This window comes from Lichenostomus cassidix, chromosome 5, assembly GCF_008360975.1.
Source record: "Lichenostomus cassidix isolate B80296 chromosome 5, HeHo_3.0, whole genome shotgun sequence".
Taxonomy (NCBI): Eukaryota; Metazoa; Chordata; class Aves; order Passeriformes; family Meliphagidae; genus Lichenostomus; species Lichenostomus cassidix.
This window is the reverse complement of record NC_139486.1, coordinates 38,117,762-38,389,661: the sequence shown is the minus strand read 5'-3', so window position 1 is coordinate 38,389,661 and position 271,900 is coordinate 38,117,762. Positions and strand designations below refer to the sequence as shown.

General features: G+C 44.3%; 7 protein-coding genes and 2 long non-coding RNA genes across 25 annotated transcripts; 4 read left to right on the top strand and 5 right to left on the bottom strand.

Moving 5' to 3' along the window:
• Nucleotides 1–38,550: 38,550 nt before the first annotated feature.
• On the bottom strand, nucleotides 38,551–40,519 carry LOC146436412 (uncharacterized). The gene is made up of 2 exons (XR_014852658.1): nucleotides 40,247–40,519; nucleotides 38,551–38,903 (listed from the first exon to the last, which is right to left on the bottom strand). It is a non-coding gene; the product is annotated as an uncharacterized LOC146436412 (long non-coding RNA).
• A 98-nt stretch (nucleotides 40,520–40,617) lies between these two features.
• PHF21A (PHD finger protein 21A) lies at nucleotides 40,618–175,670 on the top strand. Of its 9 annotated transcripts, XM_085062446.1 has the most exons (20): nucleotides 40,619–41,028; nucleotides 41,675–41,760; nucleotides 70,754–70,794; nucleotides 74,586–74,721; nucleotides 79,331–79,363; nucleotides 81,460–81,546; nucleotides 140,979–141,179; nucleotides 144,856–145,110; nucleotides 146,918–147,004; nucleotides 149,278–149,574; nucleotides 151,379–151,477; nucleotides 152,575–152,626; nucleotides 153,306–153,385; nucleotides 153,819–153,879; nucleotides 156,311–156,474; nucleotides 162,437–162,592; nucleotides 164,227–164,302; nucleotides 164,633–164,736; nucleotides 166,631–172,693; nucleotides 172,730–175,670. In XM_085062446.1, the coding sequence occupies exons 4-19, from the start codon at nucleotides 74,668–74,670 to the stop codon at nucleotides 166,883–166,885; spliced, it is 2,061 nt and encodes a 686-aa protein (XP_084918572.1). In that variant the 5' UTR covers nucleotides 40,619–41,028; nucleotides 41,675–41,760; nucleotides 70,754–70,794; nucleotides 74,586–74,667; the 3' UTR covers nucleotides 166,886–172,693; nucleotides 172,730–175,670. The 9 variants fall into 9 exon arrangements, with proteins under 9 accessions (XP_084918575.1, XP_084918579.1, XP_084918578.1 ...); XM_085062449.1 differs by lacking the exon at nucleotides 41,675–41,760 and having other exon boundaries at nucleotides 40,618–41,028; nucleotides 146,921–147,004; XM_085062450.1 differs by lacking the exon at nucleotides 41,675–41,760 and having other exon boundaries at nucleotides 81,481–81,546.
• A 1,248-nt stretch (nucleotides 175,671–176,918) lies between these two features.
• On the bottom strand, nucleotides 176,919–201,194 carry LARGE2 (LARGE xylosyl- and glucuronyltransferase 2). Of its 6 annotated transcripts, none has more exons than XM_085062438.1 (16): nucleotides 201,091–201,194; nucleotides 195,464–195,623; nucleotides 183,430–183,603; nucleotides 182,896–183,152; nucleotides 182,408–182,490; nucleotides 182,012–182,139; nucleotides 181,441–181,608; nucleotides 181,182–181,286; nucleotides 180,811–180,923; nucleotides 180,579–180,704; nucleotides 180,273–180,428; nucleotides 180,000–180,163; nucleotides 179,457–179,735; nucleotides 178,969–179,115; nucleotides 178,625–178,820; nucleotides 176,919–178,502 (listed from the first exon to the last, which is right to left on the bottom strand). In XM_085062438.1, exons 3-16 carry the CDS (start codon nucleotides 183,527–183,529, stop codon nucleotides 178,305–178,307), a joined length of 2,220 nt encoding a protein of 739 aa, XP_084918564.1. In that variant the 5' UTR covers nucleotides 183,530–183,603; nucleotides 195,464–195,623; nucleotides 201,091–201,194; the 3' UTR covers nucleotides 176,919–178,304. The 6 variants fall into 6 exon arrangements, with proteins under 6 accessions (XP_084918564.1, XP_084918570.1, XP_084918566.1 ...); XM_085062444.1 differs by having other exon boundaries at nucleotides 183,073–183,152; XM_085062440.1 differs by lacking the exon at nucleotides 201,091–201,194 and adding an exon at nucleotides 201,023–201,040.
• On the top strand, nucleotides 201,186–207,958 carry PEX16 (peroxisomal biogenesis factor 16). Of its 2 annotated transcripts, none has more exons than XM_085062455.1 (11): nucleotides 201,186–201,383; nucleotides 201,524–201,559; nucleotides 201,789–201,865; nucleotides 203,123–203,256; nucleotides 203,563–203,669; nucleotides 204,158–204,238; nucleotides 205,217–205,384; nucleotides 205,734–205,806; nucleotides 206,086–206,205; nucleotides 206,415–206,479; nucleotides 207,573–207,958. In XM_085062455.1, the coding sequence occupies exons 1-11, from the start codon at nucleotides 201,224–201,226 to the stop codon at nucleotides 207,629–207,631; spliced, it is 1,080 nt and encodes a 359-aa protein (XP_084918581.1). In that variant the 5' UTR covers nucleotides 201,186–201,223; the 3' UTR covers nucleotides 207,632–207,958. The 2 variants fall into 2 exon arrangements, with proteins under 2 accessions (XP_084918581.1, XP_084918582.1); XM_085062456.1 differs by having other exon boundaries at nucleotides 201,191–201,383; nucleotides 205,232–205,384.
• Nucleotides 207,959–208,244: 286 nt separating this feature from the next.
• Nucleotides 208,245–210,753, top strand: FREY1 (Frey regulator of sperm-oocyte fusion 1). The gene is made up of 4 exons (XM_085062457.1): nucleotides 208,245–209,347; nucleotides 209,556–209,629; nucleotides 209,742–209,913; nucleotides 210,620–210,753. The coding sequence occupies exons 1-3, from the start codon at nucleotides 209,280–209,282 to the stop codon at nucleotides 209,876–209,878; spliced, it is 279 nt and encodes a 92-aa protein (XP_084918583.1). The 5' UTR covers nucleotides 208,245–209,279; the 3' UTR covers nucleotides 209,879–209,913; nucleotides 210,620–210,753.
• On the bottom strand, nucleotides 210,102–234,152 carry MAPK8IP1 (mitogen-activated protein kinase 8 interacting protein 1). The gene is made up of 12 exons (XM_085062437.1): nucleotides 234,021–234,152; nucleotides 226,759–226,864; nucleotides 219,794–220,027; nucleotides 216,440–216,521; nucleotides 215,052–215,924; nucleotides 214,341–214,416; nucleotides 213,747–213,919; nucleotides 213,347–213,456; nucleotides 213,084–213,203; nucleotides 211,978–212,048; nucleotides 211,565–211,663; nucleotides 210,102–211,124 (listed from the first exon to the last, which is right to left on the bottom strand). The coding sequence occupies exons 1-12, from the start codon at nucleotides 234,104–234,106 to the stop codon at nucleotides 211,052–211,054; spliced, it is 2,103 nt and encodes a 700-aa protein (XP_084918563.1). The 5' UTR covers nucleotides 234,107–234,152; the 3' UTR covers nucleotides 210,102–211,051.
• A 4,291-nt stretch (nucleotides 234,153–238,443) lies between these two features.
• Nucleotides 238,444–261,048, bottom strand: CRY2 (cryptochrome circadian regulator 2). 2 transcript variants are annotated; one of them, XM_085062434.1, is made up of 12 exons: nucleotides 260,829–261,048; nucleotides 257,855–257,963; nucleotides 254,159–254,301; nucleotides 247,209–247,393; nucleotides 245,996–246,084; nucleotides 244,789–244,929; nucleotides 243,980–244,291; nucleotides 242,770–242,921; nucleotides 242,441–242,643; nucleotides 241,879–241,968; nucleotides 241,228–241,369; nucleotides 238,444–240,744 (listed from the first exon to the last, which is right to left on the bottom strand). In XM_085062434.1, the coding sequence occupies exons 1-11, from the start codon at nucleotides 261,017–261,019 to the stop codon at nucleotides 241,230–241,232; spliced, it is 1,755 nt and encodes a 584-aa protein (XP_084918560.1). In that variant the 5' UTR covers nucleotides 261,020–261,048; the 3' UTR covers nucleotides 238,444–240,744; nucleotides 241,228–241,229. The 2 variants fall into 2 exon arrangements, with proteins under 2 accessions (XP_084918560.1, XP_084918561.1); XM_085062435.1 differs by having other exon boundaries at nucleotides 241,228–241,366.
• On the top strand, nucleotides 249,264–251,110 carry LOC146436406 (uncharacterized). 2 transcript variants are annotated; one of them, XR_014852657.1, is made up of 3 exons: nucleotides 249,264–249,929; nucleotides 250,381–250,609; nucleotides 250,687–251,110. It is a non-coding gene; the product is annotated as an uncharacterized LOC146436406 (long non-coding RNA). The 2 variants fall into 2 exon arrangements; XR_014852656.1 differs by lacking the exon at nucleotides 249,264–249,929 and adding an exon at nucleotides 249,996–250,118.
• Nucleotides 261,049–262,316: 1,268 nt separating the features above from the next.
• Nucleotides 262,317–265,754, bottom strand: SLC35C1 (solute carrier family 35 member C1). Its single transcript, XM_085062436.1, has 2 exons — nucleotides 265,097–265,754; nucleotides 262,317–263,341 (listed from the first exon to the last, which is right to left on the bottom strand). Exons 1-2 carry the CDS (start codon nucleotides 265,638–265,640, stop codon nucleotides 262,782–262,784), a joined length of 1,104 nt encoding a protein of 367 aa, XP_084918562.1. The 5' UTR covers nucleotides 265,641–265,754; the 3' UTR covers nucleotides 262,317–262,781.
• Between the last annotated feature and the right edge of the window lie 6,146 nt (nucleotides 265,755–271,900).

Here is a 271,900-nt window from a genome sequence, read left to right as displayed (position 1 = left end):
TACTTGAACTGGACGCTGGATATTCATCCATCCAGGCTCTTGCTCCGCATTCTCCATGGGTGACAGAACCAATAGCACAACCTAAGGTGCTCCTTGGCTACTGGTTGCACAAGCAGCCACATCCTGCACACAAAAGCCTTTATACTTAGACACACAATGAGCTCTTTCAGTTACATTTACTTTTTACCTAATGTTTCAGTCAAGTGTAAAGAACCTTTGGGTAAAAGGTTAGAGACATAAATTCAGCCAGGATGGAGTTGTGCTGAGAAAATAATGCTGTTCCTACTTCCTCAATGGTAAAGAAACCTCTTGGTTAATGTGGAGGCCAGTGGGTTTAAAGGGGGGAACACAAAAAACTTTGCCACTGTAAGATGGGGAGAAGAAATATGTCCAGACCGTTCAGCAAGAAGTAAACCTGTTTCCAAGCAAGGGGGAAGATGTCTATCCTTTAACATCCCAGTCAGCAGGGTTCTCAGCTGCAAGGAGTAGACAGACCAAGTCCTGCCATAGCAATGGAGTGACAGCCTAGGGTCACAGAGCACGGACAGAGCCACAGCAGGGGCAGCTTCACCTCCTGCCACTAACCAAACATGGATGTTGTTTTCCCTAACTACGAAGATTCACTGGTGAAACCAAGAGTTTCTGGTTCAGTGCCTCACCCAAGCTAACACAAGGAAGCCTCTGCTCAGGACACACACTGTATTTATCCTCAGGCTGAGGAAGCTCAGATGGTGTCAGCGACAGTTTTCACAGCATGGGTGGCAGTGTCATCAGAAAAGGTCAAGCAAAGTAAACCTCAGTTGTTTGTCTGTGCTCTGAGGGAAAAATGCTTTGGCACAGTCAGATAGGAACTGTGAAGTACATTCTGAAAAACAAAATATCACAGAAAAAAATTAAATTGCCTGGTCTGAAACCCTGCTTCTATTCAGTGCTTTTAGTACAGAGCGTAACTGCCCAGATTCAGCTTCTCTGCCTATCGCTGCTGTATCTTTGCAGGCAAGGAAGAATCATAACGAATATTCCATTTTGGTGTTGAACTGGAAAGCTGCTCTGTCCCATCTCTGATGAGCTCCCCATCCCTAGCACTTGTGTGGAGCTCTGAAACAGACACTTTGCTTATGTCAGACATGAATGCAGTTCACTAAAGGCAATGGAAATGTCACCTAGGTGGTCAGAGAGCACTGCTGCTGGCTCTCTGGAACCAAAAAGGAGAGGTATTTCTGCAGGCAAGTACTTTTGTCCTCCAGAAGAGACCTGGAGATAGGTAAATTGTTGATGGGTGAGGGGAGGTGACTGCAATTCAGAAAAACTCAGACATACTGCTACAGCTGGCTGTGGGTGCCTGCAGTAAGCAGGGGAAAGGACAGGCTGAGCACCACTGCTGAAGCAGAGGCCTGGCAGCGCTTGCAGCACTTGAATGATGTATCACCCTTACCAGAGCATCTTTAAAACCAGGTTCTGCAGCCATCTCTTGGGACATAGATACTCCAGAGCAACCTTGGGCAGGGGCTGAATTACATGATCATTCAAATTCCTTTTCAGCCCCATATTTTCTGATTTTACACTTGGATTTATTCACAACCTAATTACAGCAGGAGATTGAAATAGCAATCAAGTATGTTCAGACTGAACAAGTCAAACTTAGAATACATAAGTCTTCCTGGCCTCACAATATTTGATACTGCAAATGCACATGTATGACCAACCAAGTTAATTTTATCACTGCTGAAAAGTGAATCATCCGTCCATTTCTCATAAGAAAGGGATCCCACTCTCCTGTGTTCCAGCCTGCCTGATCCTGCTCCCACTGCTTGCATTTATGCCCATGGAGTGAGAACTGTAAGTCTCTCATCGTACCACTTTGCATTTACTTTGCCTTCACCCTGCACTGTTTTGAGCAAGACATGCAAGACAAGGTAAGCAGGCCCTGGGCTTGAACACGTGGACAGCAATCCAGGCCATTCTTCAACCTTCCAAGCTGAAGTTTTTGGTTACCCCATGCAAGACCATGCCAGGATGTTTCACAGACTCTTTGAGGATGAGTTTTTCTTGAGGAATGTAGGGTGAAATGTCAGTGATTTTTGGTCTGCTGCATACAGGCTCTGTTGTTACAGAGGGGTCATCTGCCTAGTGTTTGCTGCCTGGACAGCTGGTATGGGAATGATTCATGCTGTTAAAACTGCTTTGCTTTGGGGGTCAGGCTGGCTCTTCAGTACTGCCACCACCAACAAGCTTTTACTTCAAGTCTGGTGAAGGATACCATTTGTCCTGTTTACTTTTCCAGCATAGGTGTTCCTATGGATGGAATAGACAGCTTCTGCCACAAGTTATCTTCCTAGCCATGAAGGTTTTCTGGAGTCATGCAGGTGCCATACTTTGGTCCTTCAGTAGCTCTTTGCAACACTCCTGCCTGTATTTCGCTTTGTCTTTTCTCTGGATTTGATTACTTCTCCGTATATTGCTTTGGTGTGGTTTTGCTCAAGGTTTTGTGCACCACGGACAGAGGGAGCAACTGCTGCATTGTAGGTTCCCTCTGCTCCTGAAGGCCCACTGAGAACAAGGTGAGGATGGAAATGGGACTTTCTGCCTAGTTCAAAGAAGAGCTACTGCAGTCCCCAGACAGGCTCTTGGCAGTCAAGTCGTGTATGATGGCACAGGTAGTTACACATCCAACCCTTGGGCTGTGGTTTCTTCATCCAGGTTTTTATGGGGACTATTAAAAACTCAGGAAAAAGTCAGGATAGAGAGGGAGTGATACAGCAAAACATCCTCTAGCAAAAGGTAACTTTTTAGGAAGGACTTGCAATTGCTGGAGCGTTTCTGGAGCCCTCTGATCCACTGCCCTGCCTCATCCAGGAAATATCTCCCTTTTGATTTCCTTCCAGTGGCTGGTTTAAACTCTCTCTCACACACACACTTCTCCCTCCAGCCAGCTTCAGCTGCTTTCCATTTCCATCCTCCTCCTGTGTGCACTCCCAGCCAGGTACCCAGTGCACCTGCTCCCACTGCCAGCAAGCAGCAGTGGGACAGGGAGGGGAGGCGGCACAGAGATCACACCCATTGCAGCTCCCTGCTAAAACCAGAGAAAGGGGTAACACTTGTGAAACCATAGTGTTCGTAGATCTGCTGCCACAACTGAAAGAGGGAAGGAATTGTGTTCTGCATGTTGCTTTGTGTGCAGCTACACAGAACATCAAATTAAATGTCTGCCTGCAAGGAGACACATTTCGTCAGTGACCACCAAATCCAGGTAGATGTGAGCCATGCTGGAGCACTGCAGAGAAGTACAGACACACACACGTGTCTGTGTGTGTGTGTGTGTGTGTGTGTGTGTGTGTGAGATAAGGAAATGTGCACCACAACTTGTGCTTTTCCCTCCCCTCTTGCTTAAGAAGTGGAGGGGAAAGTGAAGATCATATTAATTGCATGCTTGCATATGGCAAGGATCCATGAATGCTGTGGTTTCAGTGCATTCTAATGCACCCTAATGCTATGTGGGGAATGAAAGGGAAGCCACAGAGCTCAGCACTGCAATTATTCTTTCTGGGCTAAAGTTGGGGCCCTTGGATAGATTTAAATCAGCCTTGCAAACAAGAAGTGAGTGACAGGCAAGGAAGGGGGAAAGACCTATGAAAAGGAAAACCTTGAATACAAGACACCGGACCCTAGGAACATCCCTTCATGGAACCCCTTAAGCCTCCTGGAGTGTGGCTGAGCTGCCTATGGCAGAATTAGATATGTCCGAAAGCAAAGCCCCCGAACAGTAAATGAGTAGTATAATAAAAGATGAGACATGAAAACTCACCACATTGGAAGTAACTGATATAGGAGGAAAAATCTCTTTGTAATTCTTTCACTTCTTCATGGCAGGCTAAGAATGTTTCATTGCCTTGTCACATGCAATCTCCCCTCCCTGCTCTATACCTCAGAAAGAGCATAGACTGGCAATCTCCCGGGAGAATCAGACAACTTTCAGGCTGACTGGGTGAAGACTAGCTTCAGTATAAGGGCATCTCCTTCCAGCAGTTTGTTGGCATTTGAAGGCACTATGTGAATGGGAAGCTGCAGGACAGCAGAAGAGGGTGGCTGCCTCTGCTTTCTATGCACTCCTTTTTATTTACTAGGCTTCTAGCCTTCATGGTTGCAAGACCATGGTTGCAAAAGGGACCCAGACAGACTTCACGGGGCTGGAGACAACCTGAAAAATCATTCTTAGGGGATGTATTGCCTCATTTCTCCTTACCATTGCCTACAACTGAAATCTTTCACTAGGAAGGATGAAGAACTGCACACCGTGACTGAATTTTACCCCCAGAAGGTACCTTGCATCAAGGAGTGGGAAGACAATGGCTTTGGTGCAGGAGGCAGTTGAAGAGCTGCTGGAACAGGACTGGATGAGTCAGGGCAAGGAATAGCAACAACTCTCCTTTGACACACTGTATGTGCCATATAGAGTCAACTCCAAACTCCCAGTTACCCACATGATGAGTAGAGGACAATCCATGCAAATTTATGCCACTTGACCCCTGAAACATGGTGGAGAAGTTGAACACTTGCATCTTGGCTATATCCAACAGAATCTGCCCTAGTGAGAACCAAGCAGACACAGCATACACAGGCTGGTCAGGAGAGTGGGGGGACAATGTTCCCTGTAGCCCCAAGGGTTAAAAGCAAGGTCCAGATCCACAAGAAATCCTGTGAGGAGAAAAGCACAACCCAGCAATTCAGGCATGTCTCACCCCCGTTGAAATGACATTGTTTCAGTGCCGTCTGCCTCACCCCTCAGTGGTAATTACAGACTTTCACTACAGGGGGAAGAGAACACGGTGGAAGAAACCTTCATTACAGACATCTCCTAGAGAAAAGCAATCCCAGTGTAATGTCTCAGGCACATAGCCAGGATCAGCCACCAAAGCAAAACACATTTAGGACAAAAATAAAAAAGGGAAAAGTGTTAAGTGATTTGGGAAGATCAGAAGCCCACCAGATTGGCTGCTGTACAGCACTGGGTGTGGGGAGCACTTTGGAGGAACTGGAATGCCGCCCTGCTTTTAAGTGGTGCGGTTTGCATTTACATTCTTCCTTCCTTCCTCCTTCTCTGGGTGCTCATTTTCCCTGATGTCTGCACGTGTCCCTTTGTCACCCCTGGCGAACACCAGTGGGCTGGGAATGGATGGTTTCCCTAGGCTTCCTAGCTTGATGTTTGTCAAAGGGGCAGAAAAAGCTGTAGGTGTCCTTGGCTGACCCCTCTCCCTTTTAAGGTCACCTAGCTTAAGACATATACTCAAGAACAGCCTTCTTGTATTCAAAGCTGGGTGCTCCTTCACACCTCATCTGTATCACAAGGGCTCAAAGTTTGAGGTTTTTTAGGATGCAAGCGGGTTTATCTTCACAAAAGGTCATGTATCTGTTACAGCCCATGACCATTTCCCATTGCAATGGTGCATCTGTTAAGAGTAGATTTTGACCTGCCCACGGGTCAGCCTCTGACAAAACAAATAGTCTCATTCCTGCTGCTTTTTTCCTCATCCCAAATTCTGTGGACAAATGGCATAGGTCCAAACTAAGTTGCTCTTTTTACCCCTGGGCATTCACATGTATGAAACTAGAACCACTGTCAGAGCATGGTTAACTCAGTGTTTGTGGAAGAGGTCATTTCAGTGACGAAATTTTCCTACGGAGCACTTTTTTGTTGCTGGTGGTAACATCTTGTTCTGGCAGGATCTGGGGTTTGATGCTACATTAGAAAGATCCTTCAAACCAATAGGCCTTGTCCCTAGGCAGCTAACAGCAGGGGTGGGAGAGGACCGGGAGGAGAAAAACGTTCAATCAGAGTGCTATTAAGATATGTCTAGGGAGCTGGCTGAATTTTAATTGTTCTTTCCTACTCAGTGAGTGAGCACAGGAAAAGATTTACCTTCTGGCCTTTCCATTTGGGCATGTTGACATTTCCAGGCGGCACTCTCCTCTGATGGAGAGGTTTGACGTCAGGTGAGCTGATTAAAGCTTGCTGTGCCTCTGACTCATTTGGCTACGTCCTGTGCAGGGGGATTAGTAATATGTCTCTTGTCTTTCTATCATTCTTTATGGTTGGTTTTAAATAAATAAAGCTAAGCTCAATCCACAACTTTAGGGAAGATGCAGCTTGGCTAAGGCTCAAATACACATTGCCATGGCAACAGATGCTGTCAGGCACACACAGATGTGTCACTCTCAGCAGCGAACTCCCCTGCTTGCCTCTCCCTGCAGGAAAGCTGGGTGAGGCTGGCACTGTCCACACCACTTGGGCAGGCAGTTGTTCTTGGGAGCTGGCCCTGCTGCTCTCCCAGCCTCAGGAGAGCTCACCTGGGCCAGCCAACTGTCCTCTTGCTGAGCAAGAACTACTTCGGGGGTGAACTACCCTGGTGAATGAAGTGTGACTTTCTCAACTTGCAAAAAGCAGGGGAGGGACTACCCGGATCAATATGTCTCATACAGCTGCTGAAAGTGTGGCATGCTGTTCATGCACGGATTGAGATCTGAAATAAGGAAATAAAAATTATCAGCTGTCTTCCGTAAGCCCCACTGAGCAAATCCCTCGTTTGCTAGAGAGATGCTCAGCAAGGAAATAGAGCTGGGGAGAGATTTGGTTTCTACAGCTGACTGGAGTAGGTAGTTAGCCAAGGCAAGGCAAGACAAGGCAGCAGAGTCCCTGAGTCCTCTGTCCCAGAGTACCTGTGTCTCCTTGGCATACTGAGCAGGTCCCTTTGGTGCTGCTGTTTCCTGTACAGCTTTTGATTAATCAAGAACTGGAGTATAGCAGCAGCCCAAAACATGAAGCATGAAATATGGGCAATGGCAGCATCACTAAGAAAAAGGCTCTCTGAAATGCTCAAGAACTCCCTGCCCATGGCTCTGCACCTGTGCATCTCTAACATCCACTGATCATAGATTTCATCGAAATTGGAAGAGACCTTCAAGCTCATGAAGTCCAAATGTCCACCCGGTAGTACCACTGTAACCCTTAAACCACTAAACCATATCATCCAGCATAGATCCAGATGCCTCTTAAACACCTTCAGGGATGATGATTTCACCACATCCCTGGGCAACATATTTCAATCTCTGACCACCTTAGCAGTGAGAATTTTTTTTTTCAAATATTTAATCTGAATCTCCCCTGTCTCAAGGCCATTTCCTCTGGTTCTTTCACTGCAGGCATGGTAGAATAGATCAGTCCCCACCTGGATGCACTCCAGCACCTTAATATCCCTTTTAAAGGGAAAGGCCCAAACTGAATGTAGCACTTGAGGTGTGGCCTCACCAGTGCTCAATACAGGGGGGCTACCACTGCCCTGGTCCTGCTGGCTACACTATTCTTGATACAGGCCAGGATGCCATTGGCCTTTTTGATCACCTGGGCACACACTGGATCATGTTCAGCCGCTGTTGACCAGCTCTCCCAGGTCCTTTTCTGCTGGGCAGCTTTCCAGCCACTCTTCCCCAAGCTTGTAGAGCTGCCTGGGGTTGTCATGACCTAAGTGCAGGAACCAGAACTTAGCCTTATTGAACCTCATGCAGCTGTCCTCACCCAATTGATTGAGCCTGTCCAGATCCCTCTGCAGAGCCTTCCTACCCTCCAGCAGATCAACACTCCCACACAACTTAGTGTCATCTGCAAATTTACTGAAGGTGCCCTCAATCCCGAAGTCCAGGTCATCAGTAAAGATATTAAACAGGACCAGCCCCAAAACTGAGCCCTGGGGAACACCACTAGCAAACAGCTGCCAACTGGATTTAGCTCCACTCACCACAACTCTCTGGGCCTGGCCATCCAGCCAGTTTTTTACCCATTGAAGAGACCATCCATCCAAGCCACGAGCAGCCAGTTTTTCTAGGAAAAGATGTACTAGAGAAATGAGAGATTCTGGTTTGTGTGGCAAACAGGGCTAACAGTGTTGCCAGATCTTTCTTTCTCCAAGTATCTTGGAACATTTAGCAGATTTCTCAAAGCCTGGGCACCTGAAGTCCTGGGAATGTAGAATCTTCTCACCTTTCCTGCTCTTAGATGACTTCTGACAGTTGCAGGGAACTGGCTGAAAATGCACCCTCCCAGCTCTTACATAGGTGGGCAAACCTAGGAAACCATCAATTGCTAGTTTCAATCCTATTATTTTTAGATCACCCCCATTGACTGAGCTCTGAATTACAGTTTTTGGTTTGGCTTGTGGGCGAGTACAACGCATACAGGGAAGTGTTAGAGTGCTGTCCCACTCACCTGAGCTGCACTAAGAGGCAGCATATACCACATTGGACTTGTACAGGGGCACAAAAGGGCACAAAACAATCGAGCCAAGAATCCAGTCTTCTCACATAATTCTGTAGGACTGGGGAATAGTTTCTAGCTTAATCATAATTTTGTAAGTTTAATGCTTCCCCATGTGGGGTGCCATGTCTTTTTTCTACCACAGATGACTTGAAATTAACATTACCTCCTACAGTCACTGCAGCCTGCCACACTGGGGAAGTTAATAGCATCAGAAGAGTTTGAACTTGTGGAATGTTTCTATGACTGCATAGATTGAGCCACATTTCTATGACAAATCACTGAAATCTGAGAAGTCTAATTTATGACACAAATTCCTTTGTTTTGTGTGTCTTTCCCAACTCAAATTCAAATCAGAAAGTGTCTGGGTTGTGTAGTAACTTTAATCTAGCAGAACTGTGGGTGTTAGAGGGATGAAAAACAATTGCATGAGGTCTCCAGGGCTGGTCTACAATGACTCCAAACCCTAAATTGCTTATCCCTTGAACGTGGTTTACAGCAGCAATGGATCCTGGCAGAACTGTGTAACCAGCACTTAAATAAAGGGGAGGCAGCAAGACCTCCTGAATCAGTGGCATCTGTTCTGGGAAGGGCTGGCCCAGACACAGCCACAGCATGAAGGTACTGAAACCCACTGTCTCCTCCTAGAAACAGAATTGAAGGTCACAAAGTAAAGACCCCTGCAACCAGCACTGGCCTCTGATTAAAAATAAATCCTTTCATGCACAGACAGTGGTTTGAGAAGGGAAAATACTGAACTGCAGAGAACTCTTGGAGATCTCACTGCTGGGCACCTTGGAGAGGAAACACAAGCAGCATCAATTCAGGTAAAGCTCTACACCCCCAGCCACTGGCATTAATGTACAGAAGTGCTCCCTCTTCTCAAATTTACCTTCTTTTACAATAAAACTGACTTTAATGGTGCTTTTATTTGGGACATTGTGGAAGCAACTCAGTCTTAGGAATGACAGATGAAAGTCTGCTTGGTGTCACCAAGCCACCTCTGAAGCCAGGAATCCTGGTTCTCTGTAAACAGTTGGTGTTTTGCTCCAGTATGAGAATTAGCATCATTATTTCCAAGTGATGGGGGCTGCCACTGTCTCTGTCAGAATGATAAAACAAAGCACTGTGGTGTGGTCCTCCTACCCCTGGCAGGGCTAACAGACAGCAGAGATACTTGGGCACTTAGCAGACTCACTTCTTCCTTTAAAATGCACTAGAGGAAACCCTGGTAAAATACATTATATGAATGGCCCACATAACTTACTGCTATCACTTATAACTGAGAAGGAACTGCAAAGAAAGGAACTGATATTTATAGGGGTGAAAATATCCTTCTTTATTCCAAGGGTATGGCTCACAGTCCTATGAATCCTTTGAAGAAAACAGGTTTTCATAAAGTACCTGAAGCAGGGGTTTGAAAATGGAGAACCATTAAAAGACCTCAGCACCCTAAACTCCACATCAAACCAGAAACGTTCCTCATGAGCAAGTTAATATATAAATATACTTCATATCATATCTTTATTTCTGTGGAAGATCATTAAATTTCCAGGAAGTACTCAGTGCCTGCCTGGCACAGACCCGGCTGTGACCCTAACAGCAGCTGTAATGATCCCATCACAGACAGAATATTTTGCAGTATTCTACACAAATATTAATTCTGGTGCCAGCAAGTAGTTTTGCCTGGATTTTTGCTGCCTGGTGAATCCCATGTAAGTCACTCTTCCCTCGCTGCAGGCTGCCATCCTCTCCTTCTTGACCAGATACCCAGTGGATTATTTTTGTCTGAGATCACATAGTCCCAATGGTACAATTACACACTGACCTCAAAGACTTGCTTTTAAAATTACCCTTCTTTAGCAAACCCTCTGTCTAGTGGGTTGGGTGGTTTTCTTATTTTTTATTTTTATATCTAAATGGTTAAATAGTGGGTGTGGTTGGGGACAGAGGAAAAGAAGAAAGAGAAAGAAGCAGACAGAGCAAACAGTAGGGGAGACGGCTGTGAGGGTCACAAGTGCGCTCAGGAGGGGGAAGCCCATGTGCTCCAAGGAGAAGACACTTGGCTTCCTCTCTTTTCTCAGCAACATCTTATCCTGGAAGGTCAGTTCTTCCTGTCAACAAATGTCATTTCACTACAGAGACAGTAACAGTCCCTCTTCCTCATAGCTTTAACTAGGGACTTATTCATAAAGTACCTGAACTTAAACTAATTAAAACAAAAATCCAAGAGCAGTACTTGGAGAGGAGGGCTGCAAATGGTGCCCTGAGGTATTTGAGAAGAAGGCAACTGTCACTCAGGTGAGTGAGTCTGAGACCCTGCTCTGGGTGGGAATTCAATTGTGTAAGGCAGATGTGAACACCATCAGATTGGAAATTATCTCTGCATTTTTGGTAAAGTCCATGTTCCAGCTGTTTGGGAGAAGACAATCCTCTTCCCTGTGTTCTTCTGGCAGCTCCCCTTGGACACAGCATCTTTTCCGCTTCTCCACTTACTCCACCATTGCACTGGGGTGTTGCCCTGTGCTGTTGCACACCTGGCTTCACCCACATTTGCAGTGGCTGCATTTTATGGTGGGTGAACAGAATTTTGGTTTGGGGAGGGGGTTTTTGGTCAATTTTGTGAAAAGCTTTTGAAGCTTGTGAAACTGAAATGGACTTGATACCTGCTGGAAGAGACAATAGGCTGGGTAGCACAGCCTTGGCTGGGGCAGAAAGCAGTATCAGAGCTCCAGTTAAGTGATACCTCTAAATGCTGGCAAGGGACACAGTGATGATGAACAGGCACCTGTGTACTCGCCACTCCTCTCATTTGGGTTTAAGAAGCCAAGTCCACCTACCAACATTTGCTGAATAGAGTTTGTTTCATGAGTATCAGTCAGCAAGATGTCAGTCAAAGGTATTTATCTACAAAATAAAAAAATTCAAATTCCAAACTCTGCTCTTTTAATAAGCTCTGGTAAATTTGCTCCCTTTTACAGTCCTGGGGTCAATCAATTAGCAACTGCCTAGGGGAGAAACTTAATTAAGCTCAGATAACACAACTGAGGTTTCACCTCCTTGCCCTCCCTCTATACACATCCTCATTTACACATCTGGATAAAAGCTTTACTGCAAAGCCTGGAGAGAGCAATCGCTTCAAGCAGAGTCTCTGAGAGCACATCTGAGCTCCCAAAAAGCATTGCAAACTCTTGCATCATGCAGAGGCAGGAAAAAGCAAAGCAGCTAGGAAGTGAGAAGATCCACTCTGGCAAGCTGCTGCCACGGGGATAGGGTGTCACTGGGAACAACAAAAGGTGGTTTTAGGGAGGAAATGTGGTGCCACGACTTAATAGTCTTCCAGCAGAAGCAGGAATCCTAGTGCTGCTCTGATGGTGCTGCTCTTGCAGCAGGAGCGAGCCAGCCATTCAGGACTAGTCTGACAAATCTGGCTCCAGCTGCTCGACTTTATTAACGACAGAAGCCCTGGAGGGGTGGGATCCAGAGGCATCACAGTGATTTTTTTTCCCTTTCCTAAGCACAAAAGACAGAAGTGGAATGTAGCTGAGGAATGCTTCACCCTTGGAAGGGATGTAATAAATCTCCTTGGATGTGATATTTGGTTTATTTTGTGGGAGTCATTCAAAAGGAAAATGCAGATTGTGGGGCTTAGTGCTCAGCCTATGCTGGCAAAGGATCCCTGACAAAGAATGTCCATTGGCAGGGAATTTCCTGACTTTGCAAGTGAGCAAACGCCTCTTTCTCAGTTACTCTAAAAGCTGTTTTGTTATTATATAAAAGGTTCTGTAAAGCAGACAGTGATCGGTTCTACTCCAGATCCCCCAGAAGAAGGACAAGTAATCATCAGCCTTAATTGCAGGAGGAAGGATTTGTGCAGTGCTCAAGAAAGTGCTTTTTTCTCCAGGACGGTCTCCCGGGCCGCAGGGGGCTGCTGGGGAGGCTGCAGCATCCGAATCACTGGAAGCATTTAACACCCACCTCACACTGTGCTCATGGGTGACTCCAACTTGAAGAGGGGGGGAGAGCTTCAGAGACCTCCTGAAGTCCCTGCCAGCCCTCTAGCGATTATTACTGTATGATTATTATTTAATAGCAGGAGTTGCCACCTTTGGGATAGGAGCTTAAGGAGGATTCTTCTGTGCCAAAAGTCACTGGACCTAGGGATGTGTTTGCAGGCAGAGGTCAGGGAAGAAGGAAACCAGATGGATTGGATTTGCTGCAGCATAGGGCAAGGAAAAAGCCCAACGGTGGCTATAGACCCACCACAGAGCAAGATGACACCAGGCTCACTGACAGAGGTGGGTAGGGAGGAGTGAATGGATTTATCTTGGGTTCTCAGGTCTACCAGAGAACTCCTTGGGGAGGTCATGACAGAGGCCAGTTCAATGGCAGTAAGCCACCTGGGAACCCTAAACCAGGTTTAAAGGGGACATGGAAGGGAAGAGGAGCAGACTGTAGGGAGCCAAACAGAGCAGTCTGCAGCAGTTCCACCCTTGAGGGAATCACCACAATTGAAGGCAGAGGGGACAATCAGCCTTTGGGGGTATACAAACTATTTTTCCATAGTAAAGATGTAATTATTGCCAATGATAATAAAGTTCCAGGTGTGAAAAGTCCAAAGCCCTCCCACCTGCCTGTTTGGACAGAAGTGGGGTAGTTTGAGCAGGCAGAGCTGCCATTGGAGCACCAGGACATCTGGGGAGAGGTGGGAATGTGGTCCCTACACACACTCAGTGAACCCCAGAAACTGCTCAGGCTATGAGTGGTGGCATCACTGATAGAGACCACAGTTTAGAGGGGTCAGCCATGCAAGCCTTTGTCTTGTCACTCTGCTCATCCTCCAGAAATGCAATTTTGCTCACTCCATCAGGTTACTGGAGATTCTCTTTTCTCATCTGCTTATGAGAAGAGACCAAAAAGGATACCAGATGTTTGCTAAGATTTTGATTTCCTGAAATAGAACATGTTTGCAGCACTCAGTGGAGGGATGAAGGTCTCTACAATAGATTGTATGAGTCCTTCAGGTTGTTGCCAACCATTGTCACGTGCTGGAAATTACATTTTCAGTGTCTCCAGGCTTCTCAGGGAACACAAACATCTTCTGTGCTGCACCCTGTGTTTTCACATGGGGAGGAGGTGCCTGTGTGAAGCAAGTGACCTTATCAAGAAATTAGCACTCTTGGGTTATTACTAGGGCTGGACTGAGCACTTTGCTGCTGTTATCATTGCTATTGATTTTACATTTATAGAGAGCTGCAAATTTACACAGTACTTAATAAACACAAAATTTCCTGGACTGCAACTAGTGTAGGAGAACTGGGAGGCCTTTAAAAAAAACTCCACAACACAATTAAAAAAAAACCCCAAACAACAATTACATGATATTTCTATGTTATTTTTTCCACTACAATGGTAGGCTGAAAATTAGGGGAGCTGCTGCCACACTCCCATATGGCTACACACACATCAAGACATTGCAAGAGCAAACAGGTCTAACATCTTCCCAGACCTCATGGCAATTTTATACCATTTATCCTATTGACATCATCCAAAGTTTTAGACAGAGAGGTCTAATTGTGTTGGGTAAGAGTAAACCAGCAGAATGGGTTCTATGGGTTCTACTCTTGCTGTGCCGCTTAAAATTTCACCCAAGTTTTCCAAAGATGCAGCATTTTCCTTCTGTAAGAGTGGGGCCATGAGTCTCAGACTGCGATACAACATGGGACATTGCTGGACTGAGGTATCTGTGAGCAAGTAAGTGATAGTTGAATTAATTCCCTTGGGGCACAATATCATTATCACCACAAATATTTTGACTGTGGACAAATTATTTGTTCATCAGCTTAAAAATTAAACCCTTTTGTCTTGTGGGTTTTTTAAGAATATGTTTTTCCTAAAGGGACCTCTGAGAGCAGAATTAACATCCCCTATCACCTCCACCATACAGCCAAAAGTACCACTTTGTGTGACACTTTGTTATAGAGAGACTCAAAAGAAGGAAAAGGAATAGCCAACAATCATGGGGACAGGGAAGTTGGAAGATGCACAAGAAAAGTGGAAGTCACGCAGCCTTGACAAAAAGGAAAGGAGCACATGAATCCAGATAATCTCTGAGGAATTAAATAGGTAGATTGAACAATTCCTCAGTGAAAGCACTGAGTTAGGCTCCAGAGCTGAGTCATCACATATTGGTGATCAAAGGGGACTAGAGACAGCCGTAAGTTTAAGCCCAGTGTTTGGGAAGCACTCAGATAAGTGGGAAAAAAAAAGCCTGGAGGTGAATTTTGAGGGAAAAACGCCCAAATCCAACAAAACCCCTCCCAAAACAAAAAAGTCTTTAAATGTGGAGATGACATGTGGTACAGCAGAAACTCTGGCAGGAAACCCTGTGAGATACATGCTTCTGCCAAGAGTTTGGGTCGTCTGCTGCGAGTTCTGTCTTCAGCCTCTCCCAAGGAGTTAAAGTTCTGCCACTCTTAACTCACTGCTTTTGCTGCAGACCTGGCTGTGAATCAGGCACACTGCTCACGCAGTTTACCTTGGCAGGCTGTGAATGTCTACTGCGGGCTGCAGGGTGTGGACAAGTGTGCCCAGGCCCTTTCTGCACAGCTTCTCCATATTCTCTAGAGGCTGGCATGGATGAATGGCCCAGCCTTGGAAAATATTATCATCTCCCAGAGAATGCTGGTTCTGAGCTGTACCCAAAGGAAGCTAGGCAGCACTCAGGGGAAAATTTAATAAGCAGCTGGGTGAGACTCCCTGGGCTCCACACAGCCGAAGCAGAAACCTCCGCTTTTGAGAAGTTCACCTGAGAACATTCCCTTACATCCTAGCCTTGACACTGGGCTTTCAGTCCAATACATGCCTATGTGCCATACACAGTGCCACCTAACAGATATTTTGAATGCTAGGCATGTGTGGATGTAGCATATTTAGTCTGCCTCTTCCACCAGGCTATCCCAAAATACTTGCCCAAGCCTTAACAGCTTGACACTCCAAGGTCCCACAGAATTCCCCCATGCACTGCTCCTAGCGAGAAGGACCCACAAAGCCAAATGAAGCTCTGCAACCGCCTTTCCAGGTATCTTCTGAATCTCTTACGTAGAGGCGAAAGGCTGTCTGTCCAGTTCTATGATCCCACAGAGAATTGCATATTGTTCAAAATACAAATTTTTCATCTGTATGTGACTGCCTATCTTAGGAAAACAATCGTGAGGGCTAAGCCACAGTGGTTCTGCTGTGTACAATGCTGCTGCAGAGCCCTTGCCAGTGTTCTCCACTGAACATTTCAACTTCGCTTTAACCCACCATTGCTCCATCTGTACATCTTAATGCATCTGCCAGGCATAGATCATGTGATTCGATTTGGAGTTTTTTTACATGGGCCAATAGATATCAGAGTCTGTATAGGAGCATATACAAGTTATTTTCAGCTCATCTGTGACATCCAATTCCACCCACCAGGCTTGCAGAGATATATAAATCACAAAGGTGTCTAAAATAACAGGCCTGAAGGAAACATCTGTCACCTCCAAAAGCTTGTGAGGGAGGAGGATGAAGCATTCAACTCCACAACTTACTATATTTTCTTTTAGCTCTAGGAAAGCAGAGAGCAGCAAGTCTTTCTGACACAGCCCAGATGCCCTGGCAGTTGGATATTCTCATTTTCTTCACACTGCATTTGACCTGTGAGCGTAACACAGGCAATACTGAGATGATCAGCAATTTGGATGACATCTGTGCCACCTCACCCTTATCTTCAAAAGAAATGGATTGCTTCAGTTCCCTTTTGTTTCTGCGGGGTTTTTTCCCTCAAACTGACTGGTGTTTGGCCCTTTGCACCCGATCTCTTAATCAAAGGAAAACAGAATTTGCTGTGCTGGAATCTACTGATGGCTGCTCTAGTCCTGAAACCTGCCACGGCCTGCGCTAGTGAAGCATGTGGGCCAGAGCCTTGCCTAGGCTACACACGTTCCCCTTTCTACGGGAAAAATCAGGAAGAGCTGTGAAGTTGATAATTTGCTCTCACTCTCGCTCCTCCTTTTGAAGGGATCTATCTTCCTTCTTGGACCCCAACTCCACTCACTCTTCTCTGCTCGTCCTAGTGAAGAAAACCGCAATGGAGCAGCATAAGAAGACGGAAGGGATGTCTCGGCGGCCCCGGGCGCCTCAGCCGCGCGGCCGCCATGAACCGCGCCCGCCCTACGCGCGCTGACGAGGCGCCGCGAGGGCAGCGCGCGGCCCGGCCCGGCGCGGCGCTGCCCCCTGGCGGCGGGCGGGCGGCACTGCCGCGTCCGTGTCCATATCCGTGTCTGTCCGCGTCCGCGTCCGTGTCCGTGTGCTTGTCTGTGTCTGTCCGTGTCCGTGTCCGTGTCCGTGTCCGCGTCCGCGTCCGCGTCCGTGTCCGTGTGCTTGTCTGTGTCTGTCCGTGTCCGTGTCCGTGTCCGTGTCCGTGTCCGTGTCCGTGCCCGCGTCCGCGTCCGTGTCCGTGCGTGTCTGTCCGTGTCCGTGTCCGTGCCCGTGTCCGTACGTGTCTGTCCGTGTCCGTGTCCGTGTCTGCGTCCATGTCCGTGTGCTTGTCCATGTCCGCGTCCGTCTTTGTCTTCGTCTTCATCTCTATCTCCGTGCCGTGCCCCTGTTTGTGTTCTTGTCCATGCCCGTGTCTGTGTTCATGTCCGTGCCATAGTCATGTCCTTGGTCATGTCCATGCCTGTGCCGTGGCCGTGCCCTTGTCTGTGTCTGTGCATGTGGCCTTATCGGCAGCGTGGCCTTGGCTGTGCTGTGCCCATGGCATTTTGGCTGTGGCCGTGTCCACGGCTGTGCCTGTACTGTGGCTGTGGCCGTGTGCCTTTCTGGCGATTGCTGTGCTCATGACCATGGCTTTTTGTCCATGGTGTGTCCTTGTCCACGCCTATGCTGTGGCTGTGGCCGTGACCGTGGCTGTGACCATGGCAGTGTCCTTGTCCATAGCTGTGCTGTGGCTATGACTGTGGCATGGCAATGGCGGTGGCCTTGTCCATACCATTACTGTGGCTGTGGCCTTGTCTGTGCCTGTAATGCGTCTGTGACCGTGGCCATGCTGTGGCCGTGTCCTTGTCCGTGCCTGTGGCCATGCTGTACCCATGCCCGTGCCATAGCCGTAGCCATGGCCGTGCCAGCGTCTGCACCACGTGCTCCGTGAGTGCTGAGCCAAGCCTCGAGAAGCCAAGCCTGTTTCTGTAGAAAAACCTAAAGGACGGACCTGCGGGCCGGGACATAAAAGGGGAGTTGAGTATTCCCTCCTCCGATGTATCGCACACCCCCACAAACTACCGGTGATGTTTTCGGAAAGTTTGCGCAATTTTTCCTGTAAAACCCGCCGGTCTTTAACGTCTTTTTAGTCAGAAAAAACCCCCAACAGCAAACAACCCAAACCCAAGCGCCCCTCGTGTGCCGCGGGTGCCCGAGCCCCGGGGCGGTGATGCCGAGCTGGAGCAGCGGCGCCGGGCGGACCCGGGCAGCCCCGGCGCGCGGAGCCGCGCGCACCCAGTGTGGCCGCCAGAGGGCGCCGCCGCCGCGGCCACGGCGGGCCAGGGCGGGTCCGAGTGCGCCGCCGTGCGCGCTCCCGCGGGCAGCGAGCGGCTCCGGGGGAAAGCGCCGGGAAGAGCGCTTCTCCCGGTTCACGGCTTCGGATGAGCTCCGCGCGGCGGAAAGCCTGCCCAGCCCTTATCCCGAGCTGTCCATTCCAGCAGAGAGGAGCTACCTTCCCTCCATCCCTAAGCAAGGCCGCGGGAGAGAAGTCCTCGAATGGCTGCTCTGGCTTAGCGGCCGCTTCTTCAGCTCGAGGTCAAAACATACTGGTTTCACTAAGCCATCCAAGAGGGAAGCTTTCTTTGGGAGACATGGGACAGAGACGATACTAAAGCTGCCTCTTATAGGAGACGTCATTGTGTAGGGGTTCCTGTACAGGTTTGCATCACTGCACTGATAGATGAGCACCAGCCTTGTCCAAATGCCAAAACAGGTCCAAGACGTAAACACGGAGGAAGAAACTGAGGATGTAATTACTTGTCCAAGTTGACTGTTTCCCTTCTGAATAAAGTTGACTGTAACTCAGAAGAGCGGTTCAAATGGTAGAGCTGATTTTCACTGGCAGCTTGGCCACTAAGTGGAATGTTGTGAGCAGCGTGACATTTCATGCCAACTGTAAACTTGCTGAGAGGTTGGGGAAAGACCCAACACCGACCCCCCAGTAGTCAGGCTATACTGGTGGGAGTTGCTAGCTGGCAGCTGGTTCCAGTCTGTCTCTGCTGCCCTGGCAGCAAGGTGACAGTGTAGTGAGAAGTGCTCCTGCTCACTGTGCGTCAGTATGTTGATGGTGTCATGTCATCTGTTCCCTGCAGGAGCCTGAGTTTGCAGTGCAGAAGGATGGGATAAGTGAGGAATTAATTCCTTCCACTTTTGCAATCTTTTGACTTATGTTCTGAATTGCATCAAACACCTACTTTTTGCAAAACCACCCAGTATTTAAAACATAATCCAAACAAAGCTAGAAAGCTAAAATTCAGAGCTTACCCAACTTAGCTCCCCACCCTTGTAAAAACTAGGATTTTTAAGGGATTCATAGTGCTTGGCTAAAGGGAAAATCCCATATTCAAGAAGTGATCAAAGTTGTATCAGATAGAGGATAATTAGAACATGGGAAGTTTCACAGACATTAGTGTTCTTGGTGACAGCAGATTGAACTAGCAAATATACATTTGACAAAGTGATGTAAACAGTAGCAGATCACCTTGATCAGATGGAGAGAAGGAGCTGCATAAGGGCATCCTTACAGATTCTTCACACGTGCAAGAGCTGATTGCCAGTGCCATTGCTGTGTCAGTATCTTTAATGTTTTATCTTTGATGTTGGCTCAGCACACTCTAGGACCTGCGGTTTCTGCATAGAAGTAGCTCTTTAGGCTGCCTTGGGTTGCCAAGCTGTCTCCAGGTCATTCAGAGGAAGGAACATTCATAGAAACAGAAGTGGAAATCAGTGGAAGGTCTATAAAGTGATGCAAACTTATGAAAAATCTGCAAGAAATATGGCAGTGAAGCTGAACACACTGAGTTTGTGTATTGCATTTGGTAGGAAACTACACAGAAAATTGTCTGTATATAAGCTGGGAAATATAAAGAATTATAAAATGCATGTCAGGGCTGAGCTGTCTGCTCCAGAGAGAGCATGGGCAGAGCATTCCCAGTTACAAGGGATTGCAGAGACTGCAATGAAGTGCAGCAAATGGAGCATCAGACACAGAAGACTTCAGTCTGAAGTCCAAATCATGGACACCAGAGCTGAAGGTGTTAAAGATAGAAACAGGAAGCTGCTCAGGAGCAGCTTATCCTGGAGCAGTTCACCAAATATCTTATCCCTTTTAATAGACACTCCACAGGCAGTTTCTCAGTCATAGTGCATGCTTATTTAAAAGGAGAAATATCTGGGTAATTGGTAAGTTCTACTGGAGATGTAAACTAAGTTTAAAAAAATATATACTGAACAAAGACATAGATTCTAATGAGCTTCTGGTGACTGCAGATTTTGATTTGGTTAAAAAGTAGTCAGAACCAGAGTCTGGAGAAATTTATCCCTGGAAGGTTGTTTGGGGTTTTTTCCTGCCTACAACAGTACCTGATTACTGTTTCTGATACTATAATTTCCTTTGATAAGCAAATTCCCTCAAACAGCAGTCAGCCCTAATATATCCTTCTTCTTTTTCCATGTCCTTGGTCACATATTGCTTGCTGTGCAAAGTGCTAAATGGCTCTTGGAAAGTGCTAAGAGGGTGTTGTGAAAGGGCTAAGCTGAGTTGCACAAACAACTGCCTGTACAGAGAAATAGTCCTATTGATAGGTGGTGCTAGGAGGCCCAGCAGCAGCCTGGTTGAAGACCCTTCTTTTGACAAGACTGGAGAACTGAACTTCACAGTTGTCTTCTCAAGATAATTTAAATGAGACCTTTTCATCTTGTGAAAGTGAAGGTTTCTTTGACCCTAACTAAAATGAAACCACTGAATGCTTTGTCAGAAATATTTGACAAGATCAATATGTTCCTGCTAACCAGGTCAAGTTCATCCTCTTTGCTGCTCCACCAGAAACCACCTCAGCCATCAGTCTCAGCGTTTGGTAATTCTCAGAAGTGAAAAGCAGTTCCTGGAAGAGGATGGAAAGGAAGGCCCTGATGTGAACTTGTCTTCTGAAGCCCCAGAAAAAGTCAGGAAGAGTCCCAAAGTATCCATACTGCAAAGAGGCACCGAGTTGCCAATGCCAGTACAAACATTTCCCAGCTAATCACCATTGTCTGGCAATTGGCAGAAAGAAAAAAATGGACTGATGTGTTTTACTTCCTCCAACAAATGGCAGCATGCTGGGGCCACCAATAAGCATTATCCAGTGTATAAACTGCAATCTACAAGTAGAGGAGATGCTCCACCATGCAACAATCCCCTTATTGACAAGAATGTTTCAAGAAAGAGGAGCAGATGGGGTCTTTCAAGTAAAGCAGTTTCCCTGGTGAACCAGCTCAGTCTGAGGTTGCAGCTTGTTTGTCTTCATAAGTGTTGGAAGATGTGGGTCTTGCCCGGTGTGCACATGAACTGGGATCACAAGACACCCCTTTGCACTGTTAGTCACTGCCACTTAGGGCGCCTCTGTGACACTGGGCTGTCGCACATGGATTTACTCCAGGGAATGCTGACATGGACTGGCTTCCAGCCCGAGTACGCAAACACTTGGTGACTAATTGGTAAAGTTACTTATTTTAACGCTAACCCAAAAGATTTGCAAAAAACAACTCCTTCTTTAGTTAGTGATTATTTTGTTTATTTTATGGGGTGCTTCAGATTCTATGCATTTCTGTATAAAATAGATGTTGTATCATGAACATTGAGGGCTGCCTTGATAATTGTTTTAATTTTGTAATTAAATTTTTGCAATTACTGCAGGTTAGATGCTTGCTAATACATTTAAATCAGTCCAATGAATTGGGTTTTTATACTAACAACACATTTTGAAAGCACATGCTTCCCTTAAGAAGCACAGCATCTGTAACTGTTTTACTGAGCTATTTGGGTTTGGAAATGTGTTTATTATGAAAAATGCCACAGAGCCCTATGTAGTGTTTGCCATATAAGCTATTTATAAGGCAAGCTATTTATAAGGAAAGTCATTCATAAGGAAAGTTAGTTAGAGTTATTTATAAGGAAAAGCTAGGCTCATCTCATTTTATAGTTGGAGATGTTGTGGCACAGGGGCAGGTGAAAAGTTTCCCCAGTGTCATGCAGCAAGTCTGATTAGTCTCAACTCCCACTGCCTTCCCACCCATCCCTCTGCCTGCTCAGCCACCATGCTCTTTGTTGCTCTCTGCCCCACTCCGTAGCAAATAGGATAATTCAGTTTTCTCACATCCTTCCAGCTATGGTCTATTGCAGGGGACATAGCTTCCTAAGTAATGATGGATCTCCATAGAGCTTCACAACTTTCCATCTTTTATGAGAACCCTATGTTTCTTGATTGATTTTCAAGACCAATATACACCTGCTAATCCAATTTAATCCAAAAGAAAGGAGATACTAGTCAGTAGATTTTGCTAGTGGAGGTTATCAAACCCATATTTGTCACTCACCATTAAGCAGGCTTTTCTTCTCCTGGTTGAGAAACAGGGTGAAAAACTCAGTGAGTTTCAGAATTTTTCTGTGGTTTTGGTTGTACTGTTTCCTCAGTGAAATTCAAACTGTGAAAACATGGAGGAAAATATTGTCAATTCTTTTCCCCATTTCAATCACAACAGGTACTAGTAGCTACTGAAACTAAAAATGTCCACATGGATATAGGCAGGCAAGCAGGGGCTGCTTGCACTGACAAGGATATAGGCACTTTATATTGCCTCCTGGAAGCTTCCCAGGATCTCCTCACCAGGATGTTTAGAAATGGCTCAATGGGAAAAGCCGGGGACATAATTCATGTTCTTTTACTCTCAGCTGCCACAGGGTTTCTCTATAACTTGGTAGGTAGGAGGAATTTGCTCTTCTTTCACTCTCAAATTTAATGTTGCCATCTGAGGGGTTTAGGGCAAAATAAATAATTTTGTCTTCATTTTTGTCTTCATTTCATAGCTCAGCCGTGGCCACCCTGAGCAGGTGCCTTGAGCTTGTTTCCATCTGCATCCTACATTCACTGCCCACTGTCAAGCCTGGTCATACCTACAGCATCCAGGGATGCTGTAGGTCACAGCATGGTGAAGGACACTGTGCACAGCCACCTGTGTAGGTCTATGACTTCATGCCCTTATGCCTAAACTGTCACTGTTGAGCCGCTAGCAGAGAAGAAAACCCAGATTCTCAGCATGGCATAGAAAAGAGAGCTTTATTATTTTGATTCCAACTTATATAGACTTTTCAGAGGTCACCCGGATTGGTCAGTCAGAAACCTCCCCCTAGGCCTGATTGGCCAGGCCTGAACTGTCCAAATCTTGAGACACTGTTTTAATAACATCCAAACTTTATCTTTGTTTATAAAACAGAGGAAAAAGTTCTCATGGGAAAGACCTGTGCTAGCCACACTAAATGGCAGGGGTTTTCAGATCTTCCTAGGGTCTCTGTTTTGAAGCAGAGACCTCTTTTTGTCCCACTCCAGCAGTCAGTGGGAAGCCAATGGTTACTATGTCATTCTGTAGTCCTGCCCCTCTTAAACAAGCCTTAAAACCTCAAAGCCTCTTCTCAGGTTTGCTGCTGGGCTGTGAAACCCTCCATTTGTGCCTGTCATTCCCCAGGCCAGGAAGAGCAAACTGGTCATCTGCTGCATTGTGCACCTAGCACCCCACATTAGCTCAGCCTTTTTTTTGGAACAGCATCATACTGTTGACTCCTGTTCAGTTCATGGCTGACACCCCAAGCTGCCTTTTTGCAGTACTGCTGCCTGGCTACTTATTCCCCATTTTCTCTTTGTGCTTTTGATTTCTTCCTCTTAAGTGTAGCACTTTGCACTTTTCTTTACTGAGTCGTTGATTTTCTCCAATTTAGCAACATCATTTTGAATTCTCAGTCCATCCGCCAAACTGTTTGCATCCTCTCCCAGCTAGATGATGTCTGCAGATTTTATGAGTACTCTTTATTCCCTCGTCACAGGTTGTTAATGAAAATACTGCATAAAATGGATTCCACACAGATGTTGGAAGGATCCCATTTGAAAATTCCTCTAAGTCTGACAAAGAACAATAGATAACTGGATTTTAAAGCTATTTTTTAACCAGTCATGCACCTACTTTATGAGAATTTAATCTAAACTGTATTTTCTTTGTTTGCTTAGGAGAGTGTCGGGTGGGATTGTGTTCAAACCTTGTAAGAATCAAGATGAATGACAACTGTTACTTCCTCCTTACCTGCAAAGAAAGGTGTGTGGGGCCCACACTGACCTAAGCTGAGAAAGATATTTTTCTACAGGCTTAAACTGCTTTATCAGTTTCCAATCTTCAGTTCAATTGCTGCAATTTTGCGTGTAGCCACAGCCTGAGTAATTGTCTCCAGTGTCTCCATGATTAAAGCTCATTCAAAATTCCAGCAAGCTTCAATAAAACATTTTCCTCCCTTGCTACAACAATATATAGTCAAAGATCAAGGATTTTTTTTATAATTCCAAATTCAGTGAGGGAGAAGTTGGCACTAATACACATGTAGCAGCAAAAAACGCCTTTGCAAAACCACTAAGATGTAGGTAGATTCTTGAAGACATTTCCTACTTTGTAAAATCCACATTCAAGAAAGCATGCTGATGTGTGCTAATAGCTGTGTATCCCCTCAGTCTAATGATTTTAATTTATGTACTGTTCTGTACTACTATGAAGTTCCTGATGCAATCAGTATCATTGCAAGAAAGTAAAGCTGTTCTTGCAGATGAGTTGCAAATACTCATTAGCCATCAGATGTTACATGAGACAAGCATTTGCTATATCCTCATTATGCACTTTTTTGTGCTGTTTATTGGTCACCTCTGTGCTTAATAGCCTCCATCACTCCAGCATCTAAGCAACTTGATCCCACATACACTTGTGTTAAATAGTGGACCACCTCTCAGAGACCAGAGACCCTTTTTTTTTAGTACTTTATCTGAAGGAATGAATGGTTATGATTCTGTAATATTGGAAATGACTAATCCAGTGTTGTAAATGGGATAAAGGGAAATGGCATGTATTTTGAGAACAAACAGTAATCATTGACACAGTAATTTGCATCCCTGGATGTTCTAATAATGACTAAGAATCACTTCCCCTTGTTTGCATAAGGAAGAGGAGGCAGAGAAATCCAGTGATTTGGCTAGTGCACCACCAGCAAGCCACTAGAAAAAAGAAGATCTGAACGTAGATCGCTTTTCTTGCACTTTGTTTTCCTGTTTACTGCAACATGTTTGAAATACAGCATTACAACAAGTGTGATCCCTTTCAGTGCTAAAATGAATGTAAGGGCTTCCCTAGTTCATGCCAGAAATAGTCAATAAGAATTGGTCAAGACTGTGCTGGATTTGAGAGACATGGGGCACAGTGTGTTGCCTTCAGAAGAGCTGGCTTGGATGGGTGGCTTGGAATTCCTGACAATTTACATATATTAAGTGACAGGAGCCTCAATCTGTGCTGTCTTGCTGATGGAGCTAACAGATTTTTGCTGCCAAAGGAAACTTTCTGCTCTTCAGAAACTGATTGCAAAGGACCAAAGTATATTCAGTGGCCCTTCTGCTTCACAACAAACTTACATGAATTTAAAGGGAGGGTTCTCACTATGAGTGGATCCTAAGGGTGTATTTGTACAGAGAGCAGCAGTGCACAAACATTTCTAGAAAGGCAGCCCCCTAGAAGTCAGACCCACTGCATCAGAGGGATGGAGTGTTCACAAGCTGAAAAGCAAATATGTTTAATAATGTCTTAATTTTTAGAAGAAAATTAAGCACCTGAGGTACAATTTACTTTGTACTAAATAAAGGGAGTGCAAAATACCATCAGTAGGACTGGTGATAGCATTCTAAATTGTCTTTGAATTTCACACTGGCTGCATACCACAGGACATGGGTAAATACCAGTTAATACAACCTTTACTTAGCTTCTCCTGACAAATATAAAGGGTGAGGCAGTCTCACACTGACATATGGCCAGATATAGGCAAGATGTACCTAGAAAAGGTAATCACTCTTTATCATAACTATTTATTTTCATGTGGGTAGGGGTCCAAAGAGAAGAGCAAAATGGGTAGAACTTACAGACTTCACAGTTAAAGAATACGATTATCTTTAACAAGGGTCTGTCTAGCACTTCTCTCCAGTTAGCAAAGCTAAACATGGGGATTAGACTTTACTGAATACATGAGGTAAGAGTTATTTGGAACTGTGTAGGGTTTAGTTACAAGAAGCAAAGGGCAGAAAAGCAGAATATCTAGCTGCTTGATACATCTCAGGCTGAAGAGAAGGACCAGAGCTGGTGAGGGCCAGGCTCTCCTGCCAGAATGGCCACCCTGGCTCACCTGTGGGCAAGAATCTTCACAGAAGGGGGAAGGCTGGAAGAGACCCCTGGAGGTGATCTAGTCCAACCTCCTTGCTCAAGCAGGGTACCCGAGAGCACTTTACTCAGAATGGTGTCCCAATGGCTTTTGAGTATCTCCAGGAAAGGAGACTCCACAACCTCTCTGGAGAACCTGTTCCAATGCTCGGTCACCCACACGGTAAAGTTATTTCTCATGTTTAGATGGAACTTTCTGTGTTTCCATCTCTGTCCATTGCTTCTTGTCCTGTTGCTTGGCACCACCAAGAAGAGCCTGGCTCCATCCTTTGACACCCTCCCTTCAGATAGTGCTAGACAATGATGAGGTCCCCACTCAGTGGTCTCGAAGCTGAACAGGCCCAGCTCCCTCAGCCTTTCCTCGTAAGAGAGATGCTCCAGTGCCTTATTCATCTTTGTTGCCCTCCACTGGACCTGATCCAGGAGTTCCATGTCTCACTTGTACTGAGATGCTCCAACTGAGGCCCCATCAGGGCTGGGTAGAGTGGGATCACTTCTCCTGACCTGCTGGCAATGTTCTTCCAGATGCCCTCCCAGATACCATTGGCCTTCTTGGTCACAATGGCATTGCTGGCTCACGGACAGATTGTTGTTCACCAGGACTCACAGTTCCTTCTCTGCAGAGCAGTGTTCCAGCAGGTCAGACCATGTCATCTTTCCAGCAGGTCAACTTCATGTGTTTCATGTTTCATGTTTCATTTGTTTCATTTCAGAAAACCTCAACCAGTTATTAATGCCCAGCCTGAAGCCCACCTGACAGGTGTGCTATACCCTCCTGCTCTTTGCCTTTACCTTAGAGCAAAAGTGCTGCGGGAGGTTGTGAGGTCTCTTGTAAGCAAATAAACCTGTTCTGCTGTGTGATTGGCACCCTTTGGGCACCACTGCAATAAAGATGAAGGAATATTTGTTTACATTTGAGTAGGAGATCAGAAGCTTGCTGATTCTGACTCATTGTCACAGTGCTAGATAACTAGGAACAGCCTTATCTTTTCTACTGCGTTTTCCAGTTGTTTTATTTTGGTTTTTTCTCTCCCCCTACCATGTCTGAGAGTTTTTGTGACTCTTTAGTTCTTCTCTCTGGTTTTGCTTCCCTGGTCTCATTTCCCTTTTACTTTCTTCCTACACACTTCACTTATTCTTCAGCTTTCCCTGTGGCTTGTTCTCAATTTCTCATTGTAAGTCCTTCTTTTCAGGCTTGTCACCCTCAAAGGAGTTACCAAACCGCTCTTCCCACAAATAGAATGTGAGTTGGAGACTTTTGCACTGGAGAGGGGCACTGGCAGGAAGAGAAATCTGGGAACCAGGGAAGTTTCAAGAGAGAAAGGAAAAGGATGGAGGAAGAGGAAGGCAGGAAGGGATACTCACTGAGATACAGGCAGCAAAAAGGAGAGGAAATAAAAATGTCAGGGAAGGATGGGGAGAAAGAGATGGGAAGCTAGGAAAGCACATACACAAGAGCAAGGGGAAGTAGAAGGATGTGAGAGAGAATATGTGTTAGGAGACAGGAGAGAAGGGAGATTTCATGAAGGAGAGTAATTAAACGTAGAAGTATTCTTGCACTTAGGTCTGAGAGGAAAGAGAGGGGATAAAGTAGGAATGAGAGAAAAAAGAAGGAATGAAGGAAAAAAAGAAATTTAAGTCCTAAAATAGGTGTGTCCATGAGAAAAAAAGTAGCTAGAAAATAAAAGACAACAATCTTAGACCACAGCATGAAAAAAGGTGAAGATTAAACAATCTCTCTTGGGGAAAGAAAGAAATATGGAAGGAAAGGAAAAGAGCCTCGTACTATTTCAGATTTCCTTCTGGGACAATCCTACCTTGCAGTGGAAAATCCTCCCACTTCCCACCATGAGCTCCCATGCCTGCATCATTTCAAAGCACATCTACAGGGCAGTAGTATCTTATGCCAGAGAGTCCAAAATCATGGTATTGTTCATCTATCTAATGATAACCATTTTAGTATCACCATTGATAAAACAAAAAGCCTCTACATTTTTCAGTTGCATAGCAGAGGAGCTGGACAGACTAGCTGTAGAGGCAGATTCCCCACCCAGCAGTTCACTCCATCAACCAAAAGTGAAACACAATTAACTAACAAACTAAAAATCAGAAAAAAAAAAAATCTGTACTGCTTCTGCAGCTGCCTGATGGTGAAAAGAAGCCATATCGATGACAGAAGGAGATAATCCACTGACAGCCGGTTATGCCAGTAAAGATAAATAAACACAAGCTATTTGATCCCTTCTAAGGACTCCACAGTAGAAGGGGACTAACTTCCTGTCCCTTAGCATTTTACTATTAGCTGAAAAACATTTGTTTCTGGGGAATAATTAATTTCTTTCAGTTCTGGGTGAAAGTAGAATTGCTGAGGGGTGTGGTGGTCTCTGGAAATGGTTTTATGTATTTTGACATTTTCCTTGAATATTTCTCTAAATCTGTAGAGGAGGCATTTCTTCTCCAGGAAGGCAAGTAGAGTTTGAGGTCTCTCATTTTATCCATCAAGGTTAATATCTAGTCTTCTCATCTCTGCCAGGAGGCATTCCTGAAAGAATTTTAAACTTTTGAGTGAATTCTCCGGAAGTATCCACTGATATAATTATTCCATGACCCTGTAAGTTCAGTTTTGCTCACACTGAAGCTCTAGAAAGCAGAAAGTATCCCATGCAAGCAAGGGAAGACATGGTTCATGTGAAACTAGGGAGTTAAAAATATATTTTGCCAAGTCTCAATATTATATTTAGTAGTGCTGTCGTTGCCATGGTCTAAGGATAAAGAAGGGCAAGTTGTGAAGGTAATATATATATTATGAAATCAACCAGTATTGCTGAAAAACACAAACAGGCTTAGAAGCTTCTAAGCTCAGGCTTAGAAGCCACAAGCCTTTCCTTAGGTCCAAACTGGAAGCTTCAAATTTCACACAGATATTTGTAAATACAGATTGATTGTTTTGTAACATGCATCGCTTCTCTTCTGAAGTGCTGTGCATAGGACATTTCCCCTTCATATGTTCCCTCAGAAATAAGGGATCTGCTGCTCTTCTAAGTATATATGATTCAGGGAGAAGGGTTTGGAAAAAGGGGTGACTTTTCAGTGCCTGCCAGTAGCACCTGAGGTCTGCTAGCAAAATAGCCCCTGCAGCTCCTAGTGGCCATCCTTTTTCTCTTGTGCACATCAACAGAAACAGTGGTACTTCATACACATCACCAAGCCATTTACAAATAGATGTGCTCATGCCTGGAAATAAACTCTCAAGACTCTGATGCTTTCTGAACTCTCCCCTCTCCTTTCTCTTCCTCCTCCTTCTCTTCCTCCTCTATGTAGCAGTGGCCCCTAGTGGAAGCTGCTGTGTGGGTTGGCCCTGGTCTCCACCGCTCCAGGGAAGAGGCTACCTGGGATGGAAGTGTGCTGCTGGATGGCCACAAACCCACTGCAGGGGCCGATCAGAGCCACACCAGGCACCAGCACAACTGGGCAGTCCCCAGCTCCTGCTAGTCCCCTAGCTCCTGCCTAGCACCAGCTGCCTGGGAACAGTACTTTAAGTGGTGGAGATCAAAGATCAAGCCGTTTTGGTTTAGTGGGGATGTGCAGTCCATTTCCTCCACAACTTTCAAACAGCCCCCTTATGTGATTCCTCTCAGAACAGTGTTTTTATTAAAAGATAAACTGCCTCTCATTCCAAAAAATGTGATATGAATGACAATGTAAGACCTGTTTTTATTCTCAGAAGAAAAAACCCCAACCCACAGTACAAGAAGTTTCACTTTATTCAAGTGAAGAGCAAAGTCTGTATACCATTGGCACTCATGAATAGAGAAGCCTCTTGCACTGATTTTTTTCTCCTTCACTGAAGTATTACTGCTTCCTTTACTCCTGAACTCATAAAAGTGACAACACTGAAGGAGACCAAAGGTGCACCATATAGAGAAAGTCTTTCTCTGATAATGTCCCAACTCAGATATTTAAGTAGGACTGTAAGAAATGGGATGTATCCAGAAAGATCTTCCACCTGTGAGCCTCTGGCAATCAGTGGTAAAAGTGCTTGCTGAGTCAGATGTTGCATCCTTCAGTAGATTTGTTTCATGCCTTTCTGAATACATTTTTACTATCAGGATCCATGAAATCTTGCACCAACGAATTCCAAATGTGATTATGCATTGTGCAAAAAAAGTATTGCTTTTCGTTTGTTTTAAACATTGTCTAATCATTTCACTCAGTGCCACTTACTCTTGCAACTTGATGGTGAACAATTGCTCCCTGTTTTCCTTCTCTATGTTGCTCTCCCTTTAGCAGGCCTTTTATGTTCCTTCTCAGTGTTCTCTTATTTCATCAGGAAAATCCTAGTCCCCATGTTGGTTTTCTTCCTCAAGGTGAAAGTTATTCCCTATGTCTTCTGTTGCCTTTCTAATTCTAACATATCTTTTTTGAAACAACATCCTTCAGCTTGCTCTGAAGGGGTGGGCACATAATGGCTTCATAAATAGACAAAATACAAACTTCCAATGAAATTTATAGACTTTGGATAACTTCCAACTCCTTGTTTAACTACCTGGCTGATGGCAAGCACTGAGTGAATGATTTCAGGAGCCCCACTGATATTACCAATGAGACTAAGGTGACCTGGAACTTTGAAATGTTTTCAAACTATCATAGGCTTTTATTGAAATTCAATATGGTGTTTCCACGTCCACTGTGAAACAAACAAATTATGTCATGTCATGATTGTCATGACCTGAAAATCATGGAATAATCATATGGAGAAGATTATTCTGGGAGTTATTGAAAAACATCTGAAAGACAACATGATTATCACAGCCAGCACAGGTTCATAAGGGGAAAGTTCTGCTTGTCAAACTTAGCTTCGTCTTATAACAAGGTAACCCACCTGGTTGATCAAGGGAAGACAGTTAAAGCAATCTTTTTGGATCAGTAAAGTTTTTGATACTGTCTTTCACAGCATCCATCTGGACAAAATATTCAGCCCACAGTTGATGTGATGGGTAAGCAACTGGCTTACAGGTAGGGCATGAAGGGTTACAGTGGATGGGGTGACATCAGACTGGTGACCTGTCACTACTGGAGTTTTGCAGGGTCCCATCTTGGGGCCAGTGCTCATCAACATCTTCATTAACAAACTGGATGCAGGACTTGAAGGCATACTAAATTAGTTTGCCAGTGATACTAAAAATTGGGAGGAGCTGTTGACCCCCTCGAAGGCAGGAAGGCCCTGCAGAGAGACCTTGACAAATCAAGGGCTGGGCATTCACCAACCATATAAAGTTTAACAAGGGCAAGTGCCATATTCTGCACCTGAGATGGGGCAACTTTGGATGTGTGTACAGACTGGGGAATGAGGTGCTGGAAAGCAGTGCCATGGAAAGGGACCTGGGGGTCCTGGTCTGTGGCAAGTTGAACATGAGTCAGCAGCACCCTGGCAGCCATGAGGGCCAAGTGTGTCCTGGGGTGCTTCAGGCACAGCATCGCCAGCTGGGCAAGGGAGGGGATTGTCCTGCTCTGCTCTGCACTGGGGCAGCCTCAACTCAGTCCTGTGTGCAGTTTTGGGCGCCACAATGTAAGAAAGATATTAAACTATTAGAGAGCGCCCAAAGCAGGGCCATGAGGATGGTGAAGGGCCTGGAGGGGAAGCCATATGAGGAGTGGCTGAGGTCACTTGGTCTGTTCAACCTGGAGGAGACTGAGGGGAGACCTCAGTGCAGTTACAGCTTCCTCATGAAGGGAAGAGGAGGGGCAGGAACTGATCTCTTCTCTCTAGTGACCAGTGACAGGCCCCGAGGGAACGGCCTGAAGTTGTGTCAAGGGAGGTTTAGGTTGGATATTAGGAAAAGGTTTTTCACCCAGAGGGTGGCTGGGCACTGAACAGGCTCTCCAGGGAAAAGGTCACAGCACCAAGCCTGACAGAGTTCAAGAAGTGTTTGGACAATGTCCTCAGGCACAGAGTGTGATTACTCGGGCTTTTCTCTGCCGGGCCAGGAATTGAACTCGATGATCCTTGTGGGCCCCTTCCAACTCAGGATATTCTATGATTCTATGATTTCCACTTGATAGCTTAGTAGAGTTTTGAAAGAAACAGTCTTTTCAGTCCATTCCTCCTAGTGAGAAAAAAGTACATTTATGCTTATATGTATTCTTCATATAGGGAAGCAATGCCAATGAGATTTGTGAATTTATTGACATTAACAAACTGTCTTTTAGCTGAAAAGCACGATGTTGGTGTATCTTACTGTTATTAATCAATTTTGAACACAAAGAACACACAAACAGGTTTAATTGCCCAATTCCCTAAGACTTGAGTGATATATTTTGCAACTTGCCTATCACTCAAACAACAGAAGACTTGAGTGGAAGATATTAAAATCAATTATAAATAAAATATCTGTGAAGACCTCTCTCTACAAACATGTGTCTCTGAATTTATGATGTGGTAGCTGTATTGTAAGACACAACTAAATAAAAAGGGCATTGTCTTGCTGTGCAGCTGCCTCCCCTGTCCATCAGGTTTATTGACTTTTTTTTGATCTTTACTTTGCCCCTTCTCACTCCATTCAAAACCCAGCCAGATTAAACTCCAGATTATCCCAGAAAGCAGCAAGATGAGATAACACAGCCAAAGCAGAAACCCAGAAATATCCAGGGAAGCCAAGGAAGCTTGGAGAAGAAGGTGCCATTCCATCAGGAAGGACTGGTGACTCCAGGGGCTGTGATGGCAGGTGGGCCACAGCTCCTCAGAAGATGCAATGCTGTGTGGCAAGCCCATGCTAATTCAGCATCAGTCATCTCAGGGGTATCTTTACCCATGATACACTTAATCCCAGATATCCTAGAAGTGACTAACACTATTTATTGTTAGGCCATGAAAACTCACTCTGAATACCTGCACTAGCACTGACCTTTCCATCCACTGAGTCACTGTTAACTCTTATTCTTGCATGCAAAGCCAGGCACAGCTTTGCTCCTAGATTCCCCTTCCTCATTCCTCCATAACACTTGTTTCACAGCTTCTCTTCCCTCCCTTGTCCCTGTGCCTATAGTGCCTATTCTGGGCTACTTTTCAGCATGGTAAAGTAAAGGAAACTGGTAATAAATACACAAGATTCCAGTAGTTTAATATGTCTCAAAGCTTACTACTTTTTTATTGCTTTCAAACACTGATACCATTGCTACATTACTCTGTAGGACAAGATACTGCTCAGCTGGTAGTCCCAAACTGGTGGCTCAAACAGATATCTAATCAAATACTTAGAGAACTGAATTGCTTTTTAGATGTTCTGTCCACTCAATCCCCAGGCTGTTTATGTATCTAGTGATATTGAAGGGTTTAGGGGACCAATTTATGGAAATACTTTTGAAAACCACAGTCAGTATTTATATTTTAAGTACTTAACATCCTGGTACTATCATCATCCTGTAGTTTTCCTTAGATGCCCTGATTCCCTGCCTCTCCCTTTAGTGACATTTTACACTATATGTTCCTCAGACTTTGAAGCAGGCTTTGCTTTATCATGTCTCTCCTGAAGGTGCCAAAATGACCACTGACACCTAAAAGGATGAAAAATACATGATGTCCCTTTTACTAGTATTTTATTGCTTACAGAAATGGGCTTTTAAATTTTTTTATGCTGTTTGTCACAATGTCTGATTTCTGTGCATGTGGGAGACTGTTGAGATGTCTACATGCCCACATTACAACCTGGTAGTTGCTGTCTTGGTCTGTCTTGGCTCATTCCCTTGGTTTACCACTCCGCATTTCTGTTTGCTTATCAGGTTAGTGACACACCAAAATGCTCCATAACAAAAGTTGTCATTTCCTTTCAGAAGTACTTGAAAACATGCTCTGGGGTTTAACGTCCATCCCCAGTTTCCCAATTCTACATTTTTTCTCTCCAAGTTACTCAAAAATAGAAGTGGGAGAATTCTTCTGAAAGCATCTGGAAAAGGGCATTTTGATGGAGACTAGATATCCCTAATCACTAATGGTCCAAAAGTCTCCAGTTGAAAAATCTGGTAGGGTGACCAACATTACAACAAATCAGCCTGAATTAGGGGGCATTGTATTGTTTAACAGAAAGGACAATTAGTCAAAAAGAGTTTCTTTTATCTGATAATGGAACTGCAATTGCTCCTAGGATACTTCATACTGCTGGCTTAAAAATGAGGATCCTTTCCCTGGACCATTTGCATCTTGGCACAAAATCTCTAGCTCATTGTGATTCTAAAGAGTGTACAGGATCCAAAACCATGCTTAGTCAGCCTGGCCAGCCACCTGAGAGCCATGAGCAATGTCCCCTTTATGACTGTTCACTTCAACTTAAAGAGAAAAGAAAAAAAAGGCAAGGAAACCCATTCCTCTTGACTCCCAGAGACAGTATCATTGCTCAGATCTTCCTTCAGCCTGGAGCAGCAACATCACCAGCCTCTCTGAAAGCAGATGCACCTTCAGAAAAAGAAAGCAATGGCTTGTGAAGGGTACAGTGCTCTTGCCTCCCCTAATTGCAGATCTGATATAGAAGTAGTGGTTGAAATAGTGTTTTGCGGGGAGGTCAGATTAGATAAAGAGCTGACAACCTTCCTGACTTTACATACCAAAACCTTAACAAGACTAAAAGCCTAAGACGGAAGCCAAGGAAGAAGAGCTCTGGGAGCTGCTGGCAGGTATGAGACAGTGGTGAGTCCTCACAGGTCTCCCATGCTCTGTGGTGCAACAGGCCAGGCTATCCTCTCTGAGCTACAGTCCTCTGCTTTCCGTATGAAATAACCAGTATCTCTGGTAAGTAAAGCAGTATGTGATCAGGGGAAGACACACAGCAGGATGGAGTCATCCTTTCAAGGCTAGCCTCAGAAGAGCTTGCATCTCCAGTGAAATCCCAATACAGACACAATGCTATGCTGTGCTGTGCTGTGCTGTGCTGTGCTGTGCTGTGCTGTGCTGACAGGCCTTCCCTGGCTCAGCTACTGAGGGCAGCCTGAAGAACATGAATTTTGCAAAAGCAACAGGGCAGCCTGAATGTTGAATTACCTTTCCTGGAATATAGATCCTGGGCAATGTACTCCTATGACTGTTTTTAGTTGACCCTAGCTGCCTCCCAGGCAGAGCAATCAGGAAAGTGAGATTTGCGGCTGCACCACTCCTGGCTGGACCAACTGACAGCTGACGTGTAAGAAAGTCATTTTGGGACGAGCCAGGTAAGCAGGGGTCTGTCTCATTAGCTGCTGTAAGCAGTAGCTCCTGTGTAAGGCAATAATCCACAGTCAAAGTCAGAGGTGATTTTGTTAAGCAACGCAGTTTCCACTTAGGCTGATGTCCTTAATAGTGAGTGCTTCATGCACATCATGTTGTCAGGCTCTGGCCCTAACTGGTGGTCTAAACAGTCTGGGTAATTTTACATATCATCTGGAAGTGAGTGATGCCCTATCTTTCCCTGATGTGGGAAGAGGAAGATATTTGCTTATAGAAGGAGCTCTTTGCCTGGATCCTGCTGGAGAGATAACCCTGTGTTCAAACACTGATGAGAAAGAGAGATTCCCAACTGTTTTCTTAGGCTGTGGTATGTCTTGCCTGAAATGGTCTTATGGCTTTCATTTTTAAGCACAGCTGCACAGGCTATCTCCCCTCTTACTTGTAGCCATCTAGAATTCCTGCCAAAAGCATAGTGAAAAACAGCAATAGGCAAGTAACTAACTCTTGGTTTCGTTTTTAAGGTGGTTTTGTTGCTGAAAACCAGGGGAACAGAAAGTGCTGTGTGGCTACTCCACTGTCAACTTGTGACAATCTGTGCACCAACCTGTGACCTGTCAATGCACTTGCTGCTAATTCCTTTGAACATGAGTTGCTGGAAGACTGTTTCTGCATATTAACTAATATCTTCTCAGATTTTGTTCTAAGTATTCTCAACAAACAGCACTGCAAGGTGGGCTGGCTACAGCAAAGCTAGCATGTTATGATGTAACTTGTTATTTTGAACACTTGGGACAATAATTGTTAGCAATGACTATTATTCTTAAGGTGCCCCTGCATTAATACTTTACATGGACTGTGCTTCTTTCTCTGAAATTCTCCCAAACTGGTGAAACAACATTCAATGAGAAATAAAACCTAGCAGCTGCTTACAAGTTCTCATAAAATCCTGTTAATTTTTATGTGTTTTCCACTTTGATAAGACTTTGGATTTGGCTTATACTTCTAAGTGCTCTTAGAAAAAAACTAGGCAAGCGGAACTGGATGAGTATCCAGAGTGACGTGATCAAGCAGAAAGTGGAAAACTTAGACAAACTGCACTATGACTTTTGATGAGCAGCACAAATCACTTTCAGAGGCAGAGGTGTGTGGGTCAACTGTGCACAAAGACTCAAAAAGCAAAGAAAGGACTTTTTTCCTAAGCTTCTAGCATGATTTCCCTTCACTGAAAGGAAATCATGGTAGATTTCTGTGTACAGAGCCAATGTACAAAACCAGTTGGTTTATTCAAACATTTAGCTGTGTATCTGATGACACCATTGCTTTCCATTTCATATATGAAACCACTCCTCATGCTACTGGAAGGTAAATGCTTCATATACATATGTGGGGGCCCTTTTTCCTGACATGGAAGTGAAGCTAAGTAGCACAGAGGCAGGAACCTCTTCTCTTCAGCATGGCAAGTCTGAACAAAGAATAGTGTATGTGTGCAGTTTTCAAAGGAAAAACTTTCATCATGTTTGTGATAATCAGGGTCTGTGGCTTATAAGGTTGGTTGATGAGAAGCCCAACATCACCCAGCAATGTATGCTTGCACCCCAGAGAGCCAACCCCATCCTGGGCTGCATCAAAATCAGTGTGGACAGCAGGGTGAGGGAGGGGATTCTGCCCCCTTGCTCTGCTGTCATGGGACCTTATGAGAAGCTGGAGTGCTTGTCCAGCTCTGTGGCCCCCAGCATAGGAGTGATGTGGACCTGCTGGAGCAAGACTGGAGGAGTGCCATGAAGATGATCAGAGGGCTGGAGCATTTCTCATGTGAAGAGAGGCTGAGAGAGTTGGGGCTGCTCAGCCTGGAGGAGAGACGACTCTGAGGAGATCTTATAGCAGCCTTCCAGTACGTACAGGGTGTCTACAAGAAACTACAAGGGCATGTCGTGATAGAACAAGGGACAAGGGATAATGGATTTAATCTGAAAGAGGGTAGATTTTGATTAGATGTTAGCAAGAGATGCTTCACTGTGGATGGCGAGGCACTGGAACAGATTGCCCAGAGAGGCTGTGGATGCTCCATCCCTGGAAGTGTTCACAGCCAGTTTGGTTGGGGCTCTGAGTAACCTGGTCTAGTGGAAGACATCCCTGCCCACGGCAGGAGAGTTGGAACTAGACAACCTTTAAGGTCCCTTCCAAACCGAACAATTCTGTGATTCTATGAAAATGGTCTACCAGGCTGTGACCCAAAGATCACTGTGGGCAGTGTGTGAGATACTCATCATGGTCTGAGTTCTAAGACAAACCATGAAAGATTTCTGTGTGCATCTACAGTAACAGCTGATGATTATTTTTCCTTTGAACTTTGTCCAAAGTTCATCTCTAAAAAACAAACTTTAGGCAAACTGTGTGTACTGACTCCTCAGCAAAATAAACATGTTGAATCTCTAATAACACTTAAATCACTCACTCTAGCTTCTTTCAACTTGCTTGTTAACTAGAAAGATAAAAAACAGTAAAATAAATAAGCTTTGCTCAGTTATTTGTTTTTCTGGTGCCTCTATCAAAAAAATCTGAAGAACTAAAACAACTCTGGTCTGATTGTTTTCAGAGTAAGTTGACTCCTCTACTTGCTTCAAATTCTAACTGAATGTAACATCAAAATCCAGGCTGTCTTGGCTGTAACACTTGGCCTCTATAGCTTGAAGCACTGGTAGTAAAGTTTACATAGAGGAGGGAAAATCTGACTATCAGGGATAGGATTTTCAGAGGGGTTTAAGAATTGGTTATGGACTTGAGACTGGAGGGCTGAGGAGGGAGGGGGCTAGACGGTGCCCCAGCTGCAGGAGAAATCACAGCAAACTACAATCAAATCTGACAGTGACAGACCTTATCCCAGGATTACTTGATCTATTCAAAGGCTGCAGAAGTAAAGTAGAAAGAAGTATAAAAAGCAAATATATATTTATTAGAAACGGTGTAATATCTTAGTTATACTAACCATAACACTTCTTGTCACAGTTGGACATGTTGAAAAACCAACTGTGATGGCTCTAGATTTTTGGTAACCCTGTGCACGTGACCTTACCTGTTATCCCATGAACTGTGCACCTATCAGTAACTATTTGATGAGCACCCAGACACATTTTCTGTCTTTTTCTTTTTTAAGTACTCCGTCAACCCTGCTGTTCATACATGGCCTGCCAAAAAAAAAAAAAAGGTTTGATTGCCTCAAAAGGAAAAACCCAAACAATGTGACCTTAAAAAAAAAAAAACAACCAAGCAAAACAGAAAACCAACCAAACAAAAAATAAACCAAAAAAAGGGCATTTTTGGACAACTCTATTTGCTTCATACATCTTCCTTTTTGTGCCTTTAAGGTATGTGCCTTCTTTAAGGTCACATCCAAAACCCCACAGGCTAGAAACTTCATTAAAAAAAATAAACCTGAATGTCTTGCATAATTGTATGAGTTCAGGAGCTACAGCTTTAAGAAGGGCACTAAATGTTGTAAAGTTCACAATTTAATCACACAGAACTTGGAAACCAAATGATGGAAAAGAAATGGAAAATTAACAGTAATTAAATAAACAATGGCTTAGATTTTTTTTTTTTACAGTTGAGGGGAAACCTTGCTGTAAGTTCTCACTCACGTTGAGCCGTCTAGAATCCTCCAGATGATAAAACTGTGCGTTACTGCCCAGTTACGACTCGTCCCCGAGTTACTCATCATGACTGCTTTATGGATTTAGTTTCACAATATAATAATGAGTTCATCGTAGCTTCCTGAAGCATTCGCAGAGAGAAACACTTTTCTTCACAACTTGAGAGCATTTCGAAGGAATAAAGCGATGAGACAGGCTATTAAAAAAAAAAAAATTAAAAAATCAGCTTTGCATTGCATCAAACCCCGGCTTTTCCTGAGAGCTCATGCAAATCCCGCGGCATCCAGAACATGTCCCACTGCTTTAGCAATGGTGGCTCCTCCATAAAGGCGAGGTTTTAAGTATTTCTGAGACTCTGGAGACTTTCAGGAGCCGGAGACGCACAGAGGCATGCCTGTAACTTAAGCTAGTGTGTTGCAGATAAGGACTGACCCCGCATGGGTTGGCTGCTGGTGTTCGTGCAGCCCCCCGCCGCTCATTGTGCGGCGGCTGGGAACCGGGGAAACCGGGAGGAACCGGGGGGACCGTGCTCCCCGAACTGCCGGCACAGGCGGACACAGAACCGGGAGGGTGCGAGGGAGGGAGCGATGAGCCCCCGAAGCCCGAGTCACGTATATTTGATTTTCACGCCAACGAGTACCGCAGAAACGTTCTAATCCATGGCATGTTAACTTCCCTGCTTTGAACCTGCCCATGAAAGTTTCTGACTCGCCACGGTTGTGCTTGTGGCTTTTTGTTGGTTTTTTTTTTGTTCCTTGTGGAAGAGGAATTGGAAGAGGAATGGGGGGGGGAAAGCCGATGCGCCGCCGCTCGCACGAAAGCAAATGGCAGCATCGCGCGGCTCTGGAGTAGTAAGTTAATAAATAAATAAGCCAACCCCGCTGCGTGAACGGCGAGGCGGAGGAGGGAACACCCTCCCTCCCTTCCCGGCCGCGCGGCGAGCGGGTGCGCTATTCCTGCGAATAACATGGCAGGGCCGGCGATGCGGGGAGGGGAAGGAGGGAGGAAAAGAGGGCGGCTCTTGGCCCGGGCGGCCGGGCCGTGGCGCATCCGCGCCTGATCCACGGGGATGAGGCCGCCGAGCTCCCGCGCTCCCTGCCGCCGCCGCCGCCGTTTCCTGCACGCATCCCCCGCCGCCCCCCCTCGGCCCTGTTGCATCAACTTCCTGTGCGGAGCCCCTCGCGGCAGGGCCCCGCGCGCCGGCTCCTCCCGCCCGCGCGCGCGCCCCCCCGCCCTCCGCTTCCTGCGCGCGCCCCCGCGCGCGCGCCCGCGCGCCGCCCCCGCCGAACCCCGCGCGCCGGCCCGGGCGGGCGCGGGGAGGGAGGGGTGGGGGGGTGTGTGTATGGGGGGTGCGGGGGGGGCTCGGCTGGCGCGCAGCCGTTCCCGCGCCCTTTCCCCGGGCCCCGCGCCCTCACCCCCGCACGGTACTGGCGGTGCGGGGCGGTGCGGCCGTCCGGTGCCCCCCGCGGCCGCGGCCGGCGGCGCCGCTGCTCCGGCAGAGTTTGGTGCCCTACTTCACTCTACTTTAGTTTCACTCACTTTACATCCGGGCTTTTTCCCTAGGCAATGGGGGCCGCAGCACAGCCCGTTCCTTAGGCAAAGGGAAATAAATTCGCCGCACCGACACGTCAAGTAGTCCCCCCTCAGGAGAAGCCGCCGAGCCCGCCCTCCTGGCTTCCCCACTTCCCCCGGCCCGGGCCCGGGCGGCGGCGCCCCGCCGTCGCAGTGGGGACAGGGGAGCGTCGGCGTGTGGCCGCCGGTCCCCGCTCCCACCGCGGCTCTCCGGCGGCGGGCCGGGCCGGGCCGGGGCGGGCGGGGGCGCGCGCGGCGGCGTGTCGGGAGCGCGCCGCAGGCAGGCAGGCAGGGAGGCCGGCGGCGGAGGGATCCCGGCGAGCGGTGTGCTGCGGCCGGGCCGGGTGAATGGGATTGAAGAAGAGTTCAGCTTCTCGGCTTGTTTTTGTGTTACAGTTTCTCTCCTCCTGCGCCTCTCCGGCTTCGTGCCGCCCTCTCCGCCCGCTCCCTCCTCCCCGCCGCAGGAGGAGCCCCCCGCGGAAAGGGGGAAGGAAAAGGACCCCACAGAGGCGAGAGCGAGCGAAGAGGAGGAGGAGAAGGGAGCAACCTACCATCTTCCACTCCCCGCTTAGCTTAAAGAAAGTGAGAGGAGGAGAGAGAGAGAGGCGCCCAGAAGAGGGGGACAGGGAGGCCCAGAGGAGCGGCGGCGCCGGCACCCTCCCCCTATGAAGAAGAGTCCTCCCTCTCACAGAGAGGTCCTGCCAGGGGGACCCCGGCCGGCCCGCAGCAGCACCGCCGCCGCCAGCAGGGTGTAGTATCCCACCTTTCGGATTCGCCTCCTCCTCCTCTTCCTCCCTGCCCCCCCCCGCCCCCCGGGCACCGTCCCCCCCTCTCCCCCCCGCGCCCCCCGGGATGGCGCCGGCGCGCCCCGCACTCTCCGGCCAACTTGGCGATGAGGAGCAGCAACTTCGCCGCGGCCCCCGGCCCCTCCCTCGGGGGGGGGTGGCGGGGAATAGCGGAGCGTCCCGGGGCGGCCCCCCGGCCTCCCCGGCAGAAGTTTGCGAGCGGGAGCGGGAGAGGTGGAGGAGGGTGACACTTGGGGTAAAAGGAGGAGGTGACACATTGGGGTTGGGGGGAGGAGCAGGGGAAGGAGATGACACATTGCACTGGGGATGGGGTGGGGGAGGGAGGCTTATCCCCTCCCCTCCGGTTTCCTTCAGGATGATTATTTCCAGGCCCTTTTCTCTCGGTCGGGTCCTTCGCCGCGATGCTGTTGGGGAAGTTTTATTATTATCTGGGAAATGATGCCGCTCTCCGTGATGGATAATTCGTAGTAAATCCGCTGCTGCGGTTTTTCTTTTTTTTTTTTTCTTTCTCCTTTTTTTTTTTTTTTTTTTTTTTCTTTTTTCTTTTTTCTTCCCGTCTTCCTTTCATTCGTCTTTGTGGCCCGAGCAGCGCCGGGAAAATTCCGTTTCTTCAGCAACTTGTTATTCCGGAGCCGGGCCTGTCCCCCTCGCCCTGGGGCTGCCCTTCCCGCACAGGTACGGGGCCGGGGGCGCCCACGCCTGCCCCAGTATTGGGCATGGACACTTCTTTATTTTGATTTGTTTCCCTCCCTCCTGCGCCCGTGTAGGTGGAGTGGGGCTCTGTGTGGGACTCTGCCATTTGGTGTAGTCCTCTTATGCATGTTCCTTTCCTTTTTTCACTTGCCTTCCTGCAGGTTTTTTTTTTTTTTGGTTTTTTTTTTTTTGGTGATGGTGTGTGTTTTGTTTCTTCCTGTTCTTTATTATTCCGTGCTTCACTGTCGGTAGAGCTTTTTCCTCAACCACCTCTGCAGTTTGGTGGGTGCTGGTGGGTTTGTACACCGAGGTGGTTTTTTTTTTTGTGAATTCGTATTTTATTAATGCATGGAGCTCTTCATTCAACTTCTTCTCAAGTGTCAAAAAATGAGGCTATGAACAGATGTGTTTCAATATGGAGAGATTTCCAAGTTCCTAATTCTTGGGGGTGGAGGAAAGAGTGCCATTGGAGAGTGGCTTTTGTTTTCGATTGGTGAACAAATGTCATCACATTTCAGTCACGTGCTGTAATATTCTTTGTTCAGCTATCAAAGTATGATATCTGCTACACCTGTTCCCACTTTCTAATTGTAAGTAACGGTGATTGCCTGCAAATCTTATAATTGCAGATTGGAGCACTTTCTCCCTTTCTACCCCTTCTACCCTCTTGGATATTTGTTCGGGCCCAAGCACTGAGCTTGACAATGAACTTTTGTTCACTGTGGACTCTGCATGTAAAAAGGTCCCACTGGGGGTAATAACTTGTGTGTCACGAGAAAGTTGTGTAGTGTGATGTACGGTGGGTCTGAGCATGGAGAAATCAGGTGGGGATGTGCACTCCGTAATGGCAGGGCTTGAGGAAGAGGTAGGCTTCTTTGGGCCAGGGAAATTTTCTTGTTCTGTTGCTTATCTGGGTAAAGGATAGATACTCCAGTACACCCATATATGTAGATAGATGTATTTTTTTTGCTTAGCTGTAGATTTTCAGATATGAGAAATAAGAAGGATTTTGGCTGTCTGTTTACTTTTTTTTCCTCCCCCCTCCCCATTGTGCTCACTTATAACAATGAAGACACCTGCTTAGTTTCAGTTTTGTAAGTCGTCTTCCTCTCGCTTTCCTGCAATTTTCCAGAATTAGCTGGTGAGGCTGGATCTGCTACATAGCCGGGGAATTTCTAACTTTGATGAAGGAAGGCTTATTTTGAGGCTTCATTTGTGGAAAAAAATAGCATGTGTTTCAAAGCTTGTTAAAAAAAAATACCCTTAAAAGTCTAAAATTCGTTACTTGTACCAGGTTAACCTGTAATGCCAAGACTTTAATATTAAAACTTGTTAGTGATTGTGTATAATACAACTTTATGGATTATATTAAATAGTGACATAAAATTACTACTGAGAATAGTATTTTTATTATCAAATAAATAAATAAAAAATGCATAACTACCCATATTAGTTAAAGAAGTTAATTATCATTCTTTAGGAGAAAGAACAGAGTCTTTGGAAATTTTGTTTATGTCTGTTCATGCTTCATGATAGATAAATGAAACTTTCTTCAGGGACATTTTTTTATTGTTTTCTAGAAAGGAATTCTGTAGCTTAGTAAGTGAAACTTTAAAACTATTTAAAAATAGATGATGTGATTCTCAAATATCTTTAAAACTTTCAACTTTACTATGGTAGAAAGATTATTTTATGATAGTTATATCAGCTAGGGAGTTGAGCTCATAAAGAGGGATTATGGAGCAGCCTCTTTAACCATTCATTCCATGTTGTATAGAAGCATGTATAGAGTATCTCTTCAAGGTCTTTTAAGAGACCCGTTGTCCAGCAGAAGGTAGATGCTTGCTCACTGAGAGGACTTGCCACCAGATGGATGTCAGCTATGCCATATCCCAAGTTTTCAGCTGTACTAACCTGAACGACAAGAAATTTGGAGTGGATCCCATTATGGGTTTTGGTGATTTTTTTCATTTAACTAGTGCAGCTCACACAGTGTATAATTAAAAATGTTGTGTGGAGGAGTCTTTTGTTATTAATAATTATTTTGTCATTAGTCTTTGTAAGATTTTTACCTGAAAGTTTTTAATCTTTGCTCTCCTCTATGTGCATCCTGAACTAGTTTTGTTGTGAGATGGAAGCAGGCATTTGAAAGTGGTTTTCTTCCTTTAGGGAATAAAAATTAAAAAAAACTTTCCTTCAAAGAATTTAAAAAAAGCAAAAGTAGGAAATTAAAACTTAGGCTGCTTAGAAAAAAATGCTGTTGTGTTTTCCAACTTCAGCAGTGAGATGTCTGCTTTAAGTTTAGGTTTTGTAAAGATATCTCTTCACTGTAGGCCATTCAGCTTCAGCTGCATTTCAAATATTGGGCCTATCTATTTCTTATTCCAACTTCACTTTTTTTTTTAGAGATGAGGTTTTGTGTGTGCCTATTAAAGTTCACTGTAGAAATTATGATTAAAAAATTAAAAATATCTTGGTGTGGATCCTTACAAAGGACACAATTTTCATGCTTTTTTTTTAAAGAAAATAAAATGTGTTTTATTGACAGCTTAAAAAGTTGTATAATTCTGTGTGCAGTTGGAAAGCTTTGATAGTGAGCCTGGATATCACTTGAGCTGTTCATGCAGTTTGTTTATAATGAACACATTGTAGCTGTTCTGTTCCTTTATCCTTCTTCTCAGAGCCATGAAGAACTTTATTTGGTCAAATTAATTGATACTACTGGAAATTGTTTGCAGTGGAGATTTCTCTTTTATTTCAGCTCAGTTTGAAGGAACCTTGATGGACTATCTTATTTCATGTATTATGGGCATTTTGCACAGGTACCAGAAACTCAAGATGAATGTCATATGAGAAACATGTGTTGGTGGCCCTAACTTTTTTACTGTTGTTTTGGGTTTGTTGGTTTTACTTGTCTAAAATCCTCCAGAAAGGACTTCATAGGGTGATAGAGCTTTGCTTTTTGGAGGACCATCTTATGGGGATGTGAGCTATAAGGTATCTCCTTCTGGAGAGGCTTCTTGTGTAGAAGGGGCACCGCTGAAAACCTATTATTAAGCTTCTAATAATATTTCTTCACTGTCCCCTTCACCCTTTATGCTCACAACTGTGCAGTCACATGTGTAGCTGTATACTAGAAGTGTAAGACTCTACAAAAGGCCTGGCTCCTGTACGTTCGTGAATTGCCCTTGTTCAATTACTCTGTGCCAGAAAGCAGCTCACATCCTGTTTCTGATGTATTTTAACAGCACAAAGGTTATTTAGGAACAAACCATATAGTGGAAAGGTGGGGCAGAGCACAGAAGGGTTTTGAGATGTCTGCTGAATGCAAAGGGCTAGGTACTTACTTGTGTACCCTGTAAATAGAGGGTATAGAAGGATAGTTTTTATAGGTGTCTTACATTAATATTTCATGTTCAGTATAGCACAAAGCCAGTGTCTGGCTTGTGCTGGTGGTAGAGATATGCATTATGCAGGCAAAAAAGAATTTTATTTACATTTGGTGGGGGGGGCAACTTTGTATTTTCTCATTTTCCTTTCCTTTTTTTTCTTCCTTAAGGCAAACACAATCTCATTTAAAAAAATAAAAAGAAGCCCCTGTGTTTTTTTATAAGTTTTAATTTATGGCTACTGCACTTTACAGAGTTCCTCTCTGGAATAAAATTGATAAAGTATGATTTAAAATTTGTTTGATTCTGCTTTTGTTATGTCAAAATGTCACAAAAGTGAAGTGCAGATCATAGAATGGCTGTAAAATGTACAGAAGTCGAAAGAGTTTTTAAAGAGTACTTAGTGCTGAGGAAAAACTTTGCAGTTAGAATCACCTGTCCCTAAAATAATTTTTATAACTGTAGAAAGTTCTAACAGGTCCCTTCCTTTGGTCTGAGATGATTGCCCTGCCTACTTTGTTGTAACAAAGCCCCAACTTTACCACAGAATCTTTTGTTTTAATATTTTGATCATTCCAGGTTTTTGAGGAAAAATGTGCTGCTTGATGCAAGCTTATCTGCAGCATTTATTTTCTGGTGTACTGTTTACACAATTTTAATATCTCTGATGGAATGGTCAAGTACCCCATGCCTTAAAAGCTCTTTGCCTAGATGGTTTGACCTATTATTTGTTCCCTCTTGCCCAAGATTTCTTGTTCACTGTCATTACAAATGCTCACTCTTTTGATTAGAGACTCTATGCTCAAAGCATGCTTTAAAAAATGGCACAGCACAGAACAAACATGCTGCCTCCACCCCCCAGGCCCCCAGCCCAAACCTAATGTTTGTTGTTACTGGTGGGAATGCATTTAGAAGTGGTACATAAGCAGTGAGGCTCTGCTTCATGTGAGCTCTGTTCTAGGCCACGTTCATACAGCTTCTATGCATTTTTAATGTCTGATTTCTTAAAATGTGTGTTTCCTGATTCCGCCCTTCCACCTGACAGTACTGCGCTTGTAGGACAAAAGAGAAAGTTCACTTGGTACAGAAGTTGTGTTGCCTACCTCTGAAGTGAGGGACTCTACCTTTGCACGTGTAATTGAAAGCACGCTTTGAAAATGTAGCCGCTGTGTTTCTTGAATTGCAGTATGGCTATGTGAGTGGTTAAAACAAATGAGGGCAGATTTGAGCCTGTGACTCTTAAGATGGCCTGTGAGAGAACTCTAGCAGAGTAGCCAAGCTTGCGGGTGGTTCGGCTTCCTTGTTTCTGCCTATGAAATACAAGCTGTCAGTATGAAAGGGAAAAGGAACATTGATTCCTTCCCTTGTTCCACTTCAACCCTGCAGATCCAAGTTAACTGTGTGGATCCCAAAGGCAGTGTAGTTACAAACAGTTAATTGAAGAGATCAAGTGGTGTCCTATTGAAGCTTTAAATTGTTTTAACAAAACTTCTGAGTAATCGCAATAATTATTTTCTGATAAGCTGGCTGATAGTAACTATGGCAACAGCTGTCTGGCCTATGGACAGCATTGCTGTATTGACAAAACCTTTAGATGCTCCTGAGGCCTCTTGCCTCTATAGGGAAGTGCATCAGGATGGCTTTCAGGTGACTGAAGCGTCACCATTTCTTTCTGTTGCAGTGGGATGCTGTCTTGCTCTTGGCCCAGCCTTTTCCTTTTGCATGTTTTTGCAAGTGCTGCCTGCTAGCCTGGAAACACTGCAAAGACAGTCTTGTACTACAAGGACGAGGGAAGCATATAAGTATTTAGATGGAATTTTATATGTGTATTATTGTTTTTTAATTGTTTTAATAATAATCCAGAGCTCAGGGAAGCAGGAGGGGAAAAAAAAGGAGGACTTCTTCATTTTGTTCCTTGGTTGTTTCCTTCCTCGATTCAAACCTTTTTAGAACAGACTGGTAGGGGGAGCTGCCATTCCCTTTACTGAAGTACAGTGTATTCCTCTCTGAGGCCTACGCTGAGACATAGCTATTTAATTTTCAGCTAAGAGCTGCTTCTTTTCAGAAGAGAGGCAAGCCCCTGCTTCAGCACATTGTAGAAATGGAAGAAGAGAGCAATTTGTTTACAGAGAACTGAATTCTGGATGGGGAGAATAAGCCCCTCACCAAATATGCTTTTCCTATTGGTATTCAGAAGAGTACTCTCTAATGTTATTAAATGTAGCAGTCTTGGGAGAAAAAAAACCCCATAAATTCTTGTTGCACTTCAGTAAAAGGAATTAAAAAGCTACAGCCAATTGTGCATGTTTGAAAGTAGCCAAACTGGGGACTCTTGGTTAGCTGGGGTTTATTTTTGCAGAAATTTTTGGCCTCTTAACTTCAGCACATGAGAATGGGTATCGATCCAGCTTACCTGAAGATTACCAGCAGCAGTCTCCCCATACTGTGTGTGTGTTGTTTGCAGGCCTGTGGAAATGTGCAATATGGCCTACATCTGGTCTCATCTTGAGTAAGAACGTGGCTTGTGAAAACTACAGGCCCCAGTGTGCAGTGCTGTGTTTTTAGCGCAAGGTCTGCCAGGATTGTGGTATCCTAAGGCATTCTGGGACCTGTAGTTTTCTGGAGCAGAAGTTGGGGATTTGGAGTGAAGCGTGAAAGATGTTACCATGCTCTAGAAACGCAGTTCTTGTTGGTCAGCTTGAGCCTGTGCAGCAGTCAGATATTTTTATTTAGAAGTCAAAGATGGTTTATACGTGTGTAATATGTTTAGAGAGAAGCAGTCCATGAAGGAAGTCTTCCAACTGCTTATGTGTTTTTGTACAAAGAATACGTTAGTTGGACTAACGCTTTGCTTCATATGTGATTGCAAGTATCTTGTTTGATATTTTGGGAATTTTTAGTCTTTCAAAGGAATATTATGGATGGAAACACTTGGCAGAAGGGGATTTCTGTTACTGGCAATATGGCAGCCATGTTGTCCTTTCCAGCTATTGGGAGGACAGTGGGTCACAGTGGATTTCTTTTCGCACAGTGAAAGGGGGTTTTAACAGCATTTTTATAGATGAGATCTCACTTCTCTGCTGTATTTCTTGAGAGCAAGTGATGACATAGCTGTCTTATGCATCAGAGCAGGGGATCCACTTTGTGTTCCTGCTGTGGAGGTTAGTGACTCTGTTGCTGGTTCCCAAGGGGACACAGAGTCACAAACACAGGTACTGGCAGGTAGAACCAGAAGCAGAGCACATCTGGCAGTTTTTGTCAGGTGTGTTTAGTCCTGGCCACTGCACTTGAACTCGCATCAGACTCACGTGAAAGAATATAAGTGTTTCTGAAGTAGAGATAGAGGAATTGTAACTTTTCAGAATACTTTTTTATATCCCTAAGAATTGTGTATTTTCACACAACACTCTCAGAGGATTTGCCAGAGTTAACATGGACATTAATTTGATTTTCGTTGTTCAGCCAGCAGCAAGTTTAGTATTTGCTGTAATCTCGTGTGCCATGATTTGTATAACGCGGTTAATTTTCAAGTGAGCAAACACTTAACTTTAACTTATCCCTGTCAATTTCTTCGTTCTTCAGTTTGTATGAGATATTAATATAAAAAAGCTTATATTTTAGTGTCAGACAATATGAAATAAACTTTGTTTTTATGTTTTCCCAGAAATTAGAGCTCCAGTCTTGCAAGAAGTCATGTGTATTTAACACTAAGTCCTGCAGAAGTTGGAGAGAATACCTGAATGCCTGAAATCAGAATCTATATAAGTAGCAGAAGGATTAAGATCTCCAAACTTGTAATGTTGGAAAGTAGCTTCTTTGTAATCACCATAATTAGCTAATATCTACATTTGTGTGACAAAATTCTTGTTTTATTAAGCATCCAGAAATTCTGCTCATTATAAATTCAGAGTTCATATGTACTTCATAGTTGTGCAAAAAAAAAAAAAAAGCCCAAAGCCTACAAAAAGATGCTCATTCCTTCATCTGTACAGATTATGTATATGACAGATACTGAAGTGGTAGTAACTTCCTTGAGGCAGGGATTGTATTTTGTCAGCACTGATACATTGTACAGACTACATGTTGCTGATACTGTGTTTAAAACTGATACAAAAAGGTAAAGAGATTAATCTGAAACCTTACGTATGTTGTAATGTTGTAATTGTAAAAGACTTGGTAAACAGTAATACAGTTTTCTTTAAGTGTTCCAGCCTCTTCGCAGCCTATGTGGAGCAAACTGCTGACAGGACGCACGCTTAGCTGAAATAGTTACTATTAGTATCGTGACATGATTAGATAGGCTGACATTGTTGCTGTGCAAGGATGAAGTTCCCTTTCATTGGCTGATTGGGCCTACACAACAGGCAAGAGAAGAAACCAAGATAAATCTATATGTAGTGGGAAAGATGATGTATCTTGTCCCTCAAGGATGTTTTACCCTCTGTAGAGAGCCTGTGACAGTGCCCTTTGTAATGCTGCTGTATCAGGGTATACTAGATAAGAAATGTGAGTAGTAGGGATGTACAAAAGGGTTTGATGCATAGTTGTAAAGAAAAGCTTCTGTAAGGACTTCTTATCTTATAACAGCAAATCTTTCCTGATCTGGGAAGAAATTGTGGCCCTGCTCAAACCAATGGAAAACTTCACAGTAGAATTGAGGGTACCAGGATTTCATTCTTTCCCCCCAAAAAGATAGTTCTAAGTGGATTTTGCAGGGCTGAAGCACTAGACAAAATTTGAAGAATTTGGCACCTGTGTAAGATGCTGCTGCTGAGCGCTGGGGGATCTCAGACTGGGTACTTAGTCTCCTAGCGTCTTTTCTGTTCTTTTAAAAAGTGGCTAATATTGAGCTCTTGTAATGCTTTGTAAGAGCTTGGAATCTGTTTATTCAGGGCTTTCACTTAATTTGCTAGCATGGCAAAATTTTACATGAAAGCCAGAAATTAGTCCTTGATGTGTGCAAGGAATACTTTTTGTCTCTATCCCTCTTGCCAGTGTGACAAAACTGTCCCCATTGAGATATTTGGTCTGACATTTGAGGAACCTGACTTGTGATGGACTTGAAAAAATAAAGCCCAAACAATTAAAAACACAATAAAAATCCAGCCCCCCACCCCCACTAACAAACCTTTTTCATAACTCTGTAAAAGGACTACAATGGCCTATATTACTAACAATGAGGCTTTTTGGTAATTTGCATCTAGCTGGAGCTCCAGATACCATTTCACTGCTGCTTAGCTTGCAGTAATTGTCTCTGATAAGCATCTTTATCATGTAAATCTATTGTTGTGTGTAGCATGAATTTGCTGTATTAAGGATGCTCTTGTCAGTGACCCCACACGGAAAGGATGTGGCTACCTGAGCTTCCCTTTTTACCCTTTCAGAGAGTACATTCTCATCGGAAATAAGTTGGGGAGCACTAGCACGGTTTGTGCTGTTTCTGAATGCCAGGTGCCTGCCCTTGAGTCAACTGCAGTTCTTCTCCTAGGGAGAAATCCCACCACACCATACCTCTTATTTTGTGATCTTAGAGATCCACGGTGAAGTCAATGGGCTTGTCACTATGAAACTTGTTTCAGAATCAGAGACTTAGTTTTCATTTCCACCTGCAATTTGTCATGTTTCACCTGCTCTACTTTTCTTTTGAGTGTCAACCTCTAAAATAAACATGGAGATTTCCTCCCTTCCCATAATTCTCATCCCTGCGTGGCAGTTTCTTCAACTTGTAAGACTTACAGTGTCTTCTCCCACCTTACTTTTTGCAAGAATTATATTTGGATGGCTTGCTGTTGATGAAGAACTCATGTAGTGTTTAGTGTAATCAAATGTTTTTTCCTGTGGTGATGACCTGCAGTTTTTGCAGTCAGACAAAACCTGGTGGTGGTGTCCTGTTAAATGTGAAGGTGCTGGGTTAGTGCCCTGCTGTGGTAACAGTATCTTCTCAGCTGCAAAGTTGTTAGTTGGGCATAGGTCAGTGACAGTGCAAATACTCTACCTCAGGTTGTATTGAACTGACATTGTCATTGCTACAAAATTGCATGAGCCAAAATACTGATCTTAGGTTTGCTCCTTCCTGGAGTAAGATAAAATTGTATGATTCCTCACCATTTGGGCCCTTCTTTCTGGCTTCCTTTTGCTAACTCAATCTACACTTCTGTACCTGTGGTTGTTTTTGTTAAAAAATGCTTTTTCCCCCCTTCTGTTAGATTTATTGTTAATATATGGGGTAATTTCATCATCATGTACACAGATTGTCTCGCTCTAAGACTTTTGAAAACTTAAACTGAGGAAGGGCACAAGGATCTGTTGAATTTCTGTTTGTGTGTAGAAAGTACTACATATTAGACAGGCTTGTACTTTTCTCTCAGGTGTACCCAAAACTCCTGTCATTTCTTCAGAAACTCTTGCATAAATTGGGAAATGGAGTTAAATACTATCTGCATATTTTTAAACATAATTTTTCCATGTTCCCACATATACAGGATGCATTTTAATCCTTCACCTATGACACCTCTTCAGTATTCCAGCAGGCAGCAAGGCTCATATGGATTTCTTGTGGGTCAGATGTTGTATTGGAATGGGACTTAAAATCATACGATAAGCACTCTTGTATACTTTTGGTCCTCATGGCTTCCCCTGGCCCCCCCCGCCCAATCCCCCCAATAATAATCAGAGTTTAAATTGATGGGAACTGTGATTTTTCTCAAAGACATTTTAAAAGGGAAAAACCCCTGTCCTTGAGGTGGCAAGGAGAGGAATATGTAAGGACAAAGTAATGAGAGGAGTGCATGAGAATTTGTGTGTATATGTGTCTGTGTGTAGAGAGATGTGTTTAAACATCTTTTCTAGTACAACAATATGATCATTAAAAATCTAGGCATTAATTTTTAAACACCAGAATTTGTCTAAAGAGTAATTTTGCAAAGGGGGCTCCATAATGGTGGGCACTACACTGATATCACAGTAGTGTGAGTGTTGATCTTGATACTGTGGCATACACAGTACTAGTTTAGTGCTCCACACTGTTTTGTCTCATCTTAGTCTCTGCTGTTGTGGAAAGTCTTCTTGCCTCATGGTGGTTTTCTTCATCTGCTAGGACAATGTTGGAGTCAGGCTGTTGTGTACATGGAATCAGTGGTTCCCAGGAGACAGGAGAAGATTGTGCTGATGTTGGTGTGAGGGGATGTGAAGGAGTATCCCTCAGCAACACGTTACCGCTTTCTTTGCTGGGTGAAGCACCCTGGGGATAAATCCTGGCCCCTTGGGAATAAAAATAATTCACTGCCACAACAGTCTTAAAACTGCCAGTCGTTTTGCTGAGAAATGCAATCTTACTATGCTCCATGATACCCTTTCACTCTCTGTGAGTGCTGTGAAGGTTGAAAATGATATGCCTTTCAGTTGTTTATAGTGGCCAATAAAATTAGATAAACCTACAGTTTATTCTTCTAACTTTAAGTAAACAATCAGTTAAACATCTGTGGAAATCAGGGTGAGTAAAACTGTTTTGGACACTTTGTTTTTCTTGTAGCTGAAGTCTACTTCCATTGTACAGTAGTCTTGCACTTTCTTCCATTAAATGCTAGTTGTATGCTTATATGATTCCATGTTAGATTGGCCCAGTGATTCAGTTTTATGTTTGTAACCTAGTGTGTAAATCTTTTTACTTGTCTTGAATAATCATGGTTTTGTGAAGAAGGGAACTATGAAGTGTATGGTTACTTGAATTCTTCCTTTCAGATTACTGTGACTACCATCAGTACTCCCACACTGAGTGTGACTACCCCAGCTACAAATACCATTCTCCAGATGCTACAGTTCCCGTTCGTGTACTTTTGAGGAGAAGAAAGAAGAAAAAAACATCTTTTAGGGGGTAATGAGAGAGAATGTAATAGAAGGGGAAGCAAAGACAGAATTTGAGATTGATACCTGTGTACAGGGAGCAGCGAGAGTGCCAGCTAACTGGTATGTCGGGGAAGGAAGATCAGAGCACATCAGTGTAATCATTTTGAAGTGCTTCCTGTTGACTTGTTAATACAACATGGAATTTGGCCCAGGTGATCTGCTGTTGTGAATCAGCATAGTTTATTCACTGGAGTATAGGTGTGCTTGTTATTATTCAAGAATCTGCTCTACTTGAAAGATAACAGGTCAGTCTGGTAAGTAGCATTGTTCCCATATTTTGGATTAAAAACTGAGATAGAGAGAGAAATTGATTTATTCTGCATTGCAATAATTTATTGAAGACCTTTAACAAAGTATTGAGGCCTTTACTTGTGTGTTTAATCCAGAAAACTGCCTTCTTCATTCATATCCCAAATGTTGCTATGTTGTAAGCAAAAGTGAGCCTAAAACCAATATAGTGATTACGTATGGGTGGTGTACAAATAGGTAGTGTTGTCCCAAAGGCAGTGAGATTCTTGTAAAACTGGTTGTACAAAATAAATAGGGTACTTTTTTTTTAAGTGTTGAATATATTTTTTTAGGTTGTCTTGGCTTGAAGGAAAAGTAAAGGGTTGAGTGGGGGTGGGAGACCTGACACATAGGGGAGATAATGATTAATGAATGTGAATTTGAAATCCAGTAAAATCTGAGTTGCATGGGTGAACACAGGTGCAAAGAAACAGTCATAAGTGAAGCTCTGTAGAATGTGAAAAAAAGAGAAGAAAGATGGTGTGGTGGTTGTTGACACTGAAATTTTTTTTTGTCTACCTTTCTAGTTCTGTTGCAGTATACTACCATGAATACAACAAATTGCATATTATCATGTGGGCATGATTGTTTCTAAAACATCTCCTGAATGTACTTTGTCTATGTCCTGTGTGTGAATGAGGTTCCAGTAACTTTAGTGCATACCATCACTGTTTCTGTGTCACACTTTGAGTCTGGTACAAAGGACTGTACAGGGCTAGCTGGCTGGAATGGTTCAGTGCACAGCAAAAGTAACACTGAGTAACGAGTGTCATCAGTGCTGAAGTCTTAACCACTTGTTAAAACTATTTTGTGTACAGCTTATGTGAGCAGAGTTCTTCAATTCTCCCAAGTGAGTACTGTTCAGGGACAGATACCTTGTTCTGTTAATTTGAAGAAATGGTTTTTCCAAGTGAAAAATCAGCAGAGTTGGCAATACTCAAAGTTCTGCATCTGTCCCAGCTGGCTGGGTCCAGTGTTGGTTGCACTAACTCTTAGTGCTGCATAATAAGGGCACTATATTCCAAAGCAAACATGAAAAGTATGGCTTCTCTTTTGTTATATGTCTCACTGTTTACTGTAAATGGCTCACTTAATACTGCGAGTCTCATGCTTAGAGCTCTGTGTCTGTGACTACCCATGTTGTTAGGCTCTTGGCTTCTGGTAGGATGTTGAATCACGATCTTTTAAATGCATGTCTCTTCCTCTGGAATATCTCCAGTTACAGCCCTTAGTGGCACTGCTGGTGGTCTCTGCTGGTGTCTTAGAGTTTTTGTGGAGCACTGAAACTTTGGCATATGCCCCTCTAATATTTCATTAGACTTTATCATGTTTTGAGATTGGTTCTGCATAAGCCTGAGTTGTCTTATCAGTAAGCTGGGTTAGGCACAGTGTCTTTGCTGAAGTATTTGTATGTTGTGACATCTCAACACTGTAACTGTGGAGACAATTTCAAGGCCAAACACAAGGCAGTTTGAGTAGCCACTGCATCTCATACTCTGCAGTGTGACTTCTGTGAGGTAGAATTCTTGTTTCGGTCACGTCTTGATTTATAAATGGGTGTAATGAAATTTCAGAGGGTATCTTCTTGTGTTAACAATTCAGTGATTGGCATGCTTCTCCTGTACATGTGCAATAAGTCCTGCATACATCACCACTGCTTAATGAAATGTTTGTAAAATAAATCTCAGGGCAGGATATATTGCCTTGGCATTAAAGGCCTGAGATCCAAAGAAATATTGTTGGCTGGTACTGCATTCTTCAGAAAGAAGACTTTCAGTACTTGTTCTTTGTATTGCAAAAAAAAGCAGTTCTGCTTTTTATGGAAATGTCATGGAAAGGTGAAGTACACAACTTCATGGGAACTGTATTGCAGTGGAAAGATCAGCCTTCTTCATCACTAAGGCCAATGGCTTGGGATTTTAGGCAAATGGGCATAAATCTGGAGATATCTGTACAGTTGTCCAGTTGTTTCTCAACCTCCACGCAACCTGATGTGTGAGAAGGGAGGAAGAGGAATCAAAATGCCTGTATTTTGGAATATGTGGGAATCAGCTGAGCTGTCCTGTGTAATAGTTGAAGAAGTATCAGTAGATTTGAGGGAACAGCAGAAACTTGCTGTGAATTTGGGAGGAGAGCAAGAGGATGAGCATTTTTTTGTAATTGTGAGGGAAAATGTGAATGAGATTTGAGAGGAACTGTTTGATGCTCTTCTATACTTTATCTGCACTAGAATTTACTCTCAATGAGACATGGGGCACTTGAGATGAAAACTGTCCAAGTTATGTATCAGGAAGACAAATCATGCAGGTGTGATGGGTTTACTGGTGGGATGGAGAAGAGAGAAATGGTGCACCATGGATGATCAACAGAAGTACTGAAGTATGAATAAACTTAGTACACACACATGATTATATCTTCTTGTGGTTCTCTCAGGGATACCGACAAATTCAACCTGAAACATTGAGCCTATGTCAGCACAGAGTGAGAAAACATCTAGTAAATCAAAAGTTCCTGACTACAAAAGAGAATACCAATTTCTTTGAATTGTTAGTTTGTAGTGCTATTTGTTGATGGTGTAGTTTGCACAAATGATCTCTAGGATGACAAGGGCACTGTCAGTGTTGCTGTTTTCTTTCAGCAGGACCAATTTCAGTGCTATTACTGGTGTAGATGAAAACTCCCCCTCCCAAAACAAAATGAAAGAACCCCAAACCAACCTGTGTGATTCTGTAAGGAGAAGGTTATTAATAACAAAATTATACTAGCCCCTATGTGAAATGAAGGGGGAAAAATAGCATAGCCTGAAATTCTTATTTTCTTGTCTTTTTGTAGGACTTAAGAGATTTTTCATATAACTGGATCTTTCTCATATAAACTGGATCGTAGTCAGCTTTCTCAACAGTGTAGATGAGCAATAATCTCATTGAGGCAATATCTGCGAGTTCATGAAACTGCTCATAAAGCTGCTTCTGGTTTTTTTGCAAGTTTTTGTCCTTGATACTTGGTTGTTCCTGGTAAGGATGATAAACTGATTGCATATGTTCATCTTCATCTTACTGCCTACAGCACTACTGGAAGGTGTTATAAACTGGACACTTGCTTTGTTTTCTAGACCTGTTGAAATTTTGGGCTCTAGAAAATGAAACTTCTGTGTTTTCCACAGATTAAGACCTGCTTGTTTATCCTACATGGCTTTCAGTTTGGCTATCTTCAAAAGCTCATCTGTCAGAAGAGAAGGAAGCTGACAGTGATGAGAAGGCAGACATTCACCAAATTGTTTAGGCAGTGCTTTCTAGCAGGTTTAGCAGTACTTCCAGCAGAATTCCTTTTGATGTTTGTCCTGGGTCTCAGCTTGAGCTTGTGCATTTTTTGTGACAGTAGTACTTCTTCACCTAGACTTCTTATTAAAAGGGAGACCATCTTGCACTCTTCCAGGATCAGGCAGGACCTGAAACAAATTTGGTTTTCTTCTATAGGAATCAGACATTCATCTACATGTTCCCTTTGAATCCATTGGTTCTGGAGATCTTTCCTCTGGTCAGCTGGGAGGATGCCAAATTGTTGCCAGTCTTAAATGGGTCTTGGCAGTTTTTGCAGGAAACATCCATGGCTTATGTTTAGTGCTGCTTTGCAACTTTCTGAGTCTTTCTCAGTTGGGAGAGACTGCCTGAGTTTCCTTGAGTTGACACCCTGATTGGTGAGGGACTTGGAGGAGAATTTTTCTGCAGTCTGGTGGGTTACATAAAAAAAAAACAACTCCATAGCCTTGAATACTTGCTCATGGCTTTATTTCAGTGTTGCATTATATACACAACAAGCATAAACCAGTTTGATTTCTGCTTCAGAAGTTGCAATTTCTGCTTTTAAGATTATGTGCTTGAATTATAGCCAGATTTATTTACTAGAAAACCAACCTCCAAAACAAACCAAGACATATACCAGCATGGCTGCTCAATGTGATTAAACATAAGAACTAACATACTGTGCTGGACCAAATGTCCATCTAATCCAGCATCTTGCCTTTATCAGTGTCTAGCAGCAGCAGCTGACTGAACAGTATAGGAAATGGGTGAATTCTGTCAGCCGCTGAAGTATTAACAGTAGATTTCTGACAGACAGTTGTTTAGCTGCTGTCTGAGACGGAAGCTACATTTGGGCTATTGCACTGTGAATAGCAACATCAAACTATTTATAGGTGAATTTGCTGCCTTTTTGAACTCATTTATAAATATCTGTGGCTTACATAGCATTTCACAGCAGCAAATTCCATGCAGTTTACCTGCATTTTCTGTGTGTGATAGGTTGATGCAAGAAAAAAATAGTTTCATTTGTTTTAAACATGCTCTCTAGTTGACATTCCTCTCTGTACCATTTCTAGTTCTCACCTTTTTGAGGTGGAGCAGCCAGAATTGTGTGCAGTGTGTCTCACAGCAAAATGTTCCCTGTTTTTTCACTGTTCTAATACCTTCTGAGATTTTTCTCCGACTTCTTGCTGCTGGGAGTTGGACTGTTTGCTTGCAGTTATCTTGAAATCTTTTTTGTAAGTAGTCATGTCTAGTTTCAATTCATCGTTGGGTATTTATAGCTAGGGTATTTTTTTCTCTGAGTATATTATTTTGCACTTCTCAACCTGGGACAACAAAATGAGAAATGAAAACCAGTCATTTGGTATTATCAGATCCCCTGTAACTCTTTGAAGTTTACTTTAATTACAACTACCTGAAATGATGGAAAGCATCACAAAGTATCTGCATCCTTCCTTTTTGCCAGATCAGTTAAAAGTATGTTCACAGATTTAACCCTGATCCTTGTTGTGGTGACTTCCCTGCTCTTTGACTGTTTAGTGTTTTCTTTCTTTTTTAAATTTTTTTTTTCTTTATTAATTTAGTGTAGGTCCTCTCATGGATTTTACTCTAAGGTGGTGTGAGGTGGTGTGAGCAAATCGGTTTGCTTCCTTTTGTTTTGTTGCAATATGGTGTATCAACGTTTTGGTATTTGAGATGTAGGTCTTCCAGCATCTCTGTTCATTTGCTTTGAAGTTGGATGTCCAAAAGCTTAATTTCATTAAGATTGCAATCTTTTATATGAATACTTGGAAAAGAGTGTTCCTTAGAGATGTGGAGTTTTGTGTTGTTTTTCTTTTTGTTGTTGTTGGTTGTTTGGTTAGGGGGTTTTTTGTGTGGGGTTTTGTTTTCTTTGTTTTGGGTTTTTGTTTAAATGGCCAGTGCTTTGTAATCTTAGTATCATAAATTATATTACCTTCAAAGGGTGATATAATTCGTTCCTGCCTCTATAATTTGTTCCTGCATCCTGCTTCATCCCAGCCTCTTTTCTTCAGTTCTTTTCTCTTCCAGTTCATAGAAGTCTCTGACATTTTTACTATGACCAGCTGTGAGTTTATTTTTTTTAATAGATACCAAGAATCCATTGCTCATCTCATTTTGTTATCTTGGTAGAATTTTATTTTTTTTTAAATTTGATACTCTGGTTTGAAACTCAAAACTTCTCACTCACCTAGCATTGATATCAATGAGGAGTTTTAAGGCAGTTTGACTGTCTGGCAAAGGGCGAGTGTTAATTTTCATGGGTTTACTCCTTGTCTAACTAGAATATGTTGATTTGATTATGGGGGAAGTTTGAATTAACTAGCTGAACTTTTAGGAGAGTGGAAACAGACACTACTCAGAGAAGAATTATTGCTAGAAAGTAATGCTTCGTTTGAATATCATGCTTCTATATAGATGAATTTACCTTTCCTTTGCTGCTCTAAGTATTGATTAGGTGTTAAATAATTAAACTCACGCAGTAGTGTGTGAGTGTTCATTCCTTTATCTGGGGGATAGGAAGAAGGGAACAGACACTTCTGTCCAGAAGACTCCTAGCCTGGAGGACAAGGAGACTAATATGTCATGTAGGAACGTGCAGATGTGACATCCAGACCGTAACTTGAAAGAGGATATTCAAATGAACTAGTTCAGAACTTGGCAACACATGGTACTGCTGATTCACCCGCTGTAGGAATTGCATGCTTTACTTCAGCTTTGCTCAGTGTGCATGGATTGTACGAATTTTTAGATATCTAGGTGGTTTAGATTATTGTTGGGGGAATCAATCCTCCTTCAACTTCTTGCAATTTGTAATTGCCTTTAGTAATTTGAATTACAATTTCACATTATTATATTCAGAAACTCCTAGCACTTTGTACTCTTGTGTGGGTGCATGCTTGTGATGCTTTGCAAGTTTTGGAAAAAATATTTTTTTTAGTGGGTTAAGTATTAAGCTGTTGTGGAATTTGAACAGTCTCTAGTGTACTGTGTGACTGCAGCAGGAACTTAATAATTGCAAAAAGTTTAATTCATAAAAATTACTGTTACCTTGAATGCTTGAATAAGAACTCTGATTCAGTTTTTTAAAAAGTAAGACTGACAGTTTTTGATGTTCATGAATGAGAAGACTCAATAATGTGTTTTGGTTTTGTAGCTCATGAACCTAAGCAGCCGAAGCTTGCTTTGGTTGTTGGTCTTTAATTGGACAAAGCATTGTTTTGTGTGTTAGTGACCTTTATTCAGACACTTCTAAAAATATACAAAGCCAATAAATGAATACTTGCATTGTTATAAATCAGGTATCATAATTTTGTCTTTGGGAGATGAAACTCCTAAAGTGGCTTAATGGAGGCAAGTCAAATGAAATAGTTCAGAAATTTGCAACACATGCTGCTGCTGATCTCAGGGTCTTTTGGTCTGTTCACTAAACAACCATTCCTGTCCTCTTCAGAAGAAAAGTATTTCTCAGCATTCTACCTTCCAGGACTGGAGCCTTTAGTGTGTATGCAAGGATGATGTACAAGCCTCTTCCCCACAGAACTTGTGCCAGATATTATGTGCTTGGTAATGCAACTTGAGGAAATAGAAAGGGCTGAAATAATTGAAATTCTTACTGTTTCTCCAATAGTTGATTTGAAAATATGCCATTTAGCACAGGTTAAAATGGCAAGAGGCACTATTACTCACTAGGAGTGACTTCTAAGACATTAAATGCCTCTTGTTTTATAATTCTTTAAAATGCTCATGTTTGGTTCTCTATAAGAACATCTGAGGTACTTGGGCCACAGCTTTATTGTGCTTTTATTTAATAGTTTTGTATGAAAACAAACAGAGAAGTAAAGAATTGGTGTTGAAAGAGGGGAATGTGTGAATATTTAGCAGCGTTGTACTTGTGTATCTGTTGGGAGAATGGAAAAATCCGAATATTCAGTGCTCAGCAGGAAGCAGGGAAGAGGAGATTTTCTTCCTCTTAGAGGTATGCTGTGAAAACAGTGATGCAGACTGGTAAACCAGGTCCTGTTGCATTCAAGGAACAAAAAACAAGAGCCGACAATGGCTTAGAAACTGCAGGGTAGCTGACAGCTGAAGGAAACAGAGAAGCTGATGCTGGAACAATCTGGTAGTTAAATCTAAGGGAAATGGGAGAAGGGGTGGACTCCTGCTCGTCTGCAGCGGCACTGCACACAGAGCCTACCTGATTTAGGCCTAGCGACAGTGCGTTGGAGGCCTTGGGAAGGCAGATAGCTCCGCCAGCGTGTTTTGTCAGTGTGACGTACTTGGGAGTGTGTACAGCCTGCATGCTAAACGCCACTTGCTGCCTTTGACTTTGCTTCTCACAGCTCTAAGAATGTAATGAAATCCCTTCTCACTCACGCTTTTATTTTGGGATGGAGGGGGAGAGAAAAAATCTTTCAATATTCTGGTTAGTTCAGAGTTTGAAACAAGAATGTTTTACCTAATTCTGTTTACTGCCTTTTTATTTAGGCTATGTGTGAAACACATTGATACCTTTACGTGCTCTATCACAATTTATCAGTACACAAAACTAGAAACTCATGGAAACCGTATTGGTCTTTATCTAATTAATCTATACACAGGGAATGCAGTACTTATTGTTAGAGGGTCTCAGGCTAGTCTTTTTTCCTTTTTTTTTCGTTTCCTCCCCCTCCCCCTTTGCTTGTCTCTGTACATGACAACATGGTTTAATGAAATAATTGCTGGTGAAACTGAAATAAGTTTGGCTAAAAAGCAAGTCAGATGCAAATATATAATGAGAATGTTTTTTCCTAGATGTAAGCAGGCTGTACTTAAAACAGATGTTGTAGTCGAAAGGAGAGGAAAATGTGATACCTGTGTGGTAGCAGCAGAGGGTCCCAGACACCTTTTCAGAGTTCAGAGCACCTGACAGAATCAACAGAAGTCTAAGATCGTTTTACACAGAACTTTGTGAAATTAAATTGCCAGTATTCTTTCTCGAAAAAAATCACTTTTAACGGGTGTGAAGTATTACCTTTTTCATCTTGTTTGTAAAATCTGAGGACAGATTAGGAAACGAACAATTGTTCTTTTGATACTTTTTTCATGTGAACATCTGTTCAATAACAAAGCATTTTCATAGTCTTTTGGCAATTATTTAGAAGCCTAACATATTAGAGCAAGTAATCTGTAATGTTATAAAGGCAAGAATTTATGTATAGTTTCTCATACTGAGCCATTGTGCCTCCTGTTAAAACAAGCTTTACATAAGATGAAACAAACTCCTGTATTCTTACAAGCGTTTTTCAGTATCATAAAGTACAGAATACAAGAATGTACATTATCAGCTAATTTTCAAGTTTATGCTGCTGTACTTTATATACATTAAATGGTTTATTTTTAGTGCATGTGCTGAAATAATTAAATTGAAGAGTCCAGTTTGTTACAAGAACTGTGATAGAAAGTATGTTCCAGTATACCAACATGAAAGTTGACCCATAGCAAAGCCAGCATAGGTTGGTTTAATCTCAGTGCTTCAAGAATGCCTGTGCCATAATGAGGTTGCTCAGAAAATAATAGTGATTTCTATTCTGCCTGATTAACAAGCAGAACATACAGAATTCATGACTGCCAAACCAAGGTGGATCTTTATCACTAGTTCTTCTGTAGGTCTTCCAGTTTCAAAATAAAAAGGATGTTAAAATGTGACTCTGTCACTGAAAATGTAACTCACAAACCAAACTTCTGACCAGATGGGAAACGTGAAAGATCACTTCTTGATGATTGTTATACTTAAAAAGAATCAGCAAAGTGCTCAGTTCTGTACCCAGTATAGGACACTGGAACTCGATACCTGTTGAAGGAAGGAAGGTCTCCCTTCTGCTGCCAGCACAGTGCTTCTACTGCTAAGCTTGTGCATGATGTTCCCCTGACCAATCTGTGAATCACTTCAACTTTTTGTGGAGTGTGACACATCCTCGCCCACCATTCCTCCTAGAAAAAGTGGGGACTGCTGGAGGTAGGACCTCACAGCTGGAACAGAGCATAAGGGAGTGTGCCTTGGTCAGCTAGATTAGCTGCCTGTGGGAGTGTTATTTAGCCTGCAGGCTAAATGAAAATAAAGAAATTGCAGTTAGAACTATAAACTTTGAGCAGAACTAGGCTTCACATAGGTCTCTTGATGTACTGTTAGTCTAAACTTACCTTGTGCATGCTTGGCAAACTCATTTATCAGGCTTCATGGACACATTGAGACAAGAGTTTTACTGAAAGTACAGCATCTGATTTTGAAAGAACTTTATAAATACAGAACTATAAAAGATTACCTGTTTTAAGGTGCCCTGCCATGTAATCACTAATCACAATTCATCTGCATTTTAAAGTGTTTGCTTGTTATTACTTGTGAACCTGGCTTCTGTCTGATACTTGTGGAACACTAACATCAGTAGAAGCTTGTGTAGCTGTTCTCTCTAAATCTATCACTGAAAATCTCACTGCTGCTCTTTGTGATTTTTAGCCAGTGATATTTTAAACTGAAAGCCCTTGTGATTGTAGGGCTTGTCTTTTTTTCTTCATTTTAAATGCCTGTTAAATTTCTTTTTTCAACAAATTACTACGTTTTGCTTTTTTATTTCTTAATTTTAAAATGCATTGTCTAATTGTATATTTCCTTTCTGTTGCATGCAAGTTGTCCTTCAACAAAATGCATGTAACATGGATTTATTGACTTAACTGATACTCCCTTTAAGTTGTTTTCAGTATACTTAGTAAGCACGGAAGTGCTGCACAGATAGTATTTATAAGGTAGGAGGAAATTAAAGTCCGGACAAAAAAAGTCTGGACTTGTGGGTTTCTGTATAAATGTAATATGAAGTCTTCTGTAATGCAGAATGATTTTCTAGAATGTGTGTGCTCACTTTAAATAAATTAGTTCATATATTCATGTTGGATAGTCCTTTAAAAGTAGTATTTCAGCTTAGTTCTGTCAGTTGTTTAGTCACAATATTTTGCTTTTCATTAAAACGCTAGATTTAAGAAAGCTTTAATTGATTTGTAGTCACTCTGTGCTGGCATGAAACTGAAAGCTTGCTTTTACTTGTTTGTGTTTTGGACTTGCACTTTCACTGTTTGCTCTCTAAAGTCTGGAAGAATGCTTTGAGTTGTATATACTTTATTTATCCTGATTTCCCTCTCCAAGAGCAGAATTTCTTTCTTCCATATCCACTGAGGATATATGTGTGTGAGACTGGTTTGGTTTGTCGAATTTTATTCCTCATGTTTAGTGTTTTAACTGTCTCTCTTTTTTTTTTTTTTTTCCCCAACTGTTTGCCATTTCCCCCTGCTGGCCGGCTGCGGGAACAGCACTTCTTTCCCCGTGGAAATGGAAGGCCGAGGCTGTCCTTGAATGTCACAGCTCTGTGGTTGAGGCGTTGGCTGCTCTTCTGACTTTTTTTTTTATGTCCTCTGAACGTCTCTGGCAGATAGATAAAATTCAAAGAATAGTCTGTACAAGCAGGGCGTGCACATACCTGAGGTTCTCCCCATCAGAAGTGCAGTTGCACTTCCAGTGATAGTCAAAGGTACCTCTAGTTTTGCATTTCATGCCTGCAGTCTTGCAACACTGCCCAGATCATCTCCTTTTGTAATCTGGACCCCTTCCCAAAACTCTTAAGGCACTTCTGCCTTACTACTGCATCATTCACACAAGCCAGTTCTTTCCAAGATAAAGTGGGTTGCTAGATGGGGAAGAAGGGTTTGGTACTCAATAAGAAATCTCTTCTCATGTTTAAAAGCATAAAACCAGAAATCAGAGATGCCCTTCTTAGTGGAGTTTCAGGGGGGAAATTAATAGGTACTGGGGTAGAGTTTTCTTAATTTTTTTCTTGTTCCTCTCATCTTCAGCTATTAAATCAATTACTAGGATTTACTGTCTGTGTTCTTTCTAAAAAGAGTTTTCTCTCCTCAGCTCCCTCTCCTCCCCTTTTTCTCAAGTAGTTCTCTCTCTCTGAAGTATGAAAGGAAGGCAGGAACTTCTCAGTGACTGGAATGAGAAATTTACAGCACAGAGTTTAATAAACTGATTTTGCTTGACGTACTGTTAGAAAACAAAAGAAAACCATAAAACACAAACATTCAAATAACTTGTCTTCGCATTTCTTTTAAATTTTGAGACCAAACAGTGAGTTATTACAGCTAGGAGGGGGCAGTTCCTTCTGTTTTCTGTTGACCTTCCATCTTTTTTCCCTCCCAGTGGTATATATACTTTGCAAATAACTTGAAAAATTACAGTTTTAACATGTAATAGATTAACTGACATATTTTTGAAGTGAAATTGTTAAACAATGATTTAAAAAAAATTCCCAAACAACCCACGTTTCCAGCAACTTCATGGCATGTGGAATAATGCAGCAAAAATATTTTAAAAACAAATGCCAAACTCTGCCTTCCACTGATTTATATCTTCACATCATGTAAATGTTCTAATTTAAAAAAATTCCTCAGCTTCCTGCTTCAAATATGGAATTTTGCTATTGCACTGTTAGTAAAATATAAATTTATAGACCTTATTAGCACAGGGGTTTCTCTGTGTGTGTGTTTAGCTAAACAGTCCTTCTAAAAATAATTCAGGGAAATAAAAGTTGAGGTCACTCAACTTTTTTTACATGAGCAAGAATTTAGCCACACTGCATATAAGATGATTTTGTGTGTATGAGAAATCTGATGAATAGTAACTCAGTGAGCAAAGTGAGGCTTAGTGGGTCTGCAGTACTAGAACTTCTGAATGTACCAATGCTGTAAAATGTCCCTGTATGCTGGTGTCTGGGTACAAAAAGGAGAATTTTACTGACGGTGATTTTGTGATTGTTAGGTTAGATGGGGAGCACTTGATACCAAGTCAGAAAGAACATCTGCCAGGCTTACTAATGGTCATAGGTTAGAGAGGCTTCTCTGATTCAAGAAATAGGCTAAGACTGTGCAAAGAAGAGGGGTTTGTGCATGGGTAAAAAGTGTGGAGCCACGTATCTTGAATCTGCTCAGGTGACAGTGATGATTCTGGGATTTTAAAATATGTTTGTGCTAATTTTCTACTAGGCCAAATGTAGTTTATCATTTTGCCAGAGGGTGTGATCTCATCCCCCATCCCACCTCCAAGATGCTAGGAAAGACTGTGTTCAGGAAGAGTTACTAATGCTCAACATAGCTGTAGTCATAGGACAAGAGCTAAGAGAGTAATCTTCAACTGTTTATATGTGTTTGGTGCCATGGTAAGTTTTAGTTGATATTTTAAAAATCAGCTTGTGAAGTGGTTTTATCTTTATACTAGAGATGGTCTTTTAAAGTGTAATGAGTCTTCTAGCTCATTTTCTATGTGTTAAATATAGTAGTGCTTCTGCAAAGACAAATGATGGTGTCACACACTTCTATTAAAACTTAGTTTGATGCTTTTATAAAGTGTTTCAGAGAAGGTGAAGCAATCTATCCCCAAGTGAAGTCAGCTTCAGGTGTCTTAAACTCCAAATTGCATTTGTTTCATGGCGAATCGCAACAGCAGCAGAACTTGAAGGTAGAACTGAAGTTTGTAGTTTGAATCCTGTAAGTTGTCTGCATGCATAAGCAGAAAATCCAGGCTCCTTGACCAGTTTAGAGGGAGTTATCTACATTATTGTATGGGGATAGGGAAGGAGGAGGAGAGCAGTTGTACAGGTGGACAAACTGGAAGGCATGGCTAGTACACTTCAGTGCAGTCTCAGTTATCTTGAGGAATCATCTTGGTCCCTTTACCACCTGCCTGGCATGTAGTGCTGGGGCTGACTGGGAATTCTCCTAGCTGCAGCACAACAGGAAGATCAGATTCCATACACTGGCACAAAGGAGGCTTACTTTTATCACAGAAGCAATAGCATCAGTGCTGCTAACGATGGTCATTGAAACATGAGGCTTCTATTAATGCTATTTGAAATTGGTTATATATCCTGTCTGGCCTGTGTTTGGTCTTCTTAAGACTGCAGAAATCCTGCCCTGTTAAGGAATATGAGTTGCTGACTTGAAAATCACAGTAAAGTATCTGCTATGACTTGTTTTTTAGATGATAGTGATATATAGAATATAGAGTGCTCTCTATGTACAGGGTGTTTTTCAAATATAGGAAGAGCTGTTGCTTTGAGGAGTTCACATTTAAAAACTGAAATCCAGAGGAAAAACTCTGAATCCTTTCTGTGTGGTCTGTATTCTGCACAAAAAAAAAAAAAATTAATAATGCTTTACCCTCATGTTGTAGAGCAATTTTCTGAAATGTGAAAGAATATCAGGCTCAGAATTGCCTGTGCACAGCAACTAGTCCTTTTTCATCTTTTTTTTTTTTTTTTGCTGAGTTCATTCTGTGCACTGAACAAGACCAAGATCCTTTTGGCAAAAAGTAAAATATACATAATTAAATATTGTAACATGATATGAATATATAGAGTTCCATGGTCTGACAGTAAACATTTGCTAGCTTCTAGAGTTAGGAAAAATGCAAAGAAAAAATTGCTGAACATGACATTTAATTCTTCCCAGTTTTTCCAAGTGAGTCTCTGGTTACACTAGCATAAACTTTATTGTATAACTTGAAGGTAGTAATAAGTATTTAATTGTTAGAACCAGACATCTTAATATACAGATAATTAGCATTTAAATAGTCTTAAGCTTTCAGGTGCTGTATGCTAAAATGTTTTCTCCACCATGTGTTCTTCTGATGTCCCTAGGTGCTACCAAGCCTTAAACATAGGATTTTTGACATTTTAGTTTTCATAACAGTCCTATGAAATGAGTAACTTCTCTTCTTATTCAAAAATGTCAATAAAATGTTTAAAGTTGATCTGCAGAACATGATTGTTTTGGTAATGGTGGGATGTTTTTCCTTACATAAGTTGTATAGAATTCTTGAAAGGGCTAAGAGACTTTTTCCAGAGCTGGGGTGGGTATTACTACTGTAAGTATATGGAAACATCAAACTACCCTTGTTAGTAATAGTAACATTGGATTCTTAACAGTCAGTACCACTGAGAAAAATATATTTCTAAAAGTGGTTTATTTGGTTAATTCTAATTTTAATATTTTTGTGTTTTAGTTTGTGGTGAACATAGGTAAGCATTGCTCAAGCTTTTCTTTTAATCATAGATCATATACATATTTTGGGAAGAAGGCAGTGCTCTTAATTTGACTCCCAGACCTAGGGTTTAAAACCCCCCGAAATATTGCAGAATATACTGTAATAATCCAAGGATTAACCTTTCAGACTCCTACCTTGAACAGTTTTCAGCATGTTTCTGGAGTCTTCAAAAGGCTACCTCAGTAAATTGGATAGCTGAGATTTTGTGATACATTTCTGGTGTTGAAGATTTTGTTAGAAATCCCTGTATAATGCTAAACTCATCAGACTCTATTGATATGAGTGATTGTGAGCTGTCTAATCTTAACTTTCTAATGTGTTTTGTAGTGAGAATGAGAGAGGCAGTGTGAGTTTCTATATGTACTTTTGCTGTGAACAAGAAATAATCTCATTTCATCTAAAGAGCAGACTTTATCCAGTACCTTTTTCATTAATACTATTCTGTGTTGATTCCCAGTATCCACAAATGCAGGGAGTTGTCAAAATCCAAAGTTACAGATTTAGTTGGTCATATGCTGTTCTCTACTATAAAAATGCTAAGGGCAGTTGAAAACTTAAATCTGTTTAAGATGCTTGGGGTTACCAGTCTTGGCTATTTGTTCTTCATTTCTCTGTATCAGTTCTATGTTTAAAAAAACTTGCCTGCACGAGGCACAAGTTTTTCTGTGACTTTCATTAGTGCACTGCTTATGAAGAAACCAATTTTTTATTTGTCATAGGGCTTAGATGGTAGGTTTTTAAAAAATGCAACCCAAAAGTTGAGAATGGAAAGAAATTATTCTGCTAATACTTCACTCTTTGTGCTTGTTCTCTCTACTAAATGAAGCAGAGATGGTAATAAAAATACTATCCTTGCATGAGGGCAGAATTTTGTGTTGCCAGAGGTTTGACATTCAAAGGTTAAGCTGTTCTAAACACTTAAGAAAAAGCCTGTAGTAAATTATGTGCAGAAGAGGATGCAAATGTATTTCCATTCCCTATATAGGTCCTCTCTAAGTGACTTCTCCAAGGCAACACAGTAGTTCACTTAGACAGTCATGATTAAACTCGTTGTGTTCTAAACTTTGTCCTTGGAAGCCCCTGGGTTCTCAGTCTGGGGTTAAGATTAAATGCAGTCTGAAGGTTTGTAACTGTGCAGCTTTTTTTCTGCACAGTTCCATCTTGATGGAGCTAGGGTCCTGCTGTGGAGGTGAATCTCTACGTAGGGGGGAGAAAAGGAAGGAAGGAACAGTTGCTGTTATTTTTGAGTGACATCTTTCTTGTCAGGTTGCATGTACTTGTGCCCAAAGTAAATTGCTGTTTTCTTTTTTTTTAAAAAAATCATGCTTATTTATTCTAAGACTCCATTTGCAGATGTGTGGTACTGACTGTCTTGTTTAGCTTTCCAAAGTCAGTAATCCAGAGCAGTGAAATGTTTTTTTTATTTTTATTAATAGCATGGACATGTAGCTGTAGTTGCTTGTTGAAGAAGGCACTTAGTTCTTGCATGATAAAAGGGCTTCATCTGTAGATTCCTGGACCAAATAAATGACTGATTGATAGTGGGAGATGGAGGTGACAAGTAGGATTTTCATATCAAAAAGTAACAACTAGAGTTTAAGAATAATACCTGTCTCTTGAGCACCCTCAAAAATGAGGATATGTAAAATTCTGTAGCTTCCACAGCAACTGTACTTACTTTTAATATAACCTCAAACGAGTCCATACTTCCCAGTTCATAACCTATCATGTTAGCAGCTGGATGTTATATAAACTAACCTAAAATTGCTCTAAAATGAAACATAATCTGTAATATTTTGGGTTCAAAATGCACAATAAAATTTGACACTAGGAGTCTGGTAATACTGTCACTGCCAGTAGCAGGCTTCCTGTTTTCTTTTCCGTTCTCGGTGTTCATCAGCACCCAGTTCTGCTGATTAGTAAAGGGAAACTCCTCCAGTTTTGCTGGTCTCCAATGCACAAGAGATGATTGTGACTTTCTACTGCTGTATCTTTTTATAAGTCTGGGGCTTAAATTTCAGCTCTGTGATGATTTATGTGTGGATAGGAACATATCTGCAAAGATCTTGTTAGCTGTGAAATCAGAGCTTAAAATGTGGTAATATTCTAGTATTTTACTAGAAAATTTGGAGTATTTTGGAGGCTTTTTTTTAGCATCAGGCAAAGTAATTGAGCAAATGAATTATTATTTATATTGTAACTATCTTTTTAGAACTCTGACTCATGAGTTTCTTATGATTCGTGTGATGATTTAAGAGGTACTAACTTCCTGTGCTACTGAATGTTCTACCCATGACCCAGGCAGCCTAACAGGCAGCACCTCTTCTTGGCTCCACACCTCATGTCCCACCATACTGGCTTACACTGTTGTTTGTTTCAGTCTCCAGTGGTATTCTGGGATTTGAGCTCTAGTGGCTGTGCTGATCTACCACCTGCTCTACCATTTTGGAGTGTTGGTGTAAACTCTAGCAGAGCTGATGGGCAAATGTCTAGAGTGGGTAGCCTTGTCATATTTAGCTGTGGCAACTGACAGGGTTTATGATATAGATCTTAATTAATGTGATGGAGAGCAGGTCTTTCCCCCACAGGAGGGGGACACTGGCCTTGCATAGAACCAGAAAAATTTGTCCCTATAATTGCTTCTCTCCCTCGTGACAGCAATAGTTTGTATTTTAATCCAGATTAAAATTGTAGATCTCCTTAGTTTTCCCTGCCACGTCAAAGATTTTCTTTAGAAGGGGTGTATTATGGTTAGCTTCAGCATTAAAAAAAATTACAACCCCCCCAAACAAAAAACAACCAAAAAACCCCTTCTTAAAATCCCAACAACCCTTCCCTCTCCAACTTTTCAAATATTTGATTTTCTTATTTTTATTTCAAGCTCTAGTTAAAATATTTGTAATTATCCTTTTTTTGTTGTTGTTGTTTTTCTTTTGTAGGAGGGGGTAGAGAGCTGAAAGGGATAACTCACTCAAAACTGGTAAGTACTTCTTCTCAAGGCTAAAATGGCTTACCTAAGAATAGATGATATGCAGAGCTGGCATCCATTCCTGAAAAAGTTTGATGGTTACTGAAACTGAAATTCTATCTATTCTTATATTCAGAAATTACATCTTAAAAAGTAAATGTTACTGATGAAAGCCCTAGTCTTATAAATAAAATCTCTGTAAGGCTGAGATTTGGGCCCAAGGGTGTGTAAGTACAATGGACATTTAAATTCATCTACTCAAAAATAATCATGTTAAATTGGTTGGGTTTTTTTTTGTGCATGTAATATGAAAATCAAATTTATTTGAAGGGATTTTTGGTGCAGAAAGACTTCTCTCTAAAATTCTGAGTTATTGAGTCCTTCCATACACACAGAAGTCATTCATGGCTTTGTGTGTGTCCTACCTTTGTTTATATAAATATATATGCTTTGTCAGCTGTGTTTCTAGCATAGCTTCCAAAATAGCCATAGTTTAAATAGTACTGTGATATTTTAAAGGTTCCTATGTAGATTGTATTTAATTGAGGTAACAGAAGTGTGAATGCACTTCCGTTATTATTGTAGAGTTTAAGGTTTCATTCAGTCTTTGAATATTTAAATAGTCTATATGCAGTGCATTGGGGCACTTACCTGAGTATGAAATTATAAGTCTTGAAGCAGTCACTTTAAAAATAAGTGATTATTGGTAATAAATAAATGCCAGCAAGAAATTGAATACATTACTGCTGCCTCCAATAGTTGAAATCCCTCCAAAAATGCCTCATTTACCTCTTGCTTAGTGTTCTTTCTGGCTGGGTACTTGGATGTGTGGCTATACAAGAGATTCATGTACTCCTGAATCCTGTGCTTTCCTTTTGGAAATCACTGATGCTGGCATTGAGCAAGGCATTTGCTTGTTTTCTTTTAAAAATAATGGGATGAAGGATTTTTGCAGGTCAAGCCATCCATGCAATTCCAGTCATCTGCAAGTTTTTTATTTGAAATAATTCCGCTGCCATAAGAGTGAAGTGGAAAATGCACCGTATTCTATTATTGATCTGGAGGTAGTTTTACACCTCTTCAAATGTGGCATTATAGGTAGTTTATAATGTCACTGAACTTAAGTTTTTAAATCTTCCCTTTAATTTCAGTCTAAAAGAATAAAAGTTCAAAAATACGGAAAATTTTTGCACTTGGAAAATATATGGCCACTTACATAGTTTTGTACCTACTCTCAAAGGAAGTATGAGCAATATTTGTCCAGATGCCCTGATAGATGTTTATAGACATTATTCTATGTAAACAAGAAAAAATGCAGTTTAGGTTTTGCTAGATGTAAGGAATGGTTTTTTTAGAGTTTTATTTTTGTTTGTTTGGGGTTTTTTGGGGTTTTTTTGTTTGTTGGGTTTTTTCGTTTGTTTTTTGTTTTTTTAAAATATGTTGGTTGTTTAACATTGGATAAGTGTGTAAGGAACTTCAGGAGAATTCTAGACAGTGATAACTGAATAGTTATTCCTGCTTGGGAAGGGAAGCCACATGTATGTGTTCTAGAAAGAAACAATTGTATGTATTTCATATTCAGAATTTGGCAACTTGACCAAACTTCTAAATGAAATGTATTCTTTCGTGTTTATACCCCTACAAACATACTAAGCTGAACAACTCTTTTTCTGCAAAGCAGGGTCACCTTTTTCTTGAACCTCTTAAAAATTAATTTTGAAAAATCTTGCTAGCTGTTCATGGCATAGATGCAATTAGCTTGGATTAGTTTTTATGGACCATCAATTCTACAATTTCTATCTGTCAAATTAAGTTGTGCATTAATAGAAGTTGCTCAATCTTTATATGTTCTTTTACAGAAATACTGTGTTACGTTTGCCATGAACTTGTATTGGACTTAACAGTTACATAAATTTAAATGATGGTTATTTTTTATATTCTCAGTTGAGATAACTGTTTTGCAGTTCTGCACTCAACTTTGAAGTTAGCATGTAGCTACAGAGTGATACAAGCTATTCATCATGTGTGCCTTCTGATTTGTTGAAGACACACAGAGAAAGAAACTGACCATATCTGTGTGTATCTCTATCCTGAAACTGAATTTCCAAGGGTCAAAAAGACTTCTCGCCTCTGCAGTGAGTTCCAGTTTTCATTAACCAGTCTCCCACATGGTTTTCTGAAGCATGGTTTCTTTTGAAAATGCAGTGGTAGGGATTTGAAGCATGCTATAATTGTTCATGTCAGTGAGTGGAAGTAATAATCCATGGTTCTGTTTTCTCATTACTGTTTGTGGTAATAGGACAGGGAACTACATGTAATTTCCATGTATCCCTTGATACAGATTACAATTTTATAGAGACCAATGCTGCAAAGGCAGCTGTTTTCACTCATCTGTGTCACGTGTAGAAGAGGCCCTTGCGGAAGGTCATTTCATGTGTTGACTAGAAAGTTTGATCAGGCCTTTGTTATTTAAATAAGTAACTTAAAGCTAACAGCAGACAACACTGACAAAGAATGAGTTTAACTATAACACTTTTTAAACACCCTTTATAATCTGCTCTTTTTGTAACACATTTCTATTTGAAAAGATAAATGATAAACAAAACAAGACACATACCTTCAGCATTCTTCTTTTCAGGAGTTCACAAACTTGTCCAGCACTTCAGTTTACTGTAGTCAGACAACATTAAAATAAAATTCTTTAACGTATGGGAATTACTTTCTTTTTACAGCCTGCATGTCTAATCTAAACTGTCAGGATCCTTTTGAAAACATTGAAGTCTCATTATGAAGGCCTCTTGAGTTGGCAACAATACCTGTGCAATGATTATGAGCAACTTTCAAAAAATAAAAAAAAATAGGAACTGTTTTAATGTTGCAGCACTTCTTTAATTGTGGTGTCTGGGTGGAAAAGTGACTGGAAAGATTGCTATATAATGTTTTCCAATGACTTTCATGTGTGTGTATTTATAGATGTTTTTACACAGGTTCCACTATGATTTGAGCATATGGGAATCTTAATCCTGTTTCAGAAGCTGATACTTTTAACATATTTCTGAACAAAAATCTCTTGTCCAACTTTCAAGGCTTTTAGAAGTATGCCTGATAATGCTTTTCTATGTCAGAGATCGGAGGGATTAATTTGTTTGTAGTACAAGTGAAGATGGTAAACTTAATACTCATGATCTGCAAGTAGAATTCCAAGATAAAAAGATTTTAAAATTAATCTTTTTGAAATGTCTTGTTCTGTTTTATATCACTCTTCTGTTCCTTCAGAACAGATTTCAACTGAAATTACTAACTTGGCACAAACTTTAGGCAGTGGGTTATTAATATATAAATGTTGTTCTGTTAAATAACTTGCACGCTGTCCTATCTAAGAACAGCTCTATAGTACCACATTCAATTTAACTCTTTACTGCTGTTTGGATTGTAGAATTTTATTCTCCAGAATAAGTTTTCATCTACACAGATTTTTAAAACATTCTCGGTAGTTAAATTTTCTAATTTAATATGCAACTGCAATAGTATATTGGTAGGAAATAGCTGCCTGCAAACTAAGATAAGGGATAAGTATGTCAACTTTGGAATATGTGGGCAGTAACAAATTTGGCTAAATGACTCCAAGGCAGGCATTTTGTACAGCCTGTAGATTTCTTGTGTTCAAAAGACTGACTGTGTTTAGGCTAGAAAGCTGCATTTGAATATAGTTCACTATTGAATTCCTGTTCTGTTATAATCTCGTTTTTTCAAACTGACTTTTCTCCTTCACTAACCAAACCAAAACCTTTATGTTTCCATAGGACTGGTGTTAAAGAGGAAACCAGAAACTAAAGGCACTGGAATCAGCAAACACACTTCTAGAGAAAGTGGAGAAGGTAGAGAATGGAGCTGCAGACTCTACAGGAGGCTCTGAAAGTGGAAATTCAGGTTCACCAGGTAATTTATATTCTTTCTTGCTTTAAAGTAATAGCAGCATTAGTACTGCTGATAGTATTACTACTAATGGCAGCATTAAGCAATAGCACTACAACTATAGTAATAATTGTTTTATAGGCCTGAACTACTTCAGAATTTTATACTCTGCATTTTGACCTCACCACCTGTTGTTTTTTAGCAAATGTGAAAAATCTGCATATCAAGCTGTGGGTGGGGATTTTTTTTTTTTTTTTAGTATCTTGTAGCAGTAATAAAAACATTCTGAAAACAGTGTTCAGCAGTTTCTATCTGCAAGGTTTTTCAGATATTCTGAAGCCAGCTTCAGTATTCAGTTGGCAGTGGAGGAATATGGTGGAGGAACTCTAAAGTGAAATGTGTATAGTGCTGCATAGTTTCATCTGGTGTATCTCTTCTGGAATGTCTTCTACTTCAGTAGTTTCTGAACTTCTATACTTTTGCTAACCAAAATATTGTAGTGCTTGGGCTTTATAAATTTGTACATGTTGGGTCTTTTTACTAGTAACCTGTTCAATGATATATTGCAAAAGGGTTGCTGTTTGCCGTTTTGTTACAATGCAAATAAGGAAATACTAAAACTAATGATAATAAAATCTAATTTAGTAACTAGAGGAGGACATATGCATATTAATTCTCGGAAGAAAATTATTACAGCCATAGAGACAGAGTAGCTGCTAACTTGAAATGTTAAATTTAACAATGAGACCTTTTTTAAACACAGTTCTCCAAATATTTCTGAAGCTCTTCAGATATCTGAAACTCACAACTGTTACACAGTGGATAAAAGAAATATATTATAAGTTACATTGATCAGTGTAGTCCATCATATGAACTTTGGAAAATGTTTCAAAATTACTTGGTGACTTGTCTAAAATGTGATCTGGATGGCTTATTCAGTACTTGCTGCAGTGATGAGCATATTTCAAGAACTTGAATGGGTGAATTAGTAAAATCAAGCTACAAAATACAACTTACAGTTAGGAAAGAAAACCTGAAAAAGCTAAAGATGGATTTCCAGGAATACAGATGAGTATTTTGCTCTCCTAAGTAACTCCAAGGCCATTGCATTCAAAACTTCAATGAGGTTTTATTATGGGGGTAAGGAAGTTCAGAAATTACCAATGGCATTTTGCTGCAGACATAGAAATATTTAATGCTGATAAGTAATTTTTTCAAGTATTATCTACTGTAAAGAAATCCAAACATTAGTCACCCTTGTGTTTGCATGACACTGTTTACCTCTTGTGTACATCTTCATTCCTCGTCATGCCCAAGTGAACCAAAAATTTTAAGACTGTGAATTTTGAATAATCTTTAGCATCTGTTCATAATAACACTGCTGAACAGGGATGAATGCTGGAAAATATCCAAAAAGACTTTTTTTTTAACAGCTTAAAGTTGGTGGGGTTTTTGACCTCGTTTGCTTTAACTTTGCCCAGTCGTCATTAAAAGTGAGCTCTGCACTGAAATCAACTTTAATTAAAAGTGGTTTTAGTTGTTGAAACTAGGAAAACCATTATATCAGAAAGTTGTCTTTTTAAATACAAGATGCTGTATATTTCTATAATTAAAGCTAAGAGAAAGTCTATGTGTTTACAGTGGAAAATAGCGCAGCAAAATGTTGGGTGCTTCAGTAAAGGTTTTGTGAACTGTGCTTGCATGGCTAGTGCTTGTCAGTATGCACACTAATAGAAATTAAACTGGTTTTGGCACAAAAAAAAAGAAATCTTCAAATTAAATGCCTGAACTTTCTTGTATAGCTCTGAATTTTGTAACCTAAAGATACACAGTTGTTCCTTCTTTTTATTCAGGATTTAGGGATAATTGCCTCTTGTCGTCTTTTACTTCTCTAGTATTTCTTTTTTTGAGGACTCTCTAACAAAGCTTGCTAACACTCCCACAGTCATGGTTTGTTGTCCCATTGGAAGTGGTGGACAGGTGTATGTGATGAGTATAAGGAATTCACCTCGGCACTGTAGTCAAACCCTCCCAGCTTCCCAATGCAGTGTGTTGCCTGTGACTGCTTACATGGCTGTAAAAGTGATGCTCAGTGTGATTCTGATTTTGTTTGTAGAATAGCTCCTTGGGTTTTGCCTCTTCCGTTTCACTTCCAGAACTCTGTCTGAAGCTTTCATAATGCCCTTTGGCAAAGCATATCTTAAACTACCAGTAACGACCCAAAGGAGGTTTTTTGTTGTTCAGAAAAAGCTACTTTTTTTGTTTAATTTCTATGATCAGAGAATCCACCATGAATGACATCTGACCAGATCACTTCCTATTATCAATAATCAACAACTTGAATATTCAAATGTCTTCCATGTCAAAGCTATATTGCTTGTCCTGAGAAGAGATGCATCAAGTAGTTATTTCTGTTACTGTGTTGACTTAATTAAGGTTATTTTGAAGCAGTCTACTCTTCATAGTTTTGATCACAAGAGGTGTTAAAGGACTTATATTTAGCTATTCTTACAGAAGGTTTGAGTTTCATAGATGATTCCTCAAGCTAATGTGTGGAAAGAATCTAAAACATCTTTGTCCTCTTGTTTTATATCAAAAAAAAGATCAGTAGCTTTTGAAAGATCTTAAATTTAGCTTATGTTTGAGGTCAGTGCAAAAGAAGATTTTTTTCCCCCTTAGGATTGCATGATGTAGTAATATGTGATCCAAAATTTAGCAATATTTTATGAAGAGTTTACAGTACTGACTGTATTGTCTTATGACTGTGTCTGCAGGAGCACTCGGTATAAAAACTAACAGATTTGTTGCTTGTCGAGCTCCAATGTGGCAGGAAGCACCAAGGAAAAATAAGCTAAGTGTGTTCCTGTGATGCTGAATGTCAGCATGACGAAACAATAATATTCAGCGTAGATAAATGCCAAGTGATGCACTTTGGAAAAACAGGCCCAGTTTTACATCTGCAATAGCAGGCTGAGAACTGGCTGTTGGCACAGTGGAAGGAGCTTTTGCCGTACAGAATACTTGAGTGTTGCATGTAGGTTAAACTTTGTCTCCAGATGATCTATTAGAGACAAACTAGAAAATTATGGAAGAGTGCCAAGAGTGAACAAAGCAATGGAATGATTCGCACATGAAGAGTCTTTCAATCTGAAGAAGTGAGGACTGATGGGGGAGTATGTGGTGTGAAAAAAATGTAAGAAGGAGCTGAATAGAGAAACAGTCATAGAATCATACAATATCTCAAGTTGGAAGCGCTCTGTAAGGATCATGAAGTCCAGGTTCCAACTCCTCTTGACTCAAATCAGCTCTGGTTTTCCGTAATCGTATTAGTCCCTCATGCTTGCATTGTAAGGAAACAGATTCAAAAGAAAAAGGAGGTCATCCTTTTATATAAGAGTCCTGTAATTTGAGAACTTATTGTCACAGACTCTAGAATGTTTTCCTGGTTCAAAAGGTAATTAAAGCAGATCAATGAAAGAAATGTGAGTTAGTAGCTACTAAACCTAAGACATAATCTTTGAAGGCATTGGAGGTGTAAATTTTTGAAAGATGGGAGATAACATGCTGCTCATAGACACCAGGCTAATGCCTCTGGGACTTTTTTCTATTGTCTACTACTAGAAAGAAAATACTGCAGGTAAACCTGTGATCTGGTACAAAATTATCTTTGTGTTAGGTTTGGTTTGGGTTTTTTAATACAATTTTTAGAATGTGAAAGAAAAGAAACTTCTAAGGAGAATTTACTGACGTTCTGAATTCTCTGAGTGGTATCAATGCAGGTGGAATAAAACATATGCTTTTCTTGCCTGCTTTGTCTGTCTGTTTCTCACTGCTTTTCCTGATTCTGATAAGTAAATGGGGAAGAAAGTTCAGATTTTTACATGGCATGCGTGGAAGGGACATGGTAGTGTGAAGAATAAATGTGACTGTAACCAAAAAATATATTAGGATTTTTTATTTTACATTGTCTCTTCATTCTGGGCTCTGGTTTTCTTTGGTAACTTTTTCCTTGCTCAGCAATAGACAGCATTCTCCTGCAGCTGCCTGAAGGAAGCAAGGGAGGAAGAATAGTGAATGGTAACAATCTGTCTGCTTTCCCTTGGATGTGTAGGGCATCTCTTCTACAATGATCTCAATCTCTCTCTGAGGGAGAAAAGTGGCAAAGATACTTCTGAACATGGGTCTTCCATCTGGTACCAGCCAAGCCAACACACAGGCAGAGCTTTAGTACTTGAAACATTCTGCCCTTGAATATACAAACAGCTTTTGTGCCTGCAGCGGTTATCTGTGGTTTGTGTTTCTTGTGACTGCAAGCAAAGAGAGTAGCAGTTATAGAGGAGACACAGCTATTAGATTATTTTACCCAGCTGGCCTAAATTGTTTTTAAAAAGCATCACTTGTTCAAGAGCTGTTTAGGAAGAGCAAAAGTGGTGGCTTAATACAGTACTTTTACTATATTAATAAGAATGGGTTTGGAAGTGTTATAATACTGCACTCTAGGCTTTGCTATTGAAATGCTCTAAACTGAATATTACGCTTTTACAAAGGTTTTTAGAAATACTGAATTTTAAACTTTTCAACAGGATTTGTAATGAAAATTTACATTGTATTGTTGTATGTTTTTTCTTTCTAGAAATTGGTTGCCCAAATGAAGCAAGATCCACAGGTAATTATTTCTTTTTATATTGGATTATTTGCCCTTAAAAATGCAGGAAATAACAGTGCATGAAATGTGAAGATTTCAGATGTTTCTGGATCACCTTCTTCCTTGCTAAGACCGTGTTTAGAAGAAAACTTATGAACAAATTTTTGAACAATGACTGTTGCATTTTTTAAAACAAACCAAAATTCTTGCCATTATGGAGCCTTTTGCCTCATACATATTCTTAATAGTTTAAATCAAGTGACTTTTCTGGGCTATGGTGCAGTTCAGATGTGCAGTAAGTTTCTGATTCCATTGTAAACATCTCTCTATAAAAGCTACCATTATTAGCAACCGCATTTTTCTTTTTTGGAGTATCACAACGTTCACAGTACAAGAAGAAAATTTCTGTCCAAGAAATTTTGTCCAAACAATATAATTTAAGGCTGTGTTCAGATTGCTTGTCTTGGGTATCTTACCAGCGCTGTAGTGTCCATAGAATGGGCACTTGGCCTTGGGAAATTTCAGAGCTGCTGAAGCTGGATAACTGGACTCCTTGCATAGACAGCAGCAGTCATCCCTTTCCCAATGACTGTGTCAGGTCTCTGGGTTTTCTTGTACAGCAGTTGAACACTCCAGTATGCTGGATGGGGAGTTCTGTGGAGTTCTCAAACCAGTGTGAAATGCTGAGTAGAGGGATAAAGGCAGCTCACTTGAGGCTTGCTATTAAGAGCTCCCATCCCCATACAGTAGTAAATGTCCTGTAATTTTCTGAATGTACATTTTTTTCTGAGCTTGGTGAAGTGAGAAGACAGCTTTTAATAACACTCCAGCAGTTAAACTTCTGACAGTGGGGGTTAAGCAGCGTGTATTGGAAAATCTGTTCTCTAGACCTTTCTTATTCTGATGGGATTTGGGTAGTATCTGCTGCTGTTATTCATTGGTCAGGTCTGCTAACAATTAGGTTGCAGAGCAGTTCGCTTTCAGTTCATATTTGCTGAAAGTAAGGTCATGCTGCAAGCAGCCGTGCAAAGTTCCTAGAGTCAGGAAAAGTAAACTTGGTCCCTGTTTCCAATGCTCTTAATGCATTTTTATCCCAGATTGTTAAGTAGAATCTAAAAGAAGGGAGGATGACTGGTCAATATCTGGTTTTGCTGGAACTGGAGACTTTTTGTAAGTTATGATAAAAATGCATTTCGAAATTATACGGAAGAATATAAAAATAGGTAATATGCATGAAGTTCCTCTACTTACAGTAGTCCTAGGTTTTAATATTTCTGCTTATCACATTGAATCTGCATAATCTAGTCTAAAAACTTTACAACATAAATGAGAACAACAAAAGTGGGAAAGGAGAAAAATTAAGGAAAACCTGCTTCCCTGTCACATTTCTGCAGAGCTTCACAGATTTTAATCTAAGGACAGATGTTTCTTTAACTTTTTTTCAGTAGAAAAGGAAAAGTTGTGGTAAAAATTGTTTTCTGTCTGCATCTTTCTAGTGATGCTTATGGCTTTCAAATCTGAACCTTAGAAAAGTGCTACTGTAAGGAAAGTGCTGATATGAATGATGGGCCAAGGCAAATGTAATTATCTTTAGTACAGTCTAAGGCATAAACATACATGGAAATAAGGACTTAGGTACGTTCACCTTCAACTGATATGTGTCAATTAAAATTTAATAGACGTTCAATACTCTACACAGTTAAATGTAAATGTCTTTGCATAAGTAGCATAGGTGAGAATGTTTTAGGTAATATACCATAGCGTACTGTTATATACAGTAAGATACTATTAGTATTACATATTAACAAACATTTATTGTTTAAATTGTAAAGCTGATGAAATGTACAAATGTGCTTTATAATGTGATAAGCACTAATGGATGTTTTAATGAAATCTCTTTTCCAAACTGGACTTTCTGAGTGCTAGAAAGGTCCTCTGATTATTGTTGTTGCACTCAGTGACTTAAATAAGGCTTTGTTGAGCCTCTTGAATTTTATTGGCTGTACATCCAGAGGTGCTGTATTTGTAGTACACGATGCAAAAGCAAAACAAACAAACAAAAAAACCCGCCTTCCTGTTACTACTCTGTGTTAACAAATGGAATATCTTTCTCACAGATATTTTTTCTTTCTAATCAGAATGCTGATTTGAAGAAACAGCTTCATGAACTTCAAGCCAAAATCACAGCTCTGAGTGAGAAACAGGTAAGGAAACAGAGATGTATTTTTAACACTGTGTTCTAAAGATGTCTCTTTTCCCAGCTTCCAAAAGAGCTGCTAAATCTTTAAGTGCAAAAATAAGCGTGGGCAACCAGACATTTTTGATTTTTATTGGATTTCTCAACAAAGGATAGGATGAGTTATTGTGAGTCTATCAAACAAGAAACTAGTTTAATCTGTGGAGGCTATAGCAATTTTTCTTGTGTTGAAACTAATGTTTTAGATTAAGAGAGATGGAAAAATGAATTAACTTTGTCGCTTTGTCGCTTTCTTTATTAGTGTCTTGAAACTTCTTCTAAACTAGACCATTCTGGTTTAGGCATATCTTTAGATTTTGACTTAGTAGGCCTACACAGTGTGTATGGGTGAGTATGCTGGAATTTTTCTTAGTGTCTGGACCAACTAAATATATGTCACTTATGGATACTTAATAGACCATTTGAAAATTAGTTGTATGTTTTTACCATGATAAATCACACCACAACTGTCTTATGTTTGCCATTTGGTAGGAATTCTCTTTGATGGCTCTAAAGTATGACTGATAATTGCAACTGAATGCTTAATAGAAAGATGGTTCATCTTAAACATGGGCCTCATTAGTAATGAGAAGAAAAATGTGTAACATTGAGATATCGACAAAACTTATTCTCACTTTTTTTTTTTAAGAACATAAAAGAGCAACACATACACAAACCCCTCATACACCACACCCTCCCATCCCTAGTTAACTGACTTAAACAGTTCCTTAATTGTATTGCTTAATGTGTTAATAATGGAACCAAATTAGGTCAATTGATTAGACCTTTGGAGAGGGAAAAAAGTTTAGAGCATAGGTAAAATGCCTAAGTGTCTCATCTAGATACCTCCCTTCATCTGTTACTAGCTGCATGTGTTCTGTTTTGAGAACTATTATTCCTAAGAAAATGGCCAGACAGTGTTTAACATTTATCTAGAAATTTTGTTTGCTGAAAAAAATTATAGTATGTTTTAATAGGGGAACAGTGAACCTAGGAAGAAACATGTAAGGATAACAAAGAAAATGATTTTTTAATGAGAATAGTAGTTCAACAAAATCTGAGGTTTTGCTGCTGTGATAGCATGTCTCTCTGGAAGATGAGTTATTCCCTAAAAGCAGCATGAGCCTCTGCATGTGGCTATGTCTCACAGCAAGCTGTTTCAGGATTCCCTGGTAAGCTCTGGATGCCCATGGTAATTTCAAAATTAGCTTGTCCCGATGCCATGAAACTAACAGTATTGACTACGAGTTCACGTGGGGAGCATGGAGAGGCAGTGAGATACTGAGTGGAATATAAGAAAGCAAGTACATCTTACCATAAGTTTTAAACTTATATTTATAACTCTCTAAAGTTTTGCTACAGAATGGTGTATACTAACATTTATTTTAAATTACCCGTCACTAGAAATGCACCTATATATTTTGTATTGAACTCAAACTACTAAAGGACACTTGCTTACGGGATGAACATGGGTTAAGATTTCAAAAGATGTTGAAAAATAAGTTTGACTTGACTTCTACTACACAGTGAATACAGTCAGTATGAAGTCACAGTAGTTTGTTTCTTTGTATTTTTGTGGGTTTGATTATCAGAACAACAGTGAACTTCTCTAAGAATGTTGAAATTTAAATATTTTGTTATCTGTACCACTGGACTGTAGAGCTGCCAGCGTCCCAGATGATAATGTTGTTAAAGTAGTATGACTGCTAAAATGCAATGGTCATGGTAAATGTAAATTCTGGGAAAAGAATGACTTCTCTATGCAGAGAAGTGCTCACTTGCTCTTTATTTGCAGGAATCTGTTGTATAGAAATCGTTGACTTAGCAATGCCATTGAGCAGCATCTTAGAAACTACAAGAAAGCCCTTTTTTCTGTTTTCAGTTTCACTTACCTTCAGGAAAAATAATTATTATCAATTGTTTTATGGGTACAATATTAATCAACAGTTTAATTTCACACAGCATGGAGAAGTGCATGTGTTAAGGAGAGCAACGTGTGTAATCTGTACTCTTGTTTAGAGCCAAGTAGTTTTGATGCCTGATGTCCAGTGAATAAACTCTGAGGGCCCTGCTCCACTGTGGACAGGTATAGGATGCATAATGGTCACTGTTTAAGCTTTTAATGAAGTGTGAGAAACTAAAATTCCAGCCTGTGTGGTGTTCCTACTTAGAGTCATGGAGCTGAGACCCTGGTGTTAGAGAGGTGGAATAATGAAATATTTCTGGCTTGGGAAATGTTATGTCAACCTAATACACGCTTTTTCTTTGCTCTCTTATTTAATGAAGTTGCATGAAGACTTGTGCAAGAACCAAGTCAGCGCTAGGTTTAGCTAAAAGCTTTTAGTTGCTTTAGAACTTCCTTCCATTTCTGAAGCATTGTGAGAGTAGTGCCGACACTTGCTGCCAGTCACTGCAGTGATTCATAGTGGCTTAGGTGTCTTGCTGAGAATTAATAATGACAGTTCTGTTCAGAAGTTTGTGAAATTGAGGAGATCTGGCAAAGTACAAAAAGAAAGCAAGTAGGCTGTACAGTGTGTAAGCTTAAACCTAAAAAAATTTGTTAGCTGATGCAGGGTTGAAGTGTTACAGCATAAGGTATGTCATATATTTATGTGTTTTTTTGAAAATGTCAGAGGTGAAAATAAAGACTTTGATTTTTATACCTGAGAGACGATGGAGCAATATATGCTGAGTGTGTTAACATTTGAAAGGAAAACTGCAAAAAGAGAAAGAAACTTATTTGAAGATAACTTACATTTGAAGGGCAGTAAGTATGAATCCTTCAGGCTAGCAGATTTCCCTCTGCTAGTCTCTTTGTGTTATTTTCACAGAGTTCTAAACTGTGCTTACTTCTTTTCTAATCTGAGGGCAATAGGGGGAATTCAGTTTAACAGTCTTGCTCCTCAGCTATAAATGTGAGAGCTGCAGTTTGGAAACTCTGAATGCATTGGTTTTAAAACTTTCTTTGCTCTTTCTTTCCCCACCCCCCTTTTCCATAAAGAGAAGTCAAGAGTAACTTTTTGGAGAACAGTTGTAATTGGCAAATCTAAGCCTGGCTTGTAAATGTGAATTAATTCTGTTGCTTTGAAGCACTGTTTTTTATAATGTTTTCACATCTTTGGAAGAAAGTCATAGTCTTAGCATGTTTTCCTTCACGTGTTATTCTACAATAGTGTCTTCTCTTGGCATTCTGTTTTGTAGAATTTTACTCACAATTACTTACCACTACTCAGCTTTTGTCTGGGTTAAATACACTCTTTAAAATATAAACCATAAAGAATGTACTTTTAAATTTTTCCATGAGGAAGTTTATTAGTGTATACTTTTTCAAATTCTGGCGAAGCGGTGTGGGAATTGTTAGCAGTGACACTAGTGAAAGACTGAGATAGAGCAGGGCTAGCATAAAGGAGCAGGAGGGATGTACTCTTGAAGTAGTACCATTTCTTCTGCCTCTTTTCCCCCGTAGTTAATTGAAAAAAGAAGAATATGAACTTACAGATATATCACGATTGAGTACATATCATAATAGTTGTCTTTTTCAATGACAAGGAAGAGGACATGTGGGCAGCAAAAAAATTTTTTAGCAATACTGTGTCTGATATAGAGGAATTTCTAAGCGTGTCTTTATCACAATCTCTTGAAAATGTTAGAGCAATATTCTGTCTTAAATGTGAAAGAAAGCTTACACAAATAGTCTTTTGACTCTGTAATAAAAGGGTGATGGTGATAAGCATGTACTAAAGAAATCACATGGCTCTTTCCCTTATACTTGAAAATAAAATGCAAATGTCTCTTCTTGTAGTTGCAGTGGAATCCATCGAATCTTCGAGAAAACAGTGTTGTGAAAACTAGACTTGTATTCTAATGCATTTCCTCTTGACATGGAAAGAATAAAGTGGATCCCTTTGTTATTTTGATTTCTGAAGAGTTGTATATATGCAGAAAATGTACTCAAAAATAATTGTCAGCATATATGTGCTATGTGGGGATACCTGAGGTTTTATTTTTCCACAGGGAAAAACTTTAACATACTTTATTGTGAAAAGTAGTTGAAACTGTGGAATATAATTAGAAAAAATGCACACCATAAAAGCAAGTTTATCTCTATTATTATGAATAGGCAAATCTAGTGAATTTTGCTTGTATTTAGAGTTTACAGGAAATTGAGATAGATGAGGTTATTCTAAGTCCTGTATGTTCACGGTGAGGCTCCTTTTAACCTTACCACTAAATAGCAAGTAAGGAGAAAGGGGATTTGGGAAAGACTTAAAAAATGATAGTGTAATTTAACCATGGTTTTGTATAGTTGAATAAATGTAAACATATGGTTTAGATTGACAAAGGAATCTTGTTATTTAAGTCTTCAAAAACTGTCTGAAATACCTTTTAAGCATTACTGTTGCTATATTTATTACAGGTACCGTAACTGAGTAATGAAAAGATTGGTAATGTGCATAAATTCATCCTATGAGACTGTTCTTCTTGAACAGTTGTCAATCATAGTAAAGGTGAATTTTTATGGAGGTTTTCTGAGCACATTATCAGAAAATTGTACTCGAAACATGTTCCATCATGTTCTGTAAAGAGAAGAAGCAGTGCTTTGGTGAGAGGGAAAGTAAGCTCAAGAATGCTAGACAGCAGGAGGGAAACTAGATACAGTTAACAGGTAGGAAAGAGTACTTCATGCTTGTGTGTAAGAAGGGTAGGCAAGATATGCCTGTTTGTCTTAGATAAACATGATGAACACCATCAGAATTTAGGAATAAAAATCTGGAAATAAATGACGGACTGACGACTTACTCCTGCCAATTTTATCTGGAGTTTCTGATACCTCCTTTCTCCAAGATTGATCGAGGATGTATTAAAATGCCAGTTACTCTGTCAGCAATGGATCAAGTCTGCAAATATGCCATATGAACTTTTAGTTACTAATGACTTGAGGCAGGTGATGCTTAATTTCAGTTCCAGTTGTTTATGTGGAACACTACATATTACTAAACACTGATCTTCTTTAAGTAAATGGCATGAATGATAAAGATATGCTAATTTCCATGTAACTGCAAGCATCCATTTATGCCAACTGTTTATAAAGCAGTTGTAAAATATATGAAAAAAACCTTTTTGTAGAATCCTTCTTAGACAGTTTGTAGTAGTCAGTAATTTTTTTCCTGTCAAAAAGATGGTGGTCTATCCGGACATAAGGAGAAGTAAGTTAACTGCCTCAGTCAATTGTCAGATCCTTTTGAACCCTCTGATCAGTGTGAACAGCACCTGTTTAGAGGTGAATATTTGAGAAATCTGCATAAGCTTACTATTTTAATCTTTGGTATTTATTTAATTTGCATCCAAATATTGTGTGAAAATGTGAATATAATGACTTCTCATTAAGTTATCATCTTCCATATTCTCAAGATATACTGGCTGAAGCAAATTTTGGGTGTTGCACAGATGATTGTAGATAGGCAGAGTGCATGCATCTCTCCCTGCTGCCTCTTTTGCTCCAAACTCTCTTGCAAAACAGATATTATAATTATCTGTATATGACTGAAATACTGCTAAGCTGTCTCAGACCTTTCTTAAAACTTAAATCATTATTAAACCCATACTGGCCTGTAAACCTGAATTTACCATTCTGCTCTTAATGTAACTCCACCTAGACTTCTCACTGTTGGTTTGTGAACTTAATTTTTGTATATCTAATGTACTTTAACACTGGAGCAACTCAGTTTAGGAAATGTAACTGACCATTTCATGATGTCATTAAAAAATAAGAAAAACTCTCCACACCTCCCCCCTGGTGCTCTTCCTTCAGCACTGATTTTCTGGCCCAGCTTTTAATTTTTGAATTCATGCTGTATTTAAGCCAGATTTGGAGGCAGCTGGAAAACTTTTTTAATTGAACCTAGTTGGATACATCCTTCATCTTCATATAAGCCAGGGCGTAACTCCAAAATAGCCTGCTCTGCTTGAAAATCAACATTGTAGATAGAAAATGGGCAATTAAACTACAGTATTTCCTTGAAAATCCCCTACTGATGGAGAGAGTTGGTTATTAGATGCTCCTACATGTTTTGACTTGCTGGATAACCTCACACATCAGTAGTTATTTCAAGGCCTACTATTCCCTTTTCCCTTTTATACTTGAAGGAAAGACAAGCGAAGCATTAGATGATGGTGACTGGGATTTAGGTTGTTTTGTATAGCACCCTTAAATGCCTCTTAGTTGGATGGTGGGAAAAGGGATTAAATCTACTAATGAATTTTTATAAGTTAAAACAGATTAAAGTAGTTCATTCTGCTCTATTCTGCATGCCTCAGTGGAACAACCTCACAGCCACAGAAGCAGTATTTTGATTTATTCCAAGTGTATCAGGGTTAGAAAAGGAATCAAATCCAGGGATCTGCTTTTCAGAGCCTTATGTATCTTTAGTTGCTATTGAAATAGTTTGGTCCCCAGCTTTTCTGAAGTGTGTTGAATTTTGGAAGGGAGAAGGGAGAAAGACAGTGTGTCCAAAGTTTAGAATACAGGCAAAAGCTTGTCTCTGATGTTTGTTCTCTACTGCCTGGTACTTGATTTGAAAATAAGCCACTTCCTGAGATGTGGGGCTTTTTGTGCTATGAGTTACTGACTCTATTACAGCTATGGGCTAAAATACTTTTATTACTAAATATTGTCTTATTTGTTGGTACTAACCAAGAACAAGACTGACTTGGGTAGACAGTGTTAGGTGGTGTTTTCCAACATATGGGTCATGTGTTACACACTCATAAGGCATTGAAGAGCCACTCTGCTCAACTCCTGGTGCATAGGTTTGAAGAGGACTGAGATGGATGTGATCATGTTGCATTGCTTCTGTAGTGCTAGTTTGGAATTGTTTTCTGTTAATTGTACTGGCTTTTACAGGTGGACTAAAGGTCCTTCGTGGTGAACAAATAAAGAGAAAATACACCTTTCTGGAAGTGATTTAGAGAGATGACATATGAGGGAAGCATGAGTGGGCCAAATGCATGTACACTATTTTTTTATAAAGTTTTTTTTTTATTTCACTTTTCTAATTGAATGTTGTCTGTCCTTATTACTCTCACTACGATTTTTTCCCCCTTATTTTATTGTGGGGACTGTGATAGGCTTGGTTCTTGAAGGGAGCAAATAAACCTAAAGTATTAAAGGGGTAAGAATGCCCTTCACAGAGTTTCATGAAGTCTCTGTGCTTCTTCTATATTGACACTGTTGGAGGCCAAGAACACAGTCTTCATCCTTAGAAAATCTTGATGTTCACTGAAGTGATAATCTGGTATACATTTTCTGTTCATGAAAATAGAGTGTTTTATTTTCTTCAAATATGGGCAAAGTTCATGTGAATTCACCTGTTTCTGGTCATTATACGGAGTCACTTTCAGTATTCTATTCATTTCTCACTTAGGTTTTCAAATACTTGTTCTGACCTTCAGAAACTCCAGAAAGTGTATAGTCTCTTTATAGTAGCTCTTCCCCTGTTGTTAGATTGCAAGTTAGCAGAGACATCTGACTTGGTGTCGGGGAAGATAGGTGATGACCAGACAAAATGCAGGTTTTCTTGGTGGGGTTTTGGTTTTGTTTTAATTAGGTCCATCATTCTTTGAGCTTTTCTTTATGTCTTTCTTTGTCCTAAGTTGGTCAAAACTGGTAGTGAGGTGCAAGATGTCTTCTTCAACTTTCCCCACTAATTGTAATGTAACAGGTTGATGTAGGCAGTGGCGACTGCAGAATTCTGATGAAAGTTTTGCTGAAATGAAGTCTGAATGTGGGGGATCAGTAGTGGTGGAGACACCACCTGGGGGCAATTCAGACAAGGGAACCTAATTTTTACCAATCAGGCAACTCTCACTCTACTGACTATAAAAAACTACTAGGAAGATTAGGCTTCAGTTCATTACTTGTATTTGCTACAGAGTTTATCTGATGTGTTCTCTGAAAAATAATTCTTGGTCCATTTTTTTTTTTTTAAAATTCTAAGTGTCTTCTTACAGTAGACTTTTAAAAGCTAGCAGGCATAAAGCCCTTGAGTTGCGATGAACATATCTTCTTTGTCCTGTGAACTCCCTCCAAAGTTAGGTAAGACAAGTTAGAAACAGTTAAGAAGTTATAATTACTTTTTTTTTCCCCGCCTTCCTTTTCTTTCTCAAGGTTTCCTCAGTAAAATGTTGGCAGTGTGTCAATAATAAATGGCCATTAGAGTGTAAAAGAGTTGAACCCAGACTGCCCTGTGTAGCAAGAAGAAATGAGCCCGTTTTTTCCATACTCAGTAAGAAAAACCACAGTGATTGTTTGTACTGTTTATAGAAGGCAGAACTTGTTTACCTTGTTTTTCCTTTAAAAACAGAAAAATTACATAGGAACTATAATACGTGATGTGAATTTTTGAGATATATGCTTTAGAGCTGCCTGATGTTCTGCAGAACAGCGAGTGACAATCCTTTTATTTTGGACTTCTGAAAATTTGAATACTTGGCAGTATTTAAGCCTGTGGAGTCTTGCTCCATATCCATTCACTCTCTTTATAAATTACTTCATTTTCAGTCTAGTGTGGCAATTTTTCAGAGCAGCAGTTGGTTCTTCAGAGTTGTGGCCAGCCCAGAGCGGTGTGGAAGTGCATGATTGTCAGCAGCTTTCTAGCATCAAAAACTCCACACACACCTTTGGGCAAGTAATAAATGCTTCAGCAATCAACTTGGACAAAATTAGGTTCTTGGGTTCTCCAGCTCATTCTAAATTTTGTCATGTATCTCAAGAAACAGACGTATCCCATTCTTCAAGTAAATAGTTTGGGGAAAGCAGTTTACCACATCCCAGTACACTAAGCTCTTAACATTTGTCTGCTAGGTAATTAAAATTGTCTGGCCTAAAGGTACTGTTCTCTGTTTGAAACTTGGAAACTTAGTATATATTAATTTCCTTTAAGTATTCACTTAGACATGACTATCACAAAATAGATTTGGAATTTATAACAGTCACGGAGAACTGACGAGACACTCAGTAATTTCTCTCAAATTACTTTTAAATGCATTCAGGTAGTTGCATAGCTTTTTTTCTGACAGTTTCAAGAATCAAGAATGAAATTTATTTTTGAGCAAAATACAATTTAGTTAAATGAGAAATGCAAATACTACAAATTCAGTTTTGATCTGTTAATGGAAAGATATTTTGGAGAAGGTTTTTAGTTGTGAAATGTTGAGAGTATTCTGTAGGAGTTATTATGAATTTGCAAATCAGTTTGGGTTCTCAAATATTCTCTACAACCTTTTGTTTAGAGCTATGTGCATCTCCTACTAACAGGAGCATTGGGTCAGGCCCTCAGTGAGTGTCAATTCAGATTTTAAAAGCTAATAAATCATATGGCTAGAGTTCAGTAAGCATTGATATTATGCCATTTTTAATTTTTAGTTTTGCATCTATTCTTCTTAGACTAGCAATCTGAAGGCCTTTAAATCCCACTTACATGGAGAACTATAGAGAGAAAACTTCAAGAGCCCACAGAAGTTGACACTTAGAATGTGAACGTCTCTGGGTGCTGCAAGAAGTCAAGCAGTCTCACCAGCAGATAAGCAAAATGATCTGTTGGGCAAATTGGCTTGCCAGCTGGATGGATCTGTAAACAGATTTTTTTTTTTTACTGTGGTCACCAAAAATTTCTAGGTGTAATATTAGTCACAAAACTGGAGTACTTGGAAGAGAGGAAATAAATAGCCACACATTTTTAGAAGCAGCTGTTCTAGTTGGGTCTACCTTACTGATATGCTCCAATGCATTTTCCTGGATACACCAGGTAAAAACTGATGGTTTTGTTGTGTCATTGTAGTAAATGCCAGATGCACTGCTTTTATCGTTTGCAGTGGGAAGGGGCATTATGGTAGTATAAAAACATATCAAATTCTGTATCCCTAAACCTTCCTTTTTCTTTTAAGAATGCAGGCAATAATCAAAGTGGTAAGCAGGACAGCCCTGCAGCAGCAGGGTTGTGGCACTATATGGGACATTATTATAGTGTACTTGTTTATGGTAACATCACCTTGGACTGCAATAGGGCAGTGGTTGGTTTAAGTCCATGTATGATATGCTGGGGTTTCTATTTGAATAATAAGAGTTCCTGTCTTCATGCACAAGAACAAAGTTTCCAGCTTGAAATTCTGCATTGCTTTTATTCGAGTTTCAAACTAAATTCCTTCAGAACAAGAGTTAGTATTTAATAAGCTTGTACATCCCCTGCAATAGTCAGGTATGCTCTCAAGGCACTAGTGCAACTGCAAGGAAGTAATCTAGGTAGCACTCTTAAAGTAACAGGTATATAAACAGGGTTTGCCCTTTCCTCTTTCTTTAACCTGCTTATCTCTTTTTGCTGTTTTAAGTGATGTAAACGCTTTATTCCATCATTACATAATGGGTTTAACATCATTTGGTTTTAGCTACCAAATGTAGCTCGTTGTACTTCTAGAATAATCTTTTCGGGTTCAAAGTTATTCAAAAGTTGCTTGAATTAAAATCGCTGATCATTTGAAGCTTTGCAGGTGATAGAATCTCCTTCACCTTCATAGTTAATTTGATTACATCTCTGTATGGTGTCTGTTTTGCTAGCTTTTAAATTTCTCTATTCAGGAAAGTGTGTTTTAAACACCATGTGTATTATGGCATTTAGCAGATAGTTAGCTTCCCTTCTGACCTCTCCTGAGTTAGCAGGAGACCCACTTAACTGACACACATACAGTCATTTTGAGCCTTAGCTTTCAAAAATATTTTAGTGGGTCAGATGTCTCCAAAATTTCATTACATCCTTTATTTGCCTTTAAAATATTAATGATCAGCTCTTGCTTTATGCTGATTAGGACTAGAAAATGCTGAGACAGAAAGTTCATCTTAGCACTTATGGTACTAGAGGTTTTTCTGTGTTTAGTTACATGTGTGACACCATATTAAATATTCTAAGATTGTTTTAGTTGAAGTCCTTTCCTCGAAAAGGCAAGGTTTGACTAATTGGTTAGACAATGTCTAATAAACCTTTGTACGAAAGGAGAAATGGGTTGTTGATTAGAAATTTACCCCACTTTGAGGCATGTGGCAGTGGTATTTTCTTGTTTGTTTGGGGGTTTTTGTTACAATTATACCCACAGGATAGAGTTTCTGTGTGCTCTTGGACTGGTTGGGATAGCCAGTAAACCTCAGAAAACAGATCCCTTGCCCCTTCTCTCCCCACCTAATATTTTGAAAATTCATTGTATAAATTGCCATGAGGTTAAATTTTCTGCTAACAGTGTCTAATACCAGCATCACATTCTAAGGGTATGCTGAAATGCTGGGTGCTGTAATAATCTTGGGCTCACTTTGTAAACTCTACACTAAGACTTGGTGGCATTACTGCTATCTCAGGCTGAAAGACAAATCCAATTAGCTTGGACCAGAACAGGGGCAGGAGTGTGTCTGAACCAAAAGAGAGGAAGGCAGGACTGCAGAGGACCTGTTAGCAGCCATCTCTGAGGACAAAGTTTGCACTGAGCTCAGTGTCATTACTGGGTCTTTTTTCTTATCAATGGGTTTGAGTATTGGGTATGTGTACTTTGACTCGAAGGTTCTGTAGGAGCTTGGCCTATTCTCACATGGTCTTTGTCTGCCTTACTCGTGTTTGGTGGGCAGCGTTTGTATCTCTGGCTGTAGCTTCCTCTCTGTTATTGTAGAAGTCATGACATAAGGTGCTTATTGATGCCAAAAGAGAAAGATTTTCCTCTGGTGCTTGGGTTTGGATTATAAGAGCAGTTGCACCCAAATGCACTTGCACTTCTTCAGAACAATTGCCATTCTCTTCGCTTGTCTAATCTCTGTTTGCTCAGTGTTTCCCACTGTCCATTTCTGCTTCCATACCTGCTTTTAAGGGAAGCCGTCCAACTGTGCCACGTGTTTACCTCATTCCTGCTTGGACTATTCCTATTCACTGGAGATGAAGCTCTTTTTGCAGCCCACTTACTATTTCTGGAAGTCAGCAAGGAGGAGAAACATTGGAGAGAGGGAGGGATGCATCACCTGAAAGGATGATGTAGCTTGTTCATATGCTGTTTGCACTGGTGTGTGCTGTGGTGGTTTTACAATTGGGAAATGGCCCCAAAGTAGGCCTGTGCTTTCAATGTGCTGGAAGAGATGTGAAGAGGATGGATAGCAAATGTGGTATCATAAGAAATAAAAAATGGTTATTACAAGGCTTCAGGTAATTTAACATTTCTATTTAATCTGCTTTGGTAAGGAGTCCAATTAGGTTCTATAGAAAATAAAGTAATAAGAAAGTATCCTTAAATGTATTTTTTTTTCCACAGTGCATTCTGTTACCTTGCCTTCCCTAAAAAATGCAGACTGTTTTAAAATGTTTTATTTTGTGGGGCTGAGTGCATTTCCATAAATCATTTATTGAAGTGGCATACAAGGTATAGAAAGAGTTATTCTCCATGTTGCTGGTTATAGAACATAAATGTTTCTTTGAGAAGCTTTTGAACTTTTTGTTTTTGTAACAGACCTTAGGTAACTCAGACTAGAGAAGTACCTGCTTTTTAAAATAAATGCTTGACTTACACAGGAAATACCCCCTAAGCCTGCTTTTAAAAATTTGCTATTTTCTTTGTCTTTTCCTAATGGTCCTTGAAAGACTGTAAGCAGGTTGCTGAGAAATATCTATTTAAGAACATCCTGTGGTTGGGCTGATGATAACACTTTGTAGTGTCATTATATGGAGTTACTGAAGCACTGTGCAGAAATGAGGAAAGTAAGCTTGCACTTCTTTACATTGTCTTCCTCTGGAGCCAGTGGTTCCAGCACTGTGCTTCCAAGGCATCAGATTCACTGTATTTTACAGACAAAAGTGAGTTAGTATCCCATACCTTATAATTTTGTAGGTTGTGATTATATGGCCACTTTGATTATGCTTCAAATTAGACAGCTGCTGTGAAAGCTGTGGCCTGTCCTCCTGCCTGGTCTAGCTGATGACTTCTGCTGCTCTACTGTGCCAGAACTAGTGCTCATGTTGCTGTGCAGTGACTGGAGTCAAAAGTTGTCTGGCTGAAGACTAACTCTGAGATGTGCCATTTTTTGAACATGATCCATTTTGCTCACTTGGCTTGTGTGCAGTTGAATGAACGCAGCTTTTGGCATAAGAGAAGTGGCAGAAAGGAAGGACTAAAACAAAGGAAGGGTGAAACAGTTTTCATTTGACAGCTGTTTGTATTTATCCTGGATGAAAAAACTGTGAAATCACAGCTTTGAGCCCAGTCTGTGTCTTGGTAGTCTCCCTTTTCTAGGGATGCAGATCCAATAAATGTACCTGCAGCTCCTAAATGGCAGAAAGGATGGTAGGCTGTGTCTGTCTTGCATCTCCTACTGGAAGAGCTGATCCACATAGTAGCCCTATGCATGAAGCAGGCACAACAATGGCAGTACACCCAAATGACTGTGACTGAAGTGTAGAGGATGGAGATTATTACAGATGTACATGGAAAATTTCTGTTGAAGCTTTGCATTTTGTTTGTCACAATTGATACTATTTTCAGTATTACCTAACCCTACAAGGATGAAGATGAAGCACAGAAAGAAATCTAAAGTAGTTCTTGAGGGTTCTTTGAAGAACTGAATTCCTGTAACTTGAGTTGTGTATAGGAAGAACAGCTGAGAAGACTTTTTGGAAGCTGACAGCAGAGAGCAACTTGATTTCTTATAGCATTATGATTTTTTGTTAAGCAATTTTCAAACAGAATTAGTTGGAGACAGAACTATTACATTCTGCTTGAGAGCTTATGTTGCAAATCCTGAAGGTTTCGGTATAGATGATGTATTGTAGGTCCAAGCAGGAAGTCATGAGGTATTTGAAATCTTATACAGTCAAAGTCTTTGTTTATTGCTTAATCTCTAGTTTTGAATAAAACAATTCATGGACAACAGAAAAATCAGACCTAAATGATAGCCACTGTGGGTGTCCTGACTCCTGATATCCCATTATAAAAAAGGAAGAAGCTGGTAAATTATACCTAGGAGGATGTGAGTTTTTTCATCAGTTGCTTTTGTTTTCAGTGGTCTTACACAGCCATAGCGCCAGTGAGAATTTGTCCTTGGTTAGGAATTGTTGGGGTTTTTATGCATGAACTAGAATAGAAACAAGGGAGGCTTTTTTCTTCTAAGTTCTGCAGAGTTGATTCAGCTTAAAAAATTGTGTGACTGTTTGTTTGGGACATCTGGGTTGTATTGGTTTTGCATGGCAAGGTTTTGGTAGCAGGGAGGCTATAGGGGTGGTTTCTCTGAACATCTGCAGGAAGCTTCTTCTGTGTCCAACAAAACTATTCCAGCCAGCTCCAAGATGGACCTGCCACCAGCTGAAGCTGAGTCCATCAGTGATGGTAGTAGTGCTTCTGGGTTAATACATTTAAGAAGGAAAAAAATAAAGCTGTTGTGCAGAAGAAGATTGCAGCCAGAGAAGGGAGGAGTGAGAACATGTAAAGATTCTCCTGCTGTCCATGGTGCAGACCATGGTGAGTCAGGCTGTGCCCCTGCAGCCCATGGAGTTGTCCGGTGGAGCAGAGATCCATCTGCAGCCTGCAGAGAGGCCCACATCAGAGCAAGCAGAGGCCCAAAAGAAGACTGTGACCGAGTATGTGGGAAGCCCTTGCTGGAGCAGGCTCCTGGCAGGACCTGTGTACCTGTGGAGAAAGGAGCCCACGCTGGAGCAGATTTGCTGTCAGGCACTGTGACCCCATGGGGGAGGCTATGCTGGAGCAGTGCATTCCTGCACCCCATGGAAGAGACCTCTTCAAATTCTGAGCAGTTTGTGATGCACTGTAGCCTGTGAGAAGGACTCACATTAGAGAAGTTTCTGAAACAGTCTCCTATGGAAGGGACCCCACACTGAAGCAGGGGAAGGAGTCCTCCCCATGAGGAGGAAACAGCAGCAAAAACTACATGTGATGAATTGACTGTAATCCCCATTCCCATTTTCCTGTGCCTCAAGGCAGGAGGAGATAGGGAATCAGGAATAAAGTTAAGTCTGGGAAGGAAGAAGGGATGGGGGGATGTTTTCTTAAGATTTGATTTTGCTTTTCATTATCCTTCTCTGATTTCATTGGTAGTAAATTAAATTTAATTTCTTCAAGTCAAGTCAATTTTACCCATGACAATAATTGGTGAGTGATGTCTCCCTGCCCTTATCTTGACCCACAAAACTTTCTTTATATTTTTTCTTTCCCATGTCCAGTTGACAAGAGGAGTGACAGAGCAGCTTTGGTGGACACCTGGTGTCCAGCCAAGGTCAAACCATCATAGGGGAGGTGGCTTTGGTGATTTCTTTAGACTTTAAATATAAATAGTGATCAAGCTACTAAGGAAGACAACTTTTCTGCACTCATGTTTTAAAATGTAGCTGAGTCTAACAGAAAGCTAGAAGTATGACTTACCAAAATCATAATAATCAAGAATTCTAGATGGTAATTTCAGTCCAACATTGTAGGGCATCATTTTAGATTATTATGTTGCAGTTACTCTTTGGACATTTGTCACCTGATCATTAAAAAAAGTGCTCAAGAAACTTGATGCTAAAACATGACAATATGGGCATTCTGATTTAATTAGAAATTACCTTTTGGGGCAGGCACTTAAAACAGGTCTTCTGCTTTTTCCAAGCAGGGCAGCTTCTGAGTTTTCTGCTCCTCTGTCCCCTGCAATTCCACATCATAATTGCTTTAAATGGTACGAGGGTGTGGGTAAGGAAGAAAGACATCTGTGAAACTCTAACATGCTGTGTGCTGATGCAGTCAAGTTGTTCCTGGACAATCCAGCGGCCAGGTCCACAAGAAAAGAATTGTAAATGACAAAGACTAACATGATGGTGCTTAAACTCCTTCCTACTCTACCAAGCTACCACAACCAAAAAAGAAACTTGAAGAAAATTCTCTTCTCATTGTTGAATTAGATCATCACAGTCTAGATATCACAAACTAGATCACCTCTGAGACGTGCTCTAGGTGGGGTTAGGCTTTGTTATATCCTTTGACTCTTGCTTACGTCTGTTCTGCCCCCCTCAAAGTGCATTGTTAATAGAGCCCATAGTTTGACTCTGGAGACACAAACTCCTGTAGGATGCTTCTTGGAAGTGAGTTATGCCTCAGCAATAAGAAGTAAGATTATTGTGACACAGGAAAGTGAAAAAGATGGAGAAGTTCAGGCTTGGGTTATACTCAAGAGCATATAATGCAAGTTTTATTTTTGTAATGTGCATTCTGGGCTGATACCAAAATTGGTGTTTTGATGGGGTAAGTTGAAATCTGTAGGTACAAAGGGAGCTACAGAGGTCATCTAGTACAACATCCTATTCAAAGCACATATGTACTTCATGAATACAGAGTGATACCACTCTCCCAAAAGGGATTGATTGACTGGGCTTGCATTATTTGAATGGAAGTATAAGTTGTTTTCCCATTTGTATTACTTAGTATCCCTGTCTGAACTCAGTGCATGCGCTGTTAGTCTTAATACATTCACTTGTATATTTGACAATTTGTTTTCCTGGGATGGAAAACCCCCTCCATTGCAGCATTTTAGGAAGATGTTTTGAAAACAGCTGGGTTTTTTTCCTAAAACTCTTCCAGGGCATTAACATTACTGCAGCTCTGCTCGCACTAACACCAAAAGCAGGGGTGCTGTATGCAAATATTTTTTGTTACTGTATTGTCTGCTAACTCTTAATGCGAAAGTAAGCAACCAATGCCTCTCTCCTGTGTATCCAACCTTTATTAACTGCAGTAGATCTGAACAGGCACTATGACAAGGAGATAAATGTTTTCATTTGTTCATCTGCAAGGTCTTATTCCAGCCTGAAAAGAGTTTTAAACCGAGTGTTCCATTGTCGGTGTTTCAGATGGGATCTTTCTTACTCAAGTATAGTCTAGAGTTGCTGCTAAACTTGTATTTATTTCTTTTTTAAATAGTGTCGTTTTATGAGAACGTGAGGAGTGCGAAGCTTACTGCATTTTCCCTTGAATGTCAGCTCAGTATATTCTCTGTATGCATGTAAAAGATAACTCTAGAGCTAGCTCTGTCCCTTACACAGTTAATTAACCCCCCTGCTGTGGGCCTAGATATGTGCTCTTGCTGTTCAGTGAGGTGTGTGAATTGACTGCAGAACACAGTCTTGTGCAGGCTATACAGAGGGAGAGAGAGCCTCCAAGAAACACAGAGAAAGATGATGGGGTAACATGTGGCTTCATAATCCGTCATGCTGAATGCTAGTAAAGCTTGCAGAAACGGGATTTCGGGTAGAATAGGTAACTACAGAAAGGCACAGCTTACCGCTGTGTGTAATAACTAGTCAGTTTTTAAGCTATTACTTTAGGAACAAACGGTAATAGATGAAAACTTCCATAAACTAGAAATGTTCTTCAGTATTTCAAGCATTTGAAAACTCTTTAGTAACTACATAATTTCATACAAGTAACTGTTAAAGGACTGACTTGTGCTCTTAAAATATAGATGCATGCAATCCTAGAAGAAGACAATATGCAAACTCTGGGAAATCAGTAAAAACAGTAGCAATGCTGTTTGTGTTTAATGAAGTCTAATGAAAGAAATAAAATCATTCTTTTGGTGTATTTTTTTTATTACAGAATTAACCCAGTTAGTTCTCAGGAGTTTTCACAGTCCTATTTCTATACAGACTTCTATACAAATGCACACAACAAACTTTCACTGAATTTGGCATGCTTTGAAACTCAGCTGCTGCAGCAGAGTCTCCATTAAGTATTGGAAAGTATTCTTCTAAACTCATCTTTTTTATCAACCGCTTTTGAATAACATTATATTCATGGTATTGTGATCGTTTTTTAATGGCTTTTGTAGTTTATTTCCATTGTGTATCTGGAAGGGTAGGCAAGTTCTAAAACTGTTAAGGACATACCTCTTACTGTATAAAGCACAAAAGCAGGCTGTGCTAGGGCCTGAAATCCTATCAGCAAATAGTAGGTACTTTGTTACCTGTGAGAAGACAGTAACTGGGATATAACAAGAGAGTGCCTACTCATCAGCTTGAATCTGCATGCCAGTCATACTAGCAAACTGCAGCATTAATATGCAAAGTGCTTATGTCAGTTTCAGGGATGTGGTGGTGTGGAAATTTAAGCCCTTCTTATGTCCAGCTTGAAGTGTGAGTTTTAGCCTTGTTTCAGATTTCCACCAAACCTTTCCTTTTGGTCTCTGCTGTGTTGATAGTGGCACTACCTTACACATTCATGTTGGGCCAGTCGGGGCTGCTGATTGTTTTGGTTACTGTGTGTGACACTGGCTATGGGGACTGTCCTGCTCTGACAGGGTTGGCCCTTGCAAGTAAACGTTTATTCTGAGTCCCATTACCTTCTATACATACACATGTTATGTGACATAATTTAATTCTTGACTAGGTTGCTCACTGGGAATGTGGATTCAAATGTGAATTTTGCTTAACTGTGAGCTGGCAGCTGTCAGTCTGTATTTAAGGATGCACAATAAATAACACAAGATCTGCAGTGTTTTCCTGTAACTTACATGCGTCTTCATCCCATCTGCGAATGCTTCCACATTTTGCACAGTTGACTGAGAAGGAGTCAAAAGAGTTTCAATAAAGAGGCAGGAGGTATTCCCCCACATACTGTGAAAAAGGGCATGTTGGCACACTGTGGCTGTACAGAAAGGGCACATGGATGCTCTGTAATGTGGAAAACCTTCAGACCAGGGATAATCAAATTTGAAAGTTTGATTTCTAGTGCTGTTGAAGTGATAAAAATACAAAGGGCTTTCTGTTTAACTAGTGTCCCCTAAAAGGCTGGTTTAAAATTTAATTACACTTATGATATGCTGATCTGTGTTGTTCACCCTAAAGCATCCCAGCTGCTCAGAGAATGATTTTCAGTTGCTTGGAAGGAGGAAGGAACTGACAGGGTACTCATGAAAGGAAGGTGGGGGAAGGGGGAACTACAGTTTTGGTCATTCTCATTATGAAGTTTAAAACAAAAAAGAGGAGAAAAAGACATTTACCATCTGTATTTTCCTCCTAGTATTTCACCACATTCTTTCTTCACGGAACACATTTGCAGCACGTTCTGTTCAGTGAGTAGGTAAAAAAAAATCATAGTCTGGAAGTTAGGAAATGCTCTGAATTCTAATTCCTACTTTCCTGTCATTCACTGGATGTACTTACAAAAGCCTTTTGCTCCTCTGTGCCAGATCCTTGATCAATTAAACATGGCTTAGAGTATTTCATCAAGTGACTAGGTAGCTGCAGATACATTAATTTCTGTTTACAAACTACCTAGAGTATGCAAAGAGCTACATTACTATTAAATATAAGCAATGTGATACTACACACATGGACATGGAAGTACACTTCTGTCCATATAGCTATATATATATAGCTATGTATAAACGATATATCTTCTAATTTTTAAAAAGATGTCTTTTTTAAAACTGTATTTTTTAAAAATCTTTTGTATGTGGAAAATTGTATGTGGGAAAACTTTCAGATGTATTCTGGTCTTTCAAGGGAAAATGTGTGCAAGGCAATACAAGCTTTTTCATTAGGCAGTAATGTTTGTGCAAGTGCATTGCTTAAATAGTGAATTTAAGGAAGGGAAGAAAGAGAGCTTCTGCAGGATGCCTGCTCCTCTCCCAACAGAAGTAGTTTAAAAACAATTCTAAGCTAATTGCAAATTTAAACATTGTAAGATGCAATGTTTTAACAGCACATACCTTGTAAACAATGTGCATTAGTATTGAACTGGGAGAATTTAAACTTGGTTGAAGCTCCTTGCCACAAGATGATAGGTCAAAGAAGGTGATCAAAGACTAGCAAACAGTTTTACTTTGAATATAAAGAAGGCATAACCTAGATAGAAATAATGTCTTGATTTAAGGGGTTTTTTTTTGAGATTTGGGTAGGATGTAATGTTTCTTGCCTTATTTTCTTCAAGTATACTGTATTAAAAGTTGTCAGAATCAATCTATCCTTGAGTAACTGATCTCAGGCTTGAAATGGGTTTCAGTCAGTGCCACAGTGGTAAGTTTATGCTGGCTTGAACCTCAGTGCCCAGTGAGAAAGCTTTGTTAATACATGGCACAGATGGAAACATGTTTAAAGCTGTTAGCAACAAGCCCAAACTTGCCCAGTTGCCTTGATTTACTGCAAATTCAATTATTAAATGGCCTGATATAAATCATTAAATGCACATTTTATGGTTCTAAGAGAGATGAATTTTTCATTGTTTTCCTCACACGTAGCCACCTAATCTACAATTTATAGTTCTGAGGGCTAGAAAAATTATTAGAGGACTGTCCTTCAGGATGCTGAAGTGAAATGCTCACATCAGTAATCTTGTTTGGAATGTTTGCTTCTGGCATCATCGCTTTTAGGTATAAATATTCATATTCCACCCGGGACAAAAAACTGCTGATTTTTGAAAATGGGTAATTTTCTTCAGAAATGAATCTTTTGGCACTTTTTATTGTGTGTGTTTAATACTGCATTAAATCCAGGGAATTCTGTGGCACTGTTTGTCTGTAGATGGATTCTCCTGAAACTCAGATACCTTGACAGATCCACACATGGAGAGGAGAGAGCTCATTCACAGCCATGTGAAGAAGGCCGCAAATGGGAAAAAGCAACATTCTGTGGTGTGGGCATAGTTTGCCTTGTTCTGCTCTTTTCTTACACACTTTAACTAATTCGTGTAGAAGTAATTATGCTGGAAGTCACATAAAACGAAGATTTTGTTCCCTAGTGCATGAAATGAAAGCAAAAAGATTGTTCCAACATGTAGAGTTGTAGAATATAAAATTTCTACTTTGTAGAATTTACTTCTGCAGACTAACTTAAAAAAGACTTTCCAGATCAATTTGTTAATGTTTGTGTGGTCCTTTGAAGTATTAAATTGTCTCATACGCAATAGGGACAAAATACTATTATAAGCTACTTTGGTTGCTCATACACAAGGAAGGGCAAATTCTGTTACAATCCCATTGGTTTGGTATAATGCCATAGCGTCTGGACACCGTCTAGATGTGTGTAGGTGGAGAACCATCTGTGTAGACGAGCCTACAAATATAAACACCTATTTAGGACAAGGTCTTAATGTTCAGTAGCTTCACATGTGAATCTGGAGCATACTTTCATGCTTTATTTTGCTATAAAATGAAGTGTAGAAGGGAAGAAAGTAGAGTCTTATCTACTGCTGGTAATCTTCACTATGACATATTTACTTAGTCTTATTTAGAAAGTTTTGAGCTTCTTTTGGAAAAAAATTGAGATTTTCGTGACCTCCACTGGTTGTTTTTGGCTTGTCTGTTTCTCTTTAATGATGGCTTTCGTTTACTATGGGAGAAGCTCTTAGAAGGCAATGGATTTTAGTTATTTGCTTTGTACTGGAAGGACAGAAAAAGAATGAGTGGGTGGCAGCTCTGCAGGTAGGGCTCTGCCTTAAAGTAGCCAAGGTATTTCTGTTGCAAGTTGCTGTCCTGTTAATGGAGGGAAGGAACAGGTTGAATGTTTAGTGCCAGTTCAGTCCTGTGTCATATCTCAAAATCAGTGTAATAAGTTAGTGTTTACATCGACATCAGATTGTGAACAGGTGTGGTTCTGGAACAGAATTAGCCTCTGTTCTATTGACTGATTTATTTTTTGTGAACTAAATTTAGAAAAGTAGTAGGTTAATAGGTGTAGTGCTTGGAATGGCTAACTTGCACATTAATTTATACTGCTTGTTCAGGAGATTTCAGTGTACTCAAGACCACTCATGAACATCAGAATAAAAGTGGCAGAGAAAATGATACTCAAAACTTTTTTGGATTGAAAGCCTGACCTGTTTACCTGTTGATGCATATGATAGGAGTGCTAAATACGCTATACATGTGTCACAATATTCACAGGAGAGTTAGATGCCACAAGCAATGTTGTTTCATGCTCTCTCTCTCTTGCCCTCATGTCATTGGTTACCATTAAACGTTCACTTCTGATCAATTCTAAGGATACCTTTCTATACTGCTTAGCTAATTTTACAGCAGGACAGACTATTTTTAATGGGTTTTTTTTTTGTTAAAAACAGTAGTCTTAACTTCAATTTATGAGGATAAATTCTGGATCAAAAAAGTCTCAACAAATATTTTCCTGCTTTTTAAAGCAGGTTGAGTAAAGTAACAAGACTAAAAAAATAGATCAAGGTTATTGAACAGTAACTTTAAAGGTTTGTTTGAATTTGCCTTGACATGAAGCAGAAATTAATAAATTTTATGTAATAAATTCTGTGTGGATGGATTCAGCAGTATTTAACAATAAAAGTTTGCAAAATTTTTATTTAACTCTTATACCTTTCAAAAAGTCGGATTTTTATACCTTACAAAAAGTCTGCCAAATGGACCAGAATATTTACATGATGCAAGTAATGTATCAAAGAGTTTATCTTTGGGTATAGCTAATTATTTGGTACAATGTGTAGCATATTCTAGCACCTCCCCAGATTTTATTCTCATCAGTTAATACATTCTCTGGTCACTTGAATTGGTACAGAATCAAGCATCCCATGGAAAACTTGTATTTTCTGACTATCACTAAGAAAAAAAATTGAACTCTAAGCTACCTTTCATGTTTTAAACAAAAAAATTACCCCTGATGTCAGAGAAAATGAAACTATAGATCTTGAGACTGAAGCAGTCCAGAGAAGAACCCAGAAACATGCTCCAACCATGGACAGCCTGTGCAAAGCTGCCATTCTGAACAGTTTCTATAGTTAACTCTTAAAGATACCAAATAGAAAAAAAGGTGACAGTGTTCATAATGTTTTTAATCATTACACCAACCACAGAACTTTGAGTATTTAAAAGTTATTATTGTTAATGATCATGTAAGGCATGAACTGTATGGTATGTCTTTCATTAATGTAAAACCGCAGATCTATAGTGGAAGTGGGTGTGTTCTTAAGCCGTGTTACTGGTCCTGCTATTGATTTTCACCTATTCAAAAATGAGACTCAGGCCCTTTTGGAAAGATGTCAGTTAAAAAACAGAGCCAATTCTTGAAGTGCTCTTTGTGGTGAATACCCACTGAATTGGTGAAAAATTGTCTTAGAATATTGGGAATGGAAAACAAGTGTGTAGCTTAGGTGTTTAGTCCTTATGCAGAAGAAAATAAAAGAAAAATCCTGGAAACACACCATTAGCAATATCTCTAAGAGTAGTTAAACTAGGCAATTAATGAAATTACATTATTTGCTAAGTTTTTTTGCCAACTTTTCTGTTACATCCTAGTTGTGTCAAAAAATTTAGTTTCTGATCACTTTTATTGATTCTGGTATGTGTGTTGCAAATGCAGGAACTGCTGCCTAAACAAAATGGCTTTTAGTAGTGGTTTGGTTTATTTTTTTAATTGTGGAACTAATTGTTAATATTGTTTTTTATAGGCCTTAGTTCTCTCAAATCTGAGTTTGTTTCATATTTGAGAGGAACCATGGAATAAATCTCCAAAGCTGACTTGCTGACTTCCACAAAGGTGCAGACTTTTAAGTATCTATCCACCTGGTACAAATGGAAAACAGGCTTTGTAGTCATTTGGACCATTTTAGAAAATTTTTCCTTATTTAACTTTGCAATTATATTCTAAAGATTGCAGCAGGTGTAATGGAGTATAAAAGTATAGCCAGGCTCTAGCGTTCTTTGGAAAATGATGTGGAGCAAACATTTTGCAAAATTTTTCAGTCTTTTATTGCACTGGTACAAATACAGGTCTGTTTGTTTTGAAACACTGGTAAAATGAGTTAATTAAACTGAGTAGTCCTTTTTTAAATTAGAATGTAAATAGTGGAAATTGTCTGAGGTTTGGTATTCATATGATGCAAAGCAAAAAAAAATAATTAGCTCTTTTTATAACCTCTTGACTCTTCCCCAGTTATTTAATGAGATCTTACTAATATGAATATGTTAAGAAACTATATTTTATTCTGCTTCTCAATGGTATCTCCAGATCAATTTTCAAGTATTAGGCAGTCATTCATACCACGTTTGTCACATACCATGTCATCAGCTGAAAAATGGCCAGAATTATCTCATTTTTTAAAATCCACATACTGGTGAAGCTGAGGTACATTTTCATATTTATTTCAGTGGGGCCTAAATTTCATCTCTTATCCTCTTTCTGTCTCTTATTCTTAGTTTTCTTTTTCTGCTACAGACAATACAGTCTTCAGTTTCTATGTTATTCAGGTGTGCAATTTTTAGATTTTTTTTTTTAGCGTGTTCATCCATTGGTTGTAGTCATCTAGGTCAGGTATAAATCTGGTACTTGCTTTCTTAGCATCTTAAGACATGCTTTTTTTTTTTTTTTTAAATCCCTATGAGCAAGCCTTATTTCATGCCTTGTCTTAACCAGTGCACTATCTTCAGTTCTGTTCTAGACATGTCTATTATGACAGAAGGAATAGAGACTTTTTTCACTTCCTAACATGTAGCTGTTAAAATAATGCTTCCTGCTTGCTGATTTAATTGTCACTCTTATTTTTGTATTCCCCCTACTGTTCACCACCCATATTTGCATCAGATTTGAGCTCTTTTCAGTACTTTCAAAGTTCTATATAATTCTGCCCTTCCTTACTTATGTTCCTCGATGAGTTTCCTGTCTCTCCCCCACTCGCTCCACTTCTTTAATGTTCCCACACATCCATCTGTCGCTTCTTAGGCAGTTGCTTCCATGTCATCTTCCATGTTACTGTCTATGCATCCTGTGACCTCCCAGGACTCAACTGCAGAAGTGCTTAGATTGGCCACCTTCATGTTCCTCTAACAGCACACTTCTCAGCTGCATTTATGGAGCTGAGCTGGATTTTATTTTAAAAAAAAATTCTTTCCTGTTTTTTATTCCTCCTTCTGTAACTTCTGTTGCTGTATCTATAAACTGTACGCTGCTCATATTACCAGCTTCCTTTAAGTGCCTAGACAGATACCCTTCTTCAAAAATGTCTAGAATAAGTTAAGACTTTATCAGCAGCAGTTGCATCTTGCAGTACCTCAGCTAATCAAATACTTGAAATGTCTTAAAAGCTGATAGTGATAAAACTTGGGATGAAGTGGCCTCAAGTTTTCATCTGCAGAACAGATGAACATAAAAGTAGGAATAGGGATTATGAGGTGGTACCTGCCTGAGTCCAAGCTGCAGGAAATTAACCAGTATGTTTGTGTATCAGTGCTATACAATGGGTTTAAACAGGTGTAACCTCAGAACTTGCATTATGCTTGCAAAGATTAGTAATGAGTTTCTGTGTAGTATCAGTGAGGGCCTGGGCAGGAATAGGAATCGATATGTTCCAATACTGACAAAACTTGAAGAACAAGAGAAAAGTTTGGCTTATTATTTCTTTGCTTGTCTGTGTCACCTCTGTTGATAATGCAGTCATGGTAACATTTTGGCAGCTATTGCAAATTTTAGCTCAGCATGATCTTGTTAAGATTTACTTACGAGTGCAGGTAGTTGGGTCTTGGGGGTTTTTTTGTTTCTTTTCATTGGTACAACACTGTTTTGTCTCTAGTTGTAGGATGCTGCCTGAAAAAGTCTGAAGCAAACAACTCTGTCTTGTGTTGCTCTAAAAGAGGGAAGACAAGATTAACCCTGATCAATGTCTTTGTTCTGAAGCTAGATGTCTTTTGCTGAGAACATCTGCTTCCAGCTTTCTTGAGCTTTAAACACCAGTAGGTGCATTGTACATGTTGATTTCAGTATTTTAGAGGAAGTGTGCAGTAGGAAACATAGTCTTTAATTTATCACACTGGAAATTCTCAGATAGAGTGTGTAGTAACACATGTGTGCATTGCAATGAAATGATATGCCTTTACTGGAAATAGTTGCTAAACCAACTGGATTTTGAACTTTTTGGCCAAGGAACTTGTAGAAGAATTGTGACTGCATCCCCAATTACTTGGAGCATTATAATCACTAAAAGTTCTTCAAGCAAGTATTCACTTCTGTACTCTGTCTTAAAAATACCACTTACAAGAATATGGTCTTGTATATAGTGGTATCTGAACAAACAGTTTTGATAACAGGATGAGGTAAAACTAATACTTGTCTGACAAAGTAATTTTCCATTAGTCAAGAGAAAATACTTCTAAGGACAGAAAGTAAGTGTTCAAGTGGGAAGAGTGTAAATACTTAATGCAAGGAAATGTAAAACCAGAGATCGCTTCTTATATTTTTTGTATCAAGAATTGTACTGTGAGAGCCACCCTTTATATACTCACTCCAGAATGGTAGTTATTATAAAGTACGTTAATGGCATTTCTGTGCATAACAGAGAAATAAGTTGGTTTTGATTATCATTTTGGTTTTTAGTTTGTATGCAGGTTAAAAATGAGCTGTCAGACTTCCAAGCATGCTTTTTTTTATGTTGATATTTGAAGAAGTACCTCACTGAGTTGGATAGTTTGTGTTGCTCACATGATATAGGCACAGACTGGACCATCTTGTGATTGTTGGTGCAGGCTTCAGTATTCAGGTGTGTATATATTATTTCCCTGTGTCTAGTAGCACAGGCAGTTCAGTTGTTTCTCTAAAGACAGCTGAATTATAATACAAAACATTTAATTTATAGCAAACAATGTAAATATGCAGGTCTAGTTAGTGTGTACACATATACAAATCAGGTAAACAGTAACAGGTTAGTGGAGAATTGTGTTCATTGTGAATAAACTTAAAAACAAATGTATTTGTGCTTGTCACACCTATTGCAGAGTGTGGAGAAAATATGCAGAAATCGCTACATTGTGCTAGAAACCTAATAGAAAAGGAGGGAGAAAACAGAATGATGAGAGACAGCTGCTGCTGCTGCTGCCCAGATTGGCAGCCTATTTATAATTGGGCAGGCTGGTAGCTGGAGTGCTGTGCTGGGCTGTAACACATCACGGACCTGTGGTGATTGGCTGTATGTGTACACGAAGCATTTGGTTTTTAAAGCAATGCATATTTTTCACATTCTAAAGGAATTATAGAAATGGACCAGTGCTTTAAATTTTCAGTGCTTTAAATAATTTTGAATGGTGTAGCTTCTTTCATATAAAGAAGCTCTCTTTACCAGTTTGTTACTGAATTTTTGTGTGAATCAAAGCTGTTGGGGATAGTAGGGCTTGTTTACATGTCCTGAATGCTATCTGAAATGATAACATTAGGTGAGACTGAGCATCACACAAATGTTGGCTGCATATGAAAATGGGTCTGTAACAGTTCCCAGCCTGCTTCATGTTTTACTTTTTTCCTTATTTTTAATTGACATTTTAAACACATGCAGTGGTAATGCCTTAAAATTATCTTGACCTGATCTGCCATTTGGAATACTCCTGACCAGGAGACAGGTAAAATATTTTTATATATTGAGATAATGTAATTAGCTTTCCTGCTTTCAGAATATGCTATGAGATTGTAATTGATTTGGTACCTTAACCCTTGAGAAAAATTAGGCTTTCTGTCTTTTGGGGACAAATGGGAAATAAAAGGGTAGAAGGAGTCTTTTCTTTACATAAATAAATGGATGCAAGATCTTCACCACGCTACCTTGTGGTTATGAGTTGTAGAAGTTATTAAACAAATTTAGTGTATTTCCAATAAAAATTGTTCACTTGCAACTTTTTTAACATTCCTTTGCTGTTCAATTTTTAAGAGGCCTATGAGGACTTTGTTCTTTCTGTAACATTTATTCACTCAACTTCATCTGAATCAATTATGTAAGTCTAATTCACATTAAAATATTTCTAAGTCTTATTTTTTTGTATTGTCTGTTACTGAATTAATTGCACTTTGTTTTTTTCTGAGATCAGAATTAGGAGAATACACACTCAGGATCCTAGGCCTACTGCTAATTTATATAGTGTCGTATCATTTGTGTGTTACATCTTTGCTTTGCTTTTTTTAAAAATCATTTTTCACATTGAGTAAAAACTGAGATTCCCACAGAATCATTCCACTTTTTCAATGTCAGATATATTTATTGATGGATTTTGCTATGTCATTTCTGACCGGCTGGAATGTGCTAAGCAAAGCGCCTTACATTGAAGAAAAGCCGGTTAAGCTGTAATTTCTAGGATTTCTTTTTGCATCTTTTAAGATAGTTATAGTGTTTACATTTTAATATGGTGGTGTACATAAGATGCCTGTTTCTGTTATTTTCTCTAGTACTTCATATTGAATTCCTTCATACTTTCAAGGTATTTTATATATTTTCTCAGTGCCTATTTCTCCTGTAATTTTATGATCTTGATTCCAACATCATATCTTTGGAATTTCCCTTATCATATCAAGATATATGACAAATAAAGTTACAAGCATATATTGGTCTTCTGTGAAGAAGACCTGTTACAGAGACATAATCTTGTTTTCTCTAAAAATTTTTGACCTTAGATGTCCACTGATTCCTCAGCAGCTCATCAGGCTGGTGGCTTCCTGCTTTGATGTGTTTCAGGAATGCCTTGGTATTGCTGGTGTAGCTCTGCTATTTGCTGTTCATATTTCCTCCCGTGTTTCCTTATTTCCATCTTTCATTTCACCTGTCATAACTGATGCTTCCTTCACGTTTGGGAAGGGCAGAGTTTTCCCTTTTGAAGTTTATGTGTTTGCCTCTAATAACCTCTTCAATCACACCAGTAATGAAATGGGTTATGTTTTATATTTTTTCTTCCAATTCTGTATGGGTTCTTTGCTTATTTTCTGGTTTCTATGATCCTTTTTTGCTTGGTAAAATGCTTTCTGATAACTCTTGGTGTTTTAGTTTCCCTGCTTTTATTCTAAGGCATTTTGACTCTCATATTATTCTGAAGTTTTAAGTTGGCAGTTAGTGTTTGGAATTCTAGGTGTGCAACACGTGCTCTTTCCCAAAGGGATAGTAGTGTTCACACACATTTGTGTTTATGTGGCTGCTGAGCTAGCTTGTGTGTTTGCAGGAGTTTCCAGGCACAGCCAGAGAAACTGGTGGAGCTTGTGAACTGAGCCAGGGGGTGTTCTGGATGGTTTTCCTCCCTTTTTGAAATCTAAAGTAACACAATGCAGGAAGCTTTGCCGATGCTTTTAAGTTTTTGGCTTAGATTCAAAGGAAGTGCTTTCCATTAGAGCATCCCCTGCCCGACAGACAGATAGCACGGTGGGAGCCAACATCCCCATTTCATGGCGTTCCCCAGCCAGGCTTTCTGCTCCCTTTCCTCTCCTCCGTGCTTCAGTGACCACCACCTTGTGTCGTCTTTCTGCTACTGCACCGTCTTTCCTCGTTGGATTTTTAATGTCCCTGGCAGGAAGGAATCTGTTCCAGCCCAGAAACAAAGACCAGACCAGCTCTGGGCGAGTACATGTATTTTTCATTTCCATGTGCTCACATATGTCAGCTGCATGTTGGAATATATTTCCTTTCACTGCTCCTCCCTCAGCATCTGCAAAGGGTTTCTTCTGTAATTATTTTAAACTTTTTGTTTGTGGGAGATGGAATAAACCAAAGTTGCAGTGAAAGTGCTGACCCAAAGCAAGGTCAGGTTTTGTTCCAAAAAATCAAAACGGATGTGTAAGATGGCAGCTGAGAGAAAGTTTGTTCACTTGTTATTGGGAAAAAATTCTGTGCCCTCAAGGGAAGTGAAGACAAATTAAGAGCACCAATGTCCTGCTAGGAAGTTATTTACCTTGAGCTAAAGGGCGTAGTATATACCATTTTCCTGTGGTGAATAATCAGCATAGCCAAAGGAGGCAATGGTATTCTTTCTGCTTCTGTACCATAGAAATCCATGCAGGAAGGTGTCTTCCCTGTGTAAGCCTGGAGTCATCTTTGTCCTGCTGCATGTTAAAACCAAAGCAAAAATGGTCCCAGGCTGGTACTTTGGTTGCTGTAATTCTGACAAATCTGGCATTGACACACCATACAACTCTTTATTCTTCACAGTATTAAAGAAAGGCCTCTCTGTGTTTCTATATCAGAAGAAATAACATGCATTCCTAGTTGTAATTAATTATTAGAAAAATGTAGGTAAGATAACAGCCTAGAGACTGTAACAGCATCTGGCCAACCATGCTACAGAACTGGACACCAATTTCATTAATTACAGAAAACAATGTATCAAAATATAAAAACATATAATAGCAGTAATACAATATTATAATGTGATAAAAATGTTAGCCTACACTGCCAAATGTCTAAAGTCATACTCCTGGAGAAAACTTGTTTTCACAGGCTCAGAGCCCCATCTGCTTTTATTGATTTTAGTGCCTTTAAAATTAGTCTTTTTTTTTTTGCTTAGGCCTTGACTTTGCATTTGGGGGACCTATACTTGATTTTTGTTTCTAAATTAATCTCTCTGTTTCAGTTTTCCCATATGTGAAGTTAAAGAATAATGAATGCTTTACTCCCTACCAACATTACAAGGTTGTTGTGAAGATTAACTATGCTTGTAAACATTATATAAAGGCCTGAATATTGCCAACAGTATTACTGTGCTTTATTAGGTATTTGCCTGGTTCATCCTATAAATAAATGTGTAGTGTTCAGTGATGAGTAGTTAGCAGTTGATAATTAAAAAAACAGGAAAAAAAGATTGTTCATTTAAATATCTCGTTTTATTTTAAAATGCACCTACTTAAAATTATTGCAAATCAATGTCATGACCTGTTTCAATTTGAATAAATCTAATTTTAATAAAGATAATATTAAACAGTACAAGGTTGTTTCTGACATCCTAAAGAACTTGAATGAACTGCCTCATGGAAATCACTTGGTACACCATTGGAATTGTGCGTATGTGTTAAATTGAATTATGACAGTAGTAGTCCCTTCTGCAGGTAAAGAGCACATTTCCTCATTTATGTGTAGTCAGTTAATTTTGGTTTATAATTGCTTCATAAAGAGCTGAAAAACAATGACGAAGAAACAGTTTTCTATCTTAATGTATGAGTAAAAAGCAGCTGAAGAAAATCTTGAAGGACATGTTTACTAAAAACAGTTCAATTTTGTCTTATCAGATGGTCCTTCTATGTTTAATACATCTGTTTTAAATGCAAATCAATCCTTGATAAACTTCTATTCCCCTCAAATACACAACACACTCAATATATTTGTACTGATCTTCTTTCAAATGTATAGTGTTCTGGTACAATATTAATATTCTTCTTGCCACAAATTATAGCCAGAGATTAAAACAATAAGGTTTAGTAACATGAAATAATTTTTTAACATAGTAATCTATATGTTCATGATTTAAATAAATGTACATTTAGCTTTATTTTTACTTTAAAATTATATTGATCTGAGTTAGAAAAAAAAAAGGTAAACATTTTAGTGACGTTTGTTGCATTGTTTTATAGATTCACTGCCAGTGAGAACCAGCTTTTTTTCTACAAAGTTAGAAATACAAACTCAGAAAATATTAAAACTCAGCTGTTTAAATGAAGATATTTCTGTTCAAAGGAAAAAATGAAAATCAAAGTTCACAAACTTTCCTGTGCTCCTTAGTGAATAAGATGTACCCTTACATTTTAATTTAACTCATCTGATAGTGTAATAGTACATACAGATATTTGTGTCTAGGAGTCAGAGAGGAGTCACAGCATTGCCCAAGTGTCTCTTTGTCCATATGATCTGTTTTGTTCATAATGTCACTATTGGATGTTCACTTCTTTATCTGCATACCTGGAGAGAGAGCTATGTTAAAAACAAAGGTCAACAGTATTGTGCTTTTGCCACAACATTTTAGGTATCTGTACCTTGTGACTGTTCTGTTGTTTGGTAGAGTAACTGCTTGCCTTCCCTGTGTCACGTGTGTGTTTTATTCCAGCCGCAGCTGAAACAGCAGAGCTGAAGAAATGAGTAGCAGCCAGGCTGAACTTTTCAGTAATGTGGCAGTGAATAATAGCAGCATGTAACCACAGCCTTGCCATCAGCACCCAGAAGTAAATGTACAGTTGTCCAGAGTGGAATTATACTAACCTCACAGTTTACATTTTGCTGTTTGATTTTTCAAGAGGATGATTCTACAGAGCATGACTTCTTTAGTGAAAACTTTTTTCATTTCAATATGTTTGACAGATTCTTCTGTCTTTTTTGTTGGATGGACTTAAATGGATAGTCTTTGGAGAGGTTGATAGGAATTGGAATGTCACATTTTAGTCACAGCATGGTTTTGTCACACCTGTTTGTGCATCTACCCTGATTAATATTCAGCTGATGTCATTCTGATGTAACTTGATTTGAAGCCGAAGTCCTGAGCTCATCAGAAAGAGCTTCTAGTGGCAAATGAGAATGCTGACACCCCAGAAATGCTTTAGAAGGCTTAAAAAAATGTGAAGTAGATTTTCTGTGTATATTCAAGAAATTAAAGCAAAAGCCAACTATTTAAAATGAAAAACTGCTTGCCTACAGACAATACAATGTGTCTGTCATAATGTGCACACACATGAGCCATACTAATTTTTAATCATCAAGGTCATAGCTGATACCATGTGGAGAACTAAAAAAAAGTATTAAAAAATAATACTGTGTTGATGTATCAACAACAATACTTCAAACTTCAGAAAATGTTGATACTCACTGATAGGCCTAGGCTTTCATAACATCATTACTTCCCTCTAGGAGTTGACTTTCAAATAGGTAATACTGGCCTCCATATATTTCTGGAAGTTTAATTTTGAATTATTGCTTAGTCTTCCTGTTCTTTTGTAGCTTTAACTGGGATCCTGTCACAGTGAATATGTGCTTTTGCCACAGATATGTGTGATATGAGTTAGTATTGCAGTTGTCCTGACAAGTCTTGTAACTTTTGCGTGTACCCTGCACTGAGCTATGTTGTTGTAATTTGTCATCTCTGTAAGAAGCAGGCTTGGATGCCTGCAGGTTATTAGAGACGAAGAACAGGAAGGTGTTATGTTATCCTGCTGTCATGCATTCAGTTACTGTTCTTACTGCCTTCACATTGTCTACCTGGAGTTACACAGAGCATCTGCATAAGTACACACAAACATTCATTATTATTGTTTGGGCAACTGCTGTAATTTCTGCTGCAACTATGTTGTTAGTGCTGTGTGTATCAGAATCCAAAATGTGTAGTAAATGTACTATAAATTATCAAAAGGCAACATTTGGATTTTTCCTAGACTGCATACGTGTTTGGGAGTTTTGTAGCTGATTTAAGTGGATTCTGTATGTGCTATATGAACTTGACTCTGGAGTTCACTTCATTGTGAAAATGAACTTGACAAGCTACTTTTAGAAGAGGTTTAAAAAAAATACGGATGGTTACGATAGACATTTCAGAAGAAGTTTTTTACAGATTGGGAAGGGACAGCCGCTGCTGCTCCTCAGCTTGAATGGCAGGGGGAATTGTCATGGCCTTCTGGTCAGCCACCCTGTACAGACAGGCCTCATAATTTTCTAGTAACTTCTCCTTAAAGCTACTGCTTTACACTTCAGCTTTCTGTTTTGGAATGAAAGTTTTTGGAGGAGGGAAACAGCAGTTAGTGGCGTGTGTTACGTGAGAGTGCGCAGTGACTCTGTTACAGGCAAAATGCAAATGAGAAAGCCCATTGGACTCATCTGACAGTGTTTATTTGCTGGAAGCTGTCATCTTTTGTAGCATTTTTTCCTCTCTGTAAGAAACAAGGAAAAAATATTTGCAGTCTTAAGTATAGTTACCCACAAATAACAACCTCATTTTAATTTTTTTCTGAGACAACTGAGGGTAGAAAATGTTTTTAAGGAAAAAGGCTCTGAGACTTACTTGTAAAGCTTTAAACAATTTAATGTTTTGCATGTTGCAAAACAGTTGTTTTCTGTTTATAGTTAGTAGAGTTTTGCAGACCAGACTTTCTGAGTTGTGATATAGAGCATTTCTAAGAGTTCTCTTCAATACATTCTGGATGCAATTTTTCATTACTTTGTATATGTTACTTTCAACAAGAAAGTAGAAGAAACATACTAGAAATACTTGATACAGAAGTTAATAAAGGAATCCAAACAAGACTGAGGAATGATAATGACTTAGACTTAATTGATTCTTCAAGTGAAGCAGCTAGAACCTGTCGGTAACATGCAGCATTTCCAGGCAGAAGTTTAAGCCAGTCCTCCTACCTAAGTTGAAACCTGGCAGAACCCCTTGAGTGTGATTTTCGGTAGAATCTGGGTAGCAATATGCCTCTGGGATGGCTTGCAAAGCTTTGTTCACTCCAGGGGAGGAGACGTGGCAGTGACTGAATGATTGCAGAAGATGGAATTTTATAGTTCGTGCGCAGTGGAGTGGAAGGGGGGAGTCCCAATAAGCCAGACTCTATGGCAATACTTTATATGTATGGTATCTGGTGATTTTAAGCACAAAATTAAACAGATGCTGGTGCTGGGACCAGCATTTTCTCTCTGGAGAAATCCCTCTGCTTTATACTTCCTCTTCCAGTCTCACTCCGTCCCTGTAAATCTTGGATTCTTTTCTGCATTGAGGCAGAGAAGGGGAGGTAAGTAGTGTCCTTGGCCCAACTTCACATAATACTAGTCGCTTAGAAAGCTCTGGGGGAAAAGAGATGTACTTTTGTGTTATCTCAAGCTGAAAGGGGAAGTGAATGTCATCTGTCACTTTTTGGGCAAGTTCTCCGACCACAAGGACACGTGCAGCCAAGCATTGTCAGAGTAATGTGGGTAGATGCCTAAGTGTGCAGAAAAGATGTGATTTCAGGCATTCTTGCTCTTCAGGATTTCCTTCAGGCAGATTTGGACTGATGGGACTCCAGATGTTGTAAATACTTCTTCTGTGTTAACTCTCCCTAAGTGTAGTGTATAGAGGTTGCCCCAGCATGGTCATGCCCCAGTCTGTGTGTATGGAGCCAGGATGAAGCACTCAGTTGCACAATGTGGAGCTGTGCTGCTCTAGGCAGTAGGAAAAAAGTTTAGAAAAGTAAGAATGAAGTAACTTGAAACTCAGGAGCTCCAAGAGCTAGAGTGGCTTTTCATGTACAATAATTCATTTGGATCCAATTCAGTAATGGTTATTCCTCACGTTTCATGTGCAAGTGGTGACAAATTACTTTGCTAGCCCTTTAGGTTTGAGGCTTATATACAGTGTTTTCACCTGCAGTTTTTGCTTTCCTAATCTCTCTATTAGTCTACAGGAAGCAAAAGCAAAGAAGGAGATTGGGTTGGTAAATTGCCATTGCTTTTCCATTTCTCATAGGTGTAAAAAGTGAAGGCTAAAAACATCTCTTATACAGCATTATTGCTGTATAGCTGAGTATGAATTGTGGAAAGTGAATGTACAAAAAGTAAATTCTTTCTCAAATTAAACACATTCTTTTATTTAACTGTTGTGGTTAGTGTATTTTTACTGTTTTATTTTCCTTAAAACTATTAGGTTCCAGGAAGGCTTTAGAGAAAGTTAATATTAATGAATAATTTTAAAAGAAAAGTTTAATTATTAATAACACCTCAGAAAGTCACTAATGTACTGGAACAAAAAATGGTAGCTTCCTGAAATAAGATTGCTGGAGTAAGGCTCTTCAGTCAGTGATTTCCAACAGTATCCTGGAAAACAATTTAGTAGAGTGCTCTGTTCAACATCTGGCTTTCTCGTTTTAAAAACCTCTGTTCTTTCTGTTTCCGTGCTTTCTTAAAAAGACGCTTCTGTTTTAAGTAGAGAAATGTTCTTGTCGAGATGAAACAGAAAAATGGTTACATTTCTGTTTGATTCTGTTTGATTCTATGTGTTCTGATATGTCTTTTTAATTACTACATTTTTATTTTTAGCTAAGTTCATTCTTGCACTTTCCTTATTTAAATTTCCTTTTCACGTGATTCTAATTTTATCTAGAATTTTTTGTAGCATATTTCTCCTTACGTGTTCAAATCGAAATTGAAGGATAAAAAGATTGATGTTTTCAATCTTTTTTGCATTCACCAATATCAGTTTAACTCAGCTCTTCCAACTTTTAAAGACTTATTTTTGCTTAATAATGTAAATATCCAGAAGACCTAGTTAGGATAAAAGTCTCTACTATATGAAACAATTGTACTGACAGTTGTGTTTTTCCCCTGGAAACAGTGCAAAATGTCAGAAGAGAGGAAAGGAGGAGTTTTTTCTAAGTGCCTGGATACATTTAACTGTTTTATTTATAAAGTTTGGGAGTAGCAGATTAATCTCAGAACTGTGGAGTTAAGAAAAATCAATTCTTGTTCTTTGCAATGCTGGAGTTTCTGCTGACCTGTCAGCCCCTTGGTCTCCTGCTCCCACAGAGCTGCTGGGACAGTGGAGGACGGCGTCTCAGCCTCCACACACGGCGACATACGGTGTGTGGGACATCATCAAAATACATGAGAAGCGAATGAAATTTCCAACACCTGTCTTCTGTTGTATGTCCGTGTAATTTCAGTTATGGTATTTTTGTCAATGATGATTTTTTAAAGAAAATATTCATGTGTATTAAATCTGACAGTTATTTATGAAAGAAAATTAGGGAAAAAACCCAACAACCAACCAACAACAGATTTTGCTACTGGCTAACATAATAAATATATTTTATGTCCTCGTGCAAGTGGATTACAGGAAGGTTTGAAGCAAGGGCCTTTCATTAGCTCTCAGCATGGCTCTGTCTTGACAGAGTTAATGGAATAGTGGGAGAAGTAACAAAAGCAATTTGTTGTTGTGTTTGCCAGAAGTACAGCTATTTTTAAAGTAGCATTTGAATGTGCATTGGATTTCCTAGAACCTCCTCCTATTTTGAGTAGAAGCACCAGATTAGAGCTGTGGTTTTATAAAGGACAGTCAAATATATGGATTTGACCTGTCAACTTAAATGCTGACTGGGTGAGTCTTTTTTCTTTTGTACTGGGGCTGTGTTTCATGTCTGATATTGAAGAAATACCCTTCTGCAATCTATGTCAATTCATTTAAAGGGCAAGAGAAATAATTTGTCACCTTTACAGGCTGAATGGTTTGTGTCCAGGTTAGATCATAAAATGTTAGAACTGAACAGAAACATGAATACCAGTGAGTGAGTGTTCCTTGCCTTAGAGTTCACTGCACTTTCCTTAAGGCCATATATTTTGTAGAACACCCTTCTTCTCAACTTCTGCTTTGCGGCTTTGCATGTTGAGGGGACTTCCTGACTCAAGATATGAAACATTAAAATGTGTGAGGCTGGAGAGGTCTGGAGTACCTGTTGGACAACCAACACTGGTACACGTCTCTGTGCAGTGCTTGTTAGAGTTGTGGCTGCGGCGCCAGCAGTAGAGGTGTCTGATGCTCTTGTGTGAAATCTTTTGTGTCCATGGACGTGGTCAGGCAAATTGCTTTAGGAGCATGTGGAAATTGGTATTCTTTTTCAGGCATCTTGGCATATATAAGGTATCCATCTTTGTATGCAATGCAGGTTAGGGCAGGGTGCCAATAATGCCGAGTTTGTGGGGTTGGTCCCCATACAGGCCATTCTCTTAAGATTTGTGCTCAATGATCCTTGTGTATCCCTTCCAACTCTGAAAATTCTGTGATTCTGTGAATCACAGTTTTCCATAACTCACAGAAATGCAGAACCAGATTTCTTGTAATATTAACTTCTTCACATTTCTTATATATAAATGTGTGTGTGTTTGTTTTGGTTATGTTGTTCTCATTTGAGGACAGATGAAACTGGACCAGCTCTAAGTTGGAGGAGCCTGAAAGGCTTTTGCTGGACACCTGCTTGGCTGTACCTCCATTGGCCACGAGGGCAGATAAGTCTGAGACTGGATGTAAAGTTCAGCTTTGGTTGGGCCTGGCAGCGAGCAGTGCCCAAGCTCATGTGCTAGCTGTGCCACATCTAGGAAGGGGACCATGCCTTGGTGGGGTGCCTGGGCTGCTCTTCCCACTGGCTTTTTCCAGCTGCCGTGAACCGCTGGAGCAGTGCACAGTAGCTGGAATGGGATTGGCAATGGAAGTCTCTAAAGTCTTGTTTGGTCTTCCGTTAGAGCCTATGCAAATGCCATAATGTGCATTAGGAGTAAATAATGTCACACAAGAGAGGTTTAGTGCTGACTGTGGAGTTAAATATAGGAGTTTTGTTAGGAGATGAGCATGAATGAAAACTTTACAGCGTAACAGTAGCGATTCACTTTCACTACAGCCAGCTGTAGGTGGGGTTTGAGATCGGAAAAACCTCGTAGGAATTTAAGTTCAACAGTGGCGGGGTACTTTTTGTATTGCTGCAAATTTTGATCTCCGCCGGTGCCTGCAGAGAGCCGAGGGAGGGAGGGAAGGCGGAGCGGCCGCTGTCCCCGCTAGATGGCGGCCGTGCCCTCCCGGCTCAGCGCCCGCCGAGCTCCCGCCTGCCCGGGACGGCCTTGGTGCGGCGTCGGTTTGGGGACACCGCCGCGACAGCGGGGCCCTCGGTGGCGTACGCTGCGTGTGAGCGCCTGGAGACTGCGACTGTTTATGACCTGTGTAACTGGTTAGAAACGTCTGCTTTCTCTGGTTTGTTCCGTTGTAGAAAGTGAAGGTCAAAACTCTGTTGAAACTGGAATTTTCTCAGTGTCTTCCAAGAAAAAGAAAATTTTATAAAACAGAATTAACAACTAGGTGATTTGTTGGCCATTGTGGTCGTTTGGCCACAAGAAAAGTGAAGTGGAAGATACGCTCCTTGTTTATTTTTGGGTTTTAGTTTGGGGGTTGTTTTTTGGTTGTTTGTCTTTTTTGTTTGGGGTTTTTTTTTTTGGTTTTGGCTTTTTGGTTTTTGTTCTTTTTACAATATCCATTATTTTTAATTCTCTTTAAGGTCAGTTTGTGAGGTTTTGGAGTTTTTTGTTCTGTAGCAGTTTCAGCTAATCAAACAAAAAAAAGTGCAAAGTTTAGCATTTTTGTTTTTTTGAGGGAGAGATGAAGTTAATTTGAAGGGCCTACCCATGTGCATTAAGTAGGTAATTTGTTTGGTGACCAGTTCTTGAGGTTGTGAGAGTTTCTGCTACTAACTTCCATGTTCTGTTAAAGTAAATTTTTAGTCTTATAGCGCAAATGTCCTAGAGTGCAAATTCTTCAAGATGCATGGAGCAGCCACTAGTTTGAACAGCATGAGTTTATTTTCAGTGCTTGTTTATTACTGCCAGGATTTTAGGATTTAGATTTCTTACTCTGAATATCATTTCGACCCTAATTAATTGAAAATTAATACAGAAACATTTGTAGAGGAAAGTTTTGGAGAACATATGTTGTTTTTTCAGGGTTTTTTTTGGTATGTTTTTACACATTCATTGCATAATTGAGTAGATTTTGAAAAAAGTACAAAAGCAGAAAACAATAGGCAGAAGTGTTTGGTACTCTTAATTGACTTTTGAACAAAATACAGCAGCAAAAGTATTTAGTTGTCTTACGACAATACTTACTCAGTGTTGTTAAGACTCTGCCTAACTGAAAACAAGAACATCAATTTGATATCAATATTGCTAAGACTTCAAGTAAATGAAAAAATGAGCATATATATGAAACCTTGGTAAGTTTACAGGTCCAGAAGAAGGATGTGTTTTAGAGATGCAATCACTTAAATGTTTTGGCATGGAAAAACTTACTTTTAGCTGTTTTGGGGGTTATAAGTGTTAATATATTCTAGTTTTTAATCTGTAAAAAGTCTGTTAGAAACAGGTAAGTTATCTGCTTTTCATCAGCTTCATCCTATTCTGTTCAGCAAACTTTGATGTATGTCATCAGTTTTTGTTAGATGTGAATTTAAGAGAGGTCATCTTATTTACTTCATTGCTTATGTATCTTTAAGACTGATATTACTGGTTCAGTTCTGAATTGTCATTTACCAGCTGCTGAAAAACATGCTTCTTTAGTTTTTTGTGCAGGTGATTGTATTTCAGTATAGTCCTAGAGTCAAGAGATTGGAAAAACGGGAAGACTAGAGGTCCTTGGTAGTATTCCAGTCTTGTGTGCATTAATATTTCGGGAGAGATTAATTTGGTTTTTTATTTCCCCTTCCCTGCCAACTGTGTAATTTCTGGGTGAAACTCAATGTGTTACAATACAATATCGTGTAGAAATTTTTATGCAGGTTTACCAATAGTATCTTGGTCCCTGGCAGAAACTTTGGCAAAACTCAATGTTAGGGCTTCTTTGATGCTGGAGCTAGTCTGTAGGAATTATTTGAAAATGCTTTGGTGTTAACATGAAACAGTCAAAACAGCATTTAAAATTAAAAATATTTAGCTGGATCATATGGCAGAACTGTTTTAAGGGGATTTCCTAGATGCTCTATGAGATAACACCTTTGTTTCTCCATTATGCTCACTTTTCGTTTAACCAATGAAGCAAGATGCATATATACCCAGGGAGATCGCCTGTGAATCTTGTCACTGTGACAAAGGAAATGATAATATCTTTCAATCTAAGAAATTACAATCAAGAACACAAGCCTTTTATAGTTGTGAAGTGGAAAAAGCACATTTCAAGCTATGAACACATTGAGAAAAGTCACTCAGTTTTAATTGTCAGTCGGAGAGGAAGATGTGGGTGGTATTTGTGAAACAGAGTGAATGTCAGCCAGGGCAGAGGTGTGGCGTTATATTGCCTGTGCTAGGAACAGGATACACATCTGTAAGTGTTTGCTGCTATCAACAAAGTGGAGGATGAGTGTGGTGGATAAATTCAGTTATAATATCAAACAGCAGTATATGCATACAAGTAATGGGGCAGTAAAAGAGAGATTTCAGCTGTGTGAAAAGTAATCTAAACTGTCTGGAATTTGTGAAGACAGGGCACATGCCAAGCATTACTTACTCAGTATGTTTATGTTGTTGATGGTGCAAGAGATTATTTTTTAATTACAGTATTAGAAGAGTTGAATACCATCCTAGGTACCAATTCCTTATAGGGGTTACTAATCAGTTACGCTGTTGTGCTTGCATCAAATTTATAGTTGAACAAACCAGTGCAGTAGCAGATGCGGTGGAACTTGCAAACATAGCTTTCATCTGTGTGGTACCATTGCAGAGTAGGAGTTCGTGCTTTGAAATGTGTGTGGTATGTAATAGGCAGTAGACTTTGTAAGCGGGACTCACTGGCCTGGTTATTTGTCCCAGTCTCTTGATACTTAGACTAAATTGTGATTAAAGTAACTTTAACTGTGTGACATCAAGCAGCTTTTTCACTGCAACGCTACCATTCCTTGCCACTTACAGCTGCTTCCTACTTACTTCCAGTCCATTTTGCTCTTCCTGTTAAACTGTTATAATTTCTAGTAAGCATTAGCACTTTGCAAATTCTCTTTGTCGTTATTTTCACTTTATATGTAAAAAACTGGTAGCAGTTACATGGTGTGGGAGCACAGCCCCAGCTGTATAACTGAAGTTTAAGCACTGTAGTCCAAGTTAAAAGCTAACCAAGCCCCTCCGCGTCCTTAGTCACATATCTGCATCCTAACTCGTCACTTCCAGCTAATTCCCACTAGCTGTGCAGAGTCATCAGGTATTTTAATTTTTATAATAGATGTGTCATTTCAGCCCTCAGCTCTTCACCCTGCAGTACTGAGGCACTCTGGTCATTCTGCAGGAGCTCCTTGCAAATCCGTGAATCCCTCTTTCCTGAAATGTTGTTACCATCACCGTAGTGTGTCTCCCTTGCTCCGCTTGCCATTGCAGGAGTCAGGAAACACAGCAGAGCAGGCAGTTTTTCTTCAGCCTCAGCCTGCCACACCACGTGCCAGCTGTGCTCCTGTCAGCAACAGTGAGAGCCTTTGGAGCATCAGGCTGTCATGCTTTCAGGGGAAACTGCTTTGATCGGACGGGTTTGGGGTGAAAGAGGAAGAGGATTGCTGAAGAGCCGGTGATGGGCAGGTGCTAACCTGGGTGTCTCAGAGCCTTGAGCATGTTCTTTAGCTCCATGAGAGAGCTCCTAGCACGTACTGTTTGAACAGGGGGAGAGGCTCAGGCACCAGCAGGAGGCTCAGCCAACCGGTGTGAGGAGTGCTTGTTCTCAGCTGGCAGCGCCAGGCACTCCTGAGTGATGAGGTGGCACTTGCAAGCCAGACTGGAGTCCTTCTGTAAATAGCACTGGGTAGCAGTGCTGCAGAGGGGAATGATTTATGAAGAGAAAGTGTCTGAAATTTGAAATAAAGTGTTACAACAGCTGCACAGACCCAGATTTTAAGGTTCCATGTTCCAATTTTAAATGTTACAGTCCCTCTAATTTTGGATTATTTTGACTAGGCACAGCTGTTAAGCCTTTCTGTCTTCTCTCTCCTATCCCCAAAGAACATAAGCCTCTAAAAGTCCATGGTTATCTGTTCTTATATGAGCCTTGTTGGCTATCACATATTGAATGAATGCTATTAGCTACCTGGTGGTTAAGTTGGAAGAGAGAATGGAGAGTCACTTGAAATAGGACAGTGACTAAATAAAAGACAATACCTGAACTTGCAGCAGAAGATTTTTCAAAATAATGTGCCTAAAAATACACATTTATTAAGAAATTCTTTACCTTGGTTTGTTTTGGGAACCATATCTATGTACATCATGTCTGAAAAGCTTACAAAAAGCTTTTATAGGTGTTTCTTCAGAAGGGATTTTACTTGTGTTGCCTAAACTGACTGGCCTATTACAGTTGCCTTCCCTAGAGATTTTGTTAATCAATGCCTTTGAGAAGTAAGATCACCTCACCTGTTTAACAACAGACCAGTTAAATTACTAAGAGCACATATTAAATGTTTTTGTAGTTTTGTTAATGTTAACTAAAATAACTCACTATTACTAATTTAACTTCCTCAAGTTAAATATGGAGTATTTTCTACATCTGAATATCTTTTGCAAAATGTCACAGAAGACCAGATCGGGATAAACAACAAAAAAACAAACCATATCAGAAAATACAAGTTCTGGCATTAAACAAGCCATACAAAACAGTGAATTACAAATTTGCCAGTTCATAATGTGTTAAGTCAATTGATAAAATCATGTTTTGGGATCTGTTTTTTGCTTTTAATGTCTGATGGTAATTTTCCAGCAGTCTAGTTTTAATGAAAACATTTACTCATGTAAATGAGAGTTTCAATTTGCTTGTGTTGACAGTATTTTCACAGGGAAAAATCCTTCCTTTCTTTACTATCTACTTTCAGAAATCTTTTGGAATGTACCAGGGAAATGTCATACTTCCTTTGACATTCATGTTTTGTTTGGGTTTTTTTCTTTTATTTTAGTTTCTATAAAGTAATGTAAACTCTAGCTTAATTTGATCTGGCATCCCTGCAGTTGAACATTTGTAAGTATCTTGTATTGTGGCCCATCTGGGTTGTCATAGAAACCAGAGACCTCCATCCTCCTCATTGTTGTTGGAAATGGAATGCAAACAGGGTATCAAAGTGACATTTTTCTAGTACAAGTGAGAGCCCTGTGAAGAGCCAAACAGAAAGGGTTCTTACTGGATTTATGCTCCTGTGGCCTGTTGCAGCAGTTATTATAGTACACCCTGTTTTCTCTTGACTATCTAGCAGCTGGGCAATAGAAAAAATATGAGCATCATAGAAAAGCCAAGCATCTGTGCTTAATCTTATCCACAGCTTTTGCCTCTCTATCTTTTCTTGATGTATTTGTCTTGGACTGGACTGTTAACTAGTAAGGAGATCGGAGCATGTTACTGCAAATCATTTGCACTGCAAGGGGCTGAAAGAACCAATTATGTAGCATGTCTGTGTGGCTTAATGTTTCTCTGCACTGATCTTCTATCCTCTTACAAGAAAAAACAGCCAAATACTTCTGGCAAATGTGTTGAAAGTTTTCACTTGCAAAATAGTAGAAATGCCAAGTGATCATTCTTCAAATCTGTATGCATTTAACAGATGTAATTGCAGAATCACACAGCGCTTCCCTTCCCCCACGTACACTCCAGCTGTGTACTCAGCAGTTCTGCCGGCATGCTGGTGAATGGTCCTGTCTCCTCCCCAGGACAAAGAACCTTTGAAATCGCCGCTGAATACTCGCCAGTGCTGCCAATGGTACATGATTGTGGATTTCCAAAATAGGTTGAGAAATAATTTTCTAAATAGCGACTTGCTCATCAACTGAGAGACAGGCTCTGTCAGCACAAAGGGGGCACAAGAACAGTTTGGTTTTGTGTGTGGGAGAAAAATCTTAGTACAGTCTGTTCATGCTGAGCATGCTGTTGCTGGCCTGAAAGCAGCTGCCTCTATAGCCTCTGCTGCTGGTGCAGTTTCTCAAGCAATGTGGGTCACTGGGCAGGCTTCTGATCTTCTCTAAATTGATTAAGGAAATGAGTTTCTGCCCCTGTGCAAAAGATGGATCCTTCAGATAGCTACACAGTATGAGAGTCTGTGCTGCAGGAGTTAGTCTTGGAACAAAACCCCCTTTTTCGTCATTGCTTTGGTAAATTGGAAGAGGAAGATGAGAAATGTGGAGGCAGAATGCTACAATCCTGCATTGTTTGTCTAGCTCATAATAAATACATTTGAAATGCAGAGCAGGAGAAGGCCACTGAATTATTATTGCTATTTACATAGTACTAGTATATGTTAAATATTTCAAAAGATCTTTGCGGACTAGGTTTTTGGCGTACAGAGCATTGTATGCTAATCATGCAACCTACCAGCAGGGAAGCAAAACAGAAAAACAGTTAAGAATGTGGGTCTGTGGGGTTAAATCAAGCATGGCTTACTGCTCTGTTCTGGCATATGTACGTATGAAATATATATATGAAATATGGACTTTTTTCTTCAATGAGATAGTTATTTGTAATACGTTGAAAAAAAATCTCAAAGTATTCCCTGTACTATCACTTGTGTCACCTCAGATTTCCCTCTGGGCATAGGCCTGACATATCAGTGAGGAGGGGCTTTAAAAGGGGCTTGTGTGACTGAAGTGTGCCCTTTTTTCCGAGTCAGTCTGATAAAATGTAATGCTTTCTTCTACATCCCTGCCAGTGAGAAAGGACTAATTTTTGCTTGTCTGACTTCACTACTTTTCAATTCAGCTTTATATTGTCTGTGAGTGCTCTTTGTATGAGCCTGTCTCTTCTTACTCTTTTCTGTGTCTCCTGATTTTTTTCTTTAGCTTGTTTTTTTGTTTTCTTCTGAGCTTCCTCACAATCAGTGACAGCTTGACTGTGTTCCCATGCAAACTGACAGATGTGTTTTGGATTTACTGTGGTTTTGATGCAGAATCACAGAATAGTCTGGGTTGAAAGGGACCCAGAAGGATCATAAGAGTCCAGTATCTCAGTGAATGGTCCATGTGGAGATCAAACCCATGACCTTGGCATTTTTAGCACCATGCTTTAACAACTGAGCACAAACATATTTATACGATCCTCCCAACAATTGCTATGGAAGTCCTACTGGGCTCATAATGAATACTGGCTATACAGTGTAAAGTCATGTATTTCTGTTTCCATGTTAAAATCCTTATGCTGGGTTGGGGTTTTTTTGTTTGGTTGTTTTTTGTTTGGGATTCTTTTTTTTTTTTTTTTTAAATTTCTGCAACACCTATGACACATTGACATTTTTGTTAAAATTGGTGTTGTTGATACTTGTTGATAAAAAGTTGATATTTTCTCAGCCTTTAGTCATGGTGTATCTTTTTGCAAAGTAAAGTTAGGTCACGGTTTACTTATATGTTCTTGCATGTATTTAGTGATATTAAAGTATGCATGGGTAGGATAGATCTTCTAAAAGCCTCTTTTCTCCACTTACATCTTGTCTCAACTCCAGATGAAGTACAATAGAGGATAGTTTTACCAAAACAAACAAATAATTACGCTTTATTTTCTTGAATATGTGTTCTGTTGTATTTGTTAGAAAACAAAAATAAACCCAGGAGCTTGTTCCCCCTAAACAGCCCTGCATTTCAGCATCAATTTGGTTTATTCAGAAGTAATATAAGGGAAAATATTTTCTCAGTTGCTTCTTTTATCTAATAGCCCCCCTACCTGAGAGCCCACAGAACCTGCTCCCGAATGTCGAAGCTCCCTTTGGCTTCTCATTTTCTGGAGGTTATCTGGGAAAGAGGGTTATGTGGGGGCTTATTTTTATGAAAAGGGTACATATTATGTGTATAAAATTTAATTAAACTCTTGCTGCAAAGACACTGTAGTGTTAAGGTTGTTTCCTGTGTTAATAATAGAGCTTGAGATCTCAGTATGAGTAAAGCTACCAGACCTGAGGACACTAAGCAAGATGGTTTGCTGTAACAACCTGTGCTTCAGTTGCTAGGTTTCTGTAATCTTTCAGTTCTTCTCAACAGCACAACCTGTATTTCCTTTAAAAAAAAAAATCCATCTGTGTGCAACCATGGGGAGGAAAACTACTGTTTTGTGAATTACAGCTCTTAGAGACAGGTGTGAAAGGTGTCTTTAGAGAAACATGAGAGAGACCCAATGATGCCATTTCTTAAAAGTCCATGGGTTCTGAGCTTCCATACATATTTGCAACTGAATTGTCATGCAAGAAATGCTGAGTGAATGTCAATGAAATAATACTTCTGTTTCATTAAGGCTGTCTGATACTTCCTAGTGCAGGTTTAGCTCGTCAGACCAGTTTGTAGAATGAAATGTGTTCATCCGGTTATACGTTGCATTACTCTGCAGTAAGTAGCAAGTGAAACATATGGTGTGAAAAAGAACTTGCACTTCATTATGTGATGAAAATATGTTTAATGTTTTTGTTTAATTTTTCTTTAAAGCTAATTTGCCTTTTAAATCTAATATGGGCCTTAAGTGGCACAGAAGAAATCTTGGTCTTCCCTAAAACCACTTATAGTATATTGATGAGAACTGCATAATGAAGAATTACAGAGGACCTTATTTTCTCTTTCTTACCTCTTCATGCTTGGTTTAAAGATCTGTTCACCCACCTCATGAGCCTTCCAAATGATCAGGAAATCTTCTCCATTGACATAATATAAAAGGAAGGTATTTGGATTATTTTTGAGAGGTCTTCTATACAAAGAGAACAGTAAGACAATGTAAAGCAAAATAGTTCCTTCTGAAATATTTTCTAAGAGGTGTTTGGAATATAACAAACATTACCAGAAAGTTCTGAAGAGGTACATTTCTCAGGTGATTAGTTAGGAAAGTCTCCATCAGCTGCAATGTTGCATTCTTCAGAGGGGAGCATAGTGCACTTGTCAGAAACCAGTATTCCAAATGGTGTTAGCAGAAATGGCTAACTGCCCAAGGAAGTGGAAGAACCTCTGCAGTTCTTTTTTTCTGAAGGCAGTTTCAACACTAGATGCTTGCAGCCAGGAGTTTTGGAGCTTTAAGTCATTATTCTAGTGCATACTTCAAAAAAGGCAGGAGCACAAGCTATAGAGGCACTGGGTACAATTCATGTGTACATAAATTCAGAATTTTTTTTTTACAGAAGTAAGAGCTAAGGATGGCACAGAAATGTTGTTCTGCATTCCTTCAGTGCTATCCTGGCCTGACAAATTTTAATCCTAGCTCAAACAAGGTTTCATTGCATTGTAGCATTGAAGGACTATGGATAGATTTTACAGAACAAGAGGTATGGACGCTTTAGATAATTTTCTTCAATGTCCTAATTGTGTTTATTTCAATTTTATTAGGTTTAAGAATGAGTATCATCTTTAGTAGAGAAATTATATCTGACAAAATTAATCTTGCACTTCGTTGATATCAAATGTATCCTAACAAGATCATTCATTATTCTTACAAAGAGTTGTTGTTACAAAGGTATTTGTGTTTGCACTTTGAGCAAGGGTATCTTAGAGGTGAGAACTAACTCTCCTCTGCCTATTCAGCTTTCCTGAGGCAAACTGTTGTGGATTCACTGTGTTTCGGTCACATCCACAAATTCTGGATTTATGTATATTACAGACTTAGATGGCACAGGTTAAATTACATTAAAGACTGAATTGGCATCCTTAGACTAAATTTGAGAAAATTTGAGAAGTCCAAAATCTATTATAGATGTAGAAGGTGGGTCTAATGATCAGACTTGTAAACCAAATCTCTTCAGGTTACTTTAGGTGGGTTCAGTAGCAGTATTTACCTTTCCGTTATAAGAGAAGGACCACCTTTCTTCTCTTTGTACTGGAGGGGATCTTTGACAACATTCACCAGAACTCTGAAATAAAATTTCTGAACCATTCTGAACAAGGACAGGGCTGAATTCATTGCTTGGCTTGTAGCACAAACTGATTTTGTTTCAGACACTTCAAAGTTACCAAGTCTTAGAAAACAGCAGTCATTTCAAAATATTAACTGAAGGTTTGGAAACTTACCATAGAAGTAAGTTATATTTATTTGTGGAAATACTTGCAGATGTGAGTATCACAATATGTTAAAAAACAGGAGAGAGATGGGAAAGGATAATGGAGCTAATAGCAGGAAAAGTATCACCATCACTCATTTATATAGACCAATTCCATGTACAACTTTATGTTCTGAAGTCATTGGAAACAGTTAAAAATTCCAATGGATTATATAAAATGTCATTTGAAAGTGCAGATTTTGTAATGTTTCATTTAATTTTAAAATAATTTGGATTCTGTTCCAGATTGTTTACAATCCCTCCCTCCAAATTTGTTTCCCTTTTATCTGTGTAAGCATGTGCTGACACTGTTACTCAGTATACACAAATGCTAATCTACCTTCATGCACATGGAAAATAGCTTTCCTGGCACTGAGTTTAAAACTCTCATAGAATACATTATTAATCGAAGAAGACTCTCTTTTTAGAAAAGCCTATCATTTATGTGGTCACCGTTGAGAAGGTTATAGATAAATATAATGCTGTTTGTTAGCAGTGTGGTCCTCAGAACACACAGCAAACAACCCCAAATACTGAAAGTGCATTTAGAAAAGATTGAAATTTCAAAAGTAATTTTCCTTCTCTGTACTCTAGTTGCATACACTAACGTGATCTCATTATAATCTAACGACAACTTCTTTTCTATTGCCCTGCACGCTTTAATGCTCTAAATGCGTTTCTCTTGGCAGGTCTTTGCAGTGAGGTGAAAGTGTGATAACTGCTGGGTTCCCTATTGTGAATAATTCCCTAGCTCTGCATTTGGCTTTCTGATAGATCATGTACCTCTGAAGTTCAAGGGGTAGAGTTGTGAGGGAAGTGGGTAGGGTGAGGCTGGTGTCCATCTGTGTATAATTCAGCTGAATGTAACTGCAGCTCAGTAACAGAGCTCCAGCGCAGCTTCTGCGAGGGCTGTCGAGCTGAACTGTTCCTTCAGTTACATGTGCTGGTCTTGCAAACGCTGCAGAGCCTTATCAAACACAGCCAGTTGGTGCTGCTGGTATGAAAGCACAGGGGAGCTCTCATGTGGAAGGTTAATGGAGTGTAATTAGAAAGAAGAATGAACTGTTCAACCACTCTATCTCACTCTACCTGCACTGAGAGTGACAAGTGCTCTGATCTTTTATAAACCCTAGAGCAGAGGTTTAACAGTCTAAAATTATGACAGTATAACTGTCAAACAAGCAAGCACACTGTGAAGAAGTACTATGAACTTACGGATAGGAATGTTTATGTTCTCTTATGTGGACTCTATTAGTACTTTTTTTATGCAGGATATTGTCCATACTTAGGTAGCAGGTCTCAAATACATTTTCTTGGGAAGTGTCCATTGAAGTCAGAATGTCTTTGTGTGCCATTTGTGCCTTCTTCATGTCTGCATATCACATAACCATTACCTTGGAGGATTAAGTGATGGTACCATCCTAGGGCTTTGATACTAAGGAATTAAGCTTTCATAGAGAAGAGTTCTGGTGGAAGTAAGAACAGTTACTGGGATTTATATTCCAGGAATTAAACAAAGTTTGAGATTACATACATAAATTGAGATTAGATACTAATGCCTGATCCTGTGATTTAAGTTAGGTACTATGTATGTCTATTGAGAACTATCATGTTCTTAAAATGTTTTTTGTCTTTCATCTAGAGCATGCAGTTGTGGGATTTTTTTCTTTTAATAGAATACTGATAAACTTTAATTATGAAACTGCAACTAGGAAGTAGAGGGAAGACATCACATCAGTTCTAAAAAGGACAATTTAACTTCCTGCGTGTTACAGACCATTATATGCTACCCCAGTAATCCTGTCTGATGTCTCTTGATTCAAGGAGAATTGGACAGTTTGGTTATCAATGGTACTAAATTTTTGTCTTATACATGTTTGATTTTCAGAAAACAGGTGCTGGATTAGGCTGCCAGATACTCTGAAGGCCGTTGCAGTGTCAGCAGGTTGATTAGGGGAAATTTGCCCAGCTAGTGCTAGCAGGCAGTCCACATCCTGCATTGCAGTGGAAGGGAAAAAACATCCCAGCAAGTCTGACCTGGAGATTTTTTTTTCTTGTTCCAAGTCTAAAATCAAGAAGAATCCAAATATGTAAAGAAGGCATACAATAAAAGGCAATCAAAGGAAGAAGAAAAGCTTCCTTTGCTTAGCCTCTTTTCTCTAGCTGTGGCCAGTACCTTGTGTTTCAAAAGAAGATGGAAAAAGAACCTTGAGTATACCTGGTTGGTTGTGCCTCTGGACATGTTAATGTTCTAAAGAGTAAGACTGTCTTTATGCGGAGCTTCAGTGCTGGAGAAGCATGCTGGGAACAGTGAAGACACTTGCACTGTCCCTCATAAGGGAAGAGAATGAACATAGGTGTCCCAAGTCCCAGATCCCTCTCCCCCTCCCATGTACTATACAGTCTGCTCTGAAACTCAGATTAAGCATTTCCTTTGGAAAGTTATATACCCTTTTTACAAAGACTTTAAACCATGGTAGGCCATTACTTCTCAGACTGGTCCAGCATTTAACCATACTGCATCTTATTTCAAGGTTGAATTTGTCTGCCTTCAACTTGCAGATACAGAATCATCATTTTACATTTGTCAGAGAAACTGAAAATGCTCCCATAGTTGGATTTCTGTATCTAAATATCTATACTCAGTGAGAAGTGGCATCTCAATAAGCTGGATATGCTGAGCCTCAGTAAGCTTCACATTACATGATGCTGTTTGTTGGGTCCTTGATTATGGTTGTGGTTTTCCTTTGAACTGTCTCCAGTAGCTCTGCATCCCTCAAGAAAACAGTAGTTTTCCATTCTTTTGGGAAAATGCCTGTTCTCGGTTGTTCTAATTTAAGAGCAGTGGAAGTTCAGCAAATCTTTGCTTGTTGAGTTTTAGCCTTACTTAGTGATGCACCTTTTGTGCCAAGATAAACAAACACAGGTACAAAGTTCCTCTCCCCATATCTTTCAAATTGGGAGGGTAAAGAAGAGCCATGGCTTTGTTTTTCAGAGAGTCACTGTTGCCCTATCCACAAACCTTAATACAATTGAAGGCCAGCAGTTTGGATCTTCTGCAGTGATTTATTTTGATGTCTTCTCTGTGAAGCAGGCATTTTTCTTTGTTTTGATTGCCCTTGGTTAACTAAAAAGAATAGTACAGCAGGTACATTTAGCTGAACAGAATGCCTGTGTTTGATATACTGTTCAAGTTACTGGGAAGAAGAGAAAAATCGCTCATCTGAGTGGGGTGAAACTGCCTTTTTGCTCTATAACATATTTTGCTTATGAAGTGGAGATCAACAATGAACTGTGATGTTATTAGTGATAGGTTTTAATTGAACTGGCAGTAAACAGTATTTAATTGACAACAGGGAAAATGCTGGTATTAGTTTGTGATATTTGTGAAGCAACTGTGGAAATGAAATATTAGATGCTGTTAACAAAATCAGTTATCAGTAGGGGGTTGTATGATACAGTCTGAGCATCCAGATCTTCCTGTTCACAAAAGAATGCATTTCCATTCTGTGGTTTAGTAGAACTAGTCATCTTTCTTAATACTTCTGATCATGCATGAAGTACATGAGCATGAACTCTGTGTGTTTTCTTTCATGAGGAGGAGAGGTGGTATGATTCAGTCATGAGAATAGCTGTGGGATGCACGAGAACCCTACTGAAGCTGACTAAATTTTAGTCAAGGACTGTGATACTGTGCTCGTTAAAATGTGCAGTAGTATGTTGTAAAATTACATTATGACTACCCTTTCCACTTGAGCTATTCAAAACATGAGGAGTTATCAGATTAAAAAGTGCACTTCTCTTTAGGTTGTTTCTAAAACATGAAATAAGTTTACTTCTTTAGATTGCTCTACTTTGCTTGCTTAATGCAGACAAATTCAGTTTAAAGGGAGTCACATTATGAGGTAAATCACAGCAAGGAGAAGAGAAACAGCCAGACTGGCCTGGCAGAGGTGTTGAGCTTAGGTAACCAGCTACTGTGTATAGTTGCAAATCGGTTTCCCATGGGGGTAGATGTTCCTGTGTGTTCTCCTGCATAAGAATAACAGTCCACAATATTTTTTTGTTCCAAGATTATATATTGCAGGCTTCAGTCTATGATAGATTTTACAAGACCATATTACATGCTTCTAGTAAACTCGGTTTAGTCAGAGATCATACAGACTTTTTTTACATTGAAGTACAAAAGAACTCTGGTTTAATTTCTGAAAATACAGCTAGATGGCTTTTTTATTTTTCCCTTAGGAATGTTTCTTTTCTCCCTGAAACAGACAAATAGGGGTAGAACAATAAGATGGGCAAGATAAAATTAAAATGAGCACCTTTTCCAGAGCACCTTTATTCCAGCAGTATAATTCTTTAATTTCTTCAGTATTTTCATGTTGAGCTTGTACCCATATTCTTTTACCAGTTTGTATTTGTACTTGGAAGTATTTCTGCAAAGCAGCAAAACCTAAAGCAAAACCTAACAAAGACAAAGTTTGTTAAACCTTGTCAAATGAAAAAAAAAAAATTAATTACTTTTATTCCATTCTTCCTTAATTACATTCAAAGTACTGCACTTAACTCTTTTTGCTGTTCTGTTTTGCCTGTTGTCACACACTTAATTCCTCATTCATTAATTGCTTTATTGTTTAATTATTGTTGCTATTCTTGCAAGTTTCTTTCCGTTAACGTAAGTGCTGGGGTAAGAAGCTAGGTATTACACTTAGTTAATCTGTAAACTGCAGGAAAACATTGCACGTGTGCTGCCTCTACTAGTTTCATTCTCTGTACTCTTCTTTGTGCAAGAGTAAATATTCTAAAGCAAGAAGACAGTGATGCATAAGGCATTTCACGGTACAGCATTCCCTTCCAAAAATTAATTGGTTTGTGGTGCTGCAAATGGTAAAAGACATGGTACTGAAAATAAAGCAATCAAGAAGTCACATAAAGCGGAATAGCACAGCAGCTATTTTTGAACATTTTAATTTACAATTCTAGGTATGGTTTTAAATAAAAAAAAATTAAGTGTTCTCCTGTGTTAGGAATGAAGGAATGAACATTATTTTCAGAACTCTCATAATCCACTTCTGAATGACTTCTAGCAGCTTTAAGTGGTGTTGCTCTATCATAAAGGAAATATCCAATATCTCTTTCAAAATATATATGTTCATGTCTGAACTGTGTGTTTCTTTCAGAATCACACCTGTAGGAATTAATTTAAAATATAATTGTTAAGTCTACCAGCATTTTCATGACGAAAATACTTTCCACATCATGCCAATGCTATCTAACAATATTTATCTGACATAACATTAAAATAGATTTTTAGGGAATTAAGTTTTATTTAAATTCCATTTTACACAAGGTACCATATGCCATAGTTAGAAATTGTATTAAAGATACTAAGACTGCAAAGCAAACTCATGAATTTGGGGTGTATCAAAATAACTGGTTCTTCTCTAGTGCTTATCAGTATTGTAAGTGTGTTGTTCAGTTCATCCCACAGGACAGAGGGAGGAGAAGCAGTCAGTTGCCCTCACATGCTCTGCTGCCTCTTTTAGACATGCAGAAGTCCTTGTGTCTCTGTGCAGCTTTTAGCACATGCTCTTTGGGACAGTTACCGGGGTGTTGGCAATGCAGCCATTGACTGGGTAAGGTTAGGTGCCCATGTATTTAACAAAAGCTTAAAAAAAATACAGGTTTTTCAACTATAAAAAGAAATAGTGCACATTTCAGTAATCATGCCCAGTAAGGCATTCAAGTAGGAGGTGGAGGTGGTCTCCCAGTCCCACTGCAACATTGCCTTTCAGCATTTAGGCACCTCGGCCTCAGGGGAGCCTTTTCAGGCTGAAAGAAATAGATACCATTTTGATGACCTCTAAGAAGTAGGAAATTGTGTCACTCTTTTTTCTGGAAATAAAATGCTTTCTAATTTAGTTGGTTTAGATTTTTTTTTTGATAAAAAATGTGGCTGTAAGTGAAGCACAGCCACAAGTGCAGAATTCCATAAAAATACAGGATAACCACAGAAATAGCTGAAAATATTTCTATAATTCTTAGATAATTCTTTCAATTTAATTTAATTCAAGCTGGTTTGTAAACCAGGTTTTTTTTCCTTACTGGTGTAGATTCTGCGTCATCAATTCCTATAATTGGATTTCACTATTTTAAATTTTAGATACCATCTTGAAGCAGTAGATGAATGTACAATTATTCTCCCTGTTTGTAATCTTTCCATTCCCAAATTCCATTCCCAAAATGCACCCTTTTTGCAGGTTAAAGACGAATTGTACCAAATCTCCAAAATCTTTTAACTTCTTTCTGCCATGGAAGTTTTGATATCTTTCTCTTTGGGTAGTGGCAGGGGATGGGACTGAGAAAGAGAGAGAAGGGAGGCTGGAAAGGAAGATTGCAGAGCAGTGAAATTCCCTCCATCCTCCCCACTTCTAAGTTGGAGCCTTTTTGAAATCAGTACAACCTCTTAACCATTTCACTTGCAGCAGTAGGGGGCAACTTTTATATCCCAGAGAACATCTTGATCGCTGGAGGGCACAGGTAGCAGAGGATCCATAGCAGCTGACTTCCTGAGACTGGGAGAGCAGGAATGCATGTTGCTGGCAGGCAGCTGAACAGTTCAAACGACATTAGCTTTGGTTTTGTGATATGAATGGTACATATTGCAAGGTTATTTAGTATGCTAGTTTTCTCTCTCGTTTTTAAATTATCTATATTTTAATTTTTATTGATTTTTGAAGTTTAAAAACAGATCTTCCTTTAGATATGGCTGTTTTTCTGAATGTTTCCTGGATGAGGAGGAAAATGTGTCACCAAATACAACAAAGGATCTAGTATTTAAAAGAGAGATGTACTCAGAGAACTACTTTTTTCTTGATTGACTGATTAAAATAGAAATAATGCTTAATAAATAATAAGGATAAAAACCTTAAACCTTACTAAGTTTTAAGTTTGCTCCAAGGACTTTGCTTATCCTATAACAACATATTCATGGTAGTTTTTATATGAGCACAGAGATATCTTTTGGCACAGATATATGGCAAATAAGATCTATTTTCTGCTTAATCAAACCAAAATAATCTTCTAATGATGTGTTAGGACCTGGCCTGTGGCATGAATGAGAAAGTGGCATAGCAAAATGTCACAATATTGATTGCAATTATTAACTTTAAGGAAGGGTCATATAAGATGTCTGGGGCTCTGAACTCAGCAGTGTGAATGGTTCCTGATGAGATTAGTGATAAAGATGTCAAGACAGCAAGAGCTCTGAGATGATGTAGTGTGCTTATGGGGCACTGTGCGACAAATGGGTTTGGAAATAGTCTGATAGTTACTATTCCACAAGGCTAGCGCTTCCTTTTTGGGTGGAATACAGTTTGGAAGTAAGGATGAGATTATTAAATTCTTTCATGTTGTGGATGTAAAGAGAGGATTGGCATTTGGCTTTGAGGAAGGTTCAGTAAACTTGAAAGACAAATGCTTTTCATACATTCATATTATGGCAGGAAAATAAACTATTCTGGGAATATTAGGAGAACTAGAGCTTTCTGACATGCAGAAAACTACGTTGTGTGTATGATTATGTGTTTATGATTGAGTTAATCTCAATTTAAAATGTTGAAGTTGTCAGTAAGAATTAAATTAGGTATTCTTAAATAAGAGCAGGAAGGAAAAATGGCAATGATTACATTTAAAGAATTACGATATTTCTTAAGAATTCTATGGTACTTTTAGAACACCTGAATTTCACTGGCATTTAGTCTCTAAGACATGTAGCTAGGACTTGGTATCAGCCTTCACAAATCTCAGTCATACAGACTGTATTTTCTACAGCACAAACTGTCCTTAAAATTGATTAAGAACAGTCAGATTACCAAGGAGTAATTTTAAAATACCGTCTTAATGAAGTCTGACAGTAAACAAGAGTTTCTTTCATAGCACCCTCCTGTTTAATTCCCTTGGGATGGAGGCTCTGCTGAGGTTGCTGCAGACAGACACACGCCAGACACTTGTATGGCTGCAGAGCAGCACTTCCAGCAGGATGCTGGAGGAGCCATGCGCTGCCTGCGATGTCAGACCAGTGGTGTGGGCTGAGGACGTGCAGAGAGGGACACAAAGGGTAGTGCTGAAAATGGGAATAGATCTGCACCGAGTTCCTGTGTTGGTGCAACCCTAAGAGACTCGTCTGGTTTTGCTAATTCAGCTATGTAACTTTGAAATATGTTGTTCCGAGTCTCTCTCTCGATAATTACGAACAAACAGATAATCCCAACAGTCTTGCAGATAGTAAAACGATTTCTGTAGTTTCAATGTGGTATTTTTACTGACAGTTGGTAGAAGCAGCTTATTAAACTGCGTAAGCAGTTGGCATGCAGTGCAAACTTCAGTTTTACTCTCTGAATCTTAAAAGCATTAGATGTTTCTTCCAATTTAATATCTGCATAATGGATATGGATGGCAAGATATGCTGCTGCCAGGCAGCTCTCAGCAGCCTCTAACAGGCTAGCATAGACTTCCAGAGCAACGGCGTTTTTCCACTCACGTTATCCATCTTGTGCCAAAAATGCTGAGCCTCAGTTTTTGCACGAGGCACTAATACAACTTGTGCTTTGGTCCTGTTTTACCCCATCTCTGCAGGCCATAGTTCAGGCCTGGGGGTGGAACAGACGGTGTGTGAATGCCATGTGACTCACCTCGCTTCTGCTCCCCGGCTTTCCTCGCTGGCTCTTGCCCTGCTGTAGCAGCATGGCAAAGGAGTCCTCAGCCTGCCTCTCCCTCTCTGTCTTCTTTTTTTTTTCAATCTTTTCACTAACGTTCCTCCCATTGTAAAGAACAAGATGGAAATTCATTCTTGGGCCATTGCTGCTGATTTCCTCCAGTCAGGGAATCAGTAGAAGAGCACCATTATCCCTGAATTTCATACTGGTTGCTGTGGAAGACAAAAACTCCCTTCTTGTTCATGCTGGGTATGGTAATTCTTTAGCTTCCTGTGCAGTGTATGTGCAATCCATTTTTTGGCAGGTATTCTATAAGCATGTTGCATTATTTTCTCTCCTACTTTGCTGCCTTCTCCTCTCCTCCCCCTTGGGTTACTCTCTGGAAATGTTTCTTCAGCTCTTGTATCTGCTTGCTGACGCTGCACTTTGATTTGCATGTTAACATGGTTGATCTCTTCAGAAGGGGATTTTAAATGATGGTTATTACGAGCGAGCTGATAGACACAGGGCATTTAAAACTCTGTGAAAAATCTGGATTAGGAAAATGCCTTCTACACTTCTATTCTTTTATCCTTGTTTCAGAAGGGAACAAACAACTTACAGTTTTTAGGCTTTGACAGCTTTTAGCACTTGGTTGGATGCAGGCTAAAATAGTTCCTTCAGGCTGCTGTTAGTCCATTACTAATTCCCTGAATTTCCAGTGAGGTTGGGTCTGTATTCCTCTTGTCAGAGCTGAGCATGCATTCTCAGCCAGAGCTGTGGGTTTTGCAGAAATCAGGCACTCCTTCTTCTGTATCGTCAAGTTGCTGAATTCAGTCTTTTGCTAAAAGGTCAGTCATGTGAGCCCACACATTTCAACACTATGAAACAGGGGTGGGGGATTTGTTGCTTGTGGTTTTTATTTGGCTTTTTAAAGTTCCAGTTTTCAAATCTGCCAATTTGGGAGCCAGCCCTTTTTGTTATCTTCTTCCGGGCTAGAGATACACACTCACTGTGTGAGGCATCATGCTGTTTTAGCTCATCATAAGATACTTAAAATCAGAAGTCTACTGCTGTATGTCCACAAAATGAAGAGGACAGATATTTTGTTAGCTCAGAATTTAACAACCATGTGTGAATGAAATTTGAGGAAAAATATTCTTCCAGATTGTTGTAAATAGCTGGATTTTTTTGGTGTTTTTTCCTCTATCTGTTACGTTTTGTACTGTGTCTGAATACGAATGCTTCAAAACAAAAAAATCAAAACATTTGGTATTGCCAAAATGGTTGTGTTATTTTTAATTTCCTAGTCCATGTAATGCAACTTCTTGGGGCAACCCACGGTCAGTACCTGGCTCTGGTAGAGGCTTCCTGACCATTCGTGTTTCCACTAGAGCTTTCTTGGTTGAGCCTATCCCATGCCTGTTGACTCTACCGTCCTGTTTCAAAGACAGCCTTGTTGTGTAATTGCTTTGGAGTGTGCATAGTCTCTTGATCAAGGGGGCTTAGATATAGCTAAATATTTTTAAATTTGGGGGTGGTTAGAGTATAGGAAAAAATGTCCATTTTTGGTCATGTCTGCAGAAGGTAAAAAAGTCTCGTGGTGTTCTGACTCCTGTTCACACTAAAGTATAATACAAACATAAATTGTAAGCCCTCACTATCCATGTGGATAACATGTATATTATGCTGCAACTCACCTGGTCTGCTCTTAAATCTTGTTACTGTCTAAAGGTGCACAATGGCTACCAGAAGAAACCTCTTTTTAAAATAATTTCAAACCTTAATGGACACTAAAATGTAATAGGAAGCCTTTAAGCTGGGAGAAATAGATCTGTGCTATTTTGTTCCCATGTAGGTAGCCCTCTCTGATTCTTTTTCAGGTGACAATAATATTGAACGGAAGGATCATGCATCCATGCCGTTCCTGATCCCCATTTTGCACTCAAATTGCCTGTGTCTCACTCAGTTTCAATGCCTGGTTCAAAATGACCTGCCTATTGCCTTGAAGTCAGCTGTGAGGCTTCAACCCAAAGTTCTTTTTTGTCACTGTTTAGGAGTGATGCATGTTTGAAGGAGTCAAAATATGTGGAATCTGAATGCCAACATGTCTCATGTAAATATAGATTACCAAGGTCTTGCAGTGGTTTGTGAATAGGCTGAATTTTGGTGAGTGGGTTTCTGTAAGAACAGTGAAGTCACCTTACTGGGCTCTAGTACCCCTCTGTGGCAAATTTTACACTGTACCTATTAGATAACACCAATACTCAAAATTCCAAAAAGAGAAGTCTCACTAAGCTTCTGAGTGGTTCTTTATTTACATTAAACAGTTGTATCTTTAGGTGTTACTATTTTCTCTAGAATGTGCAGCTAAGTAACTGTCATCATTTCTGTTTATGATTTTGTTTATCTGGTAGAAAAGAGTGGTGGAACAGCTTCGAAAGAATTTGATAGTGAAGCAGGAACAGCCAGACAGTAAATTCCAAATACAGCCATTGGCACAGTCAGAAAACAAACTGCAGACACCACAGCCACAACCACTACAACAGCTACAACAACATCACCACCAACAGCAGCAGCAGTCCACGGCACCCTCTCCAAACGTGATAGGATCACAGGTAAAAAGCTACAACAATGCTTTTTCTTACTAAAGGTGAAGCTCACTGAAAATTAAAAAAATGAAAAATGCAGAGAGAAAACTTAAAACTTTCACTTATGCATGCTAGTGTACCAGTATGAATTTCTTCTTCTATGCAAATACAGATATGGGTCTTCTGGATTTTTTTGGCAAAATCTCCAATCTGAGTTTAAAAAATTATGTACTGTTTAAAAGTTGAATCATAATGTCACAGAAAAGAAGGGTAGCAATATTGCCTTTCTTAAAAATAAGTGAAAGTTTAGCAAATGAGCCTGTCTTTTCCAAAGGTGCATGTATGATTGTCTGACCATACCTAGTAGGTCTCAAGAAACAGTAAATACTTTGCATACACTGTATGAGGTGTATGATTAAAATCCTTTATTTTTAAATTACTAACAAAATGCCCTCTATAAATGTGAACAAAATGCAAGGAAACAGTTCCTTCTTCTTTCTGCTCAGTTCTTTTTAAACAGATGTAAGTCATACCAAGTAATACCTGAATTTTCAAGGATTTGTCTAAAAGTGTACAGTGTTAATTGCAGAGTTCATGCTTTAGAAAATAGTGTCTTTATTGGGAAGGTGAACTGAATTTCAGTGCAGTATAGGATTAGAGACAAAATCCCAGAATTTAACAGAGCAAGTGGTTTGCTTAAGTGGGAAACGTCAAGTTTTCCCTGTTCAGATATTTAGGATCACAAAAGTGTGCTAATAAAATGGCTAGAAGATGCAGAGAGGCGTTCTGTAAAAAGTGTATATGAAGTCTTTTTTCCTATTGATGCAATCTTAGGAGTTAATGTTTACCTGGATGGGCAGATGGCAGAATTCACCAATGAAGTTTGCATTATGCACATTGCAGCAAATCACACCCACAGCTTTGACCAGTTGTGATTCTCATCTCCCCTTTTGCTGAAAACAGAGAAGAGAGAAAAGGTTGGGCTGTTAGTTCTCTTGTTTAACTGAGCAAGTTGCTTTGGATGCACTCTAAAATGCATTTGTGAAGCTTAGCTAATAGTATTTTTGAGAAAAGTGTATTGAAGAAAAGAAGCAAACTTAACTAAGGAAAATGCATTTTGAGCAGCAACATCAATATCAAAGCTGAAATGGAACAAAGAAGCAAATACTACTGTGTCCTAAAGTATTTATAGGCAAACAATGGATCACTGTTGTATCAGTGATCTCTCTTTCTCAGTCAGGAGACACGAGAGCAAACACAGTTTCATGTGTTTCTCAGTATTCCACACTTTGCATTCATGCATTAACTTCCAGGTCATCTCCTGGGTTGTAAAAATTGAGGTTTTATTCAAAGTTAAAGAGCCCTCTAGCGAAACAGTCAAAAAACTGCTACACCCTTCTGACAACCATTGGTACAATAGAACTTGGAAAGTAGTTACCAACTGGAAGGCAGGTCGTCCTGTCCCTTGGATAAATAAGCCAGCTTTTATCCTTAACACTTTTCTATTTTTATTTGTGTTGGTAAAATTCTGAAAGATCCTCACTTTCTGCACACATACTGCATCTAAGTTTTTGTCTCTGTCTTATTGTCTCTCAAGCTCTTTCTGTAAAGAAACGTAAAATATTTTGTCTCTCTACAATTTTTTTCATGCCTACTTTTGTAAATAACACATTTTTCAAGGCTGTGTCAGTACAGAGAATGCTTTCAATGTTTATTTTCAAAGTAATCAAATCTAGGAATCAAGGTATATATGCCATCTTAACAGTGATATTTTAATATACATAATATGTCCAGTAAGAAGGGCTTTTAAAATTTTCATAAGCATCAAGCCTTCTAAAAAGTCATAATATTGCAATATTATGTGCAATAATGCAGACTTACTATGAATGCCACTTCAGTATGAATTAATGCATTGACTACTTTTCGGAATAACTGATCTAATTAATGCTCAGCAAAGTAACAGGGATATTTAAGCTCTGTGATCTTCTGACTGAAACTGTACTCTGAGTACTTGCAGAGTTAATAGAACCCCTTGAAAGAGTCACAGTCTTGTATTACATGATTGATTACACCTTTCTTTAGAACGTTTATGGTTGAACGTAATGCTTGTGAAAATGATACCACATTACATCTCATTGGAAAAGCTTGAATAATATTACTGCTTTATGGGAATGGAACCTCTTGCTTTGGGGAAGGTACAGCAGAGGTCGATAAGCTCTTAGATCTCAGATAAGAAGTTAAGAAAATTGTGTTGCAACAAGGAAAATTTAACTATGTCTGGATTTTTCATAAATGTATAAACCTGAAGCACAAATTATCCTTTAATTTGGCATTATACAATTATGAATTTTTTCACACTTGTGCGTAATTAACAGTTAGGGGCCAAAGTTTAATTATTGTGAAATTAGAGGTGTGAAGGTAAACTGTGTTTTTATTTAAGGGAACAGTATTGGTGAAAATACTGAAGAATCCAACCAGAAATATATTATTTTATTGGAAAAAGATGAAGGTCTTGTATGATTAAAATCAAATAGTCTAAATTGGGTATATTCAGAACCCAAAAGCTGCCTGATCCCTGGTTTTCCATTCTGTCCTCTGTAGAACCTAGAGCTGACATCAGGAGGGAATGGTGGTAATTTAGTACTAACAGCATTTGATCATGCCTATAAAGTTTTGAAGATGCAGTGCCGTTGGTGCGATTGACTTTTTACACCAAAGAGAAAAGAAATAAGATCATTTGCCATTCTTGCCATGAGTGTCACTTGTCATGAGTTTCCTGTTCACATCATGTTCTGGTTTTATATGGAGACTCTCGCCTTGTTGCTTTTTGAATGAGATTTGTAATGTCTATTTTCCTTAGCATCTTAGAAGACTACATTTTAAAACAAAACAGTGAAATGATAGTTGCTTAAACTTTTGAATTTTGGTCATGATGTATTGAAGCATTTCAGATAAACGCTGGTGTTACATGATTCAAAACCACTCTTTTTAAAACAGGCCAAAAGCAATCATGGTGTCAAATATATGTCCCAAAGCTAGCCCATTCCTCAGAAGTTAAACTTAAATGCCTGCAGCTGTACAGACTAACAGCCAGCTCTTACAACTTCAGGACAACCCTACTGATACTCTTAGCACAGAAGGTTCAGTGCTAGATAACTGTATGTGTCGCTAAAACTGAGATTGGGATGCCCAAAGTAAAAATATGTTTTTGTTTTTAAAGAAACCAACTTATGAATGTTTTCCCCTTCTTCCTCTGATTGTGAGGATCACTGTAACTACAGTTTCCATTTGAAAGTAAGAGTTTTACTGGGTGAGAAGCTAGTTTGCTGCTATGTTTCATAAACCTGCACCTTACAGGTTTGATATTGACAGTGCATGTTTGGAAATAATATGAAACTAAAGGATCCAAAATGCATATACCACTACTAACACCTAATTGTAATTTTTCTCAGGAATTTGTTTTGATTCAATTTGCAATGCTGCAGGTGATTAAAACAGGCCAAACAGGTGCCTTAAATGAGAATGCTTTCTAGCTATACAGTTTTCAGAGGCATAAGATAATGTGCTTGTCTGAACAGCAGGTAGATAGGCTCAGAGCTGCCTTTTCTTTCTCATGCTGTCTATTGTTTCTGACTAATCAACCCACGTCCTGTCTGATACGGAGTGTCTCTGTCTCTTACAGTGTATTTTCTGTTTCCCTTAGAAAACTGTAACTACAGCTTCTATGATCACCACTAAGACACTACCTCTCGTCTTGAAAGCAGCAACTGCGACCATGCCTGCCTCTGTTGTGGGTCAGAGACCTACCATTGCCATGGTTACTGCTATCAACAACAATCAGAAAGCAGTCCTCAGCACTGATGCGCAGAATGCACCAGTCAACCTCCAGACAACAAATAAGGTCACTGGGCCAGGAGCTGAGGCAGTCCAAATAGTGACAAAAAACACAGTAACTTTGGTAAGCGTTTCATGTGTTTGCCCTGCAGATATGTGTGGGTTTGGTTCACAGGAGGGTTATTGGAAAAAAATAAACAGTCAGGGTTTCATACAGAAAGGATAGTAGGGACGTGTTGTGAGTCTTCGCTAGCTGACATTGTTATAGTCTACAAGAAAAACATTTTCTCTCCATGTGGGTTGTTATTACTGTTTTGCTTTATAAAATTAAATCAGTGCTATCATCACCACTGTGTAAAGTTTCCCCTGTTAGTAACTGTAGTCATGGGGCAGTAGTGATTGTATTGCCCTTACTGAATCTGTATGGCTGTGTTCTGCAGATTTCCTACTCTTTTCTTTGGCAAAGGAGATGTCAGACTTTTTTTGATCAGTTTGGGTCTTCATCTTAGGTTTTTTTGAGTCAGTCTCTTGTTCAGTTTGCATGATGAAGTCTCTTGCATTAGGCACATCCCTTAAGTCTGCCCACTACCATGTCTTCACTTAGGACTTTTTCAAACACATAAACAGATGCTGTTTCTTTAAAAACATGTATTTTGGAAATACAAATTTTGTGCTTTGGCTACATCACACAGTCTTTTCCAGAATAGTTAGCCACCTAGAAGTAAAGGAAGCAGTGTTTCCGAATCAGATTATATAGGCTTCTTGGTCTGGAAACCAGGCATTCTATAACAACATGACAGGGAAATTTTACTTCTGCAGTAAAGGCTATGGCTTTATTAAACATAACTCAAATTTATCGATATTTATTAAAATGCAGTTTAATAATACAAATGGAAGTAATTTTGCTTCCTAATGAGAGGCATATGTTTGTGATCAGAATAGAGAAGACTATTTGAGTGGAGTTTTTTCTACTGTTCTCTTTTCCTATGTCATCCCTTGCACCACTCTCATCTGTCCTTTGTGTCTGTGCTTCATTTCCTTGCTGAATAACATAGATTTGAGGAGATGATTCTGTTTTAATACTAGTCCATGATTTATGTTTCTGTAGAAAATTTCATCAAAAATATCAGAATATTTCCCCAAGCATTAATTAATCAGTACAAGACCTTTTTGAAGAAAATTGCAGTCTTATGTGGGTGGACAGAAGTATAGAAGGGTGTAAAATAACATTGACATTAATTTCAGAGAATCTCTCCAGGTACTTCAGGTAGCTGGTAGTGCTATTCAGTGGTTAGTCATGTGGCCGCTCCATGCAGCTGATTTCAGTTACTTGGGGAAGTACTTAGGTTTCCTTAAAATCAGATCTAAATTGTTTCAAATGAATGGCCTACTTTTGAAAATTTCAAGCTGTTTATTTAGAGCCCCTCATAGTGTTGTTAATACTACTAAGAACTGTAACTTCCAGATTTTTACTATTTGCATGAGATGTTCTCTCATTTTTCTGTATGCCATTCATTATGAAAAGATCATAGTTCATATAGCTGGACATCAAAGTCTGTTATTATTTTCTGTCTGTTGGAATGTAATTTTTTAATGATTAAAACATATACAAGTTTTTATTATCATCAAATGGAATGGTTTTAAATTGCAGAGCACAGTTGTTAGTACAACTGGACAAAAAGGAACTATGCCTGCAATATTGCATGAAGTAAGGTGTGTGGAATCTAGAAAGTAAGGTTAGCTCTGTCTTTAAAACATTTCTAATGAGGTACCTCTTGCTGTGAAAAATTATTTACATAATAACATAAATAATTGTGTGGAAAACTGAGGACATCAGGTCTGAGAGTACATTCAGGATGTTGATTTTGGTGGACAACTTCAAAGCTAAATTTCCCTCTTACCTCTTACTGAGCCCTCTCATGTTCTTACAGCAGGTTCAGGCTACACCTCAGCCCATAAAAGTGCCGCAGTTCATCCCTCCTCCCAGACTTACTCCCCGTCCAAATTTTCTTCCACAGGTGAGTACACAGAGAACAAACAATAGAAGGAAGAACTTAATTATAGCATAGATGGGAGAGAATTTTGATTAATCTTGTGTTGGTTTTTATTGCTGATGTGCTGGAGGAGACAATTCATCCTCAACAGGTTTGCAGATGATGCCAAATTTGAGGGTGCAATCAATACTCTTCAGGGCAGTGCTGACATTCAGAGACCCCCCCAGACAGGATAAAGGAATGGGCCAGCTGGAATATCTTGAGCCTCAGCACGAAAAAAGGCAAAGTCTTGTGCCCAGAATGGACTAACTCCCTGCACAGATACAGGCTGGGGACTGACTGGCTGAGGAGCTGCACAGCTTAAAAGGTCTTGGTTGACAATAGCTAAATGAGTGCCCTAACAGCAAAGAAACCTACCAGCATATTGAACTGTACCAACAGGACCACAACCAGTATATTCAGGGAAGAGATTATCCACCTTTCCTCAGCAATCATAAAACTAGATCTGATAAACAAACACCCTTCAGTTTTGAAATTCCTGGCTGATAAATTTGAGTGAAGCATGGGAAGGAAGGCCACTAAGATAGCTGGAGGCGAGGGGGGAGGCAGGCAGGAATATATGACCTGTAAGGAGAGGCCAAGGAATCTCTGGCTTTTCCAGTTCAGAGAAGAGGCTTTGGAGGCACCCTAACAGCAGTGTTACATCCAATATCAGCAAGGAAATAAACAAGAAGATGCAGAAATAGGTGCTTGGTAGGACAATTAGAAGCAATTGTCATAAATTGGAACAGGGAAGATTTAGGCTGCATATAAGGAAACAGTTCTCTCCTTGAGGACAGTTAGGAGTGGAAGAGGCTTCCCAGGCATATTGTGAAAACTCTGTCCTTCGAGTTTTAGAAGACTTGTCTGGACAAAGCCTTGAGCCACGCAGTCTGCATTTAGCATTGGCCCTGCTCTGAGCAAGAGGTCAAATTAGAGACCTCCTCAGCTGCCTTCCAGCCTGTATGAGTTTGTGGTTATGAAATTTGTGTGTGATGATTATATACGATCTTGTTTGCATCGAATGAAATGAACCCATGGCACAGGTGTCATCAAAATCAAAGCGTCACCCAAGGCCTTAAATTGCTCTAATTGTTGCTTGCTGCTCAGGAACAAAAATAAGGAAAAATTAGATGTTTTTAGATTATTCCCGAGTATTTCTGTATTGCAAGAGAAAATTACCTCTGTTGTCAGCTGAGTAGTAAAACTTGTGGTTTACTATTTTTCATGGTTTGGGAAGGACACAGATTGCTTCTTTATTTAAAAAAAAAATTAAAAATATCTTGGGTGAACTGCTTAATTTGTATGAAGTACATAGTGCTATGAATAAAAGTCTAAATCTTTTGCAAAATGAAAAAGAAAAGTATAGGCTGGTATCTGATTAAGATTTGGATATGGTGAGATGTATTGGAATGTGACCTAGTTTTTCGTGGTAAAATGCTTTATGGAGTATTAAAGGTAGATAGGACAATAGGAATCAAATAAGGAAAAAAAAGCTTCCTTTTTAAAGTAAAGTGCTCTACTTCTGTACTCTGTAATGACATTATAAATCCACTGTTAAGTAGAAACTTAACAGTGGGGACAAGAAATAAGCAAGTATTGGTGATGGAGTTTTGGAAGATTCTTGTGGCTCTTTTCTTTCATGTGAAAAAAGAGAAATAACTGCATTTACCCTTACCTTCAGCACTTTCAATATGGGATTAATATATAATCTTGTCACTTTTTTTGCTTAGCAAGAGTGGTTGTGCAGGTATCTAAGTAATATATAGAGTTGACAAAGGTAACAGGTTTTGCTGAAAAAAATAATTACTTGTTTCAGGGCTCAGTCAACTGTTCTTAACTTCTTGGAGGTTCAGTACAAGGCCCTGGAACATTTCTAACATGAGCGCCTCAGCTGTGCCTGTAAATATTACATGGTTTTTTTGGCTTGCAAAACCAAGATGCTAATTTAGACACAGATAAGGCATTTGGCAGTAAACATTCACTGTAAGTGTCTGTGCATCCAAATACCATTTCAGGGACAGTGACTGTGTATGCAAATATTACGGATGGGTTTTATGTAAGTAGGCTTGAAAATGTGGTGCTTTTTTCTTCTAACATACTCAAGACAGTATGCTAAAAATTACATTGTCTAAAAAAGCCAAGCAAACTCCTGCAGCTTATACAGGATGAATTGAAAGACGCAGTTAAAAAGTTCATCTGAAACACTGATATATAGGTCTCTCTCTTTTTTTCTCTTCTGTTTCTTTTTTTTGTAGGTTCGACCTAAACCAGTTGCCCAAAATAACATTCCTATTGCCCCTGCACCTCCTCCAATGCTTGCAGCTCCTCAGCTTATTCAGAGGCCTGTGATGTTGACAACAAAGTTCACACCCACCTCTTTACCCAACTCTCAGAACTCCATACATCCAGTTCGTGTAGTTAACGGGCAGACAGCGACCATAGCCAAAACTTTCCCTATGGCACAGCTCACCAGCATCGTGATAGCAGCACCAGGTACCAGGCTCGCTGGACCTCAGACTGTACAGATCAGCAAACCAAACATTGAAAAACAGGTACGGATAAAGTGCCTACTAATGCAAGATACTGGGTTTATTGCTTTACTGTGCAGGTTTGGAGAAGACAACAACCAGGAAGAAGTTTTCAGTGGATACTGTAGATATGCGTGTTCCAGTGGCAGTACAAATTACGGAATGACTTGCAGCTTTTGGGACAGAAGTTATCATTTCCTTTAATACGGGCCACTGGCACCTTTTTCTCCTGCTTCTGTGTTTTTAGGCTCCCCCTACTGTTTTAATGTCAGTAGTCCATAAGCATTGCAGGGTTTGACTAGTATCTTGGAGAACAAGTACAAGCTGAAATCCATCTTCATATCAAGCTCTTTTGTTTTCAAAGGGTGATTATGGTTTCCTCTAAGAAAGGCAACCACCTCTATGGTGGTTTATGGTTTCCTCTAAGAAAGGCAAAAATTGCGCAAAATTGTAGGGATATTTAATAGGATAAATATAGCTATTTCTTATGTGGTCCCTTGATCTTGCAATCTTGTGATTGGGGGCAAAATAGTCTCACTCAGCTTCTGAATGAGAAGTCTGATAGTTCCCTGTGTCTAAATTGGATTGAATGAGTGGAAAGGAGACCCTCAGAAGCAGAGAATTCTGTATGTTTAGTTTTAAAGTCTCTCGCCAGAAAAGACTACTGTAAAATAAAAACTACTTAAGTCAGTGTGAATTGCAACTGAGGTCCTTGCCATTCAGTTCAAGTCAAGCAATATTCTGATGCGCTTTTAACTCTTTCATATATTGCATGTTAGTAATAGTGCAAAATTTTATACTGTATTACACACTATAATACAGAATATTTATGCAATTTATATAGATAATAGCAGTATATATGTCACTTATAACTCTTCAATAGACTAATGTGCCTAGAAGTTACCTTCTTTCTGCTTTTGAAATACTTATGGAGACTGTGAAAATCATGTGCATGAAAGATGTGCTCATGCTCAGTTCTGCTTGTGAAGTCTCAAGAGTAGGTTCTTGCATACCCCAGGGCTGTTCCACAAATTACTCAGCAATGTGTGCCCTTTTCATGTGATTTGAAGTTGTACTTCTACAATACTTGACTTTTGATGCCTGTTCTTTTGATGTCAGCAATATTCATTTGCTCTTTGAATAATTACTGGCAACTACTGAAAAACAGAAGAATGGTGGTGGTTCAATAATACATTAATTTTTCTGTATAGTTTCTCCATATCATAAAAGGAAAAAGATTCCCCTCACATATTCCCCCTACAGTGTGTCTCTGTAGCTTACCTCATTCAGTTTATAGCCTCAACACCTATGCTATAGGCTGAGGAATGTTGTGCAGAAGATTTATGACTTGGGAAAAGAAAAAAGCTTTAGAAATATCTGAGATTGAGGGACTGAGAGAGATAGCTTTTAAGCCATTCGTAATTCGATGAAATATGAAGACTGAGGAGTGAGAAATACAAAATGTATGTGCCATGCAGAATGATTTCTAGGTGGAATTCTTGATGGGATGAGTTTTCTTGAAGTGTCTGTTATTCCCATACCTTATGGTGATTTCTGTAACAAAATTAACTCTTAAGATCACTGTTTTATCTTGCATGGCTGTGTGGGGTAATGGATTGGTGGCAAGGCTGTTTCGTCCTTTGTTAAATGAAAATACCTTATTATACATTCCTCTCACATCAGTTTCCTCAATTAAGTCTTTGTTAGTACACTGCCAGCTTTAAACATTTTTTCTCCTGTATGTGTGAAAGTATTTGTTTTGCTTTAATAGTCAAAGTAAAAAAAGTCATTCTTATCACTGAATGAGAGAAACACTATTTTCTTTCAGACTATTAAACCACATGTGGAAACAGAAGAGAAGCAAACGGAAAGTCGTACAGTTACTCCACCTGCTGCACCGAAGCCAAAACGAGAAGAAAATCCACAGGTATCAGAGCTTACTCAGAGCTTTCTTTTAAGAAAAAAAAGGACACTGTCCTTCAGAAATTATTTTTTTTCCCTCTGTTCCCTCAAGACTTCTTTACTTTAACATTCCATATGTTCCTGTTGGACAGCAGTAGTTGATAAGGCTACAGAATAACAAATCTAAATACATATAGTGCATTACATTTTTCAGTTCTGGAATGCATTTGGCTTCTGAGTAAGTTCTTTGTAAGTTAGAAGATTGTCGTTTCTCTGTGATACTTCCTTCAAACAGGGGTTTAGATTACAGTGTTGATTTCCATTCCTTTGAGGTATTAGACTGGAGTTATTCTCAATGCTGAAGAAATGTCTTTGTTTTGCTTTATAAAATATTTCTACTCTGGTGAGCAGAATGGAAAGAGTCATGTTTATTTGCATTCTGCTCATGTTTTAGTCCAGTTTAGTTTGGGGTGAAAGAGAGGAAAGAATGGCTATTTCTTAGAGCCTTTCTGCCATGAAGAGCTTTGGAATTTGTTGCAGCTAAATGCTCTGCTACATTTGTTTCTGTAGATAGATTCAAACTGACTGTCGTGTGAGCTCTAACTGTTGTCAGTGAAACAACAAAATTCTGATTTTTACATGTCTGTGCATTTCCTGCACTAAAATAAGAATCCTCTAAGAAAGCCATAGCCCTTAGCAAATAGGAAATGTAAGCTAGAGTTGTTTCTTGTAGTTCGCAATAGATGAAGAATGATCTTAAACTAGCAATATTTTTCTGGCAATTGAACTCTGTTGGTATTTTCTAATAGTCAGTTCAGTGCTGGACTGGAAGTAAAGAAACTGCTCTCTTGTTCCCAGCTCTGACAACTCTGTAATCATGAGCAATGGTCATTTCCCAGTATTTCAGTCTAGGTTCCCATCTAGAAAATGGGATTCTTGTATGTCAAACTCCTTCAAGCAGTTTGACATACATAAATGAAAAGTGATTTATAGAAGCAAAGTATTACTAAAAATATTTTTGGTACTTAGTTACTGGTCAACTGCCTTTAAAGGGCCTAAGTGACATAACTCATCCTAACATTAGGTTGTACTTTTCATGCTCTTTTTTCTCCTCCCTTGCAGAAACTTGCCTTCATGGTGTCTCTGGGACTAGTTACTCATGACCATCTGGAAGGTAGGAAAAATGTCTTAGGTTGGTTCTTGAGTCCTGGTTTCATGGTCATTCTGAGTTGGAAGTAGAGTTCCAAAATATTTCTTGTATTAAATGCAGTATTTTCTTGCACAATAGTACCTTTGGGATGCCTGTAGTCTTGATCTAACTTAGTTTGTTTTGCATGCCTTTTTGTTCCTCTTATGACATTGAAACAAAGCAGTAATTTAGGCAATGGAGATCAGAGGTTGGGAAGAAAGTGTGTGCTCTGGTGGTAGGAAAGACATCTGTGGCAATATCAATGCCTTTTGGACAACCCCTGTATCTGCAAAAATATGCCATGGATATTTCAATGGCTTGCATATTTCTGTACTGTATGTTTAAGTATCAGCAAGGTTACCAGAGGCTTTTTATTTTAGATCCCAGTTATACTGACCATGAGTTTAAAATGTCTTAGTCGTGGACTACTTGGTGAGAAGATGGCAATCATTTCATTAGTTATTGAGCACAGTATTTATATTCCTTGTCAGCTCTTAGTTTTCAAACCTTAAAAAGTTAAAAGTATAAAATGGTTGCCTATATTGGGCATGGTTGGTGTTCTGTAGAAATCTTTACAGCTCTTCTCATATGCAAATTGCATTCTGAGAACTTTATAGAATTTCTGAGATCCATGTTTTCTAACCTGAATGCTTTGTTTTACAAGAAATCCAAAGTAAGCGACAAGAGAGGAAAAGAAGAACAACAGCAAATCCAGTGTACAGTGGAGCTGTTTTTGAGCCTGAGGTATTAATTTTTTGCTGGTATTTTCATTCTGATCTTGTGTATCTTTCTGACATGTTTCTACCTTCTAAGCTTTCTCAGTTCTAACTATAAAGGCAAGCTATCATTTATAGTTCAAAAGGCCATTGCAATGACATGACCCTCACATTTTTGAATGGTAAATACATTGGGGTGTTCTTTTAATACTTATATCTTTTTCGGCCTTCTGTATAAAGCTGATATCAAATGGCAATTTGTGTTGGTCAGTTAGCGTATCAGCCAGAAGCAGTCCAGATGTCAGAAGCAGTGTAAAAAAGCTCACCTTTCTGAAGGTGTGCTTCAGAAAACACAAAAGCCAGTAATCTCACTTAGTACTTACTGTGCTGTTCCTCAGCTACTGCATATAATTATTTCCAAAAATGTTCCCCAACAGAAATTGTTCTATTCTTCCCTGCAGCGCAAGAAGAGTACAGTGACGTACCTGAACAGCACAATGCATCCCGGGACACGCAAAAGAGGTGAGGTATACCCAGACCTGTCTCCCTGCCCAGTGCCTCTTCCTCCACATTGCATAGTCCCTAAGTTGATTTGAAGAGCAAAACAAGGAGGACTCTACAGTACTTCTTTTGTCCAGTAAATTTCCATGGTAGACAAAGACCATTACTTCTAGGGATAAGCATAGCAAGTTCTATTAGGCAGCTCATTAGTTTCATTTTAGTTTCACTCTCAAAAAAAACCAAACAAAAACCCCACAGTTTGCTAGATATTCACTAGAAAAATTAGATGTTTGAGCATCATTTAGTGGTATGAAGCTGCTGTCAAGATTCCCTTGTTAATTACTTGATTGTATTGTTACTGTCAAGAAGAAAGTGGTTTTGGAAAAGTGTCTATGCCCTGAATAGCAGAGGAAACTTAGTGTGACAAAAACCTTGTTCCCCACTGGGAGTAGAGATGGGTCCTTCAAAAGAACTTAACTTGAGTGAGAAAAGCTATCCTGCTCATACTGAACACTTTAGCTGCAGCAAGAATGCCACTTGTCCTAAAAAGGGAGATGATCTTTCATATAGGTATGCAGTATTATTCAGAAGAAATCCTTCTGTAGAACAGGTAGAATTTTAAGACTTAGATTATGATGAAACAGAGCAGCATGGGAGAGAATGTGATGCAAATATTTGTACATGGTATCGACCATACCTATATGACAATCTTTACCTGATTTTTGATGATTTTCTGCAGTCCTTAGAGACTCATAGTACCTTCTCTACTCCTGAGTTTTCTGTCTAAATAAAGTAATCAATCAGATAAAAAAAAACCAAATCAGTCCCACCTAGCACTGACTAGTTTCATTAGCTTTTGGGGTTTTTGGCTGCAAGATCAAATATTAATTTCACATGTTCTCTTCTTGATGCATGTTTTCAGTCCAGCAGACAATGTGGCAAAGCTGACACTTCTGCAGTTATGCTGTTTAAAAATAAAAGACATGTCTCTACTGCTATCCCTTGATAACACTAAATATATTTTTAAAAATTATAGGATGTAGATTTTAAATAGAGTTTTTGCATTTACTCTGTGGATAAGTAAATGTTCTTTCTTCCAGTAATGATTTCCTAACTTCATTTTAGACCTTATTGTGAGCAATTACTGTATCAATGAAAATGATTACATGCTTTTGTACTTGATACTCTCTTAGCCTGTTTTTGCAACTGGCTGCTATGCTTTCTGGTTTTTTCCTCACACCCTGTTGTGAGCCTTTACGTTGCATCAGCACCAAATTAGTAGCACATATTTTCAATTGACAAAAGATTTGGAAGTATAGATTTGTTTTGTAATTTAATACAGCAATATATTGAGTGAAAAGCTTTTGTAAGCATGTGCCCTTGAGAGCTTTAGTTTAATTATAGATGGTGCTGAGCATGTCAGAAATTCCACCCATGGACATCACTATCAGAAATCCATTTCCAAGGACATACTTAGTTCTGGAACATATCCAGACCTTAAATGCAAGGTTTAGCATGTTAATAGGTATAGACTGACAATCTGTAAACATAAGATCTGAGGAATTATTCCTAGATCCTAACTCCTTTATGTTTACATATCCATAAATTACCCTGGAGAAGGAGGACAGAAATGATGGTTGCATACTGGGTTTTTTGCTGTCTTGCTTTGCATTCATAATTTTACAAAAATTGTTATGAAGACAGTTAGCACATCGGCTAGTCTAAAGGAGCATCTAGGAATTGTGCATAATCAAACATACTTGACTGAGAAAGTCTAAGAAAGAACACAGAATTTGGAGTGGGTTACAGTAGAAGACCAGTGGTAGGTTAAAACTAATAGTAGTTATGGGTCAGACAACAAGATCTGTTCTTAGGTAGCCTAATTTTAAAAGTGCACCAGTAGGGGGAAGAAAGTGCTGACCTGTAAATTAATAGGTTTAAAAAATCAGGAAGTAAAGCAGGGGGTGGTGAGTGTTGGCCTCTGATAAAGGACTTAACCTTTGTGTAGATTTATGCTGGCACTAGAAAGATAGGGAAGTGTGGGATAACACTAGAAAGGATTTAATAGTAGTTATTGTAGCTTCTGTGAAGTTTTGATGCCGACATGTTTCCCCTTAAAAACTGAATAGCCTTATTTCTAGGAGTGGCAACTGTCCCCATGCTGTTTTTGTGGGAATGATTCTTTGACTCTCTACAGAGCTTATTTCTATTTCCTTCTGAAATACATCTTTTAAATGTTCTTTCCTTGCAAATTCTACTTAAAGATTTCTAAAAAATGTTTAAATCTTTGCTTCTGTCCTTCCACTTGTAACTTTTATATTAACTTCCTCTCTGTGCTACATCATTTCCTTTTTCACGCTAGCCAATGAGGACCACTGGCCAAAGGTATGTAAGATCATTTTTCCTTTCTTTTTTTTTTTTTTTGTTTGTGTTCCCTGTTGTTAATATGTAGGTCGTCCACCTAAATACAACACGGTGTTGGGGTTCGGGGCTTTGACCCCCACGTCCCCTCTGTCCAGTTATCCTGACTCCCCTGAAAATGAAAAGACAGAGACCACATTTACTTTTCCCGCAGCTGTTCAGCCTGTGTCCCTGCCTAGCCCCAGCTCCACAGACGTAAGTAACTCTTGGGGAGGGGGTTACTTTTAGAAAGTTATGCAAAGCAGACACAAGGAAAATCATTGCAGATTTTGCTTCTTTAGTCTCACTCATAATTTGTCCTGATTCAGTGCAATGAAAGAGTCCAGCATTTTTTTGCACCCTTCCTTTTTTCTTCCTGCACCTATTTGGTTTCCTGTAGAGATTTTATTTATAACTCCTTGAGTGGATTGAAACATTGGGAGGCACCAGGCATGCTAGATGAGCTCATTTCCTTTGTGTAGTGTCTGAGGTCTTGTCTGACTGAATTGAATCTGTCATCCATGAAAAAGGTCTGGGGTGAAGGGGGTGGGGGAGTTTGGGGTGTGGAAAGGAGAATGAAAAGTATTAGTTACAGGCCACAATAACAAAAAGTTGTGTTTCTGGGATGAGAGGAAGGTGGAAACTGCTTCGTCATGCAGAACAGCCAGGAGCAGCATTAGCAGCACTGATTTGGCAGAAAGTGTGTTGTACTGTTCAGTGGAGGTAAAACAGTTCTCAGGAGATGGAGTGTACTTTCATTTAAGTGCTTGCATTTTAAAGACTGGTATTTACAGAAATCAAAAGGTGCTTGCTTATTTCTTTGTACCAGTGCTACAAACTCTTTCTGCAGTCCTTGTTTTAGAAAACACATTGTCACATATACTTGAGGCCCAACCATTTGAAATGGCCTTAAAGGAAGAATTGGGTTGTCTTATTTTCATCAATATAGTTGCGCCACTGTTATAACACAGACTGAGAGACCAAGTCTATTGGTCATGTAGAATGGGGAATAGAAGCCAGTTCCTTACCTCTGAACTGTATTTGCTCTGCAGAGGTAACAGCAATAGAAGTGGTACAAGTGTGTCTGAAGCACTGAAATAAATAGATGCAAATCTGATACCCAGGGAATATGCATGTGGAATTACAAGGTTCTCTTTTATATAGTCATTTTTGAGAGCAGGATAGCACTTGACTACAAAAACCCTTTCCTGACAGCCAAATGAATGGGACTGTGGAACAGCCCCTCAGGGATAAGGTGGGACAGCTCCATCTCTGGGGACTTGTAAAAATAATCAGTACAGATACTTCCAGATATGCTAAAAAGCACATATTTTACATTGGCCCCAAGAGAAGGACTGGATAACATGTTGGGGGTCTTTTCCATCTCTGATGTGTGTGTATACTGCTGAGTCTTTTCCTACTGTGTAAGAGCTCTCAAAACAGTATGATGAGTTGTTGCTCTGTCTTCTGCAGTGCCTGATGGCAGCAAGCTAAATCAAGAGTAAATTTCTGTAGCATTCAACTCTAGTTCTGAATGCCCTTAATTTTCTGAATTAGAATTGTATTTAGGCCTACGTTCTGGATTGCTTTAATATACATTAATTAATGAAAATTGAGGTGATTAAAGGAGACAATGGAAGATTACCTGGCAGGCAACAAATGTTCTCTCTTACCTGAACATATCTTCATACAGAACAGTAACACTATTTCTCACATAAAATCATATATAAATCCCCGTTAACATTTCCAGACAAGGCATTTAGTTTATACATACTCGACAGAACCCGCATTTTTAAAGAACTTGATTTTTCTAAAAAATTTTATCCCAATGTCACATTCAATACCTATTCAGTATCAATTGGGTTAATTTGTCAGAAATTTCAGGAATGGTATTGAATTCTATTTAAAATAAAATAACATGGAAAGTAGAAAATATACTTCGAAGTGCTCAAAAAATATTTTTAAATTAAAAATAAACTATGGAACAAAATGTGAATCTTTAGAGACAACAAAATATCAGAAAGGAGGTAAATATAAGATCTGTTCTTTGTTACGTCTTATAATTATTACTTGCTAATTGTAGAGAAAGGAATGGTTTCCAATTGCCATCATAACATGGAAGGTATTCTTCTGTTAATATGTTCTCATATAATTGCTGTATAAACTTGTGCAGTCACATCCCATTTTTGTGATTTGGTTTCCCCTATTTATATATTTGTCATGCTGTGTGCTCTTCCATCTGAGTTTTGAGAACTTAGCAATACTTGTAAAAATCTTTAGCATCCTTGGCTGAAGAAGTGCATTATAGTGCTGGAAAAGTGCGCTGTATTTACACAGCAACAGTACGAGTCATGCTGCTGGTGAAGACAAAGAGGAAGATTAGTTCTTTGACATTTAAGGACCTTGCAACTCAAATCAGTGGAGAATACAGTATCCTCTGAAATGCTCATGCCACAGTTTAGGCCACGTGCTGCCATTGAGGACAGCTGCCCTGCATGTCACCAGCAGTCTTTTCTCACCCCTGACATGCCTCCTGTGTTGCTTCAGCACCGATGTATCTTAGACCACATAGTGATCTACATAAGAGAACTGACATAGCTAAAAATTGTTAGTCCTAATCCAGTTGAGATCACACCCTAATCCAGTTAATTTTATAGACACAAATATTCTTGTGCCAGCTTCATGTAGGATGAAATGAGTGGGCATATAAAGAAGGCAGGATCATTTCTTTTGGCAATGAGGCTAAACCATGTCATGTAGAAGAGGGGTCTACACTGCTAGAAGATGATGTGAATTTAGAAAGGCCTCTTTATTCTAGATAGGACAGAAAATGTTTTCTTTAGTTACAGACTCTGATTTGGCCGCTTAAAAATGAAACCACAACTCCATGCCTAAGGAAAAGGCTATTTCAGAAGTCTCAGTTAAAATAATTGAGCAGTTCCTCAGACAGTAAAGAAGAAAACTGCAGTTTTGCCTATCTTAAAATATTTTTGAATTAAGAGTCTAATTCCTGTAGACTTTGGAATGAAAATTTGATTTAGCACTTGAGTAATCTATGTGTTAAACCAGCCTATGAAAATTGCAAATCAGGCCAAGCACTTGGCATCAGGTCCAATGGACCAGAACAGCCTTCTTGAGTTTCTTCTGAAATGTCATTTTCTGAATTACAGGGAGAAATTTTGAAAGGAGAATGAAGCAGAAATTTAAGATGGGATTGGTGATAAAGATGGAGGAGTAGAAAGTTCAAACAGAACCTGGAAAAGAAAGGAAATAATGCAGTAGGAAGGATTGAGCAGGACTTCTTTTTCGGTCTCTCTCTTATTTTTTTCCCCCCCTTTTTCCTATTTGGCAATTGTCTATGAGCCACTTGGTTATGTGTGGTTCTCCCTCATGCAGTAGTGGCATATTCACCTGGAAGATAGCAATTGTCTTTGAAGGTCAATTACTCAGCAGTTAGAGTTGTGCAAAAATCTGCATTTTAGTGATGGTTCAAGTCTTTGGTCACAAAACGTCTTTTTGTTAGTAAACACTCATATCAAAATAGTGTTTCAATTGAGAGAAGCATTGTAGAACATTCAGATTGCAAAGTCAAGCCCTTAAAGTTAGGAAATGCCAGAATTAGTATTGATTTTGATAATTTAATTCACTTACATCATACTCTATGATCATCTTTATATGGTCATGAACAATTCCTGTTGCAGAATATTTAGTTTTCCTATGTTGTTCCAGTGAAATGTACATATAAGTATAGATACTACATACTCAAGCACACAAGCTACATTTGATACTGTTCTGATTCAGTTCTGTTGCCTAAAGAGAGGCCCTGCTGCTCTAGACACTTTATAAAAATAAGGAAAACTGTTAGCTGCCCAGAAAGCTTAAATTTATTTTCCTGATCCCTTGGTGAAGAGGAAGTAGAGAAGCAAGTGACGTTAAATCACCTTCTATGGTATCTGTTCTGAAATTGCTCTTCAGTCACTACAGCCTCTAGCATGTGTCAGAGCAGCCACAGTGAGCTCTGCTCTAGCCTACGTTGGCTGTCTGTAGCCTACACAAAGCTGCTTCAGAAGCTGAGGTTAGTGGGGTGCATGTCACAACATCAAATCCAGCCCCCCTTTATGCATATATTTATTAATTGACCTCTACAGGTTTTGCAGCATTCAGTTGAATTTGGCATGTTCTGGGTCTAAATTTCTAAATGTCTGCCCCTCAAGAAGAAACTGCATATGTGTCTCTTTTGTTGGTTTCTTTCTGCAGAGTATGAGACATAACAGGTTTGGTTTTCAGCACACCAGTAATTTTGCGCTTTGTTACCAAGAGCTATTGTGTAGTCTTTGGCAACTAAAGCATCTTAAGATACATAATTCTCTAGAACAGAACTTTTCTTTCTAAAATGAAAGAAATTTCTAAATGAATTTCTAATTTCTAAAATGAGAGAATTTTCCTTATCTTGCAGAGGATTTTATTTTAGCTTATATGATGTCTCTTCCCTGTCGCCTTTTCCTTTTTACTCAGAGAATGCATGATAGAGGAAAAGAAGTTCTTCCCAGCCTAGTTACAACACATCACTTCACAAAAAGCATGAAATGTCACTCGTTTAGATCTTCATTTAACACTGAGGAACTCTTTGGTGTTAAAGGATGAAGTAATACCATAACTCAGCTCTCAGTGATCCCTGGGAGTTATGGATCCAAAACATGGCACTGAAAATTCACTGAAGATTGATCCTTTACAAAGTGTGAAATCAGTGTTAACCTTGGGAATTAACAATAGCCTTCCCTTTGAAGAAGGGCCTCATCAGCAACAGAGCTGAGAAGTAGAAACCTGAGCAGATTGCTCATGTATCATTCTTTTTACATCTGTATTATTTCATCCACAGTGGAGATTACTGTAATCTTTCTTGCCTGCCACCTTAATTTGTGAGTGCATGGCCAAATCTGCTATCCCTCCAAATTGATAAAACTTGTTTGCAGATGTGAAGAGATGATCTGCACATCTCTTTCCAAAATGAAATCTTGCATACACTGGTATTTCATACAGGGAAATATGTACCCACAGTTCTGCTCAAGTCACACATCTTACAATTGCAATCCTACAGATCTGGGATGTGTGTGTGAAAATTCCTTGTAAGTCAGTGACAGGTGTGTATTTCAGATACCAGATGGGGCCTTGAATATGTGGAGTTACCAGGGCAGAGGGCTGGGGTGCCCCTTGCTTCCTCTTTGAATGCCGAGCCACTTTCCTGTCGTGCCTCTTCGTTTAAATATCTGAAAACCAAATCAAAACAGGAGAAAAGAGAGAGAAGAAAAAGCAACTAAAATGATCCTACTTTTTTGGGATATTAATGGCTGTAGAAAAGAATTCTCTCTGATGGTAATGCAATACTAACTAAATCTAGTTGTTTTAAAAGACACAGCCAGTTATGTTTTCAGTTTTTTCTTGTAAAAAAATGTTAGAAAATCTCTCTTGGTACTCTTTTGTCCTGCCTCTCAGTCTATGTTAGTGATAAAAGTCCATTCTCTGTAAAGAATGAGAAAGTTTTGAGTCACAACTGTTTTGGTGCAACTTGAGGTAGCCCAAGTGAAGTAAAAAGAGTTGTCTCTGAACATAATTCATTCTATTCTTTTTCATTTAGAAGCGTAACACCTTTTCCATATGGTTTCATTATTAAAGGTGACCTAAATATTTGACAGTGTTCTTTTAAGTCACTCAGTTGGGGTTTCTTACATACTATTACTGGCAAGAGACAGCCTCATCAGCATTCCTGGAGTAGAGTTGGGCTTACATCCAAAAGTCAGGAGGGTTAGGCAAGTGGGTAGCTCATTGCTTCAGGCAAATAAAAAGATCAGGGTAAAGAGGGAATCTTAAAGAAGAAAGGATGTGGGGTAGCAGTTGTTAAGAGGAGCTATGGTAATAAGTGTTTGCTGTACCATTTTGCCTTGGGAAGACAGAGGGAGTGTTTGGGAGGGCAGGTGTCCGCATTTCTGACATCCAGCGTGGTTTTCCTGTTTCACTGTCTAGAAGGGTCTTAACCTTTTGAAATCCCCTTAGAAATAGTTTGTGTTGTAAACTTTGAATTCAACTAAGTTGTAGATGTCAAAAGCCAAAGTTCACTTTTTACCCACTTGCTCTCTCTCTCATTTTTTCTCACCCACACTGTTTCCCCTCAATTTTCTAGGGTGATATCCATGAGGATTTTTGCAGCGTTTGCAGAAAAAGCGGGCAGTTGCTGATGTGTGACACATGTTCACGTGTTTATCACCTGGACTGCCTGGACCCGCCTCTGAAAACCATTCCCAAGGGCATGTGGATCTGTCCCAAATGTCAAGACCAGGTAGTGTTTGACAGATGGGGAGTTATGTACAATGCATTGTGAAGATTTTTTGATTTTTAAGAAAATAACCAGATTGTTTGGGTGACTTAGACCAAGACAGCCTGACACTGAACAAATCTGTTTGATGTGCAGTAAGGCTTGTGTGAATTTAATCTAATTATTATCTCTGTTGGAATGTGTCCAAATACAAAACTGTCAGGTCTTGCTTCCAAATTTGGGGTCCTTATTTGTTACCCTTATGTTTTTACTCTTTTTCTTGACGAAAGTATGCAGACTTTTGGGAAAGATTATCTACAACCCCTAGAAATTCTGCTTTTCATCTTAAGCTCGTTGTTTCTTCAAAAGTTATTAGTATGTTCTTCTGGACAAATAAATAAAACATTTGCACAAGCCTACCTCAATAGATAGAGGAAATATAAGCCCCTGTTTGCTTATATAAATCAAACATCGGAAAGGTTGTCTTCAGTGATCTCTTTAATAATATCATCCAGCATCAGTATAATGAGTATAGGTGAACAGTTTGGTGGTTCTTCCTTCCAGATCCCACTCTGAAAATGCACAATTGAAGTGAGCAGGTTATATTTTAATATTTTGTTTATAATTACATTGAGATTACAAGATGAAGAAGTAAATAAATGTATTCCTAACCCTTCCGTGGAACTCCAGAAGTTGCAAAGGATTGCTGCCAATAGGCACTCTGAAGCTGTTAGTGTCCTGTCTAACGCAGCACATTGCTTAGTCACCCACATGGCCTTTGGCGAGCAAGGTGGTAATGTAAGAAAACAGCCTGACCTACAATGTGCTGCTCAGAAGAGTGAAAATGCAAAACTCAAGTGACGTGGTCAGCAGTTGCCAGAGAGGAGGGAGTATTATGACTTGGATACTCCTGTTCTTGCCTACTCTCACCTTTTCCCTCCTCTTATTTCTGTGATTTCTTCCAACAAAATCAGGGAGGAAATTTGAGTAACCTCGCTGTAAACTGACCAAGTCCTCTGTCTTCTGAGACATCACTCTGATCATGTACTAAAAATATGTATCTTTCCTCTTAAAGGTTGTTAGGAAGCAAAATGTAAGAAGGATCTGAAAGACATAAATGGTGCTTACCCTTATGAAGAGAGTTTGACAACTTTATTAAGATGATTCTGATAAGAAGGCATGATAGGACAGTTTCATGTTTTACTAGTCAGGAAGGGTGATGTTTCAATGTATGGTGTGGAGACTCAGCTGCAGCATGAAAACTTTTCTCCCAGAACAACTAAGATCAGCAATTTGTCTGAACCATGAAGTAATGTTTATGTCTCCTGGCAAGTTTTGAGTTCACATATATTATCCTTTCATTCCTCTTTTAAGTTGTTCGGTATCATTAGTAGGCTTTATTTGTGGCTATGGAGGAATTTAAGAAAATGCTGACATTTGTAAGAAATAGGCTTGCTTTGTGGGAGCCACAATACAGTTGTGAATAATTCCCTCTGTTAAATCTCAGATGAGGTCTATGAAGCTCCATGTTAACAGGGCTGAAGCTAATGATAGCCATGAAAGAAAATCCTCAGTCTTTCCCTGTTTCTCTCTCTCCTTTTTCCTTTCTCTGAGGTAGATTTTTTACCAGCTAAATCTCTATGAAAATTTTCTTTCAGATGCTAAAGAAAGAAGAAGCAATCCCATGGCCGGGAACCTTAGCAATTGTTCATTCATATATTGCATATAAAGCAGGTAAGAAAATGATGAACACTTTTCTTTCACTTTTAATAATGGAAGATGTTATTTTGGGAGTGGGATAGAATGGTACTTCCTTTACAAAAGGAAATTTTGTCATACAAGGGAGAATAACCTTAATCACAAGTAAAATGAAAATAGTCTAAAATATTTCTTAAGCTTGTCATGCTTGTATATGTAGGTAAAATTTTGGGGGTGATTCAGTGCACAGGTTGTTAAGAATTGATTTAAACATAATTCCCCTCCTTACATGAAGGAGTTTGTACCCTCTACCCACTGTTGTAGGAGAAATATTTTAAATATTCTGTTTCATACTCTGCTTTGCAGCAAAAGAAGAAGAAAAACAGAAACTACTTAAATGGAGTTCAGATTTAAAACAGGAAAGAGAACAACTAGAGCAGAAGGTCAAACAGCTCAGCAATTCTATAACAGTGAGTATTGTCCTCCCAAAAAAACCTTCCCCTGTGTTCTGGTGCCACAGTGCAGGGAGAAAACTATTATAGAGTGACTCCATATACTAGACCTGTCATACACTGGATTTACCGAGAATTGAGTGAACACTTCCCTTTTCTTTTTAGGACTTTGGGGAGTGGGAATGAAATAAAGGCCACATATACTTACATTGAGTCTCTTATACATGATCCATGCTGACCATGGATGTAGACGTATGGTGACAAATAATATCAGTGGGTGACAAAATGACTCAGAGTGTTTTTGTCTGTGGGCAGTAGTAGATTGAGTCAAATTCTCTATGGCTCACTTAAACAAGAATGGTTGGGCCTCTGTGTGTAGTGAGTGTTACAGCCTTGGTACACTGAAGTCACTTTCTGATGCAAAAGTGACTGTTTACCCCCGGCTGACACTCAGGTCCTTGATGTGTTGCCTTGGCAGTCAGCAGCTGGACACTGCACATGCCTCTGCATGGCGTTGACTAGACAATGCTATGCTTCAAACCAGACACTTTAGTTTGCACCTCAGTTTATGGCAGTAATTGGAACATATATATTAATTTGGTCACTCATCTGACTTTAATATGCAAATCAGTCTCTTGAGTTGCCAGTGTAAAGTTTGAGCACCTCACTTGTGCAGCCCTAGTCAGTATCACATAGTGAAAAATAGCAAAATCTGTGTGGCATCATCTGTAAGGCTGGATTCATAATTACAGAGATTTCTTTTTAGATACAGATGCACTTTCCAGGCTGCCTGTCTTTGCCTATTAGAGCAAAAGACCATGTTTACAGATGCCTCAGTGCTGACAATACAAATAAAATGACAGTGATGTGCTGGTTAGCAGTCCTGGGCACTGTCATCTTCTGGTTAGCAGTAGCTGGGTGTAACCTGAGCAGCACTAGACAACTAACACAGTTTCTCAGTGATGTACCCAGGCAGATGCAAGCCCTTAACATGAGGAATTGGCAGTGGGCAAGGAGAATGTTTATACTTACATTGGACCTGTCCAAAACAGGTACATAGGTCTAGATTTTTTAGTGTCATTATAAAGTGCATGTGAAAATAGAAGGCTAAAACCAACAATGTCTGGAGATCAGCATGGATAAAAGATTTAAAATTTATAGGAAGGTTGTCATCTCAGTATAAAGACCTGAATGTAACAGGCATAGCTACTGTTTCCTTGGTTTTGTGAGTTTCAAATATACATATAAGCAGTTTTTCACTCTTGAAACATCACTTGTGGGCTTTTCTTAAAGTTAGCTTATCCTGACTCTTAGCTGATGAGTTGGCTATGTTACTACCACTTCTAAGAGAAAGAAGTGGCCACAAAATAAGATTTTCAAGTGAAGAGGAGTTTGGTTTCCTTTTCAAGTGGCCTTTTACTTATTGAGAGAATGAAGTGATGTTCCTGCTAAAATATATGTGAAAGCAAAGGCTGTATCCCATTAATGGTTTGCACACACACTGTCAGCAGTCAGCTGCAGTGGGATGCCTGAGCTTGCAGATCTGAGCTAAAGAAATTTCAGTAATGCAATACTGATAGAAAAAACAGTAGGAACATACACTTGGAAGTTTTCCTTCAAAAGAAACACAAAAGGATGGAGCTGTCTCTGTTCATTTGCACGACACCTTGGAATGAAAGGGAGCCATACCAGGTGACAGCTATGTCTTGGCAATTTATTTCCTCAGCCTGTAAATATGAATTCTCCTATGAACACAGCCTAGAGACTCTTTTTCTTCTAGGCTGGAAAAGTGAAATTGCAGCTGCAATCTTTTCTGGGTACTTACATTTAAATCTGTGAACATCATATTCCTTCTCTTTCCTTCTTTCATTCATAAGCTCAAACTTATTACTGATTTTCTGTTTTGCTGCAGAAATGCATGGAAATGAAGAATACCATCCTTGCAAAACAGAAGGAGATGCACAGCTCCTTGGAGAAGGTAAAACAGCTGATCCGCCTCATCCAAGGCATCGACCTTTCAAAACCCATAAACTCTGAGGTCAATTCAGTAGCCATCTCCAACGGCATGGACTCCACTAACAATACTAATGCTGCCACCTCCACCTTAGCCCCCTCCCCTTCCCAGAGCTGCATGGTGAACTGTAACAAGGGCGATGAGACTAAATAACACAGTGAAGTTAAGAAGGAGCCAAGGGAGGTGGCGGCGAGGAGAAAGAGCAAAATAAAGAAACTCTAGAAAAGCAAAACTGGATTTCTTCTGGAAAGTGCAGAATTCTTTAGTTCTTTGGTTCCAGAGAGAGCGTGAAGATGCTTGTGCCAGGCGGCACCGGAGTTTGCCAATTGATCCTTCTTATTCTGTGTGTACATGCGAAGTTTGGATCATGTTACATGAATAGTGCCAGCTGGGGGTTCTTTGCCAGCACCATGCCAAGTGAAATAATATATTTACTCTCTCTATATTTTACACCAGTGTGTGCCTGCAGCAGCCTCCACAGCCACTATAGGTTTGTTTTTTTTGTTTTTGGTTTTTTTTTTTGTTTTTGTTTGGGGTGAGGAGCAGGGATAAGGGAGGAGAGCAGGTTTCAAGTTCCTATTTGCAGAACAGTTTGTTTAGCTAGGGGAAAACAAAAACAAGTCCAAAGAGCCTATAGGCTTTTCCTGTTTCTAAACTCTCAGTACTATTAAACCAAAAAACCAGAAATATAAATTATCAAATCCCAGTGCCCAGAAGGGACAAGTCTATCAAATAAGCAGTATTTACTATTGTTTAGACAGGAGATATACAAAAGGAAAGGAGATGGACTTTTCACTGAGTAACCAGCACACAGAATCATAGAATATGCTGAGTTTGAAGGGACCCATCAAGATCATCGTGTCCAACTCCTGGCCCTACACAGGATACCCCAAGAATCACACCATGTGCCTGAGAGCCTGTGGGTCCTTACACTCATCCAGAAAGTGTGTGTTGGGAACGGGAAAATAGAGGGCCAGAATCCAGGGTCAGCTTGGAGCATTGGATGGAGGTGTCCCAAGAGAAAATGTGCATCAATTACTTGAAAATGAGATTCCATCCCTTTTCTGTATTTATAAACAACAAAGGTATCCTGAACAAAGTAGCACATAACCCAGATGTGTGAACTCAACAGAGAAATGTCCTTTTCTTTCACTTCCTTTCTCTTCTTTTGGTAACAAGAACTAAATAAGGAATAGAAAAGCTGTTTTTCAGGCTGACAGTCTAATTAAAGAGGTAGATGGGACCTTGCATGGTATAGATTAGAAGTAATAGTGTCAGTGAGATACAGTGAGTCTTTGTGAGTCCTTGTGTCATCGTTTTGGGCACTGTTTTTTTATGCAAGGGCAAAATCTTTGTATCTGGGGGAAAAAAACCAACTTTTTTAAATTAAAAAGGAAAATAAAAGATATTGAGGTCTTCCTAGTGTTACTTAAAATAAGATCAAGGTAAGAAACATTGTAAAAAAATTACAAAAGTGCTATTTGTTTCCTAAACAAGTGATTTCTATTAAAAAGGTGTCAGAACTGGAGAAAATGCTGTGTACTTAGAATTTTTTAACACAGACTTTGCTTATTTATGATGACATTCTGCTGTGTTTGTGTTCTAAAATCCAATGGGACAGTTTCCATAGGTTATACCATACATCTATCTACTGGCTAAAGTCTAAAGAGAATCAAATCCTACAGTGCTGGATCTCACCCTGCCTGGAGAATCTGCCAGGCTTGTCTCTGCTGTTACCATCTCTCTCCCATTCTTCCATGTTTGTAACCCAGAGAAAAGCAGTTGGCAGTGTGCTTGTTTGAGGCTTTAATAGTTCTGTGATACAGACTGATTCAAGCTTGAGAATGAAAGACAGTGGGCTGGACTGAAGTCACCCTCTGTTATCTCGTCTTGTTTGAGAAGTTCATCTCTAATGTATAATCTCTTCACTATAGACATCAGAGCTTGCCTTGTGCTTCCTGATTGTGGGGTCTGGCTCAGTTTAGGGTGCTGATTCTGGTCATATTGAGTTGTGTCCCAGAGCTGTCTAGTTTCACTACTGCATATAAACATTTGGGCAAAGCCCAGTTTCCACTGGAAGTACTAGGAAAACTCTCTTTTCTTCCAGTGGGAGCAGAGTTGAGCCACTGCACATGCAAGGTGAGGCAGCATCCCTGGTGTGGTGGCCTGTGTTGGGTGGTGAGGCAGACCTGCTCGGCTGTTTATAGTGCAAGATAGAAAAGCTTTGCATTTCAAGAATGCATTTCTGAGCAAGTGAATACTCCAGACACTACATAGCCTGAGAGAGTTTCTTTGCTGCCCCAGCCAAGCGGGCATCTGTGGGGTTCTTGGAGCTGATTTCTTCCCTCTCCTTTAGGTTGCCCTTCTGCCTTCTAAGGACTTTTTATTCCTTCTGTAGGAGTGTGCACTATTTTCGGCTCTGAGCTCAGAACTGATATCCTGAGTTCTCGCATTTGTCTCAGTTGGGAAAGTGACTCTCACACGCACTTTCAGCTGAACCAGCGATAACCCCGACACTGTCTTTTGATGTTTGAGTTCTCTTCTGGAACTAGCAGAGTTGGAAGGATAAGTTAGCACAAGTGTCAGGGAGACAGCTGGGCAGACAGCGTCAAAATGGATCCTACTAAAAATGTCCTTCCATCAATCCAGTTACCAATGGGGTCATTACCACTGGGCAGCACTAGGCCAGCAAACCGTAGCATTTAAACAAAGGACTGTCTATTTCAAGGGTTGAAGAGAAAAACCAAACTGAGCATAAGCCTTCTATAGAATATGAGCCCTCAGCTAACAGCCAGATATTTTTGAACGTTTGTCTTTAGTTGAACACCTGGGTGATTCTTAACATCTTTTGAAGCATCAAGCATTCCTGGTAAGAGACCATCTCTGGGGATAGGTGTGCTGAGTCTTTGTGGTTCTCATGCTCTTATTTCTGTGTTAACTTGAGCTCTCTTGGAAGCACTGCACTATTTGGAGGTAGGAGACTATGCCTGGAGACTCAATAATCCTTCTGTTTTCTTTGCTGACTCAGGAGAGGGTGGAAGTGAAGTTCACTAGTAGCCATATTTAAATTTGAGCACAGTTAACCAGCCAGGAGATGTTAAAACAGCTTTTTTTACTGCTTTCCTGAGGTATCTGCTTGTCTCCAGAATCCCAGTAGATAAGTACAGACTTTTATATCCCTTTTCTTATAGCATTTGTGTTCCAGACTCTAAAAGGATGCCTTTAGTTAACCATTACTTGGGAGAAAAATGATCTTAGACTTTTTGATGCTGCATAGGTAGTTTTCTTTCTCTCTCACTGATCCTGTTCAGATACTTTTCTTCCTGTCTCTGCAACAGTATCAGCCAATAGGCAAGGAGCATTCCCAGGGCTGCACTGACACTGGCAATGATGCTGCTGTGTAGACAGCTGAAGTTACCTCTGCCCAATTGCCAGCAATATGGTGGAAGGGGAATTGGTGTTTGCTAAATACAGAGGATTTTTTTTTTTCCAAGCTGCTCTAAGAGGTTCCAATCAAGGGAAACATTTAAACTCTGTGACAGCTTAAAGTTCAAGCTTGTCTTTTGGGTTTGTATTGGTTTGGGGTTTTTCCTCATGTAATATTTGAGATACAATGAGTTTGTACTAAAACTTCTGCTCTTTGGGAAGCTGTCATGGTGGCTGTGGTTTTGCATTTCCAAACCACAACCAACTAATTCTTATGTCATTGCTTGTCATTGGTGGGAAACAAGTGGCTTTTAAATCTCTGTTATAAGGGAAGAGATGAGACCACAAAGGAATCTCTTATCAGAGATGGTCCTGGCTCTCAGCCCAGTGCTAAGGGCTCTGAGAAGTCACCCCACTCCTTTGCTCAGAAATAGAGCAAGGATTGCACAAGTTGTGTTTTCCCTTCTCCTTGCAATCTGTTTTTTAAACAGCTGGAAAGGTGTGTTGTGGTCAGAGTGGGAAAGTGAGCATGTGACCTGGCTAGAAGGATTAGTATCATCACTGGTGTTCTCATTGTCTTTGGCAGAGACAGCAGTGGGTTTAGTGGTGTACAAAATGCAGAGAAAGCAATACTTCTCGGGATGATTGGCAGGTAGGGCAAGTAGCATGGCTGATTCTTCCAAGGCATCTTGGCCAGGAGTTACCATGTTGGTAGGATGAACTAATGTTTTGCAGGAGCAAAACAGGGCTTTGTTCTATGTTGCAAGCAAGTTTCTGTCTGTGGGGATATGACTTAAAAGCCTGGAAGTTAAAAGAGGTGATAATTTTATGGGCAGATCTCTTGGTTTTGTTGTTGGCAGAAAAAGAATACTGCATTTTATCTTTCCTAGGCTTAAGAAAGCAAATCTGTATTCCAAATGTCTAAAAATGTGAAACCTAATTCTGACCTTCTTGGCTTCAAATCATCTTGCTTCCTGTACTGTTGCAGAACCCTGAAAAGCAGCATGGTCAGCATTCAGGAGAACCCAGAGTGAAATCTCCTTCTTAACCCCACCAAGCTGTGGCAGCCCACAATACAGGGAGTAAACTCTCAAATTTATTTCCCATGTGGATACAGAAAACAATTGTGAATTTGCAGTGCACGTTTCTCTCTCTTCTTTTCCTCATCTGGATTGCACCCACCCCTCTTTGCTTCTGAAGCACTAACTATGAATACATGCTTTTAATGAAATGTGTTTTTAAAATAACATATTAAGGCGTTAAACCAAAATTCACTCTTTTACTGAGGGCCTCAGTGAGCTGCTCAGATAACCACCAAAATACTGGTATTACACTTCCTTGTGGACCACTCCCCTTTGGGCAGAGTTCGTCATGTCTTGTTATAACTGTTTTGACCCTTCTTCACCTCCTATTGTCCTTCCTTGGAATTCTGGAGATCCAAAGCAAGTTCAGCTTTGCTGGATTACTGCAAAGAGTTTTCTGACAGGTAGGAGTCAGGAAATTGGAGAAAGAGGAAGATGTTTTGTTGTGCAGATAACTCATTTGGCGTTTAGGCTTGCCTGGCCAACAAACTACCTCAGCAAAGGCCATTTCCAAACACTATGGATTCTGCAGTTTCTGGCATTCAGAAGGCAAAAGGTCCAAAGAACCCTCCAGCAGCCAGCTAGGTACTGGTCTCTGAGGGCATGTGAGCAAACCTTCAGCGACATGTGGTTGGATCCTAGTTTTCAGTGGTCAGACCTGGAACAGGGAATGACCCAAAAATCAGATGGGATCAGGACAATGTGAGAGCTGCAGACGTCTTGTCTCCAGGTTATTGCTGTCTTACTCAGATCCTTCTTTAAGCCTCAGTCCTGTTTGTAACTCCTACAGAATGGAATGTAATACTTGAAAAATATGAGTCTCTCTATCCTTCACCCTTAGCACCCATTTCCCTCCCGTTTCTCTCTTATCTGGGACAAGAACTTTCTGCATTATTGTGTCTTGTATAGGCTGAGCACATAGTTGATCAAATTGCCAATAAAGAACATTATTTGCACCATGCACTGGTAAGCTTGGTAATTACAGACCCATGAAAAGGCAAACGCCTCTCCCAGAGGTTAATTTAAGATGTGGGCTTGTTTCAGAAAACCAAGATCTTACCTGTGTTAGAGTCCATCTGTATCCCTGTCAGTAAGACTAAAATATGAGTAGTGAATGGAAAAGAGGCTTGCCAGTGCTGTGGAAATCACTGTGCTGTGCAAGTCCCTGGAGTGTAACTCGTAAGAATAGCCAGGCCAGGGCTTCCCCTCTCCCCGGGCCAGAGGTAGATGTTGCAGGGGACAAATTAAAGGACAGAAGCCTCTTTGGAGTAGTGGTACAGGGCTGGAAATGGAAAGGAAGAGACAAAGCAGGAGCAGCAAAGGAAACAAAGATTACATGGGGTAAAGCAGAACAGAGAGAAAAAATACAGAAAGACATGAGGAGGGAAAGTGAGGGTAAGAAAAATCCAGGGGTGAAATAGGGCTCCATTCTGAGCAGACAGGTATTCCTGCAGTTACAGGAATACCTGTAACTAAAACACTGCAAGAGCGTTTTTGTTCTACTCAGTGGAAAGAGTAGAACAAAAACACTCTTTGTCCTACCTCAGTTTCTGGCATGGGTTAGTCTGTATTCCAAAAGGAGCAGGTGTGGTGGGAGAAAAGAGCTGCTTGGCTGCAGATAGAGAAGGAAGTAGGCACTCAGTCATCCCTAGCTCTGCTTCTGCTGCTGAGTGATCCCATCCTGATGAGAGCTTTATTCGACTTCCAAGCTATAACATGGGGATAAGGCAGATCAAGCAGACCTTGGGGCAGCCAGAGCCTACTCTAATCTGGACTACATAAATTAAATATTTTTTTTGGCTAGAAATGTTCCCAAAACTAGCTGAAGGTTCAGCTCTGCTGGTGTGATTGCGCCTTCCTTGTTCAGTCAGCTTAGCTGAAACCAGCATCAGCTCCCAGAGGTCCTGGGTTCTGTGTGAGTGAAGGAGACAATGTGAAGTAGGATGTGTGATTCAGGTACTTCTCAGCCACCTCTTGGAGCATCTGTGTGAGATTCCTGCTCTCTGGACTGTCACATCTGGCAGTTCTGTGCCAAAACCCCTCTGTGTAACAATGCCTCCCTGTTTTCTCAGGATCTGGTTTCTTTAGGGACACATGCAAAGGGGTGTTTCACTAGTGTAGCTAAACAGGGGCATGTGGTAAATGCAGTGTTGCCTGTGAGGAGCTGAGGGGCTGCCTCTAGGCTACATTGAGCAGCCAGACCATGGGGCACCCTCCTGGGAAAACAGCTGTCCCAGCTCTCCTGTGTAAGCAGGGATAAGCTCTGTGCCTGTTCTTCTTCACTCTGTAGTGTCCAAGCAGGTGTCAAAGGCCTCAGGTGGAGAAACTCAGCCCCATCCCTAGTTCTAGGAAGGAGGAGTACTTAAGGGCTTGCTTTATTATCAGGAGTGCCTGGGGAACTCAAAAGCCTTGTAAGCATGGCTCTGTCTGTTCTGGGTGGAGAGCAGACATGGAAAGGCAGCAGCAGCAGGGAGCAGAATTGATCAGCTCAGCATCAACTTTTATGTCTTTTTTCTTTTTCCTGTATTTACACTGGCAAATGTAAACCTCAACCAATTCCTGCCCTTTTGTCACCAGCCTTCTCTCATCTGTCTTGTTAGAAAACAAATGAAGTATTGTTGCCTTTGAGCTTCGAGAAAACATTTTTCTTAGTGAGCAACCAGAGCCTTGGGGGTATAGCTCACATGGGGAAGAAAGGCAGTGTCACAGTGCAGCTCCTGGGGCTGTGTTCAGTGGCCACCCTTGATTTTGGATCCCCAGTGTCAAGGTTTCATGCTGCAGCAGCACTGGGAAAATGCTGTGCATGTGCAAGGGCAGGGGCTCCCCTGGCTTGTTACCCAGGTGTTGGCCTCTCAGGTGGGGCATGCCAGAATTGCAGGGGGAGGGAAGGAGATTGCTCTGTGCCTCATGTTTCCCTCTGTAAGGCAGGTACTGGCAGTTCTGACTCTGGAAGAGCAGATTTCCATGGCTGCAGGCACTGGGGTAGGCACTGTTGAAAGAAGCTCTGTGCTGGGTGCAGCAGGAGGCTGCATGTTTCTGCTTGTTCTGGGCTAATGTGTAATTTATCATCGTCTCATATGTTTCTTTACTTAAATTATCACTGACATCAAAACAGTGACTGACTCTATACAGTGTCTTACCTGTCAGCTCTCCCTTCCAGAAGGTATGTTGTCTCTGAGTTGCTCCTGATGTCACATGTGACAGGCAGCCAAGACCCTCCTTAAGGAAAGTTTTTGCTTCTGCATAAGCCTCTGAGACTCAGGCAGCTTCCTGGCAGCCCCACACAAACAGAGGCAGCAGCAGTCATGTCCCACAAGCTGCTTCACTCCAATTACAGCTGCAGGGTCCCCCCCAAGTGCCATCTTACACTGTCAGAGGTGTCTTGGCTTCCTCTCACAGTCCCACAGAAGCAAAGCATGTGTTGCAAACTCCATTAAGCAAAGATTAAGAAAGGTAACAGCAGGAAGCAGGGGAGCCTGCTAGTGCCCATCTGTTCAGGTTCCTGTGAAAGAAGGAAACAACTTTGCTGTGTCCAGCAGTGGACACAGAGCGGTGGTGGTGAGCTGCTGCCGCCTGTGGCACTGGGGTGGCTGCCCATGCCGAGATTTCTTTACAGAGCCAACTGGCTCTACTCTGCAAACACCCACCATGTCCACAGCTGAGGGCAGGAGGGTTGTGAAGGCAGCTCTGCTTGTTTAGGAGAAATTACTCAGGCTTCAATCATGGCTTCATGTTCCTGCGATCACAGCGGCACCATCTCAGCAGATTCATTGATAGCACCACCCCACCTGTGTGCCGTGCTTCGTCCCATTCCCCTACTCCCACCCTGGCTTTTCACCCAAGACTGAGCTGTAAAGAGGGAGTCCTGGCATGGGCCTGGAGCAGGAGCTGACCCTGAAGGGCTCTGTGTCTGTGACCTGGTCCCTCCCCCAGCCTGGCTGATGTCTCCAGGTGATTTTAGTGAACAGCCCGCAGTTCTGCCAGTGCTGTCCCTGCAGCTACGAGCCTGGTGCTGCACGGGACAATGGCAACTTCTCTCCCAGCTGGGTTTCTTAACAGCAAAGCCATGGCTCTGTCCTCCAGGAGCCAGAGGCACCTGTGCTGCCCTCTTCCCCATCACTCTCCCATCCTTGCAGGCCCTGGTGTAAAATGCCCTTTCTGACTGGTACTGCTCTGTTGTCACAGAATCACACCATGAGAACACCCACTTGTGAACTGGTTTGGGTTTTTTAAATATCTCTATTTTTTTTAGCCTGATGCTCATAGTGATCTGCAGTATCTGCTGCCTTCAAGTTCCTTGTGGTTTCAGTTTTGGTACAAATGTGTTTAGATTTTAGCAAATTAAACTTGGGGGGAGGGGGTACAGAGCATCTGATCAATTTGTATTTATTTATTTTAACATTTTACTAAATAAAACACAGTAAAATCTCTTGTCTCCTTAGCTGTATGTACCAGGTGGGGACAGTGGGTCCCATAGGCACAAGGGGTGTAGCAGTGCCCACAACAAGACCCCAGCCCCAGAAGGGGTTTCTGAATGTGGCTCTGTGTGAGGGCTGTGCAACTCCAGCTCCTTTCCTTGGCAGGGAGAAGGGCACTACGTTAGGAGAAATGAATTTTAGTTCCAAAAAGGGCTGTGCTCAGTTCAGATAATCTCTTTGGCTCTGACTCTGGGTGCCTCCCAGCTGATGCTGCCCAGCAGAGGGCACATGGAGACCAACCCAGGCTGGGTTTACTGCCAGGCACCTCCACCCTCGCAGGCACATTTTGGGCTAAGGACTGTCTAGGCTGGGAAGGATTATCTGAAAATGATGATGTAAAGCCCTCCTGCTCCAGGCATACCAGCACACCTTCAAAACAACCGCAGAGCCAGCATTTCTATTGCCTCCTAGCCACCAAAGAATCGTCTGGAAGAGGCCTGCTCTGTCCCAGCACTGCTCCACCCTGTCTGAGTATCTAGATCTGATCTTACCCTCTGATCTTGCTTAGTGCAGCAGCAGCACAGTATCAGTGAGCTTGAGCTGTATTAAACAAAAGCTGCCTGCTAGGGACTGATGGGGTGGAGCTGTGCTTGGCTTCACAGTGATGAGCAATGTCTTCCCAGCCCTTTCCCAAATAAAGCCTCAACACGCTCCTGGCAAACTATCCTCATCCTCCCTCCTGCAGATGCAAGGCTGGCAGCTCCTGGGGCCTAAGAGCCAGCTTTTATTCACAAGTCTTATGAAGCCAAGGCTCTCCGAGATGAGCTGCAGCACCGCCACATGACACCACATCTTCTACCTGGGTGTGATCAAACTGACTCTGTGCCTAAGCTGTGATGCCCCAGGCTCCAGTTCAGGCAGCTGGCTGTGGAGTGCTGGCTGCCTGGGTCCTGCTGCAGTGCTGGGAACCATCAGCCTCAAGCCCACCTCAGTCAGTGGCCCCCAGCCCTTTCAGAGCTGGCAGGTAACATCAACAGTCATTTTGCCCACCGGTGCTCCCTGTTACCCAACCTTCCCACTGTGCCTAACCAACAGGAAAGGGCTCCAACTGCACCAGGCACAGCAAGCCTAGTGATGCTTCTCCCCAGCCAAGGCTCGAGCTACTCCTCCACTGCTCTCCTCCCGCTGTCTTCCCTCCAGGGGACACATGCAGGCTCACAGCAGAAAATAATTAATAACCAGGCAGTTCTAACAAGAATGTGAAAAAGAATAAAAAAGCTTTAATTTAAAAATTAAATTAAAAAGAGAGAATAAGCAAGAAGCGCTTGTGCCCTTTCCATCCCCCGCGTTTTCTATGGTTCCTCTTAGCCGCTCCCACTGTGGACGGAAATCCTCACCCTGCACAGAGCTGGCTCTTGCAGCCCAGAGCAAAGCTAAGAAGAGAATAGTGGAGACTGCAGCAGCAACTGGCCTGGAGAGCCTCCAAGGCCACCAGCAAAATCATCTGGGAAGAAGATTAAAAAAAAAAAAAAACCCAGACACCCTAATTACTGAATTCTCATGAGAAAAGTATTAAATAATTTAAATAGTGTGAGGAAAGCAATGCATCCTCTGTGCTCCAGTGTGTGATAGCAGTAGAACAGTGTCCAGTCAAGCTGCTCCCAGCATGGGGTTCCTGCCACAGTGTTCAGCTATGGTCTTGTCCAGTGTCAGCCACATCCCTGACTGTTGATAGCAATGACTGTGCTGCCAAGAGCTGGAGAGGAGCAGGGTGGTCCCCACCAGGAACTTCTCCCAGCATGTGCTGCCCCATGAAGCTGCTGTTTTGCCCATGGGGATGGTTGGCAGCCCTGCCCTGTGGGGCAATGCCAGCACAGGACAGGGTCTGTCACCGGCACGGCTGCTCCCAGCTGGGAGGTGCAAGTCCATCCTGGGACCTCACTGCTGGGGACAGCAGACAGCTCATCCTGCTCTGGAAGCTCATCCTACTCTGGGTGACTCCCACACCACCTGTACAGGGCCAGCTCCACTGGAGACTGCATCCATACAGATGAGAAGTAATAATTCGCCCCACTAACCAGCCAGCCTTGCTCTGGGCTTGAACCAAGGCTCAGCTCCTCCCAGTACTCCCTGGCCACTCCTCCCAGGGTGCTGGGAGGCTTCCTCTGAGCCTGCTCCATAAAGGATGTAAAGGGATGTTCTACAACCTCATCTCCAACTCACCAAAGCACTGGGAAGAGTGCGTGGAGGACTGGGACCTGGGACCATTGAGCAGAGGCAGAACAGAGTAAGGTAGAGCTCCCAGGTCTCTGGAGAAGCCAGGCCTCAAAGTGAGGTGAGCTAATGAAGACTGAGAATCCACATCTGCTGAAAGAGGGAAGGGAGGAGACCCCACCCCTGGCCCCTGGCATATGGAGGTTCCACTGTAACACAGGAAGGCCACAGCAGCTTGACCTGCAGGCACTGCCTGCTCTTGCAGCTGACGTCTTCCATCTTATCTACAGGCATCCCTCTGGTGGGCTGGAGAGGCTGTGCTGCTGACTCTGCTCCCCTGGGCCAGGCTGTGATGGTGGGCAGGGGCAGGAAGGAGTGTGCTCTCCCTTCTCCAGCGTGCTGCTTGTACCCCATGCCCACTGTCCCCAGGCGTCACAGGCTTCTCTCGGCAGTGAGGTATTTGAGTGCAGCAGCCCCGTATCGCCGTGACAGGTCCTGGTGGAACTCCTCCCGCAGTGTCTGGAGGCAGCCCCGGTACCCTGCGCTCAGGCGAAACTTAGAGATGTCGAAGCTGGGGGCATGGGGCATGTGGATCATGAAGGCATTGGGCAGGACCAGCAGCTCGTACTCCTGGGGACAGAGCAGCAGCCCTTACCATCGACATCGGCCTGGCGGTACCAACATGTCACTGCCCAGCCACAAGCCCCCAATGCCCAGCGCCTCCACGGTGCCGAGAGCAGCCCCTCACCCACCTGCGCATCCAGCTCCATGATGTGGGACACTTTGTTCCAGCCGAAGCCCACGAACCTCTGATCATACTTGGGGCAGTCTCGCCTCACTACAACGTAAGGCTCGAAGTCTGGCTGCCATGCCACGCGGTAGGGCACGGTGGCCGTCCGCCATTTGGCATAGTCTGTTGGGGCGTGGCCTTTCGGCCACACGTGGTACCTACCAGGAGAGATGGAAATGAGAGACTGAGACAGTACAGGATGCAGGGGATCTCCTACCCCTCTCTGAGACAGGGGGTGCACAGCTTCCAGGCACAAGGGTATACACCTGGCTTCTGCTTGGATGGCAGGACAGCTCCAGTCCCTACCTGAAGGTGTAGAGGGAGCCCATGTCCAGCATGGAGAGCAGCTCTGCTTTGGATTTGGGAAAGGTCAGACGGTAGTGCAGGGTCTCAAATGCCGGCACGATGAGAGCTGCCTTCCTCTGGGGCAGCTCCAGCTGTTGGATGGAGTTCCTGTGATAGTAGGAAGGGTGTGAAGTCTTCCTGACTGTGAAGCACGGCCACAGCCTCCTTCCTCAGCCCCTCCAGCCTATCCACCACTCCAGAAGAGTATTAAAGGGTTTTGACAATTTGCATTGGTACCATGCAGGGATAGGAGGAACAGGGCAACCCTCACAGCCACAGCCCTTTCCTCATCTGCTGGTGTCTGACAAAAGCAAGAGCAGGATCCCAAGCTTGAACACAAAGCAAACAGTTTATGCATGTTGGGAGCTACTGCCCAGGGCATTTCCTGAAAACTCTGGCACTTGGGGAGCCCAGCAGGTTGAGCAAGAGTTGGCTGGAGAAAGCCTTACCTGAGGTAATCGTAGAGGCCATACATAGGCAGGAAGTCGATGTCTGTCAGAAAGACATACGGTGTCTGCGTGTTGGCCAAGGCCACGTTGCGCAGGAGGTTGATGGGGTAGAACTGCCCCTCCTTGTAGACAATGTGGTAGGCGACGTTGCGGCGAGCGCTCAGCACCTCCGAGGCCTGGGCATAGCGCAGGAATTGCTGCGCCTCGGCATCCGACATGTACAGCGCCAGGCTGATGGGCCCCGCCCAGTGCTTGCAGATGGCCTCCAGCATCTGTAACCTGGGAAGCAGAGGGCACGGCCTGAGCAGCAGACCTGCCCTGCAGCAGCTCCTGAGTCAAACCCAGAGAGAGCTGCGTGCCAATCGAGCCCAGTTCAGGAGGGAGCAGGAAGAACTGATGCTCTCAGCATGGGGTGTTGTTCCTCACTGCCAAATGCTGGTGTCAGAGTGATGAAATGAGATTCCCTGGCAGCTCCAAAGCTGTGGAGCCTGCCCAGAGGAGGGAGGTGGGTTCCAACCTCCCACCAGTCCTACTAGCAAGTACCTGTCCATGGAGAGCTGGGCCACGAGGGTGACATCGGTAGGATTGGGAAGAGCCAGGAACTCGTACTGCAGGAAAAACAGGTGGATGCGGTGCTGCATGAGGTGCTGCTGGCGGAAGTCATAGCAGGGATCATCCTCATCCAACTCCTCCAGCGCCTGCTGTAACTGCAATACCATGAAAGGTGAGGGAGAGCAGGAGCCCCAGGGAAGGCTACATGAGGTCTCTGCCTGCCCCATGTTCTGGGTTTAGGGGCAGAGTTGCAGGCAACCTCACCTGGTCCCTGGGTGGGCTGGGAAGACTGGCACAGCCAAAAAGCTCCCTGCGCAGCAGATTCCCATCATACTCCAAGAAGGTCAGGTAGAGGTTACGGAAGAACTCCACGTGCTTGTTCTTCACCCGCAGCTTCTTGGGCGAGTTCCAGTGGATCACCTGGGCAGTAGTGTGTCGACCAATGGAAGGGAAGTCAGCAGCTCCCCAGGCTCCCCAAGCCCTCACACCCCATGCTGACTCCCCTGGACTGCAAGTGCATGCACTGTCCTTCAGGACCTCCCCAGTCTCAAAGGAGACAACCCCACCCACCTTGAGATCTGAGAGCTCAGTGTAGCACTGCTCTGAGCGGGTGTGATCTGAGAGCTGCACGTTCCAGAAGCAGGGAAGTCGGTACACCAGGGATGGGTCCTGCTTGATCACTGCATTAAAGATATCCTAGGAGAGAGAACAGTGAGTGCATGGGTGGACAAGGAGGATCCCCTGTGCCAGCAGTGCCATGGGAATGCAGAAGAACTGACCGCCCCAAAGGAGGGACAGTTACCTGATCAGCCAGTGAGGTGGAGAGCATGCTCATGAGCTCCCGCTCCGCTGTCAGCCGCCACATCTGCTCCCAGCCCAGGCGACGCAGGCGGTCCAGCAGGAGCAGGATCACCCCTGAGTGCCAGGGGAGAGAGCACTGGGTCACCGAGAGAGCACCCAGCCACTATGAAGCTGAAGCACTGCATGCCTTCAGCCCCTGGGGCATGCCACTTCTCTGTGCCCGCCCACACAACCCAGGGATGCTATTGCTGTCCTCTCGTACCCACCACTCTCCTACTTTACCTCAGCCTCTCCCAGTCTCCCTGTGCCAAGTACCACCTCAGCTGGATGTGCCATGATGTTACACCTCCCACCCTGGCAGCCCACACTCACCTGTGTTGAACCCACGTCCCAGGGCCGGCCATGGTTTGTGGTTTTTCCACAGGTTGCCTAAGTACCAGTCACTTTGGTTCTCCACCAGCCCAATCACCTGCTTTTCTGAGGAAACAGAGGACATGGACAGAGTTCATCTTGCTGTCGGTTCGAAGTGCCCAGGCAAACCCACTAAGCTGGTGCTGTGGCAGGCAGGCACTGCCACCCTGAGCTCAGCATCCAAGGCCCTGCCAGGGCCCCAGGGGCACCGTGTTCTCACCAGAAAACTTCCCAAAGACAGCCCAGAGCTCAGCAATGTCGGTGGCAAAGGTGATGTCCGTGTCCAAGACGATGACCTTGGAGAGGTTGGAGGGCAGCGCCTTGGTAAGTGTCAGCTTCATCAGCCCATAGATGCCGGAGTAGTGCTTGTTGGGGATCCACGACACCTCTGGCTGCAAGGCAATGCACCTCAGGGCTGGGCCCTTCCCCTGCCCAGGCAGGACAGCTGTGTGTGCCCAGCACCCCATGTATAGGAGGCCAGCAACAGAAGGGTATGCAGAGCTGTGGAGCATTTTGTCCAGCCACCAGAACCCCCACATGGACCCCAGCGTCTCACTGGGGCATTCAGCTCTGCCACAGAGGCAATGCTACCCCAAGGAGCCTCCCCACCCCTCTGGTATCAGCCTTGTGCCCCCCTCTCAGCAGCACCAGCAACAAGCCCAGAGAGAGGAGGGGGTGAGCCAGGGACCAGTAAGAGAAAGTTTATCACCCCCCACTCATTTGTTCCTCTCTGCTGCTCCCCTCGACCCTCTGAGCACTGGCTTGGGACAGGGCAAAGGAAAGGCAAGCACCTGCCTTCAAGTCATCAGCGTTGTAGAAACTGACATGGACAGAAGGCACCATCCAGGACTGGAAGAGTGTCTGGAGGATTTGGTGGGCCACTGAGTCTGTGATGAAGTGAAAGTGGAGGGGGTTTTTCCTGCCAAGGGCAAACACAGCAACACTCAGAATCACAGCAGAATGAAGAGGATATGGTCCCCCACCCCTGCCAAGGGCGGACATCAGCTGAGGGGGAAAATTGAAAAAAAACAGCCCTCTGGGAGAAACAAATTCTCCTCTGAGGCATAACACAAGGGGTAGACAGAGGTCCTAGAGCCCCTCTGCTGCAGCACTGCCCTGCTGCAGCCTGCAGCAGCTCATCTGGGAACCCCAACCAGCGGGCCTCTAGCACAACATCTCCCCATTACCTGTGGAAGAGGATGGATTTCACCAGGGTGACCACGTCCCGGCTTGCATTGTGCCCAGCACACACAATCGCAACGTGCAGGAGCTGCCCAGAGACAAATGGCGCCTTTTGGAGACTGGACAGCCCCTCCTTGCAGGGGCTGCCAGCTTCTCCCTGGGACCACGCTACAGGGAAACTCTTAAAACCCAACCTTTCCCATGCAGAAGGAGCCCCAGAGAGAGGTGGGAATTCACTAGCTCAAAAGCGGGGACCAGGAGTCTTGCTGCCACTCCTCCTGCCTGGTCTCCTTCTCTGGAGAAGGAAGACACCCTCACCCACTGACTGTGGCCCACTGAGCACTGTGGAGAGCCAGAATGAGGCCCCAGCATGGCCAGAGCATAGGCAGGGCAGTGTCAGGTGAATTGCACATACATCCATGCTCCACAGGGTCCCAGCCTCCCATCCGACATTCCCCATGCACAATGGCACTGTGCTGGTGCCATCACCCACCTCACACTTGTGCACTGTCTGCTGCTTGGGGCAAGCTGTGCGGTTGCTCCTCTCGCCCCTGGGGGAGTCTCCATCCTCAGCAGAAGCCCCCCACTGCGGGCTGCCATCGCTGCCCTCCGCCTGAGCCTGGCTGAGCTGCAGCCGAAGCTGCTGATTCTCCTCCTCCACCCTGCGCACCCGTGAGGCAAGCGCCTCCTGCTCCACATCCCGGCTCGGCTGCTCGCCCAGACAGGGTGGCAGCAGGAGGAAGCGGCCATCTGTGGAAGAGACAGGGGCATGAAAAGCATGTGGCAAGACCAGGAGAGCCCAGGTGTGGATGGTGGGGCAGAGCACACCTCACAAATGCCCAGCCAACATCCCAGCTCTGCTCTCCTGATCTTCAGAGATGTCCCTGGAGATGTCCTCAAGTCAGATACACCTACAGCGACTTGCATGGCCACCACCCCAAGAGCAACCACCCCCAGGCCTAATCCCCCACTGCCCGCCCTCTGTTGAGGACTGTCCCTTGATCTGAGGAGGAAGAGACAGACTCACATTCCAGGCTGCCCACAAAGAGGTAGAGCCAGGAGAGGAGAATGGCCAAGGTCACCGTGGCAAGCAGCACCTTCAGCTTCATGCGCCAGGACCGCAACATGATGTGCTGGCAGGACACGGGCAACAAGGATCAGGTGGGCAGCCCGAATCCAGCTGGCCCTGGCATCCTAGAGCCTGTGAGGGACAGGGGAAAAGAGAGAGGTGTCACCAGTAGCCCACACCCAGATGTGTTGATATCACCCCAGCAGGACATCTTCCATCACCTGCTCCCTCCAGGACAGTGCCTGGGCAAGTGAAGCAGCGAAACAGACACCCGTTACCTCTCCAGACAGCACACTCCTGCCATGATGGAATATTTGCTCCCCCAGACTTGCCCCATCATCCTGCTAGGGCTGCAGAGCCTCAAACATGGAGCGAATGGGGGCAGTAAATTTCTCCAGGAAATTTCACCCCAGCTCAGTGCCTTGCTCCTTGCCCTCCCACAGGCCAAGGGCTCACGGAGTAGGAGAGAGGAAATGCTAAAAGGCCTCCCGAGCCGGGCGGCAGGTCCCGGGCGGGTCACGGAGCTTGCCCATGGGAGGAGCGCGGCCCACGCAGGGCCGGGGGGCTCAGGAAACTCCCGCACCCGAACGCCGTCGCCCGCCCACTTCGGAGGCAAAAGCCGAAACACTTCGGTGAAAGTCGCTCCCCGGCCCCACTGGGGCACACGGCGGCCGTTCCCGTCTCCTCACCCCGCCGCGGCTCCCACGCGTGCTACGCCGCTTCCATTCCGCCGCCGCCGGCGGGACGCTCCCCCGACGAGCAGAGCCCCGCTCCCCGCCCGGGACCCCGCGGAGCCAGGTGCCCGGGCAGACAGGGACCCCACGGGCAAGGGGACACCCGCCCGCCACCGCAGCCTGCCCTCGCTCTGCGCCCCTGCCCGCGGCTCTGCGCCCTCGGCGCAGCAACATCTGGAGGCTCAACAAAAGCTGCCGTCGGGGATGAATGGGCCGGATTAGGGTCTGCTCCCCCTGCACACACCCCGCTGTAGCCCATTGATGTGCAGATGCCCATGGGGCCGCGGGGGCTGGAGCCTGGGAGAGCACACACCCCCGCCCCCGACCCTGCCCGCGGCCCCTGGGGCCGGGTGCAAGCTCCCGCCCGCCAGAGGAATTACAGAGGGATGGCTCCATCCGCCCTCAGCGAGGGATATCCCGGCTCTACGAGGGCTGGGGCATGGCCAGCCCACGGGAGCATGGCCGCGCTAGCCCACTAGAGATGCAGCTGAGCTCCCGCGGCAGTAGGCACAGCCCCTGAGAGCTGCACCCCTTTTCCTAGCGGAGACGCTGTCCTGTTGGCATCACAGCTCCCTGCAAGGCAGGCCCGGCCTTGACCTGCTTTCGTGCTCTGTAGAGCAGGCCAAGCACAGGCATGGCAGGGGAGGGGGAGCTGACACATGGAGCACACCAGGCCCAGGCACCTTTTCTCTCGACCACAGCAATGGGCCATGCTGGATATGGAGAAGTCTCCACGTGCTGCTGCCAGCCTGCCTCCCATCCCACATGCCGAGCTCCATACAAAGTTGGAGGGCTGTCCGGTCCAGGCCAGGCTGGAGGGGGGGCATGGTGAGGAAAGGTCAGGGAGGTCAGACAGCACCCAGAATTCAGGGTAGCTGAAAGTGTCAGGGAAGCAACTTGAGCACAAAGAAAGAAGAGAGAAGGTGGTGGCACACAGCAGCACCCATCCTGCTCCCATTTGCCCACATGGACCCTCACTGCAGGAATGGTACTCTGTTCCCAGACTGCAAGTGAACACACTACTAGGATGGCAATCTTGGGGGACAGGACGGAACCAGCAGCAAGCCAGTTTCCAAAACCCCTCCCAGAGGCACCCAAGGATTCAATCCATGCCCCACCTCATAGCACCCCCACCCCTCCTGCCACCCCTTGTCCCGCTCCTCACCTGGCTGCCTGCCTTCCCCCCAAGGCACTGATTTCCTTACCTGCCTCTCGCCTCGCCTCCTCTTCACCGGCGCCTCCCAAGCCGGCTGGCAACCCACTGCTGCTGCTCCCTCCCGGGGCTGCCGTTCCCCGTCCTCCCTTTACTCCTCCCTTCTAGATCTGACACTTTCCCCCTCCTCCCCGCTCTCAAACACAAGCTCCCCCCGCACACCCCGCCGGCCCCCCTTTCAGAGAAAGAAAGAACAAACAAGAGATTAAATTCGCTTTCTACTCAAGAGCCCCCAGCGCCAGGGGCACAGAGTTGCCCAAAGTAAATTGGGAGGAATCCATCCTCCTTCCAGCTCCTTTCCCACTCCCAGGCCTCAATATTCCTCCTTTACTGAGAAAAAGGAAGTATCAGGATTATCTACCCCTGCCTAGCACCAGCATCCTCCATTACCAGGGCAGGTGCAGAAGGCTTTGTCCTCACGGAGAGATCTTTGGCGGTTTCCGGACGGCAGCAGAGCCCACCTGTTCTCCTCATGACTGGCAGAGGGGGGCTGCACGGCCAACCTGGGATGCAAGTACGGCGAGGGTGGGATGCAGACCTTGCTGCTACCCAGAGTGCAGAGATACTGGCCACTCTCAGAGCACTTGCCCCTCAACTGAGCAAAGTGCAAGCCCCACTGTAGATGTGAATGGGAAAGAACTGTCCCCCTGCTGTCTCATCCTTGCTCTGGCCCAGAAGAGCAGGGCTTCCTGAAAATCTGCAGTGCTCAACCAGGCCTGCCCAGTGCACCAGGAGTGAGCAGGATGGTGGAAGGAGGAGCAGGAGGCCGGGGCTGGGAATGCTAACTATGCAGAGAGAGACTCTACCTGCAGCTCCCCCCGCGCCGGCCCCGGGGCTGGAGCTGAAGGAGAAGCCCCTGCCGGGGTGCCCAGTGCCGCGGGCGCCTGGAGGAGGCCGGGGGTGGCGGGAGGAGGCCGGGAGCAGGCCGGGAGCGGCAGCAGGCAGAGGGGCTGGGATGCAGAGCGCCTGCACAGCACTCCCGCTGCGATGTAAATTCCCCCCGCCCCAGAGCCCCCGGCGAGGCGAGGCGGGCCCCGGCCTGCCCGCGCAGCCACAGCAGCACCTGCAGGGCCAGGGGCAGGGCGGGACTGCGCCCGGGCAGCAGCCACATCCCTGCCCCGGGAGGCACGCTTACCTCCCGCTCGGGCAGCTCCTGCTTGCCCTTGCAGAGCCCCTGGTGCAACAGGCAGCGGCTCCTCAGCAGCTCCTTCTGCCCAGCCCAGCCCTGCCCCGGCAGGGAGAGGAAAGGCCCGGGCTGCCCTGCTGCTCCTCTGAGCCAGCGGCTCCCCGGGACTGGAATTCTTCCCTTTGCTCCCTCAGCAGCCCCGGGGCACATGCTCAGCCCCCGGGACCGTCCCGCCCCTGCCCCGAGGTATCCATCATGTGCTCCAGCTGAGGCAGTGGCCACGCAGGGCTTGCCCATGCTTTGGGAGCAGTCCAGACCTCCTGCAGCCCGCTGCCTACAGTGCTGCTCCGGGAGAGGAAGCTGTCTCCTGCTCCAGCTGACCTCCACAGCGTCTTCACATGCTTTTCCTGGCCAACACACCTTGCTTGCTCCCAGAAAAAAGAAGAAAGCTAGTGCATTGAGACCCAGCCAGATCCTCTCAAGTCAGGGCAGGAACAGGTGGGCTGCTGGGGAACATAGGCACGGCAGGGGCATTTTTAGGATGGGGATGGAGGGAAGATGGCAAGCCAGAAGGCAGCTACACAGCCTCTCCTCCTCTGTGAAACATTAAAGGCACAGCAAGCAGAGGGCAAGGTTGGAAGCAGCTCCTTGGCAAGGGGCACAGTGGGTAGCAGCAGCCATGGCACAGCGCGCAAGCCTCCCGGCTCTACCCATCCCTGCAGTCATGGCACTGGGTCTCTCCGCCCTCCCTCCTCAGTCTCCTTGCTCACCAGACAAGCGCAGCCAGCAGTAAGACGAGAGGTTTCCCAATAATGCCGGCTTCCAGCCCCAGCGCGGGTGCGGGGCAGAAGTGCTGTTCACAGCAGGTTATCCTCCCTCCCCCACATTCTTCCCAGGAGCAGGCAGCTCCTGCTTCAGGAGGGATCAGGGGACGCAGCCAATGGGACAGAAAAAGCACCAATGTCCCCTCTCTCGCTGGAAAAAGCTGACAGCAGATACCAGGGAAGGGGTAGGCAGGACCCAGGTCTTGTCTCATGCCTGGGAGTGCACCCTGCCTCCAATGACAACAGGGCAATGGCCAGGGGACAGGGAATGTCATGCCAGCAGAGCTGGGCAGCTGCACAAACACCACTGCATGCTCACAGCAACCTCTGAGGTGTGGGCAGGAGCCCAAAGCTGGCTACCTGCCAGCCACCCCTCCATGCATAAGCAACCTTCATTCCTGGGAAAGTGCACCCACTTTGCTTGCCCCAGACTATCCCCAGGAGCTGCCCATGTGCTGGTACCCCACTCCTCCAAGATCCACTCTTTTTGTAGATCTCCTCTTCTTGTAGGCCACATCGCTCAGCCTGAATGGCCTTCGCTCTCTACGGCTCAGTAATAATCAGGTGTCCAGTTAATGTTTAGGGAGAGCTGGCAGTGGGAATTTTACCATCATATTACCATCCTCCAGCCCTGCAAGCACAGAGGGGAGCAGCCCTGTTTTCCCACAGCACCACAACTGGCAGCAAGGCCCTTGGAAGGATGGGTATCTTAACCTTCTAGAGCTAATGTGCACCTGCAGAGGAATGCTGAAGCACAACTACACTGTCTGTGGGTCCCAAGCCAGAGGCCTGAAGAGGCACAGGGACAGCCCCAGGCTTGCTGGTCCCTCTACTGCCTCCCCACCAGGCATTAGAAGAGAAGAGGTAGCCTGGCTGTTCCCAGTAAAGAGCTGTAGGGCAGCCAGGACAGAAGTGATTTCATGGAGCTATGCTGCCTGTTGTCTTACCTAGCTGTAGGTGACAAAAACTGCAAATTCCTCTCCCAAGTCTTGTTTTTGGAATAGTGACAGCTTAGCCAACCTGCTTAGACTGCCTCAGTAGAAGCCCAACACAACAGCTTCCCAGGTTTGCAGAAGGTGAGAAAGGGCCCAAAAGCTGTGACAAGAGCTGCACAGCCAGACTGGCAAGTCAGAAAAGGCACCACACTTTGAAGAGAGGAAACTGGGAACAATCACTTTTGCTCTTACAAAGAGATGGGAGGGGACAGGCTGGTTCCTCATTCAGCAGATCACCTTTAAAGCGTGTACTGCAGCACCCATCTGCCAAAGTGCCTTATGATTCAGGGTCATGTCTCACTCCCCATGCCTGAAATGCCGCCACAAGAGGCGAGCTGTGCCAGCCAGCAGATACCACACAGGCAGTGCAGAGCAGGATAGCTGCAGGAATTTACAGAGGCGGAATGGAATTTGGCCAGGAGAGCAGGATTAAAACCCCATGCTCCGGATTACCATGCCGTCCCTCCCTCCCTCCCCAGTCTTAAGATAAGCAAACCCGAAGTGAGAGTTTCACTTTTGTATTTCCCTGGAAAGAGTAACCTGTGGCAAAACAGCCTTTATGTCCTAGAGGTGGGATCAAGCAGCACCCAGAGTTGGATACCAGCATATACTGTAAAAGAACAAAGTATCCTCATCTCCCCACTGCGCCCAAACACCACCAAACTGCAGAGAAAACCCCAGAAAGGATTCTCCTGAGACAACAGGCAGCTGTGCCTCAGTTACAGCTCATTCTCTAACATCAAACTCTCCTCAGGCCCATAAGATTATCACACACACACTTCTGCTACTCTGAGTTCAGTTTTTTATTCTGCAAAGGTCATACTGAAAAGCCACCTTCCTCTCTGGCAGAACCACAGCGCTGGGGGAACAGGAGCTAAAAATCTCTGAAGGGCATTGAAGCTCCAAGCTTGGCTGAAGCAGGGACTTTTGTCACCAGACTGTTTCCTTGTTTCCAGAGGAAACAGGCAAGCTCAGGCTGGGTCTGACACAGGAATGCCTTGCAGCTTACCTCTCCATGTCTGAAACCCAGGAATATATTGGGGGAGCAACTCCTGTTGGCAACTCCTCCAATGACAAGGCCCTGCTAGACAGTCTGCTTTTGCAGTCTCCCTGCCTGCAGCCAGGCACTGGGTTCAGAGCTGACCAGCAGAGCCCTAGACACAGAGGGCATGCAGGGCACATGTGGGGACACCAGTGCCACAGCTGAGTGTGGAAGTGTGGCGTAGGAGGCTTAAGCCTACCAGACATCCTGCAGTGCTTACAAGCTGGGCAGCTGCATTTTGCCACAACTCTCAGGCAAACTAAAGGGGACCACCCAGATAGCAACACAGCCCCAAGTGCTCCCACTCCTCTTAAGCCCCAGAAGAAACTGGAAGGTTCCAGCTGACAATAGCCCTCAACCACATCTGTGGAGACACTAGGGCAGCAGAGAGCAGGATGCTGGTTTGCACTCCTCTCTGTGTGTGCTGCATTTGCCTCTCACTACAGTAGGAAAAGAGCAGGATAGACTTTGACGGCTTGTGTGTAAGCCAAGCTGCAGCACACTGGACACACTTCTCAGGACATGCCACCCAGACATGCCAACACTACCAGCAGGGTATCACGTCAGGCTAGAAGGAAAGATTACCTCTCAGGGCCAAATCACTCCCTGCCAGCAGGAAGACCTTCACCCAAAGGCTGTCGAACCCTTCAGCTGGACATGGCTCTGGAGCAGCTCACCTTCCCCCAGCACTCAGCTAGCCCCATGACCACAGTGCCAGGCTCAGGGTGAGGAAGCACCCTGCATGTCCATGGTGGTCCATTAGTTTCCCACTTGAGCCCATTTCCTGCACAGCCTGGTGGGATAACTAGTGCTGCTCCAGCCTGGCACCTGGAGGTGACCCCAGTGCCTCCTCCGACCATGAGACCTTGCCAATGTTCTGCTGAGACCCCCAGGAAACACACAGAAGAGGTAAGTGTCTAACACACTGCTTCCAGCTTTACCTCCCTGGACTACAAGTTGTTTGATGCTAAGAAGATACTCAGCAGATGAAGTATCAACACCACTGACTGGTCTTTTTCTGGACCTGGTGAAGCACAAGCCTAACTGAGGACAGACACAGAGGCTACACAGTCCTGGATCAAATCTCATCCACATGCCTCCCTGGCCAACATGGCTGGGCACAGGAGGGACCAGGCCTGGGCATTGCACAGGAACATTACACATCAGGAGCACCCCAACTGCCTCTTGAAACAGGAGCAGCATTGGGGCTGATCTCCAGCTCCCTTCCTCTCTGATGGGATTAGGTTTCTATCTGCATTTTTGCTGACATCTGTGCTGCAGCTAATGGCCAGCTCTGAATCCATTAGGTTCACTGTGTCCTGGTCTCCGGATGTGCTCTGGGCATCAATACCTGTTCACCCCAGTCATTTCCTAACACTTTCACTGCTGCAGGCTTGCAGCAGTTCCTGGGGTCACAGCTGAGCAGGGTGAGCAGCCAGGAGCTCCAACTTTTATCCAAGTCAGCCTGCAGCAAGCCCTCCAGCAGCTCCAGCTATGCCATCAGCACAGCTGGAACACCCAGCAGGCATCATGCCCATACAGCAAGGGGTGGGAATTCCATTCTGTGCATTACTGACACCCCAAGTTTCCAGCTAGCAGAGCCCATGGGTAGTAACCCCATGTCCCAAATCTCCCTTTTCTCTTGAAATGCTCTTGAACATCCTACATCAGGAAATGCTCCCTGGTGGGACAGGGGAGACCATATCCCAGCACAACAGGCCAAATCTACCCCCTACACGTTTGTCTAGTCTGCATCACCTCGGGCAAAATTAATTAGGTTAATTACAGCAAAAAAGGAGACAAAGGGACTCCAACAACCCCAAATTGGCACTCTACCTGGAAAAGCTCACAAGAGCTATGACACCATCCACCTCTGGGGAGGTGCCAGGGGCATGGCTGTGAGCCAAGCTGTCAGGTGCCTGTCGTGCATTGTCACCAGCAGAACAGGGTAAGTGTTTTCGGCTGAATAGTTATTGATTGAAAACTGCAGTTTCCAGACAGCTTGGAGCTATTTGCTCCTTCACTACAAGTTTTGGACAAGAACAAAATGCTTTGTTTTCCAAGGAAAAAAGTCTAATTTCGCATTGTTTTGTTTGTAATTGAGCTGCAGTACATTTAAAAGAAAAGATACAGGGTCTCTCAGATTCGTGTGTGTTGAGTTTTTTTCCCTGCAGCTTTTCATTTTGGGCACTAAATCAAGCAATTAATTATTTGTCCAGCTCTGCTCTCCAGGCAAGCTGAGAGCATCCTGAGCCAAAGGGCCAAAGCAACTCTGCCTGAGCAACAGCGCTGAGGAGGGTGTTGACTTTTTTTGTGCTGCAGGCTCCTTTCAGGCCTTAGCTGGAGCTCCCTTGGGGTTAGCAAACACTCGCCTGGGGGGAGGAGAGCAGGGCTCTGTGCAAGGAACAGCAGCTACCCCACCACAAGGGATCCACCTCCCCCAGTGGGCAGCAGTTCAGGATACACAAGGTCACTGTCACTGCTTGGAGGACATGCTAGGAGAAAGGCTTCTCATGCGAACTGCCCAGCACAGTCATAGAATATCCTGAGTTGGAAGGGACCCACAAGGATTATGAAGTCCAACTCCCAGCTCAGCACAGGGAAACCTCAAAAATCACACCATGTGCCTGAGCATTGCCCATAAGCTTGAAATCTGTCAGGCTTGGTGCTGTGACCACTTTCCTGGGGAACTGGTTCCAGTGCCCACCCACCCTCTGGGTTTTTCCTAATAACCAACCTAATCCTCTGCTGATACAGTTTCATACCACTGGCTCATGAGACCCTAGTCCCTTACCAGTCCTGCTAGTATCTGCCACTGGAGCAATTCTTCCAAATTCCATCTCTCACAATGCCAAACTCTAGTCCAGCAGCCAGGCACACACAAGGCACTGACAAAGAAAGGCAATCCCTTCACTTCTTCTGTGTGAAAAGCAGCTGAGCTCACAGATGCAGCCTGGTGCCTCTTCCACAAAGGACTGGCCCAAACTGGGAACTGTGCTCAAGCAGCCACTCCTGTATCTTCCCTGCCCAGAGCTATTCCTGGCACCAATGCCCTCAGTGCCCAAGAGAGGCTGAAAGCAGAGCTCGTCCACACTGGAATGGAACAACTGCACTATAAATAGCAAACCAGAATGGCTCAGGACAGGCTCTAAAAAACCCAAGCAGCAATAGTACCATCCACTCATGGTGCCCTGGGCATTTTCTAAGACCTGAAGTGATTCTGAGCTACAGAGAAGCTTGCACATTGCCAAGAGGCTTTGACAACACTGTGGAGAAAAAACTGCTGTCCAGGCTGACAAAATTTACCTGCAAAAAAGCAAATAGGGCATCTTGCAAACTGGAAATGAGGTAGTGACTGATGGCGGGGAAGAAAAGGAGGGGAAGTGGATCCCAGAGGGGAGGCAGTTCCCAAAGCCAGGCAGTGGAAAGGAAAATACTGCCAACATCCAAACTCCTTAATGAACATTCCCAGCCATCCTCCCCTCCTGCAGCTCCTTGTGTTCCCATCCCTGGGGCTTCTCATGCTGCTGAGCTAAACCTTGAACTTGCACACCAAAGGACAAAGGCAGGGAAGAAACAGCACAGCTCAACTCAACCAAGCAGCTGATGAGTGGCTGAGGACAAAAGCTCATGTCTTCTGCAATCCACAGCAACCTCTGTGTAGCACCCAGCATGCACCAGGAGTGGGACAGAGGCATAAAAGCTCAGACCATCCTGTGACTATCAGGTCTTCCAGGATGCTTCCAGGAAGAGTCTTATCCTTCCCACCACACTCATCCTCACTACTCCCTCTTCTGTGCTGGTACCTCCATCTGGATCCATAAATACTCCACTTTCCCCTTCTCACCGACACCATATGTCCTATAAAGGGATCTCAGCCTCCACAGAAGAGAATACAACTGGCCTCATGCAGCACTGCCAGGCACTAGCCTCCTACTCTCATCAGGGAGCTCTGCTCTTTCAGCAGTGCTGCAGCATGGCTCACTTGGGCATACACTGGGAATAAGTGCACAGAAGAGACTGCTGGGAAACTGGGAGAGGGTTGCCTGCACAGGGAAGGCACAGACATGAACCAAATCATCCAGCATATAAACACACATGCACACCCACACAGGGAAGCAGTTGCTTCCTCTGGCAGAAAGGTTATTTTGTCAGAATAGGAAGACGGCACTCAAAAAGCCCAAAAGAAAAACACCAAACCCCTGCCTTATTGCTCCTTGAGCACCAAAACCAGACACAAAAAGCAAAGATAGCCAGGGCTGACTACAAACCCACCTTGAGAATTCTGTAAGCCCACAGTTCACTTTGCTTCTCCCTCATAGCTCTCCTGTCACCCTTCGCCCTTCCTCAGCACAGCAAGCAGGAAGAAAGGTAGAGGTCTCAAGTTTGGCCAAGTTTCCACTCAGGGAACAGAAGCTTGATAACAGGCTGGACAGGATGTGAGCACTCATTGAGGAAGAGGATTAGTAACCCCTTAATCTGCACAATTTGGAGTCTAAGCACTTTACTCTGCTCTCTAATTAAACCATGGAGTGCAAAGATTGCCAGAAGGTAAAGAACAAGGAGAAAAAAGGAAAGGAAAGAAGAAGCTGTGGCTTAAAGGCTGTTCCTTGTGGCTTAAATGCAGTGAGGGGGGTGTCACTAGCAGGGATGTATTTCACCTCAAGTGCTTTATACTGGGGCTGTTGAGCATTCTGTTGCCTTCCCTGATCCAATCTAAGGGAGGGTTGAGGGCAGAATGAAGGGGAAATTGCATGATGGCCTGGGGATCACAAAGGAGGAAGCAAGTGGATTCATCAGACTGCACTAAGTTTTACCTGTGGCAGCTTCGTCTGGCCGTGACTCCCCTCCAGAGTCTCCTGCCTCCTGGGAAACAATGTGAGTGCCAGAGTACATTTGTCTCCACTTCACGCACCTGCCTGCACAAAAGGGCCTTGTTCCAGCACTTATCTGGCTCCAAGGTGGGGAGGGGCCCAGTGCCTCATTGCCCTGGCAGCCAGGCAGGACATTCAGCTCCATGCCGGGCTCCTTTGGATCTGCCTGGCAGGAGAAAATTTCCTGACTCAGGTAAAGAGGGAAGCATTTTACCACAGCCCATGACAGACAAAGCAGTTCAAATAATGTCCTGCTTCCCTCCAGCTGTGCTCAGGCACACATGCCCATGCAGAGTAGGCAGCAAGCCTAAGGCTTCAGAAGCTACCTGAGCAGTGAGGATAGGAGCCCCACAGCACAGCACGTGGAGAAAGGCAGCTCGTGCCAGAGCTGGGAACAGAAGTGCCAAGGAATGGCCTCACCCCCCGAAATGCTCTGCCACCAGCTCTGCCCCACCAGACCAAGTCAGTGGGGTGCATGTGTGCAGGGGCAGCCTGTCACTCCAGCATCCCTCTCTTCCCTCACTCCTATTCTTTGGAATTCCTCTCCTCTGTTTGCTTTGTTTCAGACCTCAATGAACAGGAAGAAAAGGGAAGGAGTCTTGACAAATCCGATCAAGGCGCAGACACGCCGAGGCTCCCTCCTGCTGGCATACCAAGCGCTGCACTAATGAGGGGTCGGGAGAGAGAGGTGGTCACTGAGAACAGTGGCCCCAAAGAAACACTTGATGTAAAGGACAGAGGGAAAAGAAACTGCTAGGACAGAACAATGCCAGCACAAGCACCCAGCCTTCAGAAGAGGGTATTCCCATTTTCCCTGGCTCAGAGAGCTTGCTCCAGCTCCTCAGTCCAGGTCCCAGGGACTTACTGCCCACGACAAAAGAAACAAGCAATAGACCATAGTAGTGTTTGGGGAGAAGGATCCAGACATGCACACTCAGGTGAACAGCCACAGAGATGGGATCACACTTTTAAATAAAGGATTCATGTGGAAAATCTGGTCCTTCCCTCTAGAGAACTGGGCTATGGGAGCTTACAAGTGCCAGTGCTCTCTCCAGAACCTCCCACAGGTCCCAAATACTCACAGAGTCAAGCCCTTCTGCCATGCAATTATCCCCTGTTTACTGATTTAGAAGTACTAAAACAACCATATGTAAACGATCTACTTAACACACATGATAACTAACCTTTGAAGGCTGCCAATGCTGCAGGAGGAGCTAGGAACAGCTGGAGAAGTTTGCAGGGCTTGCTGGTGCCTGTAAAGACCCCCTCTAACCAAGGATTTTCAGCTTGAAGGGCAGATAAGACATCTCAGCTGTACTTGAGAGTTTTGGAGCTTGCTGTCACCTGAAACCCAAAAGACAGTCACGTGAAGAGCTACTGCATAAGAGAGCTCTGAGGACAGGCTCCTGCACATCCAAGAGTCATAGATAAGAGCACCCAACCCCTTGGTCCTGTCCCTCTCCTCCAGCCTGTCACAAAGCATGGCTCAGTGTTACCCAAGGCTACCCAGCCAGTCCATGGAAGAATGACTACCTGCATGCTGCACGTCCCTAGTCCCAGATTACTGCACTGTCCTTAGCACATCCCCCACCCACACAAGGAGGACTGTACACGTGTCCCCAGAACTGCTGGCCAAGCCACAACCACCATGTTCCATCACAACACACACGAGTCCTCACACCAATCCTTCAGCAGAACAAGGAGCTGGGGGAGGGATGCAAGTTCTCTGCCCCCCCCCAAACGTGATAGCAGCAGCAAGTGTCTAACTTGTGAGGCAATAAAGGGATTAACTATCTTGTCGAGTAACCTGAGCCCTATGACATGCCCTGGGCAGGCCCAAAATGGCAGTTAGGACAGTGTATCCAAATAAATGCACACAGGGAGAAAGAAGGGGTAAAGGGAGAGGAGAGAGCAGGCAAAAAACACCACACAACTTGTGCGGAAGAGAGCAGAGCAGTCTGCACATGTTACTCCTCCTCAGAGGAAATCCTCTTGCTCTGCTGGGATCTTGCCAGGGCACACCTTTCCTCCAACTCCCACAGATTTGGGCACACACATTCCACAACTGCAGGATGAAACAGATAAGCCCTTCTCCCAGGAGGCTAGAAGGATTATTATCTCCTTACCAGGAGAAAGCCCAAAAGAGAAGCACAGACACACAAATACGCTGGGGCAAAGGAATTGGAGAAAAATTGGGAGTTTTGTTTTAAAGACCCTCTATCCACACATCATTGCTCTAAGATGCAGCAGGAGCAGGACCTTAAAAGAAGGTAAAAACCTGCTAAAAGCATGTGTCTGGTCTGTCCCACCTGTTCTAAAAGCCCAGAGAAACAAGTGTACAGTGTGCTGTATTCCTGCACCTCTCTAGTCACAGCAAACCCCAGGGTAGCCTGGCACAGCATAATATGACAGAAGGGAGGCGACATCAATCCTAACAAGGGTTGGAAATAAAAAATAGTAACAACAGCTGCTACCTGAACAGTGAAATCCAGCAATTCTAAGAGTGAAGTACAGCACTGCACTGCTCAGCAAAACCCTCCTTCAGCAACAAGGCCAAACACTACAGCTTTGTGAATCTCCCTCAGATTTTGGCTACAAGGTGGTAGCCAGTGAGAGAGTACAGGTATGGACCCTACGGCACAGGTCAGTAAACAGACATCTGTCTCCTCCATCATCCCCACTCTTTGTCTTGATCAGTCAGCTCCCACCTCCGACCAAAGAGGTCTAAGAGGGGAAACTCAAGGATGGATACTTCTGGAGCAGTAGGAACAGGATATGAACCAGGGTGCTAAACCCTGGCACACACCCCACAACCCTCACCCTGGTGCTACTGAAGCTTTACGTTTCCAGGGAACAGTTCAGCAGGTAAGAGCCAAGTGTCTCCACCTGGGCCAGGAAGCAAAAGCTGCTGGCAACAACACTGAGTACTTTCAATAGCAAAGAGCTGGAAAAGCAAAGGCCCCTTCAGCAGAGCTAATACTGAGTGGGGAGACCCAGATATGTGCCTGCCACACACAGCAGCGCCGTCCACTGGGATGCACCACAGCATGGCCACCAGTACCACTGGGACAGCAGAGTTCCCATTCACACATGGCAGGAGCCTCATCTCCAGGGTGGAGCCCACATCATACACTGCAACCCAGCCACTAGCAGTTATTTACACAGTGCTACACACAGGACTTGAAAGATCTGCAGCATGGTGGAACCGACCTCCAGGTCTGTGGCCTTCTCCAGGTGGGTCAGGGGAGCATAGGGTGATGGTGGAGGAAAGGAAGGTCAGAAACCACAAGCAGTTGCCCCTCACACACCCAAAAGGAGCTGTAGTGCCCTCTCCCTCAGGGCCCAGTTGTATCTCTCCCTTGGAGCATTTCCATCAACTCAGGCCACCAGAGAACTCCACGTCCAAAAGTTTTTTCCAACTGCATCACATGGTTATTAAAAGACATGGCCTCTCCCCTTCAGCCTTTGGCACAGGCAAATTTGAGTATTACAGGACAGACTGCACATTGCTGATGAATCAGGGAAGAGAGTTATCCAAGTAACAATCTGTGGCTCTAAATGGCTTTCTGGAAAAGGCATCTGGAGGCAGGAGGCAGTCAGTATCTCGCAGCAGGGCTCTGCACACATTGCCAGACATATTGCTCCTCCTGGGAAGCCAAAAAGAGTCTTTCTCCAGAGATGCCAAATCTGAGCTAAGCTGAGAAGGGCAGGGGCACCCTAACAGAGAACAGCAACAAAATGCCTCCAAGTCAAAACACACATTAAAAGGCCCCTTAAGCTTGTTTGACCTAGGTTTTCCTTCCCGTCAGACTACTGCTTCAAGTAACAGACCCATCGGCAACACTTCAGGAACTTAGGTACTATACCACCAACTTCCCCTGCCAGCTGTTGCCTTTCTGGACCCCAGGAGGGCTGTCCAAAATCAGCGGTACAAGCTGCCACTACCAGCATTGCCATGCTCAGAGCCTGGTGTGCTTCATTGCCCTCGTCCTCCTATTTGGACAGAGATTTGGAGCTCTCCTGAAAGGTGTTGGCCTTCCATTCTAGGTAGGGTTCATGTAACAGGGACTAAAATACTCCCTCGGCATTCTTCTGTCTACAGGTTATTTGGAGCAAGTCACAATTTATCCCTAGCTATCCCAAAGTATTGGCTGAGCTCATCCAGAAGCAAAGAGAATACATTGCCAGACCATGGTGTGAGAGCTGAGAAGGGCAGGAAGGGATAGCCTATGGAGACAAGGGCCAGAAAGGTCCTCTCATTCTTCACCACAACTGCTCAATTTCAACCACAACCAAGAAGATCCACATCCCTGACCCCACACTGCCAGGCTACTTCCCTTCTGGCAGTGGACAGTCAGCAGGAAGACAAGGTTAGGGAGAATATCCTCTTCCCACCCCAACTACCCGTCTCCCAAGACACAGCCAAGCATCAGTACACTGAGTCTATTCTCCCACATCCTGCTCCCCAGATCCAACCCTAGCAGGTACTGTATGAAAACATCCTCATTTACCCCAGCACTCTGAAAGATGCAGTTTGAGGCTTATTTAGGATGAACTGCCTTATACCCACCACAGTGCTGCACCTGGAGTCAGGCTTCCCAGAAACAGTGTGATCTCATGGATATGAGCAAAGAATGAGACACCGGCAGCCAAGCAAGGTGGACTTCAGCACTGTACCCATGGATGGGCTGGCAGAATGTTTGCTTTTTTTTTTGGTTTGCTTCTTTTCGTTCCATTAGTGCTGAGCCTGCACCCCTCATCATCAGAGCACTGGAAGTATTTGGCCTCGGTTACAGCCAGCGGATTTCCAGTAAGAATAAAGCCTCAGCAACCAGACTGACAGTAAGCACTAAAGAAAGAGCTGCTCCGAGATCATTCCAGGCACAGTCACATGAGAAACTAGTCCCTCAACCTGGCATTTCACCTCCTACACTCCTGCCACCACCCACGCCATGGACACCATAAACCAAAGCAATTTAAGTCTTGCCCAGACTCATGGACTTGCTGCTGCACTGAGGAGCTGCCCATCCTACAGTGCTCCCTTGCAGCATATTTACCATAAAAAGGCAGCATGATGCTATTGAAACTGTCCTCCAAACTCACTCACTGCAGGCAGGAGATGAACAGAAGGGGACATGACATGGGGTGGGACAGAGGTTGGGTGCAAGGGGTGAAGAGGAAGCATCTGCTAAAATGCTTCTTACTCAGGGACAGAATCTAGCTGTGCTGTTCAGAGTAGCCCAAGGACTTTGTGCATCAAACTTCACCTCTGGCTGAAGACAAGGTGTCTTTGGCAGTTTCCTAGGCAGCCGGCTCTCAGATTGCTGTCTGGCAGAGCTAGAGCTTCTCCTTGAAGGAGAGCAGCTAAGGCAGCCTGCACTGGATATGCCCCTAGAGTCACCAGCAGCACACACCTACCCCAGCAAGCTGTGCTGGAGACCTCTGTCAAAGGCTGCGGATGCTATCTCACCCGCCTTCACACTTACACTAGCAGCCCAGCCACCGTGAAATTCACAGAATCTCGCAGGTAGCGCCGCATGTGAATGGAAAGTTGGGTCTAATCCATGTGATTCTGACTAAAAAGGTTTGTTTAGCGCCAGACTGCTTGCCAGCGGTATCTCGTGCCCTTTTTGAACTCAGCCTGCTGGAAAACAAACCCTCGGGGGAAGAGGAGAGATCAGGAAGGATAAAGTGCCTGCCCATGCAACTGTAATTCCCGCCGAGGAAGCCGCAGGCACACACTGTGCCCATTGTGCGGAGGTAACCGGACAGGAGGAAGGAGGGGCTGCTCGGCCCAGCTCTGTGCGCACCCGAGAAGCCACGAAGCGCCTCCTGGCCCAGGGGCATGGCCGATCTTTGCCCCGGGCAGCGTGCGGGGCCAGGCCCGGCTGCGGGCAGAGGCGCTGGCCGGCAGCCTCGGCTGAGCGGGAGGCAGAGCCAGGGCAGGGCACACGGAGGGAGGCCGCGGGAGCGGGCACGGGCTGGAGCCACTTCTGCAACAGGCTGCAGCCAGGCGGGCTCCGCGCCTCCTCCGCCTGCGAAAGGGGACACCCGTTCCACTGCGGAAACACCGAGCACGGCGGGGGCTGAGCGAGTCCCGCGTGGGCTATCGGAGCTCCTACCGCACGGCCCGACACCGCCCTTCTGCTCCCCGCTCTGCTCCCCCCGGCCCCGGGCGGGGACAGACACTGCCACGCACGGACGCGAGGGTGAAAGCCCCCATCCCCGAGACCCCCGACCTTTCCCAGTGCCCGGAACAGCGCCTCCCCCTGCTCCGCACCCAGCAAGCGGGCACGGGCCGTTCAGCGCCGAGCGGAGCGGGGCTGTCCCTGCCAGCTCGGTCACGCCTCACCCTTCCCCGCGCAGAGCCCTCGCCAGGTGCAGAGCGAGGCTTCCCACTGCCGGGCAAGCAGCGACCCGGGTGCCCATAGGAGCCGCCCCGGGGGCACCGGCCCTCCCGGCTGGGACAGGGGGTGCCGAACGCCGCTCCCCGGCGGGTGACGGAGGGGCAGGCGCCGCTCCCGGCGCCCGGTCTCGTTCCCGAGCGCCACCGGGAACTTTTTACCGGTGCCGCAGCCACCCCCGGCAGCTCCCCCGAGCAGCCCCCGACGGGCTGCCGGTACCCCACACACCGCCCCGCGGAGCGCCAGACCCCCGCGAGGGGAGATCCCCGCCCGCCGCAATGCTCGAGGAATGTCCCCTTCCCGGAGCCCCCCAAAACTGGCCGCACTCTCGCTCCTCACCCTGCGGCAACCGCGTCCCCGCTCGGGACACCCCCAGCCCTCGTGCCGCCGCCCCAGCCCGCCCTCACCTGCCCGGCTGCCGCCGCCGCTCCTTTAAACCCCCGCCCCGCCGCCCATCGCTCGCTCGGCGCTCGGCGCCGCTCGGCTGGTCGGGGCGGGGCGCGGCGGGGGCGGCCCCGGAAGCAGCGCGGCGGCGGCGCTATGGCGGCGGTGACGGCAGCCCCGGCCCGTGCCCGCGGAGCCGGCCCGGTGTGGCGGCTGCGCCTGCTGTGCCAGCGCTACCAGGAGTACGTGAGGCGGCACCCGGCCGCCACGGCCCAGCTGGAGGGCACCGTGCGGGGGCTCTCCTACCTGCTGCCAGGTGCGGGAGCGGGGAGGCGGACGGACCTTCGTCCCTCCGGCCGGGGTCTGGGCCGGGGACTGCGGGCACCGGGGCCCAGCGGGCAGCGGGAGCTCTCCCGGCGCCGGGCGCTCTCTGTAGCCGCTCTCTTCCCTTCGCAGGTCGCTTCTCGGACTCACACGCGCTGTCGGAGCTGGGTAGGTGGGCAGAGGGGCCGGGGCCGGTGCTGTGCCCTTGCCCGGGTGCATGCGGGGCCGCTTCTCGGGCCCTGCTTGTGTCCATGACTGGCTGCATCCTCCGGGAGCTCCTGGGAGCTCCGTGTCCTGCTGCCCTCCTTCCCTCATCCCCTGCCGGAGACAGAGGCAGCAGGGCCGGTTTGGCTTGCCTTCTGTGCGTCCATTCTGCGGTGTTCTCTTCCTTTTCCAGTGTACTCAGCCTCCAACCTCCTAGTGCTGTTAAACGACTGGATTCTCCGAAAGGACCTGCAGCAAAGCTTGCCAGCGGTAAGGCTGGAGAATGTGGGAGGAGGATTTGGGACATATGCTGTACTCCTTGCAGGAGCTTTCAGGGAGTGTCTGTAGAAACTTGACAGGTCTTTGCTGTGGCCTTTCTTCGTGGTCAGGTATGGAGAAGCCAGAGGCAACCTCTGAATGCAAGTAAAACAGCAGCCTTGCCCCGTGGCTCCTGGCTTGGAGCTGTGGCTGGAGCACTCCCTGGACCACAGAAATCAGGCCCTGACTTGCACCAGGAGCTCCGCTGGCTTTTTTAAGAAGCTCAGAACTTGAGCTAGGTAGAGGTGTTGATGAATAAAGCATTGCTGTTTACGTAGCAGTGGCTCTGGAGCACTGAAGCTCTGATTCCATCCCTCAGACTCTTCCTTTGCATATTCTATTGAGTAAAACACATGTAAGTGCCTTGGTGCGGTGTCTCTATTGCATGAACCCTAGGCTGCCTCCCAGCGTTGTTGGGCCCTTTGGAGAATGGGAAGGAGGGTGTTTTTTTCCAGACAAGCCTCTTCTGTTACAAGCTTGCCCAGTGTGTGGGTTGGGTGTAGGCAGTTCTGTGCATGGAGCATCAGGTGTACAACAAGCAGAAATGCAGAAGGGTTTCTTCCCTGGTGGGGAAAGTTGAAGAGAATTTCAGCTGTATTGTCTTTATTGATGGTTGTCAGTGGGTTAAGCCCTGTAGCTGAGAGCAGTAGTAAGTTCCCATGTGAAGAGCACTCACTGTCTCAAGGTTCATGCCTGAAATCCAGCGTGATGCTGTATTCAGCAGGCATTCACTCTGGTGTGCCTGTTGACTCTGGGTCCACTTCCCTCTCCCTGTACTCCAAGCGCACTCCCTCTTCAGCTCTAACCAGAGAGGAGGTTGTCTTGTGTCTCAGCTCTGGGATGAGGAGGAAGTGTGAGTTTTGCTGTGGAGCTCAGCCACAGTGCCACAACCCAGGAGGCTATCCTGCTGTGTCAGTTGGAGTAGAGGCAATACAAGACACAGATGTGATGTTCTCCCTGTTTCTGGAGTAGTAACCCTGTGTGATACTGTGATGTCTCAGTCTGTCCCTGCTTGGAGGCAGCTAAGTGGGCTTGTGCATAGGCTCTGGCCACAGAGAAGCTGCTGCTTGTTGTTTCTGGAGCTGTGATTTCAAAGGCCATCTGGCACTTATTTCTGAGGGTCCCACCAAACTGGGCTATGTTTCTGCCCTCTTTAACTCCAGAGCAGAACCTGCATCCTGTCCTCCTCCTCCCCTCTGTGTTTTGCAGTCGCTGCCCCAGCAGAAGTTGCTGACCTGGCTGAGTGTGCTAGAATGCGTGGAGGTCTTTGCAGAGATGGGGACAGCCAGGGTGTGGGGGGAGATGGGCCGGTGGACCATCATTGTCCTCATCCAGCTGGCTAAGTAAGTGCCATGGGCAGAGGGGAAGGGGCAGCGTGTGCTCGGAAAGGGGCCCTGGAGGGAACTCCATAGTACCCCAGAAAAAATCCCACACAGGACTGAGATGCCAGTCCCTGAGGCTGGGGTAATTTGGAGCCCCATGGCGTACTGGATGCTGTGCCACAGAAAGGGGGCACTTACACCTCTCATCTTGCCAGTTGCTCTGAGGAGATCTGAGAGTTTTCCTATTCTGTGGAAGCCATCTCTCCAGTGCAACAGGAGCCCAGCTCCGTAGTCTGGTACTGAAGACTTCCACGTGTCTGTTCACAGAGCCATCCTTCGTCTCCTGCTCCTGCTGTGGTACAAAGCTGGCATCCAGATGTCTCCTCCCATCGTGCCACTGAACAGGGAGCAGCAACAGCCTCTCCACCCTCAAGGTGAGCCCTTGGTGTTGTCATCATTGGCTTGGTGCCTTGCTGAGCCACATGTCTTGTCCTGCTAGAATTACTCATCAGAGCTGTAGCTTGTGCAGCACATGGAACCATAAGGTGTCAGTGCTCAAGACAGCTGTGTTGAACTTTCCACCTTTTGCAGAGGACGAGTTAGCTCAGTGCAGGGTTGTCTTACAATCTGGAAGGAAGGGATGGAGAAGTTTAAGCCAGGAGCTTCTGGCTGAACCATGAGTCAGGCTGCATGTGCTCTGGTCTGATGATGGAGAAAGAGGCCTCAGGGCCTGGGCAGTGTCAGGCAGATTTACCTTTTCACCCTCTGCCTACTGTTAGACTGTGCAGGATGGTCCAGTTTGCACTAAATCAGCCTTTCAGTCTGCTCTTCTTGGTGGCAGCATAGGGGAGGGTGCTGCAAGCTCTGGGGTGTGAAGTGTGTTGCTTTGAAGCCTGACCCCTGTGGCTGTTTTCTTCTGCAGGCATGGAAGACAACTCCCCAGGGAAGGATCAGACCTATGTTGGCAGGCGTTCCAGCCGTGTTGTGCGCTCTCTCCAGAGCAGTAAGTAACCAAGCCTGTTTTCAGCCTGAGCTGTTCATGCTCTGTGCTTTCATGGATGGTGTGGGTGTGAGTAGTAAAGGGTAGAATCTTGTATTGGGACATATCTTGCCAGTCACTGGGCCCACTGTAGGTGGGTGGGGTTATCAAAGCAACCAGAGACATGCTGCAAGGGTAGCACTTAAATTATATTTTCCCAAATGAGCTGTGCAACAGAGACAACTCTTCATCGTGGTTATGCTTTGAGGAGTACAGATCTTACAAGTACCTTTCCCTGCTCTGTCCTTTTTGGAGGCAAGCTCTGAGGGTGCTAATCAGGCACAGCACTTGCAGTGTATGCAGCTCTTCAAGCTTTCCTGTTTCACGCCTTCACAGTGCAGAAAGCAGGGAAACATGATAGGAAGATGTCCTGGTTTTGTCTGGGATAGAGTTAGTTTTATTCCCAGTAACTGGTACTGAGTTTGGGGTTTAGTATTAGAATAATGTTGATAACACACTGATATTGTAGGTTGTTGAGAAGTAGTGGTTACTCTAAGTCAAGGACTTTTCAGTTTCCTGGGTTCTGCTAGTGAGGAGATGCACAAAAAGCTGGGAAGGAGCGTAGTCAGGACAGGTGACCTGAACTGGCCAAAGGGATCTTCTATACCATAGAATGTCATGCCCAGTGTATGAACTAGGAGAGTTGGTTGGGGGGGGCCATTCACTGTTTGGGAATGGGGTGGGCATCAGTCTGGGGGTGGTGAGCAGTTGTATTGTGCATCAATTGTGTTTCTTGGGTTTTGTTATCTTTCATTATTGCTATTATTGTTATTATACTTTATTTCAAATACTAAACTGTTTTATGTCAACCCAGGATTTTTACCTTTTTCTGATTCTTCTCCCCATCCTACCAGCTGGGGGTGGGGGGGGGGGTGGATCCAGGGCTAGGTGGAGTGAAATTAGTCTTCAGCTGGGACAAAGCTTTTATTTGTTAGTGACTAGATCTGCTTGTTTCAGCCCCGTCCCTGCAGTCCCGGCACTGGGGGTCCCCCCAGCAGAGGGAGGAATCGCAGAGCCGAAGAGCAGAGGAGATGAACCAGCCTCCAACTCCTCTGGGTCTCCAAGAAACCATCGCAGAATCCCTCTACATTACCCGCCCTCTGCTGCACCGTATCCTGCCCTGGCTGCTCTCGGGCTCCTGCCGCTCGCTGGTGCCGGCAGAGGGTGCTGCGGGCTCGGCCCTGGTGTGCAGGGCAGTGCCTCCTCGCCAGCTCTGCTCCCTGCGCGGCTCCACTTGACCCTCGGGACTCCTCCCTTCCTTACACTTTGGTGGCTGGCCTCAGCTGCTGGAGCTGTGGGTGCAAGCCCTGCAGCCCTTTTCCCCGGAGACCCCCAGCCCTGCCTTAAGGTGTGTTCTCCTGCACTTGGCAGAGCTTTTTAGGTACCCCGGGGGTTGCTTCTCTGCCTGTGTCTTGTTAGCAGTCTCTCATCTTTTCATTCCTTGACTGTGTGTTCCCAGTATTGAGTTTAGGAGTGTGGGGCCAGAGATCATGGAAGCCCTGGCTTCTCTCAGCAATCCTGGACATCTCGAGGTCAGTCTGATGAAGAGTTTTTCTTGGTGCTTAAGGTTGGTGGTGGCTGGGCATCTTCCCCATTCCCCAGTCCTGGGCAGGTCCTACTGAGAGAAATATGCACAGGGACTGGTCTTTAGTTTGGAGATTGACACATCTTTTGCAACACTTACAGTGTTCTCTCTGTTCTGAGCTGGTCTGCTCTGCGTGGAGCTGAGAATGGAGGGCTTTAGAAACCTGCTTTCTTCTCCCTGCTGTCTGCTGTTGCTGTGAGTTAGCTCTCTGCCTTCCTCCTTGCAGTCTGAGCTTGCTGAGTGATCTGAAAGACCTGAACAGGCGAGAGCGGGCGGAGCTGAGGCGACGAACCATCCTACTGCTGTACTACCTGCTGAGATCTCCGTTCTACGACCGATATTCAGAGTAAGGGGCCCCTGCTGGGCTTTTGCTGAAAATTCCCCTTTTAACTGAAATAGCCTGGGGGCACAGGGTAAGTAGATTTGAAGAGGTGTGGGTGCCTGTGACCAGGTTAATCTGAGCTCTTGCCTAACACATGCCGTTGCTGTTTGTGTGTTCGACAGCTGGGGCAGGAGATGTCCAGCTGAACTTGCTCATACTCTCTCCCTTCCTAGGGGCAGGATCCTCCTCCTTCTGCGCTTGTTGGCTGATTATGTGCCTGGAGTTGGCTTTGTCACACGTAAGTGGGTTCCACTCTTACATCCCCATTTATGTCAGGTGGAGAAAAATGAGGGCTGTTTGGAACATTTGTCAATTGTTTTCCAATCCAGGGAAGGAATTGGGAAGTCCCTAGAGTGGTTAGTACTTCAGCACTCTGTGTTGATGCTTGAGTCATTTTTAAATGGAGAAGGAAAAGATTAATTGCATCCTGGCTTGATGACAGTAGTAAACCTCTGTGTGCACTGAGGCTGCAGAGCTCAGTGTCTGCCACCTCAGCCTGTTCTCCTGGGCTTCCTTTCTGCACCTCAGCTGGTGCACCAGGGCCCCACTTTGCAGCCCTGTTCTGAATTTTTTTCCTTGATCCATAGTCTGCAGTGCAGACATGATGGGTAAATGGGTGCCTAGAAGTATTGAACCAGTCAGGAGCCAATTGTGAATCAAAGGGCCGAACCATGTCTATGTTCTAGTCCTTCACCAGAGGATTCCTTTATTATCGGCCAGCATTTAACTTCCCCCCTCTTTCCCTGATCATGTGAATCCTTTTGTGGAGTGATTCATGGCAGTGTTATGACATTACATCAGCCTGGCATCATGGGATTGCCCTTTCTTTGGAGAGGTCACAAAGCTGGCTAGCTCAGGAGCCACTTCCTCCAGTTAGTGATTTCAGAGAGGCTTTAGAGCCTGCATTAAGCCATGTGCAACATAAGCATTTTCACTCTGCAACAGATGCCTCTGTGTTTGCACCTGCTCACTATTGCTGAGTTGTCTTCCCTCTTCCCTGTCACAGCAGTGTCCTCCTGACTCTCTGCATGTGGGTTTTTCCCTGGCACATTGTAGACCTCCTTTCCCACTGGAGCTTGAACATGTCAGCTCTGAGGGAGTGGTTGGTGTCTCACAACATGGCTGTGCTGACTGTGTTTCACACCCCTCTTGGTCCTGCTCTGATCTCTGGCACTACATTGGTGCCTCATATCTTGGGTTCATCTGGGTTGTGTAAATGGAGATATGGGATTATTTGGATCATAATAAGAAAGGGGGGATATACCCCACAGACACACAGCTTCAGATTCTTGCCTTTCTACATGTGTGATCGCTCTGTTCTCTTGTTTCAGGGCCACTGATGGATTACTTGCCTGCCTGGCAGAAAATCTATTTCTATAACTGGGGCTGATGAGAACATGATTATTCTCTGCTAAGATCATGGCTGGACATTTCTAAGGAGGGCAAGCAGGCTGGGGGAGGGATGTTGATAATGTCTAATTTTCAGTTAAATCATAAATGAGAAGCTCCTGTTCTGCAGGATGGGGAGGGGAGTGGATGTGATTTTTTTAACAGATCTAGCTGTGAATGACAGACACAAAATATGTGGGGAGACCTGGCCACCTATTTCTCTGGACCATTCTGTGGCTGCAGTGATGGTGATGGGGCAACCTCTTTTTTTAAGCACTAGATTTTTCTTCTTTTGTACAGCTGTGCTATAATAAAGCCAGGCAGCATAGTGGTTTTTTGGAGAACACTGTCTCACGTCAAGGCACTGAGGTTGACCTGCAACCTGCTTGTGTTGGCCGTGCCTGGCCCATCTGCTTGGAGCAGACTTGGCTGTCAAATAAACTGACTGAATGGAGAGAACTGAGCTGAACGGCCTCTCCCTCTTTGCATGGGATCCGTTGTCGCTGGTTGCCAGCAGATCTCTCTCAGAACGAGCATCTTTTGCAGTTGTCTACCCTTGGATACACTGTTCCTTAGAAGCCTTTTGCGCTGGCCTGTGTCAGTCAGGGCCCCACATGTTGCTCAGCTGATGACTATACCCTCTGTAACTCCCAGTGCCTGCTTCAGTCCCCAGATTTCTGGGGTTTTCCTGTGGGTACATAGAGCTGCAGTGTTGCAGGCTGCTTTCCTAGCACCTAATATGTGTTAAAAGTGTTTGGAGAACGGCTGCCAGCCAGTGCTTGGGGGCTTGGCCAAGGGCAGAGGAGAAGTGATTAATTCAGCAAATGGTGGTGTGCCACGTTTAATAAAGAGCCCAGCAGTGGCCTGTGTCTCCTCTGCTAACTGGGGGACAGTTGAGGCACCAATCTGCACAGTGAGCTTCTGTGGAGGCTCCCTGGGTCAGGACAAAGGGTTAGTCAGCTGGTGGTACTGGATTGTCCCACAGGCAGCTTTCTGGGTAGTGTTTGGGAGCTGGAAACAGCCATGTAAGTTTGCCCCAAGTGGGTATCAGGAATATACCTGGGATATTATATTAAAAAAAATTATATATATATAAAAAACAAGGGATTCTCAGGCTGCAGGGGTCACAGCCTTCTTGCCTCAGCACTCAGCATTGGGAATGTAGTCCCACACCCACCCCTCATAGGCCACCACGGTTGGGGACCACAGAACTTTGCCAGGGGGAGGGGTCTGTGTTGCCACCTTAGCTGGCAAGGCCCTGCAGTGTGGCAACAGGAGTGTGGAAAAGCCACAAGCGAGGGACTGTTCACAGAGGAAGATGCTGAAGTGTTGGCTCCTGGGGCAGGGTAGTACTGAGATGAGAAGCAAGGGATACTTTTGGAGGTTTTGAGAGACAGGAAAAAGCAAGTGGTGAGGGACAGGGACAGCCCTGGAGCTGTGGCTGCGCAGAGGGACATGCACCAGCACAGCAAAGGCTCAGCAGCTGGCAGGGCCCAGGCAGAGGCAGCCCAGGACCTGAAGGGGACAAGGTAGGAAGGGACAGCAGCAATGTCTGGGAGGGGACCTGCCCCACCCAGCAGGTGTCCTGGGCAACCAGGGTGGCTCCTGTGACCTCGCTGCGGAACCAGTGGAACTGGTCAGTGTGCACCATGCTGTGCTGCCTGCTGCTGCTCGCCCTGCTGCTGGGGGCTGCCCTCCCAAAGCCCGTGCACCACAGGTGATGGCACTTACCTCCTCCTACTCCTCCTTCCTGCCCTGGTACCTGCAGGTACCCCAGGGCCCCTGACATGGACTGGCACTTGTGGCCCCAGGCCTCAAGAGCTGGCCAGATTGGGTGGAAGATGTAGCACACAGGAGCCCTTGTGCCAACCTGGCTAAGTGCAGTAGGACCATGGCTCACTCCTGGCCCTGGTTTTCCTCTGTAGGGACAGCTACTCAGTTCCTGAGGATTTCTCTGCTCCCCTGGAACTTCCACAGGAGCACTTTGGCCTGGTGGATGGTACAGTGCTCTCTTTGCTACTCTGAACCCCCTTTTCATGCACTCACCTGTCCAGGTGAGCAGTTGTTCCTAAGCCTGGAGCAGCTGTGCCCAGCCTCTGCTGTGCCTGCAGATTATGGCATCAAACCCAAGCAGCCTCGTTTCAAAACCCGTGTGGCCCCGGAGCGGCCGGCGGAGCTGCGCAGAGCTGGCAAAAGCAAGCGTGACGGGCTGGACTTGCTGGAGTACTACGATGATGGGCGCCTGTGAGCCAGTGTGCCCCTGTGTCCACCACAGCCTGGCAGGTGAGGGTTGGAGCAACAGCCTCCAGAGGTCCCTCCAGATCATCATACCATCTCTGGCCTCCCAGGGTTGCAGCCAGGGCTCTTGGACCAATACTGAGAAGCTCCAGCTCCTCTTGGGGTCCCAAGGGAAAGAAGGAGCCAGGGCACAAATGCCCTGCAGTGGGAAACAAACAGCACAGTAGCTCTGCTCCATGAACCATCATATTTAATAGTTGTCATCACAGCAGATCCAGCTGAAGCACAGAGACCACTGGCTGCAGGGACCGGGAGAGCTCTTCTACCTCCCTGGTGCTTTGCATGGCTCTCTGCAGCCTTTAGCCCTTCCCTTGCCCCACTTCGGGCAGACACCCAGCTGTGTGCAGGGGCTGAGCCCCACTGACCTGGAGTGCCCCAGCCCTGCCTCTGCCACCTGCAGCTTGGGGGAGAGGGAATAGGGGCAGAAAAAGGCTTCCCTCCTGAGGGTATAGTTACTGCAGGGAGGTACGAGGGAAATTTTTCTCTATCCCCAGGGCATGGATACGAGATGGAAGGGGTGGGGATGGGGTCAGAGGCAGGGGAAAACTGTCTCATCTCATTCTGGCTCTGGCAGAGGAGATACAGGGGCTTCCTCTGCCATCCCTGCCCAGCAGCCATCTCCCCAGGGCCTGGCAGGGAGGTGATCCCATCTCCCAGGTAGAAGCCAGTATGTGGGTCTTGTTTTCTGTAGCTGCTGTGTCATCATACTGCAAGAGACTGACTCTGCCACTGCAATTAAAAGTCACCCCAGATGGATGTGACGGGAAGCTGTACCATGGTCACAAGAAGGAGATGCTGTCACCCCAGTCTGCAGCTGGAAAGGGCATGAGCATGCTCCTGCCCCCCCCCAACTGCTCACAAGCAGGGCACCCCGAGGGGTGCTTCTCCAATAGAATAAACTAAGAGTATTTTGTACAATAAACACAATTTGTCCAGCCCTCCCCCCTCCCGTCCCCCCAGCCCGAGGAAGGGGAGTCACGAAAAGAGGCGGCGCTCCGTGCCCAGGGAAGCCCTGCCCCGGGCCCGCTCCTCCTCCAGGCTCAAAGCAGCTCTTGTCCATGCACGACACGGGGAAGGGGCGAGACTGCAGCCCTGGCTGTACAGGAGGTGCCTGTGCCAGCCCCTACTCCAGGTAGATGTCCTCCGTGGGGCACGTGTACTCCACATACTCCTTGTAGAATTGCTGAAAAGCCCTCCTGCAACACAGCACCAGGCAAAGCTTAACAACAGTCTCCCCAAAAGGCAAATACAGATCCCTGTTTCCATCCTGACCCTCACTCCCTACCCTGTGGCCTGTTTGACCCCCCCACCCCCTGGCCCCTCCTGCATGAGCCCCCAGAGTGCCATCAGAGCTGCAGGGTCTCCATCCTTGCTCTGCCTCCTTGCACAGTGCATGACTTTCAGCCATCTGCCCACAAAGCCTTGCACTGGGACTTGTTCCAATACTGTCAGGAATATGATGCCCACAGCCCTGTCAGCCCTGGCTCTCAGGCCAAGCATCTCACTTGAAGGGAGAGATGCCAGCCTGGGGCCAGGTCCAAGCCCCACACGTAGGGGAAGACAGCAGGATTCAGCCTGGCTGCCTTGTTCCTCCTGCCCTTTAAGAGCCAGCCTTCCCTGCCCAGCCAGGACTCACCCTACAGACTCCGCCAGAGGCTTTGTGGACTCCTCCGAGACGAAGACATGACAGGCAAATCTGTGGTCAGCAGGGTGCTTGGTGATAAACCCAAAATATCTGAGGGCAAAGAGAGTGGGTGAGACTGGACCAGCAGACCAGCAGGGCATAGGTACTCCAGCATCCCTGAGGTGTACCCACCCTTAAGCATAGGGGTTTGGGACCTGAAAAACCCCTGATAAATCCTGGAGGCACCTCAAGGTCAGGCCACAGCCCATGTCTAGAGCTGCAGCACTGGGCTCACAGGGGAACAGGGGAACCTCCTCCTTCCTTCCTAGCCCCAGTCATGCTACCCCCAGGAAGCAGGAAGGCAGCAAAGCCTCTCTGCTGAGCTACTGGTGTTGAGAGCTGCACCACACTTCCTTGCTACTCACTTGTTGTTCTTTGGATGGTACCCACAAAAGGAAATGTTCTTCAGCTGGAAAAAATGGCTACACTTGTTTACCTGGGGGGGAGAGAGAGAGGGGAACTGTCAAAGCTTTTCTCCCTACCTCCTCCAGAGCAGCTTGTCTCTTGCTGCTGGAAATACGCACTTGGAGACTGAGGAGTGACATGAATTGGAGCCTAATCCTGGACTGCTATCGGCGGCAGTCTCAGGATTGCTCCAAGCACCTGAACAAAGGGAGCTTTTCCAGGCAGCCCTGCTGGCTCTCACCCCAGCTGCCTTTACTGCCAGTAGCTCCTGCAGGATTTCCCTGGAGGCCCTGAGTCAGACTGTACTCAGGCTAGAGTCAGTGCTGCTGTTCACAGCACACACATCCCTCCTTCTTGCTGAAAAAGCTCTCAGAAACACCAGCAGATAGAAGAAGAAGAATGGATAGCTTAGAACTAAACAAGTCATTCTAGCCTGGGTGTCAAATGGTCCCAGGCAAAAATGAAAACTTATTTATACAAGTCAAGCGCAACTAAGTTGACAGCATCCTCTAGATACAGGCAAAACTTGCAGAAACCTCAGCCCAGCTCTGTCACAGCACTCAGAGCCGTGAACTACTCCTAACCCCCAGCTGGGAGGTTTCCCAACAGCTTGCAGCAAAGCCTCACTTGCCTTTGGCTCAGCATCCCAACGTGCTTTACTAGGCTACTTATGCAGAATGCTAATCAGCAGCCTGCCCTCGCCAGATAAAGAGATTACAGGGCAGATCTGGAGGACACCACTCAAAATAGTAGCAGAAAGGTTTAGAAGCAGCAGCTGACAGATTACCGGGAATGGCTCAGCTCGCAGCATCCCAGAGCAGTGACAGTGCTTGGCAGTTGTGAGAGCATCAGCTGGTAGTACTGCCCAGAGCTGGGGCCTTCTGAGACATGGGAGACCCTGATGGTGGGCCTAAAACCCTGATGATGGTGTTTCTCACACCCTCAGACACGGGGTGGAGACCCTTAACTTTCATATGCAATCGGGTCCAGAGGGCATGGAGCCGGCTCAGAGCAGCAATCAGGGAAGGGACGACATGAGCAGGGAGTGGGCTCATCAAGGGAGTACCTTGCTGTGCTCCTTGGAGTCATCAGCTTTCACAGCAATCTTGACCCCGCGCACACTGATTTCCAGGACACAGCTGGAGGGTGGGTTAAAGTGCACAGTGAGGCGGCGCGTGGTGGCAATCTGCAGAAGAAGAGAGAGAGAGAGAAAGCTATGGGATGTGTGAGCAGTGATGATGGGTCACCCCTTCCCTTCCCTACTGAGGCTCTGCCCTGCTGCCAGAAGGAGCAGGTGCTCCTGCTCCCTGGGATGGTGTGGGACACTACCTTCTGCATGGCCGCACAGAGCACGTCATTGCCCTTGTGATAGGGAACCTGCACGGAGCCAAGGAACTTCACCCGGAACTGATCCACCCAGTCGCTGCTCTTGGCCAGGGCTGGCAGAGAGAGAACATGGCAGGGATCATTGCAGGTGACCGGGTAAGTGGACTGAGCTCCACCTCCCCTCTCCCATCTTCCAACCCCAGCACTTTTCCCTGCCCAGGAAAAGCTTCCCTCAACACCAGGTATCAACTCCCAACATCACAGCAGAAGCTGCCCATTACTTCCTGCTAGACACCCAGCTTGGTCCTCCCCCCAGCCCCCTGCTCAGCACGACACTCTGCTCAGCAGGGAGGACGTGGCACAAGACGGGGCCATCAGCAGGCTGCACACAGAGGCTTGGTACCTGTTACGTGGTCTGGGTCCTTGGTGACTTCAATAGCATAGTAGGCAGGAAAGATGCCCCGATCTCCTGTGCGCATGTTGTAGGCCTCATACCAATAATCTTCTGCCTGCACCTCCACCAGCAATGGATCATCCACCTCCAGCTCTAGCTCGTCCGCGTGGCGAGGCACAAACCTGGGCAGAGAGGCACTAGCAGCTGGCTGGCAAGCAGTGCTGGTGGCCTTGTCTGTCACACTGCTGGGGCACCCACCACCACCCCAGGCAGTGCCCTGGGAGCCATGGGGACCTGACTCTCCAAAAAAAGCACTGGAGTAGGTTTGGGCTCAACAGGCAGCTGCATCCTAGCACCGAATGCAAGGGTATCCTCTATTGCACCACCCATGCTGCTCCTGACTGCCCTCAGAGGTCTTGCCCATGCAGTAGCTTGGGCAAATGTTGCTCCTGGGCAGGGCATGAGCTACAGGCAATGGTTTGTTCCCCAGGCATTCCCACACTGGAAACACTGGGACCTGTGCTAGCCCCACCTTGGTGGGAGTGCAGCACCAGCTTTCCCCTGTGAGAAGCTGTGGACACTGCCTTGTCCCTGCAAGCTCACCTAAAGACAGCACGGTGAGTCTGCTCCTGCTCCTCCCCGTTGATCATGCAGGAGAACAACCCAAAGGACTCGGCACCTGGGGATGAAGGCAGAGGAGGACATGTCAGCACTGAGGGATCAGCATTGCAGCCAAGTGAAGGACATGGGTCAGGCAGTCTGCTGAGGCTCCAGCAGGATGGCTCAGCCAAGACAAAGCCAAGCAATGCCACAGGAGAGAGAAGCATGGCTGGAGCTGCTGCACTGGTGCCCACCAGCCCCTGCTGGGAGCAAGATCTCCCTGCACCAACAAACACAGCTGTGACAGCTAGTGTCACCAGCTGCATGGGACCAGCCACACCGTGGGAAACCCTGCCTGCTGGAGCATGCCACCAGCCCTGGTGCTCTTCTGGGCTTGGGGAGGAGTGTGGCATGTCAGGAGTACGCTGTTTCCTCATGAGCTCACTCGGCCTCCCCCTCAGCATGGCCATACCTTGAGCAAGCCAAATGAGCAGCCTCAAACACATACTGCCACCCCCACCTGACACTCAAAAAGCTTTTCCAAGCTCTTCCATGCCTCCTGGACCACCAGGGACAAAGCCACAGGCTGCAGCAAGCAGAACTGAGGCTCATGTCTGCTGGTGGCTTCCCATCTCCTGAATGTTTACCAGGGACAGGCAGGGCTGCCCAGGCAGGCAGCCACCAGCCCACCTCCCCCCAGTGCCCAGCACTCACTGGAGGAGCGTGCCCGGCCACTCATGAAGACATTGAGGAACTTCTTGGAGAAGTGGATGTCTGCCTCGGGGGTGGAGTCCTCAGAGAGGCAGACTGAGTCACGCTTCAGCGCATCCTCCTCATACTCCTCGCCAATGGCCGACTCATAGGGTGAGGAGATGCAGTTGTCATAGACTGTGGCCGAGTCACTCTCATCACTGTAGCCCGAGTAGCACTGCTTGAGGCTGACCAGCTCCAGCTGCACATTCTCATCCACCACCAGTGTGTATTTGACCGAGTCATAGGAGAGGGCACTGGTGTCTGAACTCACTGAGGCTCTCTGCAGATTGTGCCCTGGCCGGGAGCCACCACTCCCACCACCACAGGAGGCCCTGGGCAGGTTCGTCTTGTCAGGGGAGGACATGTAGTCCAGCACCTCATCCTCCTCGCTGATGGAGGGGTTGGTTTTACCTGCCAGGGCTGAATAGCCGGAGGTGTCAATGTCAGAGCTGATGGACATGCGGTTCTCACTGGACTGAGACAGGAATGGCTTGTCAGTCTCCAGGGGATCCGAGTTCTTCTGCACAGGTGTCAGGTAGATCTCCTCTGTGGCCTCCAGCCTCACGTCTGTCTGGTAGCGGATGCGGTCCCGGTGGGCCTCAGGGCCCCTTGTCACCACCACGACGCTGGCACCATGTGGTGGGGCCCGGCTGGTGGCCTGGTGCTTCTCTGGCGGCCGGGATGAGGCAACGCAGGCTGGGGCCATCTGGGTGGCTGCTGTGCGCCGGCATGGGCTCTCCGTGGATGTGCCCCGGTCTTTGGTGGAGGTTGTGCTGTTTTGGTGATTGACCTCATCACTCAGGCAAACGTGGTCATGGGGAGGGGTCTGCTCACCTGTAGGGAGAGGAGAGCAGCATTGACAGCCACGCAGAGGGGGATGCTCTCTGCCAGGGAAGGTGTCCAGGGATGTCACCCTGACTCACAGAATCACTTAAGTTGGAAAAACACTCTAAGATTCTCAAGTCCAACCATTAACACTGTGAAGTCCACCACTAAACCATGTCTGTAAGCCCCAGTTTTGAACACTTCCAGGGATGGTGACTCCCTGTTTCAGTGCTTGACCAACCTTTCAATGAAGAAAGTTTTCCTGATACCCAATCTAGACCTCCCCTGATGCAACTTGAGGCTATTTCCTCTTGTTCTACTGCTTGTTTCTTGGGGGAAGAAAGAAACCCACAGCTCACTAACAACCTCCTTTCAGGTAATTGTAGACAGCAAGATGGACATGCACCCTGCATCCATGTGGTAGGTTTTCCCCAACCTCCTCCTCCAGCACCACTTGCCTCAGGTTCCTGAGCACCATGAAAGGGAGCAAGGAGCTGACCCTGGCCAAAAGCCTGAGAACTCACCCGTTTTCAGAGGGGATGACGACCGGGACACCCGCTCCTGCCAACTGTGCTTTTTCCCCAGAGAGTTGTTATTCAGAGTGTCCTGAGGAGAAGAACAAAGCTGCCTTATAGCCCAAACAGTAAACAGCAAGTGGCATGGCAGTGGCACCCATCCCTCCCTGAGTCCACAGCACCCCGCTCAGCTCCCCTCTCAGCTGGCCATGCTGCGGCATGTGATGCTTGGGGAGACCCCCTGCCAGCCCCACATCTCACCATGCTGCTCCTGCAACAGCTGGCATGCTGGCTGAAGCAGGGTGGGCAAGGAACCAGCTGGGCTGCACTCACTCACCAGGGGAAACTCAGCTGCAGGAGCCCATAGCGGGACAGTCCCAAGACAAAAAATTCAAGAGCTGAGCCTGCCTGCAGGCTTTGCTCCCATCCTGCCAGCCCTGCCTACCTTCAAACCAGCCAGCTTAATGAAATGGGGGAAATCCCAAGAACCAGGTGTAGTGCTGCTGCTCAGCTGGAAACCAGCTACTAGATAGACTAATGCCTGTGCCTGGGGACGTCCATATGTGGTGCATACAGGGGCATTCACAGATAGTATGTATGTATACAAATCTATACATATACACAGTTCACTAGCAGATGTCAATCCTGAGCAGCTGGCAAGGAGAGGCAGAATCAGGCCATCCAGGCTCCCCATGCTTGGGTGAGTTTCTGTGGGTGTTGTGCCCTGCCTGCCCAGCCCTGGGTGGCTGGCCATGCATGTGCACAAGGGAACACGTGCTCAGCCCCACTGCAAGACCAGGGGACTAAAGGGCACCAAGTCCCCTCTAATGAGGAACCTCCTACAGATGGGGGACAAGTCCTCCCTGCCCGCCTCAGCAAGGTGTGACATCCTGCCTGGTGCAGTGCCAGCCCCCATCCACTCCTCCATGCCCAAGATCTCCCTGGCTGCACACTCCCAGCCCCTCCTGAAGGGCACTGAGGGTTTCTGCCCCAGCTGCAGCAGTGGCATTTTCCACACTGTTAGTTTTTGCTCTAGTACCAAAGCTCCGCTGGGACTCCCTGGATTTTCTCACGGCCTTATCACCAACCTGCAGCTGTCACCAGCAGCACAGAGCTGCCCTGTCCTTATTTTGCTTCCCCACCGACATGAAGGAAGCCTTTGCCTCAAAATTCCATCATGTCACACACTGCTGAACCATGCCGGCCAGTTCCCTGCCTCCGTGTGGGGAGGGAGAGACTTCCTTCATAGGCCTTTGGCAATCTCCCACCGTGGCCTCCACGAGTCCCTTCTGTGCCAAGGCAAATAACAGCACGTCCCCTCTAGCCTTTCCCAGGGACACGATGGGCTGGGATGCAGGCCAGGCAAGCTGTCACAGCGACAGCCTCTGCGTGCACAGTGCCACGGGGCCAGCATACACAAGCCAGCCTGGCTGCCTGGACTGGGACAGGAGACAGCAATGCAGCAGGCACAGCCTACCGAGCCCACCCATCCCGCAGGGCCACAGTGCTCTGGTGTCTGTATGCCCAGCCAGGGTGGAGAGGCATACACAAAGTCTTACAAGATGAACCTAGCCAGTCTCAACAGCTGTTTCTTCCCCTCTGGGAAGCTGGGGATGTTCTTCTCACCGTTTCCAGGCCACTTGCTTGGGATGATGATCACACAGAGAGCCCAGCAGCAACTGAGACATCACCAGCTCCCATCGCCAGTTGTAGCAAAGCCCCCCTCTCCCTTTCCCCAGCTCAGTTGTGCCTATGCCTCCCAGTGAGCTCCACAGCCTCCACCATTCCCTTGTAAGGGGATCATCGGCTTCCCCTCTCCAGCTTACCATCTCTGCAACTCCCCCCACCCCTATCCCTCTCCAGAAGCCTGCTCCCACCCCTGGACACTGGTTGGTACCAAGTGTCTGAGAGGGACCCCTGCTGTTTCCCACCTCCCCCAGCTGGATGTGGCTGCCAGTTACTCCTCAGGGTCCCTGCACAGGGTGGGACAAGGCTGTCGCTGTCCCCTTGTCCATTATGCTCAGTGGGGCTCCCCCCGCCTCCCCAGCCCTGCTGCCTTTGTCCCTGGTGCCAGCTGCCTGCGGGCGCCTATCCTTGGCTCTGTGCCTTCCTCCTCCTCCTCCCACCCATGGCCTCGGGCAGAGAGCTGGCATCAGCTGCCGGTGCTGGGCTGGTGACACCCAGCTCCGACTACTCCCCATCTGTCACCAATGGGGACACCTGCCTCTCACTTCATGCTCCTCGGCTGAACGTCACGGCGACGAAAATCCTCCTACTTGGCAGAAGGCAGAGCTAAACGCAGGAGGGTGGCAAAAATAGCCCTGCACGTCGCGCACTTTGCGTGGGTTTGTGAAGTCTGCAGGAGTGACAGGGCAAAGGGACTCCAGCCGCTGCCTGGGGGGTCAGCGCGCAGGGCACCAGACCAGACCACCCCAGGGGTGACAGTAACACCGTGGCTGTGTGGGGCAGGCACTTGGGTAAAACCATCCAAAATCTTGTACAAAATCTGAGCACAAGGAAGATAACAGAACCCCCTTGTCCTCCTGGCCACAATTTTGGGCATTGTTTTTGTCTCTCAAATTTTGCACGGGGTGCTGACATCAGTGCTCCTCTTACCAGGCACCACTGCTCAGGAGCTGAGGCTACCAGGTCCCCACTGCTAGGCATGGGGCATTTGGTGTCACCAACCTGCCCTAGAGTTGGCGCTACCCGAGCCCGGGGCAGCTGGATTCCAGCCAGCTGTTGGTGCCAGCCCTGGGCTCGCCAGCCTGTGGCCTGGTGCGCCGTCCGGCGATGGCTCAGTCACGCGTTCGGTATCCACGCCTCGTTTGCTCCCCATCCCACGGGGGCCCTGCCTCGCTCCCACCCTGCCCCTACTGCACGGCTCTCTGCCAGGCCACACGGACCCTCCTGGGGCACATCTCAGTCCCGACAAGATTCCTGGTGTGCTCCCTCTCCACCTCGGCAGCAGGGATGGAAGAAGGACCCACCCGGCGCCTAAGTCCCCTCAAAGAATCCCCGCCGAGCACAGAGCTGGGATGCTCGGCGGTGCGCGGGGGCGGCATGGCAGGGCGTGCTTAGGTCCCCGGGGACCACCGGGCCCGCAGATCGCTTCCCCCGGCTCGGCCTCCGCTGTCCCCGCAGGGGACGAGGGCGGCGGTGAGAAGGGACCCCCGGATGGTGGAGGCGGCTGCACCGCCTCCCCTCCAACCGAGTCCCCCCAACCCCTTCTGTTTCCCTGTCCATCCATCCATCCATCCATCCATCCCTTCCTCCGAGACAAAAGCCCCCGGCGGACGGCGGGAGCATCCCTCCTTCTCCTCCCCCGCACCCCGATCGCCCCGCACCCCCCTCTCTCCTCACCTGGCTGCGAGGCACCTGCGGGAAGAGGTTGAGGGTTGTGGGTCTCTTCGGCCTGTAGACTTCGGTGGTCACGGCCGGGGGGTCTTTCTGCAGCGGCTCGGGCGCCGTCTTCTCCTCGGCCGGCGTGTCCCCCGCCGCGTCGATGAGGTCGAGCTGGAGCATCTCTGCCTGCAGCCGGCTGGCCTCCCCGCCGCCCGCCGCCCGGGCCGCGCCGCCCGCCCGGCTCACATGGCCCTGCCGGGATTAGCGCCCGCGATCAGGCCACCGGGCGGGCGGGACGGGCCGCCGCGCCTCCCGCCGGGGCCGGGCAGGGGGGCCGGGACCGCCGCATCGGCACCCGCGGCCGCTGCCTTTTAAAGGGGCAGCGATGTTATTCCCGAGGCTGGGGAGCCCCGCGCCCCCTCCCCGCCGCCCCAGGCAGGTGCGGACAGCATCCTCCCTTAGGGATGGGGCTCCCCCGGCACCTTGTCCCCGGCAGGTGCCTGACTGTAGGTACATGCAGCCCTCACATTCACCACGAAGCACACAAACGTGCACACCCAGTTTGCATCTCGACATAACAAGGACATTTTTCACAGTGAGAACAACCATTCTGAGAACAACCTCCCCGGGGAAATGGTAGAGTCCTCATCGCTGGGGATTTTTAAGACGCCACTAGAGAGGGTGCCAGATCGTCTCACACAGACTCCCTTTCCCACACAAGGTTTAGCCATTAGGTGATCATTTGAGGTTCTTTCCAGCCCGGGCTGCCCTGTGATTCTTCCTTCCAAGGCAGACTGTGCCCTTTCTTGGTTCTTGTCCTGGCAGCTGGGACTCATACAAGCATGTCATCACTTTGATCAGACTTGGTCCACCTCCTGCCTGGAGCAGATCACTTGCCCATCACACCTGAACATCCTCACAGATGGAGAACTCACCACCGCATTGGATACTGGCACTGTGTGCTGCCTCTACTGCTACTACATTTTTTCTCTATGGGGCTGAAATTTTCATTGCACACCTCTGAAAGGAGTCTGGCTCCTTCTTCCCTGTAATGCCCATTTGGACCAGCAGCTCCATCCCTCTTATCTTACTCATCTAGGACAAACCTTCTTTTCCCGCTCCCTGCATTTGCATGTGTCAGGACCTGAGGCCACATGGGAGGGATGTCCAGCACTGGCTCTCCAGTCCTCTACTGGTGGTGGTAGTGATCTGGCTGGAGGCAGCTCCACTCTTTTCTCTGTACCCTTTTGGAGCAGGATGGCCACTGTGGCCTGTGGGGACTGTGAGGAGCAGTGTGCCATCCCACCACCCAGGCTGGGCCCCAGTGCTGAACCACCACACTGCTTGTGGCTGTGTTGCTGGGCAAAGAAGCACCAATGCCCCCCACAGCTGTGTGTGTTTAAAGGTCAGTGTTTTCCTCCCCAAGCCCCCTTCCTTGCATTAACTGGAGCTTACACATGCACAGGTTGCTGCAGCCAGCAATAAAGGCGGCAACTTGGCATCAGCAAGTTGAATCCGTGTGTTATCAGCTGTTTGTGATGACTGGAAAGCTCGTCAGCAGGCAGAGGTGGGGAAGGGAGGGTTTTTGCAGCTGAATACTATCCATGTCTCCAGCTGCATGGAGGATGCCCCTTGAGCCATAGGAGAAGAAACAGCCCCAGCAGCTCTGGCAGCCACTCCAAGAGCTCTTGTTGCTACCAGCCCCTGAACTGTCAGACAAAAGCCAGCACAGGCAGGGCTCTGCCTGCTGCAAGCACAGCACAAACCTTCTCATGGGAGCCATTTCCCCACAGCGTCCCTGCTGCAGACCTGCAGGTACTGGGTGAGCAACAGGAGAAGCACTGCCACTGATACTTGTGCTCTTGAGGCTTTAAACACTTAAATCCCTTGTTCTGAGTGTTAGTCTTCATGCCACAAGTTCTGTATTTCTATGATACCAGTTTTCTGTGACAAATCACATGGATTTCAACAAGGAAATTGAGGCACAGGCAAAGAACTTGAGGGAAATGCCAACTGAATAGATTATACCTAGCCAAGGTGGGTGTATTTGAGTCAGCTGGTAACATTCAACCCAGACTGCTAATGATGCTGCTTCCATAATCCTGTAGGTGCAGCAATCACTTGGAAAACTCATAGAAGGAAAAGTCTCAGAAGGATGCAGGAAAGCAGATCAGTGCCCATTCTGAATAAAAGGGAACCCTAGGAGGGGTGCAGCATTCCAGGTTCAAATGCTAGAAGGAAAGTAGCAGGTATTATTTATGCCCTGTAGCTCAACAAAGTGATTTTGAAACCACACAGAAATCAACCACCTTACCACCTGAGTGAAACCTGCTGTGATCTGCAAAGCAAGGGCAGGGACTAGATGTTGGGAAGCCTTTTTAACTGCAAGGACACTGCTCCACCAGAACAAGCTGCCTTGGGAGCCCTCTAGGAACAAGTTAATGCCACCTAAGGTCAGCTTGAGCATGCTCATGCCTCAGTACAGATTTGATGGTGAGGTGACTTCCCAAAGTTCCCTCAACCTGTGGGAGAGATTAGGGTGTGTGGGAGAGCAGTACCAGTGTCCAAATCTTGCAGCAGGATGAACACAAGATGCACACCTGGACCAAATGCAGTCATGGGGATGTTCATGCTTCCTTACAGACCTATCCCTGGGACAGATGTGATGCTGGTGTGCTCCTGCTGGTCCTACCTCCTACCTGCATGGTGTCATCCCAATGGCAAAAAGTCCCAGTGTCCAGCAACTGGTCTCTCTCTGACAGTGCCAATGTTTTGGTCCATGGTCCTAGGGGTCTGGAGCAGAACAAGCCTTGCTGCAACTGAGAGGTGCTGGGATCACCCCTGGAGCACTGGTCTAACCTGGGGAATCACCTGTGTGGGCATTGCTGCCCACCTGAGGAAGCTGCTTGCTTCCCTAGTAATGAAAGGCTCTTGCAAGACGAGTGGGGTGATAGGCAAAATGTTGCTTGAGTGATGAAAGGCTCTTCCCTGCTCCCCCACTCTCGCAGCCTTCACTGTCAGAGGAGTGGCAAAACCTTCAGCAGGCTCACCCTGCTGGCCCCCTGCCCTTCCCAGATGGCCTCCTGCCCTGCCACTCAACAGCCCCAAAACCACCTCTGCTCTTCCTCCAAGCCCTCTCCTCAGCCTATCCCTCACTTCTCTTTTCATTCACTGGAGACTTGTTGAAATGAAGGTTCTTTTCAGCCACACGTGGGATTATTCCTCATTCTTAGTACATCGGCTCCCATCCATGAGGTGTGGTCCTCATCAGTGGATAGTTCCCTCTTGCACAAACATCAGTCTACGCCTCCTTGCATTTTCTGTGTGTCTAAGCCACTATTTCTGAAGAGCTGCTAAAATAGCCCATAATGAGATCATCTTTGTTTTTCTGGGACCAAAAAAAACCCTAAGCCCCATCTCTGTCTGGGTGTGACCTCTGCACCAGCCGCCTATTCCTGCCACGGGGATCAGTCGTCAACCAGCTCCCCCCAGACTCCCCACTTTACCAAGGTCCCTGGTAGTCCCCATACAGCAGTCACCTTTGCAGCCCTCGGGCAGGGTTTGTCTCCTTGTTCCTTGTCAGCACTTTCCTGCATGCTGTTGGTTATTGTGCCTGCCCATCTCTCCAGAGACTCTGCTGGGCAGCTGGATGACTCCAGCCCCATGTCTCACGGTGCTCCCCAGAACCCATTTCCCCCTTGCCCATCGCTCTCTGCTGTGGTGTGGTCCAGTGAGCCAGCAGCTTGCTTTCACCTCACACTGTTCCACTGCCAGGCTTTCACCAGAGCCTGCAGGGGTGACCAGGGCCAACCCTCCATCCTACACACCACAAATCCACAGATACTCTGTGGCACCAGCATTGGGAGCTTGATGGGAAGGGCATCAGCATGGCCCCCTCACACCCTGGTTCCAGTGTCCCTGACTTGCCATCCCCAGCCATCCCCAAATGATGCAATTAGCTGGCTGATGCTGACTGCTGGTCATTACTGATTTGCTGGCCTCTGTGCCGCACGCAGACCCGGCCAAACTGCTCCCTCTGGGCCTGACTGCTTCCATCAGACACATCCTGCAACCCTGTCGCCCTGAGCTCACTCCGGATGGCAATCAGCTTGGAAAGCTCCCTGGCTCTCGCTTTCTACATTTGGGATTGAAAAGCCCCTCTCACAGCCATTGTTGTCACCACTTTCGGTTCTGCTCCTCGGGCAATCCTCCCGTGTCCCATATAAACCATTTGGACATATTTTTAGCAGGCATTTTTTCGGAGCGTGATAAGCTTCCTCCTTTGCTGTGTTTATGAATAACTCATTGCTTCCCCTACGGCAGCCTCACATTCCCCTCCCACCCCAGCAGACTCTCGGTGCACCCAGACATTTGTGTAAAGCAGCTCTGAACTGTCCCCAGGGAAGGCATGGAGCTTGCTCCCAGAACCCTCTGTTGAGGGTCAGGTCTCTGTATCACAGCACAGGGATACAGAAAGCCCCAGTAAACTGTTTCAAATGGGCAAAAGAGAGTGGTTTTCCTCCCCCTCAAGGAAGGGCTGCAGCAGTTGAACTGCGAGTCTCCCCTGCCCCTTTCCCTCCCTGCCAAACTTCAGCCAAGGGCTGGCTGTCTGTGGAGAAAAAAAAAAAATCCTGCTGTGAGCCCAGCGATGCTATCAGCAGTGGGGAACTGGGATGGGTAATGGGAAGAATCCGGCAACACACTCACAGCCTCTGTCTGCCTCACCTATTGCAGGCAGGAGGATCTTCCCAAGGCTGGGCGCTCACCGTGGCTGTGCCCTCATGGATTCCCCGCAATGGGTTTGCCCTTGGTTTAGCCTGCAGCATTATCTCTCCTTCCTTCAGCATACACAGTCCATGAGCCCAGACTGTCCCAGGGAAGTCTGACCATAACATCCTGGAGCAGGAGGAGGCTGCAGTTGGAGCAGAGATACCAAGCAGCAAATGCATATCTGGGAACAGACAAATTTTTGCTGGGAAGGTCACGAATTAGACCAAGGAGCACAGCAAGACACCTTCACCTCCCAGGGATGAGGTCTGCCTGTACTGTCCTGCCTGCAGTGAGGAATTCCAAACGACACAAATTCACTTTCTAATTTTAAATCTGCGACAAATTCTTGTGCCTTTCCAGTCCTCGCTGGGTCTTTATCAGTTTTACAGAGGAAGTATTTCCTCTGAGGGACAAAATGATTCTTAAACCACTTGGTTGCTCCTCCAGCATTTGTATCCTTTAGCATGAAACACATTGCAAATGCAGAAATTCTGCATTGAGAGGTATTAGTTCTTAGCTTAAATAAGTTAGTTTTAAGTAGAATGAGAGGGAGTTCACAGAGTTATAATACTATGTGTTCTAGTATGCTGTTTGCTCAGCTTTACTTGCTTAGCATCAGTAGCTGGATCTGCTGAAGCCTTGGGCCACAAGCTGTGAGTTTACAATTAGGGATGTTTTTGGCTGGAACCAAGTTAACTCTCTTAGTAATTCCCCTAGTAGCTGGTACAGTGCTGTGTTTTGCCTTTCTTATGAGAAGCATTGATAACACACTGATGTTGCTATGGTTGTTGCTGAGTAGTGTTTATCCCAAGCCTAGGGCTTTTATATTTCCCTATGCTCTGCCAGCAAGCAGGTGCACCAGAAGTACAAACCAGAAGACAAGGAGACTCCAGCTGTCAGCAGAAGCTTTAACTCCACAAGATAAGAACAGTGAATGACCTGCCTGCACAGACACAGAGAAAGAACCCAATAAGGTGTTAGAAGACCCCAGACCAAAAATCACCATTGGACCAAGAGGTGCAAGAGTGTGTGAGGAGTGGGTGCATAAGTTGTAAGGGTGTAATTGCCCAGGGATTTCTTTGTTCAGGGTCCCTCTCCACAGGCACCCAGCTTGAGCTGACCTGGTGCTGTACCACTAAATTATTTATGTTTTTCTAAAATCTGAGCCTGGGGCTTTGCTACAGGAAACCTAGGATCAAGCCTGAAGAAGGAGGAGTCAGCCTTAGAGTGAGTGTGTGTTGGAGTGAGGGGTCAAAAAGGGCACCTGTCAACTTACTGGAGCTGCCCACTACAGAGAGATTCTGGTCCCAGCAATTAAAAGTCTCAGGTGTTGTGTGTGTGATTCCTTGAGTGGTGTGAGAATGCTCAGGGCGTGGCTTTTCCTTTATCACCCTACATATTTCCAAACCCAATTTAATTATCAATTTGTCTCCACATTTCTGCCCCTATGACCTTCCAGGGAATTTCAAATAATGGTGTGAACCCCGTCAGGTTCTTGACAGCATGCCCTAAGATGGATGGGAGACCCAGTTGCAGCACCTGCACAGGCTTCACAGCTCCCATCTTTATTCCACCTGCTGCCTTCTGGGGTCAGAGCTAGACCCTTCATCCCTGTTTCACCAGCCTCCAGGCCTTCAGCCTCCTAAAGACCTGTTAATAGCTCTAGCTAAAGGCAGCTAGCTAGCAAGACAGAAAGAACACCTTGGGTGAGCAGAGGACAGCTCTCACCATGCCAGCCCAGCTGCATCCCCACGTCCAGGGATGCATGTGGGGACAGGAAGCATAGCTCATGTGGGACCTTTGGTGCCACCTTGCAAATGTCCTTGATTCCTGAGAATGTTTATCAGGTGCCAGATGCTCGCTGATCATCCCACCCAAATGAGGACATGCCCCCATTTGCTCCCAAATCCTAAGGCTCATCCCTGAGGAACAAACTCAATCCCCTACAGCACTGTGGGAACCAAAAAGCACCAGCTTTGAGGTGGTTTTTTTTTGTCCCTTGGGTTTGGCTGGCTCAGAAAGGATCTGCACTGTGCTGGACTGAGGAGAGGGCACTGCCAGGCAGAAGGGACTGGGGCTACAGCAGTGGGCTCCCTGAGGAAGCATCACTGGTCTGGGGATCTGGTGGTTCTGCATGGGGGCTGATGGTCCTGCCAGCCCCACTGGCACATTCTGCCCATCCCTATCCCTCTCCCCATCCCCATCACGCTTACCCGGGTGGCCAGGCTCTCCTTGCAGTGCAGGCTGATTCCACACTCATCAGTGATCTCAGAGAGGTCTTCATCCTCAAATTCCTCAAGGCTGATGTCATGGGTGAGCCTGGAGGGAGTGGAGATGGCACGGTCACCGACTGCCCCAGTGGTGGACAGGAAGGTGCAGGGTGCCACGGTGCCTGTGGGCTGGGAGCAGCACCGACACCCCAGGAGAGCCTCTCCCAGTCTCTACTAGGAAGAAAGACTAGGAACGCAGCTCCTTCCCAGAGGGGACAGGTCTGTCCCCATCAAATGGCTGGGCTTACCATGGTCCATGGCTGTTGGGAGTCAGGAGGAGTGTGTCCCAAACTAGTCCCTGACCAAAGACAGCACAGACATGCAGGTTGGGAGAGCATGGAACAGACAGTACAGCCAGCCCTATTGCGGGCGGTTTGCCCTGCTCACACCATCCCAGGGAGCCTCTGGGATTGTCCCAGCTGGGCACAGACACACAAAGGGGCAGAGGTCAGGATTACAGGAAGTGGAAAGGCTGGGGGGTCCTGAGAGGGGACAGCTGTAGGATGGACCTACTGGGACAGGTGACCACATCAAGACCCACAGAACTCGTAAGCACTGCAAACCCCTCAGCCATGGCATGACCAGCCCTGAGCTGCACCTGGGAGAGATATCCCAGCCCATGTGCCTGCAGTAAGAGATTTCCCTCCGAACCAAAATCACTCCCCAGGGTGACTATAAGCATCTCTGTGGGTGCTGCTGAGCTGCTCTGCATGGCCTCAGGGGTCCCTTCTGGCTGTCAGCCCCATCCACACAGGCTCCTTACATACCTTCAAAACAAGAGCTATCCTTTTATCTGCTAAAAATGTGCTGAGGAGCCCCGGGGGAGCAGTGAGGTGCTCCTGGCTTCTGAGCATTAAAATATTTCAACATGGTGGTACCGCAATGCTCTTCTCATTTGCTCATTACCACATGGGTAAAAAAAGAGCCCAAATCAAAAGTCCTTGGCCAACCAGCTCAGACCCCTGAGTTTTGTCTGGAGTGGCCATGGGCACTGCTTTGCTTGCCATTATTGCCCTTTGCTCCCAGCCCCTCTGGCTGGGAGATGCTTGAGTGAAAGGGCTACACCAAGCCCATCACTCCTCTCTGGCTTGGCCGCCAGCAGTGCAGTGAGAAAGGAGTAAGAAGAGTATTTTGTGACCTGAAGAGCTCCCACTCTCACTTTAAGCATTGCTTGCGCACCTTGGAGTTCCCCACTGCAGTGGCACCAACCCAGTGTCATGGAGGGGTAACATCTCCCCGGACCTGGAGAGGTAAAAGAGCAGGAAAAGCCCATGGGGGAAGCAGCATCTTCCCTCCGTGTTCCTGAGGACCCCACCAGTAGTGGTCTCCTGGGGTGAAGACAACTGGGAACAACCATACCATGGAGGCAGCCTCTGCAAGACACATCAGGGTCGCAAGGACACAGCCTTCAGCACAGGGTGGGATGACTGGACCCCCCTTCACCCATCTCCTCCTGCTGCCCCTGAGAGGGAAGCAATGCAGAGCAGGAGGCTCATGACGAGCTTTCAAAGCACAAATTGATTTCTTCTCCGGTTACAGAGTCGCCAGAGTGGGACATCATCCATCGCTAATGCTCGGGGCCTCACCCGCCATGCTGTGAAGGGTGCCTGGGAGCGCAGTGGGCACTGCAGGGGCACAGCATTACCGAAGGGCTGCCAGGGGCTCCCTGGCCCTGCAGGAGCAGCCTGGCAGGGTGGCAGTGCCCCCCACTCCAGGACAGGGACAGGCAGCTCTGTCTGTGCTCTCAGGGATGGGGAGATGCTGTGCAGGTCCCCAGCACTGGCCCTGCCTGCCCATGCTGGGGCACAGCAGGATGTGTCCAGATGCCGTTTGCCGCTCTGGCACCTGGCTGACACACAGCTCCCTGCGCAGCCGGGAAAACTTTGGGCTTGACTGGGTGCCAAATTTGTTCCTGTCCTGTGGCCATCACTCACAGAGAAGGGTGATGTGCCCAGGAGCAAGGGGCTGCCCCTTGTTCCCCTGCATGCCCACGGGACAATCCCCCCTCCCCTAGACCCAGCCGGTCCCCTACCATTTCTCCCACTGATCTTCCAGCCAGCTCTCCTCCTCGGTGCTCGACTCCATTTTCAAGGGCAGCTGCATTGAGGAGGACCCCCCTTCACTGGCGGACACACTCCCACACCAAAAAAACCCAGGCCTGCTGTGAGGAGAAGTGAGGGAGATGACAGCCAAGCCCTGGGCACCCACTGCCTCTCCGCCTGCCCCGTCGCAGTCTGTAGCTGCCGGTGCTGCTCTGTATCCTCACTGCGCAACCTGGGGAAGCTCATTAAAAATAGATGGAATCAGCTGTCCTGGAGGGGAAAAAAATAAAAAAAAATAACCTCCCCAGCTGAGCCAGTGCCAAGTCCCTGCACTCTGCTGGGGATGCTGACTGCCTCTGCCTGCCAGCCAGCCAGCCTGGCTCCTGGTCTTGCTCCAGCACTTGCTCCTCAGTACCCACAGTGGATCTGCTAACCCCATGATGGAAACCTGCACCACCTGGCCTCCTCCTGTCCTTGCAGCACTGCTGTCCCCCACAGCTGGGGGACACAGACAGGAGCATCTGTCCAGCTTCTCACCAGGTAGAGTGAGGCCCCTCACTGATGCAAAGGCCAGAGTGTTTCCAGCACAGCAGGACCAGCGTCATGGCCAGCTGCACTTCTGAGCTGAAGGGAGTACCTTTGCCAAGGGGCAAGCCCAGCCAGCACACAGCAGTGCTTGCAGCATTGCCCTTTCCCTGTCTGCCCCCACCTAACCCCAAGACCCACTTCTGCCTCAGGCAGGATCATCCCTGGGCTTCCCCAACCTCTAAGGAACGTTGAAGGCCAGAGAAATACCTGATGAGCTGCTCTGCCAGCTCTCAACCCTCTTCTGTTGCAGAAGAAAATAGGGGTCTTTCCCAGGAGGGACTATCAGGTGTTGCTGACAAATTGAAGTGGCCTCAGATAATCCTCCATCATTGTCATGCCTTTCAGACCCACTCACTCCTTGCCCCATCAGGGTGAAGCCAAAGAAGCTCTAGAAGAGGCAACCACCATGACTCTGAGATGGGGACAGGGCATCCCCTCTCACCAGCTGCATCCAGTCTGATACACAGTGAGGTGGCACCCCCACTGCTACCCATCACAGCACTACTCTCCTGCCCCTCACTGACCCCCACCCCAGGAGCTTCAAGTGATGGTGCATCTCCCAGCACCTGCTTGGGACCCAGCTTTGCTCCTGGACAGATTAAAGAGGGTGATGTCCACAGGAGCCCAGCTCAGGGCCTGGAGTGCCCTGCTGAGCTAACCCGTTGCAAGCTCTCTCCCCACCAGTGCCACACCACTGGTGAATGTCACTTTGTTTATTGTCACTCAGCCCCACAAGAGCAGCATCCAGGACTCCATCTTCCCTATCAGCTCTGCCTGGAGGCAGCTTATCTGCTTGAAACCTCAATTAATGCAATGAATAAAGAAGTCTCTCTCTCCGTATTACTCGCGCCCTTTGCTCCTCTCACATGGATGCTCCAGGACTTCCCAGGAGATACAAGGAAGGCTCTCCATTACCCATCCCTTCTCCCTGTGCTGCAAACACCCCTGCCTTTCTCTCTTGCTTCTCAAAGAGGCTAAAAATACCAGCAAAATGAAATAGCTCTGACTCCTCTCAGCTCCATCATTGGCAGTGAAAGTCTGAGCAGGACCTACATGTGTATTTTGGCCAACTTCCCTTGCCATAGTGTCACAGGTGCGTGGGAGTCTGTCCCTATCTGTGAGGGTGGGAGAGCCCTGCACCTGCAGGTTATGGGTGCTTTCCTGAAGGATGTACCAAGAGGCACCCGAAGGCTGGCAGCCCTGCTGTATGCATGAGAACCGATAAACTTGGGATACTCAGGAACTGGGAACAAGAGTGCACATGTGGCTGCATGAACAGAAGCAGACATTACCTGCCCATGGCAGGAGCATCTTGATCACAGTCCTAAGAACAGCCTTATAATCAGTCCTGGCTGCTGTGACTCTCTTGACACCATGCCCTAACAGGGAAAAGGGGAAAAAGAGCATCGTCTCCCTAGCCCTCTGACACCTCAGGGGGAATTTTCCACGCAGGGATTTGGCCAGGACAACATGACATGATGAAGCTGGGGGCTCCAACAAGCCCAGCTGCCCAAGCCATACTCTGATAGTCTGCTGTCAGGTGCTGTATGCAAGTCCTGTAACCAGCACCAGTGGAAAAAATAATACCAACCTACATATGGCTGGCCCCTGTTTTTTTCTTCCATTTCAATGGCCACAGAGACTGTTTTATTTGAATCAAGGAGAAGGCACCTCTCTCTCTCCATCAGAGGAAGACAGCCTTTTCGTCTCCCCTCACAAGAAGACAGGTAGCCCCATTCCAACGCCCAGCTCATTCACTGTTGCCAGACAGGCTTTCCTGACAGCTCCAGATGAGCACAACAGATACATAAAACAACCCACAGTGCTAGAACTGATTTTTCCTCAGCCTGAAGGTGCGTCTTTGAACTTCCCGACAAGATGGAGAGAACTTCTTCCCCCAGAGACCTCCTCCCTTCCCAAAGGGCTGTCATTTCTGACAGGGCTCCCCGAGTACTGGAGTAGTTTCCCCTCTCTCCTGACCTATGCAAATAACTCCCTAAGGGTTTCTTTCCCTAGGAGCCTTCCTGTCCAGTGGCTAGGTGGATGCCCTTTGCTTTTATCAGGGAAAGCTGAAGGAGACAGAGCTGATCAGTCACTGACCCCTCCCACGTTCCAGCTACACTAAAGCCACAGTCCTGGGGGCAGTGGGGCAGGCAACACTGTGAGCTCTGCTGGGCCCTCCATCCAGCTGCAGCCCACTTGTGCCAGTCTTCCCTGCTCCCTCTTATGCCCCTCTTATTTCCCTCACAGGAAAGCCTGGCATAAAGCACTGGCAAAGCTTCTTAGCAGGGAAAGGAGCTGCAACACTGTGTCCTAGAGAACGATGTTAAGGAACTCCAGTGGACACAGACCCCACTGTGAGGCTTTGGGAAGCTTCAGGACAACAGGGAGGCTGGATGAGAATAACATTTTTATTGCTGTCTCCTAAAACGCTGTTATTATTGTCATGATGAGCAGACACCTCTGGAGGACCTCCTGGCTAAAGGAAGGATCACCTCACCATCCTTTTCCTCCCACCTCTTCTCAGACAAGCAAACCATCACTGCCAGGGCAACACACCTGGCCTTTTCAGAGCTTCAGTCTGCTTGCTGGCCAGGACCAAGCCCTCTCTCGATTCAAGCCAACCGACCACCTAATGCTTGTGCTGGCATGTCACCACTGGGAGCTGGGAGAGCAGGTGCATGTACCAGAGGGCAAAAATCTGAAGCACCTCATCCTGCAGGCAGCAAGCAGGAGCAGAGGGGAGGGCTTACCTTGCAGCCAGCCATGGTCTGAGCCTTCATCCTGAACCGCACTCATCTTTGCTGGGTCCAGCCCATCTGTGGGGGACAGCTGCTCGCTGAGCCCCGCAGCAGGGATGCAGGACCTGGGACATGCACAAACCCAGCTGTGACATGTAACCCAGCCTGTAAGTGTTTCACTAGCATGGCTCCCTTCTTGCACGACATTCCCCGCCACAACATCACCTCTGATCTGCCAGACCCTGCCCCAGGCTCAGACACATCACCGCATCTTCTTCCACTTCAAGTCTTACACCCCGAGCTTGGCGCCCGGGGAAGATTTTGCACTTCTGCCTTGATTCCCCAGTTTTCCACCCAACTGCACAGCCTCCTTCACGGAGGTCAGTTCTTCCCTGGGGCAGGCAGGCTGGCAGCACACAGGGCTCCTTTTCCAAAGGTCTGATGCACAGCAAGAAGCAGCAGCTCGTTCTCCCTCCCAGGGCATCACTGTTTGCTGGGGAGCAGTAGGGTGCCCAGGGGACAGCCACTACATCCAGGACAGTGCCAGGTGGCAGGCTCAGAGCTGCTTGGCAGCTCAGCCTCTGTCCCCAGGCTCAGTGGCCAAGCCCCTTCTCCATGGTGGATGATTCCAGAGGCAGCATTTAATCGCTCGCTTTGCAGGGTATACCAGCCATGTTGCAACAGCTCCCAGCAGCTCTCACAGGCAGCGCTGCAATAGGAGGCAGCTGCCAAAGACCCGGAGCCACCAGCAAAGGGGGTCCAGAAGCAGAGCCCTTCAAATAGAAATTTCCTGAGCACCACCATTGCTCGACTGCACCCATCTGCTTCCTCACAGGGACCCTTGGGTCCCCCAGCCTCAGGGGCTGGGCCTGACAGAGAAGGGCATGATCTTAGCTGTGCCCCCAGGTGTGGACCAGCCCCTCCTTTCCTCCCAAAATCTCAGCATGCAAAGCGGCTTGTACCATTCCCCCCCTTCTCAGGCAGCTCCCCGCCAGCACCCCTGGGTGGCAGAGGCAAGCAGAGAGCAATGGCTGACGAGGGCACAGCTGCCAGGAGCAGCCAGCCTCCCCCGATGGCAAGTGAATGCCGCACCTGCAAGCAGGGGCCGGGCTCCTCCCTTACCCACCCAGCACATCCCCATCCCAGAGCTGCCCTCAGCAGGCACCAGAAGCTCCAAAACCCCTAGGCATCCCTAACCTGGCCCATGCCATCGGAAGTCCCTGTGACAAGCCTCATTGGGTTTCGGAGGAGACACAGCCCCCTGCGTTCCAAATCGATGGGAGCACTTGGTATTGCTAAAAGGATCAATTCTGGCACTCTCCCACCGTCTCACTTGGGGTTCCTGTTTCACAGGGGCAGGAAGGAAGCAGAAGCACCTGGGATTTCTAGGAAAGGGCTAGAAAAAGGCTTTCCTTGGGGAGGGGAGAGAGATGAAGCTTTTTCCTTTCATGAGGAAGAGGTGGTTGAAGAGGAGGTAAGACAGGTAAGGGGGCAGGGGTGGGGTGTGGAGGGGGACACGAGGCCAAGCAGGGGGCTGGGAAGCTGCAGTGCTGTATGTGTGGGGCTAACATGGCTTGGGTGGGCGGGCTAAGCAGCCATGGGGGGGCTGGAGCGATGTCTGCGGTGGGGGTTCAGCGGTGGCTGGGGTGGGGGGCAGAAGGGATGGCTAGGGCGGGGGGCCGAGGGGATGCGCGGGGAGGGGGCAGAAGCGCTGGAGGAGGCGGGGGCCCAGCGCGGCGGAGCGGGCGGGGCTGCAGCAGATGGGGAGCGCTGCCCCGGGCAGGGGGCACGGGCAGCCCCGAGGGGGTTCCGCGGGGGGGACGGCAGCCGGTACCTGAAATTGGGGGGCGAGGCGAGGTGTAGCCCCAGGAAGGGTGAGGAGGCGGGCGGGGATGCAGCTCCTTTCTCTCGCTCCGCCATTCTGTGGCTCTCTCCATGCAGGCGGAGGGCGGGCGGGAGGGAGGGAGGCAGGGAAGGAGGGATGAAGGGAGGGGGATGCTGGCGGTGCCGGCGGGGAGGGACATACCTGCCGCCGGGGCGGGGGGAGCGGGGGGCGCGGCCCGGAGGCTCCATCCCGCGGCTCCCGGCGGCAGCTGCAGGACAGACCGGCACAGATGGAAGCCACACCTCGCACCCCGACCCCATCCGCTCCGCCCGCTCCTCGGGGAACGCCGGCCCCGGTGGGGCAGGTGTGCCCGCAGCTGGACGGGTCTCCAGCTGTGCCCGCAGCTGGAGGCTGCACCCACAAGGGCAGGTGCGAGCCAGGGTGTCCCAAGGCCGGGAGAAGCAACCCCAGGAGCGGAGCCGGCTGGCCGAGCGGGCAGGCAGCAGCCCAAGGCGAAGGGCTGGGCACAGAGGGCCACTTGCAAGGGTCTCCTCGGCAACGGGGATGTGCCTGGAGGCAGCAGGAGCAGCACAACCAACCAGGCTGTGCTTTCGCACCCATGGCAGGTTTGCAGCACCCGGCTGGCAACAGGTCTGGCAGCCCCAGGACAAACCCTGTCTCTGTCGAAGCTTACCAGGGCTGCAAGCACCGCAAAGGGAATTAAAAATGCAGCGTGTGCACACCTTCCATAGGCACAAAGTGCGTGTGGGGGGGAATGCATCTCGAGGTTTCTGGCCTCTCCCTGGAACCGGCAGACCCACTTTTGCATCCAGCTATGTCCCAAGAAGCGCTTAATCTTGAGTGGGTGCTGATTGCTGCTACCCTTCCTTACTGGACTGAGCAGGTTTCTCTACCCTGCCTGTCCTGTCCATGCTTTGCAGGTTATTTCAGAAAACTGTGCAGGTTGTGCTGTGCACAGAAGTGGACGGCATCAGTATTTTTAGGTCCCAAGTCTACTTCTGTACCTGAACAGGAGAACCTTCCCTATTCCCTATATGACTGCTGTGCTTGCAGTGCCTGGCTGTGACAGTCCTGGATGGCATGAGTGGCACTTCTTTAGCAGTTCAAACTTAAAGACACATCCAAGTCCCATCAGTGCTTCTCAAACCACAGCGCTGACTGCCATTGAGGCAATGGTATTAGCTCTTGGCCAAGACCCAGGATGTCAGCTGCTCCTCCAGAGAAGAGCAAGCAGAGCCCTCCAAGGCATACAGCCCTGCTCTCTCTCAGGCGTCTTGGTCTCCTGCCAGACAAACTGGAAAGAGATGTTACTTCTGGGCTAGTGTGGAGACAAGCACACACTCTCAGGGTCACCATGCCCAGGTAACCCTGGGGCAGCCTGCTGAGGGCAATCTAAGTGTTCCCTTTGCTGCCTGGATGCATAGACTGTCCTGTTACATGCAGGACCCAAGAGACTCACGAGCATTTGTTCAGGGAACTTTGGGGGAGCTTTGATATAGCTCCATCTCAAAGCATAAACCCCACCTACCAAAATAGGATTCCTCTGCAGCATGGCTGTCATTTGCCCTCTGACCTGGGGCAGAAGGTAAGGATGCTGCCTTGTCCCATAGCCAGATCACCACCACTGCAGCTCACCTTCTGCTTGGATGCCAAGCACCAAAACCTCACCCCTTAGTGACCTGAACCTAAGTCAGGTCACCATCCCTGGTTCAGGCTGGCCTGGCAGGAGACCCACCTTGACCTTTCTAGCTGCACTGCTGTCAGATTCCTTGGATGGAAGTCTATTCCTTGGATGCACGGCAAAGCCCAGGGCCCCTGGGAGAGTGCACACACATCTGCTGCAAAGAGACTACACTTCTGACCTAACCAGCGTCTCTGCTCAGAAGGCATCTGCTCATTTTTCTTCCAAACTGATAAACTGACCATCAGGATCACTTCAGACCAACTGTTCTCAGCCTTAAATGAAACCTGAGGAAAGGTTATGCGCGGAGCGTTTTCCTGCTCCTCTCCCCCAGCCGAACCACCTGATCTCCACCTCAATGCAGCTGGGACACCAGATCAGCACTCTGCTCTCTTTCCATCAGCCATCCTTCTCACTGCTCTTTCCCCCTCTGCCCCAATGGCCACATTTCCAGCTCTCATCTCTTCATATCCAGGTCTGTGTTCTACTTTCAGCCAGCCCCTCCTGAAGCCACTCCAGCTCCTTCCTTGTGCAGACACAAGGAACACGAGGGAAGGGAATTTTCTCAAGCACCAGTACATGGAGCAGGCAGTCAGGTCTGTGCTAGAAATCCAAGGGTAGCCCTTTTTAATCCTGAGCCACATCATCATCATTCCTTTGACAGGTGAAGCAGATATCCTGGCCAGCACAAAAAAGGAGCATCAAACCCAACATCTCCAGCTTTAATTTACATTATTACATTCTGGGTAGAGAAAGCTGGACTGATTTTGTTGTCATTCTGGCTCCTCATCTTCTAAGGCACAGGCTGCTGTTTTGGAAAGGTTTTTTCCATGTGTGAGGTGAGCTACCCCAAGCACAGAAGTTTTACTTTTTCAAGACCAGGTGGTCCTTGCCAGAGACAAGAGATCAATTCAGCAATACCATGAGCTTTGACCACATGCCCCCTCCATCAGCTAAAGTACTGTACACATTGCCCACCTTGTAGACCAGACATGCTCCAGCAACTCCTGTTGAGAGATTAGTTGTTTAGCTTAAGAGGGGTGGGTGCTTGAGTTGTAAGGGCATAATTGTCCAGGGGTTTCTTTATTTGGATTCCCTCCCCACAGGCACCCAGCTTGAGCTGACCTGCTGCTGTACCATTGTATTAAACGATTTATTGTTACAAATCTGACACCTGAGACTGCTACAGCAAATCTGGGGTCAACTCCAAAGGACGAATCAGCCTGGGTGTGTGTGTAAGGGGTCAAAAAGGGAATCCCTTGGCTCACTGGAACTGCTCCCTATAAAGGGCCTCTGGTCCCAGCAGTTAAAAGTCTCAGGTGGTGTGTGTGTGATTTCTTGAATGGGGTAAAAATGCTCTCCATTAGTACTCTTTGAAACACCCTAATCTGCATCTTCCAAACCTGCCTTCTTTGTTTCAAACTGGCTCAACAAATTAGATACCAAGTTTAAAATGCTTATTTACACAAAAGAAAAATTGCGTCTTGGTTTTGTGGGCTTGTTTGCAATAATCACTTAGCTGGTGCTATCTAAACATGCCCAGCTGAGGCAAAGGCTGACACACTGCTGCCCTGGATCAGCCCCCACTGCTGAACCTTGTCGAGGAACTGCATGGCTACATGTGCTTCCTAAGTCTTGCTGGTCACTAGGAAGAATAATGTTCCTCATGTAATTCTAAGACAGATGTTCCAGTAAGTGGGTCTACACAGGAGCACTGAAGAGGATGGCATGATGCACAAGAACTTGACTGTGTCCTTGCTAGTTATTAGACTGCTAAGTCCAGTGTATTTAATATCAGTTCATGACTTAGCTGAAGAACTGCAAAAGCCAAGGCTCAGTCACTGATAGGAGACCCAAGCTGAACAATTGTTCACAGCTCTGTAGGACTTCTCTGCCCCAGTATCCACTCTCAGTTGAAAGGAGCCTTCCCACCACCCTGGGGAGCATCCCAAAACCACTACTCTCCGAGCCTCAAAAGCCAACTGCTCTCTCTGCCTGAGCAAAGAGCTCATGCTATGCCCGTGTTAGGGGTGCCTACATCACTGCCACCTCGCCCTGCAACACAGAAAACAGTCATTATCCCTGGAAATAGAAACCCCCAAACTGGCATCCATTTCATGCTGCTTTCTTTACATCAGCCTCCAGCAGTCCTCTGCTGCTCTTGAAACAAAGATGGTATCTTTACTAATGGTTACTGATGGCTTTTGCTTTCCCCATGAACTGGCCAAGTCCTTTTGAACTCAAACTGTTGGCACCCACAACTGACGGAGAACTTGCCACAAAAACTAAGCAAGGTGTAGATTTGTTCAATCTGCCATTTTGTACTTTAACCAAACATGCCCAATTTTAAACATAACAAAAACCATGAAGAGTCATGCCCAACTTGTCACACAGTTTTACCCACCTTTATCATTTCAGCTGGAAAAAAATGCCAGAGCAGATGAATCCCAGCCTACTTAAAAAGGTTTCCTGAAGGAAGCTTTTCCCTTATCTTTGGCTGGCCTGATGTGCCTGTGTCATTCCCAGTTACTGCCCAAGCTGCAGCTCTTCTAAATACCACCATCCACATCCCAGGTGCTGAAACCATGCAAACATGATCTCCCCCTCCCCTAGAAAGCCATCTAGATCACTTAGGAGATGTAGCCTCCCCTCCCTTTGACTCCTAACCCCCCCAGATCCAGCCCCAAAAATTCCATTTACCAAGTGAAATAATTTGGATGACAGCAAAAAGAGGGTTAAAGACATTTATAAAAAATTGTATTTACAGACCATTGCCTAAGCATGAAACTCTCCAAACAACAGAAGTCACAATTTCTGTAACCTATGTGTACAAAGTGCATGTCTTTCCCCTTTCTTCTCTCTGCAGCAGAAGATGGGGGTAGGGGAGTATCTCTTTTTCTTTATACCTTTCTGCCCCCAAGACAATGGGAGTAATAGCTAGGTCAGATTGAAGAGGACAAAACCTGTTGATGACTGGGTTATCCACCAGGCAGACTATGAATAGTAGTTTAGAAGAAAGTGAGATTAGGAAAAGTGACTGTTTACTTGTTCAGTCTGCCCAATGGATTCTCTGCAGAAAAAGAACATAGGATCAATGCCCCAGGGAATGGGAAGGAAAGGTTATTCAGCTATTCATTAAATTTATTCACAGACTCAATTCAACCACCTCAGGTTTCTCAGGTACATTTGACTCAGTTTCTATTTGCAGCCCTATTGCTCTGGGTTCAAACACAGGCTCCAAAACTGAATCTCATTATCCCAGTGGGAGACAACTCCTGTACTCCGCAAGCAGTTAGTTGCATAAGCTCACATATAGCCCCACACTATCTGTGCCAGGCAGGGATGAAAAGTTTTTGGACAGCAAATGAAAACAGTGCTAACAGCAGCCCATTTCATGGGACTAACTACTCCATCGAATCCCTCTTGGAAACAGCCATGAGAGAGAATCTTCTGCAGTACTACCCTCACTTGCACTCTTTGGTGGCAGGCAGAGGTGCTCTGCCCAGCACTGTGCTGAAGTGACAAGTAACAGGAGCCAGCAAGGAGTGTATGGTTAAGAGCCAGGAAAGCTACATAATGGTCCCGCTAGGCTACAAAGCGCCAGCGTGAATGCAAATAGCAAGGAGGAGCAGTGGGCAGGGCATGAGGTACAGGAGTGTACTGTGTGGAAACTCAAAACACAGATGCCAATACAGAAAAGAGCAAACAAAATGGACACTGGACTCTGAGCTTGAGGAAGACTCACTTCAAGGAGCTGATCCTCTATCAGTGTGACACACTGCACAGGCTACACACCAGACATGGGTCACTTCACTTGAGAGAGCTCTCATTCAGGGAACGAAATACTGTAGAGTGTGGGGCCCAGGTGTAGCTCCCTTATTACTTGGATCATATCTATTCTGAGATACTGCTTTGCTCATATCAAGGCATGATTTTATTTTTGAAGAATTCCTCCTTCTCAAGAGTCACAGAATCCACTAGGTTGGAAAAGACCTTTGAGATCATTGAGTCCAACATCTGATCTAACATCACCATGGGCAACTAGACCAGAGTGCCACATCCAGTCTTTTCTTAAACACCTCCAGGGACAGTGACTCCACCACTTCCCTGTGCAGCCCATTCTAATGCCCAACCACTCTTTCTGTGAAGAACTTTTTCCTAAAGTCCATCCTAAACTTCCCCTGACGCAGCTTAAGACTGTGTCCTCTTGTCCTGTCGCTGGCTGCCTGGGAGAAGAGACCAACCCCCACCTGGCTACAACCTCCTTTCAGGAAGTTGTATAGAGTCCCACTTCCCCAGAAGTCAAACAGCTCTAAAGTCGCCCATTACAGGCAACAGCACTACAGCTCACCTTACTGTGGCAAGGTTCTCTTGCAGGGAAAGGTTTAAGTGCCTTTCAAGTGTATCAGTTCTTGTGCTACAGCTGACCTTCACTTTGTTTCCATCTCACATAAGCACTACCTTGATTTACTCAGAAAGCATTTCCTTCCTCATCAGCCTAGCCTAATGAAAGAAATACCGAGTTTTCCCAGTTCTCTCATAGGATAGGTACTCTATTTTTGACATTGTAGCAGCTTCTTTCTTAACTCCTACTATAATATGAATTAATCAGCATACATCACTACCTAGTACTATTGATGAGAAAGGATGTTCACTATTTCTGAGATGTGCAGATGCTGATTCCTACATCAATGCATCAAGTCACGTGCACTGAGCCATTGTCAGAAAAGAAAGATACACCTGGGAGTGAGCAAATTGACAGAAGGTTCTTACCCCCTTTAATGTGGGCAGATTTTTGGGCATGGCTGAAAAGAGATGTATTTGGTTCTCTGGAGACCAGAAAACCAAATATTCCCAAGCACAAGTAATGTAGCGCCCTTTTGTGGCAGCTATTGGAATTACACAGTTATATGAGACCCCGGATTTTCTGTTGCGGATCACAAGTTCCAGACCCTCTGTGACAGCAGTTTCTATTCTTCTGGTCACCTCTTCAGCACTCTGCCTCTTCACTTGCAAGGTGCTTGTCGCTGGCTGTAGGAGAAAGCAAAAGAGAGAATTTGCCTTGACCTCCCCTGTCACACTGAAAAGTTGGTAGAACATGTGATCAGCTCCTTCCCTCCTGGGATCTGGAGCACTGCAGGCAGATGACTGGACCTGCCTGCTCTCTTGCTCTAGCCCATACCCTCACCAGATGGGCAAACCTGGCTGTGAACCCATTCTGGAAGGAGAAGCAGCCTCACCAGAGCAAACCCACCAACAACTGTGCTCCATGACTGCTCCAGCAGCAGGGCACTGCTCTCCACTGGACAACTGAGCTAACGGCTTGTCACATAAAATCAAAACAACTGGCAGGCAGACCACTGCCATACTACTGGGCTGTGGAATTACATTTAGGAGCCACATCCTTCCACAAGGAAGTCCATTTTGTTGATTAAAATGCTGGGAGTAAAGATTAAGCCTTGTTAGCTTCCAGAACCAGGTAGTTTATGCCAGATCACACTAGGAACTACTCACAATCACAAACCCTTTCCAGGGATCTCTGAAGTGGGGAGACCTGTCACTTTGGCTCGTTTGTACAGTTCTTCAGTGCATGGCTCTTCTGCTCCCTCGTGTTTGCGTTTTGGAGAAGCCTGGTCTGCTTGTGATAGCCTCACTGCTGTAGAAGAAAAAAGAGTCACTGCAATAGTTCCCCTGCACTTAGATGGCCTCTCAAGTACACCCTGGCCTAACTTGCCACAGAGCTGGGAGAAAGAAGACTGCACAAGCCCAGAGACATTTGGTCACAGCCTCCCTTGAAAACTTTTACAAAAAAATCTTTGTTAAAAGCAGAATTAAGTCACCCAGAACAAACACTAAAGTATCCTCCTTTGACAGAGGAGATCTTAATTATACCTGATTAGCCCTACAGTGATCTGCACTTCTCCCTTAAGTGGCTGCATATGATCCCATAGAGGCAATAAAAGATTCACTTTACTGAACTTTTATTCTTCAGCCCTTTTAGAAATGAAGGCTCGCTGGGGACTTCTGAAGAAAGCATAAAGCAATGTGAATGTCTTCTATGTTTTCCTAGCTACAAACCCTCTTCTTCTTAGAAAAGGATCATCTCCTGCCTATAACCTTTATATTTACATAAAACTCAAAAGCACACAAATAGCTCCAACTCACCTGTACTGGTGCTGCAGCCTTGCCCCGAAGCTGAGTCTGTGACTGGGCCACTGAGATCTTCCACACATGAAGGGACTGATGCCAATAAACCTAGAGAACAGCAAGAGGGTCTTAGCTAAGAAACAAAACACACCTGGGCTGGGAGAAGCTTTTCACATGGAAATACCTTAGTGATCACCAACCAGCACATCCATATCCCAAAGCAGGAGTTCAGAGCTGCACTTGCCCAGTGCTGACCACAGACATACACCATGATCCAGCAGTGAATTTATTTAGAATACACTGCTCAGGTTTTCTTCCAAAGTGAAGAATGAACCATTGCTGCTATATGGATGGTGCCACGCTATTAGCAGCTCTCAGACCTAAACAAACTCCACTCTTAGCTGTCTGAGAACATAATGGAACTCTCCCTGGAAACCAATTGAGCAGATTTGGCAGGGACTGCTTCCTCTTGCAAGGACAGGCCAAACAGGAAAGATTTATCCATTTTAAATCATGATCTTTCCTCCCAGCATTTTACCTCCTATTAAAGACACAAAGTTTTGCAATTGCTGGTACTTACAGAGGCCCCTATAGCGCGACAGCTGCTGGTAGATCTGCTTCATGCGCTCGATGTTCAGTCGACTGGTCTCTGCATGGTTCACCATGGGTTTGGGGTAGTCCACTCCAATGATGCACTTGGCTGCCTTCTGCACAGATTCTGGGGCATTCCATGGTTCATAGATATATCGCGAGGGGAAACCCTTTAGTTTGGGCAGATACCTCCTGCAACACAAGTTAAAAGCAATGTAGCACACACAATGGACAGAAAGTGCTGTGCATCTGTGAGCCACTGACTGACTTGGGCTTACAGATCCAGAAACAAAGATCAGCTCCAGTAACATCACTTACTTAACATAGTCCCCACTGGGGTCTGTGCGACGTCCGAAGCCCACAGGACAGTAACAATGGAAGAACTGTTGGAAGAACGCACTGCACGAGAGCCACATCCAGCTGCCTGCATTCACACTGAAATCTGCATCCAGCAACAGTTCATCAAACACCTGCAGCAATTGGAGGAAAAGGCACTGAGACCTTCCCTGGGCAGGACTTTGTGGCAGTAGGACCCAAGATGCTATTTCAAACAGCAAGCACTGAGCTATGAGAACAGAGCAGCAGCACAGAGGTGATCCGCTGGCTGAAGTCAGTTGGCTGGTCAATGTATCTCACTTCCTGACACTTTCGCTTAGGGAGGCATGGTCTGTTCACACTGATAAAGTGCTGTCTTATCTCTCATGGAGCTACAGACTAAATCACTACCCAGTGTTGCATCAAGCTTTAGGTATTGGTCCTAGCCTGGCAGGCATAGTAAGTGTAAAGCACCAGCCTTGGAAAGGAGAGGATGCTACACAGAAGAATGTGAACCAAAGCAAGAAGGAAGAACCCCTCTGAAGAACCCAGAGCACACTACCACCAAGAGGTAGAAAGGTTTCAGCAGTAAGTCACTCACATCCATGCACAGATGCTGCAATTTAGGCAGCACTTTCAATTAGGCTCTTTGTCAACTTTGAGACTAGATGCTCCTGCCTCCACTTTTTGTGTAGAGCAGTATGTACACTGTGAAGGTTCAAGCTGTCTGTCCCTTCAGATGGGCCAAGAGGAGGGTCTTTTACCTCTTTCCTTGAGAGACTCTAGACTCAGATTTCACAGTCATGGAGCGTTCCCTGACCGGCACGGTGATGGATTTTACAATGAGGAAAAAGGTCCGGTTAAGAAGTGACATTAAACTTGCAAAGAAAACAGATGGACTGAGAGAATTTTTACAAAAAAAAGCCCCCAAACTAAAAGGCCCCCAAAACCCTAGTCCATATTCACCAGTGAATCCCATACACACTTAGTTATGGTTACTTGAGGCTTGTGATGCTGTCAGAGCCTCACGGCAGAAGGCAGAAAGAAGTCAGGCTGTTGGCTGGCCAAGAGCCTGCTAGCAAATCCTCTCTTCCATGCACCTTTTACACATGAAGCAAAAGCCATACCTGTATGCCCATCCTTGCAGCGAGTGCCAGGGAGATTTTGTTTTCCTTATGGCCTCCTGCAAGTATCTGCAAATGCCAGGACTCACCCTGACTCCTGACTCCCAGCTGATCCAGAGGTCACCCCTGGTCAGGAAGCAGGCCACTGCATGCCTGGCCAGATGGTGGATCCACCCTTCTTGTCTCAGTTGTGTCATGATTGCATCAATCCAAGGGAAGCCTGTCTTGCCCTCTGCCCACTTTGCCAAGGCTTCAGGGTTCCTGTCCCAAGGGATCTGTATGCAGATGGGATTCCCCTCCATGCGGTCAAACTTGGGGTTGTTGGTGGCTGCTGTGTAGAAGAACTCCCTCCACAGCAGCTGTCCGTACAGAGAGAGGGGGGGCGTGCTGTTCCGCTTCACCTGGGGAGAGGGAACACGGATATTCACAAGCACAGGACTGGCTGCATGAAGCTGAGCTGTGAACAACCCATGCATTTACACGCATTTCCCAAGTCACTTACTGACCACTGCGATAAAGGAGCTCAACTCCAGATCACCCCTTATCAGAAAGCCCAGGTGGTAAAGTCATAGCACTGCTCTTGGTTCACTCAGTACAATGACAAGTGACTGGAATGATGCAAAGCTAACAGTAAAAGGCTCTACACGTCTCGTAACACAGAAGTCCAAACTGAAGAACAAGGTACCACCAGATTTAAGGTCTGCATGAGTATATACAGGAGAATTACTTTTTTTTACCCAAAAGCATCCTCTGTAGTAGCAACAAGCTCAGCCCAACAATCAAACATTAGGGAGGTAACTGTATCTTTTACACAAGTTCTGGCACACTGTCTGGCAACCAGCATCACGCTACAAATGCTCAAACCCCACCTGCCCTCCAGGTGAACCTTTTGTCCTACCTTCTTATACAGCTCCCAGAGACGATAGTAAAACAAGCGGCAGGACAAGCAACCAAACCGAAGGTAGGGACTGAGTCCTGTAGGGCTGGCCAGCAATGAATTGGCGTTCATCCTTGGTCTTTCGTAATTTGCAACCCATGCCTAGACAGAATCAGGAGAAATCAGCCAAAAACCCCCTTGTATTTGTGGGATGCTGCAAAGGGCAGGCCTCTGTGCAGGTGGTAAGGCCACTCAGATCTGACAGCACAGTCTCTTCTATATACTTCCAATCACTGCTGGGAGAGATCTCCAGTAGGCAATCCCAACCCTCATGCCCCATTCAAGAAATGTAAAATGTTTGCTCAAGGATTTAAACCAGTCATTTTGCCCAAGTAGAGGATTAATTTGCTTTGCATACAAGAGCTAATAACCCTGAGAGTTCCTAGGGACCCAAGTTAACACAACTGTTTATGTCCAGGTGTGTCTATCTCATTTCACACACTGAACAAGAAAATTGGGGAAATTCAGACCATTTTGTGGAGTATTGTGTTGATAGTTTATTCCCTCTTCAGCACAAATATTTATGCTTTGAGTTCCACAACTGACATCAAGCCACCCAGCATTTAAAGAAGTACAAAATAGTTAAAATTGAGTCAGGCCTCTGCAGGTGGGTCACTTTTCATTACTATGAAATTGTTTGCCTTGTGTACTATAATCAAGAACACAAGCTCCATTGAAAAAAAATCTGATTATTTCAACAAGGGGCTCAAGGAATGCCAGCCAGTGAGACTACCTATTAAGAAGCTGAGAGACAAGGGGAAGGCATTCTTTTATAAGCCTGTACTCACACTAATACCTCAGCTAAAGATCAAAAGAGATGGTGTGCAGTGTGCACAGAGACTGAACAACTTCCAGGAGAATTTCCAAGTTTGCACTCCTCTAAAGGAAACTAAGAAGTAGAAACAAGGAAAAGAATCCAACGTGCTTCAAACAGCAGCATAAATAATATAGTTCTCTACATTTTTTGGGCCTGAGGAAGCCCATAAGCATCCTGCTCCTCACACAACCCAAGATCACAGGAGTACTCCAACAATACTAAACACTCCTTTCCAGAGGTTAATGCTATAAACAATGCTATGATGTGCAGGAAACAGGGTAATGGGCATCATTCTACATTTTTCATTTGGAGGCACAGTCTGCAGGAATTCTCACTGAAATAACAAATTACCTTTCTTTCCAAGTGTTTATCCAGCCGTGCCAGAGCTTCCGTCTCCCCTCCTTGCCAAACTGCAGGGGCAAGACCATCTGTAGGAAAGCCTGAAAGAAAGAACTTTGTAAGATTTGAAGCCATGCCTAGACAAAGGGCATAGATATGGGATTAAGCATTAACAACAGCAAGACAGTACATACTACAGTTGCCTAACGTGGCTTACTTGCTGCTCTAATCCTTGTACAGCAGGCAAATCACGTAGGACATGGGGAGAGCCTGCTCATAACACTGCACTTCAAGGGCCTCTCCCTGCAATGCTTCAGGCAGCCTTATGGTGACTTTCCCCATTGCTCACAGCCAGCATTGTCTCTGGTGTGTCAGCACTACCCAAAGGGCTCTACTCCAAAGGCCAGAGCAGCTGGCAATGAAACATCTGCTCCACAGCTCTGCCTTACAAAATACCTTGCCATTGACATCAGCAGTTCACTACATAGCCTGGCTGCTCCTGGTGAGGCTCCTATTCTGCTGAAGCTTATGATGGGGAAGGCACTGGATTAGGGCTAAAGAACCACTGCAAAGGGGGAAGCAATAATGCATACTCCCTGAACTGCTCTGGGCTGACAGAGGAGCCTCTCCTGGTATGGAACCTCCAGTCACACACATACAGACAGCACTCTGCATTAGTCCTTTCTTCCCTTGCATTTAGATTGCATTTCTACCGCCTCAGCTATTCATTCTCCCTCTTCAAGGAAAATACAGGATTATTAGGCACAGCAGGATGAGTAAAAGAAGTTTCTGTATTATCTTTTGTCTTACTAAGTTCCTAAATTGGTGTTGCTTGGCAATAACTCAATGAAATTATCTAAGCCTGGTATACAGTTAGTTTACCTCTCCAGGTCTGTTACACAACATGTCTGAGTTGACAGTAGGAGGAAAGCAGCTGGTGAAGACATGAGATCCTGATACAGTGGACACATGCTCAGTATAGCAGGGAACATAAGGACAGATGCAGAGCACTTCAGAGCAATGCTGAAGGCAATTCTGGGCATCAACAGCAGTGCATGGGACGCCAGTGTGTTATTACAAGGTCTATCACTTGCTGAAAAAATCAGGCTGTTCTATGGCTAGAGGCAGCCCATGTCAGGTGAGAACGTGTGCCAGCCACTGGAAACAGCTCCACTAGATTCTGTTTCAGCTGGCAGCAATCCTTGCCTTCGTTATTGTCACTTACCCAGTTCTTCCAGGGATGGGACCCCATACACATCATCATGGTTCTCCTGGATGTCCACTTTACATGTTTCCATCTGCTGACTTATTACAGTGCTCACTGGCTTCTTTGGGAGCTCCATACGGCTAATGATGGCCTGGAAGCGCTTGTAGGTGAGGGGTGGCTTGTGGCCATTCAGCTCAATTATTCTGGAGATAAAATAAACAAGGTGAAACAATACAGCCTAACTATCACAGGAGACACAAGGAAATGACATCCAAACTGGACCCTGCTATCTCTGCTCAGGATAGCCTTTCACCTTGCATATAGAAATCCTTATAACCTTAATTTCACTTGATGCATCCCTCAAAGTGATATTAAAATCATCCAAACAAAATCCCAAAAATACATCAAAAGACAAAATACATAATTCCTCATTGCCATAGGAAAAGAAAAACCAGCTCCAGCTGAGTCAGGCTGAGCATCACATCTCTCTCCCAGAGCTTCTCATCAGACCCTTGTAGGAAATCTCTATCTAATTACTGCCTTTCTGTCTCCAAGACAGCAAATCCTAGACCTGCACCTGTTCCCCTGACACCTTGTGATATCCTAACCTGATTATGACCTTACTTCCCTCTTGTCTGACACAGAAGACCCAGCCTGTTAGTGACCCCTCTCGTGGATGACACAAATCCCAGTTTGCGTCATTCCTCCCTCCCTGTGATTAGAGGAATCACCATCCTCCTCCACACCATATGGTCACGAGCAGCCCCGTCTCATGGTATTGACCTGTGTCATTCACACTATAGAAAAAGACTCACAGTTCCTCATTCCTCTACATCATTAAGCATCCACAGCCTGCTGGGGCCATGCAGTCTTGTTTTTCTTAGGACAGAGAGCTTTGAGAAGCTCCCTGGGCAAGGTAAGCTTCCCCAGGATGAAACCTCATTTTTAACCCTTCTCCTGGAGGGACAAGAAGGAGTTAACAGCAAAGCCTACGGCACAGGGATCGCCGGCATTACATAAAGCAGAGGCAGCCAACCCCACAGCTCACACAGGAGCTGCAGCACAGCAGCCTTCCCCACCCATTACAATCAACAGCTTATGCAAGGGGCCGGGCTTAAAGCCGAGTGTTCCGCCGGGCGCCATGTGCTGTCCCTTCCCCCGAGGCCGCACGTGTGGCGGGGCGGAGCGACACGCCGGCGCCGGGCTCTCCCGCACGTGTGCTCCGCGGTGACCCGGCTTCCCCGCCGCAACCGGGAGCGGCCCCGGCCGGGAGCCAGGCTTCCCACACACCCGGCGGGGGGAAGCAGAGCCTTCCCCACGGGCACTACGGTTGAACAGATTAAACATGAAGCCTCCTGCAGTTTCCTCCCGGTTTTCTGCTTTTAAGTTGTAAACACTGGGATATAAAGACATTAACGAACAGGACAGGGAGGGAAGGCCATCGGGACGTGCACAGCGCTTGGACACACATGCACACACCCCACACAAAGGCAGATGTATGTGTTTGCATTTGCCTTCCAGCCAACACGTTCCGTGCTGCATCACCACACCAGAGCACATTTCCTCCGCTCTCCTGCATACACTTCTTCCCTGTCTCCACATGTACCACCCCAGAGATGGCAAGAAATGACAGAACTCTCATGAATACTACCCATCGAAATCTTCTCTGTGGATGCTTTGAGCACTGAAGCCTCCAATCAAGACCAGCCAAAGATCCCCAGAAAATCAGTGTTTCCACTGGATGAGAAGTGAGGCATTTCCAGTTACAGCACTCTACAGAGGCCCACTTGTTTCCACAGGAATTCAGAGCTTGGAAGAAAAAACGTGACAAAGCTGCACTATGTCTGCCCTGAGGTGCTTAGGGTGGGGGCAGGGAAGCTGCTTCTTCCACACTGCCTCTTTTTTCAGTCCTTTTCTACAGACCTGCTAAAGCTGCTGTTCAGTCTGAGATCCACACCATTATACAAGATCCAGACCTAAAACTTTTGTGGACAGCTAGCTACTTGGAGCAAATCACTGTGACTAGCAGATGGAGGCCAGTATCTGTATTTAAAATCCTCAAGGATGTGAATATGAGTGGTTACCTAGTAGAGCTCCTGAATTTCTAAACAGTTATTGGATCTGAGATACAAATATTTTAAGGCAAGACTAGGACAAACTGCACATTTCACAGCACCTGATGCTGTCATTGTGCACTAAATCTGGACCTTTCACAATACTGCCATGAAAAGAAGAATTGCATATCAGGCACTGCACAATATTGGATATTATACCACACATACTGGGTATTGTAGTGCTGTTTAGCTGTCTATACAAAAATTTGTACAGGAAGCTCCCCAAGGAGGAGTCCTTTCCTTCCGCATACTGACCTTCTAATCCAGGCCATATAATTTCACAGGACTTTCAATGAGAAAAAAAGAGACGCCCCTCCCCAAGATTTAGTACTTCATCCATCTCCCCCAGCACAATGTGCCACATGTGGCAATTGTTCTTCTAGTTTTCTTGAAGTGCAACAGAAAATGACTGTATTCATCACAGAGAGCCTAACCTTAGTTAGTGAGCACACACAAAAGTGGCTGTGCTACCAAACTAGCAGTATACTGCCCAGCACAATCTGACAGTGGCACCTCGATGCCAGAAGTTATGAAGGTCTTCCTGACCATCAGTCACACTTCACCTCAGGAAAGCAGGCAACCCAAACCTGACCAAACACACTTCCAGCACTGCTATGATTACAAGGTATCTTACAGTCAGTCACCTATGATAGCAGAGTGTCTGCAGACTCAAATGCACACCCTCACAGATGTCAGCTTCTGACTCACGTCTCCACAGCAGTGCCCCTGCAGGGTGGCTAATGGGCTTAGGAAAGCTGCTGGCCTCAAAAACCTGACACCTCAGCTCACTTGCAAATGACAGGGCTGGGTTCTGGTAAGGCACTGAATGTGCTCTCCCGCTTCCTTGCGGGAGGAAGAGCTGGCTGCCAGCACTCGGCACGCAGGCTGCCCAACGCACCCCAGTACCACAATTCACGCGGACTATTTCGTTAGCCTTGCCAGCTTATGCAATTGCTCTGATCTAAATCCCTGCTCCAGAGAGCTCATGGAGGGCTACGTGCACATAGGACAAGGGGTATGCCTACAGATGCAAAGAGGAGATGGAGAGTTAACCAATTGATCTGTCCATCCAACAGATGCTGAACAAACAATTCAACTTCTGCAGAAACACATACTGAGCAGATGAGAGATGAAGAAGTGACTTGATGACAGGCTGGGTATAGGCACAAGGGGAGATCACCTGACACCAGAGCACCATGCAAGATAGGAGAGGATAACAAGATGTAGCAGGCAGCAGTTTGACTAAACCTTCTTAGAAATAACCCACCTTTTTGGTATAATGTACTGAACTGCAGAAGCACCAAGGTATGCACACTTCCCCACACTTGGTTCCTTTAAGTTAATACATGCTCCTATGAGAACACATTTTACTGTCATTTCAGCCTTAGGCTAGGGTATTTGAGGAAAAGCTGCTCCTGATGTATGCTACAAATACATAAGAACATGGAGTTCTCTTCGGACCTAAACCACTCCTGCTGAATAACCCAGCCTGCCCAGGATTACAGAAACCAGTGCTGACCATCAGTAAACACTCTACAAAGGATTTAGATTCCAAGGAGAACAGGCAGATCCGAGGAAAAGACAAAACAACCTGTCATCTGGAAGCGGTCAGACAGAATAATTGTCAAGTAAAGGCTTTGAGCAGGCTAAGCTGATACCCAAGAAATTACCTTTTATGTCTGACTTCTACAATCTGGAAATTGCTAATCTTGACTGGGAATTCCTAGATTTTCTTATGAGTATTTTTCAGCACTGATGTTCATTTTCCATACCCCTGTCCTTGTTTTGGGGAAGAGGAGGGGAAAGATGCTCTGACAACCACACAGCAATACTGGCAGTGCCAACAAAGGGGACATATTATAATCTTCCTGCTGGGTAAAACTGGTCCAATTCACAAGTTAACTGAACAGGCTCTTGGTAAATGTTTAAAAGGAGCTGGTGGAGGCGGGCAGTACCAGGAATACACTGCAGGGGCAAGAGGAGACGCGTTGGATTCTCTTAGGTAGGAGTGAAAGATTAGTTTAAATTGTATAAAATCAGGCTGACAATCTTGTCAGAAACCTGATTAAAGAAAGATGAGAAGTAGGATGCCACCACCAGGTATTATTAGCACCTGCTAATTACACAGGAAAAACATTAGGGTGAGCAGAGGGACACCACATACCATGAATTAGAAGACTGGGTAACCCAGCTGGAGGAAGAGATACTCTGAGACTTTCAGGAGAAATACATTATCAAAACTGTAATATCACCTGCTGAGAAATCTCAGAGATGCCAAGAACCAAGAAATGTCACAGTAACTGGAAACTTCAACTACATCCACACAGACTGGGTATATATGCCACCCCATCACCTGCCAAAATCCAGTTTTCTAGTTGCCATAAATGACTGCTCCATGGAAAAGTAATCAAGAACCCACAAGGAGCGTCAATTCACGATTTGGCCTTAGACAGCACTAAGGTATAGACAAAATGTTAGTTACCACTTGCCTGCTCTAACAGTGACGTTGGCATGCATCAATTTAACACCCCTCCAGGAGCAACAATACCATACTGATGCGAAAAACTATTTCAGAAAGATTACAAGAGTCAAGAGAATTAAAGAACAGCATCAGCAAAGACAACAAAAGGCAGAGTCTTTCATAAAAATGAAGACATATAGAAACCCACAAACTTTGGTAGGTTAAATTAAAAACCACAGGCTTCTTGCACCTCCTAATCCAAATAAAATCAGAGACTATAACAGAACAAGAATTGCATATATTTTTGCAGGTGTATTCACTATGAAGGTATCTAGGGAAGTTATGACTCTTGTTTTATTTTTGTTTAAAGAATGTGTGACAGACTCATAGACCAGGAAGAAGTGCCACAAAACAATGCTATGCTTTAACAGCGAAAGCTTGCCAGGACCACCAAATATTCCCCAGAAACTGTAAAGGATGTCATGAAACACTAAAACTAACAGCTGCTGCATGTAATATAAAACTGTTCAAATACAATGAGGGAGAAGAAAAAAATCAAATACAACTCCAGATTTTAAAAGCATTTCAGGGGCATCAGAGGGACAAATGAATAGACTGATTTGAGCATTAGGCAGATGGGTAGAAAATAGTAATGGAAACAGTGAATGCATGGTATATGCAATATGCTGGAGGGTTAATTTGGCCTTGGTAAAGGGAAGTTGTGCCTGAAAATCTATCAGAGACATTTGAGCCTGGGGCAAGGGAGATTCAGTTGTTATATCCTATGTGGATTTTGAGAAGACATCTGAGTAGATCCCTCACTGCAAAACTTTAAAGAAACCACAATAATTTGCAATAAAGGAAAAGGTCATGCAGACAGAAAATTCCTTGAGATACAGAATTAGAGAAGGAATCTATTTTTCCAACAGGAAGAGAAATCCTACACAGAGCTGAGCTAGGGCTTATGCTGCTCAATATTTTTTATAAAATGTCTGGGAAGGGACAAAAAAGAGCATGATGATGAAGTTTACTGACGCAGTAAGCTATCTGGGATAGCTAAAGATAAAAGGCAACTCAAAAATTTCCCAATATACCACATGACCAGCTGACAAAAATATCAGATGAAATTGCAGTGTTGGTCGTGTTTCTCCATATGCACAGCTATGCAATCTTAAACTTATTTATACAGTAGCAGCCGCTCAAGTAGCTCTGACCATTCTGGAAGAAAACCCTGAGACATCAGTTTAGTAGCACTCAGGAAAAGCAGAAATAATGCTACTGACTGTTAGGAAAAGACAGGACACACTATAGCACTCTTAAAATCCATGTTGCTCCTACATTTTGCACAGTAGTGCAAAATAGTTTTCACCACTGCTCACCATCTCTAAAAATACCCAGAAGTATTTAGATTTAGAACAGATTCCACCTGAAAACTTAAATGAACTAGGACTCCCCACCTTGGAAAAGACATATGTGACATGAAGAAGAATGTGATGGCCATTGATATTGGAGGGGTGAGGATGTAATAAACATGGTCTTCTATTGCAGAATTAAAAAGCAGCACCTGCTCAGGAGACAGGTTCAAGAATCCTCCTCACTCCAAAGGCAAACATTTACACACAGTATGTGCTAACTGCAAAGCTCCTTCCCATTAAAAAATTATGGATGTTAAAGATTCATAGGAGAAAATCTACATTCAGCATTAGTCACAAGTCACATCAGAAAGAAAAGGGAAGAAAAAAAGGGGGAAGGAAAAAAAGAAAGTAACCTGTAAGAATAGTACTGAAACATTGTTGAAGTCAAGCATACCCTAGAGTCTTAGCTGAAAGGCTGTCTCCACTGTTTAAAATCGCATGTATAGAGAGCGATTATACATATAATAAGTAAATATATAAAACTCAACATCGAAACAAACCTCCCCCACAGCAAACACACAGCAAAGACAAGGCATTCAGGCTTTAGAATAAGGCAAGTTTGTCCCAATCTACCTTGTTTTACATCTTCCAGCTGTCCTGGCACATCCATCAGTTGAAAGCCCTGCTTTTATAACCTGTTTGAGACAACAGCTCCACTACCTTTATTACAATAAAGCAAAAAAAAGCAGTCCATACATTGAGGACATCCTCAAGGAGAGCAAGCAATAGGACACAGCTGAGCAAATTAAATGACAGTCAAGTACAGGGTTTAATAAGCTTGAGGCAACACCTTTCTGTACATTAACGTCACGGTCAGCACTTTGACGTGTTCTAATCAAAAGTGCGAGTGTGCAGAGTAATCCTTGCAGGCTCACTCAGGATGACAGTAATCAGTGTAATGGAGAAGACTGCAGTCTTTGCAGACATGACAATCCCAGCCTAGCCCAGGCAGCCCCTTTACCCTTTCTCTCCCCATACCTGTCCAGGTCATAGAGCGTGTGGGAGTTCTCTATCACCACCTCCACACCAGCCTCCTTGGCCAGTTTGATGATAGCTGCATCCCTCTCCTTTCCAAAAGGCTCCGAGTCGTATTCAAAAGTGAGACGAGTGACTCCCCATTCCTGCAAGGAAAACAATACACTCAGCTGTCAAACCAAAGACTCTTTCTAACCAGCACAATTACAAATAAAGATTTCAGAATTCCTGAGCGGTTTAAGGTACTGGAAGCTTTGAGAGTATTCCTGTGAGGAACTGCAATCTGGATTTGAGATAACCAAAGAAGTAACAATTTTATGAGCTCTAGCAAACATCACATCTGCTATGCAGATGTGTAGATGTCAGATTTAAAACGCATCAGAGGACGTTCAGTTCTTGTCTATTACTGTTCTTAGGTTTCAGCTCAGTCCCCAAGCCTACCAACACCATGTTTTGTCGCATATGCTGTCCCAAAGTAACCTTACCATCCTCTTCCAGCATTTGCAGAAAAAGCGTTTCAGAAAATTCTTTCAATAGAAGTTCTGCTCAACCCCCCATGTTTTTATGTGGAGACATTAAGTAAAAACAATACATTTTAACTTTTTCCTGATGTCTCTTAAAAGACATCACACAATAGGAAACCAATGTCCAACCCAAACAGCAAGAAAGAGGGAAATGCAGGACATAGGACAGCAACTAAATGAACCTTTCTGGTCTGCACCATAGAATATGATACTGCAATTCAGGTTTAAAGTCCTGCCTTTTTGGAGTTATGTTAGAATTGTAGAATTACAGAATGGTTTCAGCTGGAAGGAACCTTAAAGATCACCTAGTTCCAAGCCCCCTAGTCAAGACATGCACTTACTCTGATCTTCATACCTTTAAAAGATCCCTCACAAATTATATGGTATAGGCCTTATGAAATAGCACTCAGCCTCTTCCAGGCTTTTCTAGAGCAGAGATTGTTCTCAAAGTCTATGGCCTAGTTTTCCTCAGAAAATGAATCCTATGAGAAGAGATTTAATGGTTTCCACAGCGACCCTCCCAAGACACTCATCAAGCAGAGCAGCAGCCCACAAATTTGTTTATCAAACACAATCAGAAATCTACAGACACTTTAAAAAACCCTCACACAACTAAGAACCACATTCTCCAAGTGAGACAGTCTAAATCACCCCTGTGTATACAGGAGACTTTTCCATCTGCAAAACAGAAACAAAGCACAAAGAACAAACCTGGATAGTTCCCTGAAGACCATTCAAAATAATATCAAAGATGGGGAAGGGAATTTAGAAGTGGAAAACAACTGTACAAGCCCCCTACTTTTCTAAACTTGCGCATTCAGCTCTAAAATTAATTTTAGGAAGGACAAAGAAATTAACCAGTTATGTACCACTGAATGTACATCTCAGAGATCTCCTCCACTCATTTTTCAAAGTAAGAACATGACAGCATCCATAACTCAGAGCAGGTATCAGACACGCACATTCCAGGCCCTGCCCTGCGCTGCTCCTATGTGATTTAACAGCTTCACTTTAAACTTTTCTTTCTTCTATAAGAAAGCCAGTATCAACTGGAAGGCTTGGAAAAGATGGATTTGGTCTCAAAGAAATACATATTACTACCTTTTAAAGAATGGAATAAAAAACCACTGAGGCTTACAGAGATTTTAGGCAAGCACCCAACACTTTTAAATTCATTTATTTCCTACAGTTTTGAGAACGCCACTGCTCTATGTGAAGCAGTAATACACAGGAAGCAGAGCACAGCTAACCAGAAAACCTATTACCTACATGACAGTAAATTTGCTGCAGATATACAAAAGAAAAGTCATGACTGACAACTGGCCTCTTAGCATCTAGCCTAGAGCAAAGAAAAACTGTAGGGGAAAAAATCACCAAAGGGATTGTGAAAACACTTCAGTGAACAAACAATACGCTTTGATAGAAGTGGTAAAATTACAGACATTTGTTCAGAAAGAGTGAGACAAAAAACTTCTACAAAGGTTAACACATTGCTAACAAGTACACCTGTCATGGTATCCATGCACAGTAGTGCCTTTGCAGTGATAGTTACAACATAGCTCAGCTACTGGCAGCAAGAGCAGAAATTATATTAGGTCTAAGTATTGCAGTAGCCAGTGTGACATAACTCTCCTCTCCACAAAAGCTGACAGCAAGGCACGAGCTGCTGCTAATTCACTATTCAGTGCAGCAGCTCTGGAGATGCCTCAATCCCTATGAAAGCCATACATTTATCATGTAACAGCATAAAATTCCCTCTACTTTTTTCAGGTCTGTTACAGCACATCTGAGATATTAATCAACTCACCTACCCAGACAAAACAGACTGCAGAAAAAAGCAGTTCTGGCTGATTACACAATCAATCTCTCCAAACTTCAGACTCTGCCAACTTTTTTAGTTTTTGTTCTTTGACCAAAGTGAGCATTTTTCTCCAATAAAGTTTTAATTATCCTGTGAATACCCTGAACTAAAGTAAAGGGAGCATGAACTACTATTAGCCAGAACTTACTTGCAGATCAAAAGACAAAAATCCAGATTCTGAAAAGGCTAAAAGCAGCACATAGTTTGTGTCATGTGTTAAGATGCAGAAGCCAAAATAAGTATCAGTGTCCCTTCTCGTCTGCACAGCAGCTTAATATCTCTCCCCAGTACTGACTGCCCACCTCCAGAAAATACACATCAGAACCATTTACAGAAAGAGGGTACAGATTCAAGTTTACCTCTCCTTCTCGGCAGCTGGTCTATAGTAGGCTTTGGGGCCACTAGTTCTATCAACCATATGTAAGGCATAGCCCACATGACAATCCCAATTCATAAGACTACTGGAAGCCATGTTTTATTCATTTAGTTTTGTAACACTATCAAAGACATCATCAAAAAGCTTCAAAGACATTTGGAAATATAATCTTAGAGCAGGATGGAGAAGAATGATACTGTCTGAGAAGCCCTGATATTCAAGGAGATGCTCTTGTTAGCCCTAACATCTGCAGCACTAACATATCACTTTAGAAATCTACCTCACTAATCCATCATTAACCACAAAGGTAACTGCGTATTCCACATCCTAAACAGTACATCAGCAGGAAGCTTGGACCCAAGTTATATTCTGCTGCTGAGAGACTAAACTGCAATCTTGAACAGAAGAAGAAAAAGATCAGCTAATTTAAAAGCTTCTGAATTTTGAGATTTTAACACAAAGACCTATTTGCAATTCACATGCAGATCAGTACACTTTCTTCTGCTGTCTGTAAAGGTCTATGGACAGAGCAATCTTCCTAAGTAAAAACTACAGTAAGCCAATAGCCAGCAGGGAAGAAGCTCTCAACAGAGAAGGGTCAGTGTGCCACAGAGCAGCCCTGTGAGAGGTGACTTAGAGAAACAAAGTTCAAGGCCACCATCCAGAAAGAGAAGCTTGAGCTTCTCTTAGGGTGATACTAGTTACACACTACTACTACATTCCTTTGCAAGTCTAAGTTCAGGTGCGGATCTGGTCCCCAAGCTGGCCCTTGTGGATAGTAGTTAGCTAGTTGTAGTTAAGGAGAAAAACTTGTTACAGTGAAGAACTAATTATAGTTAAAGAGATGCCAAGGGAATCATCAATCATTACAGAGTGAAAGCAAGTTTAGCACTAGCTCATCAATTTTTCTTCACTATGCTCCCAAAAATTATTCTTACTTTAAAGAGTCTTGGGAAGACATCTGTTGGCTGCCCTCGCACAACAAACAAGCGTGAGTTCAGTTTCCTTAAACTGTTGTCCAGATCTTCCAGGGACTGAAGAAGAAATCTGCAGAGAAGAAACAAGAGCAGTTAGTGTCATTCAGATGGGTTACAGCTAAAAGGCAAATGAGAATTTGCATGGAATTCCAGCAAACCTGCATCACCAAATCAAACCGGAAGTTCAGACAAGAACCAGAAAACAAGAATTCATATTTATCCCTGGTCTGTCTAACAACTTCTATGAGACTGCAGCACCAGCTAGCTCCCATTCACTTAAATGCAATTAGTGCTTGTCCAGATCCAAGAGGTCTCCAGGATTTTCTTCTTACTGCAACCCACTTCCCACATTCTCCCTCAGAGAACACCCCTGTTAACTGCTCTCTCCACATTACACGGAGAAAAGCATAAACCATGTAATTTCCTTTTGTACATTTTTTCACAGGTTTTGAGGCAAGGAGGGATTTTTCATATGAAGTAGAAAAATTTTGATGCATTACTCCAAGGAAAGTAATGAAATACTGCAAGAACTGTGCAGATTTTACAGTTCTAGTTACAAATATGCCATGTAAAAGCAGAGAAATGTACTCTCCTAGCTCATCAGTAGCACAAGACTGAGCACCAAGATCTCCCGAGGCAAGAATCACCTGGATTTTGAATAATTGCAAAGAGAATTTTGAATAATTGCAAAGAGAAGCAATTCACCTTTCACCATGAAGGCCCAGAGGTGAAAACATACCAAGACAATAATTTATGCCCTCTCACCCCAAAACTCCAAAAAGCCAAGTAAGTGCTTTCTGCACCTAATTGTATGTCTTACTGATCCCCCATTAAGCTACAAAACACCAAATGTATAATGCTTGCTTTTCTAATCACACATCACCCAATCAGCATAGTAACTTCCCTTTGTTTTGTCTAACTCTGCACAAGACACCAGCTTAAAAATTTTATAGTCTTTCCTCAGCACCTGGCACTGCTGCCAAACTCACAACCCTTTGTAAGCCAGCCTGGCAACCCTTACCTTTCCTCACTCCTACATGCCCACTCTGAAACCTGATCTGTAAGACACGAGTATCTGCCTCAGCTCCCTAAAGACCACCCAAAGGTAAGGAAAGCTAAGCTACAATAGCACTGCAAAATGGGAACTTCTCTCTCCTCAGTTGCACCACCCATAACATGAACTGTGAACTTCCAGATAGAACAAGTTCCCTCTGCAGTTCCCGAGGGAGAAAAGGGTGCAAGGTTCACAGAAAGAAGGGCACCCTATCACAGAAGAGAACATCCAGAACCAGCTCCAGGCAACCTAAACAAACCACTCCCTCAGCCCCAGCCCACTTCCCATCTATTACATATGAGCATCAACTCTCCCAGGTGTTTTAAAAAATTTTAACAAGCATTAGTCCTATATGGCTCACAGATGCTGTGCAGTTAAATAACAAGGAATTTTCAACATGGTAAATTTGTGAGAACTAGGTAAAACACAAGCATTTGCCTTTGGAGAACAGAACTCCGAATACAAGCATTTGGATTAAAAAAATTAGCAAAACAAAGCCAAGGCTCCCAATGGGAACAAATGGAACTTTGGCCAACATAAGTAACTTGCTAATATGTTTTTTGCATAACAGCCAGTGGTGCTAGTTTCTGACATCTACAGTAGTTAAACACCTCCAAAAAACCATTACTTTTAAAAACTTCACTTGCTCATATATTCTGTGGTTACAACGTAAGAAGACTACTAACTGCTTCCCTCCCTTCACAATGTTGGTGGAAACAAGCACGGATTAAACAGATCAGGAATTAATCTGTTGTGGCACCACTTTGGTTCTTCCAATAGAGGACAGTCAGCAACAACAGCAGCACGTGAGAGGCATTTCCGTCTGCTGCTGCCTGTAGAAAGTGTTGTCTCTGGAAAGACCACTTCAGACTCCTACAACATTTAGTTACAACAGAATTCACAATTTTCTGTAAATTGAATGTCTACATTGAGGAAATTTCTGCACATTTACAATTTTTAAGCCATCCGCTGCTGTGGGGTTTTAGAAACATTAAAATATCACGCATACAATCCCATTCCTTGAGATGAAGCTAAGGTGCACAGCAGAGGATACTAATTACAGCTCCAGTTTCTCTAGCCAACAGCCACGTGACATTTCCAGGAGCCCTCAAAGGATCTTCAGCCAGGTGGTTGTCCTCTCGACTTCCTCTGAGGGGGCTGTGGGAGATCTGCTTCACTTGTATGCAGGGGAATCTCGCCCAGGAGACTCCCTGCCTGGACTGGGGTTCCCAATGTTTAGGCTGCTCAGACCTCACACAACAGCATTATGTAATGTTACTAGCTACAGGTACATAAGGTCTTGTTCTGTGCACAGACATGACTCACGCTATATATTTTTCCATTTGTAAAGATGGGAAAAAGCCCATACAGCTTCTTCTCTACTTTCTTAGCAGCATCCGATGTGTATTTCCCTAAAAAATCTGAGGGACGGGAGGAAGGGAGCTGCGTGCGCACATGCCTACGGCAGCCAAAGGGCAAAGGGAAGGCGTGGTGCGGCCCCGAAGCTGAGGATTCTTTGCCCTTGTCTCTAAATTCAGAGAAAAGCGTTTCCCAAAGCTAAATGTCCAGCGGTTGCTGCTCTCATACACTCGGCCTACCGATTAGGAAAAAGTCTAATGACATTACATAAAGTTGAAGGCATCCTCCCACACAGCCTGGCAGCACCGCTGAGAAAACCGCGCCGCGGCCAAGCGGACGAGGCACAGCCGCTCTCCCGCGGAGAGAGCCGGAGGAGCAGTGAGCGGGCCCGACACGAAAGCGTGTGGGCACGCTGCGGCCTAAGCGACACGGCCCACGCCGCGCCCAGAACGCTCCGGTGCCGCGGGAGCCTCCCCGCCCCGCACGGTCCCACCCGCGGCTCGCAGGCCCGGTGCCACTCACCGCCAGCGGTTGATGCCCACGGCGGAGGAGGCGGCGAACCAGGGGTCCAGGATATAGATGCAGCGGAGGGACGTGGCATCCCGCAGCGCTTCCTGCAGCGCCGGGTTGTCGTGGAGCCGCAGCCCGCGGCGGAACCAGTGCACGGAGCGGCACAGGGCCGGCGCCGGGCCCAGCGCGGCCGCCGCCGCCATCGCCGCCGCTCCAGCCGCGGCCCCCGCGCGCCGCGCGCCACGCCCCGCCCCGCCGCGTGATTGGCGCGCGCGGCGACAACCAATCAGCGCGGCGGGGCGGGGCGTGGCGCGCGGAGAGCCGGGGCGCTGTGCTGCCCCCCAGCGGCCGTGGCCGGAGCTGTCGCCTGCGGGGGCTCGACGGCTGAAACCGCCCCGGAAATGTCGCTGCCACCCCGCACGGGAGCCAGAGAGCGACCCCCGGGTTTAGTCAGCAGGGTGGGCCGTTACACGTCAACGTTAAAAACCTCCCTTTCCATTAAAAAACAAAAAAAACCCCACATCCCAAAAATGTTCAAGGATCCCAAATGGCTGCCTGCATCGAAAAGGTACCTGTGGTCATGACATCTGGAGCAGGAGCCCCTTCCACCCCCCGAATTCAACAGGAATGCGTTCTGGGCAGGTAGGTGGGGCCAGACACCAGTCACGGGTCATGGTACATTATGTAGGATTCATGGGGTACGGTATGAAGCAATGGCATGGACTACCCACACTCACTATCAGAGTAACCTTATGTTTAAAAGGGACAAGGATTTAGAAAGCTGGTGCAACATCACAGCTTGCTACAGGAGGTTGCTGCTGACCCCAGGGATCAGAAATCACAGCACAGACTATTGCATAGGATCAGATGGGGGGCGGGGGCAGAGATTTCTGCACAAGTGTTCAGTAGCAAGTTCCAAGCAAAGGGATTGATGCAGTTGAGCAAAACCCATTGCTTTGAAGGATTCACTGAGCTGGCCCTGGCGATGTTTAAAAGGAATGAGTCAAAAGGCAAACTGCAAGAACTAGAAGAGCTACAAAGTAAACATGGAGCAAGTCCCCCGAAACAAGGGAACAGGTAACAGCTCAATTTTCAATACAAACCTACCCTCTACAAAGAGGGTAAAGAGAAGTGGGATCCCCACCCTACAGAAGCAAGTGTTTCAGAGTAACTTTTCCACTTCTGCCTGTCATAGAGAGACACAGAGGCCAAGCTCACTCCTCCATGAGAAAGACCACTGGAGCAAGTATGTTCTCCCTCACTGGACATAGTGCAGAGAGAATGAGAAGTTTAATTCCTGAGTCTTACCATGCTTCCTCAAACTGAGAAACAAGGTGTAGAGCAACACAGGAAAAAACCTCAGAGGGATGTGATGCTGACTCTTTGGAAAGGTGTTCTGGAGGCACTGGTGTTGCTTAGACTTGTACATAGCCAGAAGGGAGAGAATGTCAATCCTTTGCACTGAATGGGGCAACAGGAAGAACAGCTGTTGCAAAAACCTTATACAGCATAACAGTTTACTGAAGTCTAACCTGAACAGTCTGGCTACTTGCCTCTTCCTTACCTGGAGGTTCACGATTTTGTAACTTCCGATTGCATTCATTCAGTTAATTCTAGATCCCTAACCACACAAAGCTCCCATCCCAGTCTTTGTATGATATGAGTCCTACCCCCCTGCCCCCCCAGAGATGCAAATTTCCCAGATTAGGTCAATAGCAACATCCATTTTAAAAAACAATCACAAAAAAAACCCCATTGATCTCTACAACACATGCTCTCCCCAACTCTGATACAAGGTGAAATAAAACATGGTCCAGTCAGGTCTTTGGCTTTGGTTCCTGACAACAGTTCCCCACACACTTCGTAGGTGCATTGTTTCCTGGTCCTTGTTCTTCTTCTCCCCAGGAGGAAAGGAGCACCAAAGGTTATCCCCCGCAGGCACAGAAATGGAGGTGCAGCAGCCACCTACACACCAGTCTCATTTCTTTCACCACTTTTGACATTTGGATCCTCTTGCACCTTTCTCATCTCCAGTCCTTTCACCCACGTGTAGGCGAAGGAACCCCCCAGAACCATCAAGTTACTCGTCCACCACAAGAAGCTCTTTGTCTCCTCAAAGTAGATAACAGCCAGCACTGTTTGGGCACAGGCCTTGGCTGTCCCAGACACGTTGTGGGTGAGTGGGCTAGTGAACTTAATCTGAAGTCCAGTCACATACCCAATAGCAAAGCCAAACACTCCCCCCAGGGTCATCATGCCCCAAAAACTTGGGCTCCCCAGCTTGTCAAAGTGGTAGAGGGTGCGGAACTCGCCCAGCAGCATCATGAGGGGGAAGAACAGGACACAAGCATTGACGTTGTTGTAGAAGGTCAGGCGCCAGATGCTACCATCCACCACAGGCAGCACCTTCTTGGTGTAGATAGCATTGAGAGAGACACAAAGGCTTGCTAAGATCCCAAAGAATATACCTGTCCACGACAGAGTGCCCTCTGCTCCTTCCTGGTCAACACCCAGCCAGAAGCCACCTGCAACCAAACAAATCAGGTATCATCTGAACAACTGCTCAAAGGCTCAAAACACACGTTCAGTATAAAGTAAATGATGAATTTTTGACTAAGAACAACCTAAGAAAGGCTTAAGGGCTTCCCCTTTCTATTAAGTGAACCCACAAACTAGTGACTAGTGTCCTGGAAAGATTTATTTTGGGAGTGCAAGAAATTTACTGTGCATGTAATTCAATCTCAGAGGACTAATTCCCACGTTGAGCAGGCAGCACTAGCTCAGGAACTACTATTCCAGCTGTCTTTGCATATAGGTAATTTTCATGAGACCATTTTTTTTTTTTAGTTGAAAAGGCTACAAACTGACAGATAGAAAAAATATTCTTCAAAGTTTGAAAAAAAGCTCCAACTTTAAAGACTTTTCTCTGCTGTTAACATGAAGGAAAAGATAGGTTAGAGAAGAAGATGGAAAGATAGTAAAAACATGGATGTAATATTAAGGATGATAAAAAAAGAATCACAAGGCAGAAACTCTGTTCAATATCTTCAACATGTTAAAACTTTGATGGGCAAAGCATTCTTTAACCACCTCCAAAACAGGAGCTACAGGCTTTGTGTCTCCAGGGCACGGAGGGAGACCTCCCTCCATCCAGCTCATAAGCAAAACATAAAAGGGAGATGAGCTCCTGAAGGAGCACTGCACCACATTTTCATTAGCTACTTCTTGTTGGGGGTTGTCTGGGAAGTTGCCTGCAAAGCACCTAACATGCTTCAAACTAAGCCCAGATACAATTAGGTTCAATGCACAGACAGGAAGGGCTTTGTGACAGGCCACAGATGATGCTCAGCTATGCTGCTATAGGCACACAGGCAATGCTCTCAAGGTGAAAGGAGATGGAGCCAGGAGAACAGACTCTCAGAGAAACCCTCTAAGGCTGCCAAGGCACCACACTCCTGGGCAATGCCTGAACAAAAGACTAGCTGAAGGCACTAGCTTGCATCCCTTGGGTGGAATATACATTAGTTCTGTTCCTGTTCACCTCTTCTGTAGAGATTCTCTTATTTTCATCTGATTCCATCCACTTGTCTAACACTAAAGTGAACGCATGCACATCTGGAACCAGACTGAAATCAACATTTCACCATTCTTGGCATCTAAATGGCCCCTCAGTGGAAGGCAGCTTTTGGCATTACTTTGCCTTTGGAATGGAAGACTTGTAAGCATTCCTGTTAAGCCAATCAATGCCTTGCCCTACATCCTAACCACAAAACCAGATCTTCTGGTAATGTTTTACGCTTGGCTTGATCAGCTAACCCTTCATCACATGCCTTCAGCCTATTGTAAAAACCAATTGTCTGGCTCTATTGTATGTCAGCATTGGTGCTGACATAAATGTTATTGTTACCAAAGTTAATAATCAACAAGGACTTGAGACCAGGGAGAGAAAGCCACCTGCTGTTTTATGGCCTGTACAGGGGGAAGATGAAAAAAGGTAATGCAAGCTAAACTTCACTAGACAGTAGATAGGTTTTAGTGGTCAAAGGAAAAAGAGACCTGTGGTCAAACGAGAGCAATTTCTTCTCTTAACAAATTACCTACATCCTCCAGCTATACAAACTTGGTCGCCGGAGACAGAGCAAGGCACGAGCCCTGAGCTACCGCACCTCACCAGGAAGCTGCCATGCAGGCGGGGATGACTTCCCAAGGGAAAGACACCCCACCACCGTCTCTCTGGGGCTGGCTGTAGGATGGGTGCAGCCCTTCCTGCTCCCCCTCACCTATGATGACTCCGCAGGCCAGGAGGGCATAGAGGGAAGTGGTTTGCTTGAGGAGGAGGTAGGACAGCAGCACGTTGAAGACGGTGGTGAGGGACCGCCCCACATTGTAGAAGGCCACGCCGACGTGCTTGAGGCAGAGGTTGTTGGAGGTGACCATGCCGATGAAGACGGCGGAGAGGGGCAGGACGCTGCGGGACACCTTGGGGTCGAGGCGGAGGGCGGGCAGGCCGGCGCAGGGGGGCCCGCAGGCCGCCCCCAGGCTGAGGCCCAGGCAGAGCGCGGCCGTCAGGGCGCACTGGAAGAAGGTGACGAAGAGAGGGGCGTCGAGGCGCAACGAGGGGCTGTCCAGCAGGTACTTGTTGAGGAAGACCATGGCGATGGAGGTGAACCAGTAGAGGCAGACCACCACGGCGATGCGCAGCGCTCGCAGCAGGAAGGGCGCCTGCCGGCTCCCTCCGCCCTCCGCCGGCAGCAGCGGGTCGGAGCCGCCGCCGCCCAGCGCCATCCGCAGGATCCCCGTCCGCGTCAGCTGCGCTCTGCTCATGGCGGGCCGGGCCGCCAGCGACGGCCGCCGGCCCCCGCCTCCTCCCGCCGCCGCCGGCCCCGCTCACCCGCCTGCGCCGCCTGCCCCGCGCGTCCCGGAGCGCCGCAGCTCCGCCCGCCGCCCTCTATTCACGCCCCGCGGGCGCCGCTCGGCACCGCCCCGGCCGCGGCGCCATGTCGGGGGAGGGCCCGGCCCGGCTCCGCCGCCCGCTCCGCCCCGGGGCAGCGGGTGCTGCAAAATACGGAGTTTATTAAAAAATTTCTTAAGGAAGGGTGTTCTTTAATATTTGAACTTGGTATACTTTCAAGCCTAATCAGCTAGAAAGAGATTTAATCCGTGGAACAGAGAGCAGCGAAGAAGCAAGCTCTAAGTGATGTTCCTGGTGTAAGAAAGACAAATTACTCGTCGGCAGAATAGCCTTGTTAAGGTTTAGGTCTCGATATGTTTCAGTGATTTCAGACCCAGGAGGAGGTTAGCAAAGCTTGGGGGGAAGCTGACGGCACACAGAGAAAGTGTCCGCAAGGACCCTTGGCAGGAACCTCAAGGTAAGGAGGAAACTAATAAAGACAGCTCAGCAACTGCGCCGAGATCAGCTCCAGCTGGGTGAAGGGAAATTCCAACAGGGGGACATTACAACCACCGACTCGTGGACCGCCAGCTCAGGAAACCCACCAACTCAAAATAGAGAGCATGTGGACTAATTACCACGAGAAGTGAGAAAATCATCAATCGATAGAACATAGAATACCAATTAATAAAAAAAAAACCCTAAGCAACTTGTAGTTCCCATTCCTGCATCAACAACTTTGATATCTAACCAGGAGAATGTCTCTACCAATGCCATTAACCTCTCCAGTACTGAGCTGCAGCCTGTGCTGACCTGTGCACTACTCTGGTCCATTACAAGCAATGCAGGGGCTAACTGCTTTCAAAATAGCCTGGGTATTAGGATAAACTGCACACATTCTCATGCTAAAGCAGTTATCCCACAGTCCCACATAATCATTCTGGGTATAAAAGACCCATCTGCCCATACTCGCATGCCAAAACATCCCACCTTCTCTTAATGTTGCTTTATAACAAAGAAGCCTTTCAATATCAAACTGCAGCATGTTGTGAATTCAAACTGCTGGGCAGGATGAAATAAATTAAAATTAATGCCAGATTCTATGTGGTGGGGGAGGCAGCAGTGAGCTCTGTCAAACATTGTTCAGTATGACCCCCAGTCCCTATTTCAGCTGAGATTGCTGCAAAGGGTCTGGTCTGCAATGTCCTGGGGACCAGAAATTTGCACAGAGCATAATTACAAGGATTTTGGAGGCAAAGCCAGCAGCGTTAATTGCCCCCATAGCAGTCTTTGCTGCTCTTACAGTTGGGAAGGACAGAAGCATAGTAGAGGTTGTGGGGAGAAAAGTTATGTACTTAATTAGAACAGTGGATGCAGCTGGAAAATGTTTCAGGCATAACGTGCTTTTCTCAAATCTCTGAAGTCACACTTGATTTTTTGTTGTCTCAGCTGCATCAGTTGGTTTACTAAATGATGCTGCCTTTCCTCACAACCTTTGCCTTCTAAATAGCATCTAGGTGCTGATGAGACTCATGTTCTCTCTGGACAGGGAAAGTTGGTGCTGGTGTGCCTCTGGCAGGATCAGAGCTAGATATAAATATTTTTTTTCCCTCTCTGCCACTTGCTAGATTTATTCAAAGTGCCTTCTCCAAACTAAACACAGGAGTTGGAGAAGGCAAAAACCCCAGCTCTCAGTTCCATCTCGTCCACTCATTCAGTGCACAGAAGATTGCTTTGGCCTGCAGAAGTTTGAAATATGCCAATCAATAAAATCCTCATTGCTTCTCCTGGGGGATTATTCTACAACCCTATCACACATGTACGGCACGTCTGCATGGGAGAATCGACCAGAATAACTCTCTCAGCTCTGCCAATATAACTCCCCGGTGCTGACAGTGTATTCCAAAATAAAAGTGATTTGTTCTTGAATAATCAGGTAGTTCTGTGATAGTTGTGCTGGTCAATCTCCCTAGGCAGAGCTTGTCTACAGCACGGCAATAGTTTTGACAAGTGCTTTGAATAAAGGCTTTCTTAGGTGCAAAAACTGACCAGCAGAATTACTCTGCCATAACCGTGCCTGCCTACCTGACTCACAAGGATGCTTTGCTTTGGGGAGAAGGTGGTTTAAAGTTGTAGATGATTTAGAAATTTCAGAGTAAAGGTAGTAATAAATAGTTTATGATGCTAATGGAAGCCGTTTAGACAATGTAGCCTGGCCTCCTGCACGACATCAGTCTTAGGCTTCCCTGAATTAACTCTTATGTGAATTAAAGCTGATCTTCTATGGAAAAAAAAAATCAATTTTGATTAAAAATACTTCCAGAGACTGATTTCAGTAGGGCACTAGCAATGTTATTCTGATGGCTGGTTCTTTCCTACTAAATAATTCACACTCCTTTTCATGCTTGGCATTGCCTGGTTCAAGTTTCCAACCTCTGGATCTTGTTACAGTTTTGCTGTTTTTTTTACAAGCAAGTGGTTACATGCAGATGAAGTTACCTTTTAGCCTTGTTTTTGAAGACGATAAATAATTTTAACTTCCTTAGAGAACATGTTTATTATGCTCCAGCAGCAAAGATTCACTTCCTTATGCAGATGAGACCTCAATATTTTCCTGCGCTGCTACCTGGTTTTGTGTTAACATGGTAGCACATATCTTGAGCAGCCAGCACAAGATTATTCCTGGCTTAGGAGTGTGCTGCTTCATGTTCCTTGAGTGCTTACAAAATAAACAATTGTCACTATTGGATGTCTGAGGCTGGAAAATAAGCAGCTTTGACAGGTTCTTCATGTAGGGAAATCTGGCTGGTAGTGCTCTTGCTCCCATGCCTTGTGAGGTGCCTGCACTGCTGCTGGTGTCTGGCATGCCTGATACCCTGCCTGCTGCTGGCATGCGCACACCATGCGTGCACTCCTGCATCTTATTTAATTCTTTCCTGTGTGAGCAGAAAACCTTTTTAACTTGAAAGGCGCTGGTCCTCCGAGGGGAGAGCTCTCCCCTTCCCAATAAATTAGGTGACCTACTTGAAAGCATGCAGATCAGCTGATAGCCAGCAGGCTCTCTGATAAAAAAGCAATAGGTTTTGTGGTGAGACAGCACAGATTGCATTTCCTGGCCACACAAGAGACCTGGACATATTGACTGATGTGTTATTATAGGGATGGGCCCTCTGTAAGTGATGTAGAAGAGCAAACGAAGCAGCAGAAAAACATTGCCAATTTTGTTTCAGGGTCTTCAGGGAGAGGCCTTTGGGGTTAGAAATATGACTCATTCCACTACCTAGAATGGGACATGGGAAGAAATCCACTCAGCAGTGAGTTCATTCCAGTATATTTAAGAATTTATTGTTCCTTACAATATAGGTATCCAATATCCAGTTAATACAAACAACCTTGATGCTGACATTTATAAAGTATGGAGCTTAGAAGTCAAGATATCAATCTAGCTTCATATATGTATCAACACATACATATATACAAGCATATATGTAAGTATATGTATACCTGTACATACACATATGTGTGTATTTGTGTGTGTGTGTGTGTGTCTCTGTGTGTGTCTCTGTGTGTGTGTGTGTGTGTGTGTTTGTGTGTGTGTTTGTGTGTGTGTGTATGCTCAGACTACATACAGGTGGTGTGGTGCCACAGTGGTGTCCAAGCAGGGATCAACAACTCAGGAGGGTTCATCTGTGACAGGAGTATTACTTTGTTCTGATAGGAGTATTCCTTTACTGGACCTACTGGTGATTCCTCTGGTTTGTTCTGTATCTCATCAAAATTAGCTTGAGCTTTCAGGGTTCCAAGTTTGAGCTGCAGATATTGCCTGGTAACAACAGGTCTCAGCTGTCATACCCTTATTTAGTATTTGCTGATAATCAATACAGAAGGAGAAGGCCAGTGCAAAATCTAAGACTGATTTATCAGATCTGAATAGCTGAATCAGGTCTCTCTCTGCTAGGGTAGTAAATATGAGTCAGGGGAGAGAATTGAGTCATCTCATTGCATTGTCCTCAAACAACACCTGTTTGTAGCACTGGTGTTTCCCATTACAATACAGCTTCTTTCCAGACTCCCCCGGTTTGTAGGAGAAATGGCCTTGGCAGGGTTGTGCTGCTGTAGTTCTCCATTGTGCAGGATAATAGATGTTGCTGCAGTCTCATTGTGGAAAAACATGGAACACCAGGGGAGTCCAGTGCAGAGGAGACCTGGTGTCACTGCAGAATTGGAACAGTCTTGGTCTAGGTGGATTTTTAGCTGTGGTTCTGTGCCAGCTTTGTTGGCCCACACAGCTGCCGCAAAGATGCTTTGGTGCCTCCCCCACACGCTGTCCTCCATCAACCTGGTGACACTAGCTGGAAAGTGCTTGGATCCAGCTGCAGCCAGCTCAGACACCTTCTTGGACCCTAAAACATGGGACACTCATACAGAATCTGCTGGAGCTCAGACCAGAAGGGGCTAACTCCCAGCTGGATCCAAATGAGCTTTGCAGCTGGATCAAAACCAGCACTGACTGGGCTCTTCCATCTCTGCATGTCTGGTGCCAGATCCCCAGAGCAGTCATGCTGACTCAGCCCCGTAGAGAGGCAGTGGGGTCCAACAGGACCTCCACGAGGCCTCTATCACATCAAAGCAGCCCTGGGCTTTGCAGACCCGAGCTGTTTCTGGAAGCAGTGCAGGTGTCCCATCAGCTAATAAACTTGGCCACATCTCAGACTCTCTCTGTGTCTGGGGCATGCTGGATCCCCAGCCCGAATAGTCTCACTGCACATAAGTGGAAGTGCATAAGAATTGGTTAATGAAGGTTTCTCCTGGTTGTCTTGTCCCCTCTGGCTTCCTCAGGATTTTGTCTGGACTGTGGAAATGGTGGGTACCTGCTTTGACCTTGGGCAGAGACTGCAGGTGAAGGTAGTAGCAAATTCCTTCCATCCCAAATTACAGCATCATCATCCAACAAATCTTTCAGCCTGGATCCTTCTCCTTTCCTGCTCCCCTGGTGTGAAAGTCAAGCTCTGCCTGAAACAATCACACCTAAATCCCGACTGAACATCAGTACAAGCAGTGCTGGGGGAATAGTCTGGATTACAAGGTGTGGCTGTGGCAGCAGTGACACTAGAGGGCAGGGCTGGCACGCGCTTGGAGCCTTCTCAGGCAGGGGTGGGACATGCCTGAGGCTGGACTGGGATGCAGGTGGGCGGGACTGGGGCGAGGCTGCGGCCGTGCTGGAGGGAGACCCTGGTCTTGCTGTCCTGCTTTGCTGCCCGCTTGCAGCCGTGGGAGGCAGGAGTGGGTGCACACCACGCAGCGAGGACTGGGAGCTCTGCAACTTCTTTCTGGGATGCGTGGGGATGAGAAGGCAGGGGGCACATCTCCAGCTGCCCATGCCGGCCTCTGTCACCACCCAAGAACTGTATGAAATCAGGTCTTAAAGGCCCAGGTGACAAATTAGAAATCACAGCACGGCACAAAACATCATGGATTAAATACATTGCCCAGTTCCTGTATCTTTCCCGTTCACCCCCCTTTATCCACCTCATCCCCGTGGGCTGTGGCAGCCTCTGCTTTCCACTCATGCCAGGCAGGAGCTGGCTGGGGCGTGACTGCCTGCACAGCAGCAATGATTCAACAAGGCAGGGTGAAAACTGGCAGCCTGCGGCAAAAAAATGAGCTAGGTGTGAGGAAGCTGCTGCTTTGTACCTCTGGCTCTGAAGAAGAGGGGATAACTTTGAGGAAAGTTGGACACCATCCCAGGGTGGCCCCCAGTTTGGAGGGATGGCTGGAGATGCCTCTGCTGGCCATGGCTTGGGAGCAGCGAGTGATGTTGAGCTTCTCTGCCTGGATCTGGAAATGGCCCTGCTGCCATGGCCAGGTCAGGTGAGGGAGCAGGAGCCCAGCTCTCTAGGAGAAGGGCAGGCAGGTAGTGGGCTGTGATTTATGAGGCAAGCCCTTGGAAACTCTCTGAACCCGGTGCTTAAGTGCTTCTGAATGGCAGCATTAATTACTATTAAAAACACACATTTATATCTCTCTCACCTGCTTTAAATCCTGTGAAATTAGATTTTCTACCCATCCCTTCCAGCCTTTGTGGCAGCTCAGGGTGTTTTATAGGCCTATAAAGCCCCACAGTACCTGCTGTCTACATGGGCTCTTATTTACGAGGCCTTTAACAGTCTTCCTGGCTGCACCATCTGAGCCC

Bases quoted from the DNA above. Each gene is read 5' to 3' on its own strand.
- PHF21A (XM_085062445.1), top strand. From the start codon at position 74,668: ATGGAGCTGCAGACTCTACAGGAGGCTCTGAAAGTGGAAATTCAGGTT. The intron at 141,180-144,855 runs GTAAAAAGCTAC...TGTTTCCCTTAG, and splicing joins CAAACGTGATAGGATCACAG to AAAACTGTAACTACAGCTTC. The intron at 149,575-151,378 runs GTACGGATAAAG...ATTTTCTTTCAG, and splicing joins AACCAAACATTGAAAAACAG to ACTATTAAACCACATGTGGA.
- LARGE2 (XM_085062438.1), bottom strand. From the start codon at position 183,529: ATGTTGCGGTCCTGGCGCATGAAGCTGAAGGTGCTGCTTGCCACGGTG. The intron at 180,705-180,810 runs GTAACTGTCCCT...TCTCTCTCCTAG, and splicing joins CCACCTCACTGGCTGATCAG to GATATCTTTAATGCAGTGAT. The intron at 179,116-179,456 runs GTAAGGCTTTCT...CTACTATCACAG, and splicing joins GGCCTCTACGATTACCTCAG to GAACTCCATCCAACAGCTGG.
- PEX16 (XM_085062455.1), top strand. From the start codon at position 201,224: ATGGCGGCGGTGACGGCAGCCCCGGCCCGTGCCCGCGGAGCCGGCCCG. The intron at 203,670-204,157 runs GTGAGCCCTTGG...TTTCTTCTGCAG, and splicing joins ACAGCCTCTCCACCCTCAAG to GCATGGAAGACAACTCCCCA. The intron at 205,807-206,085 runs GTCAGTCTGATG...TCCTCCTTGCAG, and splicing joins GCAATCCTGGACATCTCGAG to TCTGAGCTTGCTGAGTGATC.
- FREY1 (XM_085062457.1), top strand. From the start codon at position 209,280: ATGCTGTGCTGCCTGCTGCTGCTCGCCCTGCTGCTGGGGGCTGCCCTC. The intron at 209,348-209,555 runs GTGATGGCACTT...TTTCCTCTGTAG, and splicing joins CCAAAGCCCGTGCACCACAG to GGACAGCTACTCAGTTCCTG. The intron at 209,630-209,741 runs GTACAGTGCTCT...CTGTGCCTGCAG, and splicing joins GCACTTTGGCCTGGTGGATG to ATTATGGCATCAAACCCAAG.
- MAPK8IP1 (XM_085062437.1), bottom strand. From the start codon at position 234,106: ATGGCGGAGCGAGAGAAAGGAGCTGCATCCCCGCCCGCCTCCTCACCC. The intron at 220,028-226,758 runs GTAAGCGTGATG...TAATCCCGGCAG, and splicing joins AGGAGAGCCTGGCCACCCGG to GGCCATGTGAGCCGGGCGGG. The intron at 213,920-214,340 runs GTGAGCTTGCAG...CTCTCTGCCCAG, and splicing joins ACTCACCGTGCTGTCTTTAG to GTTTGTGCCTCGCCACGCGG.
- CRY2 (XM_085062434.1), bottom strand. From the start codon at position 261,019: ATGGCGGCGGCGGCCGCGCTGGGCCCGGCGCCGGCCCTGTGCCGCTCC. The intron at 254,302-257,854 runs GTAAGAATAATT...TTTTCCTTGCAG, and splicing joins TCTTCCCAAGACTCTTTAAA to GAATGGGGAGTCACTCGTCT. The intron at 241,969-242,440 runs GTAAGTACCAGC...GCTGTTCTCTAG, and splicing joins GTCGCGCTATAGGGGCCTCT to GTTTATTGGCATCAGTCCCT.
- SLC35C1 (XM_085062436.1), bottom strand. From the start codon at position 265,640: ATGAGCAGAGCGCAGCTGACGCGGACGGGGATCCTGCGGATGGCGCTG. The intron at 263,342-265,096 runs GTGAGGGGGAGC...GTTTGGTTGCAG, and splicing joins GGCCTGCGGAGTCATCATAG to GTGGCTTCTGGCTGGGTGTT.